This window comes from Dendrobates tinctorius, unplaced genomic scaffold (genome assembly GCF_039654945.1).
Source record: "Dendrobates tinctorius isolate UK_male_01 unplaced genomic scaffold, ASM3965494v1 ptg000158l, whole genome shotgun sequence".
Taxonomy (NCBI): Eukaryota; Metazoa; Chordata; class Amphibia; order Anura; family Dendrobatidae; genus Dendrobates; species Dendrobates tinctorius.
This window is the reverse complement of record NW_027361825.1, coordinates 37,193,033-37,481,390: the sequence shown is the minus strand read 5'-3', so window position 1 is coordinate 37,481,390 and position 288,358 is coordinate 37,193,033. Positions and strand designations below refer to the sequence as shown.

General features: G+C 44.8%; 3 protein-coding genes and 1 long non-coding RNA gene across 7 annotated transcripts; 3 read left to right on the top strand and 1 right to left on the bottom strand.

Annotated features, from left to right (window-relative positions):
- The first annotated feature begins 53,537 nt into the window (after nucleotides 1-53,537).
- Nucleotides 53,538-66,341, top strand: LOC141051643 (uncharacterized). Its single transcript, XM_073548659.1, has 5 exons — nucleotides 53,538-53,556; nucleotides 57,257-57,501; nucleotides 60,806-61,154; nucleotides 62,104-62,276; nucleotides 63,568-66,341. Exons 1-5 carry the CDS (start codon nucleotides 53,538-53,540, stop codon nucleotides 63,682-63,684), a joined length of 903 nt encoding a protein of 300 aa, XP_073404760.1. The 3' UTR covers nucleotides 63,685-66,341.
- A 23,880-nt stretch (nucleotides 66,342-90,221) lies between these two features.
- Nucleotides 90,222-145,722, bottom strand: SAE1 (SUMO1 activating enzyme subunit 1). Its single transcript, XM_073549338.1, has 9 exons — nucleotides 145,561-145,722; nucleotides 142,737-142,848; nucleotides 131,757-131,930; nucleotides 128,847-128,989; nucleotides 116,176-116,275; nucleotides 104,197-104,302; nucleotides 95,652-95,796; nucleotides 90,799-90,868; nucleotides 90,222-90,709 (listed from the first exon to the last, which is right to left on the bottom strand). Exons 1-9 carry the CDS (start codon nucleotides 145,650-145,652, stop codon nucleotides 90,617-90,619), a joined length of 1,035 nt encoding a protein of 344 aa, XP_073405439.1. The 5' UTR covers nucleotides 145,653-145,722; the 3' UTR covers nucleotides 90,222-90,616.
- A 6,279-nt stretch (nucleotides 145,723-152,001) lies between these two features.
- ZC3H4 (zinc finger CCCH-type containing 4) lies at nucleotides 152,002-221,399 on the top strand. Of its 4 annotated transcripts, none has more exons than XM_073549334.1 (14): nucleotides 152,002-152,431; nucleotides 165,800-166,010; nucleotides 166,199-166,309; nucleotides 166,439-166,646; nucleotides 166,811-166,956; nucleotides 168,022-168,115; nucleotides 168,211-168,329; nucleotides 177,433-177,534; nucleotides 177,885-177,998; nucleotides 186,023-186,130; nucleotides 187,055-187,827; nucleotides 187,927-188,147; nucleotides 219,101-219,337; nucleotides 219,661-221,399. In XM_073549334.1, exons 1-14 carry the CDS (start codon nucleotides 152,322-152,324, stop codon nucleotides 221,034-221,036), a joined length of 3,930 nt encoding a protein of 1,309 aa, XP_073405435.1. In that variant the 5' UTR covers nucleotides 152,002-152,321; the 3' UTR covers nucleotides 221,037-221,399. The 4 variants fall into 4 exon arrangements, with proteins under 4 accessions (XP_073405435.1, XP_073405436.1, XP_073405437.1 ...); XM_073549335.1 differs by having other exon boundaries at nucleotides 152,003-152,413; nucleotides 219,661-221,398; XM_073549336.1 differs by lacking the exon at nucleotides 152,002-152,431 and adding an exon at nucleotides 162,199-162,237 and having other exon boundaries at nucleotides 219,661-221,398.
- Nucleotides 221,400-225,041: 3,642 nt separating this feature from the next.
- Nucleotides 225,042-236,385, top strand: LOC141052114 (uncharacterized). The gene is made up of 4 exons (XR_012220748.1): nucleotides 225,042-227,336; nucleotides 229,464-229,583; nucleotides 232,573-232,666; nucleotides 233,237-236,385. It is a non-coding gene; the product is annotated as an uncharacterized lncRNA (long non-coding RNA).
- The last annotated feature ends 51,973 nt before the right edge of the window (nucleotides 236,386-288,358 follow it).

The following is a 288,358-nucleotide window of genomic DNA, read 5'->3' as shown; positions in this document are numbered from 1 at the left end:
ATGAAACGTGGCTGGGTCTTTCAACATGACAATGATCCAAAGCACACCGCCAGGGCAACGAAGGAGTGGCTTCGTAAGAAGCATTTCAAGGTCCTGGAGTGGCCTAGCCAGTCTCCAGATCTCAACCCTCTAGAAAACCTTTGGAGGGAGTTGAAAGTCCGTGTTGCCAAGCGAAAAGCCAAAAACATCACTGCTCTAGAGGAGATCTGCATGGAGGAATGGGCCAACATACCAACAACAGTGTGTGGCAACCTTGTGAAGACTTACAGAAAACGTTTGACCTCTGTCATTGCCAACAAAGGATATATCACAAAGTATTGAGATTAAATTTTGTTTCTGACCAAATACTTATCTTCCACCATAATATGCAAATAAAATGAAAAAAAAAACAGACAATGTGATTTTCTGGATTTTTTTTTCTCAGTTTGTGTCCCATAGTTGAGGTCTACCTATGATGTAAATTACAGACGCCTCTCATCTTTTTAAGTGGTGGAACTTGCACTATTGCTGACTGACTAAATACTTTTTTGCCTCACTGTATATATATATATATATATATATATATATAATGTGTGTGTTACCATTCTGTAGAGAACTGTATTATATTGTCTCGTGTTCCTTTAATATAGTATTGTATTATATATGTGACTAATGTTCATGTACAGTCTGTTATGATGAGTCACCGAAGGAGGAAAAAACAAAATACCAGCTAAGTCCAGAAAAACCAGAGAGGTTGGCAGCTATCGGATTGTAGACCCCTGAACCTATCCACAACAACTAGCAGTAGCCGTGGGGGGTTCCTACGGTGCCCTAGACCCCTCGATCACAGCCGGAGAGCTACATAGCCTAAAGACAGAAAGGGGAAAACTAAACTGCCCCAGAGCAGACCCCAAAGCAATAGGCAGCCCCCAACATATAATGACGGTGAAGCAAGATGAAAACACTAACACAGCTAGAAAGATAGGTTGAGCAAATGATGGGGCCCAAGCTAACTACATAGGACAGGATAGGAAAGCTGCTGTCTGCCATCCGCAAAAACCCTATCAAAATGAGCCAACCGACTGATAGGAAAAACAGAATCCAGCAGGAAAATCACCAGCCAGGAAGAAGGGCGTCGGCAGCCTTATATCCAGTCCTCAATTCCAGCCACCCAGTTATCATCTAGCTGCCCAGGTGTTTGGTAATCAGTCTCACTACCTTCCTTCACCAGAGGAGGGAGTTCATCAGACCTCAATGATGAGGGAAAAATGAACTCACAACACAGTCAGGGTACGTCAGTGCATCCTTCTTTGGGGACATTAGAGGAGGGCACTTCAGTATATAGTTCCTATAGATATGGGTAAGTGTAGTTCTGCTGTAGGCCACTAGATGGGGCATACTAGTGGGCCTTATAGGTATAGGTGATAGGATGTTCTCTAGGGGGTTAACTGTAGGAGTGACTGACGGGTAGTAAGAGGGAAGCCTGGTGGGAAGTTAGGTCAGATGGGGCCAGGGTGCCCTAGGGTCCGCATGGGCTATAGGCCCGGATGGCTTGGCAGCCACGCAGCGTTCAAGCACTGCAGCCCACGTTACCCACGGCCACTGTGTGTCATAGCAGTGGGCCAGTGCAGGAAAAGAAATATGTGGCGACTTTTCGCCTGGGCCAATGCTTTTAGCAAAGGAATCTGGGGGACTGATGAGATGAAGGAAGTTGGAGCTTCGACGAGATCGGTACAGATGGGCCAGTTGTTTTACCAGAGGCAACCAAACCTGGTGACTGATGATTTCGAGTCTGGGGCGAAACAGGCAGAAGGAATTGTCATCATGGCGAGGTCAGGCCAGGAAGGAACTGGGGAGCAGTCTAGGATGGTCCGGTCTGGGCGTGTACTGCACAGAAGCGACAGCCAGAAAGGGAAAAGATGAGGAAACCAGTAAATGTCATGATGTAACGTGTGAAGTATTCAGTAAAGAAAGTGTTGAAGTTAACTTGGACGGTGTCTCCATGACTGAGGGTCGCCTGAAAGAGGGACAGGTGTCACCTGGGAAGTGCCAAGAAGAAACTTAATCTGGAGATACAGGTATGCTGGAGAGAAGAGTACAGTTTTCTGTAGGGGAAAGACTGGACATAGATATTGCAGTTATTCACGTCACGACTACAGTCCTGTCCCTCCCTTACACCCTTCCGTTCCAAAGTTATGCCCCCCGCCAATTAATGTGCAAATTTTCACTTAAAAAAACAGGGTGTATGCCTCAGAACTTCTCTTTGGGAGCGTCCTATTTTTTTATTGGCCAGCAATAGAAGAGAGGTTCTGTGGTATACGCCCTGTTGGTTGAAGGAAACATTTCTGTGGGACATAACTTTAGAATGGAGGGGCACAGAAGAAAAAGAAAAAACTGTTCCAGAATCAGTGGAGCAGTGGCAAGTGGAGGAGGTACTCAGGTAAAATAAAAAAAAAACAGTGAAAAGTCCACTTTAAGCTGGTCAAGCAACTAGTCAAGTAATTAAATGAAAGGGAGAAGATACAGATTAGTTATTAGAAAAAAACATTTTGACAGTGAGGGTGATCAATGAGTGGAACAGGCTGCCACGAGAGGTGGTGAGTTCTCCTTCAATGGAAGTCTTCAAACAGAGGCTGGACAGACATCTGTTGTGAGTTCATTTTCTCCTTCGTCACTGAGGTCTGGTGAACTCCCTATTCTGGTAAAGGAAGGTAATGAGCCTGATTATCAGGCACCTGAGCCTAATGATGATGACTGGCTGAGTGGAGTCACGGACTGGATATAAGGCTGCCGACGCCCTTCTGCCCTGCCAGTGATTTCTCTGTGGACTTCTAGGAGACCAGTCTGATTCCTGCTCTTCTAAAGCTAAGTTTTCTGCTTTGCCTGTTAGCATTTGTGTTTTGTTTTTGTTTGCCTTGCTTTTCTGGATTCTGCCATTCCCTGCTGGGGTGAGCTGAATCTCCTTTTGCCGGTTGCTCTGTCTTCAGAATATTCCTGAGTACTGACATAGCCTTTTTGAAGCCTAGCGTCTTCAGGGCCTTTTTCACTGTCAGTTTGTTGGCTCTTATTTTCATAGGGTTTTTCACGGATTGCAGACAGCAGCGTTCCTGTCCTTTCCTATCTAGTTAGCTTGGGCCCCGTCTTTGCTCAGTCTATCTTTCTGTCTGTGTTAGTGTTCTTTCTTCTTGCTTCACCGTCATTATATGTTGGGGGCTGCCTTTTGCTTTGGGGTCTGCTCTGGGGCAGTTTAGATTTCCCTTTCTGTCTTTAGGCTATATAGTCCTCCGGCTGTGATCGAGGGGTCTAGGGCATCGTAGGAACCCCCCACGGCTACTGCTAGTTGTGTTGATAGGTTCAGGGGTCTGCAATCCGATAGCTGCCAACTTCTCTGGTTTTCTGGACTTAGCTACCATTTCTGTTTTTGCCTCCTACGGTGACTCAATCATAACAGACATCTCTCTAGGATGATTTAGTGAATCCTGCATTGAGCAGGGGGTTGGACATGTTGACCCTGGCGGTCTCTTCCAACTGTACCATTCTATGATTCTATGAACACATGGAATAGCTGTCTGATGAACTAACGGCCAAAAGCTGTCTCTCCCGAGTCCCCCATACACATAAGTAAAGAAAATAGATTAAAACTAAACAACCATAAAATAAAAATAGATCCGAAAGAAAACATATTTTAGTATAGATTTTATTTGAAATGCGTACAACTAAGAAACTTGGTGTAGACTTTGTAACTACAATAGATTGGCAATATAGATCTTCCCAGAGCAATGTGATCTCCCTGTAGATCTCTGTCAGGACCACCACCCCCTCAATCAGCTGGTCGTGGAGGTGCCAAGAGTTGGACCCGCTGATCTGATCTCGATAACATTTCCCGAGGATGGATAATGAAAGTCCCAGAAACTCCCTATAAAGTCTTTTACAAATTTATGAGCAGATTTTGATCAAAGATCGACCAAGTGGACATGGGGCCATAATGAGGAGTTTCTTCATTCTAGCAATCATTGAGTGAGTTTAAAGAGAAGATTCCAGATATACAGTATACTGGGATGGTGGGGGGCCTAAGAGGCCAATGGATGACACTGGGATTCAAAGCATGCCAAAAAGATTTCTGCTAATTTATGCATACAGTATGTAGAGGAAGTGAAAGAGAGAGTGTTACTCTTTGTAGGATGTTCAGTTCTTAAAATTCACCTGTCGTTCTTTCCGACATCCCTGGGAACTAGATTGAAATATTAGAACGCAAGATGCGGAGACTAAAGGCAGCCAGACCCTGAAAGATGTAGACAGCGCTTATTACCAGAAGGCCTGATTGACAGACACAGCAACGGTATTTACACATGGGTAGATCTAAGAGAATGGATCAGAACAGACTGAGAAACGAAGACAAGACAGCAGAAGAAGATTTCAAAAAATGATCTTTTTGGCATATTCCAGAATTCTCTTATTACTGTACTGCTGCAATACTATACAGTATACGACTCCAAAGTATGTGCACTGAACACTTTATTTTACAGTGGGAGTCAATAGCCACCATGTGGGAGTCAATAACCACCATGTGTCCATACAGTTGTAGTAGGTTAAATTCAGACATCCTATTTCATAGTCTGAATGCAGACTGTGATTTCTTGACCTGACTCAAGCCCCCTGAGCCTCTTATACGCCTACGTAACCAGTCTGGGAAATGATGGTCAGACTTGGGGCCGGTGCAGACTAGCGTATTTTCGATCCAAGTGTGCACTCAGCTTTAACTCCCTCAACTTTCACAGCCTCAAAAATAGTCGGACACTTCCCAACACCTTGCTTCATGGGTCAGTGTGAAATGATATTTTTTTAATAAAGGGTCTGAGGTCAATAGATGAATTTACATTTGGTTGTTGTTCGATGGGTCCAAAGTTCAACTCTACAAACATCAGGAGCTAGAGCAACATGTTCTCACCATCCCTATATCGTTCGTTTTTCTCATATGCAAAAAGAATGGATGGGGCGTCCCATACTTTTCTTAGCTGCCAGTCAGGATGCAATCCATGGGCTGTCTTTTCTCAATGACCGATTCACTTGATTGGAGGAGTTCTGTCCATAAATTGGATAAGAGTGAAATATGGCTCCATTTTGCAGTCCCTTAGACAATGACTGGAGCAGAAGTTGAGCATGTGCATCTCCGCACCATTCAAGACTCTGCAGCATCGTTCTCAGAATCGCTGGGGTTCCCAGTAATCGAAACGTTATACCGTTATTTTATGGATAGGGGATAAATTGCTGTTTTGCAGATGACCCTTTAATAACCATATACTGTATGTTAAATGACTTTCAGTACATAAATGAACTATTTCTATTCTGGCCTTGAAGAATGTGACCTGTAATAAGAATACCATGTGTGCAGTGATCAGGGGGGCCAGAGTATGTCTTGCACTATCCCACCGGATTCTTCAGCTGGCATGTAACCTCATCTGTACTGCAGCATTCCTCCCGACCTTGGTGCTGGGGCTTTGCCTGTCTATCATGGAGGTGGCTATAGAGATGTATCACTATGTTCATTTATAATCCACAGATATAATCTGTAAGAGGACTCAGCTACATACTGCTACTTAGGGAAGAGTCAGGCGGCCGCATTACTTGGACGAGGATCGGAACGCAGTGCTCAGACTGGCCATCAGCACTCCCGACCTGAGCATGGCAGCATGTATTTCTATGCAGCTATCACTCCCAGTTCGGGAGAGCCAACGGCCAGTCCAACCATTGCGTTGCAATCTTCGTCCAAGTTATACGGCCGTCTGACTCTTCCCTAAGGCTAGGTTCAGAATGTGTTAATGCAACCCGTTCAACGCATAGTGTTTGCGGGCTGCGTTAACGGTATAGCATAATGCGATCGCGTTATTCTATACCCGCTAGCGCTGATGATTCATCAGCGCTAGCGGTGACGGAGCCTCAGACGCTGCAGCCTGCGTCCGAGGCTCCGTCAGTGAATGACGGCACATCGCGAACGCGTGCCGCTTTACGGCATGCGTCGCGATGCGCCACATAATGGGGGTCAGCGTTAACGGACTGCGTCTAACGTCCGTCTAACGGACTGCTAAACGCAATGTGACCCCGGCCTTAGACAAACTTTACATGTAATAGATGGGAGGATCTACCGTTCCTATAGGAATCAAATCCATAAGGGCAATTGTGGGTAAACCATGACCGACATGTGTTCAGTGTGAGCGGATCTCAAACCCTGTTTACTTGCAAAATGTACAGCTATAGAAAGAAGGAAATCCAAAATCAGCAATGAAGTCCACAAGTAAAACTTGGATTTCATTGTGGATTTTGGTTTCGATTTTTAGGACAAATGCATAATGTAATTTTTACAGTGTGTGAACAAAGCCTAATAGTGACACTGACAAGATGTTTGGTCTTTCCTCTTCCTGTAAACTGCTTTGATATCCTGAGGTTTGTGATTAGTCCCACAGGCCACTAACTTCTTTCTGCTAAAGTGGATCTGTCACCAGATTTCACAATACAAACCAAATACATTAGGAAAAAAACATTTTAGACCTGATGATGCTGGTGTACTTACTTTGATAGCCCATTTCAAACCAGCTGTATAATCCTAAACTGAAAATTTAAACACAATCTCTATCTAATCCATTCGACAGCTCACAGTTTTTTACTTCTGCTGTTGAATCTCTGGCCAATAAAGGATCTGTCACACTAAGTGATATCGCTAGCAATATCGCTATAACGTCACTGGTTTTGTGACACAGCAGCGATATTGCTAGCGATATCACTATGTGTGATACTTATCTCCAACCGGCTCCCCCGCTGATTATCGCTGATCGCGCGAGAACGGCCTGGGCCGTTTCTCGTCGTCAGCTTCCTGCTGGGCTTCCTGCTGTGGCGACGAGCGACGCATGGATGCGGGCGGGAGGACGTCTTCATCGCCTCGTCTGACAGGTAAGTAGCTACCGCCGACTGCTGCTATGTCGCTGGTGAGATCTGCCTGATTGGCAGCTCACTAGCGACCACTTAGCAATGCACCAGAGATCCTGACCGGGTCATATCGTTGTCGGGATCGCTGGTGCATCGCTAAGTGTAACAGTACCTTAAGCCTGATTGACAGCTCTTCACTGTCCGTCCTCCCGGCTGCTGAATCTGTGCCCATGTAGCTTAATTTACTCCTCAATGTTCCTCCTTACGGCTGATGAATCTCTACCCTCCTGGCCTGATTGTTAGCTCCTTAGTTTACCTCCTCCCAGGTGCTGAATCTCCACCCTCCTAGCCTGACTGTCAGCCCCTCACTGTTCCTCCTCCCTGCTGCTGAATCTCCACTCTCCTGGCCAGATTGTTAACTCCTCAGTGTTCCTCCTCCTTGCTGCTGAATCTCCACCCTCCTGGCCTGATTGTCAGCCCCTCAGTGTTCCTCCTCCCTGCTGCTGAATCTCCACTCTCCTGGCCTGATTGTCAGCTCCTTAGTGTTCCTCTTCCCGGCTACTAAATCTCCATCCTCCTAGCCTGATTGTCAGGTCCTCACTGTTCCTCCTGTCAGCTGCTGAATCTCCACTCATCTGGCCTGATTGTCAGCTCCTCAGTGTCCCTCCTCCTTGCAGCTGAATCTTCTGATTGACAGCTTCATAGTGTCCCTCTCTTCTCTATGCTGCTGCTGACTCTCCATTCTTCTAGCCCGACTGATTGTCAGGCCCTCACTGTTCCTCCTCCCAGCTGCTGAATCTCCACCCTCCTGGCCTGATTGTCAGCTCCTCAGTTTATCTCCTCCCAGCTGCTGAATCTTCACCCTCCTTGCCTGATTGTCAGCTCCTCAGTGTTCCTCCTCCCTGCTGCTGAATTTCCACTCTCCTGGCCTCATTGTCAGCTCTTCAGTGTTCCTCCTCCCTGCTGCTGAATCTCCAACCTCTTGGCCTGATTGTCAGCTCCTCAGTGTTCCTCCTCCCGGCTGCAGAATCTCCACCCTCCTGGCCTGATTGTCAGCTCCTCAGTGTTCCTCCTCCTTGCTGCTGAATCTCCACTCTCCTGGCCTGATTGTCAACTCCTCAGTGTTCCTCCTCCTTGCTGCTGAATCTCCACCCTCCTGGCCTGATTGTCAGCCCCTCGGTGTTCCTCCTCCCTGCTGCTGAATCTCCACTCGTCTGGCCTGATTGTCAGTTCCTCAGTGTCCTTCCTCCTTGCAGCTGAATCTCCTGATTGACAGCTTCTCAGTGTCCCTCTCTTCTCTATGCTGCTGCTGAATCTCCATCCTTCTAGCATGATTGATTGTCAGGTCCTCACTGTTCCTCCTCCCAGCTGCTGAATCTCCACCCTCCTGGCCTGATTGTCAGCTCCTCAGTTTACCTCCTCCCAGCTGCTGAATTTCCATCCTCCTGGCCTGATTGTCAGCTCCTCAGTGTTCCTCCTCCCTGCTGCTGAATCTCCACTCTCCTGGCCTGATTGTCAGCTCCTTAGTGTTCCTCCTCCCTGCTGCTGAATCTCGACCCTCCTGGCCTGATTGTCAGCTCCTCATTGTTCCTCCTCCCGGCTGCAGAATCTCCACCCTCCTGGCCTGACTGTCAGCTCCTCAGTGTTCCTCCTCCCGGCTGCTGAATCTCCACCCTCCTTGCTTGATTGTCAGCTCCTCAGTGTTACTGCTCTCTGCTGCTGAATCTCCACCCTCCGGGCCTGATTGTCAGCTCTAAGTGTTCCTCTTCCCGGCTATTGAATCTCCATCCTCCTAGCCTGATTGTCAGGTCTTCACTGTTCCTCCTCTCGGTTGCTGAATCTCAACTCATCTGGCCTGATTGTCAGCTCCTCAGTGTTCCTCCTCCCTGCTGCTGAATCTCTGCCCTCCTAGCCTGATTGACATCTCCTCAGTGCTCCTCCTCCCTGCTGCTGAATACCTGTGCTCCTAATCGGATTAACAGGGTCAGCTCCAGGTTTTCATGTGCCTGGGTTGAAAGAGTCTCAATGGGCCCCTTTATCACATGCCACGATTCATGATACACAGATAAGAAATATAGGTATAATAAAATGCCAAATATTTCATTTACTTCTTACATTACATGAGTGATATATATTGTAAATTCTACAATAACTCCGAAACCGGCGAATCCTCGCAGAGCACAGCATGACTGCAGACTTATCATTTTAGACAGGACAGTATAGTCCTCCAGATAATATTTTCAGCACCACACAGTCCTCCATACAGTATTATGGGTACCACACAGTCCTCCATACAGAATTATGGGCACCACATAGTCCTCCATATAGTATTATGGGCACCACATAGTCATCCATACAGTATTATTATCACCACATAGTCCTCTATACAGTATTATGGGCATCACATAATCCTCTGAACAGTATTATGGGCACCACATAGTCCTCTATGTAGAAGAATGGGCACCACATAGTCCTCCATACAGTATATGGAACCCCATATATTGCTCCATGCAGTATATTGGGACCCATAAATTGCTCCATAGAGTATAATATGCCTCATATATTGCACCATACAGTATATAATGTCCCATATATTGTTCCATACAGTATAATGAGCCCCATATATTGCTCCATACAGTATAATGGGCCCATATATTGCTTCATACAGTATATAATGGCTCATATATTGCTCCATGCAGTATAATGGGCCCCATATATTGCCCCAGGCAGTATAATGGGCCCCATATATTGCTCCATACAGTATAATTGGCCCCATATATTGCTCCGTGCAGTATATTGGGCCACTTATATTGCTCCCTACAGTATATAATGCCCCATTATATTGCTCCATACAGTATAATGGACCCCATGTATTGCTTCCTACAGCTTATATTGGACCCATATATTGCTCCATATAGTATATAATGGCCCCACATAGTGCTCCATACAGTATAATGGGCCTCATATAATGCTACATACGGTAAAATTGGTCCTATATAATGCTCTAAACAGTATAAAGGTCCCAGATAATGCCCCATACAGTGTAATGAACCCATATATTGTTCCATACAGTATAATGATCTCATTTCTACATACATAAAAAAATCCCATACTCACCTCTCCTCGTTCCCTGCAGTGCCTATCTCCTCAGCATTTCTTGACTCTGCACTGCTAGGTAGAGGGTGCGCTGTAGAGATGTCATCGCGTCCTCTGCCCTGAGACGTCAGAGAGAGTCAGGAGACACTGAAGACACTGGAGCTTCGAGGAACGAGAAGAGGTATTTAGGAGGGTATGGTCAGTGCCACTGCTGGTACTGGGCTCCCCCCCGACTTACGGTCCCCATAGTGTGCTGGTGTCCTCTATGATGAGTGGGCCCCCCGTTCATCCAGGGTCCCGGCACTCGCCCGGGTGTGCCGGGTGGTGACACTGACCCTGTTAATAGCTAATAAGTGTGCTGCCTCCCTGCTGCTGCAGAGATCTCACACTGCTCTGTACACCCTGCAGATGTCAACCGTCAGGCCTGGGTGGGTAGAGACTGAATACACTTGGACTCTCTCACTCCTCTGCTGGACTCATAAAAATGCTCATCTAGTTATCAGGATTATACAGCTGTTCAGACATGGATTCCCAAAGCAAGTACACCAGCCTAATCAGGTGGATGAGATCTATAATAACATACGCAGTTTTATTATGTAAAATCTGCTGACAGACCCACTTTAAAGGGGATTGCTTTGGCAAACAAATATTTTCCAATACATGATACACGTGCAGCAATATGCAACTAATGCATGAGGTCCAAGATAGAAAGTAGTGTTAGCTCTATTAGCGTGCATGTATGGATGTATCTATATATTTATTTGTATATGGTCATACATTGGTTTGCGAAAGTATACACCACCTACTTGGCAATTTTTGTGTTTTGCTACCTCACAACCTGGAATTTCACTGTTTTTTGGAGGGTTTGCATAAGTTCATGTAAAGATCTCGCCTACAGTTGTGAACATTTGGTTTTCTTCTTTTTTTGTAAAGCAAACAACAAATAGGACAAAATTACTGAAAACATCAGTGTGCATAAATATTCACCCCCTAAAGTCAGTACTTTGTAGAGCCTCCTGTGGTGGTAGTTACAGCTGCAAGTCTTTTTGGATAAGTCTCTAGGCGCTTTCCACATCTTGCCACTGGTATTTTTGCCCATTCCCCAAGTCAAAACTGCTCCAGCTTCTTCAAGTTAGATGTTTCCTCTGGTGAACAGCAATCTTCAAGTCTGACCACAGATTCTCAATTGGATTAAGGTCTGGGCTGTGACTAGGCCACTCCAAAACATTTACACGTTTCCCCTTAAACCACACGAGTGTTGCTTTAGCAGTATGCTTTGTGTCATTGTCTTGTTGGAAGGTGAACCTCCATCCCAGTCTCAAATCACTAACAGACTGAAACAGGTTTTCCTCATCAACTTGGACAATTTTCCCTGTCCCTGTTGCTGAAAAACATCCCTACAGCATGTTTCACTGTGGGTTTGGTGTTCTTGGGGTGATACGCTGTATTGGTTTGGCACCAGACATCGCATTTACCTTGGTGACCAAAAAATTCAATGGTCTGACCACAGCAACTTGATCCATAAATTTGGCGAGTCTCCCACATGTCTTTTGGCAAACTCAAACCAAGTAGAAAAAGTAGAAAAAAAAGCTCACCTGCTGCTGCATATGTTTATGTGAACCTTAACTTGCCATGACTTTTTAATATTTTCTAAATAAACTTTTTTGGACTTTTAAGAAACTGGAACGATACCTTTTTTTTCTGAAATTCAAAACAAATCTTGCAATTTTGTGTGTAAGTAAAGGCTTTCTTCTGCCCACTCTTCCATAAAGGCCACATCTATGGAGTGTATGGCTTTTTGTGGTCATATGGACAGATTCTCCAGTCTCTGCATGGGAACTCTGCAGCTCTTTCAGGGTTACGTATTGTCCCTGTGCTGCCTCTGATTAATGCCCTCATTGCCCGGGCTGAGAGTTTTGGTCAGGTTTGTTGTGGTGCCATGCTCTTTCCATTTGATGATAATGGATTTGATGGTGCTCTGGGGGATCATCAGAGATTGGGATATTTTATTATAACCCAACCTTGACTTGTTCTTCTCAACAACTTTGTTCCTGACTTGTTTGGAGATCTCCTTGATCTTCTTGGTGGTGTTTGGAGATCTCCTTGGTCTTCATGGTGTTTGGTTAGTGATGCCTCTTGTTAATGGTGTTGCAGCCTCTGTGGCCTTTTAGACAAGGTAAAGTGTATATACTGACAGACATGTGACACTTACAGTAGATTACACACAGGTGGAGTCCTGTCACTAAGCACAATAAATGTTTAGGCTTCGTAGGAAAAGGGGTGACTACATATGCACATGTGAATTTTTAGTTATTTGATCCCATAAATTAAATTTTTGCATATATTTTTGTCACTTCACCAACTTAGACTATTTAGTGCTGATGCATCACACACAAATCGGATTACAAAAATATTTTTTTTTTTTAAAAAAAGGTTGTAAAGTAAGAAAATAGGTAAACAGCCAAGGGAGGTGGAGTAGGTGAATACTTTCATGCACACATGTATAGGTATATTTTTATATGTATTTACATGTTTATATGTATACTAGATGGTGGCCCGATTCTAACGCATTGGGTATTCTAGAATATGTATGTAGAATATGTAAGTAGCGCCGCAGATCTCCCAACGGTAGGGGTGGCGTGCGTCGTTCGAATTCCGCGCCAGTTCGCGGCCGGACTGCACCTGTCGCTGATTGGTAACGCCCGGCCGGCCACGACTACTCAGCGACGCGGGATTTTCGTTACAAACAGAGAGACAGACAGACAAAATTAGATGATTATATAGTAGATTTTTATATCTACAGTGGGGAAAAAAGTACTGTATATACTCACGTATAAGCTGAGATTTTCAGCCCATTTTTTGGGGCTGAAAGTCCCCCTCTTGGTTTGTACGCAAGTCATATACATCAGGGGATCGGCGGGGGAGGGGGAGCGGGGATGTCAGATCATACTGACCCCCCAGCACGTCTCTGCAGCCCCATGCTTGTCTCGGGGGCCTGCCTTCAGTGGTCACGTGGTACCGCTCATTAAAGACATGAATATGCACATATTCATGTCTTTAATGTGCGGTATCACGTGACCGTTGAAGACAGGCGCCGGAGACCGTGGGAGAATGGGGCTGCAGAGACGCGCCGGGGGGTGAGTATATGCGATATTCACCTGTCCCCGTTCCCATGCTGCTCGCTGCTGTCTGCCACGTCGTCTGTCAGTGATGTTCAGGTCAGAGGGCGCGGTGACGTGGTTAGTGCACGCCGCGCCCTCTGCTGCCTGAACATCACTGACAGACGACGTGGCAGACAGCGGCGAGCAGCGATTGACCGGGGACAGGTGAATATCTCAGGTGCAGTGATACCGGCACCTGGCCCCCAGCGACAGAGAGGTGAGTATGTAATTTTTTTTTTATTTGCAGCAGCGGCATATGGGGGCATAGTCTATGGAGCATCTTATGGGGCATAATCTATGGAGCATCTTATGGGGGCATATTCTATGGGGCATTTTACGGAGCATCTTTTGGGGGCATAATCTATGGAGCATCTTATGGGGGCATATTCTATGGGGCATCTTATGGGGGCATATTCTATGGAGCATCTTATGGGGGCATATTCTATGGAGCATCTTATGGGGCATATTCTATGGAGCATCTTATGGGGGCATAATGTATGGAGCATCTTATGGGGGCATAATCTATGGAGCATCTTATGGGGGCATATTCTATGGAGCATCTTATGGGGCAGCATATGGGGCCTATTCTATGGAGCATCATATGGGGCCATAACCTTTATGGAGCAGCATATGGGGCATATTATTCTATGGAGCATCTTATGGGGCCATTATTAACCTTTATGGATCATTATATGGGTGTATTTTGTATGGAGCATCTTATGGGGCCATCATGAACTGTATGGAGCATTATATGGGGCTCCTGATTCAATATGGATATTCAAAAACATTTAACCTACTGATGTCTCAATTAATTTTACTTTTATTGGTATCTATTTTTATTTTTGAAATTTACCAGTAGCTGCTGCATTTTCCACACTAGGCTTATACGCGAGTCAATACGTTTTCCCAGTTTTTTGTGGCAATATTAGGGGGGTCGGCTTATACACGGGTCGGCTTATACACGAGTATATACAATATTTAGTCAGCCACCAATTGTGCAAAATCTCCCACTTAAAAAGATGAGAGAGGCCTGTAATTTACATAATAGGTAGACCACAACTATGAGAGTCAAAATTAGAAAGCAAATCTAGAAAATCACCTTGTCTGATTTGACAAAATTTATTTTGCAAATTATTGTGGAAAATAAGTATTTGGTCACCTAAAAACATGCAAGATTTCTGGCTCTCACAGACCTGTAACTTCTTCTTTAAGAGGCTCCTCTGTCCTCCACTCATTACCTGTAGTAATGGCACCTGTTTGAAGTTGTTATCAGTATTAAAGACACCTGGCCACAACCTCAGTCACACTCCAAACTCCACTATGGTGAAGACCAAAGAACTGTCGAAGGACACCAGAAACAAAATTGTAGCCCTGCACCAGGCTGGGAAAACTGAATCTGCAATAGGCAAGCAGCTTGGTGTGATGAAATCAACTGTGGGAGCAATAATAACAAAATGGAAGACATACAAGACCACTGATAATCTCCCTCGATCTGAGGCTCCACGCAAGATCTCACCCCAAGGGGTCAAAATGATCACAAGAACGGTGAGCAAAAATCCCAGAACCACACGGGTGGACCTAGTGAATGACCTGCATAGAGCTGGACCACCGTAACAAAGGATACCATCAGTAACACACTACGCTGCCAGGGAATTAGATCCTGCAGTGACAGACGTGTCCCCCTGCTTAAGCCAGTACATGTCCAGGCCGGTCTGAAGTTTGCTAGAGAGCATTTGGATTATCCAGAAGTGTATCGGGAGAATGTCATATGGTCTGATGAAACCAAAGTAGAACTGTTTGGCAGAAGCAAAACTTGTCGTGTTTGGAGGAGACAGAATGCTGAGTTGCATCAAAAGAACACCATCCCTACTGTGAAGCATAGGGGTGGCAACATCATGCTTTGAGGCTGTTTCTCTGCAAAGGGACCAGGACGACTGATCCATGTACATGAAAGAATGAATGGGGCCATGTATCGTGAAATTTTGAGTGCAAACCTCCTTCCATCAACAAGGGCATTGAAGATGAAACGTGGATGGGTCTTTCAACATGATAATGATCCCAAGCACACCACCAGGGCAATGAAGGAGTGGCTTCGTAAGAAGCATATGAAAGTCTTGGAGTGGCCTAGTCAGTCTCCAGATCTCAACCCCATAGAAAACTTTTGGATGGATTTGAAAGACCATGTTGCCCAGCGACAGGCCCAAAACATCACTGCTCTAGAGGAGATCTGCATGAAGGAATGGGCCAACATACCACCAACAGTGTGTGCCAACCTTGTGAAGACTTACAGAAAACATTTGACCTCTGTCATTGCCAACAAAGGATATATAACAAAATATTGAGATGATTTTCTGGATTTGTTTTCTCATTTTGACTCTTATAGTTGCGGTCTACCTATGATGTCAATTGCAGGCCTCTCTCATCTTTTTAAGTGGGAGAACTTGAACAATTGGTGGCTGACTAAATACTTTTTTCCCCACTGTATATGTTTATATGTATACTTCGATACATATATATCTTTATATGTATATCTTTTTATCCATGTTTATATGTATATTTTTAGATTAGATTTATACTTTTATACGTATGTGTTTTCATAGATTGCAAACTTGCGAGCAGGGCCCTCACTCCTTTTAGTATCTGAGTTATGCGTATTCTGTAATGTCTTTATTGTTTGTTAAAGTCCCATCTAAAATGTAAAGTGCTGAGGAATATGTTGGCGCTATAGAAATAAAAATGACTATTAGTTGTATATTTTTATATACTGTATATGCAGTATATGGTTATATGTAAACTAGATGGAGGCCCGATGCTACCGCATTGGGAGGGCGGTAATGTCACGATGGGGGCAGGCTTTGCAGCGTTGAGAATCTCTCCCCACCATGTGCTCACCCACCTATCCACTCTTTCTTTCCCCATGTGCTGACTTCTCCTGTCTGTGCTCTCTTCTTTGACCTGTCTACCCCATGTGCTATCCCCCTTGTCTGCTGTCTCTCTCCTTCCTGTGCTGTGTTCTCCCCTTATGTACTGTCCCGTTTGAGCTGTCTCCCCCCTGTGCTCTGTCTCTCTCACCCCTATCTTTGACCGTGTACAGAACATACCACAGCTCCTTGGCAGGGGAGGAAGTAAAAGACAATGCTGACATTACAGCAGGAGATCGCAGTGGATACATTTTGTGAGGTAAAATATTGTTTAAAAGCAGTCAGTGAAAATTTTACCTCACAAAATGAATCCTCTGTGATCCCCTGCTATAATGTCAGTATTGTCTTTTGCTTCCTCCCCTGCCCAGGAGCTGTGGTATGCTCCGTACACGATAAGACACATTTTTTAGAATGAACTTTCGTTCGTGGGAAAAATCCTTTAATGTGACTGGCTTCCTCTACCTGTAGACGCTTTGCACATCTGTCGCCGGGATCAGCCGAATGATTCACTGCGCCTGCGTGGAATCCTCGCAGGCGCAGTTCGAAGTGTTCCGCTGGTGGTACCGCGCAAGAGGCTGCGCGAGTGTGTGACTGTGAGAGTGTGTGTGGTGCATATGGCTTATAGAGTGTGTGTGTGTGTGTGTGTGTGTGTGTGTGGTGCTACCGTGCAATAGGTTGGTACCAGCAGCAGTTTCCATATTGAGACACCCAACACTTGGGTGTCCCAATATGGCGGTCGGTGAACTTCCTCCGCTTGGAATTCTGGGATACGGTGACATCTGGACAGAACAGGAAATGAAAACATTACAAGGCAATTACTGTATATAAATAGATACAGTTGAAACCATAAGTTTACATACACTATATAAAAAGACACATCTGCATGTTTTCTCAATATCTGACATGAAATCATAATAAACCTTTCCCATTTTAGGTGAATTAGGATTACCATAATTATTAATATTTGCAAATGCCAGAATAATGAAAAAGAATGTTTAAGGCATTTTTATTACTCGCTGCAAAGTCAAAAGTTTACATACACTAAGATTACTATGCCTTTAAACAATTCTGGACTGCCCATATGATGATGTCATCTGTTTGGAAGCTTCTGATAGGTTTTTTGGCAGCATCTGAGTTAATTAGAGACACATTTGTGGATGTATTTTAATGCACACCAGAAACGCACTGCTTTTTTGTGTAGCATCATGGGAAAGTCTTAAGAAATCAGCCAAGATACCAGGAAGAGAATTGTGGACTTACACAAGTCTGGCTCATCCTTGGGTACAATTTCAAGATACCTGAAGGTGCCTCGTACATCTGTACAAACAATTATACGCAAGTATAAACAAGATGGGAATGTCCAGCCATCATACCGCTCAGGAAGGAGACGGGTTCTATGTCCCAGAGATGAACGTGCTTTGATCCGACGTGTGCATATCAACCCAAGGACAAAAGAAAAAAACCTTGTGAAGATGATGGTGGAAGCTGGTAAGATTGTGTCAATATCCACAGTGAAACGAGTACTGCATCAACATGGGCTAAAAGGCCACTTCGCCAGGAAGAAGCCATTGCTCCAAAAGAAGCATAAAAATGCCAGATTAATGTTTACAAATGCACACAAGAACAAAGACCTTAATTTTTGGAGACAAGTCCCGAGGTCTGATGAATCTAAAATTGAACTTTTTGGGCATAATGACCATCATTACGTTTGAAGAAAAATGGGAGAAGCTTGGAAGCCTAAGATCACCATCCACACTGTGAAACACGGGGGTGGCAGCATCATGTTGTGGGGTTAGTTTGCTGCAGCAACATCTCAAGACATCAGCCAGGAAGTTAAAGCTTGGGTGGAAATGGGTCTTCCAAATGGACAATGACCCGAAGCATACTGCCAAAATGGTAACAAAGTGGCTTAAGGATAACAAATTCAATGTTTTGCAGTGGCCATCACAAAGCCCTGATCTCAATCCTATTGAAAATTTCTGGACAAAGCTGAAAAGGCCGAAGCAAGCAAGGCGACCTACAAACCTGGATCAGTTTGTCAGGAGGAATGGGCCCAAATTCTGACCAACTATTGTGAGAAGCTTGTGGAAGGATATCCCAAACATCTGACCCAAGTCACTCAGTTTAAGGGCAATGGTGCCAAATACTAATGAAATGTATGGAAACTTTTGACCTTGCACTAAGTAATAAAATTGAAAAGGAAAATTGGAATCAGCTCACCACACCTTGCGTTATGTAGTCAAGTATGCATGGAATGACGTTCTGACCAAAACGTGGAATACAGAGACAAGTAGGAAAAATTCTAGCTTCTGGCAACAATCCATAACAATATAAAAATTCTTTATTAAAAACACTTTACAATTCCAAAAATGTCATGGCACATTGTGGGGGACCCCGCAATGTGCCATGTGCCATGACATTTTTAGAATTGTAAAAATTGTTGCCAGAAGCTAGAATTTTTTCTAGTTGTCTCTATACTTCAATTAATAAAAATGCCTTAAAACATTCTCTCTCTCTCATTATTATGGCATTTGTCAAATATTAATAATTATGGTAATCCTAATTGACCTAAAACGGGAAAGATTTATTCTGATTTCTTGTCAGATATTGAGAAAAACATACAGATGTGTCTTTTATATTGTGTGTGTAAACTTCTGGTTTCAACTGTATGTATACCTATATGTTTATATGTATGTGTTTATGCAGTATGTATAAGTTTATATGCATATGTTTATATTTATTTTATACCTATATTTTTAAATCTATATGCTTATACTGTTTGCATACCGTATCTTTATACCTATATGTTGATGTATACTTTTATACATGCATGTTTTTATATGTACATTTTTATACCTATACTTTTATACATATATGTTTATATGTATATTTTATATGTTTATATGTGTATTTTATATGTGTATGTTTATATGTATATTTTATATGTTTATATGTATATTTTATATGTTTATATGTGTATTTTATATGTGTATGTTTATATGTATATTTTATATGTTTATATGTATATTTTATATGTTTATATGTGTATTTTATAGGTATATGTTTATATGTATATGTTTATATGTTTCTTCCTCTTCATCCTAATCGCAGATTGAGGCGTGATCCATAATGCTGCATTGCATGGTGCAGCGTGGATGCCGTGCCCTATACTTCCCTTCCTATATTTACTATTCTATTTATTTCCTCCTTGTCTTTCTTCTTAGATGTGATGTTATTGAAGGAGGCATTCAGCCAAGCAGAAACCCACACCCCTACTCCGGACAAGACTCTCCCCTCCCCAGACTGCACATGCCTGGGGCCAACATCCGCAGAGTGAGGGGAATTTCCCGCGCAATATCTGCCCTCAGTCTCCATGGCACCCGCACAAACACCCGGGGCGCGCAGATTGGATGGCATATTTGATGGGGAGGCGGAGAGACTGTGCGGTTTCTGTTCCAGTGTGACCTTTCCCCAGTCTTGATGCGAGCTATCGCTGTGTGCCATCGAGCCTTGCTGCCGCACACATGTAGCGGGAACGCTGCTGCCGCACACACGGCCGACATGTGGCGCAGTGTGCGATGCGCTTGTATCCGGCAGCGTATATAAGCTCTTTTAACTCTTTCATCTCCCAAGCACAAAGCTTAAGGGTACGTGCACACGCTGCAGAATCTGCTGCGGATTCATCCGCGCGGATTTTGCAAAATCCGCAGATAAATCCGCAGGTCTGTCTATCTGCGGATTATCCTGCGGTTTGGCTCTGCGGTTTCACCATCTCCACAATGGAGGAGATAGGAAACCGCTGCGGAATCCGCAGAAAGAATTGACATGTCAATTCTTTCTGCGGTTTAGAAACCGCAGATAATCCACACGGAAAATTCTGCAGCGTCTGCACTGCGGTTTCCATTTCCCATAGGGAATAATGGTACTGTACACCGCAGCAGAAACTGCTGCGGATCCGCAGGGCCAAATCCGCAGCTTGTGCACACACCCTAAGGGTATGTGCACACGTTGTGGATTTGGCTGCGGATTTTTCTACGTAGATTTTGCTAAATCTGCAGGTAAAATGACCTGCGTTTTACCTGCGGATTTAGTGCAGATTTTCTGCAGATTTAGTGCGGATTCCTATAATGGAAGAGGTGTAAAAGTGCTGCGGATTCCGCGCAAAGAATTGACATGCTGCGGAAAATAAATCGCAGTAAGGGTATGTGCACACGGTGTGGATTCTGCTGCGGATCCGCAGCGTTTCTGCAGCTGCGGGTCCGCAGCAGATTTAGTTGCGTTGTACAGTACCATTGTTTTCAATGGTAAACTGGAAAACGCAGTGCACATGCTGCAGATTTTTCCGCGCGGTTTTGCTGCGGTTTATAATCCGCAGCATGTCAATTCTTTTGTGCAGAAACGCTGCAGTTTCACACCTCATCCATTATGAGGTGTAAAACCGCAGGGCAAAACCGCAGATAGTCCTGCGGATTTATCTGCGGTTTTTACTACAAAATCCGCAGAGCCAAAAAACTCTGCGTGCACATAGCCTTAATCTGCGCAGAATTTTCCGCATCATGTGCACAGCGGATTTGGTTTTCCATTGGATAACATGGTACTGTACACCGCATGGAAAACTGATGTGGATCCGCAGCCAAATCCGCAGCGTGTGCACGTACCCTTAAAGGGAACCGTCCGTCTAACATTTTGCACGCCGCCATAAAGCGACTGGCGGTCACCGATATGTGCCACCTCTCAGAATAAATGTTCATATTGCTATGAACCCGGCCCAAGCATGCGTTCCCCTCCCCATTTACAGCATGTTTAACCATGTAAATGCCGCTGTCAATCACTGAGAGGAGCAATGAAATGGCGCATTCGTCATGTCACATCTCCCTCTTCCCCGCGACACAATGCCAATGTCGCCGATGGCTCATCCTGGGCACTGTTTTATCCATGTATTCCAATACCATTGCAGGATACAGAAAAAGTGATCAAATGACCGCAGGTGCATGTAAAAGAGATTAAGCCAAAAATAAAAGACTTATAAAAAAAATTATATAAAAATTAAATCATGATCACTCTTTCATAAATCAAAGAAAGAAAGAAATAAGCACATTCGGTATCGTCACATGCATAAAAGGCCAATCTACCAATATATAGAATGAATTAACTCATAAAAAACAAAAAAAAGGAAATGCCAGAATTGCCTCCCTAAAAATATGCAATAAAAAGCGATTTAAAAAAAATCATGTTTACCCCAAAATTGTATCACTGAAAATGTCAGGGAAAAAAAGAAGCCCAAAAATAGGATTATTGACATGAAAAAAAAGGGACACAAAAAAATGGCGACACAAACCCTTTTTTTTATTTTAGAAATTTCCTTTATACTCTTCTCCTAAATAAAAACAAAATTAAACATGTTTGGGACTGACGCAGTCATCCTGAGCTGGAGAATTTTTTTACTGCTTTTTTGCTGTTTTTTTTTTTGGGGGGGGGGTGAGGTTTGTCATTTCACTGCACCTGAAATTTATTTTTCATTTTTTGTACAATATAAGGTAAAATGAATGGTGTCATTAAAAACTCGTCCCACAAATAGTAAGCCCTAATACGGATATGGGGATGGTAGAAAGATGATGGTTCTTAGAAAAAAGGGAGGAAAAACAATTGGAGCGTAAAAATGAAAAATCGCCCGTGTATAGAGGGGTTAAGGCTGGGGCTAGATGGCGAAATTTAGAGGTTGCTACATCACTGCATAATGCAAGTGAATGGGGTCACATTACAACCCTCAAATGTACGTTGCTGTTCCCCCCACATCCTAAGGATCGATGGGGATCCCGGAAGTTGTGTACCCCCCCAGCAATCATTAGGATCCCTTGTACTAGACTATCACTGCCTGACATCCCTTTTCCGCTCGGCATATAACATATTGAGGATCGTTATGATAACGCTAATTGCCAATGGCAGAGGGAAGTCTTCTGCTTCGGAACAATGTATCGAACATAAAAGTTGTCGGTTGTCGTTAGGACTGTTGTAAGCGATGGCCGTCCGCAGGAATATTCTCCAGATCATATCATTTGCATGGTGATACTTGTATTCCTTGTGAAATTAGATTTTGTGGTACACCGTCCCTCCGTTATTCCTCATGGAAATGTGAAACTAAGCCGTCAACGGAGTACTCCCCATTTCGATGAGAAGCGCTCTGCTACTATCAGCACTGACAGGATGGTGTCACACTCCCCCCACAAGGGGAATGGGGAAAAAAAACATTTCCAGGAGGAACAACAGAGGAACGGCACAACCCAATTCCGCTGATAGATTCCATTCGTATTTAGCAGAACTGACGTGTTGAAGGTTCCATTTATATACTATGTGGGAGTGCTTCATCCTATCGGAGAGGGATCGCTTGTGCCGATCAGACAGGGAGTAATTAAGAGCAGCAGGTAACGGTAATGAGTATTGATGTGTCCATTATCTCTCACGGTGGTGTCGGCCCCAGGCCCCGGGTAGGTGTAATCCTGTTATCTGATCGGCCCGGGTGATATCCAGAAATCTCTGGGAGACAAGCTCTCCTGGGGATCAATCATCCACATTAGGTCTCTAGTAACAAGGCTGAGAAACAATACCGCAATACAGTGGTCTCTAACCGTACCCAATGTGCAACTACAACTCACAGCATGCCCTAATAGCCGGAGCAAGGCATTGTGCTGTACAGTAGAACATCACGCAGGACTTTATTAATCCTCCAGTGCAGCAGGGCAAGAAAACAAGATCAGTCTCTCCAAAGGTCCTGCTATCTACAGTGCGGAGGCAGTCGTAATCTGTACACTTGTGGTAATAGCAGGTACGCAGGATGCAGTGACGAGGCGCGAGACAGAAATGACTTTAAACGTTAACTTTTATAGATAAATGCCGTTAGGGCTATTGTTACGCAACCAACAGAATAACAGTAGTCCTCGCAGGGAGCCAATACACATAAACAAGGATTGGGAGAACACGACTATTCCGGCAAAGACCGTGGTCACTATATGGCCGCGGAATGGCAGACTACGGGTCCTTAGTCACTATGCATCACTTATCCGTCCTGATTTCCCTCGGCTCTCTGGCCCTCCTCAAGTCTCCACCTCCTTCTCCCTCGTTCTGCTGACTCACACAGTCTGGCCCTCTCCGCCCCTCTTCTCTGGACTCCTCCCCCAACTGCCCTGTCAGTCTCAGCAGTCCATCCCCTAGCTCTGCTCCCTGGAAACAGATACCCCAGGAACCTGGAAGACGGTCCCTGTTGTGAATTCACTTTCTGGCCTGCCTCTGGTTACTCCTGAAGGTAGTGGAGCTGGTTGTGTTGACAGAGGGGTCGCGAGTTCTCTTTCCGGGCTCCCTCTGGTGGTTACAGGAGGTAATGGAGCTGATCCAATTAACAGAGGCCTGCCACCTGATAATGAGGAGGACGATTGGACATTTGGAGTTTCTGACTGGATTTAAGACAGCCGACTCCCTCTATCCCTGCTGGTGATTTTTTCCTGCCTCCTGAGGTCTTAGTTCCAGCTCAGTCCCTGCATGCTCAAGCTAAGTGTTCTTTTGCTATTGTTCACATTTGATTTGGTTCTGTCTATTTCAGTTTTGTGTGGTCAGCCAGCCCCGGCTGGGGCTGTGCTGAATTTCCATCCTTATGTTACTGTTTGTGCCAGTTTGTTTTTGTCCCTTATTAGATTGACCTCTCTTTGCTCTGCTTTCAGAATATACCAGAGTGCTGATATAGTGGGTGAAGTCTAGTGACTTCAGTATTTTTTCTATCTGATGTGTTGGGCATTTTTTGCAGGGTTTTTTGCGTGATTGCAGACAGTGTCTTTCCTTTCCTGTCCTGTCTAGTTAGTTTGGGCCCCATCGTTTGCTCAGCCTATTTTCCTACCTGCGTTTGTGTTATCATCTTGTCTCACCGACAATATATGTTTGGGGGCTATCTATTACTTTGGGGTCTGCTCTTGGGCAGTTTAGATTTCCCCTTTCTTGCTTTAGGCTTATTTAGTTCTCTGGCTGTGTCGAGGCATCTAGAATCATCGTAGGTACGCTCCACGGCTACTGCTAGTTGTCTGGATAGGATCAGGGGTCTGCAATCCACTTAGTTACCAACGTCTCTGGTTTTCTGTGGCTTAACTTGGTCCGCTCTGGTTTTCTGTGGCTTAGCTTGGTTTTGCTCTCCTCCTCGGTGACCCAATCATCACAGGTCCCCTCAGTTCTGGCCCGGGTACTTGGCGGAGGCCTCTCCTCCTTCACACTCATAGCAGTGCCCCGAAAACAGTGACTGACAGCCGTAGTGCCCCGAGAACAGTGCAAGACAGCCGTAGTGCCCCGAGAACAGTGCCAGACAGCCATAGTGCCCCCCCAGAACAGTGCCAGACAGCCATAGTGCCCCCCAGAACAGTGCCAGACAGCCGTAATGCCCCGAGCACAGTGCCAGACAGCCATAGTGCCCCCAAAACAGTGCCAGACAGTCATAGTGCCCCCAGAACAGTGTCAGAGAGCCATAGTACCCCGAGAACAGTGCCAGACAGCCATAGTGCCCCGAGCACAGTGCCTGAGAGCCATAGTGCCCCCCAGAACAGTGCCAGACAGCCATAGTGATCCCAGAACAGTGCCAGAACACCCTAACAATCTGGCCTTATTGTATTGTTGTATTGCAAGTCAAAAAAGACCTGTCCAGAAAAAGATCCCCACACGTCTAGTCAGAATCACATGATGGCACCGGACAATACTGACAGCGTGCACACTGTGTGCTTTGAGGATTTTCAATTCTGCAGTCATATAGAGCCCCAAGCCTGGACAACCCCTTTAATTATAGTGAGGTTGCAGTTGCATTGTGACTCTGGAGCCTTTTGCCCATATAAGAAGACAAATACGAATAAAGACCCACGATAGTTGGGGAACTTGTAGATTTTTCATCGGGGTCTACGAGCTTCAAGTTATATAAGTGGACAGGGAAATAAAACACTGTGGTGTTCCAAGACCTTGGAGCATTGGTAGCAATCTGGGCTCGTGGTAAGTTTGGGCCCTCGAGAGTTGCTCACTCCAGTAGAAGGTACCTACTGTGTAACTCTTGTGTGGTCACATTTTGGGAACTATTTCAGGGTCATTGGTTAAATTAGAAAATTCTTCTTACTGTATATGTTAGTATTGTTTGGCAGTATACTTTTGTGGACTATAGGGCAGTATTATGTTTTTTAAGTATTATTTGATTACTACATATCATTTAAAGGGGCTTATCCCATAATCTAGCATTTTTGGCATAAACCTAATACGAGGGACAGAAGGAGGACATAAATCCAGCCCCGCGGCGTTCACTGCGCATTCTCGCCCTGTATATATTGCATACGTGGTTTGACCGCACATGGACCGATACAGTGTGTGCACGCTCATCCTGGACATCTTTTCTAAAATGGATCATCACTTTAAACTCCTTTTGCACGTTTAATCGATTGGAATTAGAGACCCGTCCATACCAGCGTCAGAGAGTAAAGAAAAGACAGAACTCGGCCAAAAATCCCCTAGATCTTCGCCTATGCTGGCCATACACAGTCATTTCTCCTATTTGCACCATAACATGTAAGTTCAGCCAAGCATGCAGATTTATTTTAATTGGGAGAGTGGAATAATCCACTGTCGGACTCCAGAACAATCAATTGGAGATGCTGCGAGCCAACATGCCCGACCTTCTATTCCGCCAACCGTCCGTCCGTGGATGGACATTCCTTCATACACATTAGGTCGTTGGTCAATCCCAGTTTTCTAGACCTTCATGTTTATGGCCAGCATCGGTCCTCCGTACGCGACACTATAATGTGGTTTCAGAACACTTAGGTCTGTGTACGGACCGTGATGTATTACAGATCGCTGGTATCCGGACCCGAGTTCAACAGCCTTGTAACCAGATATGTTCATGTTGGGAGACCCTTGGCCTGTCCTTCTAAATTCAGCTTTAGATCAATTTTCCAGAAGATGGAAAAAAAAACATTTTTACGGGGCTTTCCAGCCTCTCCTGATATTGTGCACTCTCACCGACCTCATCTTTTGTACTCCTCGCACACTATATAGGTGACGAATGATAAATTAAAATGCCAGTTCACCAAATTGCTAATGCGGATGGCATCTTGTGCCCTGTATGTTGTGAATTCTGGGGGTGGCGTAATGGAAGTCCAGCGAGAAGATGCCTCTCAGACGTTGGGATGCACGGCCATCATAGCAGGTGCATGGGAAGTGTATGTCAGGACATGTTCTTGTAGGGAATTTCCCAGTGTCGCTGCCTTCTGCCTCTGCAATGCCTCATTATGCCATATTATAATGCTCTCAGCCTTACAGACCCCCCCGGGTTAACCCCTTATTTGCTTCAACATCACGCCGTTCAATTCTATAAGGAAACATTACAGATGGGGATTTTGGATCCTTGCATACAATGAGGTCATAAAGGAAGCGGATAGGCCCCCTGGGTACCGGTGCATGCTATGTGCTCTCCATAGATATTCTGTTTACATCTTCATTGTATGTCAAGTCTACTCGGGGGATTATGTCATATACAGCCTCGAGGCCTAAATGCACATTACGGTAATAATTCCCCCCCCAATAAACAGGTACGGTATTTTATCACAAGTCAAGTCACTTTGCTTTAATTATTGGTATTTGGAAGATTTTTTAGTCTGTTTGCTGGATTATCAGATTTTCTGGATTACTGGATGTCAGATAACATTTTTTCCCAAACACTGGACTCTATTTACCAGGCAATTTTTGGTGTAAAGCGCCAAGAAAAAAAAGTCGCAAACGACATATTGGCACTAAACCCTACCAATTTTCGCAATGCTAACCAAATTTGAAACATTTTCCGTAATTTTATAGGAGATGGGGCTGAAGTCAAAACCAGAAGATCGAATTTCAAAGCCGGCGTAAATTTGATTTTCTGAATGTCAGACACTTCCAAATGAGACAAATATATTAGGTAGCGGACAGCAGCTCCTCGCGACCAAGCAACAGATGGGCACGAGAGTAAGGAGAGAGGTGAGAGCTGCAGCTAGACACCTCCAGTGCTTATCTCTCCGAGATCTAAAGGATCGGGCATGCTGCCATCCAACTTGCCTGATATTTATTTTCCCCGACATCTGCCATTTTGGGAAAATTTGGACACCTTCATGCATGGGACTCGCCAGATGTGAGAGGTTGTAATGTCATCGGCACCGCTCAGTTCCTACACGGAGGGAGTGCCGCCTCTTTTAAACACAGGTACCCCACAACCCACCATCATGAATTTCACTTATGAGAAAAGACTTTTGAAAAGATAACGAAGCATCCATCCATGTGCCTGAAAAGTCTAGAAAACCCCTTTAAATAACAATTATCAGCTGTCTGCAGAAATTATAAAAATGCATGATCAATGGGGGTCCCAACGCTGGGAAGCTCATAGGCCTCAATGCAAAGTCTCCATCCAGGGTCCCTAACTATCACAGGTCTTTAATAGTAATAGCCTTACCATATGACCCAAAGGGACCTTTTGGACCCCTCAAAGCTCCAGGGTTCAGATGCGATTGCAAACCCTGCACCTACTATGGATATGTTCCTGCAGCAGACAGCAGGGGATAACGCTTGGTTGTTTCTTCCATACCCGAAGACTTTGAGAGAAACAACTTTGCACTTGCTCAACCCGAATATTGCTAGACTATTGAATTTCAAAGCTAATATTCCGATTTTTATAATATCAAGATCTAAACTTTAGCTGTTGAAAGCCTTTAAAGTTCCAACATACTACATACATCCTTAGCAGTGAAAGGTAAAGTAGATGTGCTCCGCAAATCCCATATGTAGACACCGCTACTATGGAGTGCAATGTATGAGCAGTATGCAGTATGCTCCTTAGCTGTCTCTGGTGGTGGCTGCCGGAATCCTGAATATTATAGTTTAATTCTATATAGTGTAATTATATATGTTTTATTTGACTCTTTATATTGTATGTGTTTTAGTAGGTTTTGTTAATTTGTGTAGATGTTTTTTATTGTGAGACGCAGCCTAATCTGTCCTATTAAAATAACTACAAGTTGTGAAATCCTATGCTGAGCTGTGATGTTGGCATCATAGAAGATCATTTCATAGACATGCAAGCTCATTAGAGCAACCGTAGGATTGAAATATAGACATTTCTAATGCATAGACACTCTACCTGTTGCCGTCCTCTCACCCCATTGCCTTCTTTTCCTCCTGATTCCAAGGTGGCCACCGCAGTGACACGGAGAGTGCAGAGGTAAACCAAACATTTCCTGTGCTGTGGGATATGAAAATTGGGGAGGAATGGCTTAGACTCCCGACTGTAATCTCCATGCAATCTTGGAAGCAAAAAGGAAAGCAAAGCTGACCTGAGAGGAGGGAGAAGTAATTGGCAAACGGCGGGCGCCAGTTAGAGTGGCAGGGTGGATGGTCATTTTAATGACATTAGAGTGACCATAATATCGCTGTCCATCACATAACTTGGCATGAGTCTTCCCTTAGCCTTGTGCCCTGGTTGAGTATTATCCCTCCACAGGCACAGAACACAGTAGTGGACATTTAATTATAGTGCTTGATGATGTCTAAATTTACGTTTCGGCAATTTAACAAACTGGAACAAAGAACATAAAATAATTGATGCCAATCACTAGGCTTGTTTGACACTCTTCTCTCCCTCGTGGGTGGCACTTTTCTTGGCACATCTCTCTCAGTGTTGTACCTAATCTAGTTAGACTTATTTTTAGAAGCGTGCCATCCATAGATTGATCCAGTCCTTCTTTCCATTTACATTTCTTTGGAAGGGAAGAGTGAACAATGCTGCAAGAGGGGTCAATGCTCCAAGACTGGACAATGCTCTATGAGTGGTCTATTCTCCAAGAGGGAACAAGGCTCCAAAAGTGGACAATGCTACAAGAGGGGACAATGCTCCAAGAGTGGGCAATGCTCCATGACAGGACAATGCTCCAAAGGTGGGCAATGCTCCAAGAGTGAACAATGCTCCAAGAGAGGATAATGCTCCGAGAGTAGACAATGCTCCAAGTGTGGATAATGCTCCAAGAGGGGACAATGCTCCAAGAGGGGACAATGCTGCAAGAGTGGACAATGCTGCAAGAGAGGACAATGCTCCAAGACTGTACAACGCTCCAAGAGTGGTCAATGTTCCAAGAGAGGACAATGCTCCAAGAGTGGACAGTGTTCCAAGATTAAACAATGCTCCAATAATGAAAAATGTTCCAAGAATAGACAATGCTCCAAGAATGTACAATGCTCCAAGAGTAGACAATGCTCCAAGGGTGGGCAATGCTCCAAGAGAGGACAATGATCCAAGAGAAGACAATGTTCCAAGAGTGGGCAATGCTTCTAGAATGGGCAATGTTCCAAGAGAGGACAATGATCCAAGAGTGGGCAATGCTCCAAGAGTGGACAATGCTCCAAGACAGGGCAATGCTCCAAAAGAGGACAATGCTTCAAGAGAAGCCAATGTTCCAAGAGTGGGAAATGCTTCTAGAATGGGCAGTGTTCCAAGAGAGAACAATGCTCCAAGAGTGGGCAATGCTCCAAGAGTGGACAATGCTCCAAGACTGGGCAATGCTCCAAGAGTGGGCAATGCTCCATGAGTGGATGATGCTCCAAGAGTGAGCAATGCTCCATGAGTGGACAATGCTCCAAGAGTGGGTAATGCTCCATGAGTGGACAATGCTCCAAGAGTCGGCAATGCTTCATGAGTGGGCAATGTTCCAAGATTGGACAGTGCCCCATGAGTGGACAATGCTCCAAGAGTGGGCAATGCTCTAAGAGTGGGCAATGCTCCAAGAGTGGACTGTGCTCCCGTGGTCTTCTCTTATGTTTACAACTGATCACTAACAATGAATGAGTGTAAGGAGCCATTGAAAGCTGCCATTGATCAGCTAATTACGGGGAGGGTATTGTCATCCCTAATACTATTCTGCAAAGTAGCCGTCTTACGGATGAGTTCACACTCTGCATAAATTACTTTGCTTAAAAAACTTTATCCATGTGTAACAAAAATAAGTCAGTGCATAATCGAGAGCTCGCTGCGGATTATCTTCTCCTCAATATGTCAATTTTAATAAGATTTAGCACAGATTTAACCTTTCATAATGCATAGGGTAAAATCCTTATCAAAGTCTGCACCAAAATCCGTATCTTTCAAACATGAGGGTTTTTTCGGTACATATATTATCCGCTATTTTTACTATTCATGTGTCCTTTTTTTCTGCAAAAAAATAAATAAAATTAAGACATGTCCTGCTTTGATCCACTTTGCGGATTAAACTAGCCATCAGTGTCAATGGCCCTATGACACTAAAAGCTAACACATGGATGTCATGTTTAATGGGTGAAAAAAAGGAACAATTTAATTTTTTCCTTTTAGAACAACAGATGCAACAAGGATTAGAAAAAAATCACAAATGGACCAAAAATGAGTCACAGAAAAAAAACAAAGATTTTTTTTTGCGGTACTTTTCGGGTGGATTCCAGGTAGATTCCCCCTGAAAAAGATGTCATATGCACATATCCTAATGTATAAAATTCTCGGCTATATGGATAAATTAATTTCTACTTCTGTAGTCTGTCCTAATGAGTATATCTCCAATCTTTTTCATCCCATAAGGGCACTTATGTCTATAGCTCCATTATACCGATAACATCCATCCCATAAGGGATAATGCTGTCTATAGCTGCAGCAGATCAATATTTTCCATCCAATAAGGAACACTAATGTATATAGCCGCACTAGAATAATAGTTTCTTTCCAAAGAAACAATAATGTACTGTATGTAGCTAAATCACAAAATAGTATATGGCTGTAACTGGGTGCGAAAAATGCAGAAAAAAAAAGAAACAAACTGCACTCAAATAATGAAACATCAAGCAGAGGTTAAAAACATATAAGCTAGGAATAATCAATAAATCATAATAAGTTATCACCTCTTATATAAAACTTAAATATTAGGTATAAATTCATATACATAAATTCCAACAAAAGTATCAATATATGTAATATAACTAACAGTGATGAGCGGACGTGCTGGGATAAGGTGATAGCCGAGGGTGCTAACCGAGTGTCTTCAACACTCGATCCTTTGTTCTAAGGAAAGATAAGCCTCCATTAAAAGTTTACGACAGAGGGAGGGCCCCTGTACCGGAGCCGATCTTGGCTATTAAACGATCACCGATTGGCTACATACAAGCTGCGAACATTCTACTACAAACATTCTACTCTCGTTCTCGGCAGCACATCACCTGTTTACACCAGGCAATGTGCTGCCAATATTGATGATTTTTAGGCCACCAAAGAATCATTACACAGGATGAACTTTTTGCTCATTTTTTGAGGTGATTGCCCAACTATTTAGAAGGGTCTAGATTCGTTCTGATTATTGGCTCATCGGAATGAACAATCATTCCTCTCTACCTCCTGAGAACATAGGCTCCCTCAGCCTGGTGTAGCGTTTATGTGTATGGGAGAAAATGTGTTACACCATCAGCTAACAAATGTGTTTGGCCAGCTTCAACATCAAAAACACTTTTATATCAAGGACCCATTGGGTCCCCATGTGTATCGCCACCATCTATGGATTCCTCAAGAATGTGTAACACGGAACTGTTTGTTTTGCGCCTCAAAAAAATGGATTGTTTTTCATCTGGATGATGGTCCATGTTTTCATCCATTCCGTGTATCTGTTTTGCGTATCATCCATTTTTCTTGTATGGAAATAAAAACACAGATTGAAGTTTCCCAAGCCCTTCCTAGCAGATGGTTTATGAAAAACCGATAGCGTTTGAATGTAATTTTTTAATGACCCGTTGACTTTAACGGGAAAGTTCTGTCCCATAAATTGACCAAAGTGGGGCACATCTAAATACTTTTTATGTAGACCATCAAGCTTCAAAAATGGATATGTGAATATAATGTGTCTGTGTATTGTCTTGGCTTACTTCCCTCTAGCTGTCTTGGTTTGGCAGAGCGTTTATGTATTTTCAACAGGAAGAGAAGATAAATTTGCTGCCAGACTTCTTGAACATCAACATACAGTGGGGAAAAAAAGTATTTAGTCAGTCAGCAATAGTGCAAGTTCCACCACTTAAAAAGATGAGAGGCGTCTGTAATTTACATCATAGGTAGACCTCAACTATGGGAGACAAACTGAGAAAAAAAATCCAGAAAATCACATTGTCTGTTTTTTTTTCATTTTATTTGCATATTATGGTGGAAAATATGTATTTGGTCAGAAACAAAATTTCATCTCAATACTTTGTGATATATCCTTTGTTGGCAATGACAGAGGTCAAACGTTTTCTGTAAGTCTTCACAAGGTTGCCACACACTGTTGTTGGTATGTTGGCCCATTCCTCCATGCAGATGTCCTCTAGAGCAGTGATGTTTTTGGCTTTTCGCTTGGCAACACGGACTTTCAACTCCCTCCAAAGGTTTTCTATAGGGTTGAGATCTGGAGACTGGCTAGGCCACTCCAGGACCTTGAAATGCTTCTTACGAAGCCACTCCTTCGTTGCCCTGGCGGTGTGCTTTGGATCATTGTCATGTTGAAAGACCCAGCCACGTTTCATCTTCAATGCCATTGCTGATGGAAGGAGGTTTGCACTCAAAATCTCACGATACATGGCCCCATTCATTCTTTCATGTACCCGGATCAGTCGTCCTGGCCCCTTTGCAGAGAAACAGCCCCAAAGCATGATGTTTCCACCACCATGCTTTACAGTAGGTATGGTGTTTGATGGATGCAACTCAGTATTCTTTTTCCTCCAAACACAACAAGTTGTGTTTCTACCAAACAGTTCCAGTTTGGTTTCATCAGACCATAGGACATTCTCCCAAAACTCCTCTGGATCATCCAAATGCTCTCTAGCAAACTTCAGACGGGCCCGGACATGTACAGGCTTAAGCAGTGGGACACGTCTGGCACTGCAGGATCTGAGTCCATGGTGGCGTAGTGTGTTACTTATGGTAGGCCTTGTTACATTGGTCCCAGCTCTCTGCAGTTCATTCACTAGGTCCCCCCGCGTGGTTCTGGGATTTTTGCTCACCGTTCTTGTGATCATTCTGACCCCACGGGGTGGGATTTTGCATGGAGCACCAGATCGAAGGAGATTATCAGTGGTCTTGTATGTCTTCCATTTTCTAATTATTGCTCCCACAGTTGATTTCTTCATTCCAAGCTGGTTGGCTATTGCAGATTCAGTCTTCCCAGCCTGGTGCAGGGCTACAATTTTGTTTCTGGTGTCCTTTGACAGCTCTTTGGTCTTCTCCATAGTGGAGTTTGGAGTCAGACTGTTTGAGGGTGTGCACAGGTGTCTTTTTATACTGATAACAAGTTTAAACAGGTGCCATTACTACAGGTAATGAGTGGAGGAAAGAGGAGACTCTTAAAGAAGAAGTTACAGGTCTGTGAGAGCCAGAAATCTTGATTGCTTGTTTCTGACCAAATACTTATTTTCCACCATAATATGCAAATAAAATGAAAAAAAAACAGACAATGTGATTTTCTGGATTTTTTTTTCTCAGTTTGTCTCCCATAGTTGAGGTCTACCTATGATGTAAATTACAGACGCCTCTCATCTTTTTAAGTGGTGGAACTTGCACTATTGCTGACTGACTAAATACTTTTTTTCCCCACTGTATGTTCCCTTAAAATAATGGGATGAACCATTGGAATTCCAATAGTTCAATTCTTCCCTTCCAAACATGTTGGGGGTGAGTCGGGAGACTCACATACACATGAGATGGTGGACGATTTTGACAAAATCAATGGGTTTGGCCAACTTTCTTTTGATGAGTATGGTGGCCCTAACGTCTACTGATGACTATTCCTTGACTAGACCAAGGTTTCCTTCCCATAAAAGACACCAATGTCTATATCTCCACTAGTGCTTTACTGGAGGGCCATTGGACTCTTTTAGCATTTTGCCCTGGTTTCGTTCTGTACAATATCTGCCTATGTGAATAGTCAAGGAGGTTATAATGTGTCTACACAAGGTAATGAGAACCTAGAATTCCTAAAATGAATCTCAAGTAGCTCCCTTTCTTATCTAAATGAAACTGATAACAGCCTATAACGTTCTTAATAGAACGGAATTAAGAAAATGTCATCAGCCGGATTGGGTCGAAGTGACCCTGCTCCTGTATGAAGAGACTCTCATGAGGTGGGTGAGAGGATCCGAAAATTTCCCACTGTTGCAGTACACAAGCCTCCTTGGCATTAACCTGCTTTTAACCTGAAAGCTAAGGATATGTTGTAGGTTTTCTGCTCCTAATTCATTCTCCCGAGGCAGCGTGACTGGTCTGTATTCCCATATCGCAAGAACATGCGGAGATGTTCACCACACTTGGTCTTGACCTATGCTGGTGCTCATCTCCGGAAAACCCACAGAAACTTGGCACCGAGCAGCAAGAGCTCATTAGCTGAAACTTCTGTGCCCACGAGAGAAAGCCTGGAAAGCGGAGAACATCCTCACCTCGTACATTGCAGCGGAGGATATTGTAGAAATCTATTACATCCTTATCAGTATGCAATTTGTGGTCAGATCCTTATAATTTATTATTAACATTATCGATGTGGATACAGAAGGGAGGGAGGAAGCCCCTAAGCAAAAGCCACAGGACCAAACCCTCCAAAAGAGATTCACTTGACCAACCTCCTCAATCCTGAGAACAGAGATAATCTAGAACTTTTTTGCAAGCCTCCCCCTTTCTTTAACCTTTTGGCCCTTTGTCTTCCTACTGAGATGAAAGACAAAACCAAATTGATGGGGGGGAGCAATATCTAGGGCCCCATATAAACCTTGGAGACTATTTCTATGGAATGAATCTGTGTGCAAAATATTGTATCTAGGATTTATGTTTATAAATGTAAAGTATTTCCTCCAAAATTTTACTCGTCCTGCTCCTTTTAAAAATAAGGGCATGTCACACTAAGAGATATCGCTAGCAATATCGATATAACTAGTGACGTTATAGCGATATTGCTAGCGATATCGCTATGTCTGGTACTTACCTACAACCCGCTCCCCCGCTGCTTATCGCTGATCGCGCGAGAACGTCCTGGACTGTTTCTCGTCGTCAGATTCCTGCGGCGCTTCCTGCTGTGACGACGAGCGACGCGTGGAGCCGGGCGGGAGGACGCAGGATCGCCTGGTGTGACAGGTAAGTAGCGACCCCCGTCCCCAGCGATGTCGCTAGTGAGATCTGCCTGTGTGGCAGATCACTAGCGACCACTTAGCGATGTACCAGCGATCCTGACCGCGTCATATCGCTGGTCGGGATCGCTGGTACATCGCTAAGTGTGACAGTACCTATAGAATAGAGGATAGTGATAGACAAATAGATGATATATAGATAGATAGAGAGATAGATAGATAGATAGATAGATAGAGTAGCAAAGCCAGGTAGAACTGGGTTTAATCTTAGCACTGCAGGTCTTAATTAGATGCACTTTACTAGCTTTGACTTAAGGTACTGTCACACTTAGCGATGCACCAGCGATCCCGACCAGCGATATGACGCGGTCAGGATCGCTGGTACATCGCTAAGTGGTCGCTAGTGAGCTGCCACACAGGCAGATCTCACCAGCGACATCGCAGGGGTCGGGGGTCGCTACTTACATGTCAGACGAGGCGATCCTGATGTCCTCCCGCCCGCGTCCACACGTCGCTCGTCAGCGTCACAGAAAGCCCAGCAGGAAGCTGACGACGAAAAACGGCCCAGGCCGTTGTCGCGCGATCAGCGATAATCAGGGGGGAGCGGTCGGAGGTAAGTATCAGACATAGCGATATTGCTAGCAATATCGCTGCTACGTCACAAAAAACAGTGACGTTATAACGATATTGCTAGTGATATCGCTATGTGTGACAGGCCCTTAAGAACCAGGAAATACGTTCACCTTGTGGCAGTCTGTTGGGGGTTGAGCAGAGAGGAATGTGTTGAAGCTGGTGAGTGAGCAGCCAAAATGTGAGCCGTATCTGAGAAAGACAAGCCAGTGTCTCTCTGAATGGAGGCTGCACGGGTCAGCTAGGAAGGCTGAGCAGTCTGTGTGTTTGAGCTCAGGCTGATTGTGATACCAAGACTTGTAGGCCTGTACCTCTTCTTTGTGTAAAGTTTGCTCTGAGAGAACAGACTTTATATACCACCTTATTGTATCTGAGAAGAAAAGACCTCTGGTATTGGCAGTCTCAGTCACAAGCTGAGAGGGAGAGGACTGTAATCTGTTTGAGTGAGCCTGCACTGACATATATGTCCTTGATGAATGAATTGTTTATTTGATGCAATACTTTTGTGCCCAGAAAAGGGTGTTTTTGGTTTTGAAGCCCTTGGAGGTTTATGAAAGCAATTAAACTGCACCTGTATGGATCAAACTGCATTGCCTGTGTGTACGCTGCCTAATGTCTACATGAGAGAGTAAATCCCTATGATAGATAGGTAGATAGATAATAGATAGATAGATAAATAATAGATAGATAGATATTAGATAAATAGATGTGAATAGATTATAGATATGTAATGCCACTTATTATCTCCTGTGCTTTATGTAAAATAAGCAGCATCTTTCGACAGATTGAATGTGGAGTCTGAGCTGAGCATCTGTAAATGACCGACTTCAACTTTTTCACTTTTTCTGATATATTCTTTGTGTGGTGGAACAAACACATTCTTATTTAAAGGCTTCCTCCAAACATACAGGAGAAAATAGAGAATTGGTTTAGTATGATTCATTGTGTGAAGTTACAAAGTGGCACTTGTTTTTGTGGTTGTGCTCAGCGCAGCATGCCCACGTGATTGGGCAGTCACGCAACTATGCTCTGTAATGTAGAGAGAAGACTCCCTCCGAAGGGTGATGAAAGTGATAACTGGTGACTGTCCTCTTCTGGCAATGATACAGTATTTCTGCCATGGATAAACCTCTTCAATAAGTGACAATTACTTATTAAAGGTACAGTGGCTTGCAAAAGCATTAACCCCCTTGGCTTTTTACCTATTTTGTCACATTACAGCCTGTGTTTAAATATAGTTTGAGAAAAATATAGGCAGAAATTAAATTTATGGGATCAAATAACTAAAAATTGGCATGTGCATATGTATTCACCCCTTTTGCTGTAAAACTCCGACAAATTTATAGGGCAAGCAATTCCCTTCTTAAGTCACATGCTTAGTGAGAAGAAGACCCCCTGTGTGCAATCTAAGTGTCCCATGTCGGGCATGTAGTGCAGCGGTGTTCACACAGTGTGACAAATAGGCAGGGACCACAGAAAGTTCAACATAAAATGTCTTTATTCCAGAAAACTCACATAGCCAGGTAAGCGATATCACTCCTTGTTCAAACCCGTTGCCGTGGGCAATTGCACTTCCGTATTTCTTGGGTGTGTCAGCAGCTTTGAAGTCCCTGACTCTGTTACATTCACACAGGCGTAGGTTGCACAGATCCTCCTGCCCTGCAGCTTGCAAAACCAAAAATTGACATACCCAAGACAAAACTGAGAGTTTAAATGGGAATTGTGGACATAGAGACACTCCCAAAACTCAAAGTGGAGGGAAGGATTCGCCCCACTACCAAACATGCAAATCCCTCCAAAAATAAAAACCCATGTTGGGTTTTCCAAAAATCTGACTTGGTCAACTACTTCGACCAAATCCTCTCTCGCTTTACAGACGTTTTGCTGTAATCACAGTGCTTTCAAGCAGGTTAAATATGTCTCTATACGCATCCTGGGGGACACATACCGGCCCTGTTATATGATCCCCCTCACACGCAGTATAAACATACCTTTTTCTGGAAGGCCACAGAGGATGCAACACCATTAACAAGAGGCACCACTAACCAAACACCATGAAGATCAAGGAGATCTCCAAACACCACCATGAAGACCAAGGAGATCTCCAAACAAGTCAGGGAAAAAGTTGTTGAGAAGAACAAGTCTGGGTTAGGTTATAATAAAATATCCCAATGTCTGGTGATCCCCCGGAGCACCATCAAAACCATTATCATTAAATGGAAAGAACATGGCACCACAACAAACCTGCCAAGAGAGGGCCATCCACCAAAACTCTCAGCCAGACAAAGAGGGCATTAATCAGAGAGCCAGCACAGAGACCAAAGGTAACCCTGAAGGAGCTGCAGAGTTCCCAAGCAGAGACTGCAGTATCTGTCCATATGACCACAATAAGCCGTACACTCCATGGAGGTGGCCTTTATGGAAGAGTGAGCAGAAGAAAGCCTTTACTTACAAACAAAAATTGTAAGGCTCATTTTCAGTTTGTCAAAAACATGGGAGACTCCCCAAATGTATAGAGGAAGGTGCTGTGGTCAGAGAAGACCAAAATTGAACTTTTTGGCCATCAAGGTAAACTCTATGTCTGACCAAACCAAACCAAACCACTTCACTCCAAGAATATACCATCCCTATAGTGAAACATGGTGGTGGTAGCATCATGCTATGGGGATGTTTTCTGCAGCAGGAACAGTGAAAATGGTCCAAGTCGAGGGGAAGAAGGATTGTGCGAAATACAGGGATATTGTTGAGCAAAACCTGTTTCAGTTTGTCAGTGATTTGAGACTGGGACGGAGGTTCACCTTCCAATAAGACAATGACTCAAAGAATATTGCTAAAGCAACACTTGGATGATTTAAGGGGAAACATGTAATTGTTTTGGAGTGGCCTAGTCAAAGCCCAGACCTTAATCCAATTGAGAATCTTTGGTCAGACTTGAAGATTGCTGTTCACCAGACGAAACCATCTAACTTGAAGGAGCTGGAGCAGTTTTGACTTGAGGAATGGACAAAAATGCCAGTGGCAAGATATGGAAAGCTCATAGAGACTTATCCAAAGCGACTTGCAGCTAGAATTGCCACAAATGGAGGCTCTATAAAGTACTGACTTTAGGGGGGGTGAATAGGTATGGACACTGAAGTTTTCAGTTATTTTGTCCTATTTGTTGTTTGTTTCACAAATAAAAAGAAAACCAAATGTTCACAGTTGTAGGCGTGATCTTTACATGAGCTGATGCAAACCCTCAAAAAACAATGAAATCCCACGTTGTGAGGTAGCATAACAAGAAAAATGATAAGTGGGTGAATTTTTTTTTCAAGCTACTGTATTTCTGCGTGGAAACCATGGTGGGTAGTCACACACAGATTAACCCCACTGAATAAGGCAAATCTGCATGCATATTTGTAGCAAATCAGAAACATAAATCACCCAACAACAACAAAAATCTGCTAAATGAACGTACCCCAAGGTAATGGATACATGTGGAGGATATGCTGTGGATTTTCCATTAAGACTTTGCTGCCCGAAAATCAACAGTATAATACAGTAACTGAAAAGTAGGTGAGATTTGACCCAACCTATCCACACTCAGGGGTGAACCTAGCCTCTCTGCCGCCTAAGGCGAACTGCACAACGGCGCCCCCCCCCTAGTAAATTTTTAAAATCGGTAGTAATTAATCTGGTTCATACAGATTCATGTCTATCCTGTAAAAATTTGTACAATAGTGGACATTTTAATTTAGAGAAATAGAGAAAAGATGTCTGAACACAAGGATATCAGCGCCATCACCACACATACAAGAACCACACAGAAGAATCCAGAAGAGGGGTCTATATACCACACACGATGTGTATGACTTGTATACACCATACACTACAGTTTATATACCACATACGATGTGTATGACCTGTATACACCATACACTACAGTTTATATACCACATACGATGTGTATGACCTGTATACACCATACACTACAGTATATATACCGCACACGATGTGTATGACCTGTATACATCATACACTACAGTATATATACCGCACACGATGTGTATGACCTGTATACATCATACACTACAGTTTATATACCGCACACGATGTGTATGACCTGTATACACCATACACTACAGTTTATATACCACACACGATGTGTATGACCTGTATACACCATACACTACAGTATATATACCGCACACGATGTGTATGACCTGTATACATCATACACTACAGTTTATATACCGCACACGATGTGTATGACCTGTATACACCATACACTACAGTTTATATACCACACACGATGTGTATGACCTGTATACACCATACACTACAGTTTATATACCACATACGATGTGTATGACCTGTATACACCATACACTACAGTATATATACCGCACACGATGTGTATGACCTGTATACATCATACACTACAGTTTATATACCACACACGATGTGTATGACCTGTATACACCATACACTACAGTATATATACCGCACACGATGTGTATGACCTGTATACATCATACACTACAGTTTATATACCGCACACGATGTGTATGACCTGTATACACCATACACTACAGTATATATACCGCACACGATGTGTATGACCTGTATACATCATACACTACAGTTTATATACCACACACGATGTGTATGACCTGTATACATCATACACTACACTCTATATACCGCACACGATGTGTATGACCTGTATACACCATACACTACAGTATATATACCGCACACGATGTGTATGACCTGTATACACCATACACTACAGTTTATATACCGCTCAAGAGGTGTACGACCTGTATACACCATACACTCCACTCTATATACTGCACACGATGTGTATGACCTGTATACACCATACACTACAGTTTATATACCGCACACGATGTGTATGACCTGTATACATCATACACTACACTCTATATACCGCACACGATGTGTATGACCTGTATACATCATACACTACAGTTTATATACCACACACGATGTGTATGACCTGTATACATCATACACTACACTCTATATACCGCACACGATGTGTATGACCTGTATACACCATACACTACAGTATATATACCGCACACGATGTGTATGACCTGTATACATCATACACTACACTCTATATACCGCACACGATGTGTATGACCTGTATACATCATACACTACTCTATATATACCGCACACGATGTGTATGACCTGTATACACCATACACTACAGTTTATATACCGCTCACGAGGTGTACGACCTGTATACACCATACACTCCACTCTATATACTGCACACGATGTGTATGACCTGTATACACCATACACTACAGTATATATACTGCACACGATGTGTATGACCTGTATACACCATACACTACAGTTTATATACCGCACACGATGTGTATGACCTGTATACATCATACACTACACTCTATATACCGCACACGATGTGTATGACCTGTATACACCATACACTACAGTTTATATACCACACACGATGTGTACGACCTGTATACACCATACACTCCACTCTATATACTGCACACGATGTGTACGACCTGTATACACCATACACTACACTCTATATACCGCACACGATGTGTATGACCTGTATACATCATACACTACACTCTATATACCGCACACGATGTGTATGACCTGTATACACCATACACTCCACTCTATATACCGCACACGATGTGTATGACCTGTATACATCATACACTACACTCTATATACCGCACACTATGTGTATGACCTGTATACACCATACACTACAGTATATATACCGCACACGATGTGTATGACCTGTATACACCATACACTACACTCTATATATCGCACACGATGTGTATGACCTGTATACACCATACAATACACTCTATATATCGCACACGATGTGTATGACCTGTATACACCATACACTACAGTATATATACCGCACACGATGTGTATGACCTGTATACATCATACACTACAGTTTATAAACCACACACGATGTGTATGACCTGTATACACCATACACTACAGGATATATACTGCACACGATGTGTATGACCTGTATACATCATACACTACACTCTATATACCACACACGATGTGTATGACCTGTATACACCATACACTACACTCTATATACTGCACACGATGTGTATGACCTGTATACACCATACACTACAGTTTGTATACTACACACAATGTGTATGACCTGTATACATCATACAATACACTCTATACACCGCACACGATGTGTACGACCTGTATACACCATACACTCCACTCTATATACCGCACACGATGTGTATGACCTGTATACACCATACACTACAGTTTATATACCGCACATGATGTGTATGACCTGTATACACCATACACTACAGTTTATATACCACACACGATGTGTATGACCTGTATACACCATACACACAACTCTATATACCACACACAATGTGTATGACCTGTGTACACCATACACTAGTTTATATACCGCACACGATGTGTATGACCTGTATACACCATACACTCCACTCTATATACTGCACACGATGTGTATGACCTGTATACACCATACACTACAGTTTATATACCGCACACGATGTGTATGACCTGTATACATCATACACTACACTCTATATACCGCATACGATGTGTATGACCTGCATACACCATACACTACAGTTTATATAACACACATGATGTGTATGACCTATATACACCATACACTCCACTCTATATACTGCACACGATGTGTATGACCTGTATATACCATACACTACAGTATATATACCGCACACAATGTGTATGACCTGTATACACCATACAATACACTCTATATATCGCACACGATGTGTATGACCTGTATACACCATACAGTACAGTTTATATACCACACACGATGTGTATGACCTGTGTACACCATACACTACAGTTTATATACCACACACGATGTGTATGACCTGTATACACCATACACTACAGTTTATATACCACACACGATGTGTATGACCTGTATACACCATACACTACAGTATATATACCGCACACGATGTGTATGACCTGTATGCACCATACACTACAGTATATATACCGCACACGATGTGTATGACCTGTATACACCATACACTACAGTTTATATACCACACACGATGTGTATGACCTGTATACATCATACACTACAGTATATATACCGCACACGATGTGTATGACCTGTATACATCATACACTACACTCTATACACCGCACACGATGTGTATGAACTGTATACATCATACACTACACTCTATATACCGCACACAATGTGTATGACCTGTATACACCATACACTCCACTCTATATACTGCACACGATGTGTATGACCTGTATACACCATACACTACAGTATATATATACCGCACACGATGTGTATAACCTGTATACATCATACACTACATTCTATATACTGCACACGATGTGTATGACCTGTATACACCATACACTACAGTTTATATACCACACACGATGTGTATGACCTGTATACACCATACACTACACTCTATATACCGCACACAATGTGTATGACCTGTGTGCACCATACACTCCACTCTATACATCACACACGATGTGTATGACCTGTATACATCATACACTACAGTATATATACTGCACACGATGTGTATGACCTGTATACACCATACACTCCACTCTATGTACTGCACACGATGTGTATGACCTGCATACACCATACACTACAGTATATATACCGCACACGATGTGTATAACCTGTATACATCATACACTACAGTATATATACCGCACACGATGTGTATGACCTGTATACACCATACAATACAGTTTATATACCACACACGATGTGTATGACCTGTATACATCATACACTACAGTATATATACTGCACACGATGTGTATGACCTGTATACACCGTACACTACAGTTTATATACCACACACAATGTGTATGACCTGTATACACCATACACTACAGTTTATATACCACACACGATGTGTATGACCTGTATACATCATACACTACACTCTATACACCGCACACGATGTGTATGACCTGTATACATCATACACTACACTCTATACACCGCACACGATGTGTATGACCTGTATACACCATACACTACAGTTTATATACCACACACGATGTGTATGACCTGTATACATCATACACTACAGTATATATACTGCACACGATGTGTATGACCTGTATACACCATACACTCCACTCTATGTACTGCACACGATGTGTATGACCTGCATACACCATACACTACAGTATATATACCGCACACGATGTGTATAACCTGTATACATCATACACTACAGTATATATACCGCACACGATGTGTATGACCTGTATACACCATACAATACAGTCTATATATCGCACACGATGTGTATGACCTGTATACACCATACACTACAGTTTATATACCACACACGATGTGTATAACCTGTATACACCATGCACTACAGTATATATACCGCACACGATGTGTATGACCTGTATACACCATACACTACAGTATATATACCGCACACGATGTGTATGACCTGTATACACCTTACACTACAGTCTATACACCACACACGATGTGTATGACCTGTATACACCATACACTACAGTTTATATACCGCACACGATGTGTATGACCTGTATGCACCATATACTACAGTTTATATACCGCACACGATGTGTATGACCTGTATACACCATACACTACAATTTATATACCACACACGATGTGTATGACCTGTATACACCATACACTACAATATATATAATGCACACGATGTGTATGACCTGTATACATCATATACTACACTCTATACATCGCACACGATGAGTATGACCTGTATACACCGTACACTACAGTTTATATACCACACACAATGTGTATGACCTGTATACACCATACACTACAGTTTATATACCACACACGATGTGTATGACCTGTATACATCATACACTACACTCTATACACCGCACACGATGTGTATGACCTGTATACATCATACACTACACTCTATACACCGCACACGATGTGTATGACCTGTATACACCATACACTACAGTTTATATACCACACACGATGTGTATGACCTGTATACATCATACACTACACTCTATACACCGCACACGATGTGTATGACCTGTATACATCATACACTACACTCTATACACCGCACACGATGTGTATGACCTGTATACACCATACACTCCACTCTATATACCGCACACGATGTGTATGACCTGTATACACCATACACTCCACTCTATATACCGAACACGATGTGTATGACCTGTATACACCATACTCTACATTATATATACCGCACACGATGTGTATGACCTGTATACATCATACACTACACTCTATACACCGCACACGATGTGTATTACCTGTATACATCATACACTACACTCTATACACCGCACACGATGTGTATGACCTGTATACACCATACACTACAGTTTATATACCACACACGATGTGTATGACCTGTATACACCATACACTACAGTTTATATACCACACACGATGTGTATGACCTGTATACATCATACACTACACTCTATACACCGCACATGATGTGTATGACCTGTATACACCATACACTCCACTCTATATACCGCACACGATATGTATGACCTGTATACACCATACACTACAGTTTATATACCACACACGATGTGTATGACCTGTATACACCATACACTACAGTTTATATACCGCACATGATGTGTATGACCTGTATACACCATACACTACAGTTTATATACCACACACGATGTGTATGACCTGTATACACCATACACTCCACTCTATATACCACACACGATGTGTATGACCTGTATACACCATACACTACAGTTTATATACCGCACACGATGTGTATGACCTGTATACACCATACACTCCACTCTATATACCGCACACGATGTGTATGACCTGTATACACCATACACTACAGTTAATATACTGCACACGATGTGTATGACCTGTATACACCATACACTACAGTATATATACCACACACGATGTGTATGACCTGTATACACCATACACTACAGTATATATACCACACACGATGTGTATGACCTGTATACACCATACACTCCACTCTATATACCGCACACGATGTGTATGACCTGTATACACCATACACTCCACTCTATATACCGCACACGATGTGTATGACCTGTATACACCACACACTCCACTCTATATACTGCACACGATGTGTATGACCTGTATACACCTTACACTACAGTATATATACCGCACACGATGTGTATGACCTGTATACATCATACACTACAGTATATATACCGCACACGATGTGTATGACCTGTATACACCATACAACACACTCTATATATCGCACACGATGTGTATGACCTGTATACACCATACACTACAGTTTATATACCACACACGATGTGTATGACCTGTATACACCATACACTACAGTATATATACCACACACGATGTGTATGACCTGTATACACCATACACTACAGTATATATACCGCACACGATGTGTATGACCTGTATACACCATACACTACAGTTTATATACCGCACACGATGTGTATGACCTGTATACACCATACAATACAGTATATATACCGCACACGATGTGTATGACCTGTATACACCTTACACTACAGTCTATATACCACACACGATGTGCATGACCTGTATACACCATACACTACAGTTTATATACCACACACGATGTGTATGACCTGTATACACCATATACTACAGTTTATATACCGCACACGATGTGTATGACCTGTATACACCATACACTACAATTTATATACCACACACGATGTGTATGACCTGTATACACCATACACTACAATATATATAATGCACACGATGTGTATGACCTGTATACATCATACACTACACTCTATACATCGCACACGATGAGTATGACCTGTATACACCGTACACTACAGTTTATATACCACACACAATGTGTATGACCTGTATACACCATACACTACAGTTTATATACCACACACGATGTGTATGACCTGTATACATCATACACTACACTCTATACACAGCACACGATGTGTATGACCTGTATACATCATACACTACACTCTATACACCGCACACGATGTGTATGACCTGTATACACCATACACTACAGTTTATATACCACACGCGATGTGTATGACCTGTATACATCATACACTACACTCTATACACCGCACACGATGTGTATGACCTGTATACACCATACACTACAGTTTATATACCACACACGATGTGTATGACCTGTATACATCATACACTACACTCTATACACCGCACACGATGTGTATGACCTGTATACACCATACACTACAGTTTATATACCACACACGATGTGTATGACCTGTATACATCATACACTACACTCTATACACCGCACACGATGTGTATGACCTGTATACACCATACACTCCACTCTATATACCGCACACGATGTGTATGACCTGTACACACCATACACTACAGTATATATACCGCACACGATATGTATGACTTGTATACATCATACACTACACTCTATACACCGCACACGATGTGTATGACCTGTATACATCATACACTACACTCTATACACCGCACACGATGTGTATGACCTGTATACACCATACACTACAGTTTATATACCACACACGATGTGTATGACCTGTATACATCATACATTACACTCTATACACCGCACACGATGTGTATGACCTGTATACACCATACACTCCACTCTATATACCGCACACGATGTGTATGACCTGTATACACCATACACTACAGTTTATATACCACACACGATGTGTATGACCTGTATACACCATACACTACAGTTTATATACCGCACATGATGTGTATGACCTGTATACACCATACACTACAGTTTATATACCACACACGATGTGTATGACCTGTATACACCATACACTCCACTCTATATACCACACACGATGTGTATGACCTGTATACACCATACACTCCACTCTATATACCGCACACGATGTGTATGACCTGTATACACCATACACTACAGTTAATATACTGCACACGATGTGTATGACCTGTATACACCATACACTACAGTATATATACCACACACGATGTGTATGACCTGTATACACCATACACTACAGTATATATACCACACACGATGTGTATGACCTGTATACACCATACACTACAGTATATATACCGCACACGATGTGTATGACCTGTATACACCATACACTACAGTTTATATACCGCACACGATGTGTATGACCTGTATACATCATACACTACAGTTTATATACCACACACGATGTGTATGACCTGTATACACCATACACTACAGTTTATATACCACACATGATGTGTATGACCTGTATACACCATACACTACAGTATATATACCGCACACGATGTGTATGACCTGTATACACCATACACTACAGTATATATACCGCACACGATGTGTATGACCTGTATACACCATATACTACAGTTTATATACCGCACACGATGTGTATGACCTGTATACACCATACACTCCACTCTATATACTGCACACGATGTGTATGACCTGTATACACCATACACTACAGTATATATACCGCACACGATGTGTATGACCTGTATACATCATACACTACACTCTATACACCGCACACGATGTGTATGACCTGTATACATCATACACTACACTCTATACACCGCACACGATGCGTATGACCTGTATACACCATACACAAGAGTTTATATACCACACACGATGTGTATGACCTGTATACACCATACACTCCACTCTATATACCGCACACGATGTGTATGACCTGTATACACCATACACTACAGTTTATATACCACACACGATGTGTATAACCTGTATACACCATACAACATAGTTTATATACCGCACATGATGTGTATGACCTGTATACACCATACACTACAGTTTATATACCACACACGATGTGTATGACCTGTATACACCATACACTCCACTCTATATACCACACACGATGTGTATGACCTGTATACACCATACACTACAGTTTATATACCGCACACAATGTGTATGACCTGTATACACCATACACTCCACTCTATATACCGCACACGATGTGTATGACCTGTATACACCATACACTACAGTTAATATACTGCACACGATGTGTATGACCTGTATACACCATACACTACAGTATATATACCACACACGATGTGTATGACCTGTATACACCATACACTATACTCTATATACCGCACACGATGTGTATGACCTGTATACACCATACACTACAGTTAATATACCACACACGATGTGTATGACCTGTATACACCATACACTACAGTATATATACCACACACGATGTGTATGACCTGTATACACCATACACTACACTCTATACACCGCACACGATGTGTATGACCTGTATACATCATACACTACACTCTATACACCGCACACGATGTGTATGACCTGTATACACCATACACTCCACTCTATATACCGCACATGATGTGTATTACCTGTATACATCATACACTACAGTCTATATACCGCACATGATGTGAAAATAGTCATTTTTCATTAAGCTGGGGCTATATGCCGACTTTTCCATGAAACAGCGGCTTCTATAATGCAGGTGAATGGGGTCGCATTATGACCCGCTAGGTACCGCCACAAAGAATCAGAACCAGTTGAATTTTTTTTTAAACTTGATTGTTACATTTGCAATACCTGCAATACCTTGTGGGTCATAATGCGACCCCGTCAATGGAGCAGCAGCAGCCTAGAGCAATTTTTGGCCGTTTGTGTCACAGTCAATGTCACCTTCTTTGATGTAATGGACGTGAAAGATATATAAATGCTATTCAAAACAATGTACATATTTTATATGACATTTTCTTAGTAAATATTAATATAAAACTGATTAGCTGTGGTGCGGGGGGGGGGGACCAACTTTAGGACCCCCTTAAATCCCCAAATAGTCACTCTACATTAAGGCTATGTGCCCACGTAGCGTTTTCCATGCAGAATATTCCTGAGTGGAAACGCACACCCTCCTCCCAGGAAAATGCATGCATTTTATGAAGCGCTTTTGTAAGCGCATTTGACGCTTTTGTTAAGCGTTTTCCTATGCGTTTTTGCTATACAACTGAATGCGTGCGTTTCCGCAAAATTATTGAACATGCTGCGTTTTTTTCCGCTTAGCGTTTCCGCAGCGGAAAAAAACGCACCATTAGGCCGGTTTCACATTAGCGCATTTTCAGCGCGCGCACGGCCGGGGGTAGCTCCGCCCCCGATCCGGCTCTCTGCCCGGCGTGCCCGCCCCTTGCTTGTAGCGCCGCCTACTAGCAGACAGCGGCGCCTGCGATCGGCGCACCCTATCTTTAGCATAGGGTGCGCAGATCGTGCGCAGGCCGTGCGCTAGTTGCGCTTTGACCTGTGCTGCGCACTTTTGACGGTGCGCCGTGCGCGCCAAAATCAAACTTTTCGGATTTTGGCGCGCACGGCGCACCGTCAAAAGTGCGCAGCACAGGTCAAAGCGCAACTAGCGCACGGCCTGCGCACGATCTGCGCACCCTATGCTAAAGATAGGGTGCGCCGATCGCAGGCGCCGCTGTCCGCTAGGAGGCGGCGCTACAAGGAAGGGGCGGGCACGCCGGGCAGAGAGCCGGCTCGGGGGCGGAGCTACCCCCGGCCGTGCGCGCGCTGAAAAAGCGCTAGTGTGAAACCGGCCTTAGCACAACATGTGCGTTTTCCATTATATTACATTGGATGCTTTTCTTAAGCGTTTCCACAGCAGAAACGCTTGTCTAAAAGTGCTGCGGAAACGCTTAAAAAACGCAATGTGGGCACACAGCCTAAAAGAGAGATATATGACTGAACTGCAATACCAGACATAGCCCATAGACAAGAGGGCGCTAACAAAGCAGAACTTTTCACAATCCCATTAATGTGGTGACCTCATATGTGCAGCCACTGGGAATGGGGAACCTGGCATCCCATGGATGATGCGGTCCTTAAGCCTCCTGCATGACCTAATATTAGCTCAATTATTGATCAAATCTAGCATCACAAATTAGGATTTAGTTCAGAAATAGCCACAAGATGTTCTGCAGCAGCTTGCACCTGCAAACCAAACCATATCACTAAGCAGAGGACATGGAGCATAGTCCTAATAGTCCAAAACTTTACCTACAACCTCTTCAACTTATGGGAATATTTGCTGAATATGTCAATATTGGCCAAGATGTTCTGCAGCAGCTTCCACCTTTACAAAACACACACTGCATCTTCAGGTTGAGTTGAGGCCAGGCCTAAGGGTATGTGCACACGTAGTGAAATCTGCTGCGTTTCCGCAGCGGTTTTGGCTCTGCGGAAACGCAAACTCGGTCCAACACCTTTATCAATCCATCAGGTTGCTGGTCTTCCTCTTCGCCTTGTTCCCTCTATTAATCCAACTATGTTATCCTTCTTCATTGATTGCTCTCTTCATATTATGTGTCTCTAAAGTAGGCAAATCATAGCGTGATGATCGTTGCTTTTGAATGACATGTCTGACTTGATTTGTTCCAAAATGTATATGTTTGTTCTTACCATCCATGATATTGATAACATCCTTCTTCAGCACCAAATAACAATGTTGCCTCCAAGGAAACACACGCATTCATCATTGTTTTCCATCAAAAAGGGCTTTATAGGTAAGGACATTGCTTCTTACAAGATTGCTCCTAAATCAACCACGTATTAAATCAACCACGTATTGAATCATCAAGAACTTGAAAGAGAGATGCTCAATTGCTGTGAAGAAGACTTCAGGGAGCTGAAAAAAGTCCAACAAGTGCCAGGACCCTCTCTTAAAGAGGATTCAACTATGGAATCGGTTCAACACCAGGGCAGAGCTTGCTCAGGAATGGCAGCAGTCAGATGTCAGTGCATCTACACTCACAGCAAGGTGAAATATTTTGGAGGCTGGCCTGGTGTTAAGAAGGACAGCAAAGAGGTACTGTAATTTCTCTCCAAAGAAATAAGCAAAGACAGATTGGCGTTCTGTAGGAAGTACAGGGATTGGGCTACAGGAGGCAGGAGTAAAGTTAAGAAAAGGTGAGCACTACAATCAGTCCTGTGTCTGCCAACAGTAAAATATCCTGAGCTGGGTGGGGGCTTCTCATCTATGCAGGGGGCTCACTCACAACTTTGCCTAAGCATAGACTGGTATTTAAACCTCATCCAAGAGGAACCAACGATGCAGGAGCAATTTGGTGATGAACAATGCTTTTTCCACCATGATGGAGACCATGTCACAAGGCCAAAGTGATCACTAAGTGGTTTGGTGAACAAAACATTGAAATTTTGGATTCACGGCTAGAAAATTCACCAGTAGTCAATGCTCAAAAACAGGTGGACAAACAAAAACACAGAAATAGTGATAATCTCCAAGCACTAATTAGACAAAATTGGTTGGTTATCGGTCAGGATTTAGCCGGGGGTGAAATCTTGAAAAATAAGGGTCAACAGTGTAAATATTGAGTCTGTACATAAACTTTTTGTGTTTGTCAGTAAAAGTTTAAAAACGTATGAAATGCTGATAATCGTACTGCAGGGACCACAGACACAGCTGACTAAAAGATCTGGACACTGAGGCAGCAAATTGTGTCTCCAAATTGTGGGCCGCCATGACTGTAGCGCTAGTTAAATGTTGGCCAAACAAGCGTCCTGCCGACATATCTCTCTATGGGGAGAGAGGAGTAAATCACTGCCAGGATCAACAAGAGGATTGGGAGACTAAATTCCAATCCTCAGCTCCCCTGACATCATCTGTCCCCGTACACATTGGGTGGTCGGCACACTGTGCCAAAATCGGTTTAGCCGCCTCTTATCCAATGTGCAGCTTGTACTCTAGTAACCCTGACGCTTTCAGACGTGCCTCGGGGTGCACTTTTATGCCATCTCATGTCTGCCGTACACTCAGGTTCCGATGCACCATTTCATCCGGTACTCCATGAACACCTTGCAGGCGTGGTGGCATGCGAGGGCACGGCACAGAGCAGATGGCACGGGTTTTGGATTACACGGAGGGTTTATATCGGTTCAGCAATACTTCAGGACGTATAATATATTGCAAAACTTTTTAATCAGCACCTATGTGACCGTTCTTTCCACGATGATGGAGTCAGGAGATGCTATGAATAGCACAGAAGCAGCAGCACATGGACTGATGCTGGGTGTTCTGCAGCAGATTTGGATGCTTTGGATGCTGCTGCTGAGCAGAGCCAGGATCTGCCCTCTTCTGCTCTCAGTTCCCTGGCAGTCCCAGCACATTTCATGCAGCAGCTACACAATATATTGCGCTGATTGGTCCGCGCCATGTGAATGGAGCCGAGGATACATCCAATGGCAAAGCTGCAATCGGACGGAGGACCAGTGAGGAGAGAGCGCCGCAGCCATCCAGGATACAGCGTTCATCAGCATCTCCTGGAGACACTTCCAGTTAACCCGTTCCCATGTAGCCCCCAAAGTAATGAACCAAAACAACAGCACGGAAAAGAAGTGCGAAACCAGACGAGGCTTATGGGGACTAGTGATAAACCGGGGTAGGATTACAGCCACCAACATGTACCAGAATGGGGATTAAACTTCAAAGTGAGGAGCAAGCATTAAACCGGGCGCAAGATTAGCGGGGCATGCATGTAACTCCAGCGGGATTACGGGGACAGATATTACACTGGAGTAGGATTATAGTAATAGGTATTAATGCAGGACTGGTATAAAGTCACGCCTATTCATCTGGCAGGATTATAGTACCAAGTACCAAACCCAAGCACCAGATTATAGCACAGAGATTAAACCAGGGTAGGATTATAGAATAGAGATGAAATCCGGGCAGGATTATAGTACAGAGATTAAATCAGGACAGAATTATAGTACAGAGATTAAATCCGGGCAGGATTATAGTACAGAGATTAAATCAGAACAGGAATAAAGAATATAGATTAAATCAGGGCAGGATTATAGTACAGAGATTAAATCCGGGCAGAATTATAGTACAGAGATTAAATCAGGGCAGGATTATAGTGCAGAGATTAAATCAGGGCAGGATTATAGTACAGAGATTAAATCCAGGCAGAATTATAGTACAGAGATTACATCAGGGCAGGATTATAGTGCAGAGATTAAATCAGGGCAGGATTATAGTAAAGGGATTAAATCAGGGCAGGATTATAGTACAAAGATTAAACCAGGGTAGGATTATAGAATAGAGATTAAATCAGGGCAAGATTATAATATAGAGATTAAATCAGGGCAGGATTATAGAATATAGATTAAATCAGGGAAGGATTATAGTACCGAGATTAAACCAGCGCAGGATTATAGAATAGAGATTAAATCAGGGCAGGATTATGGTACAGGGATTAAATTGGCAGGATTATAGTACAGAGATTACATCAGGGCAGGATTATAGTACAGAGATTTAATCAGGGCAGGATTATAGTACAGGGGTTAAATCGGGGCAGAATTATAGTACAGAGACTAAATCAGGGCAGGATTATAGTACAGGGATTAAATCAGGGCAGGATTATAATACAGAGATTAAATCAGGGCTGGATTATAGTAGAGAGATTAAACCAAGGCAAGATTATAGAATAGAGATGATTAAACCAGGGCAGGATTATAGAATAGAGTTTAAACCAAGGCAAGATTATAGAATAGAGATTAAACTAATGCAGGTAGAGATTAAACCAGGGCAGGAGTATAATATAATGCCAAGTACCGAGCCTGATTATAATACAAAAATTAGAGCGGGTATGAATAAATACAAGGATTACAAAACGGCAGGATGCAGGGACTACACCAGCAATGATCAGAGTGTGACTGAACCTGATAATACCCACATGGTTTTCTAAATGTGACATCTGATAACAGGAGAAGCCCCAGATTAGGAATGAACCTGTAATACATAGAGAATATAGATACACATAACACTACAGAGCTCGGGTACCATAGAGGTCAGCTAAGGTTACAGACATTGGATTAGTAGGGACGTACATAGCATATAGGCAGACTATGGGTTCCTATGACATAGAGGGCGTCCGGCCCTGGATGGAGCCATATTGTTTGCTTTTGGGTGTTGAAAACCTGTGCAGGACCCCCCTCAGCAGACGGATAAAAGAATTACACACTCCTTGTCATTGTATACAGCAAGGAGCTCACTGACATATTCTCAGTTAACTCATTCTACACCTAGCAACAGATGGTGCAACACAGAATCTATAGAAGGCAAATGGAGAAAAAGCCAGTTGCAAAAGAATGACATTATTTTTTAACCCAAAATGCATGCATTTAATAAAAGTGTCCTGAAAAGTGGACAATTCATTTAAGCTTTGATCACTTGTCCTTTAGGATCACACACAAGGAATAAGGCCGGGGTCACACTGGCGAGGAATACGGGCGAGTGAGAGGCGCTAAAAGCACGCATTAGACACGGACCAATGATTCTCTATGGGGTCCCTCGCACCAGCCGTATATTTCTCATCCGTATTCTACGCCCCGTGCCAGTCGCAGCATGTTGCGATTGTCAGCGTACTACGCCTGTAGTACGCCAATGCAAGTCTATGGGTGGGCAAAAAATACGCAATACACACGGACCACACATGTGACTTGCGAGAAATACGCACCCGGTGTCTTTTAGCAAAGCCGACAATTCAGTGCGCTATACAGTAATCTCACACTGACAGGTTTAATAAAGAAACGAAAGAATAGATATAGACACATAGAATACATATATACATATATATATATATCTATGCATTCTATGTGTCTATATCTATTCTTTGGTTTCTGTTAGAAACCCTGTCATAGGGCTCCATTATATGTCCATTTTGCAAGCCTGCGAGAAAATCTCAGCATACGGATTACATACGGATTACATACAGATGCTGACATGCGCAAAATACGCGACCACACCTTGCTTACGGATGACATACGGAGCACTGTTTAGGGGCCATTCATCCGTATTACGCCTGTAAACTACGGACCGTATTTTGCGCAGGTTAGTGTGACCCCAGCCTAAGAGATCTGCTTTAAAGTCCTGCACAGAGTGATCACTGGGGTCTGACAGGAGGAGCTAGAGACCAGGGCGACCACTGGAGTCTCACAGGAGGAGCTACCGACCAGGGCGAGCACTGGGGTCTGACAGGAGGCGTTACCGTCCAGAGCGAGCACTGGGGTCTGACAAGAGGAGCTACTGACCAGGGTAATCATTGGGGTCTGACAGGAGGAGCTACTGACCAGGGTGATCACTGGGAATCTGACATGAGGAGTTACCGACCAGAGCGAGCAATGGGGTCTGACAGGAGGAGCTACTGACCAAGGTGATCACTGGGGGTCTGACAGGAGCTACCGTCCAGGGCAAGCACTGGGGTCTGACAGGAGGAGCTACAGACCAGGGTGATCACTGGGGGTCTGACAGGAGGAGCTACCGTCCAGGGCGAGCATTGGGGGTCTGACAGGAGGAGCTACCGACCAGGGTGATCATTGGGGTCTGACAGGAGGAGCTACTGACCAGGGTGATCACTGGGAATCTGACAGGAGGAGGTACCGACCAGGGCGAGCACTGGGGTCTGACAGGAGGAGCTACTGACCAAGGTGATCACTGGGGGTCTGACAGGAGGTACCGACCAGGGCAAGCACTGGGGTCTGACAGGAGGAGCTACGGACCAGGGTGATCACTGGGGGTCTGACAGGAGCTACCGTCCAGGGCGAGCATTGGGGGTCTGACAGGAGGAGCTACCGACCAGGGCGAGCATTGGGGGTCTGACAGGAGGAGCTACTGTCCAGGGCGAGCATTGGGGGTCTGACAGGAGGAGCTACTGACCAGGGCGAGCATTGGGGGTCTGACAGAAGGAGCTACCGTCCAGGGCGACCACTGGGGTCTGACAGGAGCTACCGTCCAGGGCGAGCATTGGGGGTCTGACAGAAGGAGCTACTGACTCACTACGGTGATCACTGGGGGTCTGACAGGAGGAGCTACCGACCACGCGAAACTTTTCCGCCAACTGCAACATCTGACAGCTCATTTTGGAATGAAATATGTAAATAGTGAGATGGAGGTGACGTCATCACTGCTGTACATTGGGATTAATGAATTACATCCCATAATACCATTAGTGGGTACAGTCCAGGATTACTAAAGACAGTAAAGGCGCAGCAGCCAATATTCGGGATTAGGATTGTACAGGGGCATGAGGGGTTAACATTAACCCCCGGCAGCCCGGCGCCCAGCTGACACAGCGCGGGATCTGCATGTCCCAACATGTTGATGTTATGGTGGGCGTGGTCTGAGTCGTGAGTGGCGGCCCTGGTGGTGGGCGGGGCCTGCAGGTCTCCGCTCTAAGCGGGCGTGGTTTGTCCAAGTTGGCTGCTGGCTGCTCCAGTTATGCTGTTAGTGGAAGTGTGCGAGTCGTGTGTGCGCGCAGCCCTCCGTACGACCTGCGGAAGAGCGCCGTGCTGTCCGTGCCCCACTGTGCTCCCGGCTGTGCTGTCTATGGGAGACTACTGCACGAAGCCCATGTCACAGCTCTGAGCCAGGTAAGTGTCTCATATCTGCTCCCCCAGAATGTGTGCTGGCGGCACCCCGGGAGAAGTGCACAGCCTACGGCACAGCATGGTGCAATGCTGGGCGCTATGGATATCTGCACAGCTCCCCTGGAAAGTAATCTCTTACCTTCCTGCACCTGAGATTTCATTATCACCTTGCTTTCCCCTCACTTGGGCTCCCCTGCCTCACCTTGTTTCCCCCTCACTTGGGCTCCCCTGCCTCACCTTGTTTCCCCCTCACTTGGGCTCCCCTGCCTCACCTTGTTTCCCCCTCACTTGGGCTCCCCCGCCTCGCTTTTCTGCCCCTCAGTTGGGCTCCCCTGCCTCACCTTGTTTCCCCCTCACTTGGGCTCCCCTGCCTCACCTTGTTTCCCCCTCACTTGGGCTCCCCCGCCTCGCTTTTCTGCCCCTCAGTTGGGCTCCCCTGCCTCACCTTGCTTTCCCCTCACCTTGTTTCCCCCTCACTTGGGCTCCCCTGCCTCACCTTGTTTCCCCCTCACTTGGGCTCCCCCGCCTCGCTTTTCTGCCCCTCAGTTGGGCTCCCCTGCCTCACCTTGTTTCCCCCTCACTTGGGCTCCCTTGCCTCACCTTGTTTCCCCCTCACTTGGGCTCCCCTGCCTCACCTTGCTTTCCCCTCACTTGGGCTCCCCTGCCTCACCTTGCTTTCCCCTCACTTGGGCTCCCCTGCCTCACCTTGCTTTCCCCTCACTTGGGCTCCCCTGCCTCACCTTGCTTTCCCCTCACTTGGGCTCCCCTGCCTCACCTTGCTTTCCCCTCACTTGGGCTCCCCTGCCTCACCTTGCTTTCCCCTCACTTGGGCTCCCCTGCCTCACCTTGCTTTCCCCTCACTTGTGTTCCCCTGCCTCACCTTGCTTTCCCCTCACTTGTGTTCCCCTGCCTCACCTTGCTTTCCCCTCACTTGTGTTCCCCTGCCTCACCTTGCTTTCCCCTCACTTGTGTTCCCCTGCCTCACCTTGCTTTCCCCTCACTTGGGCTCCCCTGCCTCACCTTGCTTTCCCCTCACTTGGGCTCCCCTGCCTCACCTTGCTTTCCCCTCACTTGTGTTCCCCTGCCTCACCTTGTTTCCCCCTCACTTGGGCTCCCCTGCCTCACCTTGTTTCCCCCTCACTTGGGCTCCCCTGCCTCACCTTGTTTCCCCCTCACTTGGGCTCCCCCGCCTCGCTTTTCTGCCCCTCAGTTGGGCTCCCTTGCCTCACCTTGTTTCCCCCTCACTTGGGCTCCCTTGCCTCACCTTGCTTTCCCCTCAGTTGGGCTCCCCCGCCTCACCTTGCTTTCCCCCTCAGTTGGGCTCCCCCGCCTCACCTTGCTTTCCCCCTCAGTTGGGCTCCCCCGCCTCACCTTGCTTTCCCCCTCAGTTGGGCTCCCCCGCCTCACCTTGCTTTCCCCCTCAGTTGGGCTCCCCCGCCTCACCTTGCTTTCCCCCTCAGTTGGGCTCCCCCGCCTCACCTTGCTTTCCCCCTCAGTTGGGCTCCCCCGCCTCACCTTGCTTTCCCCCTCAGTTGGGCTCCCCCGCCTCACCTTGCTTTCCCCCTCAGTTGGGCTCCCCCGCCTCACCTTGCTTTCCCCCTCAGTTGGGCTCCCCCGCCTCACCTTGCTTTCCCCCTCAGTTGGGCTCCCCCGCCTCACCTTGCTTTCCCCCTCAGTTGGGCTCCCCCGCCTCACCTTGCTTTCCCCCTCAGTTGGGCTCCCCCGCCTCACCTTGCTTTCCCCCTCAGTTGGGCTCCCCCGCCTCACCTTGCTTTCCCCACAAGATTGTGTTGCTGCACCCCATATTACCTTTTGAAGTTGCTTCACCCTTTGTTGCACCCCATGAATTTCTGCAATTCCTATTGCAGTCATAACACTTCTAAACCTTATTACTGCCCCCCAGACTCGCATCTCCCCACACTGAACCCTTAGATTTGATGTCCTGTCCATCGGATCTCTGTATCATCTTTTTATACCCCCTCGCTGCACCCCCATGGTCCTCACATTGCCTCGCTGCACCCTTAGGGACCTGTGTTATGTCTTGCCGCCTTCAGCATTCTTGGGCTCGCTGCACCTCGTGGATCTGTCTGTGCCGGCTCGTTCATCATGGTTCTGAGGTGTTCCTGGGTATGGTTTTTGAGGTGAATTTGGCTTTGCTTGCACATGGTAGGGCTAGGTGTATTCAGGTGGTGAGGGGCTACAGAGTGTTTCTATTACTGGGGGCTAATCGGGGTGTTTATTATTGCTGCATCGCTAGGTACTACATATGAGATAGAGAGAGAGAGAGAGATATATATATATATATATATATGTGTGTGCTGTGGTCCGCAGCCTCTGCCCTGACATGTTCAGAAGGGGGTTTCCTGCTCTCTTGACTTTGAACTTGTCTGGTTCCTCCTGCCAGTCTTGCAATGATCCACCCTCACCTTCCAAAAAACTGTTTATGAGCATCCCTGCTCCCTATTGTTTGCACTGCAGATGCAGCGGATGTTTCTGTCTGTACGATATTGCCAGGTATATAGATCTATACGGCGTGTGCCATCCCATATAGCGAGCACACGTGGAGCAGATACTGGCAACAACTGGATATAATCTGAGATTCTCCTCTGCAATAATGACCGATTTTAAGAAAAAAAAAAAGGGAATCGTGGGGTGAGAGGAATGCATGTAACAGCTGGATGTCACACTCCAGAGATCAGAATGTCCAGCGCTCTAAATCGGACCGTTCCGGAATGTTGTGCAGACGCCATGTGCGCTATCACAAGGCAAGGTGGTCATCTCATGTATATATGGACCCTGCCTGGTATATATCCCTCCCCTCCCCCGGACTATAGCTTACAGAAGAAAACAAGTGCATTGTCCTCTCTCTCCAGGGTACCGGTCACCTGTTTTGTTATTGTTGTCAGGTTAGCTGTGGCTGGGGGGAAAGAGAAGCCTGGGATTGTTTTTATTAAAGCCCTCGTCTCGTTTCCTTAAGAGCGTCCGACACACGCTGGGTCATATAAGGATTTTTACACACCAGTCTGTAAGATTTGTTTACAAACAGTGATGGTAAGAAGGTGGTGACAGCGCCCTCTACTGGTCACTATGGTGCCTTGCAACATAGTGGGAGAGTGGCAAGAACGCTGCACCTCGCAACGATTGGTATTCCAGCGCAGGTGTAACTCGCAGAACACGCTCCCTTAATCACAATGGGGGGGAAAAAAATCCTAAAACTTCCCCTAAATACTTGTTGATTTGATTACATCACTTCAGATTCAGACTTCAGTACTTGTCATTGCTAAAAATTATTTATTTTTTGTATCAGATTACAATCTCCAAAATGGCAAGACCACTTCATGATGGGAGTACCTCCGAACCCGTGGGAAAAATCCAATCAGAAGCCAGCCGTACTTTCCCCCCTGACGTCAGTGCCTGCGAAGCTTCTTCTTCTTCTACCATTTGTGACCAGAACTTGCCAGCAAGCCATCCCACTGCCCCCACCTCCCGCACCTTGGCGTCCGTGTGCCAGCGACGCCCCTCTCCCAGTGAAAACCACTGCCAGGACAGACTTGAAATGGTTAACAGTTGTGACCTCGAACCTTCCTCGACCACTTATGAACGGAGGCATTGCTCTTGCCCAGAATCCTTCAGCACTGGAGACACCACTGCTTACGGTAGGTTGTGAAAATCCGAATTCTTCTAAAATCGCTAGCGCGGGAACATCGCAATATTACACGTGTAACGACTGAATCTGAGGACTGTGCGGGATAAGTGTCAGATGATTTAGTAGGGTTACATTCAGGGGTGCGGCATATGCCCCAAGTTCTGGGGCCATGCCAACAAGACTTGTTAGGACAGATTGCAAGCTCTTGGAGACCCACAGATGGGTGAGACCTTTAAATGGCCACCTATTTGCTTAGTTGCCATCTCACGTGATATAGTAATGTGTTGCTTATTTGCCACTGATTTAATTAGTGGTTTTCCTCTCACTTTCATACTTGCTCAGTAACCATGCGTCCTTTTGGGTGTCGCAGTAGTGACCATGGATCTCTTGGGCAATCTTCGAGACAACTCTTCTCACCATACCAGTTCACCTTTTCACTCCGGTTTACCAGATTGTTTTTGTTGCACATGTTCCTTTTTTTCTTCCTGTTTACAAAGCTGCACGTCTGGCCATGTGCCAGTTCTCTCGAGACCAGTCATGACACCCTGGCAGGAGTCCAGCGTGTCTGGAAGTGTTGGCTTCATGGTTACGCTGGCACAGTCATGTGCTGGAATGATATATACTATATTATTTGAACTCGCCCGACACCACCATTCCCAGCCTGTCTAAGCGTTGGTAACAGAGGGGGGGTGTTGTATATATGTTGCATCAGCGGTGACGGCCATATGACTGAGCGTCTGGATTTTCCCTATATCAATTGAGTGGTCGTTGTATGAAGACATATGGTGTAACTTGTGAGGTCATTCACCTACACTGAGGGCGGGGGGCAGAACTCCCAACACTGCATGCAAGATAAATGGTTCTTAGAGGAGAACCCCTTTAATTCTGCAAAAAAAAACAAAAACCCCACCACCGCTGTGATCAGTATCCATAACTAAGACTGCAATTCTCCATGCCAGGTCTCGGGCATACGGCCCATGAACACTCCCGGCTGGGGATGGGTACAGATGTTTCTAATCAGAATGACGCCCAAGGAGATCGCCCCTTGGCAGGAGACATACCCGTGGAACGGGAGATTGCCCTACGCCTGCGCAGGATTGGGGACCAAATGAATGAACGGTATCTGCAAAGGGTAAGTTTTGATGCGATTTTTACCCCCTCTGTGCCAGCGTTCCCACATTTACTTATCCGATTATTGCTGGTTTACCAGTATTTTATGTGCGTGAAAGTTTATGCAGTCATTTAATGTGGACATAGCAGGGTTAATATCTCACTCTTCGGGTGCAATCATCAGAGTTGCAACCATACCCCATAATTCCTGCCTTGTGATCCTCCTGCACGAGCCCGCACACTGTGTCGTCCCTTTGTGCTGCACATTCACTGTGTGCTCGGCTCTGCCCGCTCTTCCTCCTTTTTATACGTGTTGCTATATTTAACCCATGACTCAGATGCCTGCCGGGATCCTTGCTCCTCCCTGCGCTGCCACCATCTGTCTTATTTATCTCCTCCCGCAATGACTAAACCTACTAATCCACACCGTCAGGACCTGATTGAGCGTTGCCAGAAGGGGTTAATTTGCTGGCGCTGCTTTGGTGCAGCCTTCGCCCCGAGATCAGCGTTAAACTAGTAAATACTAACCGAGAAATTAGCGCAAGTAATGAAGACGCGCCAGATTGAGCGGTTCCAGCAAATTTTGGGTCAACTATTTTTTTTTTTTTTTTTTTATAGTATTTAAAGAAAATCAATATATCGGGGTGTGTGTATATATTTTAATTACTTAATTTTTTTGAGCTGTCAAAATTTTTTTTATTTTCTAGCAGTTGGTCTGATACCACCCCCCCCCCCCAAAAAAAAAAAAAAAAGTTTCTTATAGTGCATCTCCGTGACCAAATTAATATGGCTGCACCAGTTGAGCATTGAACACACTTAGTTTTTATTGTACTCCATTATTAACTGCAAGAAGAGACTAATATAAATCGCAAATCTAAACCCCATTTGAGGCAGCAGAGCCCCTTTAATGTGGCTCGATGGGGAAATTGACTGACTGCACCCTCTGGTGTCCATAATTAATCATTGCAATACTGTAATAGCAATGTCACTGTAAATAAACTTATCATAGGGCTTGTTCACACTTGGTGTTTTTGATGTTTTTTTTTTTTTCAAATACAGCTGATTTGTAGCCACTGGAAATTGATTGAGGTTTCTAAAATCTCATTCACAAGGTCAGTTTTTTGACCGGTGGTGCGGTGTTAAAAAATAAATTAAATAAAACCCGCATGTCAGTTCTTTGCTTTTTTTGGCCCTAGAAGTTTATGAAGAGAAGGGGAAAAAACCCATCAAAACGCTACATGCGAACATACTCGTACACAATATTGAATTTTGATGACTGACATATAATATGGCTTTTTTTATTTTCTCCCCAGAGGCAGAATGGACAGCGGCATTGGTGGGGTCCTCTGCGCTGGCATCTCACTCAGATCATCTCCGAGATTGTGGCTGCCTTGTACAATCCACTTGTAGACATTTTACCGCAGAACTAAGGCTTCTTGTGCCATGTGGACTACTGGTACAAAGAATGGGGCATTTTTCCGATGCCTACTTTCAATCCCATGCTGATTTGACTTCCGCGGGCCGGAAGTCACGAGACTTGGAGAGTGTCCGCGGACAGTGCTCTGCTGAAGGCCATTGGGCGTTAAGACAGTGATTCAGACGCGCCTCTTGAGTCCAAGACTCTTCCATCAGATATGGGCTTTGACCTGCGCGAGGCGTCGCCGGCGTCAATAAAGACATGGCGGATATTGTAAATGCCTTATCTTCCTAGTGAGCTCACTGTCAGACTTTTCGTATGGAAATCAAGTGGGTTTTTGTTCAGTAAAGACATTGATAAAATGGCTGACACATATGGGGATTATTGGGAATGTGGATGAAGTGGTGGTGTTGAAGTGAAGGCGTTCTGAAGAGTTTCGGTTGAAACAAAACTATGGCACATTCTTTAAAAAAAAAAAAAAAATATTGAAGAAAAATCTTTTTTTTACTGAGTACATGGAAACATTTGTAGCCAGGAGTGACTCCAGTCTGGTCGCTCCTCCTAATGCACTCCTGTCTCTGGCTGGAAAGGGTAATTTTTCTGAGCCATACTAAACTGCCCTTGTAGCCAAATTGTGGAAATCTAGACAAGCCATACAGAAATCTTGCTGGCCTCCTTTTTTGCATGCTTTGATCGGCCCAAGAATCCTAATTTCATATACATAGAGCTCAGCATGTCGCCACTCTGTACTAACCTACGTCCTGATAGCACTTAAAAATTAAAAACCAAGTCCAATGCTTGCCGTTTAGTCCTTGCAAAACTTTCATACTAAACCTTTTTCTTTTATCTTCCTAAACCTTTTTTTTTTTTTTTTCCATTATGGAAGAAAAAGTTACTTCCAGGGGAAAAATAAAGGTTAAAGTGGTGTAAAAATCCAAAAGATCATTCATTTTAGTGTGTTTTTTTTTTTTTTTTTTTTTTTTGTTTTTTTTGTTTTTTTTTTTTATTTCCTGACCCAAATTTTTTAGATCTCAAAAGAAATGAAAATTTTGAGGGTGTTTTTTCCCCCCCCCCCCCACATCAACCTTTCACTTGCCATATGTGTGTAATGTGACTCTATATCTTGGATGCCATGCTGCATATGGAGGATACCCTGTGTGCTAGTGGAGCTGATCATGATCAGTTCATGCTGCTTTTTCGAGTTATTGGGCACGTCTTTATACGATTGGAGGTAGGCATTAACGTCCATGTATCGTGTCTGCTAATGGATGGAGGTCCAAGACCAGTTGTGCACTATAAATCTCTCTTACAGGGCTTATACCCCAGGCATCTTTTAATATAGGTTTTGAGTCTCATATCAAAACTTGACATATCACCCATGGCAACAAGTCCTAAAACTAAACTTCACTGCACTGGACTAACTTAAACCCAAGTTCTGAATGATTGCTATGAGCAACAAGGCTCCTGTTCACCGCTCAGCCATGGTAAAAATAGACGTGAGGTGACCCTAAGGGTCCTAATTGGTTACTGCCATTTTTTATCACAAATTAAGGAACCCTAAAGACACCCTCTGTCTTACACTGCATGGATTAATTCCTGAGCGGGCCTTGCTTTTGGTTCAGCATCTGAGGCCTTGACTAAAGTTGTTTGTCACCCATAGCAACCATTTTGTTGTGCTCCCTAGTGCAGACTTGAAAATGAATACTAAGACTTGATTGGTCCACAGACCACCTATATATATTTTCGGCCGTGATGAAGTTGAATTGAATCACTTTGGTGAAATATCTGCAATCTGGCTGACCCGACTTTTTTTGTCCTGGCGGCCTTATCAATCTCCATCTTGGTGCTGACCTTTTGTATAACCACTTAGTCTGTTTTTCTGCATAGGGATTGATGAATCTCTAGTAAGGGATATACAGATCCCTATGTCCTTATAAAATTTGTGCTCCCTGACTACTTCTAGTTGACACTTTGGAAATAACGCTGTTGTCACCTGTTTAATATACAGCCAAATTTTAGGGATTTAACCGAAGGGCTAATTAATCCAGAGCTATACGGCCTTGACGGAGGCGATCTTTTTTCTGCAGCCACAATGTTTAGTTTCCCTCTTATCACAGCAATACCCCTCCCCAGATTCATTGCAGTCTCGCTGTGCGTGATTCTGGCGCCCCCTGTAGGCTAATGCCGGCTTCAGGTCCCATATTTCATCCCATGTACCAGTGACAGATTTTAATAAAATTTATTCTAAAGAAAATCAATTTAAAGGTTTAAGATATTGAAATTTTATTTTTATTTGTACAGTTTATGAAATGTTCTCTATATTTTTGTTTACAGCAGAGATGCTGAGAGAAACTGAGACAAGTATATTTATTTCTGGGTAGTCCACGTACTGCATAATCCATACAATAATCTGTCATATTTCACAGCAGTTTTTTTCTTTCCACTAATCCAAAATAATAGAGGCCGTATCTGTCCACCATCAGGACAGCATGCGGGAGACTTCTCACTCCAGGCTGTTATATATGTAAATACTGTACATCTGTGAAACGGAAACATCATTTTCTTTTCTTTTTTTTTTTTTTTTCTTTTTGTTCTGTACATTTTGTGATTGCGTTCTTTTTGTACATGGATTTTGTATTTCTTTTCAATAAAATTTGGATCTGAACTATATTTGTTGGCTCACAGCTCATGCTTGATCTAAAAAAACCACTCGTTTTTTTGCTTTCACTCCAGTAGTCTCATGACTGTAGTCTACACTGTACAGTAGATCATTAAAAGGTTGTCTGGTCTAAAATTACAAGTCTGCAGCCACTTTATGTAACTGTAGACTTTTGAATCCTTTCATTGTGTGCACGGCGTGCTGTCCAGGGCTGTGGAGTCAGAGTTAGTTTTGGTCGGAGTCTGTAGAAATGTACCGACTCCGACTCCAGCTTTAAAAAAAAATGTATTTCATAATTGAACTTTCATGAATTTTATAAATGTTACTCAAATATGTTCTATCAAACTATGAACAACAGTGATAAGCAGTTCTGCTGGAGATAGAGACATTTCTTACTTCTTGTGTGTCACTGTTCTCCACTGCCCTTATCTAATCTTATACTTGGTTAACCTCATGCTGCCCCAACCCCCCTACTTACAATGTATGAAACTGAAAGTGAAAATGTGTTGCAAATTCTTAGTAGTAAAGCTCCTCCTCTAGACTAGATCATACTAGGTGTGAGTCTTCCAAGCATCTCACAGCTGCCTGCTACTCAGAAGAGGAAGACTGTAAGAAGTATTATCCTTTCAACAAACTTTGCATCAGTTAACTGTGAGTACATGAGGAATAATAACAGTATTACTGACCACTATATCAGTTGTACGACCTGGCAATAATTTTGTACAATTGTTTTTAGGAAAAACAATTGTCATTTGGATTGTGAATGCAGAATTAAAAACCTGAGAATGTCAAAGAAGCATCACATTAAATCAGCTGTATTTGAACATTTCACCATCACTCAAGATAGAAAACATTATGTCTGTCAGTGTATGACCAATGATCCAGACGAAAACAAATGCTGTGAAGCCAAGATGAGTGCATATTCAGGCAAAGATAAAAATGCTCCTACCAGAGCTTCTAATCTAAAGAGACATTTACAGCGCTTTCATCCAGAAGTACTGAAAGCAGTGGATGAGAAAGACTGCATCCAAACCAATGAACCAGTGCCCAGCTCTTCCAGCCAAACAAAGGAGCAGAGAACTTTGCAGCCATCAGTTGCAAGATATTTTGTCAGTGACAAAGTTACTGTGACAATGACAGTAGATACATTTTAAAAAAACAGATCATAGAGCTTGTTGTAAAGGATAGTGTGCCTATTTCATTATTTTCATGACCAGCTTTTATGTGTCTGAATGGGGAAATGGCCCGCAAGCTTGGTGTTACTCTGGAGAGAGTATTAGAAAATTAGTAATCGAAGAAGCTTTTAAACAAAAGGAAGAACTTAAAAAAACTCTCAAGGGACGCTTTCTGTTTCTTAAAATGGATGCCTGCACACGTCAGAGTGAACTATTTTGCCATCAATGTCCGATTTGTTTGTGACAAAAATGAAATAGTTACCAAGACATTGGCAGTAAAAGACACCAAAGCTCATCACACCAGTGAGTTTCTCCAGGTCTTGGTGGAAAAGGTTCTGCAAGACTATGAACTTAAAAAAGAGCAAGTTCTTTCTGTCGTAACTGACAATGCTTCAAATATGATAAGTACTATTAAGCTAATGAATGAGAGTAATGATGGTGACCAGCAGCTAGAAGAACATTCTGGGTCCACAGACACAGAAATGTTTGAAATAGAGGAACACAGTATTGTAACTGAGGAGCAAACTGAAGTTGCTTCAGATGAACAGCAACATGATAGTTTAGATCTTGTTGAAACTGTGTCAATATGTTCTTTCATTCATCACATGCGGTGTGTTGTGCATACGCTACAGCTGGCTATAAGAGACAGTCTGCAAGAAGGACATGCTGCTGCACTGATTGGTAAGGTGAGAAAATTGGCTACTGTTGCCAGAACCCCTAAAGTTGACTCAATTTTGAAGAGACGTGCTGGAAAAGGGGCAATTATTGATCAAGCCACACGATGGGGCAGTACTTAATGATTCTGCGCTTGGTTGAACTGAAAACCTTTCTTGTAGACATGGCTAACCCTCAACTGACGCTAAATGAAAGTCAGTGGAATCAGGTGACTGAGCTGGAAAAATTGCTAGAGCACCCATTTACAGTGACTAAAAAATTACAAGCAGAGGACTTAACTCCAGGTATTTTCTTAAAGGAGTGGAAGAACCTGATGTTTCGCCTGTCCCAAAGAGGAGGGTTAATTGCAAGTGGCATTGCTACATCAATGAAACGGAGAGAGGAGCTACTATTACAAAATAACATTCTTTTGGCAGCTGTTTATGTAGACCCAATGCATCGGATTCTTCTAGATGATCAACAGCTAAGTAAAGGAAAAGAAGCTCTGTTTGAAATAGCAGTAAGGATGAAAGGGTTGCAGAACAGTCAGGAGGAACAAGAAGAATTTGGTCGTCCTGCCACATCTTCACCCTCATCATCAACTGATGAAGAATTTAATTTCGAAAAATATTTGGATCACAAGGACCGTGCAAAGCGTTCCCGCATAGAAGAAGAGTCATCCCCATCAAGGAACACAGCCAGTACATTTCAGCAGAATTTTTCATGTGCACTAAAAGAAATTGAGAAATTTGACCGTTCATCAAAAATAACAGTGCAACAAGCGATTCCTCTGTATCCTGACATTGTCAGAGATGTTGCCCGAGTGGTTACTGCTTTGCCACCAACACAAGATAGTGTAGAGAGGTTGTTCTCTGCTCTCAAAATAATTAGATCAGATTTGAGGGCATCCATGAAGGAGGATCTGACAGAGGCAATACTTTTTCTGAGGACAAATTTATAGATTTCTTCTTCTTAACTGCATAAGTGTTTATTGCATATTTACTTACAGTTTAGAAAAGTTTATAAAAGTTATTTTCTATATTCTAATTGTATTCTAATAAATGTAGTTTTTGCTCTAAGTGGTCTGATTACTTATATGATGGTGAGAAACTGAATAAGCACGATGTTTAATATTTTACAACAGTAAATTTGTTGTTATGAATTGGCCATTTATGAAGGAGTAGGAGCCGGAGTCGGAGCCTGATAAAATCCAGCAGTCGGAGTCGCAACTGTGGCTTACCGACTCCACAGCCCTGGTGCTGTCAGGATTATGCGGGAATGACTGCAAGCATGCAATATGCTTACTCCCGGCCACAATCCGACTAGACTGTGCCCATCTAGTCTGATTGTGGCTGGCAGTATGCATAGCACATACTTGGGGTCACATTTCCTCCGTTCCCAGCACTGACACCGGAGAATCATCACACCACACAGTGTGAGGATTCACAAGTTTTCAGTCAGGTGACTGTAGATTTGTAGTTTTAGACTGGACAACCCCTTTGTACAAATCTGATTGGGCTTTATTTAATACTAATGGTTTATAATGGGCTTATAATAGCAATTTTATATGTTTGGACCACAATATCCAGACCCACTGGGACTTTCCTGACCTGATCTCTGCAGCCTTGTATATGATTAAAGAGGACGTTGAGTTCAGGTCAGGAGACACTCGTCCGATCTGAGCATTGAGGTCTGTACTTGGACTGCAAATATCAGACCTGTGAACAAAGGCCACCGCAGCAAGGTGATGATCCCCCGCCCCCATATCCTTGTTACCTGTACACACTACATATAATGATGTGGCAGGGTGCTGTGCCATTCCCGAGGCTTTATAAAACAGCAAATACTTGTTTCTGCCTGTAATTTTCCAAACCTGTAGTTTTTGATTACAAGGGTTAGGACAATTAAATATGTTCTGTACTTAAGTACTCCGCATATGATTGAGGGTAAAAACCATTTTTGCAGTTGGGTTTGATTAAAAAGTTTGCACTGTTTTCCTTTTATTGCCTCTGCATTGTATTATCTATTGCTGGCTGCAGAATGAGTTAATTGAGAATCCATCAGTGAGCTCAATTTGAGGGCAGAGTTTGACTCCCTTGTCGTTTTTTTTTTTTTACCTCAGCTGACTTATGCCCATAGACCATATCAAAGCTGCAGGGAAATCAAAATCCAAACAGGGCTACATTTTTAATAAGAAACCAAGCTGCAGAATCTATTTCTAGCCCTAAATGCAAAAAAAAAGAAAGTTCCCCAAAAAGCACAATTTTAGGAAAATGATCCTGAGGTTAAGGAATGGAAGTATCTTGTATGAAGCTCAGGGTTTTTTTTTTCTTTAAATGCTGTCTGATGCCTGCAGAAAGAGCATTCCACCCCACCAATAATAATTATCCATAGGGTAGCATCAGGCACCATGGCATTAGCAGTAGATTTAAAGTGATTGGTAACCTTTTTGGGCACATTAGTTTTTTTTTTTTTAATTTTATATATTTTGGGCTAATAAATGTTGTAATTGGTTTTCATTAGCAAACTTGCACAGTTTGACTTTTACAGGCTTTTTCTTTTCCTGCACAATAACTTTAATATGGTCTGTAGTCCTCCTAAAGGTACTGTCACACTTAGCGATGCACCAGCGATCCCGACCAGCGATATGACGCGGTCAGGATCGCTGGTACATCGCTAAGTGGTCGCTAGTGAGCTGCCACACAGGCAGATCTCACCAGCAACATCGCTGGGGACGGGGGTCGCTACTTACCTGTCACACCAGGCGATCCTGATGTCCTCCCGCCCGGCTCCACACTCGTCGCTCCACAGGAAGCGCTGCAGGAAGCTGACGACGAGAAACTGCCCAGGACGTTCTCGCGCGATCAGCGATAAGCAGCGGGGGAGCGGGTCGTAGGTAAGTATCGCACACAGCAATATCGCTATAACGTCACAAGTTATAGTGATATTGCTAGCGATATCGCTTAGTGTGACATGCCCTCTAGTCAGCAAGAGGAGATCAAGGAGTGACAAACTGATGGTCATATCGAGCTTACTGATGGATTCTCAGTGGACTCATCACTCTGCCAGCAATAGACTGTGCATCATAGAGGCCTAAAGAAGGCAAACTGATGAAAATTTTTAATGAAATGCAATTGTAGAAATGATTTTTAGCCCCAATTATATGTACTTAAAGTAAAAAAAAAAGTCCCTAAAGATGGACAACCCCTTTAAGTTCTGTAATGTGTGATGTGCGGCTGCTATGGATCAGACAGAACAGTTTATAATAATAAATCTTTATATAGCGCCAGCATATTCTGCAGCGCTTTACAGTTTAACAGTTTCAAAACACAAGTCATAAGTAACAACGTTAACAATACAATAATAAAGCAAAATAAGACGTCCCTGCTCGTGAGAGCTTACAATCTACAATGAGGTGGGGGAGATGCAGAGTACAGGTGTGTATTTACAATTGTGTATTTACAATGGTGGTCCAGCCATCGTGAGGGATAGATTGAGATAGTGAATGCGCTACACACGCACACTTACACATAGAATGACTGATTAGTGAACGTGATAGGCCGCTCTGAACAAATGCGTTTTGAGGGAGCGCCTAAAGCTGTGTAAATTGTGGATAGTCCTAATTTCTTGGGGTAGAGCATTCCAGAGGATTGGCGCAGCACGGGAGAAATCTTGGAGTCGGGAGTGGGAGGTGTGGATTAGTGCAGAGGTTAGTCGAAAGTCTTTTGCAGAGCGCAGCGGTCGGTTAGGCCGATAGAAATGAGGGAGGACATGTAGGGGGGTGCCGCACTGTGGAGAGCTTTGTGGGTGAGAACAAGTACTTTGAATTGGATCCTGTAGTGAATGGGCAGCCAGTGTAACGATTGACGAAGAGCGGACACATCCGAGTACCGATTAGCCAGATGGATGACCCTGGCTGCTGCATTAAGGATGGACTGGAGAGGGGAAAGTCGAGTAACGGGGAGGCCAATTAATAGAGCATTGCAGTAGTCTAGGCGGGAGTGGATCAGTGCGACAGTGAGGGTTTTTATTGTTTCCATGGTGAGAAAAGGGTGGATTCTAGACATGTTCTTTAGGTGTAAGAGGCAAGAGATAGATGTCAAGCATAACACCCAGACAGCGCGCCTGCTGCCGGGGTGTTATTGTGGTGCCACCCACAGAGCGGGAAATGTCAGATTTAGGGAGGTTATTAGACGTCCGGAGCAGAAGTTCAGTTTTTGAGAGATTAAGTTTCAGATAGTGAGCGGACATGATGTTGGAGACTGCGGACAGACACCCCTGCTGTACTACAGAACGCAAGTGACTAAGGTTGGGGGATGATGTGTCTAGTTGTGTGTCATCAGCATAAAGATGGTACTGAAAGCCAAATCTGCTGATGGTCTGTCCAATTGGGGCCATGTAGAGAGAGAAGAGAAGGGGGCCAAGGACTGAGCCCTGAGGTACCCCGACTGCAAGAGGAAGAGGAGAGGATGTGGAGCCAGCGAACAATACACTGAAGGAGCGGTCAGAAAGATAGGAAGAGAGCAGTGTCCTTAATGCCTAGTGACTGGAGCCTAGAGAGTAGGAGATGGTGGTCAACAGTGTCAGAAGCTGCAGAAAGGTCAAGAAGAATGAGCAGAGAGTGGTCACCGTTACATTTTGCTGTCAGAAGGTCATTGGTCACTTTGAGTGCAGTTTCTGTCGAATGTAGGGGGCGGAAGCCGGACTGTGAAGGGTCTAGGAGGGAGTGAGTTGAGAGGTAACGGGTAAGGCTGGAGGCTCCAAAAGTTGAGATGAAGGGGAGATTGGAGACTGGTCTGTAGTTGTTTGTGCAGGATGGGTCGAGAGCGGATTTCTTTAGTAATGGAGTAATGATAGAGTGTTTGAAGGAGGATGGGAAAATGCCCGAGGAGAGGGAGAGATTAAAGATAGTAGTTAGGTGAGTTGTGACGACTGGAGATGTGAGGGAATCGGGTCAGTAGTGCATGTAGTTGGATGTAGAAGAGTCTGGAGACTTCTTCTGTGATCAGATCAAATGTGGAAAGTGAGCCAGGGGAAATGCAGGGAGGGATGGGAGTCACAGCAATTGGTGGTTGGGAGCAGATTTCCTGACGGATATTATCTATTTTCTCTATAAAGTGGGAGGCCAGGTCATCCGCACAAATTATTTATGCAATGTGACTACGTCTATTATCCTGCTGAAAGTGACTGCTGCCATTAGGGACCACCACTGTCACCATGATTGGGGGTGCTTGGTATTCATCAATGTCTGTGACAAACTAACATCTGCATGAATGCCCGCAGGACATTGCCCAGTCACAATGCCGGTTCTGGCTTTCCTTCTTCCCATCCTGGTGCCATCTTTACCCTTGCGCTATTCAAAAAAGACAATCAGATCAGGACATTTCGATTCATCACTTCGAGATGCAGTCCTGATGGTCGCATGCCCATTGTGCGGGCTGTCGCCAGTGGGCAGGCGTCTGAATGATTACTAAGCAGCCCCATACGGGTATGGCTATTTACTCCTTCAGTTTTTGGTACAGTATCTCTTGTACGGAGTTGGACCACTTGCCTTAAATTGCCCCGCTCATCAGTAATCCGTGGCCACTAGTGATGAGCGAATGTGCTGGGGTAAGGCGTGTCTTTGGCGAGCTCAAAAATTATGTGCCAGTCCCTGCAGCTGCATGTCTCATGGCTGTTAGACAGCCTGTTTATTAAGCAATCCCTGTGCGTTGCAGCTGTTGAACAGCCGCAGGGACTCGAACATAATTTTTGAGCACGGTAAGCTGGATAAGACTAGTCTGCATGTGACCCCTGGTATGCAAATCACATTGTATATAGCATAGTCATGTGATCATCCAACCACAATCAGAATAGAGGGGAATGGTTGCAGCGTGCGCACCGCCAGCGGTCATACATAGTGACTGCAGACTTTTCTCCTGAGTCCAGATAACCTCTCTACAGTCCATCCGATCCTTGCACTTGGCCAATTAATCTGTCTCCTCCTCCTTTTTAGGTGCCACAGGTCATAAGATTATCAATGTTCTTCCCTTCACCTGTCAAGGGTTTTATTGTAAGGGCTGATCAGTATGGAGAATAAGACATTAAGGGCTCATTCAGATGTCCGCTTTTTGCGTGCAAGTGCCACCTGTGATTTTCCCGGCTATCACTTGTACCTGTGATATCCTATGGGGCTGTACACGTGTGTGATTTTTCAAGAACCGAGAGGTCTGCGGAAAATTACGGAGACGTCCTAATTTGATCTGAGGGTCAGATCAAAATTAGCAATGCAAGTCTACGGGTCCGTGAAAAGATGGGATAGTGCTCGGATGACATCCGAGTGCAGTCCGATCTTCACTGGCTCACTAATGGAAAAGGTGGGTTAATATTTTATTTTTTTTTTTGTTTCTTCATGTACAAGAAAATCAGATAACACTCGGACCACACACTGATCAAAGGCTAATCAGAAGAATCGGACGTTTTATTGCGTTCCATATAGGAGAGAGGAGGGAGATGCAGCTGCAGTAATTGTAATGGCAGCAGTATTTCTCCCTCATGTATGTCTGCATAGAAAAAAAGGGAAGCACATTTAATATAAATCTGCAGCCGCGTAAAGATTTTTTTTATTTGTTGTCTTTTCTCTACACAGTTCCTTTTTATCCAATTTTCCATGATTTCCCCATGTTGCAGTAATACATTATCAGTGTAGCACATCTAGAAAGGAGTTAGTGCAGACATGGTCCTGGTGATCACTGACAATGCGAGCCCGAGTGGGTGACGTGAATCGGGAAAATTCCATAGTAAACACTAGAGGAAATGTCACAGAAATATCCTCCAGGTGGGATCTGCACCCACTTGCAAAATAACTGCACGCTTTAATAATTGTCCCCTTGCAGCTGTCCTGGGATTCCCATAGGACGCCTGTACTGAAATGGCCTCTTGGTTTGCAAGTCCCTATTGTTCCAGCGAGAGAGTGACGTAACACAACATAACAACTTGCTGTCCTCAACGACCCGGGAAGTCTGAGCGCTCCCTGACCCAGCTCAGATGACAGGGTGGTGAGTGACGCCAGCAGACACGTTACATAGTGTTCGTCTCTGGTGCTGCGGTGTGTGTACAGGGCCCAGGTCTGAAACAGTGCCAGATTCCATTTGCAATTTTGGAAAATGTTTATTTTTGCTTCGAAAAGTCACAAATTTTGCACATTGAACTGCGATCATCACTTTAGAAAAAAAAAAAAAAAAAAAGCGGAATAAATCCGGCAGCGTTTAAGAATTCAGTAAGTCAGATTTATGAATGGAGACTTTCTAAACAGTCACAAAAACATTACAATCCCGCTCGAGAAGGCGGTTCAAAATCAGTTGGTGTCATTGCCAAACTTCTTCCCTTACCAGAAAATGTGCCCACTGTTACCTTTCCCAGGGCAGGGCCCATGCCTGGTTTGTGTGGGAACCCTTTCATTTACTGGCCCTTTAAATCTCCTATCTCAGTAAGGCCGGGGTCACACTTGCGAGGAATACGGACGAGTGCGAGGCGCTAAAAGCACGCATTACACACGGACAAATGATTCTCTATGGGGCAGCTCCCAACAGCCGTATAATTCTCGCCCGTATTCTACGGTCCGTGCCAATCGCAGCATGCTGCGACTGTCAGCGTACTACGCCCGTAATACGTCTATGGGTGCGCAAAAAATACGGATTACACACGGACCAGACGTGTGACCTGCGAGAAATACGCAGGTCTTTTGGCAGGTGACAGGAAATGGGCCAATCCATCATCAGGAAACTTAGACATGCAAATGAGCTCAAAAAGCGCTCCAGACATCCAGGAAGTACGCCTCCACGGAGTACAGCAGCGTCATGGCGCTATATTTCCTTAATGTGGAGATGCTTATTGTCTTAGTGCAGGAGCGGCCAGAAATCTGGGACCAACGTGATGCCCATTATGCCAACCGGGCAAGAAAGGAGGCGTCATGGAGGCGCATATGTCGCCAGATGTTCCACGATTTTGTTGATCGGCCATGCGAGGAGCAGCAGCAACTGAGTAAGTACAAGGCCCAAAAATTATTTAAATTACCTCACAAACAAAAAAGCATACAGATTCTGCCCCCCTCCCCTTCCTGTCCTTCTCCTTTTTACCTCATGAGGTGGGTAGATTTTGATGTGACACAGTTTCACACTGCCATAATTTTGCCCAGGCCACAAGCTCCTCATCCTCCTAGCCTACCAAGTTAGTAAGTGTAGTTACTTGATACATGAACTATTCAGACCCTGTGTATCTGGCCTGGATGGGCCAATTAGATATGCCACCCTGCCTAGAAAGCACACCCCAGAAGGCCACATGCCTAGACTACTGGTAGCAAATGTGACAGATCAAATATGTGAAATTGATAATATTTCCTCTCACATGGCAGTGGAAGATGTGTTGAAACGCTGGCGAAGCATCCGGGACCAATACCGCCGGGAACGTCAGCAGCGGTCCAGGAGTGGTGATGCGGGCCACATAAAGAGGAAATACGTATATTTTGACCGCCTCTCCTTCCTCGCCCCTATTCTGGATCTGAGACCGTAAGTACATACCTCACACCACATTACACCGATACTTTACAGGGCCAAAAATATTGATGTATTTTTGCCTCTGTTCTATTTCATAACAGAACTCAATCCAACCTTACGGAGAGAAGAACGGGCTCAGAGACAGAGCCCATAATTGATCCTCTAGGGGATGAGGTGGCTGGCCCATCTTCTCCCCATACAAGAAGCATGGGTGAAGATGAGTCATCACAGGAGAACCCATTGGCTGCCCAACTAACACCACCAGGACCGTCTGCTGCTGCCCCATCACCCATCCTGGAGGAGCAGTGCAACTTGAGCAGCAGCCCAACTGCCCAGATCCGGGGCTCCCCACAGGCTGCTGTTACATCCCGGCGAGACCGAAGAAGGCGCCAGGTCACTGTTCAAGAGAGCATGACCAATGTGGACACAGGGGTCCTAAATTATTTATCTCGAGTCACTACAGATGATGGGGAGGAGGCCTACTCACGTAGCCTGACCCTTTATCTCCGTGCCCTTTCCCGTGAGGTGAGGCTCCGTATTAGGGGATGTTTTCAGATCCTGCTTGATGCAAGCACCCCCCCAATACCCCATATGAGCTTTTCAAATATCTGGAGAGGTGGCAGCTTTCCCCCAGAAATCTAATGCGCATGAGACCACCCCACACAGATGCTTGCTCAAGCAGGGTCTGAACATCCTCTAATACGTGGGCCTACACCTCACCCCCTTCCTCCCCCTACCCATCCTTCCCAAAAGCAGCAACAGATTTCTGGCTCTAGCCAACCCCACCAATATGGCCACTTTTTCCCACCCAGTGTTGGAGGCTGGTTCCAACCTGGTTGGGGACGACATGGCTATATTGGTGGGTATGAGACACGGGCCTACCCGCCACAACAAGATGCCCCTCAGCAGTATTACTATGGCCACTACCCCCCAACAAGCACAGGAGGAAGGTCAGTACCAACAGCATGGGCAACAGTATGCACCCACACAGGGCGATGTTGCTCAAAGTAGTCAGCAGCAACCACAGGCTTCTCCTCCGCCTTCTCCTTCCCCAACATTCCACAATTTATAAGTGGCTAAAAACATGGAATTTGTAAACACATACTGTATATGAGTGTTCTTAAGCGGTCTGAAGGGAGGAGATGTCCAGTGTGTTTGAACTGGTGCTCAAAATCCCAATGCAAAGTAAAAAAAAGCGGTTTTCTCCATCATCAAAATGAGCTAAAACAGATAATACTAACATTTCTTATGACAGTTTTCAAATCATATGATTAATACACCATGACAGGCAAGGCTACCTTATAATAATAATAATAAATTTTATTTCTAAAGCGCTGACATATTCCGCAGCACTTTACATTTCAGAGGGGATTTGTACAGACAATAGACATTACAGCATAACAATAATCACATAGATCATAACAGATACCAAGAGGAATGAGGGCCCTGCTCGCAAGCTTACAATCTATGAGGAAAAAGGGGAGACACGAAAGGTGGGTGGTAACAGTTGCCCTGATTATATGGACCAGCCATAATGTTAAGTGTGTAACAGTACGGATGCAGAGGGCTAATGGATGCATAAAGCATGTGGGAACATGATGTGGGGAACCTGGTTATGGTAAAAAACTTTTGGCTGTGCCACACAGGGATAGATTAGGTTAATATGTTGAGGCGATAGGCCAGTCTGAATAAATGCGTTTTCAGGGCACGCTTAAAATTGTGGGGGTTGGGGACTAATCGTATTGACCTGGGAAGTGCATTCCAAAGAATTGGCGCAGCACGTGTAAAGTCTTGAAGACGGGAGTGGGAGGTTCTGATTATTGAGGATGCGAACCTCAGGTCATCAGCAGAACGGAGGGCGCGGGTAGGATGGTATACTGAAACAAGGGAGGAGATGTAGGGTGGTGCTGAGCAATGAAGAGCTTTGTGGGTGAGGGTAATAAGTTTGTACTGGATTCTGGAGTGGATGGGTAGCCAGTGTAATGACTGGCACAAGGTAGAGGCATCGGTGTAACGATTGGTGAGGAATATGATCCTGGCTGCAGCATTCAAGACAGATTGGAGGGGGGAGAGGTTGGTAAGAGGGAGACCGATTAAAAGGGAGTTACAATAGTCGAGACGAGAATGAATAAGAGAAACAGTAAGAGTTTTTGCAGAGTCAAAAGTAAGAAAAGGTCGAATTCTAGAAATGTTTTTGAGGTGCAGATAACAAGAGCGAGCCAGTGATCGGATGTGGGGGACAAAGGAAAGCTCAGAGTCAAGTATGACCCCAAGACAGCGGGTCTGTTGCTGGGGAGTAATAGTAGAACCACACACGGAAATGGCAATGTCGAGTATAGGTACATTAGTAGCGGGAGGAAACACAAGGAGTTCAGTCTTTGACAGTTTCAGATATAGTTAGGACATGATGTTAGACACAGCATTACCTTATGCGTTTCTGAGACATATTACATGTCTGTAAAAAAGACAATATTTCACGGCGCTATACTGGCAAAGTCAAAGGATCAAAATAGAGTACTCACTTGATAATGCATAGAAAAGGCGTGCTGTCCATATTCACTTAGTCAAATTTAGGCCAGCTAACTATATTCCAAAATCAAGGCAAACAGCCTCAAGACCATCACGCTCTCTCTATGTATTATCAAGTCAGTCTTCTAATTTGATCCTTTGACTTTCCCAGTATAGTGCGGTGAAATATTGTGTTTATTACAGACATGTAATATGTGTCAGAAACGCGTAAGGTAGCCTTGCCTGTCATGGTGGCTTATTAATATGATTTGAAAACCTTCAGAAAAAATTTTAGAATTCGCTTTTGTAGCTCATTTTGATGATAACTCCTCTTTTTTACTTTGGATTACAAATGTGTACAGTTGCAATGTTGTTATTGCACTATGTATGTTGTAGGATATGTTTGTAATTTTGTTTTTACAACAATGTTGAAATATGCCAAAAGGCCAATTTGGGCCATTGCCCAAGTTTTTCATAGGGCAAGAATATGTTTGCCTTACAAACTAAAAGCAAAAAAAAGGCAAAAGTAAAAATTTGGCAACTACACTTTACGTCTCTGTGTTAATTGTCCAAACCCCTATCAAAATACGCTTACCAAATCAATTCAACAGTCATAGATTCAGAAGGGGTAGAAATATATATATTTTCACACACATCAAACCAACATTGCCAACATAGATCCAGCATGCTCTTGCCAAGAAGGTTCCCCCTGAGGTGCCATAAAGTAACTAGTGAAAATATCACGCACTTTGAGGCCAGAGATCGGTCTACGTTGATAGGTGGTCTCACCCTACGCACACTGTCCGGCCTACGCACAACACCAGCAGAGGAGGAACAATCATGTATCCTGGTGAAGTTATGAAGAACAACACAGGCTTTCACTACTTCATTAACATTTTGTTCACTCAGCTGAATGGCAGACTGGAGTAACCGCCATTTGGCACAAAGAACGCCAAAGGAACACTCAACCAGTCGCCGAGCACGTGATAGGCGCAAGTTAAATATCCTGCGCCTGTGGTGAAGGTTGCGCCGGGGATATGGCCTCATGACATTGCGTGTTAACTGAAACGTCTCATCTGCCACAAGGACATAAGGGACACATTCTTGAGTGGAGCCTGGTAGCTGGCGTGGTGGTGGTAGATCCAACTGGTTGGTGCGTAGCCACCGAGCCATAATGGAAGTATTGAAGACTCGAGAGTCTCCCGTCCTTCCATAGGCCCCAATGTCAACAATTATAAACTTGTATTGAGGGTCGGCCAGAGCCAACAATACAACAGAAAAGTATTGTTTATAAATGAAGAATTGGGAGCCAGAGTTCGGCGGCATACGCACCCGGATATGTTTGCCATCGAGGGCCCCAATACAATTAGGAAACTGGCATTCTTCCTCAAAGTCCCTTGATATCCTCAACCAGTCTTCCATCCTGGGCTCGGGCATGACGAGTTGATATAGTCTTGTCCAGATTTCACTACATGTTGACCTGACTATGCCAGATATGGTTGATCTTCCAATCAGAAACTCATGGTGGAGGGCGGCATAAGACAGGCCAGTGGACAGGAAGCTGAAGAACAATAGAAAAGGATGATTGTCGAATGCACATATTTACAAAACAAACAGGTCCATACATACCAAACTTGGTAATATTTCAGAGAAAATAACACACACATCTTGCTTTGCACAATGAGTTAGTGATATTCAGTACATATTCCACACAACATTCGGGTCTGTAAGTTGAAACATATGTGGACTAAGATGAGGGCCTAAAACTTACTCCAAGAAGGCAAAAATTCAAACTTTGCCCAACACATCATGAACATAGAGAATATGGTTGTGTAGTACATACCGTATTGTGAGTAGAAGTCGCTCCTCTGCAGATATAGCTTTGCGCATCCTTGTATCCTGAAAGGTTATCCCAGGGCGCACTGTCTCCAAGAGTCGATCAAATGTGGAAATGCTCATGCGACAGTATTGGTAAAATTTGACAGGATGCTCCCGCAGAGAAGAATAGAGGCGGTGAAAATTAACTCTCGTGAGTCGTTGCCTCAAAAGTGAATGTACCCAAATGCGTCTCCTCCTCCGCGGATCCACTATCACTGGGTATGGTTGGCCAAAGCGGCGTGACAAAAGCCAGTTGAAGAGAACCTGCTCAGTTGCGTTGAAAGTCAGAGTGTTTGCCATGTTGCACATACAACCATCAACATACCTAGTGAAGGCAAGGTGACAAATGGACAGAATGGAGGCAGCCACCTGTTCCTGAGCCAATAAATAGAGTGCAGGCTAATGATTTAAATAGTTGGCAGGCCTCAAAACCGTTAAATGTCCATTTTGCAAGGCTGCGAGAAAATCTCGTCATACGGATTCAATACGGATGCCATACGGATTACATACGGATGCTTACATGCGCAAAATACGCGACGGCACCTTGCTTACGGATTACATACAGAGCACTATTTAGGGGTCCTTCATCCGTATTACGCCTGTAAACTACGGACCGTATTTTGCATCAGTTAGTGTGACCCCGGCCTAAGGGGAAAATCTGTCTTCACTGAATACAGATTTTAGGCCTCGCTCACATCTGTTTCTAAAAAAAAAAAAAAAAAAAATCACTCCGATGTTCATCCTGAAAAGTTGGAGGAGTGTCATGCGTATGTCATGAGGGTGTTCGATTTTTTTCTCTCGCCTCGCATCCTATGCAATGCGTTTTTAACAGCTTGTACATATTGTAAAGTTCTATGTAACGTAAAGCTAGTTTACAAACCTAATAAAGCAATCTTATATACGGATATTAGATGGAACAGATATCCTGCAGGTATATAATAAGCTTTAGTGCCTTTCATTTTAAAAATAATTGAAAAAAATTACGTGGCATACCCAATAATCTTGATAACCAGCAAAGGTAAAGCAGACAGCTGTGAGCGGATATCAGGCTGGGAAGGTCCCTGGTTATTGAGCCCTTCCCAGCATAAAAATAAAGTCCGCAGCCACACCAGAAGTGGCGCATCGCATGAGATTAGGCACTTTGCCTTCACTCTTCCCGATGCCTTAGTGAGTTGGCAATCTGGGTAGTAAGGTTTGAGATTGATGGCAGCTGTGAATTGTCCAAAAACACAGCTGACATGACACCCTGGCACTAGTAATGGAGAGGGGTCTATCAGACACACCATTACTAATTTAGTAATAAAAAAAAAAAATGCATACACACAAAAACTTTAAAATAATAAACACTCCCAAACACTTTCTCTGGTTCATTAAGGTTTAAAAAAACCCTTATTTTCTAATAAATTGGTGAACGAGGGATAGTGCCTTGTTTTAGTTTCTCTTTTTGTATGTTTTTCAGGTATCCATTTGTGAACTACATCAGATTCCCTGGACTACGTCGGATTTTCATGGATATTCCGTTTCATTTTTTTTAATAAATTGGTGAACCAAGGAAAGGGTCACAGGGTTTTTAATTAAAAATATTAATTTGTGTGTTTGGTTTTTTTGATTACTGGGTTAGTAATGGGGATTTCTGATAAACACCTCTCCATTACTAACCCCATCACTAATTGATGCCTTTTGAAGAAAAGGTAACAATGTTATTAGTGCAGACACGCCATCATCCCGAATCTGTATTCCTCCAGCCTTTATTATCAGACCTTACTTGTTTGTATTGCTACATATGATTAATAAAATATATATCGAGCATGAAAAGAAGCAGCTCTACTACAAGTTCTGAATTCCTGTTTTGCAGTCGCTGCTACCGGGAACACGACGGTTTGTGCTCAGCCCAAAGGACGATGACATGTCCTTCCTGTCTGTGACTATCCTCATGATTAAACCTCAGACTTATCAGCAATAGTTTCCCTCTACAGGCTGGACAGTAAGTCACGGGGCGACGTATTCTGTGGGATTTCCAGGATGCCCCTGAAACAAAGTCTTGTAGAAATCCTCCCGAGAAGAAAGCTTTATTTTCCATTTTCAATCGGTAGACACAATGGATGAGTGACGGGACAGCCAACGGTGGTGGTACCTAACATGCTTTGTCTCCTAGTGCACACAGAATGGGGGGAGGCTCCTGCTGCAGACAGTTGTCTTACAGCCAGTCAAATAGAGAATGGATGGCGGGTGGCCAGGCACAATAAATAGCAGTCAGTAGCTTTGTCTCACAACTCGTCATAAACAACTGCTGACAACTAGACAATAAAGTGTCATTGAAATTTGGAGATTGAAACCCCACATACCGACGGAAGAAAAGTTGTCAAAACCCTCAATATCAACATTCAAACTTTTTGATCTGCTGTGAGATAAGCCACAGCCATATACTGTAGATCTGTCAGGGATGTTCTCCACCTACCCCATGCAAAACGCATGCATGCTCGGCCAAGAAGAGTGTGCACGTACACAGCAGATAACTGTTAGTAAAACAAGTGGCCCTTTCTGCAGACAGCACAGAACATAATTGTGGCATAATTATGATCCTGTCTGAACTTTAGACAACTTAAACTTAGACTAGACTATAAAGGGACCCTGACAAGATGAAAATGGTCTCTGATCTGCATAGAGGATGTTATAGAGATCAGATTGATATGCTGTACATTTTGTGAGATAAAGTTTCTATAAAACTCGCATGTTATTCACTGAAATGCCTTGTATTTGTAAGCATAGTCCAGTGGGCGGCCCTACCAGTGAGGACCGCCCACTGGACTCCTACATACAAACACAAGGCATCTCAACAAATAAAATACAAGTTATATTGAATCTTCTCATACAGTCTTAGATATCATTCTTCTCGGCTGCTCCTTCTCTCCATCATGCAGTCCACATTACTTATGTAATGTGAATAGGATTCTATGAATCTCAGCTTTTTGTTTCTCATATAGAGGTCACATCCCATATATCAGCATCATGTATACAAAGGTAGGCGGAAACCACGGTCTTGCCAGATGTCGGACCCAGCAGTTAGAAATTTTAAAATATTTTCTTTTCCTTTTTAAATAACAAAATTCAATTTCCATTGTAGTTTTATCAGTAGCCTCAAAATTGGATTCCCCCAGTTCTTCCATGTACTGCAAATATTACATCCCACAAGACTCAAAAATCTCACGTAGACTCAAAGTCTGGGCTGGAGTGGGGAGTTTTTTTTTTTTTTTCATAAAACAGCACCACACTTGGCCATGTCTGGTATTGCAGCTTAGTCTCCGGCATGGCACAAATGTGTTTTATTTATTTATTTATTTTTTTTTTGGGGGGGCGTTGTTTTCCTAAACTTGAGCAACCTCTGTTCTATAAAAAGGTTTCTTGTCTGCTAGGACGATGCCGACCATTCAGAAGAATAGGGAAAGGTGTAATTAATGGCTGATCCAGCTCTGGCTAATACAGTCTCTAGTGAAACACTAACATCCATTTTTCCCAAGGTCTTCTGCACACACTTTTTCAGCATTTTGTTAAATCAGTTTAAATCAGAAATTTAAAGAAAAAAAATATATATTGTTGCTTTTTTTATGTTTTGATACAGGTGGAAAATACTCTATATAAATTAGAGTATACAGAGAAGCTTATGCAGAAAAGTGCCAGAAAATGTCATACCCAGAACATTACTGCTGTTTGGGAAAAAAAAACCCACAAACCCCCAAAGTGACAAAAAAGTAAACTTTGTAAAGTTGATAGCAAGTTGTTACAAACGGTATAAAAAAATGCTGCATGTGAATCCATCCCAACAGGGCAGCTAGGGAGGGATTTCTATATTAGAGAAATGGGGGAGCTCTATAACTATGTCCCCCAAGCTCTGGGCTTCTGCTTTTCAAAGTCATGAAATGGGTAAAGTTACGTTTCAATGTTCCGGCTTTGGGAAACAGGTAACATTTTACGGTAGTTTAAAAGGGTGTCTATAATTGGAAAAACATGGCTGATTTCTTCCAAAAACAAAACAGTGCCCCATCTGTTTACAGGTTGTATGTGGTATTGCAGCTCAAACCTGGATGAGATGGAGATGAGATGCAAAACCAGACATAACTCATTAACATGTGTGGTGCAAATTTTGGAAGAAAGCAGTCATGTTTTTCTTTGGAGAAAGGGGCACAGGACCCCTCTAAAGGAACATATTAAGATACGTAGCTACTAGTGATGAGCGAGCGTGCTGGGATAGGGTGTTGTCATGCTCGGGTGCTGACCGAGTGTCTTCGGCGTGCTCGAATAATATGTCCGAGTCCCCGTGGCTGTTCGACAGGGACAAAACATGCGGGGTTTGCCTAACGGACAGATAATCCCTCATGTGTTGCCGCTGTCGAACAGTTGCGAAACCGCGGGGGCTCGGGACATATTATTCGAGCACGCCGAAGACACTCGGTTAGCGCACGAGCATGCTCAGATAACACCTGATTCGAGCACGCTCACTCATCACTAGAAGTAACCCAAAGTTTCAATATCTCATTTTCTGCCATGACAATATGGCTGCAAAGACGAAGAAAAGGAATATCTGTCCCAGCCGCCAGTCTCAATTGGCGCCATTGGCGGTGGAGCGCAGCGCTCAGCACACGACCCGTACGGCTAAACAATATGAAAATTACCAGGCGAGGCATAATGTTCCCGCGGCAGACAGCCCGCCTACGGCTTTGCAACTAAACGAGGGAGCAGAATTAACCTGTCTTTCGAGAGAACAGTGAGTCATGCAGAGAAGACATAAGGATTGTTTAACCTTACATAGCCTGACTCCATTACATATCGCTGGGGGATTTGGAGCAGCCATGATGAAGGAGGAATGATGACAGCGGCGACAAAAAGGAGGCGAGGAATCAAAACGGTAAATCTGATGGCGATCGTGAACTCTCCGTGGATGATCAGCGGGTGCAGAAGCCTCGAAAATCTTTCCAAAACCCATGTTCATTCCACCGCCTGCATCATTCCCTAAAATATTCTGCAGGATGGATTGGTTCAGTTTTCGTGGTCAACAGTTGACATTAAGTTTTGATAGCAGAAGTATTGACGGGAAGTTAAGACACCCCCATTTAAAGGTTATGGACACCTTTGGGGCTTTTTTATTTACTTAAATATATATTTTTAGCTAAAGAGCATTTTTGCAGTTGGGTTTCATTAAACATTTTGCACAGTTTGCCTTCTACAGCCTCTGTGCTGCATGGTCTTTTTTGCTGGCTATAGAATGAGATAACTAAGAATCCATCAGTGAGCTCCCACTGACAGAAGTTTCTGACTAAGGGTACGTGCACATCGTCTTTTTCAGATGAATTCCACCTAAAAAAGGCACACCGTGCACGTAGCCCTTACAGCAAAAAAAAGAAACAGTCAGGACACAAGACTAAGTTGCAGGATAAACACTGCCTAAAAGACATGCGCACAATGTCTTTTTCAGGATTCTGCTCCGAAACCCTCCTGAAAAAGAATTGGCGAAACTCAAAACAGTGAACACATGCATGTCTATGTAAAAACCACTTGCCTTTCATATGTTTAGACTTTTGAGCGCCTTTTAACCTCTTTCTATTTCTTAGGCATTTTCTGCTATGAAGACATTCCTAATGGGAAGACTACGAAAATGCCTCAAAGACACCCAAGGGGTTAGCGTACATCTGTGATATTATGCAAATGCTTTATTCATGAATTAATAGATTTCCAAACACATCAGAAAATTTCCCAATGTAAAAAAACAAAATATAAATAATAAATAAAATGTGTCATGTCCACTTGAAAAACTCATCTTCCACCTCTTCCAAAAAGTTTTACTTTTGAAAACGACGAGCATTCTAGGTGAAACCGTTTTAGGAAAAATGGAATTTCTTTGGGAAGTTTTTAGTTTCCTAAAGCAGTTTTCAAGAGTATTTTTTGTTCCTGAAATATTTTTTTTTTTGCATGCTTTGGATAGGAGATTCCTACAGGAAACACTTAGGAGATGTGATAAGCGTATATATATATATATATATATATATATATATATATATATATATATATATATATAAAATACAAATGAATAGCAATTGGAGGTTTTTTTAGCAATTTTTCAGGCAATATTTGGAACAGATCAGCTTCAAAAAACTGTGCACATACCCTTATCTTCCTTCTCTTAAGTTCCTCTAAGCTGATATATGACCATAACGTTCAGCTGTTTCATGTGGTCAAAAATCCGCTGAGAAGAGCTCAGAAGAAGATAGATAAGGTTATAAACTCTTTCAGTCAGAAGGAGCTCGTTAACGGAATCTCGGTTAACTCACTCTGCAGTCAGTAATAAAAAAAAAAAAAAAGGGGGACTCATCCAAAAAGGAGGTCAGACATAGCACAAAGTAACTCCATATACTCTATTAAGCTTAATAGCAGTTTGCAGGTGGTCCGCTGTCCCTTCAGTCATAGAAAAACAAAAAACTGAAAATCCTTGGGTACGTTGACCACAATTAAATTTAAATTAATTATGCAATTTTACAGTGCACGCATTGCTTTTTGCAGTATTTCTGAAAATTTGTTGCAGTTTTGCCCCATTCACTTTTAATTTGATTTTCATTTAAAAGTTTTAGGAGCAAATGTAAGGTTCCTTTAAGAAGTACCCGTCAGCAGGTCAAAAGTGGCCAGGCTTTGGCAATACCTGGTACTGGTAGCTATGGGCCCCATCTACTGCACCCAGTGTACTAATGTCTATGGACTTTGCACGGGGGTGTGGCTCACATGCTAATTATGCAAAGCAGCCTAAAGACACATCCCTTAGAGAATCCTATGAGCGACGGCCCCTTGGTAAAGCCCACCAATACCTGGATATTGGGCGCACTAAATAAAAAGGACCATAACTCTGGAACCTGTGGCTGGTGATGAACCGATCCTTCAACATTGGACTCCTGCGATTATCACTAAAAATAGTTGCAAAGCCCCCCTGTGAGAATAGGGGAGTGCGGGAATCTGAAACGAGCGCTGCACTCACTGTCTGAACAAGGAGCGATCCCGCAAGTTCAATAATGCTCCAATTGCACATAGGGTTTGAGCTTGATGGTGGTCTCAGCAGCTGGACCCCTAGCAATGATTACATATACAGTATATACACACATATACAGTGATATATACACACACACACACACACACACACACACAGTACAGACCAAAAGTTTGGACACACCTCATTCAAAGCGTTTTCTTTATTTTCATGACTATGAAAATTGTAGATTCACTCTGAAGGCATCAAAATTGCGAATTAGCACATGTGGAATTATATAATTAGCAAAAAAGTGTGAAACAACTGAAAATATGTCTTATATTCTAGGCTCTTCAAAGTAGCCACCTTTTGCTTTGATTACTGCTTTGCACACTCTTGGCATTCTCTTGATGAGCTTCAAGAGGTAGTCACCGGAAATGGTCTTCCAAAAGTCTTGAAGGAGTTCCCAGAGATGCTTAGCACTTGTTGGCCGTTTTGCCTTCACTCTGCGGTCCAGCTCACCCCAAACCATCTCGATTGGGTTCAGGTCTGGTGACTATGGAGGCTAGGTCATCTGGCGTAGCACCCCATCACTCTCCCTCTTGGTCAAGTAGCCCTTACACAGCCTGGATGTGTGTTTGGGGTCATTGTCCTGTTGAAAAATAAATGATGGTCCAACTAAACACAAACCGGATGGAATAGCATGCCACTGCAAGATGCTGTGGTAGCCATGCTGGTTCAGAATGCCTTCAATTTTGGGTAAATCCCCAACAGTGTCACCAGCAAAGCACCCCCACACCATCACACCTCCATGTAGGCATGTAGAGTCCATCCGTTCACCTTTTCTGCGTTGCACAAAGGCACAGTGGTTGGAACCAAAGATCTCAAGTTTGGACTCATCAGACCAAAGCACAGATTTCCACTGGTCTAATGTCCATTGCTTGTGTTCTCTAACCCAAACAAGTCTCTCCTGCTTGTTGCCTGTCCTTAGCAGTGGTTTCCTTGCAGCTATTTTACCATGAAGGCCTGCTGCACAAAGTCTCCTCTTAACAGTTGTTGTAGAGATGTGTCTGCTGCTAGAACTCTGTGTGGCATTGACCTGGTCTCTAATCTGAGCTGCTGTTAACCTGCGATTTCTGAGGCTGGTGACTCGGATGAACTTATCCTCCGCAGCAGAGGTGACTCTTGGTCTTTCTTTCCTGGGGCGGTCCTCATGTGAGACAGTTTCTTTGTAGCACTTGATGGTTTTTGCCACTGCACTTGGGGACACTTTCAAAGTTTTCCCAATCTTTCAGACTGAAAGTAATGATGGCCACTCGTTTTTCTTTACTTAGCTGCTTTTTTTCTTGCCATAATACAAATTCTAACAGTCTGTTCAGTAGGACAATCAGCTGTTTATCCACCAGACTTCTGCACAACACATCTGATGGTCCCAACCATTTATAAGGCAAGAAACCCCACTTATTAAACCTGACAGGGCACACCTGTGATGCGAAAACCATTTCCGGTGACTACCTCTTGAAGCTCATCAAGAGAATGCCAAGAGTGTGCAAAGCAGTAATCAAAGCAAAAGGAGGCTACTTTGAAGAACCAAGAATATAAGACATATTTTCAGTTGTTTCACACTTTTTTGTTAATTATATAATTCCACATGTGTTAATTCATAGTTTTGATGCCTTCAGAGTGAATCTACAACTTTCATAGTCATGAAAATAAAGAAAACTCTTTGAATGAGAAGGTGTGTCCAAACTTTTGGCCTGTACTGTAATAATATATATATATATATATATATATATATATATCTTTTAGATGAGAAACATTGCACATTAGGTTCAGTTCAAGAAATGGCTGACCCGTGCAGAACACCATATCCGTAGGATCCTACTCTGGAGCATAAGGATGTGTTCACACATTTGCTATTTGCAGCACATTTTTCTGCTGCAAAAAAAGAGTTTGCAGCAAAAAGTCTGCATAAAAAACCCCCCAAAACAAACTTTTTTTTCTGACTTTTGTTCCCATTCAGAAAACCCGCTTCTGACACTATCTCTGCAGACAGCAGATCGTCATGCAATTTTGGGATACCGATGGGGCGACCTGTGCAGTGGCAATGTATTATAAATGTAAGGACTAAGACTCTTCATTACGATTTTTTTTTATTATTGAAAATGAAAAAACATAAAAATCAGAACAGCAAAAATACAGCCAGATATATAAAAAACATCAGAAAAAAACCCTTTGCTGATCATGTGACATTTCCTGGTTTCCCAGAGGCCAGAACACATTTCACTTTCCATTTTCATGGAGTCGGAGTTCATCAAAACCTTCATTCGGCATCTTTATGGGAAAATAAAGAGACCCGGGGAGAACGTCGCGGCTCGGCGTCGTAGTTGAAGTTTATTTTGTTATTCCTGTAGGTGATGACCTGGGGGGCACCCAAGCTAAGACAGTATGATAAGGCTACAAAAAGTGGTGTAATATTGGTCCAAGTGTCACACATCTGCCCATACTCCGATACACAACCTCAGCAATCATCACTTGGCCCCCAAACAGTCCACAATGCCGCTGCTCTTGAGCCCGTCGAAGAAGAAGAAGTTATTATGTGGGGGGTCCCGTTGGGAAAGAGCCTGTCCATGAGAAAGAATAGGAAACATAGTAAGTGACCCAACGAGATGCTGGAGGGTCCGAGTCAGAATATGTTGTGTTCGCTCAGTACCTTGACCAGCTCTTGGCCCAGAACACCTCCTACAACCGCACAGACAGGAGCCATCTCTGAAAAACAATAGCTGTGGGAAAAAGAAAAAACAAAGACAACATTAAAAGGGGTATATATCTGATAATTGACGCTCACACCTACCTTTAGAGGAAGAAGTGGCCCCCCATCCCATGGCTATAACTAAGTGGGCACCGTAGAGATGAGCAAAGTGGACATGTCAGTACAACATGGCGGCCGGAGCAGCGCCCCGTAACCACCTCCCACCTGCTCTTATAATAGCAGGATCAGATGGCGCCATGCACGGTAAAATGATCAGAAGAGGCGCCTGGGATGGAGGAAGTTTGCAGGGCCCTGGACAGGGCAGCCATGGACTACAGACATGGCCACCGGTGGGAAACCAGTCTGCAAATCCATGAATATTATGTGTGGTTTTGCTGCAAATTTTCCTGGTTCTGTGTCTAGTTAAGGAAGAGGAGTGCTCGAATACTCTGTTCAAGTCCCCGAGGCTGCTCGACATATGCCGGTTTGTTAGGCAATCACTGCATGTGTTGCGGTTGTCGACAACCGCGGGGACTCGAGCATAGTATTCGAGCACGCTGAGGACACTCGTTTAGCACATGAGCATGCTCAGATAACACCTTATCTGAGCACGCTCGCTCATCACTAACTTGTAACCTCTCCCCCTGGATAGCCTCCATTGACCCTGAGGGAAACAGGAACTTTTCTTCAGGCTTCTACCTCCACACCCATTTGGATGGGGGCACCATTTTTCTTTATTTGCAAAAAATTATGCCTTGATGCAAAATAGAATGAATGTGTCCATGAGTGTAAAGTGATGGGTGCTGTTTTCACAATGCATCAAGTGTCCACCTTCAGACATTATATGAGTGTGGGGGCTATAAGGGTGTGTGCACACGTTGCAGATCCGCTGCAGATTTCCTAGTGATTTACAGTACAATTTTAATCTATGGGAAATAAAAACCGCTGTGCACATGCTGCGGAAAAATCCATGCGGAAACGCAGCGGTTTATTTTCCGCAGCATGTCAATTCTTTGTGTGGTTTCCGCAGCGTTTTTACACCCATTCCATTCTAGGAATCCGCAGGTGTAAAAAGTTAGGCGAAATCCGCACATAAACCGCAATAAATCCGCAGGAAAAACGCGTGGATGTTGACCTGCAGATTCTGCCAAAATATGCAGATTCCGCGTGGAAAAATCCGCAACGTGTGCACAATGACCTCAACAGTGAAAAATCTCACTTCCACCAAGCCCCCCAATACTGCGCTCTTTTCACCCCTCTCTGCTCACAGAGACACTGGTCTTGTCGCTGCTGAGGGCACTTGTTCCTGTGGATATTACACGCACGGCTGGACACAATTACTGGTATTGTAGTGGGGAGTGATGCCGTACAAGCGCCACATGTGGCCTGGTGCTCACAGCTGGGATGATGAGACCTTACATGACGCCGTACGGTATTATTATCATCAGCCGATATTACAGTGTGTAATGCTGCACAGCGGAGCAGGACATTTATAATATGGAGCTTTCAGCATCAAAACGGTGGAAAAATCATTGCATTTCGTGTGTTGTGGATTAGCTGCTTCAGTTCATTCACTGCCGTATTTAAAGGGGAAAGGTCAGCATTAACGCTTTAGATTGAATACATCATATCTATTTAAAATTATTCAAGGAGCTGCACTTATGTGGAGTCGGGACCAGGAGGAAGAAGGGGTGAAAAGAGCTGTAAGAAAGCAGAGAGTCTCCTACCATGATCAGGCCTCCTTTATGTTTTTTTTTTTTTTAATTATTATTACTATTTGAACCGCACAGTTAATATCACGGTCCTTTTGGTGTTGTATACAAATTATTTTCCTACTCACCATTTGTATTTATTTTTTCTCACCTGCGATATCACATTATATTGGTTATTTTGAGGCATTTTTTTTATCATTATTTTAGTTATTTCTTCTATTTTGTGGATATCCTTGTGACTGTGGTTACAGTATACCCCCATACACTTGTGCACACATTTTTATACTGCATACAATGGTGTTTATTTGCATTTTCAGTATTTGTATTATTGTCTTTGAGCACTTTTGCAATTTTGTATATTGATTGTCATTAGCACATATCACTTTTTATTGTTCTCATTTTGTGTTCACTGCATTGCCCGTTTGTAGCTATTTCTTTGATTTGGTGTGTTTTTATGCATGTTTTCATGTGGCTGCAGCTATTGGTCATGTGCCACTAGTATAATTTTGTGAATATTTATATTATCCTAATACATATTGTTCGGTGTTTTCTCTTTTTTTTCCAAGTGTGTGTGTGTGTGTATGTATATGTATGCGAGAGCACGACATCATCAGCAGTCTTTGGCGCAAAGCCTTACTGGGAACGGAAGATGCCGGAAGCATGGAGAGGAAGGAAAAAGTCCGGAGGCCGTCGGAAGGTGAGTATATCACTCTTTTTTATCTTAATTCTACTGTTTACATGTTTATGGTACCCAGGGTCCGGAGGAGTCTCCTCTCTTCTGGACCCTGGGTACCGCTAGCCGGTCATCTCCCGGCTGCGTCGCCGCTGACGCCCGTGCGCCCGGAGATGACCCGCGGCAACCGTCGGGAGATCAGCTGAGGACTGTGCCTGCGCATGTCGCTAATTGGTCGTGGCCACCAGGCCTCGACCAATCAGCAACGCAGGATTTCGGTTACAGACAGTCAGACACTAAAAGATGAATATATATATATATATATATATATATATATATATATATATATATATATATATATATATATATATATATATATATATATAGATTGTGCTTTTTTTTTTTAAAAATAATTTCTACCTGTATTCTAATATCGCTATCTAAAGAGATCAAGTTAGCCAAGCACGAGTATGCAAAGATTCTGGAGGAAAGGTTCTCATCACAAGATACTAGATCTGCATGGAGAGGATTAAGAGAGAGGTCACCAATTATAAAAGCCACCCCACTATAATGAACCCCAGCAGAAGTCTGGCAGCAGAGTTAAATGAATTCTACTGCAGATTTGAGGCTAGCTCTACACACAGTGGCTATTCATCTCTAAGCTCCTCAGTCTGTTCATATAAAGATCATTCATTGTGCAACACCCAAGTAGTGATCTCCGAGGCAGAGGTGATACGCATCCTGAAGGGACTTAAGGTCAAAAAGGCACCTGGCCCTGATGGTGTATCTCCAATGTGTCTGAAAGTATGTGCTACCCAGCTTGCCCCTATACTGACAAATATATACGTGTCACTGAAAGAGTGCGTTGTACCTCAGTGTTGGAAAAGTTCCACAATTATCCCTGTCCCCAAGAAAGTGGGATCCTCTGAGTTGAATGACTATAGACCAGTAGCACTCACTTCTGTAGCTATGAAAGTCTTCGAAAGAATTATGATGTCCCACCTGATAAAATTCACGCAGAAGCTATGGGACCCGCTTCAGTTTGCCTATAAGGAGAATCGTTCGGCAAACGACACTGTCAATCTGGCACTGAAGTACATTTTGGATCATACAGATGAACTGCACTCATATGTCCGGATTCTTTTCATGGACTTTAGCTCAGCGTTCAATACCATTGATCCGAATTTACTTCATAAGAAAATGGTAGCTCTTGGAGTCCCTCTCACCTTATGCTTGTGGATTTATAACTTCCTGACAGCCAGGATACAGAGTGTAAAAGTTGGACCATTCACTTCGGACACCTTGGTCACAAACATCGGGGCACCTCAGGGGTGTGTTTTGTCCCCGTTACTGTTTTCTCTCTATACGAATGATTGCATCTCTTCAGCAGACTCAGTAAAAATCTTGAAATTTGCCGATGATATGACACGGATTGGTCTCATCAGGGGAAATGCTGAAGACTTGTATCGGAGTGAGGTGAAAAGAATATGTGACTGGTGTAAAGCCAATAATCTTGTACTCAACACTAAAAAAACTGCTGAGATGGTTGTGGATTTTAGGAAAGATCAACATGAGATACTTCCAATCTACATCCATGACGAAGTGGTTCTTAGGGTCACAGAGACCAAATTCCTTGGTGTTATCTCTCATGATCTTAAATGGGGGAAAAACGTGGATGCTGTTATAAGAAAAGCACAACAGAGGATGTTCTTCCTGCGTCAGCTGAAAAGATATGGTTTGTCTAAGAATCTGCTGATCTTATTCTTTAATGCTGTCATCAAATCTGTGATTTGTTCCTCTCTGATTGTCATGCGCAGTGGCTCCCCCATACCAGACTAACTCCGCTTACAAAGGACTTTCAGAACAGCAGAGAGAATTATAGGTTCCCCCCTGCCTAAAATCCAGGATCTTTATGATAAGAGTATTCGATCCCACGCATTGAAAATTTCATCCGATCCCTCTCACCCGGGACACTCCTCATTCCAACTACTCCCTTCAGGACGTCGCTTCAGAGTCCCCAAATGCAGCACCAACCTCCATATGAACAGCTTCTATCCACTCTCTGTTCAACAATTAAATCGTCATGTGTAGACTATATACTGTATCTGTCTTGTTAGATGTTACTTGTTGTATCTGTTGTTATATATTATGTTGCCTCTTTGCCACAAAGAATTCCTTGTATATATGTAATATGTACTTGGCGATAATAAATTTGATTGATTGATTGAGGACTGTGCCTGCGCCTGCCGCTGATTGGTCGTGGCCACCAGGCCTCGACCAATCAGCAACGCAGGATTTCGGTTACAGACAGTCAGACACCAAAAGATGATTATATATATAGATTGTGCTTTAATTTCTACCTGTATTCTAATATACATATGTGCGACCCCTCTCACTCTGTTTGGGGTGGTATACACTAAGTAAATTACCTTGCAAAGTCTTCTGCCAGCAGATCGGGGTTGACCCCCATTGAGTCCAGCAGGTCGTTGCGGATCTGCAGTAACACTTCACAGTCCCCCTGGAAGCTTCCGGGCTGGGGGTCTCTTCCCTTGTCTGTGCGGAACTTCATTATAACTGTAGAGACAGTAAGGATGGGATCACTGCAGATCACTCTAAATTATAGGTGAGAGACCATTATGTTTTACCTTTCCAACTGGAAGAAATCAGATTGTAGACATATTAGGATCCACAACAAAGGGACGTCTATTAACTCCGAATTCCCTAATAGGGTATGTGGAAGTGATGTTTCTATAACCAAGAACCCCTCTAATAGAGTGTCTCAGCCAGTCACATTCAGCTAGGTCAATGTAGCTGTGGTTGGGACCCCCCACCTGTCCCGCCAGGTTGGAACACCACAGCTACAAATTAGAATGGAGTTGTGGTCTTGTGCCTGAGGATCAGGAGTCCCTTGTTCTCAAGACCAGTAATCGGACTTCCCATTCATCTGTCCATTAGGTTTCTGGCTAGAATATCCCTTTAAAAGGATTATCCCAATTTCCATAAATTGATATTGTTGGATAGAGATTTTAAATACAAGCACTTTTGCAATTTACTGAGTATTAAAACATGCAAGCCATTCTTGAGCTATCGACACTTTTCTTTATGGCCCGTTGCCTAAGCAACCGACCACCACTGCTGTTTTGCTAGAAAACACCACGATGAAGCTGGCCCAGTTGTAGGAAGTAACGTCACACTCCAGCGATCCTGGCCAGCTTCAAAACAGCACTTACAAGCTCAACAGAAAACAGGTTGCAAGCGCTGCACACATGTTGCTGTCTAGCAGTGGTGGTCGGTCTGAAAATTTTAGTAAGTGGTAAATGCCAAAATCACTTGTATTTACAAGCACCATCCACATATGAAGATGGATATATCCCTTTTAAGGACTCTGTCGCATTCAATTTCCTAAGTCCAGCGAGTAATGGGCCTCATGGGTTCGCATGTTGACTTGATCCTGGACTATTGTCTGGTGACAGCCTCCCCCTCCGCCCCTGTAGACACTGGTGTCTGACAAATGCATATTTGACATATTCGGACGGAAAATCTGAGCCGTATTTAGCAGATGAGAGATGGTGGAGATAAAGCCCCTGATGTGGGAGACCACTGTTGTCTCATAGCTGCACAGCCGCTGGATCCAGAAACAAACAAGAGGCAGCGTGCGGGGTTCTCATGGCTGCATTGCCCCCTACTGGTAACAGAAGAGGCCGTACCTTGGGATACATTATATAGCTGCATTACAAGGAAGTCATTCAGTAACGATATGTATTAAAAGGAAGAGAATGACAACATTCCAACCATTACTTTAAATCAAGAGCCTTTTCGAATAAAAGACAATCTGGGTATCAGGGACATTTAGATTCATTTTTAAATAATCCAGATTTCATAATAGCCCCCGAAATGCACAAAATGGGACGACATCATATGTTTTCTGCAGCTAATTTTTTATTTTATTTTTTACTCATTTATATAGCGCAATTAATTCCACAGCGCTTTACAGACATTTGTCAGCTACTCTGTACAGACATGGACAGAATGTGCAGAGTCATCACAGAAGCTAGTAGTATGCAGCTGTCCTGTCACTCCGTGGTTATTTGAGAAGGGGGCTAAACAGCAGGGCTGTGGAGTCGGTAAGCCAAACCTGCGACTCAGACTCCTCAATTTCCCTTCCACCGACTCAAACATATATTGCTTATATTTAAGTGAAAAATTTATTGTAGTACAATGTGAACGTCAGACATTTAATCATTTTTATGATCCAACAATCAAGATATTTAGATAGAACAGAACATATATTTATTGGAATACAACTTTAGAACACAAAAAACTGTAATAAATGTAATACGCTATGTAATATCGATTACACACATATATATATATACACACACACAGTATATAACACTATGTAATAAACTATGTAAGTGGCAAAAAACAGTTTTCAACAAAAACATACTAAATAACATTTGTGCAGTCTATGAATTTGTTCTAAGAAATATAATTGCCTCCATCAGATCCTCCTTCGCAGTTGACCTAAAATCTGACCTAATAATTTTAAGGCTAGAGAACAACCTCTCTACAGTAACTTGGGTTTGAGGCAAAGCCGTAACCACATGGGCAACATCTCTAACAATTTCCGGGTATAAAGGAATTGCCTCATGCACAGTCAGTTTTGATGAACGGTTGAATTTTTCTTTTTCTTTGAGAGCAAGTGAAACATTTTGCTGAAATATGGTCAATCTGCTTGCTATAGGAGACGGAGGGAAATCTTTTTCCCTTGCAGCAACGCTTTGCCTGCTTCATATCATCCAAACACTTGTCAAAGTCAAACTTCTCATCTGATGAGGATGAACATATGGCAGCAGTAGCACTGTCAGGACCAAAGTCCTCTTGCGCCTGGCAGTCCTCCTGTAGGCCTCTCATCCTAACTGCTACCTTTTCCTTTAGTAAGCTGTTGATCATCAAGCAATATACGATGACTTGGGTCCGCATAAACAGCTGCCAGAAAAATTTTATTTTCCAATACCTGTGTCTCTCTCCGTTTCATTGAAGCAGAAATGCCATCTGCGACTAAACCTCCTCTTTGGGACAGGCAAAATAGCAAGTTCTTCCACTCCCTTATAAAAATGCCAGGAGTTAAATCCTCAGCTTGTAATTTTTTAGTCACGGCAAATAGGTGATTAAGCAATTCCTTCAATTCAGCCACCTGTGTCCATTGACCTTCATTTAGGGTTACCTGAGGGTTCGCCATATCTATAAGAAACGGTTTTAGCCAGGATCAAAACTAGGGGGGGGGGGGTGGGGGTGGCAGAAGCTCATACTGCTCTGCAGAATCTCATACTGCACACCTCAGCTGCTGCAGAACCTTATACTGCACACCCCTACACTTGAAAATAAAGCCTGCACCTTAAGATGTGATGAATGCAGTCTATTTATTCCAACTATCAACTGATGTTGATGTGTTACTAAAGACGAGCAATGCCTGTCCTGGGCGTCCTTTTGGGCAGCTATGAGGTGTACCTGACTGGTGCTAAAAAAAAAAAAAGTGTTAGTTTGTGGGCTACCCGGCTTTCATTCTTTTTGGTATTGGTACAGACAGATATGGATAAATGGATAGATAGAGCAGATTTCTAATCTGCTTTTGCTATTGAAAACATTATCTATGAGCTCAAAAACCTTTCAAGTGATGCAGTTTTTTTTAAAAAGCTGATCTGCTTTTGCAGGTGAAAAACGTATCCTCAAAAAACGCAGCAAAAATGCTGTGTGTGAATGTAGCCTTAGATCAGGAACAGAACAGCCATTTATAGGACATTTCATAACTTTCCCAAATTCCTATAAAAAAATATCAGGACATTCTGTATTGAACTACTGTACCCAATTTATTATATATTTTAGGAGTCGGAGTCGGTCTATTTTCTACCGACTGCACCAAAATGAGCTCCAACTCCACAGCCCTGCTAAACAGAATCAATTCCAAAACACTACACAAAATCTGGGACATATATTTTTTAAATTGGTTGCCATTTAGTCTTTCCCCCAAATGGCTTCTCTTCCCCTACCCGCCATATGCACGTGGCTTTAACTGGGAAAAAAAAGGGGGTAAAGACGCCCATACATGTCAGATCGATGACATCATCTCCCCCGTACACAGACCGTTCAGCTCGGCCAAGTGCTCGGGTGGTCTCTATGAGGGCAGCTCAGACGACTTTGTTCCAATTTGCAGCTGCCATAAAGCGCACACCTGCTCCTTCATGGTCCATGCCAAGGAAGCACCTGCTATGAGGGCCACATTGCATCACTTCCAAGGGCCGGAACAAAAGATAAAGGTCATTTCTGCCTTCTGGTTCTAAAGGCCTGATAAGATTGGAGTCCAAAAAATGGAATCTGCTCCTGTGGGAAGAATCGGGGTTCCCTTTCCCCTACACAACACTCCGGACAGAAGGCGGCTGTGGGGCATGTGGCTCTGCCTTGTAAACTCAGCAATGGGGAGAGCCACAAACATCGGTGGCCGCCTGTAACTCATACACAATTTTCTGGGGGGTCGAAGTGTATATTTATGGGGTACACAGTGATGGCCTCTTTTTCTGGAATGTAAACTACAATTATTTAGCCATGTCTGTGACAACAATGTCTGTGACCCGATGGGTGGGGCTGTAGGGGGCCCATAGACTGGTATACACACAATACAGGAAAGAAGTGGGGGCTCCAATACAGCTGCCGTTTTGAAAATAAAAAAAAAATAGTTATATGTAGAAAAAAATCCACTATATTAATAAATTAGAAAAAGTAAAAAATGCAATAATGGGATGTTCAGTTTTTTTTTCCAGCAGTTTTGGAGCAGAATCTCTCCAATCAAAATGCAAGCTTTTTCAGCTCCAGAAAAAAAACCTTTATCTTTTACAGGGAATCCGTCAGTAGGATCAACCCTCCTAATCCATCTATATGGCCATGTAGGTCATAAGAAGATGAATAAATTGATGCCTTGATATCTGCGATCCGATGTCTTATTCCAGAGAAATCCATGTTTTTTTAATATGTAAATGAGTTGTTAAGATCTATGGGCTGGACATAGATCTGTCTGAGAATCTGCCTCCAGAGCTTATTTTTAATGCAAGGACGGCGTTACCAGTATGAGACATGAAGAATAGGCGAGTAGACTGTCAGCCATTACATCTCTTACACCGGTAACATCTCCCATTAACAACAAGCTCTGGAGCCCTATTTTCAGGGAGATCTATGTCCCGCCCATAGATCTTAGCTCATTTACATATTAAGAAAAACGTGGATTTCTCTGGAATAAGACATCGGATTGCAGATATCAAGGTATCATTTTATTCACCTTCCTATGACCTACATGTCCATGTAGATGGCTTAGGAAGGCTGATCCTACTGACGGATTCCTTTTAAGACTTTACTTTGTCTATGGAAATAACTGCAACTAGAGGAAAGGTAAACTGATTATTTTTTTTTCCCGGAGTCAATTTTTTTTGTATTATTAATTGCTGAAGAGCAGCAACGTCCCAGGACAATACATCCACAGTCCGCCTTGCGCTCAGGTTTCTCACCCCTCTTGTTTATGCTCGTCTTTACTGTGACTGGGATATTATTCATTGTTCAAGTGAGAAAAAAAAAATAATTCAGGACACATGCCCAAAGCAAATAAAGTAATGGAGTCTACAGGGAGGGAGTGGTGGCATCTGTCTTATCGCTTCCCCTAAGGCTTAGACGACAGCAGCGTGAGGGCATCCAAAAATAACAGCAGCTTCTCCGGCTCATCTTCCAGAAAGGGCAGGTCCCGATCCCGAGCACGTGCCGTCCCCACCTCACACGCTGCACATCCATCCTGCAAAAACAACCGAGGCGGTGTGTGCCCGCAGAGGCGAGGGTAGGCAGCGGGCATGAACAGTGCCAGACAGCATGGCACGATCCTGCTCTAATGAAACTTGTGCGCTGCAAGAACTCTGCTTGCTGTCATGCTACAGAGTCTTAAACTCCATCCATCGACTTCTATGGGGCTCAGACTCTTGCTCTATGGATGCATCTTAACATCCGGACATCTGCTAGAGTAACCACACTGATTGATCTTTTCTTACAACTAAGCAGTTCCTCTGTTATTCCTCCTGGAAATGTATTAGGAAAATGGGTGTTACGCTGGCCATTTGGTCACGTCACTACACAATTGCTCACTAAACAGTCACAACTAAGGGTGTGTAGGGACGCAGCCACTCCACAAGGGGAATGGAAACACCCAGATCATTTATTCATGTATTTCCAGGAGGAATAACAGAGTGATGCAAAAACACAAAGAAGAGCTGACACTTCACACTGCTCTTTGGGTCCTTTACATATTACGGGTGGCACATCCCCGGTAAAGCAGGAAAAATGCAAGTCCATCAACGATCCAAAGATGCACTTGGATGAATGAGCTGGTCCACTGATCGCCCCAATATTTACGCAGACCAATGATCGGCCCTTGGAAAAAAGCCTTTGTGGTGGCAGGATGGAGGCTCTGGATGACCTGGTGTAATATTCAGTACGTGGCTCTGAAAAAGCAGAAATGGCCCAAATATTCACATACATTTGGAAAGTCAATCAATGGAATAGGGTCCTGAGCCCCCTGTACCTCCTGGCTGCATGAGCGTGGCACAGCCAAGCTCGGATGCAGCAGCCGCTGATCATGAGCGGCACTGCGCATGCTCAACCTCTGCTCCATCCCATCTCCTGCAGCAGTACAGGGAACTCGGATGGTGGGGGTCCATTATAAAAAAAAAAACACCTTTATTTTTATATAAACAAAATCCTGCTGCTGGCGAAGCTGTAAGAGCAGCAGTTACATAGTCTGGTCAAATCTGCTGTACTCTCCTAGAATCGCTGGGGCTCTCTCTCGTCCTGCCTGGGCTTGCTGGGCGACAAAAACGCCCCAAATGATCCACTAATATAGATACCTCTGGATCACAGAGGATGGGTGTGAAATTTTGCTCAAACCTGAACCTGGAATTACCCTTTAAGAGCTTGTGGAGTGAGCGCGGCTGATGCTCGGGAGGAATGTACGTCCAGCCTGTACCCCTCCTGCAGGTCACAGCACAGGAAACCCAGAATAGCGGAGCAGGTGCACGCCACACCCCAGCCTGGCAGAACACAAGGACGCCCTTCAGCTCCATTTCGGAGTCCAGTTGCCACGTGGGGGTGGAGTGGGCCTGGCAGACGGCGGCAGGAAGGAAGTTTTATAAACATGGACAAACGTTATTATAAGACAAAAAAAAACCTCGTATGTCAGAAAGCAGGCAGGAGAAGGAGGCTGGATACCAAGGAGCACACACCGCAGCTCTGCCATACGCCCGTCCTACAGAGATGGCATGAGATGGCCTAACAAATACGCCGCACTGGCACCACATACCTGCAGCTCATCCAGCTGGATCCTGGGTAGTGAGGGGTTTCATTTAACATGTGAACCTATGGGCGACATACGCTACAGTATATGGCAGAGTTATACATCATACATCTGTGAGAGTGCACCCACTGGTTTGTATGGGCTAGCAGGTTCGGTTCGGACATTTGTGCTATTCTACAGTGCTCCAGAGTCCAGTGGTGGCGGCTTTACACCACTCCATCTGACACTCAGCATTGTGCTTGGTGATATAAGGCTGCATGCAGCTACTAGACCATGAAGCTCCTGGTGAGGGCTCAGTGTTTGTGCTGATGTTATACCAGAGGAGGTCTGGATCCTGCAGTGATGGGGTCATCACTTGGCGACCACACCCTCTAACTTTATGTGGTAATGATTGACCCCTGGACTGGAACATTTTCCCCCCAGGCACATTTTTGGGATTTTTCCCACATACACTTTTAACAGTTGTAACATTTTTTTCAAATAATTTTTGCCTTTTTCTACTTGTCCTTTGCAATATTTCTTTCTTACTCCATTTACCATGCAGTAGCATTAAATTATCATAAAAGATTTATGTGTCACTGAACCTCGCAGTCCAATGGGCTGATACAGGGAGAGTTTCCTCCCTCTATCAAACACTTTCAATGTCATGATCGCTATTGAGCCCAGCATTTACAGGGTTAAACTGCTAGCATCAATGGAGACTGTGCTGCCAGAGGTTGCGGCGGGGGTCCTGGCTGTGCATCATTTGCAGGCTTCAGCCGCCTTCTCTTGGACAATGGCACTCACAAGATCACTGTGACTAGATCCATCATGGTGCGGGAAACAGCAGCCCACTCCTGATGGGTATAGCCGTCATTAAGGGGTTAAGAGATGCACCCCAATAATTTTTATCCATAAAATTTATCAGAAAACCCACCCAAACGTATAATTTGACTCTGGCAAGTAGCAAGCACCCCCTGAAGACTATTTTATACTTTCGGGATGACAGATACCCCCAATGTGCTGCGGACTTGGCAATAAAAGTGCCGTTACCATCACTAATCAATCAGAACAAGAAAAACCTTAATTTGCAAACAGAGTCCTAGAGGAAACAGAGTCCTAGAGGAAACAGAGTCCTAGAGGAAACAGAGTCCTAGAGGAAACAGAGTCCTAGAGGAAACAGAGTCCTAGCCGAAACAGAGTCCTAGCCGAAACAGAGTCCTAGCCGAAACAGAGTCCTAGCCGAAACAGAGTCCTAGCCGAAACAGAGTCCTAGAGGAAACAGAGTCCTAGAGGAAACAGAGTCCTAGAGGAAACAGAGTCCTAGAGGAAACAGAGTCCTAGAGGAAACAGAGTCCTAGAGGAAACAGAGTCCTAGAGGAAACAGAGTCCTAGAGGAAACAGAGTCCTAGAGGAAACAGAGTCCTAGCCAAGTCCTATCCAGTTTTGCAGTCAGAAGCCACAGGAGGAAAAAAGTAGTTATTACATAGCAGCCATTTAAATGCATGGACGTCAACCAAACCGCTCAAAGTTAGGGAACTTGTACTGAACCCCCCTTAAAACATGATATAAAAAGTTTTCCTTCTAGAAGCTCAGTTTCATCTAGTTCTTACCTTGAAAAAGGAAATAGTCGGCGGGCGTTTTCTTGAGCGCAGCTTTGGCTTTCTCGCTATTCCAGTCAATTTCCAGGGCGTCCTTCAACTGGCAGAACTCTACTTTCTGACAAGGACAAAAAAAAAAAAAAAAAACTGAAGTTTTTGAGTCGCGTTGGGAATGTTTTCTCGGGAAAACTTGAGCTGACTGTCATTTTTAAGCAGAGGCCTCCCCTCCCCTTCGCGCCCCCCTCTCAGCTCTTTAAAACATTTAGACAGCGAGAGGAACATTGATTGGGGCCGCTGCAATGTCACTGGTGGATAATGAGACTGAGCGTACCCGCGGCTGAGGACATCGTGCTCTACTTTCTCTTAGACTTTGTTTTTCGCCAACTTTATACCGTTACTATTTTTTGACAACTGTGACAAATTTTTGGACAGAGCAGGGGGTCTTATATGCTGGCCACTAGCACAATGATCAATATTCACCATCATCGGTGTTTAAAAGGGGGGGGGGGGGGGGTTGTCTACTATGGATAATCCTTTTTTATTTCAAGGGTCTTTGGACTATAAAATGATCGCGGAGTGTCTTCTTGCCAAGACTCTAGATATCAGCTGCAATCAGGCAGCAATGGTTAGTTATCCCTGCAGCGTCTCCGCAGGGAAAATGAAGAACTGCACGCGTTTTTACTTTAACCATGTAATGCTGGTCCTCCAGAACTGGTCATTGTGTGGCCACCAATCCACATCCTGATCTCAGGATCAGTGGGGGTCCCAGCAGTCAGACCCTCACTCATACACGACTTCTGTGGGAAAACCCCGACAACTACATAAATCAGCAGAATTATCTGTGCATCTTTCACGGCAAAATTAAAAAAAAATCCCAAGTCACTTTTTCAGTTCAATTCAACTTTCCTTTCATATTTGACAAGCTCCTCTCGACCTGCGCTGACATAATCCCCCCAGATACAACAAAGCCGCCTCTGTTCCCTGTCCAGCTTGGCCCCCAGGTGGACTGACCTCTTGACTTGAAACCTGTTGGTTTAATAGTGAGGATTGGGGGCAGTCTGTGAACGTCTTAGGAGTGTACGCATCGGCAAACAACAGGTCTACTAGAAGCTAATGAAGCCCTATTGTGGATGACAGTAGCCCGGAGGAGAACTCGTCCAGACTTCACCAGCCGGGCGACACAGGATCCGCCTCACTGGGAAAGGTGAACCTGTGTCAGCGGTAATGACGCTCCCAAGATGAAGGTCAAGATTACCAATGAACAAAGTTTTTTTACCAGGAGACGGCTGAACATAATTATTGCTATACTGTCTCATTAAGCTATGAAATGACAACACAACAATTAACACAAGAACAATTACTACATTATTTTTTGCAAACTGAAAAAAAATACCTACAAGTTAAAGGGTTTGTCCTCTACGAAGTATTATTCTGCAGTAGGCCCCATGATTGCCTTAAAATTATACAAAAAAAGTATAAAAAAAAAAAAAAAAAAAAAAAAATATCACACTGGATCCCTGGTGTAGCTCTGCAGTTCTCCGGTGGTCTAATCACTTCCTTTCCCGGCAGGGAACTTCACATGACTGCTGCAGCCAATCCACAGCCACTGATTGGTTGCAGCGGTGAAGTTCCATCCAATTCAGAAGGAGAGCTAAGACTTATTTCTGGCTGTGATGGAACGGTACCGCTATCGCTAATTGGTGAATGCTGACGAAGGGACGAAACGCGCGTTGGGGCGCTTGTGGAGGACCGCATTAGCAGACCACATTTATATGTAAGTGTCTTGAATGATTTTTCTTTTTGCTCACAGCAACAGTTTATCTATATAGCAGTCTTTGTATTGCTAATTACTATGTGGCTGATACAGATGGTGTCTGTGAATCTTAGATGCACTATTTTGCATATTAAGTAGGTCAGACTTCTGGCATTAGTTTCTCCTATGAAATACTTGGTAGAAGCCTTGATACTGTGTTTTTTGCATAATATTTCATTGTTACATTGATTAATTTGAATAAAGTCAATTCATTTTTACTGGCATGGTATACTGATTTTTTGTTCTTTGGTGGTTTATTATTTAAAAAAGTTGTGCCATTATACCTTATGGGTTTTTGTGCTATACAATCACTAAAACCTGCAGCATCTGAATATCCCCCCATAAGGTCTTTTTTAAAAAAAAAAAAAAGCAGAAAAGATGGAAACTCGTGGCATGTTTAAGTGCACTTTTAGTAACTTTTTTGTTACATTAGTAATGTGCGTTGGTTTATAATATTTTTCATGTTTTCATGACTAGACGGAAAAAAATTGCAAAAAATAGCTTGCAAAAAAGAAGGCTAAAAGAAGAGCAGATGTAATAGCTGTCTACAACTTTCTTAAGGGCTGTTACAGTGTAGAGGAATCAATCATCCTTATTCTCATTAGCACAAGGAAACACGAGAAGCAATGGGATGACACCGAGAGGGCTATTAGAAGATTAGATATTAGAAAAAACTTTTTGACAGTTGACAGAGTGATCAATGAGTGGAACAGGCTGCCACAAAAGATGGTGAGTTCTCCTTCAATGGAAGTCTTCAAACAGAGTCTGGACAGACACCTGTCTGAGATGGTTTACTGAATCCTGCATTGAGCAGGGGGTTGGACACGATGACCCTGGCGGTCTCTTCCAACTATAACATTCTATGAAAATGACAAAAAACAATAGTCATAGTCAGAGCTTGCTTGTAAAAAGACAATCCTCCTTCACTCACCCAAAAAACAAAGCACCATATTAAATGCTATGTATAAATCTAATCTTAAAGGGGTTCCCTAGGACTATATTAATTTGTTATGACATGACAGAACTGGCATATGATTGCTAACTACCTGCTTGTTCTGCCCAGCGCCAATCTCTGCCGGCATAGAGGGTTAACACACGGCTCCTGACGGCGATACTGCGGCTACCGCTGAGGTCATGTCGACAGAGCAGCAGCTTCTCTTCTGTTTCCGCGATGTGACAGCTGAAGTAATGCTGACTAACACAGTGTGATTGCTGATATCATGTTCATTGACAGCCAGATCCCCGCAGTTAGGCAGTAGGGAGCCGGCTGTCGATGAGCATGATGTCAGCAATCACACCCTGTCCACAGCTCCCTATTGCCTAACTGCGGGGAGCCAATTGTCAATGAGCATGATGTCAGAAATCATACCCTGTCCACAACTCCCTACTGCTCGCAGCTGGCTGTCAATGAGCATGACATCAGCAATCACACCCTGTCCACTGCTCCCTACTGCTTAAGGCTGCTTTTACACTTACCGTGTTAAGAAAGAGAGAGATTGTTTTCACGGCTTCTTTGGAACGCTATTCAGGGTTAAAATCCCTGCCAGGGCTAATCTTTCGGGCATGCGCAATACAAAATGCTAATCTTCCGGGCATGCGCAATACAAAATAGTGGACCGTCGCTCTGAAAAGACGTTTCAGAGTCCGTCTCTGACCGTCAGTCAAAATCCACAGTTAATATAAATCTATGGAGGAAAAAAACAGATCCGCCAAAACAGGCGGATCGTTTTTTTTCAAAAAGTGACGGATTTTGACTGACATCAAAAAATGGAAATATGAAACAGGCCTAACAGACCGCAAAAAAAAGCGGTAACTGTAAAAGTAGCCTAACTGCGAGGAGCCAGCTGTCAATAAGCATGATGTCAGCAAGCACGTCCCGTCGCTGGCAGCCTGGTAGTAGAAAAGCTGCTGAATTGCTGGCAGGAGTGGTCAGCAACTGTCCTGAATCGGCACCAGGTAGGATAGGCAGGGAGTTAGCAGCTACCTCTCTCAATTTTTTTGGCTCATAGTTAAAAAAAAAAAAAATAATAATAATAATAATAATAATAATAATAATAATAATAATAATAATAATAATAATAATAATAATAATAATAATAATAATAATAATATATATATATATATATATGTGTATGTGTGTGTATATATATATATATATATATATATATATATATATATATATATATATATATATATATATATATATATATTAGTCCTGGACAAACACCTTTAAAAGTCTGGTCAAGATTTAAAAAAAAAAAAAAAAAAAAAAAAAAGGTGTCTCATACTGGCTAATACTGCATTGCTGGTGAAGTGAATTCTATCATCAACCTGGGGATAGTTTTTGCTGCCAATATACAATGGGGCCTTATCTCCTTGAGAGCTAATGATTGAGCATGTTAAAATACAATATGCCGAAATTAGTGGGCTTGGTGTGGTTCATCTGGTATGTATGGCCATGTTTAGCCGTTTATTATGGAGCGATCTAATGGCCAGATAATATCCTCAGTGGCCATCATTACTTGCATGTAAATATCTGATTGGTATTAGTAAGTAAATCTTTTCATCATATGCTAATTAATTACCTGAGCTATAAAATAAGAAAAAAATCCAATATAAGCTCCATCAACAGCAGCTAGATGACAGTGTATAGGCAGATTTATTTTCTATAGAGCACAGATTTTAAGCCCTTAGTTACAGAGCCAATTTGGTACTTAATGACCGGGGCAATTTTTACAATTCTGAACAGTCACTTTATGAGGTTATAACTCTGGAACGCTTCAACTGATCCTCCTGATTCTGAGAATGTTTTCTCGTCACATATTGTACTTCATTGTTAGGGGTAAAATTTCTTCGCTATGACTTGCATTCATTTATGAAAAAAAAACGGAGATTTGGCAAAAATTTTGAAAATTTAGCAATTTCCAAACTTTTACTTTTTGTACCCTTAAATCAGAGACTGGGGTCACACAAAATAGTTAATACATAACATTTCCCACATGTCTACTTTAAATCAGCATAATTTTGGAAACAATTTTTTTTTTGTCAGGACGTTATGAGGGTTAAAAAGTTGACCAGCGATTTCTCATTTTTCCAACAAAATTTACAAAACCATTTTAAGGGACCACATCACATTTGAAGTGAGTTTGGGGAGTCAATATAACAGAAAATACCAAAAAGTGACACCATTCTAAAAACTGCACCCCTCAAGGTGCGCAAAACCACACTCAAGAAGTTTATTAACCCTTCAGGTGCTTCACGAGAACTAAAGCAATGTGAAGGAAAAAATGAACATTTTACTTCGGAACCAACCTTTTTTTATTTTCACAAGGGTATCCAAAGAAAACAGACCACAACATTTGTTGTGCAATTTCCCCTGAGAACGCAGATAGCCCACGTGTGGGGGGAAAGCCGCTGTTTGGGTGCACTGCAGGACTCAGAAGGGAGGGGGCATCGTTTGACGTTTTGAAAGAAAATTGGCTGGAATCAATGGCGGGAGGCATGTTGCGATTGAAGACCCCTAAACAGTGGAAACCCCCCAATTCGAACCCAAACCCTAATCCCACCCTACACCTAACCCTAATCCCACCCCACCCCTAATCTCAACCCACCCCTAATCCCAACCCTAACCATAACCCTAACCCCAACACACCCCTAACCCTAATCATAACCCTAATCCCAATCATTCCCATAACCCCAACCCTAACTTTAGCACAACAATAACCCTAATGGAAAAATAACCCTAATGGAAAAATAGAAATAAATACTTTTTAGTTTAACCTAACTAAGTGGGTGAAAAGGGGGGTTTTATTTACTATTTTTTTTTATATTGAGCACTGTGATAGGGTCTATCACAGTGATCAAAATGAACCAATAGGAAAAATTTCCAATTGCTTCCGGATGCTGGCTGGCAGATCTCGGCAGGCGCACTGCGCATGCGCCGGCCATTTTCTCCCGGAAGAAGACGTCAGTGGCCAGGGGGACTTCATGGGGGGTTGCAGGGACTCCGGAGGTACCGGGGAGGGATCGGGGGACGCCATTTTTCTCTCTGATGTGCGATCACATGAGAGGAGAGAGAAATTAAATGGGAAATCTGCCTTTTATTTTTTCTGCAATTGCCATTATACTGTTAATAACTGTGATCACAATACTGGGGTCGGTAAAAATCAAACCGAATCATGTTCTCTATGAAAAAAATGTTTCAACTCACCCCTTAGCGTCCTCCGGATAGCAGGAACCATACCGTCGCACACAGCCGCCCTGTCCTGGCGGATACAAGTCCAAACACACAGTAATCTCCAGCGATCTCAGCAGGAAGGTAGTTATACAAAATATTCCTTTATTTCATTTTGTTAAAAGAACTGTTACAGGTTGTGGATACCCCAATGGATGATAAAAAATCCAACGCGTTTCAACTCAAAGGAGTCTTAACCCCTTAACCCCCAAGGGTGGTTTGCACGTTCATGACCGGGCCAATTTTTACAATTCTGACCACTGTCCCTTTATGAGGTAATAACTGTGGAACGCTTCCATGGATCCCGGTGATTCTGACACTGTTTTCTTGTGACATATTGTACTTCATGTTAAAATTTCATTGATATAACTTGCGTTTAGTTGTGAAAAAAAAAAGGAAATTTGGCAAAAAATTTTAAAAATTTCCCAATTTTCCATCTTTGAATTTTTATGCCCTTAAATCACAGAGATACGACACACAAAAACTTAAGTAACATATCCCACATGTTTACTTTTCATCAGAACAATTTTGGAACCAAAATTTTTTTTTGTTAGGAAGTTATAAGGGTTAAAAGTTGACCAGCGATTTCTCATTTTTGCAACACCATTTTATTTTTACGAACCACATCAAATTTGAAGCTACTTTGAGGGGTCTATATGATAGAAAATACCCAAATGTGACGCCATTCTAAAAACTGCACCCCTTAAGGTGCTCAAAACCACATTCAAGAAGTTTATTAACCCTTCAGGTGCTTCACAGGAATTTTTTGAATATTTAAAAAAAAAAAAAAAAATGAACATTTAACTTTGTTTCACAAAAAAAATACTTCAGGTCCAATTTTTTTTTTATTTTACCAAGGGTAACAGGAGAAATTGTTAGAAAAGTTAGAGAAAAGTTATTGAGCAGTTTGTCCTGAGTACGCTGATACCTGATATGTGGGGGGTGCACTGTTTCGGCGCATGGCAGAGCTCAGAAGGGAAGGAGCGCCGTTAAGACTTTTTCAATGAAAAATTGGCTGGAATTCAGATCGGACGCCATGTCACGTTTGGAGAGCCCCTGATGTACCAAAACAGTGGAAACCCCCCACAAATGACACCATTTTGGAAACTAGACCCCCCAAGGAACTTATCTAGCACTTTGAACCCCCAAGGGCTTCACAGAAGTTTATAATGCCCGGACATGAATATATAAAAATCGTATTTTTTCCCACAAACATGATCATTTAGTCCCCAATTTTTTTATTTTCCCAAGGGTACCTGGAGAAATTGGACACCAAAAGTTGTTGTCCAATTTGTCCTGAGTACGCTGATACCCCATATGTGGGAGAAAACTACTGTATGGGCACACATCAGGGCTCGGAAGGGAAGTAGTGACGTTTTGGAATGCAGACTTTGATGGAATGGTCTGCGGGTGTCATGTGCGTTTGGAGAGCCCCTGATGTACCTAAACTATTGAAACTCCCCACAAGTGACCCCATTTTGGAAACTAGACCCCCCACGGAACTTATCTAGATGTGTGGTGAGCACTTTGAACCCCTAAGTGCTTCACAGAAGTTTATAACGCCCGGGCTCGAAAATAAAAAAATAATTTTTTTTCCACAAAAGTGATATTTTTGCCACCAATTTTTTATTTTCCTAAGGGTAACAGGAGAAATTGGACCCCAAAAGTTGTTTTGCAATTTGTCCTGAGTAGGCTGATACCCCATATGTGGGGGTAAAACACTGTTTTGGCGCATGGCAGAGCTTGGAAGGGAAGGAGCACCATTTGACTTTTTCAATGCAGAATTGGCTGGAATTGAGATCAGACGCCATGTTGCATTTGGAGAGCACCTGATGTGCCCAAACAGTGGAAACCCCCCAATTCTAACTCCAACCCTAACCCCAACACACCCCTAACCCTAATCTCAGCCCTAACCCTAGCCCTAACGGGAAAATGGAAATAAATACATTTTCTTTTAATTTTATTATTTTTCCCTAACTAAGGGGGTGATAACGGGGGGTTTGATTTACTATTTGTGGTGGGTTTTTATGTTTGGCAGCTGTCATACGCTAAAAGACGCTTTTTATTGTAAAAATAGTTTTTGCATCATCACATATTGAGAGCTATAATTTTTCCATATTTTGACCCACCGAGTCATGTGAGGTCTTATTTTTTGCGAGGCGAGTTGACGTTTTTATTGGTATCATTTTAGGGCACGTGACATTTTTTGATCGCTTTTTATTCCGATTTTTGGGACGCAGAATGAACAAAAACCAGGGTTTCATGAATTTCTTTTGGGGGGTGCGTTTACACCGTTCCGCCTGCGGTAAAATTGATAAAGCGGTTTTATTCTTCGGGTCAGTACGCTTACAGAGATACCTCATTTATGTCTTTTTTTGTGTTTTGGCGCTTTTATGCAATGAAAACAATTTTATATAAAAAATAATTATTTTTGCATCGCTTTATTCTGCGAGCTATAACTTTTTTATTTTTTTGCTGATGATGCTGTGTGGCGGCTCGTTTTTTGCGGGACAAGATGACGTTTTCAGCGGTACCATGGATATTTATAAGCGTCTTTTTGATCGCGCGTTATTGCGCTTTTTGTTTGGCGGTATGATAAATAATTTTTGCTTCGTTTAATTGTTTAAGGGGTTCGCTAAAGGGGTTAACTAATGGGACAGTTTTATAGGGCTGGTCGTTACGGACGTGGCGATACCAAATGTGTGTACTTTTATTGTTTTTTTTTTATATTTCCAAAAAATGAATTTATTAGGGAATATTTTTTTTTATTATTTATTTAGCGATTTTTTTTAAATTACTTTTACACTTTTTTTTTTTTGTTTTTAACTTTATTACATTGTCCCAGGTGGGACCATCACTGTCCTGTGACAGATCGCTGATCTGTCACATCACAGATCACTGTGACAGATCAGCAATCTGTCACAGGCACTACACAGGCTTCCTCCTTGCCTGCACTTTGCAGGCACTGAGGAAGCCAGCTCCCTGCAGGCCCCCGTCGCCATCTTGGATTCGGGGACCTGCAAGGATGGAGCCCCCCGCAGCAGCGCTGCACATTGCGCTGCTGTGGGGGGCTCAGGGAAGCATGCCGATGCTTCCCTTTAACCCCCAGTACACCGCAATCGTGTTTGATCACGGTGTGCAAGGGGTTATCGTGTCGGGGGCTGGGTGTCAGCTGTAATAATCAGCTGACACCCGGCCGCGAACAGCGGCGCTCACCACGTGGGTGCCGCTGATCGCTGTGACATACTATCCCGTCCCTGGGAATTAAGTCCCAGGGCACATGGACGGGATAGTACGTCACATGGCAGTAAGGGGTTAAGCACGGATGGTAATCCATGATTAAGATTCATGGTAATCTATGATTAAGACTCCTTTGAGTTGAAACGCATTGGATTTTTTATCATCCACTGGGGTATCCACAACCTGTAACATGTTATTTTAAAGAAAAGAAATAAAAGAATATTTTTTATAACTACCTTCCTTCCTGAGATTGCTGGAGATTACTGTGTGTTTGAATCATGTTCTCTGGGGTCTCAGCTACCCCCAGGAGACGAGAACCCAGAGAAATTCAGACCCTGGGGGGCACTATACACTTATTTTTCAGCACCGTTAAAAAGCAGCGCTGAGGAATAAGTACCCTTAACTGTCACCGTTAGAAGGCGCATCGCCTCTCGTTAAGGGGTTAAAAAAAAGCAGAAAAACAAATGAAAGAGACAAATATACAAACAGATTTGCTGACTACACAATAAAAAGTTTGAGGGTTATGCTTCCTATAGCCAACCTGAGCGCAGTTACTCACCCTCTGTAATATATTACTAGTGTGGAATAACCATTACGCTACCGCACGGTCCTGAGCCGCTAAATTTAATAATGATGTCACCACTGAAAATCCCCAAGATGGATTCCCAGCAATAACACAGGTGAATGTGCTGTGCTCCATGAGACTGTCAGTCTTTTCAAGCGCGCGAGCATCGAGGGAGTTAAGGCCCCGCTGAGACAAGCAGCTAAATTGCAAAATGTTCCGCTACCATTGTATTCTTCCAGGCGGCGCGCGTTCGCTCACCAGTGGGGAATAAAACACACATCCCCCAAGCGTTTCTCTAATTTAAATATGTCACTTTGCGAAATCTGTCAAGTAAAAATGAGCTCCTATTTGCAACACATAAGCATTCGGCAGCACCTAAGGCGTCCTAATTGATGTCGGAGAGGAAGAAATTAATGAGGGGGGCGGCTCTGTCCTTAGCTGCGGAGATTACATAATCGTACCGCCATATAAAACTTTCAAGGAGTCTACAGAAGGAGCCGACGGCCTCTTCAGGTGACCGCAGACCCAACCCCTTACGGCCTTCGTCAGCCATCTGTGAGCAGGTCAGACCGCCAAGGAATTTTGCCTTGGGGTTTCTCAAGTCCTCATTCACTGACCACAATACCGTTCCGCTCATTACAGACAAATACTATCACCTTAACCCCTTAACGTTATTGTTGGTAGCCATTTTTGGGGAGATGGGGAAGGGGGAAATGGTTACTCGCTCACACCCACCCCGCCCCTGAGATCACAGGCGCCGTAACGAACAGAGGTAATCGGCACCTTACTGCGCTTGCGCTGCCCAAGGAATGACCAAGCTCGCACAAGATCTCGGGAAAGGGACGCAGGTCATTTAGAAGAGTGACCTGTCAGTCATTGAGAAGAGGCCGGCAGTGGACAGAGAAAGAGGCCAGAGAGCTGTAAGTGAAGGCCAAGATCCTTGCACTTGTGGCTCACCTGCACAAAAATTAAGATATGGAATTCTAAAAAAAGGAAATGGGGGTTCACCTGTTAAGAAATTCTTCATTTGTTAAAACTTAAACTACATTTTACTCATCGTGGAGTATCTGCCGCTGCTTCCGGTACAGTCTGCCATAACATCACACTCACACAGCCAATCTGTGAGCTCAGCGGCTTTGGCCGTGTAGATGGAACGCCTCTTTTAGAGGCGCTAAGCTCACCGACCTACTATGTCCATAATGTCGATGTAAGGTCAGTGCACACCAGGAGCCACACCAGAGACTCAGCGCTTCATCCAGGGACAGTGAATAACGAGAAGTTTGTTATTTTGTAAGATTTTCTGAAACCGGAACACTCCTTTAATGAGAAGGGCTGATTTGTGCAAGTCCATTTTTAAAGCAGAAAAAAAGCATCTTGTTACAAAAACGGCTAAACGAGTAATAAAAATATTAAATAGTAATACAATCTTAAAAGTAATAATAAAAACCTTAACACATTGCATTTTTTTCCTTTGTATTTACTGAACCTAAAATGGTGTGGGGTTCTTTTGTGGGTTTTAGAAAAATAAAATGCCTATAATTTTTTCAGCTTTTTTACTGCATTTTTTCCCTCATTGAGATCAATAAAAATCGAAGCTATATAAAAAAGTCTCAAAAACAGGGCTTATTAATGTGGAATTGTCAGAGTGATTTCAGAGAAATTGTCATTTTATTATAGGGAACTGGGGGTGGGGGAGATACACAACAAACACTTGTGTGCACATAACCAAGAAAAAAAACCCTGCAAAATCCTCTTATATTACATATTTGACAATTATCAAATCAGTTTTAGCGTTCAATTTCCCTGCAGCACCCCTACAGGTGAGATGAAGTATTACATGGTGCGCATCAGTAGGTTGTCTATATAATGCAGGACAAGACAGATCCTCCAAAAAGAGAAATGCTTTTCTAAACCACTATTCTGTCAAAAAGGACCCGGATTAGAAGACCCCTTACTCCAGTAACATAGATTTATCTAACAGAATATATTAAAACTGGTTCTCTGAACAGGAGAATGATCATTATTAATAAAGCCACATGTATGGGCAGAAGAACAGGAAGGTACGCCAAAGGGGCTTCATAAAAAGAAACGAGGGGCCGCCCGGACAATGCGAGTTGGGCCCGCTCTGGCACTTCTTACCTTTTTGATCATTGTGCTTTCTGCAGCATCGATCTTCGGCTTTTTAGCTTCTGGGCCGTCTTCAGAGTCCTGACGGGTTTTTGAAACTTTCATCTTCTCCCTGAAATATTAGTTTTATTCTTTATGCTCCATATAACTAGGGAGGTTTTAGAAAAATCTAAATTAAACATTTTTACGCAAATAAATTACAACCCCAGTTCGGAAAAAGTTGAGAATCTATTATCACCATTTCTTATTCACAGCAGAACACTGAATAGATCAGAAGGTGAGCGATGGACATTTTTCCAGTTCAGTTGAAAAAATTAACTTTGGAGAAGGCAATGGCAGCTACAAGTCTCAAAAAAGTTGTGCCCGGGCTGTGTCCACCCTTGTGGAGACTCTACTCTTTTTCAGAACAGTCTGAAAACACTTGAGTAGTGAGGAGACAATTGCAGAGGTTGTGGGAGAAGAACATTGTCCTGTTCTGATGTTGGATTCTCGCTGCTCCACACTTCAAGGTCCACACCAAATTTTTCGATTCATAATGCACCATGGTTTTTCTGTTAGTGAAAGGTCATGACTGCAGGCGGACGGTTCAACACCTGAACATTTCTTCTGTAGAGCCATGGTAGATGCAGTATGTGGTTAAAGCTTCTTTTACACATCCCGTGTTTTTTGCAGCCCGTTTTTGCAGTCGTATTGCTGTAATTTTCACGGTCTGCCGCAAAAAACTTTTTGGATCGCCGTTTTTCTGTTTGGGATTAGGTTTTGAAAAGTTGGGTGAAAAAAAAAAGGAGTTCTGCAAATACGTCTTCAAGGTGTACCGCAAAAACAAGCTTCTGTTGTTTTTACGGCACCACTGATTTCACTGGGGGCCGTGTCCGTAAGTAGTGAAAAATATCGAGCAAGCTCGATATTTTTTCACGGCTGTATATACGGCCCTCACGGCCGTACGGCGCTCCAATTTTTGCGGGCCGTTTTTGCGGCCCCTTAAAAATCTATTGGGGCCGCAAAAACGGCCTGCAAAAAGGAGATTTTTGTGTACTCACCGTAAAATCTCTTTCTCTTAGCCTTTAATTGGGGGACACAGAACCTTGGGTGTTATGCTGCTGTCCACTAGGAGGCGACACTATGCATAATCTGAAAAAGATTAACTTTGGCTCCTCCTCTGCAGTATACACCCCTGGACGGCGTCAGCCTTCTCCAGTTTTGTGCCAAAGCAGAAGGAGGAACGTAACCAAATAACATAACCATGCCTGTAAGAAGGCTACTATGTACGAGCTCAAAGAACAATATGAGAACTCAACAGGAAACAACGGCCCGTAAGGGCAACAGGGTGGGAGCTGTGTCCCCCAATTAAAGGCTAAGAGAAAGAGATTTTACGGTGAGTACACAAAAATCTCCTTTACTCTGTCGCCTAATTGGGGGACACAAAACCTTGGGACGTCCCAAAGCAGTCCCTGGGTGGGAAGCAGTGGACGAATATTGTGCTGACAGTCCCCTAGACTTGGGGTACTGCCGCCTGCAGAACCAGTCTACCCAGGCTCGCATCCGCTGAGGACTGGGTATGAACACTGTAGTGTTTCGTAAACGTGTGTAGGCTAGTCCAAGTGGCCGCCTTGCACACTTGTTGTGCCGAAGCCTGATGCCGAATGGCCCAGGAGGCCCCTACTGCCCGTGTAGAGTGCCGTGATACCGGCCGGAAGAGGGGAACTGTTAAGTCGGTAGGCCTCATGTATGGTGGACCTGATCCACCTGGCAAGGGTAGCATTGGAAGGCGGCAACCCCTTGCGACTACCTTCCGGAAGAATGAAGAGGGAATCAGATTTCCGGAAAGGTGCAGTCCTGGACACGTAAATCCGCAATGCTCTGACAAGGTCAAGCGTATGCAGAGCCTTCTCCACTCTATGAACCGGAACCGGGCAAAGGGAAGGCAGTGAAATCTCTTCATTAAGGTGAAAGTTGGACACAACCTTCGGAAGGAAGGATGGTACCGTGCGGAGAACCACCTTGTCCTGGTGAAAGGCTAGGAAAGGCCGTCTGCAGGAAAGTGCTGACAATTCCGACACTCTGCGTAACGAGGTGATCGCCACTAGAAAAACCACTTTCTGAGACAGAATGGAGAGTGGAACTCCTCTAAGAGGTTCGAAGGGTGGAGCTTGCAATGCTGTCAGGACCAGATTGAGGTCCCACGTATCCAGCGGACGTTTGTAGGGAGGAACCAATCGGGAAACTCCCTGGATGAAAGTCCTTACTTGCGGTTTAATAGCAATGCGCTTTTGAAAAAGGACTGAAAGCGCCGACACCTGACTCTTAAGCGAACTTAAGGATAGCTTGGCATCTAGGCCCGATTGAAGAAAACCTAGTACCTTCGGGAGGGAATAAGGGAGTGGGACTTGTCCATGAGATTCGCACCAAGAAAAGAAAGCTCTCCAGGTACGATAATAGAGCTTGGCGGAGGCAGGCTTCCTTGCCCTGATCATAGTTGCAATGACTGCCGGTGAAAAACCTGCCTGGGTTAGAATCCAGGTTTCAAGGGCCATGCCGTCAAATTGAGAGCCCCTGAATTCTGGTGGAAGAACGGACCTTGAGACAGAAGGTCGTGACGGTCGGGTAGACGCCAGGGGGCGTCTGCCGTAAGTTGCACGATGTCGGCGTACCAAGTACGTCTGGGCCAGTCTGGCGCGATGAGGATGGTCAGAACTCCCTCTTGCTTGATCTTCCTCACGACCCTGGCGATTAGGGGGGAGGGGTGGAAAAATGTACAGGAGTCGGAACTGGGACCAGTCCTGGACCAGGGCATCCGCTCCGAGCGACCGCGGGTCGTGTGTCCTGGCCATGAAATTGGGGACCTTGGTATTGAGATGGGATGCCATTAGGTCCACATCCGGGGTTCCCCAGCGTTGACAGATCTGGTAAAAAAATCTCGGGATGGAGAGACCACTCCCCCGAGTCCATTCCTTGCCTGCTGAGGAAGTCGGCTTCCCAGTTTTCTACACCCGGAATGTGTACCGCAGAAAGTACCGACCTTGTGTCTTCCGCCCAGCGCAGGATATGAGCCACTTCTCTCATCGCCTGGGCGCTGCGGGTCCCGCCTTGGTGGTTCACGTATGCCACAGCCGTGGCATTGTCCGACTGTATCCGTATGTGCGAGGCTGCAAGCAAGTGATGAAATGCTCTCAGTGCCAAGAGAATGGCCCTGATTTCCAGAACATTGATAGGTAATGTCACTTCCCTGGGTGACCACTTGCCCTGTGCCCTGTGATGTAGGTGCACTGCCCCCCAGCCTGTCAGGCTTGCATCGGTAGTCAGGATCTTCCATTGTCCTGAGAGGAATGGCTTCCCTCGTGTAAGCGAGTTTGGTTTGAGCCACCAATGCAGGGACCTCCTGGTTGATGACGTCAACCTGAACTCCCTGTCGAGGGAGAGAGGGTTCCTCTCCCAAGATCTGAGTATGGCTAGTTGAAGGACCCTGAGGTGAAACTGGGCAAATGGCACTGCCTCTATTGCTGCTGCCATCCTGCCGAGGATTCTCATGGCAAACCGGAGAGATCGAGGAGGACTGCGAAGGAGTGTGCGAACTCCCAGACGGATGGCCAGTGTCTTGTCCTTGGGAAGGAGCACCAGGCCCCTGGCGGTGTTGAATACCATTCCCAGGAATGTTAGAGTCCGAGTTGGGATGGTCGACGATTTCTGTAGGTTGACTAGCCATCCCAGGCGACTCAGAGTGTCTAGAGTGATTGAGACACTGACCTCGCAGTCTTTGAAAGTGGGAGACTTGACGAGGAGGTCGTCCAGGTACGGGACGACTAGGATGCCTCTTGAGTGCAGGACGTCCATGGTGGCCGCCATGACTTTGGTGAACGTTCTTGGAGCCGTGGCGAGTCCGAACGGAAGGGCGACAAACTGGTAGTGGTTTTGGTTGACCGCGAACCTGAGAAACCTCTGGTGGGCAGGAGCAATTGGTATGTGGAGATACGCATCCTGTATGTCTATGGAGGCGAGGTATTCTCCCTGCTCCATGGATGCAATGATGGACCGGAGGGACTCCATGCGGAAATGACGGACCCGTACGTAATTGTTGAGCTGTTTTAGGTCCAGTATGGGTCGGACGCCGCCTCCTTTCTTGGGGACTACGAACAAATTTGAGTAGAATCCTCGGAATCTCTCGTTCGCGGGAACCGGCACCACAACTCCTGATTGAAGGAGAGAGGAAACCGCTTGGTGGAAAACACGAGCCTTTTCTGGTGGTGTTGGAAGAACAGAAAGGAAGAACCGGTTCGGTGGAACGGAAGTGAACTCTATCTTGTATCCGGAAGACACTATTTCCCTGACCCACCTGTCTTCTGTAATAGGCAGCTAGACTTGCTGAAAGAGTAAAAGTCGGCCGCCTACTGGTGGGGTGTCTTCCGGAGGTCTCGAGTCATGATGAAGTGAAGTTCTGAGGTTTTCCTGAGGTTTTAAACTGATTAAATTTGCTGATGACACAAAGCTAGGAGGGATAGCTAATACTAGAGAAGAGAGAGAGAGGATTCAAAAAGATTTAAATAAACTGGAGAAGTGGGCAGCAACTAACAGAATGGTTTTTAACAGGGAGAAATGCAAAGTACTACATCTGGGCAATAAAAATGAAAAAAGCATATATAGAATGGGAGGAATAGGGCTAAGTGACAGCACATGTGAAAAAGACTTGGGTATACTAATAGATCACAGACTGAATATGAGTCAATAGTGTGATGCAGCAGCAAAAAAGGCAAATGCAATTCTAGGATGTATTAACAGAAGCATACAGTCTAGATCACGTGAAGTCATTATTTCCCTCTACTCCTCTTTGGTCAGACCTCATCTGGAATATTGTGTCCAGTTTTGGGCACCACATTTTAAAAAAGACATCAACAAACTGGAGCAAGTTCAGAAAAGAGCGACCAGAATGGTGACCGGTCTGCAAACCCTGTCTTATGAGGAAAGGTTGCAGGATTTGGGAATGTTTAGTTTGCAAAAGAGAAGACTGAGAGGAGACTTAATAGCTGTCTACAAATATCTAAAGGGCTGTCACATTGTAGAAGGATCAACTTTATTCTCATTTGCACAAGGAAAGACTAGAAGCAATGGGATGAAACTGAATGGGAAGAGACACAGATTAGATATTAGAAAAAACTTTTTGACAGTTAGAGTGATCAATGAGTGGAACAGGCTGCCACGAGAAGTGGTGAGTTCTCCTTCAATGGAAGTCTTCAAACAGAGGCTGGACAGACATCTGACTGGGATGATTTAGCGAATCCTGCTTTGAGCAGGGGGTTGGACCAGATGGCCCAGGAGGTCCCTTCCAACTCTACGATTCTATGATTCTATGATTCCTCCCTTGGGTTTCGCTTGGCCTGCTTTCGACTGCCAAGCCCTGTCCGGTCGCTGCTGCGTCCGTGGGTTGTCTCTGCGTGGAGAACGGTTGCGGTTTTGCACTGGGCGCGAAACGGACCAGCCTGAGGAATTCCGAAAGGATAGGAATCGCGTCTGGTTTCTTCGTTTAAACGTGCGTTTCGGTTTTAGTTGAGGGAGAGAGGTACTCTTACCCCCAGTGGCATTGGCTATCATGGTGTCCAACTTTTCGCCGAAAAGTCTTCCAGTAATATACGGAAGTCGCGTGAGGGACTTCTTTGAGGCCGCATCCGCTTTCCATTCTCGCAGCCAGAGGATGCGTCGGATCGTGATGGCGTTAGATGCTATTCCCGCTACACCTCTGGCGGAATCCAGGGCTGCATGAATCATGTAGTCTGCTACCACTGCCATCTGGACCGCTTGGTCCGAGAGTTCAGGATTAGAAGCCTGAAGACCCTCCTGTAGTTTTTTGGCCCAAGCCAGGATGGCCTTGGCTGCCCAAACTGAAGCAAATGCAGGGCCCAGAGAGGCGCCAGCCGCTTCGAAAATAGAACGAGCCATGCGTTCTACTTGCCGGTCTGCTGCGTCCCTGAGGGTTGAGCTATCCGGCAGAGAGAGTAAAGTCTGCGCTGCTAGCCTAGAAACCGGAGGGTCCACTTCAGGTGGATCTGTCCATTGTTTGGTGTCTTTCTGTGGGAAGGGGTACTTCGCTTCCAAATATTTGCGATTAGCAAATTTTTTGTCAGGCTGCGCAAACTGTTTGGTAAGTATTTTCTCAAACTCATCGTGATTAGGGAAGACCTTAGGTGGTTTTTGAACACTTTCGAAGCAAATCCTATGTTCTGGGACTCCCGGGGGCGACTCTGGAATTTTTAGCACCCGATGAATGGCAGAAATTATGTCCTCAACTAGCGCTGTATTGCTAGGGGGAGAAGGTACCACGGACCTGACCGTTTCATTATCTGAGTCGGACTCACAGATGCCCTCCGAATCCTGTGCCTCGCTAAGGTGATCCCTGGAGGGCGACCTGGGGCGGGGGTCTTCTGTGGTGGGGGATCCCTGTGGTAAATTGCACTGTCTGACTGTGGCAGGGGACTGCCCAGGAGACCTGGAATGACGCTGTCTCTCCCTAGAGGGGGACGACCTTGTGCTATAGTGCGACTTAGGTGATCGAGACCTGTGGGTCCGCTTACGTCTGTGAGAGTCGGAAGCAGCATGTTCCTGAGACAAGCTGTCCGTTTGCTGTGTACCGTCCATAGCCGGGGCCCGACTCTGCAGAGCTTGCAGTAATGTAGCAGTTAGGTTGTCTATGGACTGTGACATAGACCGAGACATCTGAGTTGCCCATTCCGGCGTGGCCTGTGACACTGAAGCGTCAGTAGGGACTCCCTGGGGTTCTGACCCAGAGTTCTGGATGCAGTCCCGGCAGTGCGGATACGTGCTGCCACTAGGGAGCGTGGCTTTGCAGGCTGTACAGAATGCATAGAAACATTCCTGCCTGGTTCTCTTCCTTGAGCCCGGCATAGTGCACAGAGGCTGGCTATAAGGGATCGTACAGGGGTGGCTACGCAGAGGGAACCCACAGAAAGCCTTATAGGAAGTATAGATTCACAGCTGAGTAATGAGAACCCAGCTGTGAGCTTACCCCACCGGTGTGCCCCTAGGTCCAGCGCCGACAGATCCAAGTTCTGTGCCCCCCGGAGACCGCTGTGATGCTCCTCTCCTGCATCTCATCCAGAAAAAATGGCCACCGGGGCTCTGAGGAGAGGGCGGAGAGCTGAAAAGGGCACGCTGGGCTGTGTAAAAACGCGCCCTTTCTGCTTCAATCCGCCCCTTCTATGACACTCCAGCGTGTCATTTTGGTCATCCGGGGGGCGGGCTTGTACCAGACCCCCCCAGAATGGTCGACTGGATAGCGGTGGGGGTAGCGGTTTTTGTATGGGGTGCCCCTGAAGCGCTATGGAGCCGCTGCTGTTGCAGAGACAGGGATGCAGAAAAACCCTGTCTCTGCTGTGCCATCCAGTCCGCACCCTCCCCCGGCCCCAACAGGATCCCTCAGCCAGCCTGGGGTCCCTGGAAGCTGCGAAATGCTGCCTGATCTCCGACCCTACCTGAGGCGTCTCAACCTAATACCCCCTGCGGGGGATTAGGGAGGGTGCGTCTGTCACCGTCAGGGGGTCTTCATCCTCGCCTCAACCTCAACCCAGACCCCTTAAAGGGGTTGGGGAAGGAGGGGGGTCTCGACCTCGAACCAGGACCCGAGGGACTGGGGAGGGAGCGACATGGGGAAAAACCACCTCGACCTCAACCGGGTACCCCTAATAGGGGACCGAGGAGGGAGCCATGCCGGGAGTCTCGCTGGAGACCCACTTTTCTTCATCTGTATTTCCGTGAAAAAAAGGAAAAAAACCGGAAGAAAAAAGGTGTGCCTCCTTGCGACACTAAGCAAAAACTGGAGAAGGCTGACGCCGTCCAGGGGTGTATACTGCAGAGGAGGAGCCAAAGTTAATCTTTTTCAGATTATGCATAGTGTCGCCTCCTAGTGGACAGCAGCATAACACCCAAGGTTCTGTGTCCCCCAATTAGGCGACAGAGTAAACACGGCAAGTGTAAAAGAAGCCTTACTGTTCTCTTGCTGAAATACGTAGGGGCTTCCCTGAAATAGACATTGTCTGGAAAGAGATGTTGTTTTAACACCTCTATACAATGCTCAGCATTGATGGCGCCTTTCATATGTAACCTGCCCATGACATAGGCACTAATACAGCCCATACTAATAGAGATTCAGAACTGTGTGCTGATAAAAAGCCGGATGGTCCCTCTCCTCGATAACAAGCCGGATGGTCCCTCTCCTCGATAACAAGCCGGATGGTCCCTCTCCTCGATAACAAGCCGGATGGTCCCTCTCCTCGATAACAAGCCGGATGGTCCCTCTCCTCGATAACAAGCCGGATGGTCCCTCTCCTCGATAACAAGCCGGATGGTCCCTCTCCTCTTGAATCTGCAGGACATGGCGTCCATGATTTCCATAAATATCATATTTGATTCATTAGATCACAGAACAGTTTTCCATTTTACCTCCGTTTATTATAATTGATCTTTAGGTCTAGAGAAGACAGCAGCTTTTCTGGATTGTGTTGATATATTGCTTCTTCTTTGCATAATACAGGTTTAATTTGCATTTGCGGAATGCACAGGGAACTGGGTTCACTGACAATGATTTCTGGAAGCATTCCTGAACCCATGCAGTGGATTCTTCTGTATTTAGTACAGTGCTGCCTGAGAATCACAAGCATCCAATACGGACAGTCAGCATTCTCCCTTGTGCACTTGAATTTCCCCAGAAACTCTGATTTTAATAGTATGTACTGTAGATGGTGGGATATTTATAGTTTTCGCAATTAACATTTTTTTTTTTATTAATTCGTTCACAACTTTTAGACACAGACGTTCACCGATTGGTGAACCTCTGACCACCTTTGCTTCACAGAGACTCTGCCTCTTATATGCACTTTCTATTCAGTCATATGACTTTGTTGAGAATTGACCAGCCAGTTGTTTTATATTAGTACCACTTACATTTTCAACCTCTTGCTTACCCAGTCCCAACGTTGAGATGTATTGCTGCCATTAATTTCTAAATGAGATTTTTTCAAGTGAAATGGAAAATTGTCCAACGTTCACCTTCTGATCTGTTGTGAATAAAAGATGAGAAGAGATTTCCAAGCCATTGCATTCTTGCTGTCTTTGCAAGTACCCCATAGGGCTATGGCATGTACCCAGGGTAGGTACACAATCGAGTAACCCTTTACTATCCGTACAATATACGACTGTCCTTTCCTTGCTGTTCTGGGGGGGGGTCCCCAAAATGGATAGATGCATTGGTGACATGGAGATATCTAGCTGTATAAGGCCATAAATTGCACACGGCTGCTATTTAGATTGGTATAGAATTTATAATTCTTTTACTTGAAGTCGATAAGTGGCTTGATTATGCTTATCATAAGGGTGGGAATGGAAAGAAACACGAATGTAGACTGTCAAATCCTGCATCCATAGCCACAGACATGGTGCAAGGATCTGGCAGCCTCCTCTATACATCACGGACCACATGCACCCCGTAAGAAATTAACTTCAGGGGTCACACAGTTGAGAATACATAATCGGGACTTTATTGACATCAGTGATCTCAGAGGAAGGCGAGAACAGGACACCGACCATCACATTACGGGACCCAGCGTGCCAGGGTTTATGTTCACAGACACAAGATATCAGGCGCTTCACCCACTAAAATATTTAGGGAGTTGAAGATTAACCCCTTAAGGTCGTGGCTAGTTTTGGTCTTAAAAAGTTCATTCTCATCATTAAAAGTGATACCCTATTCCCAGAATTGATGATAGCTTACAGATTGGTGTGAGGGTCCATCCACTGGGGACCCCTTACTAATCCTAGAGAATGGGGTAGGAAATGTCCAGTCGGAATTATTATTATTATTATTATTTATTTATATAGCGCCATTAATTCCATGGTGCTGTACATGAGAAAGGTTACATACAAAGTTAAAGATATCGTTAACAGTAAACAAATTTACAATGACAGACTGGTACAGAGGGGAGAGGAGCAGACACCACATTAATTCTTTACAGGACTGTCCAGTGGTAACCGAGCGCTGCCCTTGGCTTCTTATGGCGGTTCTAGAGAATAAATGGCCAGGTCCCCTTCTAAGGATTGGTGGGGGGCCCTGTCGGTCAGACCATTCCCGATTTGCAAATTATTTATCTCTTTAATGATGGGAACAACACTTTAAGGATACGGAACATACTTTCTTTGATTAATTTTTGTCTATTTAAAGGGAACTTCTGGTATAGGTTTTTTTTGCACTTTTATTATTTTTTTTTAAAAGTACAAAATATTTTTCTGACTTTTTTTTAATATAAAACTAATTTTCTGTAGTACACACTGACTTGTGAATTCGGCAGAGTTTTTTGCTTGCCCTTTGCTGCAAGGTGGGGGCAATTACAGATCAACTCCAAACTCTCAGGTAGTAATTGTGGGATCACAGAAAACTTGAGCTTTTACCAGCAGAAAGGCTGTAAAAACACAAACAAAAAACATTGTGTCTACTTTCTTGTAGAAACAGCTCCACTCCTGTCCATTGATTGTGTCTGGTACAGCAGCGCAGACCCATTCAGGTGAACAACTTTGAATTTTATAAGGACCAGATGCAGTACTGGTCACAGCCCATTGACAAAAGTGGAGCTATTCTGGGGAAACCAAGGAGCTTAAACAGCTTTTCTCATTAAATAGCATGTATCGGTGCTGAATCAGTGATTTCTCTCCATCAGTCCCATGAAAGTGTATAGGGCAGTGGCTGAACATGCTCACTAATGCTCCATTTACACAATGGATCTCTGCAGTTAGGATTAGTGGGGTCTCAATGATCACACGTTATGTATTATACCATGGTGACGCAATACATTTATTGGGAAAACCCCATTAATGTCAAAAAGTGAACATTTCATACACCCAGGACTATCATTAGAGCGGTATTGCAGGGACGGGTAGATTACGGAATACTATGGACAGACTGCCAGGAGACACTGCTGTATCACTCCACGCTTCTCCAATTTGATAATGAGAAAAGAAAAGAGGGAGGCTCATTTTGAGAGAGCCACCTCAGCCAATGAGCTAAATTCATTCTAAGAAGGCCATTTCAGAAGATCTGCTTGGGAAATGGACAATCCCTTTAAGCTGATTAATAAACATTTCTTAGCTTTTTATGTATCATAATATGGGAGGTAGCATTGCCCTTATGTCAGACTGTCACCACTCAACCAACCAGTGTTAATAATGCTAATATGACCCCCGACCAGAGCCCCAGTACCCCCAACCAGAGCTGATCTGCTATGGCACTGACTGCACTCCACAGAAGGGTAATCTTCCATTTTCCCAATGTAAATCTCATTGCTAGCAGCACAACTGTTAAATATCCTGGTCCTATCTGAAAGTAAATTTGTCACACAAGATAAGTAAATATACAACTCTTTTAAACCTGATTGGGCTGGTGTACTTGCCGTGAAAATCAGTGTCAGAACGGCTGTGTAATTCTTTCTGAAAGTTTAAACTAATCCCACCCCCCATGTGATGGAGGGACACTGAGAAATTGTCTCTCCTTCCTGCTGAAATCTCAAACTGCTCAGTACAAGCTGCAGCTGCCAGTCCGGCTGGGTGGAGACTGACTACACTTGGACTCGAGCTTTCACACACTTTAGCTGGACTTAATATCCTCATTTTAATATTACAATTACACACCCATGCGGACATGGATTTTCACAGTAAGTACACCAGTCTCATTAGGTCTAAGACATCAATTTAATGATGTATGGGGTTTCCATAGGAAATTCTGGTGACAAATCTGCATTAGGTTTAAGAAAATGTCAGTCTAGCCCAGTACATTACAAAATGGAAATATTAAAGAAAAGTGATAATCAGGAAATATACTTTCTTGAAGCCCTCAGTGTTTAGGGACATGAAGGGTTCACTTTAATGAGCTTTGAAATATTATCAGGGAAAAGCCAAAACTCATCTACAGACAGTTCCCAAGAAAAAAACAAAAAGAGCATACACCCTACAGCAGGTAAATGGTAATAGTACATGTAAATAACATAGGGGACTTAGTTAATGCTAATTTGATCAAAAATGCATAAATGCCATCCCACCAAAACAAGGTGTACCCAAATCAGGATGGTCCTACCTGCCTCTAGAATTACAACCATACCTTGTGTCAAACGACCTCAATGCGAATAAGAGCAGATTAGGAGAGAGGCCCGACAGACCTCCATCCAAGGGAAGCTGTATAGATGAAATATTTTCCTCAGAAAGGCGGAGCCATGCAATTTGTACAAAGTACAAAAAATTCCAGCAAAACCAAAGAAATAAGCCGGACTATAAATTGCCATATGTGCAAAGTGTAAGAGCTCATTCACACTGTGTGCTCACTGTGTTCTTTTCTTGGGTTTTGTCTGTGAAATGGTCACAGTGTGAACGTGCTCTTACACTATGCACATATAGTTGAGATCATTTCTTTGGTTTGTTATCTACAGTTTGGCTGGTGGAGTGAGGCATCCCCAAGCTGACAATGCTGTATGGTCGGGGGTGCGATCACCAGAAATATCGTTCCCGGCAGTAAAAAAGAAAACATGATTGAGACATACAAATGGAATTAGCCAATCACCGGGCACAACTTGCCATATCCTGAATGGGCACTCTTTGACGACATTTTTATTAGCACCCTTAAGAAGGGGGGCCGAACTTACTCAACAAACTCATGTGCTCCAAGGTCAGCAAACATGTATCCATGATAGCCAAAAACATCCCCCATGAAGAACTTGATGCCTTTTTTGTGGCAGATCTGGTTCACCTTCACTAGGAGGTCCCGGGAGCAGCAGGTCAGACAAACCTGGAAGCAGAAACCAGACAATGGAGCTGGATGCGATACATATACATTACACACCTATACGACACGGCGTGATCCACTGCGGGACATGGTCACATCAAGATGCAAAAGTCTAGAGTACAACTCTTTTCCTGCTATTTGGCCAAACACTGTGACCCCCTGCCCTCCAGGCCGCTTCCTGTTGTTGATCTTCATTTCCTCCTAGACACAAAAATCTGGCACTAAACTGGAAAAAGGAGCGGGGGCTTTATTATCGAGAAAGACGTCCCTGTCAACACTTGTACAGTATGGACTCGGAAAATGGTGCTTCCTCCCATAACAATGAGCGGCCACCATTGTTCTCTCCAAGCACAGAGGCCGCACGTGCGCAGAATTAGGGTTTTCCTCCTACTTCAGAATAAGCTTTTCATTGCTTCTAATAAGGGGCCGACATGTGCAACCTTTTATAGATTAGGAAGTCACATTTACAGCAATGCCAAAAACAAACCTGAGAGCAGGTGGGGATAGAGCCCAGAAGATGAATAGTGAATGCAGCAAGAAACCTGCCTAATCTTATGCAATCTTTGACCTGTAGCCAGTGCGGTCAACAAAATGTATATAATTTTGACATGAAATTCTCACCAGATGTAGGTAACAAACCATCTAATCTGCACAAAGAAATCAAATCACAGATGTCAATAAATTGTGTGTATTAATGAGAAATTACACAGGGAAAAAGTATTGAACCCACTTACTGAAATGTATTTAATACTTCACCTAAAAGCCTTTGTTGGCGATGACAGCTTCAAGATGCCTCCTGTATGGAGAAACTAGTCACAGGCACTGCTCAGGTGTGATTTTGGCCCATTCTTCCACACACTCTTCACATACTGAAGGTCACGTGGGTTCCGTCTATGAACTCTGAGATGTAGTTCCTTCCATACATTTTCTAGCAGATTCAGCTCCGGTGATTGGCTGGGCCAATCTAGCAGCTATATTTTCTTTTTCTGAAACCAATTGAGAGTTTTCATGACTTGGGATCATTGTCTTGCTGAGAGTTCCACCTTCGTTTCATCTTCATACTGGTAGATGGCAGCAGATTTTTTTCAATGTCTTGATACATTTGTCCATTCATCCTACCTTCGATCACACAAAAGTTTTCAGTGCTGTATGCTGAAAAACAGCCCTAGACCACGAAGTTTTCCACCCTCAAACTTCATTTTTGGTAATTGGTATAGTGTTTTTGGGGATGATATGCAGTGCCTTTTAGCCTCCAAACATGGTGTGTATTATGACATCCAAAGAGTTCAATTTTGGTCTCATCTGACCAGACTATATTCTCCCAGTATTTCACAGCCTTGTCTAAATGTTGTTAAGCAAACTTTAAACACGCTTGAACATGCTTTCTGTTCAGCAATGGAGTCTTGTGTGGTGCATACAGGTCATGGAGGTTGAGTGCATTACTTATTGCTTTTTTTATAAACAGTTGTACCTGCTTATCCCAGGCTTTTCTGCAGCTCTTCATAGGTGGTCCTTGGCTCTAGGACAACTCTTCTGATCGTTCTTTTCACCCCTCTGTCTGAAATCTTGCGTGATCGTGGCCGGTTTATGGTGAAATGTTCTGTCCACATCCGGATTATGTCCCCAACACTGCTCACTGGAACCTTCAGTAGTTTAGAAATTCTTCTGTAACCAATGCCATCTGTAAGTTTTGCATCAATAAGGTTGCGAAGGTCTTGAGACAGGTCACTGGTTTTACCCATGATGAGATGCGTTTTGTGTGGCACCTTGGTAATGAGACACCTTTTTATAGGTCATCAGTTAAACCAGCTGATATTATTTGTCATTAAGTGGCAGGATTGCTTTCTAACTACTGATAGATTTCAGATGGTGTCAGGACTTTTCAGGGGTTTTTTTGCATCTCTCTTTCTTCTTGTGTTCAATACTGAGTCATTTCTTATTATTACATTTAACTGAATTTATGGACATCTATCTATGGTTTGGTTTATTTAGGCTAGTTTCACATTTGCGTTTAAGGCCGCCGCTAAGCCCCGCCCCGTCGTGCCTCCACCAGTAGCTCCGCCTACGGGCGCATGACGATGTATGCGTCCCCTATCTTTAGCACTGGGGACGCAGGCCGTGCGCAGGTATGCGTTTGGTGGCGCATGCATCCTTTTGACGCTGCGCCGACCAGCGCCAAACGCAACCTGTAGCAATTTGGTGTGCTCGGCGCATCGATAAAAGGACGCATGCGCCGCCAAACGCATACCTGCGCACGGCCTGCGTCCCCAGTGCTAACGATAGGGGACGCATGACGCATGCAGCGTCATGCGCCCGTAGGCGGAGCTACTGGCGGAGGCACGGCAGGGGGGGGCTTAGCGGCGGCCATGCGCAGGCCGCCGCTGCGGCCTTAAGCTCAAATGTGAAACTAGCCTTACCTGTGTGGATTGGATGAGTTGTTACTGACATCTGGTGAGAATTTCACTTCAATAGCACCTTTAGAAATATATTTACTTAGAAAATTGGTAAAGTTTTCAATACTTATGAGTGTGTTATAAGGAAAGCGTTTCCTTCCTCTCTCTTGACAGTGACTGACAGGAATCAAACTATGTTTCCATTGTGTACACAGTGGCCAAATGGTGTGGAACTTTCTTTGCCATTTTGGCTTCTAGGAGGCCCATACAGATGTAATATGAGGCCCTTACATAGAGCAGCACATTAAGATGACAGATGGCTGCAGTGGAGGATTTTATGCACCGTATATATGATATGAATGATGGATAACACTCACTGCATCAAAATCCTTAAAGTAATCCTCTTCCTTCTCTTCAATGTTGTCTTTATTGACGATGACTTCTACCATGGGGTTGAGATTCTGCGCCCGCTCGAGGGAAGCTTCTGCTCTGTTACGACCCAGGGATCCAGTGGGGATCAGGAACTGAGCGCGAGAATCCTCCGAGGACACCTGAAATCACAGCCTGCGGTTAATATATTGGCAAACAGATCGGGAGCACTGGGTGCACATCAGGACCAGTAACAAGGACTGATCACATTTCCTTATGGCTTGTGAATGGGCAATTAACCCCTTCCCGATAGAGCCCCATTTCCCACATCTGTCTCTACATGTGGTAATAACCCTGCAAAGTTTCTACTAATCCCAGTGATTCCAACATTGTTTTTTTCATGACATTGTCCTTTATGTTAGTATGTTAGTGCTAACTGTAGGCTAATCTGTTTTGTGATTATTTAATATGGTAAATTTGCAGAAAAAAAAAAAAGAATATAGAATAAGCATTATGCAAATTTACCGTAATTTACTACCGTGCAAAATGATTGATAAATACCATTTCCCTTACGTCTAATTTACATCAGCATCATTATTGTTTGTTTTTTTTGTTTTTTTTAATTCTGTTAGGATATTAGACGGTTGGAAATTTCGCAGCAATTCTTGCATTTTCAAGGAAACCGTTTTTTTTTTTTTAGGAACAAATTTAGTTTTCGTGTGACTTTAAATGGGTTAGGACGTCCCCTAATAAATGACCCCATTTTTATCAACTGCACCCCTACAAATATTCAAAACCTCAACGAGTTTGCAATTCCTGTGCAGAACCTGAATGTTTGGTTTTATTCCCCACTAAATTGTAGCTGGAGCCCAAAGTTTTTCATTTCAACAAATAGGAGAAGAAGCCCCCCCTCCAAAAAAAAAAAAAAAATTATATATATACTCAACATATTCATCTTAGGGTGTAGTAAGCATTTTACACCACCGACATTTCAAAGACATATTTCATGTTGGCTGTAAAAATTAAAAATATTTTTTTTCCCCTTCAAAGTGCGGTTTTAGCCCCAAATTTTTAATTCTCGCAAGAAGTAAGGGGAGGGAGTCTCTTCCCCCTTCCATAGTATTTCATGCACTTTCCTCTGAATGGGTTCAGCATGAAAGGTGCGCCATTAGGAGAGCGGATTTCGCACACATAGGGATCCTAGTTGCATTTGCAGAGGTAGCAGAATAATGGACATTCCCCGTAGGGGACGCTACACCCCCCCAAGGAATTCAGGTTATATAAAGCAACTGAAAAAATGAAAAAGTTAAAGGAATTTTTGCCTACGGGACTCGCACAATATCCTAGGAGAGCAGGAAGCCGCAAGGAATGTAACGTTTCCTTTCCTGCCCTATTCTGGATCTGCTACTGGGAGGGAGACCATTAATAAAAGTATTTCTGAGAATTGCTGATCAGGCAATTCCATAACATTTGTATGTACCAGCAAACCATGGCGGCTCTTGTGGTCTACGAGGACAATTACTGAAAAGCTAAGAGGGCCCCCTTGTGGCGAAGACAAGGAACACATCATGTCCAGGGCTCGGCCAATGACACCCGGATGTTCACACTGCAGAGAGGGGAATCTGTACAAATCTAATGCGAAACAAACTGAAATCATCTTGAGGAGCAAAATAAAAATAATGTGGTTGCGCAAGTGTGAACACCCTCTTATAATTTGGGATGTCTGTGTTCAGAATTAGCCAATCACATTTAGGCTGGAGACACGCTTACGATTTTAAAATCGGTCCCATTTTGTTCCTGTAAAGTCGGATGAGTGTAATGAGAGTGTCATGAGTTTTTCATGTGAGTACAATCCGATTTTTCACACCTAGCATCCGATTTACATCCAACTGCAATGTGATTTTAACATGGACTTTTACGTAGAGAAATTCTCTAAGTCATTTACACATTGATTTCAAAAGAAAAATTATAGGATAGATACAGTGAAGGAATTAAGTATTTGATCCCTTGCTGATTTTGTAAGTTTGCCCACTGACAAAGACATGAACAGTCTGTAATTTTAAGGGTAGGTTAATTTTAACATTGAGAGATAGAATATCAAAAATAAACTCCAGAAAATCACATTGTATAAATTATATAAATTTATTTACATTTTGCAGTGAGAAATAAGTATTTGATCCCCTACCAACCATTACGAGTTCTGGCTCCTACAGACCAGTTAGACGCTTCTAATCAACTCCTTACCTGCATTAAAGACAGCTGTCTTACATAGTCACCTTTATAAAAGACTCCTGTCCACAGACCCAATTGATCAGTCAGACTCTAACCTCTACAACACGGGCAAGACCAAAAGAGCTTTCTAAGGATATCAGGGACAAGATCATAGACCTGCATAAAGCTGGAATGGGCTACAAAACCATAAGTAAGATGCTGGGTGAGAAGGAGACAACTGTTGGTGCAATAGTAAGAAAATTGAAGAAATACAAAATGACTGTCAATCGACATCGATCTGGGGCACCATGCAAAATCTCACCTCGTGGGGTATCCTTGATCATGAGGAAAGTGAGAGATCAGCCTAAAATTACACGGGGGAGGGGGGACTTGTTAATGATCTCAAGGCAAGTGGGACCACAGTCACCAAGAAAACCATTGGTAATACATTATGCTGTAAAGATTTAAAATCCTGCAGTGCACGCAAGGTCCCCAGGTTCAAGAAGGCACATGTGCAGGCCCATCTGAAGTTAGCCAATGAACACCTGGATGATTCTGTGAGTGATTGGGAGAAGGTGCTGTGAGAAGAGGAGAAAAAAATTGACCTCTTCGGCATTAACTCAACTCACCATGTTTGGAGGAAGAGAAATGCTGCCTGTGACCCAAAGAACACCTTCCCCACTGTCAAGCATGGAGGTGGAAACATTATGTTTTGGGGGGGGGTTCTCTGCTAAGGGCACAAGACTACTTCACCACATCAATGGGAGAATGGATGGAGCCATGTACCGTAAAATCCTGAGTGACAACCTCCTTCCTTCCACCAGGACATTAACCCCTTTCTGACATATGACGTATTATCCTGTCCATGTGCCCTGGGACTTAATTCCCAAGGATGGGATAGTATGTCATAGCGATCAGCGGCGCCCCCGGGGGGGGGCGCCGCTGATCGCGGCCGGGTGTCAGCTGATTATCACAGCTAACACCCGGCAAAATGGGTCAGGGGCGGCCACGTTGACCCCTGGCACACTGCGATCAAACAGTGTACCAGGGGCATAGGAGAGAAGCGTGCAGGGAGGGGGCTCCTTCCGTGCTTCCCTGCGATCCCCAGAGCAGCGCGATGTGATTTGTCGCTCCGAGAGTCTCCTCTCTGCAGGCCCCCGGATCCAATATGGCCTCAGGGGCCTGCAGAGAGGCGGCTTCCACAGAAGCCTGCAGCAGCGCCTGTCAGATCGCTGATCTGACAGAGTGCTGTCTAAACTGACAGATCAGCGATCTGACACCTTATAGTGATGTCCCCCCTGGGACCATATAATAAAGTTAACCCCTTTAATTAACCCCTTCAAAAAAAATTAAATAACGACGCAAAACACAATCATCATACCGCGATCAAAAAAACGGATATAAACATGGTACCGCAGAAATCATCATCTTGTCCCGAAAAAACGAGCCGCCATACAGCTTCCTCAGCGAAAACATAACAAAGTTATAGCTCGCAGAATAAAGCGATGCAAAAATTATTATTTTTTTTATATAAAATTGTTTTCATTGCATAAAAGCGCCAAAACATAAAAAAAAGACATAAATGAGGCATCGCTGTAATCGTACTGAACCGAAGAATAAAAGGGCTTTATCAATTTTACCGCAGGCGGAACGGTGTAAACGCACCACCCAAAAGAAATTCTTGAAATGCTGTTTTTTTTTCATTCTGCGTCCCAAAAATCAGAATAAAAAGCGATCAAAAGATGTCACATGCCCGAAAATGGTACCATTAAAAACGTCAACTCGTCCCGCAAAAAATAAGACCTCACATGACTCGGTGGGTCAAAATATGGAAAAATTATAGCTCTCAAAATGTGGTGATACAAAAACTATTTTTACAATAAAAAAGCGTCTTTTAGCGTATGACAGCCGCCAAACATAAAATCCCGCCATAAATAGTAAATCAAACACCCCCGTTATCACCCCCTTAGTTAGGGAAAAATAATAAAATTAAAAAAAAATGTATTTATTTCCATTTTCCTATTAGGGTTAGGCTGTGTGCACACGATGTGGATTCTGCTGCGGATTTTTCTGCACAGATTTGGCTAAATTCGCAGGTCAAGTGACCTGCGTTTTACCTGCGGACTTAGTGCGGATATTAGCCTGCGGTTTTCCCCTGCGTTTTGACACCTGGTAATGGAGCAGGTGTCAAACCGCTGTGGATTGCGCACAAAGAAGTGACATGCTGCGGATTTAAAACTACAGCAAATCCGCGTGGAAAAATCCGCAACATGTGCACTGCGTTTTTCATTTGCCACTGAATATAAAGATACTGTACAATGCAGCAGAAACTTCTGCGGATCTGCAGGGCCAAATCTGTTGCGGATCCGCAGCAGAATCCGCAACGTGTGCACACATCGTTAGAGTTAGGGCTAGGGTTAGGGCTGAGATTAGGGTTAGGGGTGTGTTGGGGTTAGGGTTGAAGTTAGAATTGGAGGGGGTTTACACTATTTGGGCACATCTGGGGCTCTCCAAACGCAACATGGCGTCTGATCTCAATTCCAGCCAATTCTGGGTTCAAAAAGTCAAATGGTGCTCCTTCCCTTCCAAGATCTGCCATGCGCCCAAACAGTGGTTTACCCCCACATATGGGGTATCAACCTACTCAGGACAAATTGCACAACAAATTTTGGGGTCCAATTTCTCCTGTTACCCCTCGGAAAATAAAAAATTGGGGGCAAAAATATGATTTTTGTGGAAAAAAAATATGATTTTTTACTTTTATGGCTCTACGTTACAAACTTCTGTGAAGCACTTGGGGGTTCAAAGTGCTCATCACACACCTAGATAAGTTCCTTGCAGGGATGTGGAGTCGAAGCTCATTTTGGTGGAGTCGGTATAAAATGGTCCGACTCCTAAAATATATAATAAATTGGGTACAGTAGTTCAATGCAGAATGTGCTGAATATTTTTTCATAGGAATTTGGGAAAGTTATAAAATGTCCTATAAATGGCTGTTCTATTCCTGATCTAAGGCTACATTCACACACAGCGTTTTTGCTGCGTTTTTTGAGGATACGTTTTTCAGCTGCAAAAGCAGATCAGCTTTTTAAAAAAACACATCACCTGAAAGGTTTTGGAGGTCATAGATAATGTTTTCAATAGCAAAAGCAGATTAGAAATCTGCTCTATTTATATCTGTCTATCCATATCTTATCTGTACCAAAAAGAATGAAAGCCGGGTAGCACACAGACTAGCACTCCTTTTTTTTAGCACCAGTCAGGGACACCTCATAGCTGCCCAAAAGGACGCCCAGGACAGGCATTGCTCGTCTTCAGCAACACATCAACATCAATTAATAGTTGGAATAAATAGACTGCATTCACCACATCTTAAGGTGCAGGCTTTATTTTCAAGTGTAGGGGTGTGCAGTATAAGGTTCTGCAGCAGCTGAGGTGTGCAGTATGAGATTCTGCGGAACAGTATGAGGTTCTGCCCCCCCCCCCCCTAGTTTTGATCTTGGCTAAAACAGTTTCTTATAGATATGGCGAACCCTCAGGTAACCCTAAATGAAGGTCAATGGACAAAGGTGGCTGAATTGAAGGAATTGCTTAATCACCTATTTACCGTGACTAAAAAATTACAAGCTGAGTATTTAACTCCTGGCATTTTCATAAGGGAGTGGAAGAACTTGTTATTTTGCCTGTCCCAAAGAGGAGGTTTAATCGCAGATGGCATTTCTGCTTCAATGAAATGGAGAGAGAGACAGCTATTGGAAAATAAAAATTTTTTGGCAGCTGCTTATGTGGACCCAAGTCTTCACATATTGCTTGATGATCTACAGCTTACTAAAGGAAAAGAAGCTCTGACTGAGGTAGCAGTTAGGATGAGTGGCCTACAGGAGGACTGACAGGTGCAAGAGGACTCGGGTCCTGACAGTCCTACTGCTGCCATATCTTCATCCTCATCAGATGAGGAGTTTGACTTTGACAAGTATTTGGATGATATGGAGCAGGCAAAGCGTTGCTGCAAGGAAAAAGATTTCACTCCGTCTCCTATAGCAAGCAGATTGACCATATTTCAGCAAAGTGTTTCACTTGCTCTCAAAGAAAAAGAAAAATTCAACCGTTCATCAAAACTGACTGTGCATGAGGCAATTCCTTTATACCCGGAAATTGATAGAGATGTTGCCCATGTGGTTACGGCTTTGCCTCCAACCCAAGTTACTGGAGAGAGGTTGTTCTCTAGCCTTAAAATTATTAGGTCAGATTTGAGGTCATCTATGAAGGAGGATCTGATGGAGGCAATTCTATTTCTTAGAACAAATTCATAGACTGCACAAATGTTATTTAGCATGTTTTTGTTGAAAACTGTTTTTTTGCCACTTACATAGTTTATTACATAGTAAGATATATATATATATATATATATATATATATATATATATATATATATATACATACATACATACACACACACACTAGCTGAAGAGCCCGGCGCTGCCCGGGCATAGTAACTAACTGTGGTTAGTTATAGAAAATTATAATTATCCTCCATCCCATAATCCCGTGCCCATATACCCATCATACATATCCACGATCCCATAGGCCCGTGCCCATATACCCATCATACATATCCTCCATCCCATAGTCGAGTTCCCATATACCCATCGCACATCCTCCATCCCATAGTCCCATGCACATATACCCATCACACATCCTCCATCCCATAGTCCCATGCCCATATACATATCCGCCATCCCATAGTCCCGTGCCCATATACCCATCATACATCCTCTATCCCATAGTCCCATGCCCATATACCCATCACACATCCTCCATCCCATAGTCCCATGCCCATATACCCATCATACATATCCTCCATCCCATAGTCGAGTGCCCATATACCCATCACACATCCTCCATCCCATAGGCCAGTGCCCATATACCCATCACACATCCTCCATCCCATAGGCCCGTGCCCATATACCCGTCATACATATTCTCCATCCCATAGTCCAGTGCCCATATACCCATCACACATCCTCCATCCCATAGTCAACCATTACGACATCATAATGAGCGGCGGCAGGTCTTGCAACCTCTCATGACATCAGCGTCGCCATGGCAACCATTGTGACATCATAATGAGGGGCGGGGCTTGATACGCACACACTGCTTCCCCAGTATGCAAATAGGGGCATTGTGACATAAAAATGAGGGGCGGGGCTTGACGCGCACACACTTTTTCCCCAGTATGTAGATAGGGGCAAAATTGTTTGGTGAATTGGAACGTGCGCGGTTAAAATTTCGCCTCACAACATAGCTTAGGACGCTCTCGGGGTCCAGACGTGTGACTGTGCCAAATTTTGTGGCTGTAGCTGCGACGGTGCGGATGCCTATCCCGGACATACACACATACATACATACACACATACATACACACTTTGAGCTTTATATATTAGATATATATATATATATATATATATATATATATCTATATATATCTAAATAATCGATATTACATAGTGTATTACATATTTACAATTTATTACAGTTTTTGTCTTCTAAAGTTGTATTCCAATAAATATATATTATCTAAATGTCTTGATTATTGTATCATACAAATGATTATATGTCTGATGTTCACATTGTACTACAATAAATTTTTCACTTAAATATAAGCAATATATATTGGAGTCGGGGAGTCGGTGGAAGGGAAATTGAGGAGTCGGAGTCGCAGATTTAGCTTACTGACTTCACAGCCCTGGTTCCTTGGGGGGGGGGTGTCTAGTTTCCAAAATGGGGACACTTGTGGGGGTTTTCCACAATTTAGGCCATCAGGGGCTCTCCAAAGGAAACATGACACCCGCAGACTATTCCATCAAAGTCTGCATTCCAAAACGTCACTACTTCCGTTCCGAGCACCAACGTGTGCCCATACAGTAGTTTTCTCCCACATATGGGGTATCAGCGTACTCGGGACAAATTGCACAACAACTTTTGGGGTCCAATTTCTCCTGTTACTCTTGGTAAAATAAAAAAATTGGGGACTAAAAGATAATGTTTGTGGAAAAAATATGATTTTTTTTATTTTCACACCCGGGCGTTATAAACTTCTGTAAAGCACTTGGGGGTTCAAAGTGCTCACCACACATCTAGATAAGATCCTTAAGGGGTCTCGTTTCCAAAATGGTGTCATTTGTGGGGGGTTTCCACTGTTTTGGTACATCAGGGGCTTTCCAAATGCGACATGGTGTCCGATTCCAGCCAAAAAAGGCAAATGGCCCTGCTTCCCTTCCGAGCTCTGCCATGCGCCCAAATAGTCGTTTACCCGCACATATGGGGTATCAGCGTACTCTGGACAAATTGCACAATAACTTTTAAGGTCCTGTTACCCTTGAGAAAATAAAAATTGGGGTGAAAAGATCATTTTTGTGGAAAAAAATATGATTTTTTAATTGTACGGCTGTACGTTATAAACTTTTGTGAAGCCCTTGGGGTTCACAGTTCTCACCACATATCTAGATAAGTTCCTTGGGGGGTCTAGTTTCCAAAATGGGATCACTTGTGGAGGTTTCCACTGTTTAGGCACATCAGGGGCTCTCCAAACGTGACATGGCGTCTGATCTGAATTCCAGCAAATTTTGCGTTGAAAAAGTCAAACGGCGCTCCTTCCCTTCTGAGCTCTGCCATGCGCCCAAACAATGGTTCTCCCCCACATATCAGGTATCAGCGTACCCAGGGCAAATTGCACAATAACTTTTGCAGTCCAATTTCTCCTGTTACCCTTGGTAAAATAAAAAAAAATTGAACCTGAAGTAATTTTTTTGTGAAAAAAGTTAAATGTTCATTTTTTTTTTTAAACATTCAAAAAATTCCTGTGAAGCAGCTGAAGGGTTAATAAACTTCTTGAATGTGTTTTTGAGCACGTTGAGGGGTGCAGTTTTTAGAATGGTGTCATTTTTGGGTATTTTCTATCATATAGACTCCTCAAAGTGACTTCAAATGTGATGTAGTCCGTAAAAATAAAATGGTGTTGTACAAATGAGAAATCAAAAAAGTTTTGGTTCCAAAATTGTGCTGATGTAAAGTAAACAAGTGGGAAATGTTACTTATTAGGTTTTTTGTGTGCCATATCTCTGTGATTTAAGGGCATAAAAATTCAAAGTTGGAAAACTGCAAAATTTTGGTTCCAAAATTGTGCTAATGTAAAGTAAACATGTGGGAAATGTTACTTATTAGGTTTTTGTGTGCCGTATCTCTGTGATTTAAGGGCATAAAAATTCAAAGTTGGAAAATTGCGAAAATTTCCATTTTTTTCACAAATAAATACAAGTTATATGAATGAAATTTTACCACTAACATGAAGTACAGTATGTCACGAGAAAACAATGTCAGAATCACTGGGATCCATGGAAGCGTTCCAGAGTTAGGACCTCATAAAGGGACAGTGGTCAGAATTGTAAAAATTGGCCCGGTCATTAACGTGCAAACCACCCTTGGGGGTAAAGGGGTTAAAAACGGGTTGTGGCTGGGTCTTCCAGCAAGACAATGACCCAAAACATACAACCAAGGCAACAAAGGAGTTGCTCAAAAAGAAGCACATTAAGGTCATGGAGTGGCCTAGCCAGTCTCCAGACCTTAATCCCATAGTAAACTTATGGAGGGAGTTGAAGCTCCGAGTTGCCAAGCGACAGCCTCAAAATCTTAATGATTTCGAGATGATCTGCAAAGAGGAGGGGACCAAAATTCCTCCTGACATGTGCGCAAACCTCATCATCAACTACAAAAAACATCTGCCTGCTGTGCTTGCCAACAAGGGTTTTGCCACCAAGTATTTCCTTGTTTGGCAGAGGGATCAAATACTTATTTTTCACAGCAAACTGCGAATTTATACAATGTGATTTTCTGGATTTTGTTTTTGATATTCTCTCAATGTTAAAATTAACCTACCCTTAAATTTATAGACTGTTAATAAAGTATAAATAGATAAATTTATAGATGTCTTTGTCAGGCAAACTTACAAAATCAGCAAGGAATCAAATAATTATTTCCTTCACTGTAGATAGATAGAAAAGCTGGCAATTCGAAATTAATCTGCTGTGTAGTTTAAAAATCACAGCAGGAGCGGACAGGATAGAATAGATGGATTACACACAGTATATACACATAGAATAGGTAGATATATAGCCGTCAGTGACATATACAATTAGTACAGTGTATGTGCAGCTTACTGTACATGTATTTATTAAAAGATTATTTTTTCTGAAAAAAACAGTGTGGGCTCCGGAGTAATTTTCTTAACCAGCAGAGGGAATCTTGTGAAGCCCCGCTACAGCCTGGGCAGCATAGACTTATATACATGTTGGGCTCTGAGCCGATATAAGATCTTGGGTACCATGCCATCACGACAGACACACGGTGTCATACAGGCGGTGCACACATCCATCATATGTGTACACTAGATGGCGAAGAGGGGTTACAAAACTTGGTGCAATTTTTGCCTGTCTTCGTTCTACAATCTATGCCATCTTTAGGGAAGATTTTCTGCCAATTTCTACTGTAAATATGTTGGCCACAGCACACGTTGCTAGGTGCACTTTTCAGCCAGTGTCAAAGCTGACATTTTTTTGTGCTACAGCAAAGCTGACATCAAGCCTCCTACAGTTTGACTGATGCCACCAGGGGAGAACATTTGGTAAAAAGTTTTATTTTCCAGAAGCTAGCTGATCTCATAAAGGGTGGGAGAATATTAGGTAACGTGTATACAAAAAAAAAAATCACTCGGTACCCACCTCCTTATGATCCATCATGATCAGTCCCTTCACTCCTGCCAAGATGAGATTCTTAGCCACTTCAGCGCCCAGTCCTCCAAGCCCGACCAGTAGGACCTTAGATGTCCTAAGTCTGCGGGGGAGAAAAAAAAAAAAGGTGATTAGTGGGAGGAATCCATACCCCGGATACCAAACAAACTTCCACTAGTAAATCTGACTTCATTTACTTATTGGGAAACGATCAGGATGATGTCACTAATCAGACTAGTGGTACTGGCAGTCTGGGTCCTAGCACCACAATAGAAATGACTCCCTATCCTGCAGTGGTCCGAGGAGCCAGCGCTGAGAAATCAGCTTCAAATCAGTGTGAGTAGCTACCTTCACTCTCACCTCCATCTTGCTCCTTATGGCACTGCCCTATCTGTCTGTGCGCATTTGTCCCATCCAGATCTTCCCTCTCATCTCGGAGGTGGGTGCCACAAGCTTGGAGGGGATTCCTTTTGGAACGTATGAAGCTTAGAGGCGGCATCCACACTTCTAGACATGATGATCATAGTCTTCAATCTAATGGTCCCATGCCCTGAGTTCACATACGTCGTTCACTGGTCCTTGGGCCATTTTTCAAAATTGCCAATTTGGTAGAAAGGACAGATTTAGGCTGAAGCGACAATATGGTGGCAGCGAGCTGCCAATATATGAAGAAGCCTAAATCTCTGCAGCATTAAGGAGCGCAGGACAGTGTAAGAGCAGCACTTCCAACCTCTACTGGGAAAAAAAAGCTTGTAAGCACTGGCTATTTTCAGCCACCGCTGCTAGTTCAGAGGTGGTAAGTAACCTAGGCAACAAGCTGTAAACAATAAAATCCCTCCATACTCCAGAACAAAGGGGATTTCTAATGTCAAACAAAATGGAACAAGTCACAGTGCTGGTTTAGTTCCCAGAATGGTAGAGGGTCGCAGACGCTGGCCTCGAAAAATCCCAGGAGTCGGCCATCTTTGATTATAAAGGAAGTATTGCAGCCAAGAACATCTGAAGTAGCAAGTAAGGCGCAAAGACAGTGATGATGTAAGTTATAAAACACATTTACATCTGCCCATAGTTGGAGCCTTGCAATAATTCAGGCATGTCTTAGTTTAAAGGGTCTTTCCCAAAATCCCAAGTTACCCCATATCGTTGGGTTAGGCCTCTTTCACACTTCAGTTATTTGCATCAGTTACAATCCGCCAAAAAGGCAGACAAGCGGATCCGTTCTCAACTGATGTGAACGGATGGCACAGGATCCGTTTTTGAGAGAGAGAGAAAGAATTGTTTTTGTCCGGCACCCAGATAGAATTTGGGGTTAACTCAGTGTCTGGAGGATCCGCCGGCCAAAAAAACGTTGCAAGATCCGTTTGGAAATCTTTGAGGATGTTGACGGACACTAACATTGTGGCGAATCCTCACAAAAACGGATGCAACGGATGGCAGTCAGGATCCGCCAATAATGAAAGTCAATGGGGAAAAAAACGGATCCGCAAAGAAAAATGGCGGATCCGTTTTTTTTTCAAATTTGGCGGATCTTGACTGATTGTCAAAAACGGAAGTGTGAAAGAGGCCTTAGGGGTAAAACTTGCTGAATGCTACGAACCACATTAATCCCGAGATCTGGAATCCAATAGCCGGACTTAGCAGCAACATCTTGAATGAAGTAAAGAAGCTCAAGCTCAACCCTTGATCTTGGGGGGGGTCTCAGCAGTCTGACCCTCAACCACCAGAAAGTTATCACATACATGATGGATTGGGGATAACTTGTAATTTTGGGAAACCCCTTTTACGACCCGTAATAATAATAATCTTTATATAGCTCCAACATATTCCACAGCGCTTTACAGTTTGCATACGTTATCACTGTACCCATTAGGGCTCACAACTATCAGTATGTCTTTGGAATGTGGGAGGAAACCGAAGAACCCGGAGGAAACCTACGCAAACACGGGGAGAACATACACACTACTTGCAGATGTTGTCCTTGGTGGAATTTGAACCCAGGGCCCCAGTGCTGCAATGTTAACCAATGAGCCACCGTGCTGTCTTGATATATGTAATGCAAACGTTAAAGGGGTTGTCCAGCCTCTATGTGACTGCAGACTTGAGCATCCATCACGCAGTGTCCGCTGGGAGGTCCCTCCAGCGCCAGGAGCAGGCGGTCACATGACCACTAGTATACACTTTGCTTACTCCCGGCCACATTCCGACTAGACGTCGCTCAATTCACTTGCATAGAGCGAGGACGTGTACATCTAGTTGGCACATCACATCCTTGTGGGCACGTGCCCACCCCCAGAGAATCCTCACAGCGTGCGCATTGTGAGGATTCAAGTCTGCAGTTAGACGAAGACCAGACAATCCCTTTAAAGGAAACCAGTCCCCTAAACACCAGAATTTCTTACTCTTCAGCTGTACAAGGTTCATCTGAAGAAAGTGTGAGAACTGTAGCCCAGTTGCAGCCACTGACATCGCTGGAGGTTGTTTTTATTTTATGGGGGGGTTCTTTATTTAAAAAGGGGAGGTGAAAAAAGGATAACCCCTTTAATAAAATACAAAGAAAACTAGATCACCCTGACAACCAATCAGAGCACAGCTTTCATTTTATACACTGCTCTTGAAAGATGAAAGCTGCGCTGTGATTGGTTGCTATGGGCAACAAAGAGCGTTTCTCTTTTAGACAGTTTACACAGTAACAGAGCCCAGCCGCACAGCCTCCTCCTCAGAGAGCGCATGTACAACCTGACGATCGGTCACAGCTGCAGCCCATCACACAAAGCGCAGTCTCTACTATACACCCCAGTATGAAGATTACAATCACCTCCTCTGAGCCTCCAGCCCCCAGAGGCGGATCTGTCGGTCATACTGCGCGGCCTCCTCCTCACTGATCACCGCCTCCTCCTTTTCCACCATGTTTTCCCGGTAAACACACACCGAATGAATGGACGACGAAAGAGGAGGAGTCAATGCGTCACTACCCGCCAGCCGGACCACGTGACCCAACCCTAGCGCCCGCCTTTTCCTCTCTGTGTCATATGTCTGGTTATCGCGTTCTGATTGGACTCCAGAATGGTCGGTCCGTGTATAGGGTGATTGTGATGTTGACCAATCTGCTGAAAAGCGTGGACTTAAAGGGGAACTTGTAATATTTATTAGTAAAAAAAAGTGTCTTCCTTACTTTTCCGTTAGTCCGAGTCTTAGCATCAAGTTCCTTACTCCGCCCTCTGGCGGCAGCGCTGGGTACTGCATGCAATATAACTGGAATTTCCCGAACAATTTCTCCATAAATGTGGGAGTTAGAAATGCCGATCACGTGCGGAGGATTTATTGATTTCAGTACATTTTTTATTTTCTGTAAACTCCATCTTTTAAACTCCAAGACACACCTCATTTCTGTGCTGTAATTTTTTTCCTCTTCTCCCAAGAGCCATAACTTTATTTTTAGTCTTCCTTAGGCCGGTTTCACATTTGCGTTAAAGGCCGCAGCGTCGACCTGCGCACGGCCGCTGCTAAGCCCCGCCTCCTGCCGCGCCTCCTCCGGTAGCTCCGCCTCCGGGCGCATGACGCTACATGCGTCCCCTATCTTTATCACTGAGGACGCAGGCCGTGCGCAGTATGCATTTTGGCGGCGCCTGTGTCCTTTTGACGGTGCGCTGACCGGCGCCAAACGCAACCTGTTGCAATTTGGTTGGGCAGGGCGCACCGTCAAAAGGACGCAGGCGCCGCCAAACGCATACTGTGCACGGCCTGCGTCCTCAGTGATAAAGATAGGGGACGCATGTAGCGTCATGCGCCCGGAGGCGGAGCTACCGGCGGAGGCACGGCAGGGGGCGGGGCTTAGCGGCAGCCGTGTGCAGGCCAACGCTGCGGCCTTTAACGCAAATGTGAAACCGGCCTTAGCTATACGAGGACTTGTGCTTTTTCCAGGACAAGTTTTAGTTTTGGATGACACCTTTCATGTTGCCGCATAATGTACTGAGAAATAGGGGAAAAAATCCATATGTGATAAAATGGTGGGAAAAAAAACAATTTCGCTATTTTTTTTTTTTACTTTTAGGCTGTGTGCACATGATGCAGATTTGCAGCGGTTCCGCAGCGGATTTTACCGCGCAGAAACGTTGCATTTCTGCATTGTGATGTACAGTAGCCTTAAAATCAATGTAAAAAAAAAACGCTGTGCAGACGCTGTGGATTTTTCCGCGCGGTTTTCCTGCGGTACAAAATCTGCAGCATGTTACTTCTTTTGTGCGGTTTTCCATCTCCCCTGTCACCAAATCCGCAGGGGGAAAACCGCGATGGAAAACCGCACAAAAACCGCCAGAAAACCGCATGGAAAATGGAAGAAATCCGCAGGAAAAATGCAGGTCATTTTACCTGCGGATTTCTTCCATTCTGCACGGAAAAATCCGCAGGGCTCAAAACTCTGTCTGCACTCAGCCTTAAGGTGATCATTGTGAGTTAAAACTTATGATTCCCCATGTCAGGATGGTGACAGTGATACCAAACTTGTATACTTGTTTTTTATATAACTTAACGCCTTGTGTACGCTATCAGTATCTGGTCAGTATTTTACCTCAGTATTTGGTCAATATTTTACCTCAGTATCTGGTCAGTATTTTACCTCAGTATTTGGTCAATATTTTACCTCAGTATCTGGTCAGTATTTTACCTCAGTATTTGGTCAATATTTTACCTCAGTATCTGGTCAATATTTTACCTCAGTATCTGGTCAGTATTTTACCTCAGTATCTGGTCAATATTTTACTTCAGTATTTGGTCAATATGTTACCTCAGTATCTGATCAGTATTTTACCTCAGTATTTGGTCAATATTTTACCTCAGTATCTGGTCAATATTTTACCTCAGTATCTGGTCAGTATTTTACCTCAGTATCTGGTCAGTATTTTACCTCAGTATTTGGTCAGTATTTTACCTCATTATCTGGTCAGTATTTTACCTCAGTATTTGGTCAATATTTTACCTCAGTATCTGGTCAATATTTTACCTCAGTATCTGGTCAGTATTTTACCTCAGTATTTGGTCAATATTTTATCTCAGTATTTGGTCAATATTTTACCTCAGTATCTGGTCAATATTTTACCTCAGTATTTGGTCAATATTTTACCTCAGTATCTGATCAGTATTTTACCTCAGTATTTGGTCAATATTTTACCTCAGTATCTGGTCAATATTTTACCTCAGTATTTGGTCAATATTTTACCTCAGTATCTGGTCAGTATTTTACCTCAGTATTTGGTCAATATTTTACTTTACCTCAGTATCTGGTCAGTATTTTACCTCAGTATTTGTAAGGCAAACCCAGGAGAGGAACAATCAGAGGAAAAGTATAATAGAAACACGTCACCACTTCTGTATCTTTCACCCACTCACCAAATACAAATAGTGTGACTGTGGCTTTAGGCCGAATTCAGACTTTTGTAAAACCCGGAGGTCACCATCCATATATAATGATGGCACGTACGTAAGGGGTTAATGAAATATTCTGGTTCTAGCAGAAAAATGGTTAAAATAAAGTTTATACAATTCTGTTCTTTATGTATAGATTCACCACAACTGTTAAGATCTCTGCTTGCTGTCATTGAAACAAGAACATTCGTAGGTTGGATAGTAATAACTTGGGCATGTGTTGGACACACCGTGGCAATCGAGTCCTAATCACATGACTAGGAGAGATTTTATCCAATGAAAGTAAAGAGTTAAAATCCCTATTCAGTGACATCAAGCAGAGGTGATGAAAAGACAGTGACAGCTATTTGCACTGGGGCCTAGCTTCATTATCTGATCCCTATGAAGCTATTGGGTGACTAGCTGCTTCCTGACGAGTGACATGTATGTACATTGGGTGCCGAGCTCCCTCCGTACACGGCAGGGGCCGGCTGTGCTATACCGCCAGCCTCTAAGACTATGTGCACACAAACAGTTTTTGAGGCTTTTAAAAACCACACATTTTTCAAGCACAAACTGCTTCTTTTTTTGTTTATTCTTGGAGTTTTTCAGTTCCTTATGCCTTTTGAAGAATTTTGCTTCCTGACTTTTGAAGCCTTTTTGATGTGACAGTGCCTATTTTGGAGCAGTTCCTTTCACATTCTGCTTTAAAGAAGCGACCTGCACATTTTTCTTTTTCAAAACATCTTCAGAAACAAAATCAGCTTAAAAAAAGTATCCCCATATGAGCAGCAAAGTGGATTTCCCATAGAAAGGAATACAATTTTTTAGGAGGATTTTGTAGACTATCAATCCCCCCCTCCAAAAAAAAAGAAACACTCTGTGTGAACATAGCCTCACAGCATGGGCCAGAACTTGCATCAAAAGCTACTTAACCACTGATATGCCACTGTTACGCTCTGACAGCAGCATTTAAAGTTTTTTTTTCCCAGAAAACCCCTCTTCCCAGCTGCAGTTTAAAAAGACAAACCAAGTGTGCTTTACTCATCCTCTTTGGGTCCAGTGCTGAGTCTCCACCACTGCTTCAGGTGTCTGTGACTGTCACATCAACAGCCCTGCAGCAATCAGCGAGCTCATCTCTGCCCATGTTGATGGCATGAGCTATGAGTTCACAGATTGACTGCAACATTGCCAGAGCTGCAGACAGTAAAGGCCCTTTTACATTTAGCGATGCACCAGCGATCCCGACCACGATACGTCCCGGTCGGGATCACTGGTGCATCGCTAAATGATCGCTAGTGAGCTGCCACACAGGCAGATCTCACAGCGATGCAGCAGCGATACAGCGGACGATACTCACCTTTCAGAAGCGGCGATGCTGACGTCCTCCCGCCCGCGTCCACGCGTCGCTCGTCGGCGCCACAGGAAGCGCCCAACGAGAATTAGAGCCGGCCGATCTCGCGCGATCAGCGACAGACAGCGGGGAGCCGGTCGGAGGTAAGTATCACACATAGCGATATCGCTAGCAATATCGCTATAACGTCACAAAATTGGTGACAATATAGCGATATCGCTATGTGTAAAACCCCCTTAACAGACACTGGGAACAGTGATGCAGTCTTAGCACTGGACCCGGGGAGGGTGAGTAAAGTACATGGGTATTTTTTGCCTTTTTTTTTTAAACAAACTGCAGCTGCAGGACAGGGATTTTTCGAGAACCATAAAACGCCTTTAAGAGGCATATTGCAATCCCAATAACAGCGCCCATCGCCTCTATGCCACACAGTCACGGGGAGATGATGGGTTGGCATTAGTGATGAGCGAGCATGCTTGTGTCCTAATCGAAAAGTATGTTCGAGTCTCCGCGGCTGCATGTCTCGTGAGTGTTCAACAGCCACAACACATGCAGGGATGGCCTAACAGACAGGGAATCCGTGCATGTGTTGCAGCTGTTGAACAGCCATGATACATGCAACTGCAGGGACTCGAACATACTTTCCGAGCATGCCGAAAATACTCGATAAGGACACAAGCATGATCAGATAACACCTTATCCCAGCATGTTCGCACATCACTAGTTCACATACGTTTGTACGCCCATAGAAATAGTCATTTTTTTCTCTTGTATCAACTGCAATACTGAAATACTGTATTATATATATCCTATGTTGGGTAACACTGTATTCGGACCGACCCGGAGAATCATAATACCAGGTCATTTTTATTGCACAGTGAACACTAGAGAAACATAACCCAATAATAACAGTGGGAGATTTGCATTTTTTTCACCATTTCACCTAAATTGGATTTTTTTTCCCTATTTTTTTACAAAACTTTCTATGGTAAAATGAATGATGACATTCAAAACTACAACTTGTCCTTGTAAAAAAAAAGTCCTCATACATCTGGAAAAAAAAATAAATAACATTACGGTTCTTAGAAGAAAAGTTGTAAGAGCAAAAACAAAAGAAAAATATTGCTCTGGCGTTAAACGGGTTGTCCAGGCTTGTGGGTCGCTCTATGTGGCTGCAGACTTGTGAATCCTCACACTGTGCACTGTCTGGATCCTCCAATGCTGGGAACATGAGTATGTGATTTATATGCATGCGCTCATGTGCCGACTAGTGTGTGGCCTCATGTAATAAAAGTGAATCAAGTGAGGCTGGATGGCTAGTTGGAATGTGGCCAGAAATATGCAAATCACACAGGGCTGCAACCTGTGCGGCCGCAGGGGCCCATTTCTACCTCCAAGAAAGTGTAATTTTGCATTTTTAGGAGCTCTTGGTCTGGAAAGGGCCCATATATTGTTCTTGCAAAGGGGCCCTTAGGCCTGTTTCACACATCAGTTTTTCACCATCAGTCAAAATCTGCCGTTTTGCAAAAAAAATGGATCCGCCATTTTGGTTGGTGGATCCGTTTTTTTCCCATTGAGTTGCATTACCGGCGGATCTTGACGGATGGCCATCCGTTGGATCCGTTTTTTTTGCGGATCCGCCAAAATTTAGGCGTCCACCAACATGCCCGGACGGACCATGCAACGTTTTTTCGGCCATCTGGATCCGCATTTTACATTGCACATACCCGGAGGATTTGCCTCGGCCGCAAATTTAACCCTAAACCCTGTTCTGGCGGCTGAAAAAAAATTCTCTCTCTCTCGCAGCGGTTCCTTTAAAATTCTTCCTTTGACGGATCCGTTAAAACAACGGTCCGGTGCCAAACGTTGTGGTCCGTACAGGAACGGATCCGTTATCCGCCATTTTAGCGGATTTTAACTGAGGAAAAAAACTGATGTGTGAAACAGGCATCTGTGTCCGCCAGTGAAATCACACACTTGTGATCACATGACCGCCCACACCAGACCAGGGGAGCGTATTCACAAGCCTGCAGTCATGAGTGACCCCCAAGCCCAGACGACCCCGAGTCTCGCTGAGTGGTGCACATAACAGATGGAGGCTGTTCCTTTTTCTAGTTTATGCGGCATTCTTTCCAAAACTGTGTGAACACATCCTCGGGACCAAGCTTCATTAATGTGCAGCTTCAGCTTGGTACGTATGTGCAGACATTAGCTATTTGTCGGCTCTGAGTCGACTAGACGTCATACTGGCCACCATTTCGAGCTACTAGTTCAACAGGTTCGGTGAGCAGTCACACATGACCTTCCGCGACCAGAACTTTTTTTCTAACTACATTACAATGCCCAGAACTCTTTGCGTTCTGCCGTCATCCCAACTCCACCAATCGCCCTTCCCCCCTCACTAGGCCCCTCCCTACAGAGCTCTCCTATTGGTTCCCTTCGGATTTTGACCAATCACGATGCTCCCCGCACCCACTCTCCGGAAATAACCGAAGCGTGCGTCACGTTCGGAGAGCGGCCTCGGTTGGCTTTGTGACGTCACAGGCGGAGCGCCTCCTCCCAATTCTCCGCGGTCGCCATCTTGAGTCTGTCGTCTTCTCACTGCGCCACGACACACGGATTCACCTACTCCCGGGGAACTTGCTGCCCCTTCCAAAATCCCCTATCTGTCCTCCTTCCCCACCCCTCATATCAACACCACCTCACCCGAGGCCAAAGTCTATAGAGGGGCTGCAGTGAGCCCACCTGGCCGCCGTGTTACAGTGCAAACCACACGTGGATTCATGTGATGTAGCCAAGTGACATAAGTCTAATGGTGTAATATGGCCGTGGAGGGCACCAGTGTCCATGAATCCTCCTCCCCAACATCAAACCATGAAAGTGAACACAACCTCCTCTTCCTCCCCGCCGAAAGGTCGAGTAACGTGCCAGTGTGTGTGTCTAGAGTAAGCCTTGTGTCCGCAGGTGTGGGGGGCTGGGCTGAGGGGGCTGCCTGCCAGCAGGTAATCTGTGCCATTATGTCATGTCTGTGTCCTTCCCGACACATCTTTATAGTCTACTGCTCTCTAATAATGTATATAACGTGTCATGTGTTGGGGGGGGCGAGGTCACCCCCTCCAAATCAACCCCCCCCCTATAATTTTACGTTATTCTATTGCCTTGTCGTGCAGGGGTTAAGTCTTGTTGTATCCTGTGCTCTCTTGTCAATGTTGTGCTGGTGCAAAAAAAAAAAAATGCTGTGACTGATCTGCGGGAGGCGCTACACGGGCCATCTTGATTGGCGCAAGTGGGATCTTATTTTCTGGAGATGGGTACGCGTCCTTTCCGAGCCGCTAAGACTCGTCCGTGTAGTCCGGAAACTTTGGTCGCATTTTATAGAGGTCAGATTTGGCAAAAGTCAACTTGGCACAACTTGACCACCATCTTTATGACGTGCAACCAAAGTCGCCGCCTTGTGACCCCCTTCAACCCTCCAGGGCTTTAAAGGGGTTCTCTATTGTTACTGATTGTGAATCCAGTCATTGTGCGCGAGTACAAGCCCCTTAAATGTTACTTTTTATGATGTGTTTTCAGTACCCATCTCAATCGCAAGGTCCCCTCACCTGACCACCTTATATATGGCCGTGAGGCCGGTCAGCTCATATCAGGGGACCATGTGAAAATGGCCTAAATGTCTTTGAGAATGGCCGTCCTGAACCGTGAGACTAAAGATGAATAATTCGATTTGTGCAGAGGTGACTGGATGCCGGAGCATGAATCAAATTGCTCATTTGTCCGACAGCTAATACTACTGACCATCTATATTTGTGCATGTGTTCCCCATTGGGGAAAGGGGAGTAAGCTGCTGCCAGAAACACCTACTCTGAGAACAGAAGGATCAGGCTTTGAAATTCAACATGCCCCATCCTTGTTTCCCGTAGTCAGGAGAGATCCCCGTACACATGAGATGTTTGAGCGACCGAAGTATGATGTGTTAGGTGGGTCCTTAAAGCGTAATTTTTATTTCAGAAAGCAATAATACACATGAAGATAAACTTTGTAATAGATCTTATCATAAAAATCTGCTTCTTTCTCCTTCTGGACTGATCAGTCATTCACAGAATTCAAAGTTTTGACTTTAATGTGACAGGAGATGGCAGTTACTAGTAAGACTATGGGGAGGGAGCAGTTAGAGCTCCTCCATCTACATAGAACCTTATCAGCACCAACTGCCATATTTTATCGCAGTAATGTAACAATCTGTTTTAACGATTACACATTTTACTCGTGAATTGAGAATGAACGATCAATCCAGGAGGAGAAAAAAGCAGATTTCTGTGATATGAAATATTACAAAGTATTGAGTTCCGAAATATAAATGAAAAGGAGGGTTACTGTTCAAAGAGCAGTCTTGCGTGTGTAATGCGAGAAACTCGCATCAATACCCGACACTGCTGCCGGAACTCGGGATCAGAGTGTGCGGCTGCGTGTATTTCTATGCAGCTCAACACTCCAGTCCAAACCCCTGGCAGCAGTGCCGGGTATTGAGGCGAGAGACTCGTGCTACTGTCGGGATCCCTCAGATATCTCTTTCATCTGAAGGACCGATGTTCTTGGGTGTAAGGCACCATATGTCTCTAATTGATTGCTCCGTCGAGAAGAATAACACAGACACAAGCTTTATCACTACACACGCAAATGTGACCCCTGCCTAACCTGTGTTTTTTTCAATGAATTACCTGGTGTTTGTATACAAATGTGTCCGGGAGGGCATTCCTTCTAGTGATTGACAGATGTAGGAGTCCAGTGGATGGTCTTACTAGTGATTGACAGATGTAGGAATCCAGTGGGTGGTCCTACTAGTGATTGACAGCTGTAGGAGTCCAGTGGGTGGTCCTACTAGTGATTGACAGCTGTAGGAGTCCAGTGGGTGGACCTACTAGTGATTGACAGCTAGCGTTGCATGCACAGTGGTAACATGGAAGACTGTCAAACTGGACTCCTACAGCTGTCAGTCACTAGTAGGATTGCCCTCTGGACTACTACAACTATCAGTCACTAGTAGGACCGCCCACTGGACTACTACAGTTATCAGTCACTTGTAGGACCCACCACTGGACTCATAAACACCATGTATTTCAATGAGTAAAATGCAAGTTTTGCTGAAACTAATCTGACAAAAATGTCAGTCAATTTGCTCTTGTCTATAACTTGCTTCCTGCAGATCAGAGACCCTTTCCATCATGTCAAGTTCCCTCTACCTTCCTCCTGTGGCAGTAATGTGTTTGGCAGTCCTTGTTGCTCGGCTATATACTCGTGGTGTATACATTGCATTATCTGGCAGATATGTAACCCTCTACTGTCCTGATCCCTTGCTGATGGAGGAGTCTTTGGTGAGGATGACTGCGGGGTGGATTACATCCTCTTGACAAGCTCAGACCCCTATATGGTCATGTGTGCTTGCCCTTTATATAGAGTGACAGGTGATTTCTAGCAGTGTGATCAGGGGTCACCCATCTGCAGGAATGATCCTTGGAGAAGCATCGGGCAGCATTGCTTGAAATGACCCATGTGGCTCAGGGTGTTGCCACCTCACCTATAACTATCATTGTTAATAATTAAATGTGCCTCTTAGGTTTATTTGTTCCTGGGAAAGCTGGGTGAGAACTTATATGTCTGCCTTTACAGCCCCTTCTCCAGCTTTTCCTGGTGAGCCTGGTCTTTATTGTGCGGCAGAGTCTCCTGTTTAGGTTTGTGTTGGTGGCTTTTGCTTGGCTGTTTTCACCCCTGGGGGCCTCAGGAGCAGCGGGCCTGCTATGTGATGTAACAGCAGTGCAATGCTGAAGGCCTGGTGTAAGAGAACAGGAGGGCTTTGTCATCGGAGGCGGCCAGGCCGCAGCAGGAAGGAGTGAGAATAATCAGGAGGGTGTCATGTTTGTAGAAAGAGGCTTCCATCTGGTATTGCAAAGGTTCTGTGCTGGACGTGGCTGTGGGCTTTAGGACTGAGCTGTAAAAAGGGAAGGGATGGTTTCTCACATAATGCTGCCTGGCATTTGTGATCTGTCCAGCTGTAATTTCAAGATCCCCATACACTTTAGACAAAAGTCGGCCAAACTCAACAATTATCTAAGATGTTTGGGGGCATCTTGACTCTCCGCCAACAGAGAAGGATCCGGCCTGCTAAACTTCAGCTGCCAATCCTTATGTTTGGCTTGGAGATATGTTCTCTATGAAAGTGCCACAGTCCAAGCTCAAGAACAGCCCAGTGCTCCTGTGTATGGGGTCGGCCCAACAATCATTAGACTGACAGCTGTCTCCTGTATGGCCAGCTATATGGTTATTTAGACAAAAGTTGGCCAAACTCAACAATTATCTAAGATGTTTGGGGGCATCTTGACTCTCCGCCAACAGAGAAGGATCCGGCCTGCTAAACTTCAGATGCCAATCCTTATTTTTGGCTTGGAGATATGTTCTCTATGAAAGTGCCACAGTCCGAGCTCAAGAACAGCCCAGTGCTCCTGTGTATGGGATCGGCCCAACAATCATTAGACTGACAGCTGTCTCCTGTATGGCCAGCTATATGGCAGCCATATTAGAGGCTAAAGGATTTGTCCAGTTAAAAAAGTCACTTGCTAATGGTTGGGTGTCCAACCACTGAGACCTGTATCTTGTCAGTAGATTGGAGCTTCTTTATCCCTGGAGGAGAATTTTTATATCTGTTAGAGATGGAGTGACAAGTCGGATGCCCAACTGGCGCTCCATTCTTTCTCTATGGGGCTTCCAGAAAAGCGGAGGGCAGCGCTGTGCAGCCCCATAGGGAGTGAATGGAGCGGTGGTCGGGCATGCGCACTTTCACTCCATTCAAATGTGGTTCCAACAAATTTTACGTTCCCCGTTCTGCCAATTGGTGCAGGCCCCAGCAGTCGGACCCCACCGATTAAAGGGCCAGTGGGCTGTTTACAGCCCTTGATGACCTTTTATCAGATTCCTGGGGACCACAGTGCTTGGGCTGGCAACTATATTTTGCCCATTAATTCCGTCTTGCTCTGTAAGCACACATAGTATTCACTACTGAACGGTGAGGTGCTTGCAATGAAAGATTATAGTACAAAGAGCCGTTAGCACAGCTAGTGATGAAGGTGCACGAGTAGGTTCCCAAACCCTCAATAATTGTAAAGATTACATGGCACACTAAGATAGTTGAAGTGAAGGAATTTTAATGTGATCCAAAATAAGTACAGTAGTCACAAATGTTTCGGTCAAGACCATCATCAGTGTACTACAAACAAAAAAATAATAAACATAAGATACATAAACGATAGTATATACAATTTAAGCTCAAAGTAGAAGGTCATGGTTATAGTAAATGGGGTAGTTCAATGGACATGACATACATCAGAGTCCTATTAAGGCCTGCAAAAAGCAGTGGTATAGTGATATACTATTATCAAAATATGATGACGTTAATTGAAACAGGAAAATGATAAAAAGGTATACAGCGATATAAAGAAAAAATTTAACCCACCTATAAGGTACAATAGATAGCCGTGGGGAACTCACATTTAAGAGAGTAATGCTTAGTCTAGGGTACAAAAAGAAGTGAGGAGTGAGACTGGACCAGGGTTAGTATGTATAATTTGTGGCAAGCAAAGATGGAACTTAGCACCTACCAGTTAGAGCAATGTATCAAGTATGGTGGTTTGCCAGTGACCAAAATGCAGGCATATCTAAGGAGGGTATAAAGAATAGCAGCGAATCAGTACGATGAAACACGATAGCCATGGTGGTACCCGATTTTTTAACTTACCAAAGAAAGTGCAGGAACGGGAGTCCTGGCCGCGGTATCCACCTCTTGTCAATCAGGTGCAGTGACAAGCTCTGGGGCTATTTATATGTGATCAAGCATCGTACAGTGTGCGCGTTGCCGTGGGGCTGGATATGACAAACCGGAAGTAGCGGCATTATGCGTTCCACCATACCGGAACTGGAGTATTGTCCGTTCCAGATGTGCTAAAGCTTGCGTTTCACTAGATAAATGTGATGGTGATGTAGAACAGAGCAAGGTGGATCCGTGGGAGGTCGGAAGGTGACTCAAATGTAGCGGAGTGCTCCAGGAGAGAAGTCATGAGGAGGATATTCAGTATAAACGATTCTGGAAAAGAGACAGAAATGTCAGTAATATGGTACAGTATCAAATTAAAGAGTGGCTAATCTATATTGTCTAAATAAATTGCAAACCAGAGGGATAGACTTACAAATTGGACATCAAATATAAAATAAGTTTGATATTACACAAATGACTGCAAGTCATAATCCTTGTTGAGGCCACTTGAGGTCAAAGTGTTCAATTTGTGAATCCAATACGCCTCCCTGCGTTTCAGTATATTAATACGGTCACCACTTCAGGGGGGGGGGGGGGGGTGAGACGTTCAATAATTTTAAATTTTATTGTAGAGAAAGAGAAAAAGCAGGATGGCACTCACCGTTCATGTAAATCAAATCAAACTGATTGAGCGCGAAACGGCTGTTGTCCTTCTTCCAGCACATTGCTCCCGTGCCTATGCCGATGCCCTGTGTATGTGAATTAATGTGATTTAATTCACATGAACGGTGAGTGCCATCCTGCTTTTTCTCTTTCTCTACAATGAAATGTTCTGTTTTTTCAACATGGGACTGAGCACCCGTTCCAAGTGGGATTAAGGTGTTTTTTTAAAGTGAAAAATATATGTGTGGACATTCAGGGTATTTTTTCACACAACGGTGCCGGATATCTATTTTCTCAAATTTGTGGACAATTTTAAATTTTAGTTGTGCCACACTGTGGCCTTGGGAGATGAACTATTGTGGTATGGGTAGTAAAAAGTTCTTGCATCTAATGGTGGATTTATGCTTCAAAATTCTATCTTTTATGGACTGAGTGGTCTCTCCAACATATAATAATCCACAGGGACATTTTATCAAATAGACAACAAAGCTTGAGTCACCTGTAAAGTAGTTATTGATAGTATACTGCTCAAAGAAATAAAGGGAGCACAAACAGCCTGTTGCAAATGGAATTGTGTTCCCTTTATTTTTTTGAGCAGTGTATATTTTTTTTTTACCTGTGTATGGCTGATAAATGGTGTCTCCTTTTAAAACATTGTTGCACTGGTTGCAATTCAAGCATGGAAAAGTGCTCGATATAGGGTTACGTAGATACCGTTGTTAAGGTTGTACGTATGGAACCTATGTTGGCCTTTACCAAAGTATCACGTAGGTTTTGTCCCCTTTTAAATCAGGGAAGGAAGGGTACTTTAAAAGCTTCTATGTCTGGATGGGGAGTCCCTAAAATGTGCCAATATTTCCGAATTGTTCTATGGATGATGTATGCAGATGGGTGGTAACAATGGACAAAAGGAATACGATTGGAGATTTTGTAACCTGGAGATCTGGTAGAAGTTACTGGTGTATGTAGCACATGAGGCGGATAACCTCTAGCTAGAAATTTGGATTTCATCTCACCAACCATCTGTGCTTGTAAAGATGAATCGGAGACAATCCTATTGACCCTCTGTAATTGGGAACTGGGTATGGAATTTTTCATTCTGGTCAGATGAAAGCTGTCATAGTCAGTAGGTTTAGAATATAGGTCAGTTGAAAGTCGACTCGAATTGTCCTTAAAGGGAATCTGTCACCCCTTTTTTGAGATGTCATATAATGATATCATTGAATTGTGTGTTACCTAGGTATTGTAGTCGTACAGTACTTTTTATCCCCCCTGTCCCCCGCACCTTTGATGCATAAATACCTTTTTTATCACTCTTCAGATTTATGGAAATCGCCGCGGTCCGGTCCAATGGACGTAGCTTATTCTCCCCCCACCTTGGCTTGCTGGACGTAATTTCTTCTGTGAATATAACAGATGCCGTTGTTTATTCGCGCCTGCGCATTGATAAGGTCGTTCGCGCTTGCGCAGTATGCTTTGCCCAGCTGTGGGCAAAGCATATAATCGCTACTGCGCATGCGCCAATATTTTTCCCTGCGTCTATGACTTGGAAGTCTTCATATGCATGTTTCTCTAGGAGGAATCCGCAGGAAATTATTATAGGCCTTAGATAGGGCAATAATGTTGGATGTCTCTTCTTCTTCTCTTATATGGAAAAAGTAGGTGAGGTCATGACCTTTAAGCATGCTTAACATAAGGGTTGCCTTCTACCAATTGGTGCAGGTCCCAGCAGTCGGACCCCACCAATTAAAAGGCCAGTGGGCTGTTTACGGCACTTGATGACCTTTTATTAGATTCCCGGGGACCACAGTGCTTGGGCCGGCAACTGTATTTTGCCCATTAATTTCTTCTTGCTCTGTAAGCACACATAGTATTCACTACTGAACGGTGAGGTGCTTGCAATGAAAGATATCCTGACGCCCGTGCCAGTGTGCTCTGTGTGGGCAGAGTTGGCGTGCAATTTGTACTGCCCCGAAAGGTGGTATAAATATCCGACTGGATTGTCAATTGGCAGAAAATGATTCATCACCTCTGCTCTACTGAAATGTTGATTTATGCCTTCTTATTTGTTATCTGTAAGATAAGCTGCTGTCATGTCCATTGGTCCCTTATCAGCCCCTAGAAAACAAACAGTTGAGTGTGTTTGGAGGTAGCCAGGGGATATGGGGTCTGGTCCTTTTTTATGTGTTGGCATTGACTTGTTTACTAAAAGTTGAAAGTGATTTTTGTTGATGCATAACAGCAGTTTTCCTTGGTTCCTAGGTCAGGTCATCCATATCACCAGCACGGACCCGTTGAAGCGCTCGAGCAGCGCGAAACGGCCGTTGTCAGCCTTTCTTGCACTCCTTATGTCACTCCCCCGACTTGACATGTTCATGATATGTCAATTAAATCAGTGAAACTTCGATCTCGATGAGTGCGACCTTTTCTCTTTGCATGGATTACCAGCATAGATGTATTGTAGAACATCCTGGATAGTTCCGTTCTCAAGATTGGAAGTTATCCTCCATTCATAGGATAGGAGGCAACTTTCCGAGAACCAATCCTGAGAATCAGGGCTGAATGGTCCATCATACAAACTTTCGCTACATCCATTCTGTAGGGGGTCGTTGGAGATAGCCAAGAGCAGTGTTTGGCTGGTCTTTGGCACAACCATGATCGAGCACCGCTTCATTCTTTAGGTTCTTTTTAGAGCGCTGGTTCTCTTGAATCAGTGGAGGTCCTAGTGGTCTGACCCCCAGCGATCAGGAAGTTATCCCCTATTCCTTGGAGAAGATGTTGACTTCCAACCTTGCCTAACCCCTTTAATCTATGTCGATGGATGAAGCTTCGCCCTAAGGACCCTCATAGCCATTAGATTGTAGTTAGCCAATACCAGAAGAACTGGCTGACTATTTCATGCCTATGGTGGTCTTCCAACTCCACCAGCAGGTGATGGTGGGGGGCAGAAACATCCGTATTTTGTATATAAGCATCTTACCCTTTTTTCCTCATGAGAGATGAGCTGTCTAGCATCAGCTCTGTCCGCTATCCCCATGGAAAACACCTGCACTCTCGGCAGTGCAAATGGATCTCGTATATATTGTTGTTTGTCCGACAGCTGCTTCATGTGTATACCAAAGTGATTTAACCGGTCAACAGGGGATTTGTGATGAGGCTCTGCTCTCAATGGGCAATTTGGGGCAGTTTTTAGTTTTTTTTCTTTACTAGGAGTTGTAGGAGTGGATGACACTGGTCCCAGGGCAGTACAGTGGCCTGGGTACCCGTCCAATACCCATCAGGTATCATATACAGGTCTGACAGTAATCAACATGATTCCCCCACTATCCCCAGGCACAATATTTGCAGGGGGGTCAGCTATGTGCCACCCAACATGCAACTGTCTGATGCCTAGCAGATCATGTTGGTGACTATTGGATCAGGGCACGGTAACTGCTGGGTGTCAGACGTGACCTCAGTAACTGCAGCCCTATGTGCACAAACATCTCTGCCACCCCAATATCTGATCGGACAGTAGGGTTATCCTGGGCATCCTTATTAAGGTTATGTTGATGTGAGGTTTTTTGACCCATGGACAAAAATTTTAGCAGATGAAAAAGAAAGTAACAACCTATGACAATTGGAGATGTAACTGTGTGTGGGTTTTAATGCATTTTTGACAGGGCAAATCCAGGCGTAGGTCCTGAAAGAAAAAGTAGCATAGGGGTCAGAATTTACAGGTGCCCTGTGTGAACCCGACCTCTGCCGCTCCATGGACCGGTATGATGGCGCCCGGGCATGGCAGACTGTGTGCTGTATGGGATGTTGTGGCTGGGTGTCTCCTAAGGCCTGTTTCATACTTCAGTTTTTTGACGTTAGTCAAAATCCGCCAATTTTTGAAAAAAACAGATCCGACAAAAAGGGGCGGATCCGTTTTTTCCCCCATAGACTTACATTATTGTCTTGTAGATGGATCGGATGGGAAATATTGAATGTGTTTTATTTGTTGTATTGTTAGGAACAATAATATTATTTCCTGCAGGGATGAATAGCTGTGACCTATGTGCATTGTAGGTGAAGTGGTGAGAGAGTTAGGGGCACCATCTGCAGCCAGCCAATGTGCTGCGAGTTGTCCTCCGCCATCGCTGCAGCTCAGGAGGGGTTAATCCAGTTTTGCTGACTTCTGTGCTTGTAAAATGGCAGCTGGTGGGGGATGGGCTTCCTCTGTCCACCAGAGCTTGCCACCTCCCAGGGTTCTTGTGCACAGTCCCTGGCTGTCAGCTGTTTAGCATGAGGTTAGTTCTGCATAGCATCCAGGATGATGAGCCGCCTCCTCCACCCACCCTCCATTTTAATGACTAGTGTTCGCAGATGTGAAGCCTCGCCCCACAACAGACGACCTATGAACCAGCTTCTCCTTTCTTCTCTTTAATCCCTCCTTCCTACCCGCAGCATTGCTTTATTTTATATATTTATTTTTTTCACCATTTTTTTCCCCTCTTCCTTCAAATATAAGAACCAAGAAACAAGCCCCAGATATCTAACCCTGTGATTGCCCAATCCTGTAGCTCCTGCACTGATCACCCCACTTACCGCCTTTCTTTTTTTTTCTTCTGTTAACCATTGCCGTCCTGAATCTGGTGTAGTTACACCCCCCCATCTTTCTTTCCTTCTCTCCCCTATAACTGGAAAATCAAGAAGTTGCTAAACCCCTTATGTTATTACTGTGATACTGAGGATGTGAGTATGTCTCCCCCCGAAACTGAAATGTCTTTTGTCAGCAGCAACACGTCTGTGCGAAGCGCCCTACGTCGCCATCAATACTAAGCACCTACGCAGTGACATGTCGCCTTCACTATTGCATGCAGCACCTCTGACAGATCACAGCCTGTAAATCTGCACCCAAAAAAAAAAAAAAAAAGTATTTCTTGGGACCAGGCATATGGCGAGGCTATATATAGGAAGGTTAGAACCAACCCTTGGCTCCTGCCTCTAAATAGTCCTCCACGGGGACCTCACATAGGGAGTCATATCCTCGGTTGCGGGGGGCTCAGTGCTTTATAATATGACCCTCATCAGGACCGTACTTAATCTTCTGTATCGTATGTCATTAGTTTCATGTTGGGGAGGGGGGGATAGGAAGTGTTTGCTGTAACTTGTCACAAGACTTCATACGTTAACCATATGTATGCCGGAGGCCGTTTCGACGATCCCTCCCTTCCTTTTGGAAATGTAATCAACTTGATGAATGCGGCAGCCATGGCATCCATCCGCCACGTCGATTAAAGAACTAAAAGATAATTAGGGATGTAATGTTGGCGAAAAAGCTTTTATAGTTGACCGTTCAAACAAAAAAAAAAGTATATATATATATATATATATATATATATATATATAAAACCCTCGTCGGGCATGGTGATGTTGAGAGTTGCAGTTTTGCAGCAACTGAAGAGCTGCCGGACATAGTTTGTGCTAGTTTTTAGTTTTATAATTGTGCGTTCAATGTTTTGTTGTGTTTTTGGGGACTGCAAACCTTGGTCTCAGCCTTATGTTTAGCAGATATACCAGTAAAAGGCCCTGCCGTGTAATTTGTGCATTCGTAGGGTTTCAATGGCGGCCAAAAGGAAGTCTGTTGTTGGGTTGGTAAATGTTATTTTTCTTATATTATTTTTTTATGATTTTATAGGAAAGTGTAGCAGCGCAAAAAGAAAGCGTGAGCTGTGTGATACATCGGGTGTTTTCACATCTGTGCACATGTCCGAGACGTCTAACTTATACCACTGACCAAAGGATTTTTATGTATGTGCTAAAAATACCAAAAAGTTGGGAGCAGGTATGTAGATAGATATTTATACACCTGCTCCCAACTTTTAGGGTTACCCATGGATCAGCCTAGAGCCAGCCTGGTTTCTGCAGTTCTCAGGGCTAACATGGATATTCTCCGCTATAATCTGAGTATATGGTAACGTCCGCTGCCGGATATATCTGTAATAGAGCACACACCGGTGGACCCGGCCTCGGAGCTTCGTTTCCGGTAGATTTAGTATTCCCGGCATGTATGCCGAGGATTAACCCAGGCAGCGAGTACCCTGACTGTAATCTCATCTGGTGGAAAAGCGCAGCGATCCTGGCAGCCCGTGGAGACGTTCCTCTCTGTAGGGTTGCACTGTCATGCTGCTAATTAAACATAGGTTCTAATATGTTCGCACCGGGCAGAACAATTTGCCTAATTTTTCCTGTAATTGAATGGTTTTTTTAAGTTGAAGAAGAGACTAGAAATGAGCAGCAATAGTAGCAGCACCCACATTTATTAATGAAGAACTTGGATACTGTTGTGGGCTCGGAGTGGACGGTGCTGTTCTCTAGATCGGTGGGGGTCAGAGTAATTAGCACATTATTGCCTATACTATAGATAGATGAAAACTTAAAATCTTGGTAAAAAAAAAACTTTTATAGGGCTTTTGTGCTATTTTTTTATTGTTTAAACGGAGGGGAAGGGATTTTCATCGAAGAAATTAATAAATAATATTTAGCAGTGGAATCCTCCCCCAGTTACAGCACCGCTAGTCCGCTGGATCGGAAGTGGTGACCAGCAATCACCTTGACCCAATAGTCAGTCTCTCTGGTGGTCCAGGCGTCATCACGTCCCATCTGGCAGAGACTGGTAACAAGTATTGTTTTTTTTTTCCATAATATCTTTTTACAGTAGCGTAAAATTCATTTAATTGTCTTATATGGGGGCAACAATCAAGACCACCAATACTGAATGGATCTACAGTACACATGCACACTACCTCTCCATTCATTATATCTGGCTTTTTGGAAATAAGCGTGGTAAAGCGTCTTCCGTATCATAAGGCCACGTAGATGTCATAGAGGAGTGTCTCCCATTCACCCCTCCTATAAGGAAGACCTGACACTCTGAAATCCATATATTATGTGGCTGCACATTAAAGGGGTTGTCCAGTGAAGACAATTTGATAACTTAAAGGCCGCTGGGACCTGCACCAGTTGGCAGAACTGGAAATTTCTGTCCCCATTAGAAAGGAGCAAGAGGGAAAAAAAAAATTGATCCAGCTTGAGACGGAGGCGGCTGCAATTTTACAAAGCTTTATTGGACAACTTAAAAATATGTTGGTTCTTTAAAAATCTCTTATAGCAAACACCAAGCACACCAGTGAGGAGGATCAACGCGTTTCAACTATAAAAAAGTCTTAGTCATGACACAGACCTTTTTTTTAGTTGAAACGCGTTGATCCTCCCTTGTGTGGTTGGTGTTTGCTATAAGAGATTTTTAAAGAACCAACATATTTTTTAGTTGTCCAATAAAGCTTTGTAAAATTGCAGCCGCCTCCGTCTCAAGCTGGATCAATTTTTTTTTCCTCTTGCTCCTAATTAATGTGGATGCTCACCACAGTCCATGCTGGACGTTGGCAGGCTTGGGATTGCATTGCAGACGGGTAAGCTGACTACACTTCCTTTACTTATTCATTAGAATGGAGCAACCCGACCGCCACTCCCATTAATTCCCCTAGAGTGCTCCGGAGTACTGGTTTTGAATGGAGCGGTGGTCGAGCATGCTCACTTAAATTAAAGTGCCTCATCCTGGTGATCAATTTGGGTCCTGATTTATAAGTTATCATCTATCCTCCCTGGACATCCCCCTTTAGCATTGATGGGCCCTGTTTGATGAAAAAAGTGGTGATTCAAAAGCCCGATCTTCTCAGATTTAGATAGAAAGTAATGAAAAATAAAGTTTTATTTAGGCATGGTTGACCCCCTCTCTGCTTTAGCTGTGTTGTTTTTTTCTCTTTTTTTATTGTTTTTCTTAAACTTTTCTATTTTTTCCCATTACAGGGAGGATGGTGAGTTAGAGGAGGGTGAACTTGAAGATGATGGAGGTGAGGATGCCAGCCACGATGTCCCCGAGCCTCCAGCCCCCAAAGATAAGGAGGAGAAGCATCACAGTGAATCTGATGACGAAAAGTCGCATCGAAAACTGAAAAGAAAACGCAGAAAGGAGAAAGAGAAGCGAAGAGCAAAGAAGAAAAGAAAGTCTAAGCACAAGGTATATAGAAATGGTGGAAATGAGCAGAGAGCATACGGCGCGTGCTCCTGTACAGCTGTATCACTGTTATAAGGCCAGTTCAGACAAACATATTCGCAGTTCGTTTACGGACCCGACTGACCTCGGGTCTCTTGACCCAAACTTTCAGCCTTCTATTGTATGTGACATGCTGATTTTTTGTTCCTTAGCGTCATGCATCATCTAGTGAAGAATATTCTGACTATAGTGATGACTCAGACTTCAGTCCTAGTGAAAAAGTTCACCGCAAATACAGAGAATACAGCCCCTCATATCCTCCGGTAAGTGACGTGTTCCTCTTAGTGATATACATCACTTTTTATTTTTTTGGCCTATAGGATGCTACATGTGTCAAACTTAATTTAGTATATAAGTACCATATTTTCATTTCTTTATTTTAATGTCATCAGTCGTACTCCCATAATGCCCCACCTCCAAAGAAGGGCTACCACAACATGGACAGCAAGAGCTACGGCATGTACGACGAGTATGAGAATGACCAGTATGGGGAGTATGAAGAAGACGAGGGGGATGATATGGGTAAAGATGAATACGATGATTTTGCCAAGGAGTTGAACCAATATCGAAGGGCCAAAGAGGGCAACTATCATGTTAGAGGTAAGCGACAGTCTACACAATCTTGTGGATGAACGTACTCAGAAGGGTCAGATTTGTAGGACCTCTGACCACGCTGTAGTCGTCAAACGGCTAAGATTTGTTGTAAATATGGCTGAATATTTTAGGTTTTATTAAGTAACTCCATCATTTACTTTTTTCCCCAGGAATGAGAGGAAGGATTAAGTTGATACGAGGTCGGGGAAGAGGGATGATGCGAGGAAGAGGCTTCAGAGGGAGAGGCAGCAGAGGAAGAGTTTACTCTGGAGAGGAATACCAAGATGATGAGGAAATGTACGATGAAGAAATGGAAGTGAGTGGCACAATCATGTAACAGGACATGATAACCCTGTATATATGTGTCCCCTTTATTTTATATAATTGCCTCTAGCAATCAGCAGATCAGAAGCTACTTGTGGTTACAGACAGTGCAGCAAACATATTAAGTTCAGTCTCTCACGTCAAAATAGTTTTAATATTTTATATTTGCACCGATTGTAATTTTCCATTAAGTAAATGGTACGTAGAGCATCTATCACCAATCTGTGTCTGCACTTTTTTTTTTCAGAAAGCAATAAGCAGCCAGAAATTGTTGATTCTTAGTAATTGCCATCTGTTAATGAGGATCCATCATCAGTTTGAGCAGTTATACTGGCCACATCGTTGAATCTTGGTTGCAAAGCTGAATTAAATAGATCTTTCAATTTCTCCTCTCAGTTGTAGAGAAACTAGCTTGTCAAGTTTAATTTCTAATTTGTAAGTTTAAGGGAGTGTTACCAGTGATTTTTTTTTTTTTTGTCTGGTGGTGGTTACGTTTTCACCTCATGCTGACACCTGTTGCTTATGATTGGTCAAAGTCATGCAGGGGAAAAAAACAAGTCAGAAAGAAGCTTAGAAGTGGTTTATGCTGTGTGAGACATGTGATGTCACCCACCCCTGCTGTCCTCTGTGCACACTGTACTGTGTAGAGTAGTACAGCAGAGCTGACAATGTCGTGAGAGCTGCAAGAGGTGTTTGTAATAACACACAGCTCTGCTGTATTCCTCCCTCAATGATTTCCCTGTGCTGAAAACATATAGAGGTGTTTGTAATGACACACAGCTCTTTTCTACTCTACACAGTAGGTGTAAAGATCACAGAGAAGAGCAGGGCTGTGTCTCAAACAGAAAAATCTTTTTCTAAGCTTTAGGCATATGTTTTTTTTTGTTTTTTTTTCTACTCCCAGCATGATGCCTCTTGTGTATGATTGGTCAACGTCTTGCAGGAAAAAAGGCAACTATCCAGAAAGTAGAATATCCCTTTTTTCTAGCAAAAGTCGGGTCCAAACTTCCATGCTGTGATATCCTGACATTAAACAATTGTATTAAACTGTTTTCAGTATGCTGACGAGGAGATGATGGGCGATGAAGAGTATGATGACTACTCAAAAGAGCTTAACCAGTATCGCAAGTCTAAAGAAGGCAGAGGTAGAGGTGAGGTTTTGCTTAATGATCCATGTAATAAAATAAATGAGAGACTGGAGACCAGAGTTATAGATTTGATCACATTGGTATTTCCCACTCTTAAGGCTTTTTTAGGCCCCGGGGTCGAGGGCTACATGGACGAGGATACAAAGGCATGATTCGTGGGAGAGGAAGAGGCAGAGGGAAAGGAAACGATGATGATGACTACTACGAAGAAGACGGAGTAAGCTAAATACTTTTCTTTTTGCTTATCTGTTGCAATTAAAGGGCCATTAAAAATCCCCTGTTCTGAGGGTCAGCACTTAATCTTCTCACTGAGTGTCTTCTGATATTGCTTTTATTTTTTTATATTTGCAACTTATCACCTATTTGCAGGTTAAGTAATCAGTTGTTGCGTTTCCCAACATCAGAACCCTTTACTAATCATGTGTACCCCCTTCGGGTCCAGTGTGAGTTGCACTTCGATTTTCAAAATCTGTGAGCCGAGTCCAGCCCTTTCCTGGAGAAGTGGCGCTCACACACTCGGCCAACGCTTCACTGTTTGGTTTCTAACTATAAGGCGTACCTAGATTTAAACAACAGAAAATAGGAAAAAAATCATGCTAATTACAACTGCCTGGTAATGTAACAAAGTGGAGGGGTTAATGTAATGAACGTTTGCGGTCTAAGGCTGTGCCTCTAGGGCAAAAAAAGGTGATAGAAGTGGGGATCATACCTGTGGCCTAGTGTACAATATATTGGGGGATTGAAATAAAGAATAAAGTGCATCAAATACCATCATTTTACTTTAATAGTCTTGTACCATATTTCATAAATAGCACATCTACCTTTATTGTGGCATCATCTATGTGTGAAGGTAACAGATTGCTGCATGATTACCGGACATGTGAACTCGCCCTATGTCAACACACGGCGTGTTTTTTTTTCCTTTAGTTTAAAATTGTTTTCTTGGCAGTATATGTTTAGTACAGTTAGTTTTATTCACCAAAAATGCTGCAAATCCCGTTTGCATGTTTTGCAGTTTTTCATGGTTTTCTCTGGATGAAAAAAAATGCAAAAACACTATAAGAATTGACATGCTACAGATTTGCAGAATGCTGCAGTGCTCATTCATTAAAAAATAGTGTGCATGAGATGTCTGAAATCTCATAGCTTTTGCTGGTACTGTAAAATGCAGCTGTTTTTTTTTTTTTTTTTTTTTGCATAAAATAGGGATTTTTGTGTACTCACCGTAAAATCCTTTTCTCCGAGCCAATCTTTGGGGGACACAGGACCATGGGTGTTATGCTGCTTGCCACTAGGAGGACACAAAGTGAAACACAGAAAAGTTAACTCCTCCTCTGCAGTATACACCCGCCCACAGGCTGAGATTGAACCAGTTTGGTAACAAAGCAGTAGGAGATCTTAAAAAAAAATAACAATAACCATAAATTGTCAAAACTTAAGGCGAAGCAATAAGCCAGTAGGCTATCAGGGTGGGTGCTGTGTCCCCCAATGATTAGCTCAGAGAAAAGGATTTTTCGGTGAGTACACAAATATCCCTATTTCTCCTACACCTCAGTGTGGGACACAGGACCATGGGACGTCCTAAAGCAGTCCCTGGGTGGGGAGCCTTACAACTGCTAATACCCCATGTACCACTGGCCTACAAATGTGGTACTGCCGGTTGCAGCAAGCGCCTGCCAAGAGCTGCATCTGCTGTGACCTGAAAATGTATGTGATAGTTTTGAAAGGTATGCGAGCTGGACTCAGTCGCAGCTTTGCAGGCCTATTCTGCTGACGCCGATGTCAAATGGTCCAAGAGGTGTCTATTGACAGAGTAGAATACGCCGTAATCCCTACTGGGACAGGTGTGCTCTTGACACAGTAGGGGTCCTGAATAGATGAGCGAATCCACTCGTCTAGTGTGGAGTTTGGAGCGGGTAGAGCCGTCCTATGCCCTTCTGAAAATCCGAACAAGACAACTGGCTTGCGCAGGGAAGATGTACGCGAGATGTACTGTCTTAGAGCCCTAACCGCATCCAGAGTGTGTAGAGGTCCCTCGATACGATGGACTGGTGCCGGACAGAATGAAGGCAAAAAACTATGTCCTCGTGAAGATGAAAAAGGAAACAACGTTGGCAGAAAAAAATGGCGACGTCCTCAAAATTGCCTTGTCTTGCCGAAAAATCAGGAACGGAGGTTGGTAGGATGGAACCGCCAACTTAGAGACTCGTCTGATTGAAGTAATTGCCACCAAGAGGAAACCACTTTCCAAAGGAATAAAAATTAGGGGCACATCCTGCAGTGGTTCGCAAGGAGTTCTTATAGAACTCCGAGGACCTAGGTAAGGTCCCATAATTCCAACATTACGTTATAGAGAGGTTCCACGCTGGAAACTACCTGAAAGAACGGCTTCAACTGTAACCTGGTGGTAATCTTACAGTGGAATAGAACTGACAAGGCTAAATTGTCCTTTGAGTGAACTAAGTGCGAACAAACCAACTCCGATTGAAATTGCAGGAATTCCAAGATGGAAGGAATGGAGAAAACCAGAGGAGATCATCTATGGGCATTAGCTCCATGAAAAGAAAATTCTCTAGGTGCGATGAGAACTGTGCATGGGCACGGGTCTCCTAGGACTAGCATGGTGGGGATTTCTAAATGTAAGAACCCAGCTCAGGCTAAAAGCTAGGATTCAATGGCTCCGCTAACAAAGACAGAGCCCCGGAGTTCTGGTGGTAACCTGCAAGAGTAGATCCATACGATTTAGTAAACACCAGGGAACATCAGTGACAAGTTGAAAAACTACTTCCGCTTACCCTGTCCAGCGCGGTTAGTTCAGCGCAACTAGGAACACTGAAATTTCCCTCTGTTGCAATGGTCATGATGACCCTTGGGAGTAAAGTAAGAGGGGGAAAAGAATACGGGAACCAAAACCGATGCTATGGCAGAACCAGAGCGTCTGCTCCGATGGCGCATGGATCATGTGACAGGGAAATGCACTGGGGAACCTTGTTGTTTAGCCTTGAGGGCATGAGATCCCAAACCAGAGTCCTCCAGCGACGACGAATCTGCTGAAAGACTTCCGGATGAAGAGACCATCTTCCCAAGGCGAAGCTCTGGCGACTGAGAAAAAAAATTTGCCGCTCAATTCACTACGCTTGGGATGTGAATCACCAAGATGGCCGTATGGTTGCTGTTGGCCCAGTAGAGGACCTGACTCACATCGTGTCTGGCCGACTAACTGCGGGGTACCCCTTTGACGGTTGATATACGCCATAGCCGTGGCGTTATCGGATTGGAACCTGATGAGGTGACCTGCGAGGGGATGATGAAAGAACTCAGTAGGGCCTGATGGAGAGTCGCGACATTGGTAAGGACCAACGCCCTTGTGTTGTGTGACGGCGAAAAAACTATACCCCAGTCAAAAAGACTGGCGTACATGGTCCCCTAACAACGTACTGGGAGGAAGATTTTCCTTGGTTTAAAGAGGACGACAGCGTCCACCACCTAAGGGTCTGCTTGATCCGCAGACTCAGACAGAACCGATGGTCAAGATCTGGTTTCTGTCCCAGGCCATCAGTGGCGCATGTTGCAAAGGGCGGAAATGGAGTTGTGCGAACGGGACCGCTTACATCGCCGCTACCATTTTAGCCGCGAATCCCCATGAAGAACCATATGGAGCGAGGAATTGGACGTAAAGGAATTCGTGCTCCCAGTTGTAAGGCCAAGGCCTCTTCTGGAGGGAGAATAACCAATCCGCAGGGAGTGTCCTGGACTATTTCCAAGAATTAACTCTGCTTAGCCGGAGACAGAGAAGACTTTTTAAGTCTATTTTTCCAGGTCAGGCGAGCAAGTGTGTCCACCGTGATACTTACGGACTCCTGACAGACTGGAAGGGACGCGCCTTGATCAATAGGTCATCCGGATACGGAGGTACCACCACTCCCCGAGCTTGAGGAATGGCTGTGACCGCTGCCATGACCCTGGTGAGGATTTTGGTGGCGGTGGCGAGGCCGAAGGGTAAAGCAACGAACAGGAAATGTTCCCCCGTGACTACGAAGCGTAGGAAAAAACTGTTGTTGGGAGAAAAGATTGGGATGTGAAGATAAGCATCCCTGATGCCGATGGATCTTGGAGGCGGCGTAGAGAATCCAGTCTGAAGCACCGTACCTTGGTAAAAACGTTTTAATAGCATTAGGCTTGGCAAAAACGTGTTTAGCAGCCTTAGGTCCAGTAGGGGTAGAGGAAGAAAACCTCTAGTTAGTATCCAGAGGACCCCAGCTCTCTGACCCACTCGTTGTGGGAGACCAAGAGCCAGGCATGACAAAATGGACGCCTAATTTTTTGGTGCCCCCGGATGCCGCCACAGGTCATTGTGTAGAGGATTTAAGGGATCTGGCTCCCTTAAACCCAGACGTCCCTGGCCTGGATTTCTAGGCGCAGCCAGGACTGTATGAGATCTGGGAACCGTCCTGTCCCAGAAAGGAAAGTTGCAGAAGACCAACTGGAATTTTCAAGAGGTCTGTTGTTGAATCCAAAAAAGGGGCGGTGCGGCCTTTGTTGAGGAAGGCATTTACTGTTCTCTCTGGTAGCGGCAGATATGCGACCCATCTGGTAAGGCAGAGAAGTTAACGATCACTTGGAAGCAGAATCTGCTCGCCAGTCTCGGAGCCCTAGGGCTCACTCGATGGAGACTGCATGTGCAGCCTGTGGAGTGCAATTGGCCACCTCTAAAGAGGTGTTAACTACGAAGTCCCCGGCATGATCTATCTGACTAGCGAGGTTGGATGCCTCCGGGGGAAGATCTGAGCGAGCAAGGTAGTCAATTTGACGGTCAGTGGATTTCTGACTGAGGAATCGTCAGATAGGGGTATGTGAGGAGCACCGAAGGGGGCTGTAGCCAATCATTCATTAGATCTTGACCAAAGGGCTATTTAGCCTCAGCAGGCTGTTAACCTGCGAATCTGTCTGGACCCTAGTCTCTGGACAATGTCCTTAGACTCAGGATGAATGGCAGCTACCTTGTGAACATGTGCCGTCTTGTTAAAGGCCACTACATGTTCCGGGACGGAAATATTTTTCCCTTGTCCACCTTCAGAGTATTATTGACCGACGCTAATAAAAGGATGAAGTGTCTCTTGATAATTTGGGGTGTTGGTGGGATCTGAATCCCAGAACCCTAGTGCTGCAAGGCTGCAGTGCTGCCCCCTGGGTCAATGACGTGTCCGTCTCGGATTCAGAGTCAGGAGAGGGAGAACGAGGGATGGAACTTGCATACGCCGAAGCGTGAGCATGATCGGGGGACGCGTCATTGAGCGTCTCTTTGCCAAGAAAAAAAGAATCCCCGGAGAGGGGCTATTGCCTTGGTCATGAAATCCATAGACCTTAACAGGCATGCAGACCACTTAGGGGGACTGGACTCAGCGGAATCGGTGGCGGGCACCATTTGGCAAATTCTGTGTCACAATCCATGTATAATGGAATATTGTGAGCCCAGGACAAGGGTGTAGTAAGAAAACACTGTGTCTTTGCTAGCCTCTTTTAGACCTGAGACATAGTGTACCCATAGAGGCTGTAGGCAGAATAATGCTACATATTGTAGAGAATGTGTATAGCACTGCCAAGAAGGGGGTTAATGTCACCTGCTGAGACGCAGTACAGGTTACCCAGGATCCGTTGTTGTCCCAGGAGAGAAGTGTGCCTTCGTGATCCCACCTCCAAACTGACTCCTTTCAGCGTTACTGCCAATGAGTGCCATCATCGGTCGTCAGGGAGCAGGCTGAGAGAAAAACATCATAGCTCCCGAGAAAAGGAGAGCGGTTCTCGTTCAGGACGAGAAGCGCCAGCAACGCGGGCCGGCACACTCACGGTGGGTGGAGCCAAGTAACTGCAGCCTAGCCCGACTAGAAGCCGTGAGCTAAATTTCTGACGGCCGCCGGCGATGCGCGTCGGCTGAGGGGAGAACCGCGTCCGGACACGGGAACAAGCGCCGCTGAGCACCGGAACAAGCGCTCCCTCTGCTCCCCAGGGACCAGGACCCACTATCTCAGGCACGGACATGCCGGCGTGAAGACCTGCCGTCTGCGATCAGCACTCCCTGTTATACTCACGGAGGTGGTGTGGCAGAGCCGGAGCTGCGCTGTCCTGAAAGGTATAGTCCTCAATCGATCCTCCTTTTAGACAGGGGAATGGTGAGGTTGCCGACTGTATTGCATTCCACTCAGGGGGTCCGGTGCGTGAAGAAATTGCAGCGCCATTACGTGGGGGCCTTGTTCGGCTATGTACCTGGCTCCGGGGACCTCTTGGAAATGTGGGGAAATCGGGACCGTGGAGGAATCGTTGCCCGTAGGTGAGCCCAGGCATGCCCCAGACGTCGCAGAAGAGGGTACGGGGAGGTATAATCCGCGTTCTCGCCTGTTGATGGTTCGGGGGAAAGCGAACCCTAGAAAGGATCCGTCGCCCCCTTCACTCCGTTAGTTAAAAAATAAAAATTTACAGAAAAATTCAAAAGATAAAATAAAAACGTTGGGGTCTGAAGCCAGACCCAAGTGCCTCTTACAGACACTAAGCAAGAACTGGTTCAGTCTCAGCCTGTGGGCGGGTGTATACTGCAGGGGAGGAGTTAACTTTTCTGTGTTTCACTTAGTGTCCTCCTAGTGGCAAGCAGCATAACACCCATGGTCCTGTGTCCCCCAATGAGGCGTAGGAGAACAAGCTGCTTGTGAACACAGCCTAAGGCTATCTGAAAAGGAGCCAGTTGACAAAAAGTTCTGGATTAGTTTCAAACTGATGAAAAACTGAGACATTTTAAAATTGATCCTTTAAGATTTAACATACAGGTCCAGCAAATCTGTTATTTTAGCCAGACCAAAAAAAGTTGTCCCGACTATATAAAAAAAACTGTTGATGCTGGATCCATTTGTTAAATAATTTAAGTCAATGTGAAAAAGGATCCGTTTTAAAATGTATCAGGGATTCATCAGTTTATAACTGATCCAGTGTTTTTTTTACTGGATCCTTTTCAAATAGACGATAACCGGACACTTCAGCCGGAGTGCAAATCAACTTTTGGCTCAGTGTATGTGACCGTTTTATTTGTCTTCAGCCTGTGTGCCTCAAGATCTTTTCTGTATGATCCTTGCATAAGGTATAAACTTTTTCTAAACTGCCAGCATTCGGCAAATCAGTGTCTGCAGGGAGAGCGATCTGTGCAGCCAGATACTTGTCTCTGTGATCGAAGCACAGTGTTTTATGAATGTTCTGCTCGATGATTTAACTCCTTAACGACAGCCGATACACCTTTTAGCAGCGGAAGTTAAGGGTACTTAATCCTTCTACGCCGCTTTTTAACAGCGCTGAGAAATAAGTGTATTGCGACCCCGGAGAACATGATTCGGGTCAGTTTTTACCAACCCCAGTGTTGCGATCAGTTATTCATGGAATAACGGCGACCGCAAAAAACAAAGTCAGATTTCCATTTAATATCTCTCACCACCGATGTGATCTACCACATCAGAGGAGAGAGAAATTGAGTCCTCTGGTGTCTCTGGACCTTCGTGCATCCCTCGGTGATGTCCCGCAGCCTTCGGCGTCTTCTTCCGGGAAGAAAATAGCAGGCGCATGCACAAAATGCGCCCGCCGAGATCTGCCACCCGGCAACAATAGGAAATTTTTCCTATTGGATCATTTTGATCACTGCGAGAAACCCTAACACAGTGATCAAAATAAAAAATAGTAAATCAACCCCCCTTATCACCCCCTTAGGTAAAAATGATAAAATTATTTCCATTAGCGTTGGGGCTATTGTTTGGGTTTGAGTTATATTTGGGGTTATAGCTAGGGTTAGGGTTATGGTTGGAGTTATAGCTAGAGTTGTGGTGTAGGGGTTAGGATTAGAGTTAGGGGTGTGTTGGGGTTAGGGCTGTGTTAGGGTTGGAGTTAAAATTGGGGGGTTTCCACTGTTTAGGTACATCAGGGGTCTCCAAACACGATATGGCGCACGCCATTGATTCCAGCTAATTTTGTGTTCAAAAGGTCAAATGGTGCTCCCTCCCCTCTGAGCCCTGCCATGCGCACAAACAGTGGCTTTCCCCCACATACAGGGTATCAGCGTACTCAGTAGACATTGCACAACAAATTTTGGGGTCCATTTTCTTCTGATACCCTTGTAAAAATTAAAAAAAATTGGGTTCCAAAGTAAATTTTCTGTGAAAAATGTAAAATGTTTTTTTTTTTCCTTCCACGTTGCTTTAGTTCTCGTGAAGCACCTAAAGGGTTAATAAACTTCTTGAATATAGTTTTGCACACCTTGAGGGGTGCAGTTTTTAGAATGGTGTCACTTTTGGGTATTTTCTGTTATATTGACCGCCCCCCCCCCCCCCCAAACTCACTTCAAATGTGAGGTGGTCCCTAAAAAAAAAATGGTTTTATAAATTTTGTTGGAAAAATGAGATCGCTGGTGAACTTTTAACCCTTATAACGTCCTAACAAAAAAAAAAGTTTACAAAATTGTGCTGATGTAAAGTAGACATGTGGGAAACGTTATTTATTAACTATTTTGTGTGACACCACTCTCTTGCTTTAAGGGTACAATAATTAAAAGTTTGAAAATTGTTAAATTTTCAACATTATTGCCACATTTCCGTTTTTTTTTTTTCATAAATAGACACAAGTTATATCGAAGGAATTTTACCACTGACATAAAGTACAAAATGTCTCAGAATCAGTGGGATCTGTTGAAGCGTTCCAGAGTTATAACCTCATAAAGGGACAGTGGTCAGAATTGTAAAAATTGGCTTGGTCATTAAGTACCAAATTGGCTCTGTCACTAAGGGGTTAAGGGAGCAGTCTCATCATACTTTTTATGCCCTAAACCAGTGTAAACGTGTAAGTATGTTATACTTACCAATCACCGTCCTCTCTGATTTCTACAGCCTTTCCGTTTTTGTTCAGAGTAACTCGATGGCGAATCTGGGTCACACTGGGCTGTATGTCTGCGCCTCAAGTTGCTTTTACAATTTAATATTATGGAGCTTGGTTCTGGTGTTCCATATACTTACATTGTAAAAGCGACTTCCGACTCACACATACAGCCCAGTGTAACCCGGAAAGTAGGAATATGTTTAACCTTGTAGTGCTCAACTAACGTTTCGCCGTAGCTTTTCCAGGGGCACACACTTTTTTAGTAAGATGTTTCTTATGCACAGAAAAATACAAAATGTGGTCTATATTATACTCACAGGAAGATGGATCTAAGGCAGCACAAATATTCCACTTAGTAAATGTGCTAAGTTAAGCCGCAGATAGCGATAAGTCTTCTCACAATCCTCTTTGTTGATCAGGACGGAGGAATGTACAGAAGTGACTATGACAAGTCGTACCATCGGCAGGACAAGAAAGGGAAAGTGATCTGTAAATACTTTGTGGAGGGCCGGTGTACCTGGGTGAGTACAGTTTTCTTTGAAGCATTACCTCAGTATAATGAATGTCTTTTATGCAAAATTTACCTAAATAAATTTGCATATTTCTAATTACATGGCTTTTCTTTTATTGTAGTCTGCCTATCAGTACTTGAAAATATCGTGTTCTCTGTTAGGGAAGTCATATAAGTACAAAGCTTACACGTGATCACTAGTTTGCTTCCCACCTTAAAGAGTAGTTTGTCACAGAGATGCTCATGAGCGTCCTGCTCACCTCCAAACGTAGAACATCATTTTTCTTTAAAAGCTTTTTATGCATAATGTAATGCAGCAGAACTTTTCTGTCCTGATTGCAATTCTTCTATTTTCTGCAGAGGGAACAGTGTAATTTCAGCCATGATGTGGATGTACCAAGACGCCGTGGGCTCTGCAAGTTCTATATGACGGGTTACTGTGCAAGAGGAGACAGCTGCCCATACATGCACAATATCCTTTATGAGATGATAAGATGTATGGCTGTTGTGTATGTCTGTAAAATGTATGGAGCTGATTCCCATTAGTGTGGCGCTGGTGCTGGCTGTACCATGCAGCCGTCTCTTCAGCTCCGATTGCATCAGGTTAACCTCTTAAATGCCACTGTTAAGTCCATTGGCTTTCACATGACACAACTGCGGGGTGCTGATGGGTTTGCTATGAGACCCTGGGGGTCTTCTGAAGGCCTCCATGCCTGTCATAATATTAATACAATAAAGCCAAGTCTGTGTTGCCCAGACTAGCAATTTTAGAATAAACTGAAATACTATAGTAAAATATATAGGCGGTAGAGAAAAAAATTATAAGTTTATATATTTTTTTGTGTCTGTCTGTCTATCTAGCTAGCTATCTATGTATATATACAGTTGTGCTCAAAAGTTTACATACTCTGGCAGAATTTTTGCTTTCTTGGCCTTTTTTTTAAGAGATTATGAATGATAACACCAAAACTTTTTCTCCACTCATGGTTAGTGGTTGGGTGAAGCCATTTAATGTCAAACTACTGTGTTTTCTCTTTTTAAATCATAATGATGACCCTGATCAAAAGTTTACATACCCCATTTCTTAATACTATGCATTGCCCCCTCTAACATCAATTACAGCTTGAAGTCTTTTGTGGTAGTTGTGGATGAGGTTCTTTATTTTCTCAGATGGCAAAGCTGCTCACTCTTCTTGGCAAAAAGCCTCCAGTTCCTATATATTCCTGGGCTGTCTCGCATGAACGGTGTTCTTGAGATCTCACCAGAGTGGATCAGTGATATTGAGGTCAGGAGACTGATATGGCCACTCCAGAACCTTCACTTTGTTCTGCTGTAGCCAATGACAGGTCGACTTGGTCTTGTGTTTTGGATCAATGTCATGTTGGATAGCCCAAGTATATCCCATGAACAGCTTCCGGGCTGATGATTGCAAATTTGCATCCAGTATTTGCTAAAAATGTGCTGCATTCATCTTTGCTTCAACTTTGACCAATTTTCCTGTGCTTTTATAACTCACACATTCCCAAAACAGCTGCAATCCACCTCCCTGCTTTACAGTAGGAATGGTGTTCATTTCATCATAGGCCTTGTTGACCTCTCTCCAAATGTAACGTTTATGGTTGTGGCCAAAAAGTTCAATTTTGGTCTCATCACTCTAAATTACCTTGTTCCAGAAGTTTTTAGGCTTGTTTCTGTGCTTTTTTACGTATTGTAGGCCAGATACTTTGTGGCATTTGCGCAGTAATGGCTTTCTCCTGGCGACTCGACCATGCAGCCCATTTTTTTTCATATGCCTCTTTATTGTGCATGTTGAAACAGCCACACCGCTAGTTTTCAGAGAGTCCTGTATTCAGGCTGATGTTATTTGTTGGTTTTTCATTGCGTCCCGATCAATTTTCCTGGCGGTTGTGGATGAAATTTTTGTTGGTCTACCTGACCGTGGTTTTCTTTTTACAGAGTCCCTGATTTTCCATTTGTTAATCACAGTCTGAACGCTGCTGACTGGCATTATCAATTCCTTGAATATCTTTTTGTATCCCTTTCCTGTTTTATACAGTTCAACTACCTTTTCCCTTAGATCCGTTGACAGTTTTTACTTTCCCCATGACTCACAATCCAGAAACGTCAGTGGCTGGATGAAAGATGCAAGAGTCTGTCTGGATCCCAGAATCTCACTCAGGTTTTATGCACACACTGATTGAAATCATATAATAATGAAGAACCTGAGGCTACAAAAAATTCTTTCAACGTTCATAGTTTTTTATTATAGATAGCAGTCACACAATAACCCAACGTTTCAGCCGTGCTGGCCTTTCTCAAGGGTATCTTATCTGTGTGGCTATAATTAGGGAGTTTAGATTTCTGCAAGTGAAGTATGCGGAGAGACAGGACAGCGCCACTTCAGTTCGGGCCTAGTTCTGAGGCGAGGCCACGGCCCCATTTTCAGGCGGGCTTTTTTCTTCTTCTTTTTTTCTTCTGTGGAACAGTCCCGCGCTTCACTGAGGGCTAGAGGCGTCGCATGGGCCCGCCCACTCCTCCCAGTCGTCCTATAGGAGTGAGTGGAGTTTTCTTATGTCCCTGACAGAGCGGTTAGCTTCGCCCCCTCTCTTGTGAGCTGATTCCCACGCTTTTTACCGCACAGCTTTTACTCAGCCTGTCAGCTGCTCGTCTTCGCTTCAGCGTGCTGTGCACACAGGTTCCGTGAGTAGCCCTGCACTGCAGACTGACACCCTCCTCAGCTCTCTGTCCCCTAACCGTCTGGCACTGTTAGTGGGTTAGCTCATAATTTCGAATTCTAAACCAATTCGCTCTGCTTCTTCCTCTGTGGTAGTCAGTCATTTTGCATGTTCTTCTTGCAAACGCAAGTTTCCTCTGTCAAGACTGCAGCAAGCCCACTGAACCCACCGCCCAGGAGCCCCCGGTTGTCCCGAGTGACGTTGAGGCCCCTATTCCAGGGTGGGTTTCCTCTCTGTCTCAATCTGTGGCGGATCTCACCAAGGTGTCCCAGACCTTAGTGTCCGTACTGGATAAGTTGCCACTGCAGGACCCAGCAGGTCACAGGATGCTCCGGTCGAGCCTGTTAATATTAGCCGCAAAAGCGCCAGACGGGAGCACCGGTCCGGTTCCTCTTCCCGTTCCGCATCACCCCATAGTCCGTCAAAACAGCCTCCCTTATCAAGATCTTCCTCCCCTGAGCCAGGCGAGACTTTTTCGGATGGACCCTCCGAGGAAGTTTTGGAGCTGGACTCGGACCAAATCGCTGATATGAGGGATATGGTTCAGAACTTCATTGCAGCGATTAACCAGTCCTTCAATATCAAAGATTCTCCTGCGGAACCCGCGGACCAGGAGGTTTCTTTCAGACCGTCGAAACCACCTTCCAAAGTCTTCGCTCATCATTCGGAGTTCCAGAAAATTCTTTCCAGAGAGAGAGAAAATCCGACCAGGCGTTTTCAAAGAGGAAAACGCCTTGGGGTGTTATATCCTTTTTCGCCGGAACTCATTGCAGACTGGTCAGCTTCACCGGCCGTGGACCCTCCGGTTTCAAGACTATCTAACAGCACGATACTTCCGATTTCTGGGGGAGCATCTCTAGGAGACACTAATGACAGAGTCATAGAATCTTTTGCTAAGTCAGCCTTTGAAGCGGCGTCTTCTGTTCTAAGCCCGGCCTTCGCTTCTACTTGGGCTTCTAAGGCCATAGCGAAATGGGCTAAGGACCTCCGCCAAGGTATTTTGGCCGGAGACCAGCCGGAGCAGATGGCAGATCTCACCGACCAAATATCGCATGCAGGCGAATATTTGGTCTCAGCCTCCCTGGATGCCTCATCCTGCGCAGCTCAGGCATCAAGCAACTTGGTGGCTATTAGACGCACAGTTTGGCTTAAGGCTTGGCAACCGGACTTATCGTCAAAAAAGTCCCTCACCAGTTTACCGTTTCAGGGATCGCGCCTTTTCGGCAATAGGCTGGACCAGATCATTGCCACTGGGGGCACAAGCTACCTTCTTCCCCAGTCAAAATCTCGTCTGCCTCCAATGAAACGTCAGTATCGACCCTTTTGGTCTTTTCGTCGCTTCACGACAGCAGATACGTCTTCCCCACCAGCAGAGGCCTCAACCGCGCCAAGAAAGAAAGAGTCTCCTTTAGGCCCACTCCTTCCTGGCGATCTCATTCTTCCCAGGGTAGATCTACCAGAGCTAGGCCTGGAAGATCTTCCTCCGCGTGACTGGAAACAGAACACCGGAGCATACTCCCAGGTGGGCGGCCGTCTTCTTCTTGCCTTCATGGACGTCTGGCTTGCCTCGGTGGAAGACGCTTGGGTCAGGGAAGTTGTATCTTTAGGATACAAAATAGAATTTGTTTCTCGTCCTCGGGATCGATTCTTCAAATCCCGACCCCCGAAAGACCCCGCCTTGTTGCCGGGTTTCTTTACAGCCATCGACTCTCTTCTCAAGTCAGGAGTCATTGTTCCAGTACCAGAAAAAGAGCGATTCACAGGTTTCTATTCGAACCTGTTTGTAGTGCCGAAAAAAGGAGGCACGGTTCGGCACATTCTGGACTTAAAACTACTGAACAAAAGGGTCCGTCTGCGACATTTCAGGATGGAGTCCCTTCGTTCAGTAATTGCTTCCATGGAGGCACAAGAATTTCTGTGCTCCATAGACATTCAAGACGCCTATCTACATGTCCCAATCTTCCTGGGTCATCAAAAGTTCCTGCGTTTCGCGATACATCAGGATCACGTTCAGTTTGTCGCCCTGCCGTTTGGGCTCGCCACCGCTTCCAGGGTTTTTACAAAGATCATGGCAGCGTTGATGGCCGTTTTAAGGATCAGAGGTCTTATGCTCTTCCCGTACCTCGACGACATCCTCATCAAAGCTCCATCCTTGCCCCAGGCTCTCGAAAGTCTGACCATTGTCTGCGACACTCTTGCTCGATTCGGGTGGATCATCAACACAAAAAAGTCCTGCCTAGTTCCAGCACAGCACCTTGTGTTTCTAGGCATACTTTTCGACACTCGTCAGGCAAAGGTCTTCCTTCCCGACGACAAGAGAGTAACTCTTCGGCGGGATGTTCGTTTGCTTCAGGGACCCTGAATCATTTCCCTCTGATCAGCCATGAGAGTTCTAGGGAGGATGGTTGCAACGTCGGAGGCGATTCCCTTGGCCCAATTCCACTCAAGACAACTTCAGCAGGCCATTCTGTCGCAGTGGAACAAGTCTGTCTCCTCACTGGATCATCCAATCCGACTCTCATTTCGGGTCAAGCTGTCCCTCAATTGGTGGCTAACATCTCCTGTTATTGCCCAGGGCCGATCGTTCCTTCCGGTACATTGGCAAGTGGTGACGACAGACGCCAGTCTCCTGGACTGGGGCGCAGTGTTTCGCCATCTCACAGTACAGGGTCGTTGGTCGAGGTAGGAAGCGTCTCTTCCAATCAACGTCCTAGAGATACGGGCTATTTTCCTGTCCCCTGATTCATTGGGACAACCTGCTCAGAGGTCTGCCAATCCGGATTCAGACGGACAATGCCACAGCGGTGGCATATGTCAACCACTAGGGAGGGACTCGGAGTTCCTCAACATATATCAACCACCAGGGAGGGACTCGGAGTTCCTCAGCACTGGCCGAGGTATCCAAGATACTTCATTGGGCAGAAATGTCAGTTCCAACGATATCCGCCGTACACATTCCGGGTATGGAAAACGAGGCCGCCGATTTTCTCAGCCGCAAAGGTCTCGCGGCAAGGGAATGGTCCTTGCATCAGGAAGTCTTCCATCAGATTTGCCTTCATTGGGGTACTTCGAACGTGGATATGATGGCGTCCAGTCTGAACAAGAAAGTTCCATGGTTCGTATCCAGGGCCCGCGATTCCCTCACAGTGGGAGCCGATGCTCTGACCATTCCTTGGTCACAGTTCGCGCTCCCCTATCTGTTCCCTCCTCTTCCTCTTCTTCCCAAGCTGTTGAAGATCAAGGCAGAAGGGGTACCAGTCATCCTTATCGTGCCGGATTGGCCCAGAAGGCCCATGCAGTTCCTCCGTATCGGGCTCCAGTGGATCTCTGGGATCTCAATTTAGTCCTAGAGGCTCTACAAGATTCCCCCTTTGGGCCTCTCAAGGAGGTGTCTCTATCTCTTCTATCTTGGAAAGTGGCCTTTCTCGTGGCCATTACTTCCATCCGACGTGTCTCGGAGTTGGCAGCTCTTTCTTGTCAACCTCCTTTTTAAGTGATTCACCAAGATAAAGTTGTTCTACGGCCTCCACCGTCCTTCCTTCCCAAGGTGGTATCTGCTTTCCACTTGAATGAAGACATCGTTCTACCTTCTTTCTGCCCGGCTCCAGTTCATCCCCGGGAACGCTCCTTGAACAGACTAGACCTGGTCAGGGCGATGAAGGTCTACTTGGCTAGAACCGATGCGTTCCGGAAGACAGACTCGCTTTTCGTCATCCCAGATGGGGCTCGAAAAGGCTTGTCGGCCTCCAAGGCGACTATTACTCGCTGGATGAGATCGGCTATCTTAGAGGCTTACCGGATAAAGAACAGAGTGCCCCCTTCTGGGATTAAGGCTCACTCCACTCGGTCAGTGGGCGCATCCTGGGCGGTGCACCACAGGGCTTCTGCGATGCAGCTCTGTAAAGCTGCAACCTGGTCCTCTGTTCACACTTTTGTAAAATTTTACAAGGTCCACACCTACGTTTTGGTGGATGCCAGCCTAGGAAGAAGGATCTTGCATGCGGCGGTGGTGAGTCCACTGACCTGATGGAAGTTTTGTTTCCCACCCCAGGGACTGCTTTGGCACGTCCCATGGTTCCTGTATCCCCCAATGAAGCGATAGAGAAAACAGGATTTTTGGTTGCTTACCGTAAAATCTGTTTCTCGGAGCCTTCATTGGGGGACACAGCACCCTCCCATGTTTTCAACTTCTGTACTTTGTTCTATGTGATATAGTTCTAGTTGAATTGTTGGTTTACTCTATATTCTATTGCTTCTCCTACTGCTTTCTCACTGAGTAATTGAGCGCCAGTCGGTGGGGTGAATACTGCGGAGGAGGAGCTAACTTTCTTATTTGCATAGTGTCAGCCTCGTAGTGGCAGCAGCATACACCCCATGGTTCCTGTGTCCCCCAATGAAGGTTCCGAGAAACAGATTTTACGGTAAGCAACCAAAAATCCTGTTTTTAAAAAGAGAAAACACAGTAGTTTGACAATAAATGGCTTCACCCAACCACTAACATGAATGGAGAAAAAGCTTTGGTGTTATCATTCATATTCTCTGAAAAATTCCAAGAAAGCAAAAATTCTGCTGGGGTATGTAAACTTTTGAGCACAACTGTATATAAATAAACAAGGGTAAATCACCACACTTTTCTCCCAATATAAACAGGAAAGTGAAAACAATAACCCTGAAAAAAGTTGTCAAAATATCATATATAATCCTAGTTAAATCAGTAAAAATGTTTGTTTGGTGCCGAAAAGAGTCCTCACACAACTCCATCAATGAAGTTATGGTTTCAGAAAGTGACAACACAAATTAGTTTGTTTTTTTTCTACAAAGTTATACATTTTTGTCACGACTTTAAAAAGAAAAAGAAATTTGGTTTCGCCATTATCGCACTGACGAGGAGAATCATGTTACCCAGTAATTTTTACTGCACAAGTAAAGCCGTAAAAGCAAAAAACAATGGCTGTGTTGCGTTTTTTCACAGTTTCCCTGCAGGTTATATAATGAAATGAATGGTGTCATTCAGAACTAAAACTCGTCCCGCAAAAGTAAGCCCTCATTCGGATATGTTGACGGAAAAATTTAAAAAAAAAAACTTAAGACTCTTGGAAGCAAAGGTAGAAAAAACGAAAGTGTAACAATGAAAAATTGTGAGATCGTTAAATAGAATCTGACAGCAGATTTTGCTTTGTAATCTAACAGCAGCATGATGTAGGGATAGAGACCCTGATTAAGTCAATCTATAACTTTCTGGTCTGCTTGTTGTCATTTTGATACAATCACAGTTTTCTCGCTGCAGTTCTAGCAGAGATCTGAATGCTGAGCTCTGTATAACCCCACCCACATCACTGTGACAATTTTGTGTACAATGTGCGTAGACAGAAAGCTGCCACTTGATGGGGCCACACAGAGAAATTGACTAGGAGGCACATGACATCTAGTCCTGTAGTGATAATGTCTTGCTGATAAAACACTGATTGTATTTTAACAGCAACACACAGCCTAGTAAGTGACACATGGCGGAATCAGGGTCTCAGCCCCTACATCATGCTGCTTTTAGATTGTATAGCATTTTTTTATAGCATTATGACTTAATGCACACTCTGCATGCTCAGTAGGGATTTTCCCTGCATCTATTTTAGCTTGATGCCCTGCAGACCAAACTATGAATCGAGGGGCCATTCCTACAGCTTAGTTTGAGGAGTTCATTAGTGACCATTCGGTGAGAAGGAATGTACCATGCTTGTAGTTTCTTCTCCTTAACATTTCTCACATGATTTCCCTTGTAAGCACTATCACACTACAGGCAACTGTGTCAATGGTGATGAATGCATGTTTTCACACGATCCTCTGACCGATGAGACTCAGGAATTGCTTGATAAGGTAAGATGGTGGAATTTTTAATTCTGTTCTCTGCAGATGATTGCCTTGGTTACCGGCCGCCCTGCAGTCTCGGATTGGCCGGTTAACTAGGCACTGACAACGGCTCTGAAGCTCATCAGATCGCTGGATCCATAACACATCCTCTGCTAGCAGCCTGGGAGTGGACTCGGTTCAGACCGGTGGTGCGACCATGCCATGTGCTGGTCCGAACTGTCAATATTCAGACAGTGTGACTGGAGCGGTGCTTCTGAAGCATAAGAGCAGGCAAATCAATTTTGTTAAATCCCAATGACCTATAAACTAATATATTTCTGTACACTAACAAGTCTCTTAAAGGGGACAGTGTCCAAAATTGTACATAAAACAAAACCCGAAGTTCTGAAATCTTCAAACTCTTTTTGACGCTACAGGGAAATGACATTTTATGTCAAGATCATTAGAGGATTGTTGCATTTATTTATCCTTTTATTAATGGGGGTGTCCAGCAACTTAAAATATTTTGTCTAAAGCTTTTAAAGCTAAAAAATTTAAATACATATTTTATATTGGTGACGGCTGCTCAGGCCACCCACCTGCCTCTGCCCACCAAGTTCCAGCAAAGCCAATTGGATATGACAAGTGACCGCTGCAGTCATGTTGACATTTCCAGATCCTGAAGATCCAATGCCAGAAGGCTTCATTCACTCCTACACCCTCCCTAGAGGGTGAAAATAGAGGATTGCACAGTTTATAACATTGTGAGCTCTTGATATATAGATTTCTAGGGCCTGGTCAGCCAATTGACATGTGGGTTCACTTCTAGTTGTGAAAGGTTTTAGATGCATTTTAGAGAGCATACAATTCCTTAATATAAAAGTGTAGGTTCACTAAAGGGAATACCTTTGCTTGAACCTCTTAGCCTGACAGAATGTTGTATCTCATCAGATATTAGCTGAAGATGCAGAAGCTGGTGCTGAAGATGAGAAGGATGTGGAGGAACTAAAGAAGCAAGGAATTAATCCTCTACCTAAACCACCACCTGGAGTCGGCCTCCTTCCTACACCTTCTGCTCCAACAGGATCGTCTGGGTCTTGTGAACCATTGTCCCCAACATCTTTTCCACCTAATGCACCTTTATCAACGTCTGACAGTTCCAGCTCCGGCCCAGGTCCTGGAGGGCTAATTCCAGATATCCAAATGCCTGGAAGTCCTTTGTCAGGAGGCAGTGTTCAAGGAGCTTCAGGGCCAATTCCCGAAGGCCCTTGTCAAGTTATTGGAGGTCTCGGTGGTCCCATGCTTAGTGGCGGCCCGATGCCAGCTGGACAGATGCTTGGTGATCTTATGCCCTGTATTCCAGTCCCTGAAGAACCAATGCCAGGAGGCCCCATGCACTCGATGCATATTGGACCTGATGAAATCTTTCCACCTGATGGTCCAATGCCGCCTTACCCAGGCGGCCCTATGCATCCCTACCCAGGAGGCCCCATGCCACCTTTGCCGGTAGGACCTGGAGTTCCAATCATGCCCCCGTTGCAGGATGATCTTGATCTTGCAATGCTTGGAAGCCCTGAAGATGGAGGCCCACTACTGGACCTAATGCCAGGAAGTCCTGATGGATCCGAATTTATGGATCTACAGATGTGCCAACGAAAAATACCATCACTGTTTGAAATTGTGGTGCGTCCCACTGCCCACTTGGCTCACAAATTAGGTGTTAGGTGAGTGATGGTGAATAAGAAGTCCTTTTTATTATTTGTATGTAGAAAACCTTATCATTTTATTATTTCATTTTTGTCTTGATTTTTTTTATTTTTTAGGCCACCCGGTCCACCAGACGGACCTCCAGGAGCACCTCCACAAAGATTTCCTGGCCCCATGCATCATGAAATGGGTTTAGAGGAAGGTCCCCCTATGTTGGCTTATGGACCCGAAGAGGTTTCTGAAATGATAGTTGATGGTCCTCCTCCCCCAGACTTCTATGGTGAATATTATCAAGACCCCAGTTTGGAAATTGACCCTAACATCATAGGAGACTCAGGTATGTGTAACATTTCAAGGTCTGTTGAAGGACCCGAGGGTTATTTGACGGACATCTGTCTGTGCACTGATAGTTTATAGTCTATTAGCATATAGATACATGCACACATATTCAGAATCCCCTGAATGGTTGGTGTATACCCAAGCAAAAAAAAAATGACAAAACCACCTTGTCCTCAAGGAAAAAAAAAGTGACTTTATGTTAAAGGGAAGCTGTCAAGAGGTTTTTCGTATGTAATCTTAACAGCAGCATGACGTAGGGACAGATACTCTGATTCCGGTGATGTGTCACTTAGTTTATAAGGTGCAGCGGTTGTGATACAGTCACAATTTTTTCACTTTTTATTTGTTTATTAACCATAAAACAATATATACACATATGTATAAATAAAGCCAAGTAATGCACATGTCCAAATATCTATAAAGGAACAGCAACCTCACATATTAGATCCTTGATACAACTTTTGGTTTCATAAGTCCATGTATTGCTGTAAGGATAATAAACCAAATCAACTGGTGAGCAAACATTTTGTCTTCAAAACCATTTGGCGACATATACCGTATTTTTCGGACCAAAAGACGCACTTTTTCCCCCCAAAATTTTGGGGGAAAGTGGGGGGTGCGTCTTATGGTCGCAATGTTCCTACCTCCGAGGCTGGTGCGGGTGCCGTGGGGCTCTGTAGTGCGGTGGTGGCAGCGGGCTGTGCTCCGGTGCAGGGGTAGCGGCTCTCTGTGCTCCGGTGACGAGATCTGAACCTGCGCATGCACCGTCCCCGGACCGGCAGCCATCTTTCCGGTGTCCATGCTCCCGGAGGCCACCGCAACATGGCGGCGGCCAGCAAGGGAAGTGCGGGGGCCTCCGGGCTTGGAGGAAATGCCGGTGGAGCCGCCACCCCTGCACCGGAGCACAGAGAGCCGCCACCCTCACCCCACAGAGCCCACCTGCCCCAGTCCAGCTGCCCCAGCACAGCCCTGCTGCCCCACCCCAGCTGCCCCAGCACAGCCCAGCTGCCCCACCCCAGCTGCCCCAGCACAGCCCAGCTGCCCCACCCCAGCTGCCCCAGCACAGCCCAGCTGCCCCACCCCAGCTGCCCCAGCACAGCCCAGCTGCCCCAGCACAGCTGCCCCAGCACAGCTGCCACAGCCCAGCTGCCCCAGCACAGCTGCCCCAGCACAGCACAGCTGCCCCAGCACAGCCCACCTGCCCCAGTACAGCCCAGCTGCTCCAGCACAACCAACCTGCCCCAGCACAGAGCCGCCACCGCACGAGCATGGGCCACTGAATGACCCCTTTGACCACTCCTCCACCTGTGCCGGATCCCTTCCCAGGGAAGCTGAATTCGGACTGTAAGACGGACCCCCATTTGACACATTATTATTTTTTTCCCTATTTTCCTTCAGAAAATTGGGGTGCGTCTTATGGTCCGGTGCGTCTTATAGTCCGAAAAATACGGTATCTCAAAATGATACTACACATCTAATTAAACTACAACTACTACTAACACACAGCCAAGCACAGTTATGTATTATTAATAGAAATTGGATGCCATAGGCTAACCCAAGGTATTGAATCATAATATTTATAGTGGTACCAAACCACTACGTACTAGAATGGTGAGATGAGTTCCATCTATCCCAAATTTTGTCAAATTTCCCTAGACAGCCCCGTTTCTGATACAACGTTCATTCATACAGTATAACCAAGTTTACCAATTCAATCCACGCTCTGAGAGAGGGATTTGCACCACCTATCCACCGTAATGCCAATATCTTTCTGGCCAAAAAGTTTCTCCTGCAAGAAAATTCTAACAGTGTCCCCACATCTTCCCATCCAACACCCCAAACAAACAGACCAGTGGGTTAACCCCTTTCTGACATATGATGTACTATCCCGTCCATGTGCCCTGGGACTTAATTACCAAGAACGGGATACTGCGTCATAGTGATCAGCAGCGCTCACGGGGGGAGCGCCGCTGATCATGGCCGGGTGTCAGATGATTATCACAGCTGACACCCGGAACTATGTGTCGGGGCGGTCACGGACTGCCCCGGCACGTTAACCCCTGGCACACTGCGATCAAACCTCATCACAGTGTACCGGAGGATCAGGGAATCATCGGCAGGGAGGGGGCTCCCTCCGTGCTTCCCTGAGACCCCCAGCGCAGTGCGATGTGCTGCGCTGGGGGCCTCCTTCCCTGCAGGTCCCCGGATCCAATATGGTCGCAGGGGCCTGCAGGGAGGCGGCCTCCTCAGTGCCTGTAGAGCACAGGCACAAGGAAGCCTGCTGCAGCGTGTTGTGAGTTCATTTTCCCCTTCACTACTGAGGCCCGAGGAACTCCCTCTTCTGGTAGAGAAAGGTAGTGAGCCTGATTATCAAACACCTGAGTTTGATGATGATGACTGGCTGAGTGGAGTTACTGACTGGATATAAGGCTGCCGACGCCCTTCTGCCCTGCGGGTGATTTCTCTGTGGGATCCTTGGAGACCAGTCTGAGTTCCTGCTCTTCTAAAGCTAAGTTTTGTGCTCGGCTTTTTGCATTGGTGCCTTGACTTTGTTTTGCTTTGTTTTTCTGGATTTCTGCCATTCCCTGCTGGGGTGAGCTGAATTCCTTTAGCTCTGTCTTCTGAAAATACCTGAGTGCTGATTTAGTTTTTGAAGCCTAGCTGCTTCAGGGTCTTTTTCCATATCAGCTGTTGGCTTATGTCTTTGATAGGGTTTTGGCAGATTGCAGACAGCAACCTTCCTTTCCTTTTCTGTTTAGTTAGCTTGGGCCCCATCGTTTGCTCAGCCTATCTTTCTATCTGTGTGAGTGTTTTTTCATCTTGCTTCACCGTCATTATATGTTGGGGGTTGCCTTTTACTTTGGGGTCTGCTCTGGGGCAGTTTAGATTTCCTTTTCTGTCTTTAGGCTATTTAGCGCTCCGGCTGTGATCGAGGGGTCTAGGCCATCGTAGGAACCCCCCACGGCTACTGCTAGTTGTGTTGATAGGTTCAGGGGTCTGCAATCTGATAGTTGCCAACTTCTCTGGTTTTCTGGACGTAGCTTCTATTTTTGTGTCTGCCTCCTACGGTGACTCAATCATAACAGCAGCGCCTGTCACATCGCTGATCTGACACAGCGCTGTGTGACGTGTCAGATCAGCGATCTGACATATGACAGTGATGTCCCCCCCCTGGGACAATGTAATAAAGTAAAAAAAAAAAAAGTGTAAAAATAATTTATAAAAAAATCGCTAAATAAATTAAAAAAAATATTCCCTAATAAAATCATTTTTGGAAAAAAAACAAAAGTGCAAATATTTGGTATCACCGCGTCCGTAACGACCTGCCCTATAAAACTGTCCCATTAGTTAACCCCTTTATTGAACCCCTTAAAAATTAAAAAACGAAGCAAAAAATAAAGCTTTATCATCATACTGCCGAACAAAAAGTGCAATAACGCGCGATCAAAAAGAATGATATAAATAACCATGCTACCGCTGAAAACGTCATCTTGTCTCACAAAAAAGAGCTGCCACACAGCGTCATCAGTGTAAAAGTAAAAAAGTTATAGCTCGCAGAATAAAGCGATGCAAAAATTATTTTTTATATAAAATTGTTTTCATTGCATAAAAGCGCCAAAACATTAAAAACAGAACAGTGTAAACGCACCCCCCAAAAGAAATTCATGAAATGCTGGTTTTTGTTCATTCTGCGTCCCAAAAATCGGAATAAAAAGCGATCAAAAATTGTCACGTGCCTGAAAATGGTACGAATAAAAACGTCAACTCGTCCCTCAAAAAATAAGACCTCACATGACTCGGTGTGTCAAAATATGGAAAAATTGTAGCTCTCAAAATGTAGTGATGCAAATACTATTACTCTGTCGCCTAATTGGGGGACACAGAACCTTGGGTGTTATGCTGCTGTCCACTAGGAGGCGACACTATGCATAATCTGAAAAAGATTAACTTTGGCTCCTCCTCTGCAGTATACACCCCTGGACGGCGTCAGCCTTCTCCAGTTTTTGCTTAGTGTCGCAAGGAGGCACACCTTTTTTCTTCCGTTTTTTTTCCTTTTTTTTCACGGAAATACAGATGAAGAAAAGTGGGTCTCCAGCGAGACTCCCGGCATGGCTCCCTCCTCGGTCCCCTATTAGGGGTACCCGGTTGAGGTCGAGGTGGTTTTTTCCCCATGTCGCTCCCTCCCCAGTCCCTCGGGTCCTGGTTCGAGGTCGAGACCCCCCTCCTTCCCCAACCCCTTTAAGGGGTCTGGGTTGAGGTTGAGGCGAGGATGAAGACCCCCTGACGGTGACAGACGCACCCTCCCTAATGCCCCGCAGGGGGTATTAGGTTGAGACGCCTCAGGTAGGGTCGGAGATCAGGCAACATTCCGCAGCTTCCAGGGACCCCAGGCCGGCTGAGGGATCCTGTGGGGGCCGGGGGAGGGTGCGGACTGGATGGCACAGCAGAAACAGGGCTTTTGCTGCGTCCCTGTCTCTGCAGCAGCAGCGGCTCCATAGCCCTTCAGGGGCCCCCCATACAAAAACCGCTACCCCTGCTACCCCCACCGCTATCCAGTCGACCGTTCTGGGGGGGTCTGGTACAAATCCGCCCCCCCCCCCCCCCGGACTACCGCGCCGCTCTGGAGCCCTCCTGGGCATCAGGCTTCAAATTTAGACCGCGGCTTCGGCCTAGCTGAAGCCGCCGCCTTTTCCCCGGCCCGCCCCCCCGGATGACCAAAATGACACACTGGAGTGTCATAGAAGGGGCGGATTGAGGCAGAAAGGGGGCGTTTTTACACAGCCAGCGCGCCCTTTTCAGCTCTCCGCCCCCTCCTCCCTCTCCTCAGAGCCCCGGTGGCCATTTTTTCTGGATGAGATCCAGGAGAGAAGCATCACAGCGGTCTCCGGGGGGCACAGAACTGGGATCTGTCGGCGCTGGACCTAGGGGCACACCGGTGGGGTAAGCTCACAGCTGGGTTTTCATTACTCAGCTGTGAATCTATACTTCCTATAAGGCTCTCTGTGGGTTCCCTCTGCTTAGCCACCCCTGTACGATCCCTTATAGCCAGCCTCTGTGCACTATGCCGGGCTCAAGGAAGAGAACCAGGCAGGAATGTTTCTATGCATTCTGCACAGCCTGCAAAGCCACGCTCCCTAGTGGCAGCACGTATCCGCACTGCCGGGACTGCATCCAGAACTCTGGGTCAGAACCCCAGGGAGTCCCTACTGACGCTTCAGTGTCACAGGCCACGCCGGAATGGGCAACTCAGATGTCTCAGTCTATGTCACAGTCCATAGACAACCTAACTGCTACATTGCTGCAAGCTCTGCAGAGTCGGGCCCCGGCTATGGACGGTACACAGCAAACGGACAGCTTGTCTCAGGAACATGCTGCTTCCGACTCTCACAGACGTAAGCGGACTCACAGGTCTCGATCACCTGAGTCGCACTATAGCACAAGGTCGTCCCCCTCTAGGGAGAGACAGCGTCATTCCAGGTCTCCTGGGCAGTCCCCTGCCACAGACAGACAGTGCAATTTACCACAGGGATCCCTCACCACAGAAGACCCCCGCCCCAGGTCGCCCTCCAGGGATCACCTTAGCGAGGCACAGGATTCGGAGGGCATCTGTGACTCCGACTCAGATAATGAAACGGTCAGGTCCTTCTCCCCCTAGCAATACTAGCAATACAGCGCTAGTTGAGGACATAATTTCTTCTATTCATCGGGTGCTAAAAATTCGAGTCGCCCCCGGAAGTCCCAAAACATAGGATTTGCTTCGAAAATGTTCAAAAACCACCTAAGGTCTTCCCTAATCACGATGAGTTTGAGAAAATACTTACCAAACAGTTTGCGCAGCCTGACAAAAAATTCGCTAATCGCAAATATCTGGAAGCGAAGTACCCCTTCCCACAGGAAGACACCAAACAATGGGCAGATCCACCTGAAGTGGACCCTCCGGTTTCTAGGCTAGCAGCGCAGACTTTACTCTCTCTGCCGGATAGCTCAACCCTCAGGGACGCAGCAGACCGGCAAGTAGAACGCATGGCTCGTTCTATTTTCGAAGCGGCAGGCGCCTCTCTGGGCCCTGCGTTTGCTTCAGTTTGGGCAGCCAAGGCCATCCTAGCTTGGGCCAAAAGACTACAGGAGGGTCTTCAGGCTTCAAATCCTGAGCTCTCGGACCAAGCGGTCCAGATGGCAGTGGTAGCAGACTACATGATTCATGCAGCCCTGGATTCCGCCAGAGGTGTAGCGGGAATAGCATCAAACGCCATCACGATCCGACGCATCCTCTGGCTGCGAGAATGGAAAGCGGATGCGGCCTCAAAGAAGTCCCTCACGCGACTTCCGTATTCTACTGGTAGACTTTTCGGCGAAAAGTTGGACACCATGATAGCCAATGCCACCGGGGGTAAGAGTACCTCTCTCCCTCAACTAAAACCGAAACGCACGTTTAAACGAAGAAACCAGACGCGATTCCGATCCTTTCGGAATTCCTCGGGCTGGTCCGTTTCGCGCCCAGTGCAAAACCGCAACCGTTCTCCACGCAGAGACAACCCACGGACGCAGCAGCGACCGGACAGGGCTTGGCAGTCGAAAGCAGGCCAAGCGAAACCCAAGGGAGGAAAACCTCAGAACTTCACTTCATCATGACTCGAGACCTCCGGAAGACACCCCACCAGTAGGCGGCCGACTTTTACTCTTTCAGCAAGTCTGGCTGCCTATTACAGAAGACAGGTGGGTCAGGGAAATAGTGTCTTCCGGATACAAGATAGAGTTCACTTCCGTTCCACCGAACCGGTTCTTCCTTTCTGTTCCTCCAACACCACCAGAAAAGGCTCGTGTTTTCCACCAAGCGGTTTCCTCTCTCCTTCAATCAGGAGTTGTGGTGCCGGTTCCCGCGAACGAGAGATTCCGAGGATTCTACTCAAATTTGTTCGTAGTCCCCAAGAAAGGAGGCGGCGTCCGACCCATACTGGACCTAAAACAGCTCAACAATTACGTACGGGTCCGTCATTTCCGCATGGAGTCCCTCCGGTCCATCATTGCATCCATGGAGCAGGGAGAATACCTCGCCTCCATAGACATACAGGATGCGTATCTCCACATACCAATTGCTCCCGCCCACCAAAGGTTTCTCAGGTTCGTGGTCAACCAAAACCACTACCAGTTTGTCTCCCTTCCGTTCGGACTCGCCACGGCTCCAAGAACGTTCACCAAAGTTATGGCGGCCACCATGGACGTCCTGCAGTCAAGAGGCATTCTAGTCGTCCCGTACCTGGACGACCTCCTCGTCAAGTCTCCCACTTTCAAAGACTGCGAGGTCAGTGTCTCAATCACTCTAGACACTCTGAGTCGCCTGGGATGGCTAGTCAACCTACAGAAATCGTCGACCATCCCAACTCGGACTCTAACATTCCTGGGAATGGTATTCGACACCACCAGGGGCCTGGTGCTCCTTCCCAAGGACAAGACACTGGCCATCCGTCTGGGAGTTCGCACACTCCTTCGCAGTCCTCCTCGATCTCTCCGGTTTGCCATGAGAATCCTCGGCAGGATGGCAGCAGCAATAGAGGCAGTGCCATTTGCCCAGTTTCACCTCAGGGTCCTTCAACTAGCCATACTCAGATCTTGGGACAGGAACCCCTTCTCCCTCGACAGGGAGTTCAGGTTGACGTCATCAACCAGGAGGTCCCTGCATTGGTGGCTCAAACCAACCTCGCTTACACGAGGGAAGCCATTCCTCTCAGGACAATGGAAGATCCTGACTACCGATGCAAGCCTGACAGGCTGGGGGGCGGTGCACCTACATCACAGGGCACAGGGCAAGTGGTCACCGAGGGAAGTGACATTGCCCATCAATGTTCTGGAAATCAGGGCCATTCTCTTGGCACTGAGAGCCTTTCATCACTTGCTTGCAGCCTCGCACATACGGATACAGTCGGACAATGCCACGGCTGTGGCATACGTGAATCACTAAGGCGGGACCCGCAGCACCCAGGCGATGAGAGAAGTGGCTCATATCCTCCGCTGGGCGGAAGACACAAGGTCGGTACTTTCTGCGGTACACATTCCGGGTGTAGAAAACTGGGAAGCAGACTTCCTCAGCAGGCAAGGAATGGACTCGGGGGAGTGGTCTCTCCATCCCGAGATTTTTTACCAGATCTGTCAACGCTGGGTAACCCCGGATGTGGACCTAATGGCATCCCATCTCAATACCAAGGTTCCCAATTTCATGGCCAGGACACACGACCCGCGGTCGCTCGGAGCGGATGCCCTGGTCCAGGACTGGTCCCAGTTCCGACTCCTGTACATTTTTCCACCCCTCCCCCTAATCGCCAGGGTCGTGAGGAAGATCAAGCAAGAGGGAGTTCCGACCATCCTCATCGCGCCAGACTGGCCCAGACGTACTTGGTACGCCGACATCGTCCAACTTACGGCAGACGCCCCCTGGCGTCTACCCGACTGCCACGACCTTCTGTCTCAAGGTCCGTTCTTCCACCAGAATTCAGGGGCCCTCAATTTGACGGCATGGCCCTTGAAACCTGGATTCTAACCCAGGCAGGTTTTTCACCGGCAGTCATTGCAACTATGATCAGGGCAAGGAAGCCTGCCTCCGCCAAGCTCTATTATCGTACCTGGAGAGTCTTCTTTTCTTGGTGCGAATCTCATGGACAAGTCCCACTCCCTTATTCCCTCCCGAAGGTACTAGGTTTTCTTCAATCGGGCCTAGATGCCAAGCTATCCTTAAGTTCGCTTAAGATTCAGGTGTCGGCGCTTTCAGTCCTTTTTCAAAAGCGCATTGCTACTAAACCGCAAGTAAGGACTTTCATCCAGGGAGTTTCCCGATTGGTTCCTCCCTACAAACGTCCGATGGATACGTGGGACCTCAATCTGGTCCTGACAGCATTGCAAGCTCCACCCTTCGAACCTCTTAGAGGAGTTCCACTCTCCATTCTGTCTCAGAAAGTGGTTTTTCTAGTGGCTAGCACCTCGTTACGCAGAGTGTCGGAATTGTCAGCACTTTCCTGCAGACGACCTTTCCTAGCCTTTCACCAGGACAAGGTGGTTCTCCGCACGGTACCATCCTTCCTTCTGAAGGTTGTGTCCAACTTTCACCTTAACGAAGAGATTTCACTGCCTTCACTTTGCCCGGTTCCGGTCCATAGAGTGGAGAAGGCTCTGCATACGCTTGACCTAGTCAGAGCATTGCGGATTTACGTGTCCAGGACTGCACCTTTCCGGAAATCCGATTCCCTCTTCATTCTTCCGGAAGGTAGTCGCAAGGGGTTGCCGGCTTCCAAGGCTACCCTTGCCAGGTGGATCAAGTCCACCATACATGAGGCCTACCGACTTAACAGTTCCCCTCTTCCGGCCGGTATCACGGCACACTCTACACGGGCAGTAGGGGCCTCCTGGGCCATTCGGCATCAGGCTTCGGCACAACAAGTGTGCAAGGCGGCCACTTGGACTAGCCTACACACGTTTACGAAACACTACAGTGTTCATACCCAGTCCTCAGCGGATGCGAGCCTGGGTAGACTGGTTCTGCAGGCGGCAGTACCCCAAGTCTAGGGGACTGTCAGCACAATATTCGTCCACTGCTTCCCACCCAGGGACTGCTTTGGGACGTCCCAAGGTTCTGTTTCCCCCAATTAGGCGACAGAGTAAAGGAGATTTTTGTGTACTCACCGTAAAATCTCTTTCTCTTAGACTTTAATTGGGGGACACAGCTCCCACCCTGTTGCCCTTACGGGCCGTTGTTTCCTGTTGAGTTCTCATATTGTTCTTGAGCTCGTACATAGTAGCCTTCTTACAGGCATGGTTATGTTATTTGGTTACGTTCCTCCTTCTGCTTTGGCACAAAACTGGAGAAGGCTGACGCCGTCCAGGGGTGTATACTGCAGAGGAGGAGCCAAAGTTAATCTTTTTCAGATTATGCATAGTGTCGCCTCCTAGTGGACAGCAGCATAACACCCAAGGTTCTGTGTCCCCCAATTAAAGGCTAAGAGAAAGAGATTTTACGGTGAGTACACAAAAATCTCCTTTTTTACAATAAAAAGCGTCTTTTAGTGTGCGACAGCTGCCATACATAAAAACCCGCCATATATAGTTAGGCTATGTGCACACAGTGCGGATCCTCCCGGGGATTTTTCCGCGCCGATTTTACTAAATCCGCAGGTCAAATGACCTGCATTTTTCCTGCGGATTTCTTCCTTTTTTTTTGCGGTTTTACTGCGGTTTTCCACTGCGGTTTTCCACCTGCGGATTTGTAGAATGGAGCAGGTGGAAAAATGCAGCAAAACCGCATAAAAGAAGTGACATGCTGCTTTTTTTTTTTTTCCACACAAAAACCACGCGGAAAAAAACGCAGCATGTGCACAGCGGGTTTTTTTTCCATTGGCTATAATGGTACTGTACATCACCTGCAGGGCACAGGGCCTAAATCAACCCCCCCTTTATAACCCCCTTAGTTAGGGAAAATAATAAAATAAAAAAAAATTATTTCCATTTTCCCATTAGGGTTAGGGCTGAGATTAGGGTTAGGGGTGTGTTGGGGTTAGGGTTAGAGTTAGAATTGGGGGGGTTTCCACTGTTTAGGCACATCAGGTGCTCTCCAAACGCAACATGGCATCTGATCTCAATTCCAGCCAATTCTGCGTTGAAAAAGTCAAACGGTGCTACTTCCCTTCCAAGCTCTGCCATGCGCCCAAACATATGGGGTATCAGCCTACTTAGGACAAATTGTACAACTTTTGGGGTCCAATTTCTCCTGTTACCCTTGGGAAAATAAAAAATTGGGGGCAAAAATATCATTTTTGTGGAAAAAAATTTTTTTTTATTTTTATGGCTCTATGTTATAAACTTCTGTGAAGCACTTGGGGGTTCAAAGTGCTCACCACACATCTAAATAAGTTCCTTGGGGGGGTCTAGTTTCTAAAATGGGGGTCACATGGGGGGTTTCAACAGATTAGGCACATCAGAGGCTCTCCAAACGCGACATGACACCTGCAGACCATTCCATCTAAGTCTGCATTTCAAAACGTCACTACTTCCCTTCCGAGCCCCGACGTATGCCCATACAGTAGTTTTCTCCCACATATGGGGTATCAGCCTATTCAGGACAAATTGCACAACAACTTTCGGGGTCCAATTTCTCCTGTTACCCTTGGGAAAATAAAAAAATTGGGGACTAAATGATCATGTTTGGAAAAAAATGATTTTTTTATTTTCACGCCCGGGCGTTATAAACTTCTGTGAAGCACTTGGGGGTTCAAAGTGCTCATCACACATCTAAATAAGTTCCTTAGGGGGTCTAGTTTCCAAAATGGGGTCACTTGTGGGGGGATTCCACTGTTTAGGTACATCAGGGGCTTTCCAAACGCGACATGGCGTCCGGATCTCAATTCCAGCCAAAAAAGTCAAATGGCGCTGCTTCCCTTCCGAGCTCTGCCATGCGCCCAAATAGTGGTTTACCCCCACATGTGGGGTATCAGTGCACTCAGGACAAATTGCACAATAACTTTTGGGGTCCTGTTACCCTTGGGAAAATAAAAATTGGGGGTGAAAAGATCATTTTTGTGGAAAAAATATGATTTACTCTGTCGCCTCATTGGGGGACACAGAACCGTGGGTGTTGTGCTGCTGTCCACTAGGAGGCGACACTATGCTTAATCTGAAAAAGATAAACTTTGGCTCCTCCTCTGCAGTATACATCCCTGGACGGCGTCAGCCTTCTCCAGTTTTTGCTTAGTGTCGCAAGGAGGCAAACCTAAAAATTTTTACGCCGTTTTTTTCTTACTTGTTTTTTTTTCCAATGGACTACAGATGAAGAAAAGCGGGTCTCCAGCGAGACTCCCGGCATGGCTCTCTCCTCGGTCCCCTATTAGGGGTACACGGTTGAGGTTGAGGTGGCTATTCCCCATGTCGCTCCTTCCCTAGTCCCTCGGGTACTGGTTCGGAGTCGAGACCCCCCTCCTTCCCAAGCTTCTTTCGGCTCTGGGTCCAGGAGAGGGTGAAACCCCCTGACGGTGACAGCAGCACCCTCCCTAATCCCCCTCTGGGGGTATTATGTTGAGACACCGCAGGTAGGGCCTGTATCAGGCACCATTGAACCGCTTACAGACCCAGGGACCCCAGCCCAGCTGCGGGCTCCTGTTGGGACCGGGGGAGGTGCAGGCAGGCATGGCACTTGTCAGAGACGGGGCTCCCTGCGCCCCTGTCGCTGCGGCAGCACCAGCTGCATAGCGCCCCAAGGGACCCTCCACAGGGCCCCGTTCGCGCTCATGACCCCACCGCTAGCCTTCCTTTCATTCCAGGGGGGTCTGGGTTAAATCCGACCACCCCCCGGACAACCGCGCCGTCCTGGAGCCCTTCTGGGCATGAGGTCTCAAATTTAGGCCGCGGCTTCGGCCTAGCCGAAGTCGCCGCCTTATTCCCGCCCCCCGAATGACGAAAATGACACTGCAGTGTCATAGAAGGAGCGGATCGAGGCAGGAAGGGCGCGCTTTTACATAGCTCAACGCGCCCTTTTCAGTTCTCCGCCCCCTTCCTCCTCCACCTCAGAATCCCGGTGGCCATCTTGCGGCAGCAGAAAACATAGCTGAAGCAACACAGCAGTCTCTGGGGGGCACAGGACCGTCAATTGTCGGCGCTGGATCTAGGGGCACACCGGTGGGGTAAGATCACAGCTGAGTTCCCTTACCCAGTTGTGAATTCATAATACCTATAACGCTCCCCTATACTTCCCTCTGCATAGCCACCCCTGTAGGGCCCCTGCTAGCCAGCCTCTAAGCACTATGTCAGGCTCAAGAAAGAGGACCAGGCAAGACTTTTTATGCATTCTGCACAGCCTGCAAGTCCACTTCTCCCCAGCGACAGCACGTACCCGCACTGCCGGGACTGTACCCGAAACACTGGGTACGAACCCCAAGACGTCCCTACCAACGCTTCTGCGCCTGCTACCACGCTGGAATGGGCTACTCAGATGTCGCAGTCTATGACTAACCTGACCTCCACACTACTGCAGGCTCTGCAGGGTCATGTCTCGGCTATGAACGCTACCCAGCAAAGGGACAAGCCCGTCTCAGGGACATACCGCTTCCGACAGTCTCAGACGAAAGCGGACCCACAGGTCGCGTTCATCCGCGTCCTCACATAGCACTCGTTCGTCCCCCTCCAGGGAGAGACACGGTGGCTCTAGATCACCTTCACCATCCCCTGACAGAGACAGACAACGCAGATCTCCACAACGATCCCCGACCACAGAAGACCTCCGCCCTAGTTCACCCGCTAGGGAGCTCCTTAGCGATGCGCAAGACTCAGAAGGCATATGTGACTCTAACTCAGACAACGAAGCAGAGAATTCTCTGATACCTTGTCCCCCTAGTAATACAGCGCTAGTTGAGGATATAATCTCCTCTATCCTTCGGGTGCTGGACATTTCTGATCCAACCCCGGAAGCCCCAGAACACAAGATTTGCTTCGAGACTGTTCTGAAACCACCTAAGGTCTTCCCTAATCACCCGGAATTTCAAAAAATACTTTCTAAGCATTTTTCGCAGCCTGAGAAAAAATTCGCCAATCGCAAATACTTAGAAGCACAGTACCCCTTCCCACAGAAGGACACTAAGGAATGGACAGATCCACCCGAAGTGGACCCCCCAGTCTCTAGGCTAGCAGCACAGACTCTTCTTTCACTGCCAGGCAGCTCAACCCTCAAGGACGCAGCAGACAGGCAGGTAGAACGCATGGCTCGTTCAATCTTCGAAGCGGCAGGAGCTTCTATGGCTCCCGCGTTTGCTTCAGTCTGGGCGGCCAAGGCCATTCTAGCCTTGGCTCAAAAATTACAACAGGGCCTCCAAGCTTCTAATCCTCAGCTGTCGGACCAGGCGTTTCAAATAGCAGTAGTAGCAGATTACATGATCCATGCAGCTTTGGATTCTGCAAGAGGTGAAGCTGGAATAGCATCAAACGCCATCACGATCCGGCGTATCCTCTGACTGAGGGAATGGAAAGCGGATGCGGCCTCAAAAAAGTCCCTCACAAATCTCCCGTACTTCAGTGGGTGTCTTTTCGGTGAAAAACTGGATATAATGATATCCAACGCCACCGGGGGTAAGACTACCTCTCTCCCTCAATTTAAAACCAAAACGCACGTTTAAAAGACGTAACCAATCTCGTTTCCGATCCTTTCGGAATTCTTCAGGCTGGTCCGTCTCGCGCCCAGCACAAAATCGTAACTGCTCCCCCCGCAGAGACAACACAAGGGCGGCACAGAGGCCAGACAGGAACTGGCAGTCAAAAGCAGGCCAGGCAAAGTCCAAAGGAGGAAAATCTCAGACTTTCTCCTCATCATGACTCACAGCTTCCGGACGACACCCCACTCGTAGGCGGACGACTGCTACTCTTTCAGCAAGTCTGGCTGCCTATTACAGAAGACAGATGGCTCAAGGAAATAGTGTATTCCGGATACAAGATCGAGTTTTCTACCAGCCCACCGAACCGGTTCTTCCTCTCCGTTCCCCCAAAACCACCACTCAAGGCTCGAGCCTTCCATCAAGCGGTTTCCTCCCTCCTTCAAACAGGAGTCATAGTACCGGTTCCTGCAGACGAGCGCTTCCGAGGGTTCTACTCCAATCTGTTCGTAGTTTCCAAGAAGGGAGGCAGTGTCCGACCCATACTAGACCTAAAACAACTCAACAAGTATGTTCGGGTTCGTCATTTTCGCATGGAGTCCCTCCGGTCAATCATTGCGTCCATGGAGAAAGGAGAATATCTTGCCTCCATAGACATACAAGATGCATACCTGGAGAAGAGCAAATGTTGTTCCTATCTTCAAAAAGGGGAAGAAGGTGGACCCAGGCAACTATAGGCCGGTGAGTCTGACTTCTATACCAGGAAAGATCTTTGAACAAATTATTAAACAACATGTATGTCAGTACCTGGATAAGAATTAAGTGATTAAACAGTCAGCATGGGTTTGTAATTAATAAGTCATGTCAGACTAACTTAATTTCCTTCTATGACGGAATCACTGATTAGGTGGATCAAGGAAATGCTGTAGATATAGTATATCTTGACTTCAGCAAAGCATTTGACAAAGTATCTAATATAATCCCTATTGAAAAAATGACTAAGTATGGAATGGACAAGGCAACTGTTAGGTGGACTCATAACTGGCTTAGTGATCGGACCCAAAGAGTGGTCGTAAATGGCTGCACATCCAGTTGGAAGAATGTCTCAAGTGGGGTACCACAGGGCTCTGTCCTGGGCCCTGTATTGTTCAACATCTTTATCAACGATTTAGATGAAGGAATTGAGGGTAAACTGATTAAATTTGCTGATGACACAAAGCTAGGAGGGATAGCTAATACTAGAGAAGAGAGAGAGAGGATTCAAAAAGCTATAAATAAACTGGAGAAGTGGGCAGCAACTAACAGAATGGTTTTTAACAGGGAGAAATGCAAAGTATTACATCTGGGCAATAAAAATGAAAAAAGCATATACAGAATGGGAGGAATAGGCCTAAGCAACAGCACATGTGAAAAAGACTTGGGTATACTAATAGATCACAGACTGAATATGAGTCAACAGTGTGATGCAGCAGCAAAAAAGGCAAATGCAATTCTAGGATGTATTAACAGAGCATACAGTCTAGATCACGTGAAGTCATTATTTCCCTCTACTCCTCTTTGGTCAGACCTCATCTGGAATATTGTGTCCAGTTTTGGGCACCACATTTTAAAAAAGACATTAACAAACTGGAGCAAGTTAAGAAAAGAGCAACCAGAATGGTGACCGGTCTGCAAACCCTGTCTTATGAGGAACGGTTGCAGGATTTGGGATTGTTTAGTTTGGAAAAGAGAAGACTGAGAGGAGACTTAATAGCTGTCTACAAATATCTCAAGGGCTGTCACATTGTAGAAGGATCAACTTTATTCTCATTTGCACAAGGAAAGACTAGAAGCAATGGGATGAAACTGAATGGGAGGAGACACAGATTAGATATTAGAAAAAACTTTTTGACAGTTAGAGTGATCAATGAGTGGAACAAGCTGCCACGAGAAGTGGTGAGTTCTCCTTCAATGGAAGTCTTCAAACAGAGGCTGGACAGACATCTGACTGGGATGATTTAGCGAATCCTGCTTTGAGCAGGGGGTTGGACCAGATGGCCCAGGAGGTCCCTTCCAACTCTACGATTCTATGATTCTACCAACTGCTCCCGCCCATCAGAGATTTCTCAGGTTCGCAATCGACCAGGACCACTACCAGTTCGTTGCCCTCCCGTTCGGACTCGCCATGGCTCCCAGAACGTTTACCAAGATCATGGCAGCCACCATGGACGTTCTACACTCCAGAGGCATAGTAGTCGTTCCATACCTGGACGACCTTCTCATCAAAGCCCCCACCTTCAAGGACTGCGAGGTCAACGTCTCAATCACAATCGACACTCTGAGTTGCCTGGGATGGTTAGTCAATTTACAAAAGTCATCGACTACCCCGAGTCAGTCTCTGACCTACCTGGGGATGCTATTCAACACCTCTAGGGGTCTGGTGCTCCTCCCCAGGGACAAGACACTGGCTCTCCGTCTAGGAGTTCGCATACTCCTCCGCAACCCCCCCCCCCCCCGATCTCTCCGGTTTGCCATGAGAGTTCTCGGCAGGATGGCAGCAGCAATGGAGGTGGTACCATTTGCCCAGTTTCACCTCAGACCTCTTCAACTGGCCATCCTCAAGTCCTGGGACAGGAATCCATTCTCCCTCGACAGGGAGTTCCGGTTAACATCAAAAGCCAAAAAGCCAGGACGTCCCTACACTGGTGGCTCGAGCCAACCTCACTTGCAAGGGGAAAATCCTTTCTCCCAGGCCATTGGGAGGTTTTGACCACCGACGCAAGCCCGACAGGTTGCGGCGCGGTGCATCTACATCACAGGGCGCAAGGCAAGTGGTCACCAATGGAAACGAACATGCCCATCAACATCCTGGAGATTCAGGCCATCTTCCTAGCATTGAGAGCCTTTCATCACTTGCTGGCAGCCTCTCATGTCAGAATACAGTCGGACAATGCCACGGCGGTGGCATACGTGAACCATCAAGGCGGGACCCGCAGCATCCAGGCGATGAAAGAAGTGACACATATCCTCCACTGGGCGGAGGACGCGAGGTCGGTACTCTCTGCGGTCCACATTCCGGGTGTGGACAACTGGGAAGCCGACTACCTCAGCAGACAAGGAATGGACTCGGGGGAGTGGACTCTCCATCCTGAATTTTTTTGTCAGATCTGCCATCGCTGGGGGACCCCGGACGTGGACCTGATGGCATCCCATCTCAATGCCAAGGTCCCCAATTTCATGGCCAGGACGCGCGATCCAAGATCGCTCGGTGCAGATGCTCTGGTTCAAGACTGGACCCAGTTCCAGCTTCTGTACATTTTCCCACCCCTCCCCCTGATCTCCAGAGTCCTGAGGAAGATCAAACAAGAGGGAGTTCCAACCATCCTAATCGCACCAGACTGGCCCAGGCGTATATGGTACGCCGACGTCATACAACTCACAGCAGATGCCCCCTGGCGTCTCCCCATCTGTCCCTACCTTCTGTCACAAGGCCGTTCTTCCATCAGAACTCAGGGGCTCTCAATTTGACGGCATGGCCATTGAGACCTGGGGTTCTGACCCAAGCAGGTTTTTCACCGGATGTCATTACAACCATGATCAGGGCACGGAAGCCAGCTTCCGCCAGGATTTACTACCGTACCTGGAAAATTTTCTTTACTTGGTGCGAATCTCATGGACAGACTCCACTCCCCTACTCTCTCCCAAAGGTTCTTGGCTTCCTTCAATCGGGCCTGGATGCCAGGCTATCCCTGGGCTCGCTTAAGAGCCAGGTGTCAGCGCTCTCAGTGCTCTTTCAGAGGTGCATTGCTAACAAGCCGCAAGTGAGGACTTTTCTCCAAGGGGTTTCCTGGTTGGCTCCCCCCCCTACAAACGTCCATTGGACACGTGAGACCTCAACCTGGTCCTGACAGCATTGCAGGCACTTCCTTTTGAACCCCTTAAGGAGGTCCCTCTCCGCCTTCTCTCACAGTAGGTGGTCTTTCTAGTGGCAATCACTTTGCTACGCAGAGTGTCCGAACTTTCGGCACTTTCCTGCAGACTACCATTCCTGGTTTTCCACCAGGACAATGTGGTTCTCCATACAGTCCCATCTTTCCTACCGAAGGTTGTGTCCAGCTTCCATCACAATGAGGAAATCTCACTGCCTTCTCTTTGCCCGGTTCTGGTTCATAGAGTGCAAAAAGGCTCTGCATACGCTTGACCTTGTCAGGGCATTACGCTAGGACTGCTGCCTTCCGGAAGTCTGATTCACTTTTCCTCCTTCCGGAAGGCGTTCGCAAGGGCCTACCGGCTTCCAAAGCCACGCTTGCCAGGTGGATCAGGTCCGCCATACAACAGACTTACCGCCTTCACAATTCTCCTCTTCCAGCCGGTATCACGGCACACTCTGCGCGTGCGGTAGGGGCCTCCTGGGCCATTCGGCACCAAGCCTCAGTTCAACAAGTGTGTAAGGCGGCCACTTGGACTAGCCTCCACACGTTTACAAAACACTACAGTGTTCATACCCAGTCCTCAGCGTATGTGAGCCTGGGTAGACGGGTCCTGCAGGCAGCAGTACCTCAAGTCTAGGGAACTGTCAACACAATATTCGTCCACTGCTTCCCACCCAGGGACTGCTTTGGGACGTCCCACGGTTCTGTGTCCCCCAATGAGGCGACAGAGTAAAGGAGATTTTTGTGTACTCACCGTAAAATCTCTTTCTCTTAGCCTCTATTTGGGAGACACAGCTCCCACCCTGTTGCCCTTACGGGCCGTTGTTTTTGGTTGAGTTCTCATATTGTTCTTTGAGGTCGTACATAGTGGCCTTAATACAGGCATGGTTATGTTATTCCTGTTATGTTCCTCCTAATGCTTTTGCACAAAACTGGAGAAGGCTGATGCCGTCCAGGGGTGTATACTGCAGAGGAGGCGCCAAAGTTAATCTTTTTCAGATTAAGCATAGTGTCGCTTCCTAGTGGACCCGTGGAAGCGCTCGAGTAGCGCGAAACGGCCGTTGTCAGCCATTTGACACTCTTATCTTCACATCCCCGACGTGACATGTAATTATGTGTCAATAAACAGTCACAATCAACCCGCAGAGTGCGACCTTTTCTTCCTGGAATGTAAGATGGAACTCAGTTTTTTGCTTAGTGTCCATGCAGGCACACACGTCTGGTTTTGCTCCAGACTTTTTTTTTCCCATGAAGATGAGACAGGGGCAACAGACCCTATTGAAAGAGTCCGATCTCCCCAAACCATCAACGGACTATCGTCTCCACGTGTCCTCTCCCGCACCGTGGGCCGTTTTTCCCAGACCTTTTTTTATTTTATTTTTACCGTCTATGAAGATGAGACAGGGGCAACGGATCCTATTGAAAGGGTCCGATTTCCCCAAACCATCAACGGGCGAGCACGTGCGAGTGTCCCTCCACGTATCCTCTCCCGCGACGTGGGACACAATGCCGGAGTTAGCCCTGACCACCCCTAAGTATTGAAACCATGGGCTGTACAGAGGCACAAGACTAGTCCGTGCGTCCCCCACTGCTCCACCAATGCTTAGACTGCGGTGCTGCAAGGCAGCGGACGGTCCCTCTCCTCACCCCCTGAAGGGGTTAGGGGTTAGATGGAGCTAGGGTGCCTGCACCGTCCTATTTTGTCAAGGCCCCCCTCACATACCTGAGCTGGGAAGCTGAAGAGGATCGTCAGTGAGGAGAGGACCTGGGAGGGCTCCTGCGTTAAAGATCTTAGCTGTCAGATGCCACCGGCCAGTGGCTGCAGAGCAGTGCGGAGAAGCCTGCGCCAGTAAGTAGCGCCATTTTTTTCTGGCGCCATAGATTTCGCGCCCCCCCCTCCCCAGGCCTGGGCAACGGGGAATAAATTTAGTGCCCGGCTTCGGAGCGCGGCTTGGCCGCAGACCTGGAAGTACCGCCTCTGGACCGGTTTATATGCTGGCGGTCCGCCCCACAGCTGGTGGCACGCAATTTTTTTGCGGAGGCGTCCAGGAACGGGGGGCACAGGACTGGGGTAAGTGCTGCCCGGGAGACCACAGGGAAAACGAGGTGCTACCTCCTTCCCCCATCCCCAGCAGTGGACAGATACAGCATGTCCGAAGAAGCAGCATGCATCTCTTGTCGGGCTGCGTTTCAGCGGGCGCAGAGCAAGCGATTATGCAAAGCCGGCGACTCCAAACGTGCCCAGGAGCCCTCCCCTGCGACCGAACCCACAATGCTGGTGTGGGCAGACCGCAGAGGACAAGGCTCGGGATTTCCGCTGTGCAGTGCCCGGAACCCGACGTCTAACAGAACCTCAGTGTCCGTCCTCCCCTGCGACCGCGACCAATGTGCCAAGCCCCCCAGAGTGGGCCCTATCACTGTCACAGTTCATGCAATTGAGTCCCTTCAGGCCCCAGATGGGGGTAGGGACAGTGGCTCACCAGCCTTAGAGGGGACCTCCACCTCACAAGAGCCTCTCGCCTGCAGGGGCCGCTCTCACTCCAGGCAGACCCGAGGGAAACGAATCCACACGGTGTCGCCCAGTCCATCCGGTGCCTTGGCATCCGTAAGTTCTGCTTCTCGCTCCCCGTCACCAGTGGTTGATAGCGAGCAGACCTCAGAATTCGACTCAGACGAGCCCCTTGACCTGGATACTCCAGCGTCACGTGAAACAGTGGACTGCCTCATAGAAGCCGTCAATCAGACTTTGGGGAATGAGGATGATCCCGCAGCGGCTACGGGGCATAAGGTGGCGTTTAAGCGAGGAAGCGGCCGCACAGAATTTTTTCCTCTCACCCTGAGTTTGAGGGCATAGTGCAGCGACACAGGGAACGACCAGACAGGCGTTTCTCGGGTCAAAAGGCACTCGAAGCAAGGTATCCATTTTCCCGGACCTCCGTAAAAAAATGGAAGGAATCTCCGACGGTGGATCCACCGGTGTCGCACCTAGCCACTATAACCCTGTTATCCGGGCCTAGCGTTTCCTCTATTAAGGATCCCACGGATCGCCAGGGGGGTGCCAGGTTTATTCATTTCCAAAAAACCCAGCAGGCAGTCAATTCTCGCAGCAAGGGCCAGGTGACTTTTGGAGTTAGGGTACCGTTACACATAGCGACGCTCCAGTGAGCCCGACAACGATACGACCTGGTAAGGATCGCTGGTACATCGCTACATGGTCGCTAGTAAGCTGTCAAACAGGCAGATCTACTCAATGGCGCAGCAAAAAAATGGCCCAGGACATTTGAACACGATCAGCAACATAGCTGGGGGGGGCCTGATCGCCGCTATGTGTCACACATAGCGAGGTCGCTGTTGCATCTCAAAATCTGTGACGTTTCATCGATCTCGCTATGTGTAACGGGGCCTTTAGGCAAGCGACAGTCAGGCATCCATTTACTCAAGGCCTTAACCTGCCCAGCAAGATAATATAAATAGAAATCTGGCAGAGCCGCCCCTCCCATCCCATCTGTTTAGGTCTTTGTAAAGTAGATAATTTAAGCTTGGGTCTGGTTTTCCCCCATATAAAGGACGTAATTAGAGAATTTAGATATGCAAAAAAGGACTTACGAATCAGCACCGCATTGTGTTGGAGGGAATAACTAAGCTTAAGGCCCCTTTACATTTAGCGATGCACCAGCGATCCCGACCACGATACGACCCGGTCAGGATCGCTGGTGCATAGCTAAATGGTCGCTAGTGAGCTGCCAAACAGGCAGATCTCGCCAGCGATGTAGCGATGCTCGGTGGTCGTTACTTACCTGTCAGACGCGGCGATCCTGACGTCCTCCCGCCCGCGTCCACACGTCGCTCATCGGCGCCAGCAGGAAGCGCCCGACGAGAAATGGAGCAGCACGATCTCACGCGATCAGCGACAGACAGCGGGGGAGCCGGTCAGAGGTAAGTATCACACATAGCGATATCGCTAGCGATATCGCTGCTGCATCACAAAATTGGTGACGCTTTAGCGATATTGCTAGCGATATCGCTGTGTAAAGCCCCCTTTAGGGAGAAAAATCATCTTAATTAGATTTATGCAACCAGCAACAGATAGTGGGAGTTTACTCCAAGATGTGAATTTAATCTTAACTAGATCCAATAGTGGAATAATATTGAGTTGTAGGTTAAGTTCACTATTTTTTTGGAACATTAATTCCTAAATATTTAAAATGTGACACTATAGGCAACTAAGATAGAGTATCAAGGTGGGCTCCTGGGTTGTGAGAAAGGGGCAACAAGGTGGATTTCTCCCAGTTAATGTATAGACCCGAGTATTTACTGAATTTATCAATGGTATCAATTACATAAGGCAGCGTCTCCTCTGTTTTATCCATGAAAATCACCATATCATCAGCATAAAGACTGATAGTATCTAGACGATCTGCTATGTTCATGCCCTTGATATTTAGAGAGGACCTTACGCGTATTGCCAGCACCTCTATCGCAAGGGCAAAGAAGGCCGGGGAGAGGGGGCACCCCTGCCGCATCCCTCTAGACAGAGAAAACTGTTCCGATAGAGTTATTGATAATTATACGAGCCTTGGGTTTGGCGTATGTTATGCTAATCCATTTTTGAAATCTATCACCAAAACCATACTTCTGCAAACACGCAAGTAGGAAAGGTCATTCAAGGGAGTCAAAGGCCAAGTGTTATCTGACACCAAAGAACTATACTGAACCACCGACTGGACCCGCCTAATATTAATGAAAGTGCTTTTGCCAGGCATGAAACCAGTTTGGTCAGGGTGTATGAGATCCAATATAACAGAGTTCAGTCTAGTGGCCAGAACCTCAGTGAAAATTTTATAATCTACATTCACCAGAGATATGGGGTGGTACGACCCACACACAAGGGGATCCTTCCCTTCTTTTTTAAGTACAATAATATTTGCTTTGTAAAAGGAGCCCGGCATATACCCCCCCCTCCAAATCCCCTGAAACACCTCTGAGAAGTGGCTCAAATACATCACTGTACTTTCTGTACAGTGCAACAGGGAACCCATCTGGTCCCGGAGCCTTCCCAGAGGCTATATCCATCATTGCACCTTCAATTTCTTCTATAGTAAAGTCAGCGTCTAAAAGGACTCGTTGAGTAGAGTCTAACATGGGGAATTTTATGTCTGATAAGTAGTCCAGACAATCCGGGATACCAAGACCACCCCCCAGAAGTATACAATGCATCATAATAGTCAGAGGAACACTGAAGTATATCCTCAGTGGAGGTTGCTATTGAATACCTTATTTTTCGCTTTATAAGACGCTCCGGATTATAAGACGCACCCCAAATTTTGAGGAGAAAAATAAGAAAAAAATATTTTTTTAATAAAATGGTGGTGCTTCTTATAATCCAAGCGTCTTATTGCTTACCGGGGGTGGTGGCTGCGGTGAAGCGGGGTCCCAGGGTCGCTGCTGGAGGAGGCAGGAGTGGGGTGATACTGCAGGCCGCAAGAAGGGATGAGAGGTTGCTCCGATGTGCAGCGCGCTGCCAGGGGGTCTTGTTCTGCTACCAGGGGGTCTTGTGCTGCTACCAGGGGGGCTTGTGCTGCTGCCAGGGGGGGGGGGTTTGTGCTGCTACCAGGGGGGGGGGGCTTGTGCTGCTGCCAGGGGGGGGGGCTTGTGCTGCTGCCAGGGGGGGGGGGTCTGTGCTGCTGCCAGGGGGGCTTGTGCTGCTGCCAGGGGGGCTAGTGCTGCTGCTGGGGGTCTGTGCTGCTGTCAGGGGGGCTTGTGCTGCTGCTGGGGGTCTGTGCTGCTGCCAGGGGGGCTTGTGAATGCCAGGAGTGTGCAAAGCAGTAATCAAAGCAATAGGTGGCTACTTTGAAGAACCCAGAATATGACATATTTTCAGTTGTTTCACACTTTGTTGTTAATTATATAATTCCACATGTGGTAATTCATAGTTTTGATGCCTTCAGAGTGAATCTACAATTTTCATAGTCATGAAAATAAAGAAAACTCTTTGAATGAGAAGGTGTGTCCAAACTTTTGGTCTGTACTGTACGAATATGAAACGACCTTCAGGGTTCCTCCGAGCCTCTCTGACCTCCCACCTGACATCTCTGTGAATCAGGAGTGAAACCCCCCCCTTGAATAACTAGTATGGAGCGCATGAATTAAACCATTGCACCCATGACTTCCGTACATACCGAGCGGAATTTCTGATTAAGTGTGTCCCAGCTAAGGCTACAATATGAGGATGGTATCATCTAATCTGGGAAAATACCTTGACTCTTTTACGAGGGGTCTTAAGGCCCCTCACATTCCAGGTCATACATATCATATCAGAATATATATATATATATATATATATATATATATATATATATATATATATATATATATATATATATATACACAGTGGGGAAAGAAAGTATTTAGTCAGTCAGCAATAGTGCAAGTTCCACCACTTAAAAAGATGAGAGGCGTCTGTAATTTACATCATAGGTAGACCTCAACTATGGGAGACAAACTGAGAAAAAAAATCCAGAAAATCACATTGTCTGTTTTTTTTTTCATTTTATTTGCATATTATGGTGGAAAATAAGTATTTGGTCAGAAACAAGCAATCAAGATTTCTGGCTCTCACAGACCTGTAACTTCTTCTTTAAGAGTCTCCTCTTTCCTCCACTCATTACCTGTAGTAATGGCACCTGTTTAAACTTGTTATCAGTATAAAAAGACACCTGTGCACACCCTCAAACAGTCTGACTCCAAACTCCACTATGGTGAAGACCAAAGAGCTGTCAAAGCACACCAGAAACAAAATTGTAGCCCTGCACCAGGCTGGGAAGACTGAATCTGCAATAGCCAACCAGCTTGGAGTGAAGAAATCAACTGTGGGAGCAATAATTAGAAAATGGAAGACATACAAGACCACTGATAATCTCCCTCGATCTGGTGCTCCACGCAAAATCCCACCCCGTGGGGTCAGAATGATCACAAGAACGGTGAGCAAAAATCCCAGAACCACGCGGGGGGACCTAGTGAATGAACTGCAGAGAGCTGGGACCAATGTAACAAGGCCTACCATAAGTAACACACTACGCCACCATGGACTCAGATCCTGCAGTGCCAGACGTGTCCCACTGCTTAAGCCTGTACATGTCCGGGCCCGTCTGAAGTTTGCTAGAGAGCATTTGGATGATCCAGAGGAGTTTTGGGAGAATGTCCTATGGTCTGGTGAAACCAAACTGGAACTGTTTGGTAGAAACACAACTTGTCGTGTTTGGAGGAAAAAGAATACTGAGTTGCATCCATCAAACACCATACCTACTGTAAAGCATGGTGGTGGAAACATCATGCTTTGGGGCTGTTTCTCTGCAAAGGGGCCAGGACGACTGATCCGGGTACATGAAAGAATGAATGGGGCCATGTATCGTGAGATTTTGAGTGCAAACCTCCTTCCATCAGCAAGGGCATTGAAGATGAAACGTGGCTGGGTCTTTCAACATGACAATGATCCAAAGCACACCGCCAGGGCAACGAAGGAGTGGCTTCGTAAGAAGCATTTCAAGGTCCTGGAGTGGCCTGGCCAGTCTCCAGATCTCAACCCTATAGAAAACCTTTGGAGGGAGTTGAAAGTCTGTGTTGCCAAGCGCAAAGCCAAAAACATCACTGCTCTAGAGGAGATCTGCATGGAGGAATGGGCCAACATACTAACAACAGTGTGTGGCAACCTTGTGAAGACTTACAGAAAACGTTTGACCTCTGTCATTGCCAACAAAGGATATATCACAAAGTATTGAGATGAAATTTTGTTTCTGACCAAATACTTATTTTCCACCATAATATGCAAATAAAATGAAAAAAAAAACAGACAATTTGATTTTCTGGATTTTTCTCCTTCGTCTCATTGGGGGACACAGAGACTGTGGGTGTGTGCTTCTGCCGTCTGGAGGCCGACACTAAGTGTACAAAAAAAGAGTTAGCTCCTCCTCCGCCGCATACACCCTCGCCCCTAGGCCGGGCGTAACTCAGTTTTTGCTTAGTGTCTGATGGAGGCACACGCAGTCTGGAATTCCAGACTAGATTTTTTTTTTTTTTTCCTCCCTTTTTTCTATGAAGATAAGATAGGGGCGACGGTTCCTATAGAGAGGATCCGATCTCCCCAAATCACCAACGGGCGACCACGTGTGAGTAACCCTCTACGTGTCCTCTCCCGCACCGAGGGACACATCTGGGACTTTTTTCCAGACATCTATTTTTTTTTTTTTTTAACGAAAGAGGGGCAACGCGTCCTGATTAGAGGACTCGGTTTCCCCACAACTTCATCAGGAGCACGTGTGAGCAGAACCAGGGGTCAGACTCCGCGTTGCTACTCTCCTACAACAGCAGTGTATGGAGGACCCGTCCACCCCTTGGTAGTGAGTCCAGGGGGTTGAATCGGAGGCGCAGGTGAGAGCGTACAGGGGGAAGAGGCCGCGGGTAAGACCGACAGAGCCCCCCCCTCCCCCCTCCCCCCTCCCCCCTCCCCCCTCCCGCGGGCGGATGGCCCTGCTCACCTGTTTGGTATATGGGGGATCCGCTCCTGGAGCGCACCGCAAGTTGGCGCTGGTGGTGCGGTAGCCAGGGCGTTGGTAGCCCCTGGGGGGGGACTCCGGCCAGGACATACTCCTCCGCAAACGATGGCCAGAGTAGGGAAAAACAAGTCTCTTACAGGGCCAATCCGCTGGGTAGAGGCCGAGGCCATTTACCCAGAGCGAAGGGGGCCAAGCCCCAAAAGCCTCCAGCTAAATGACTGGAGGCGCTCCGTACCTACGGACGACAGGGTGGGCGGACGCCTACTAAGGTTCAGCCACGTTTGGGTCGCAGTGACACGCGACACTTGGGTGGCAGAACTTGTATCGTCCGGGTACAAGATAGAGTTTGTCGGACGGCCACCACAGCGATTCTTCCGTTCACGACTTTCCAAGACAGATTCGCAGGCGGAGAGTTTGTTACAGGCTGTAACGACGCTAGAGCACAAAGGAGTTATCGCCCCAGTGCCGCAGGGCGAAGAGTCGCAGGGGTTTTACTCCAATCTTTTTTCGGTCCTCAAAAAGGACGGGACTGTGAGGCCGGTTCTGGATCTAAAGATCCTAAACAGATTCATCAGGGTCAGGCGATTCCGGATGGAATCCCTCCGCTCGGTCATTGCAGCCATGGATCCAGGGGAATTCCTGGCCTCAATCGATGTGCAGGATGCATATCTGCATATTCCGATATTCCCCCCACACCAGAGGTTCCTGCGATTTGCGATCGGAGGACGCCACTTCCAATTCGTGGCTCTGCCCTTTGGTCTGGCCACTGCCCCCAGAGTCTTTACAAAGATAATGGCGGTGGTTATGGCCATCCTGCATGCTCGGGGCATAACGGTACTACCTTACCTGGACGACCTTTTGGTAAAGGGGCCGTCGTTTCAGGAGTGCCAGGACAATGTCAATATTACTCTGGATACCCTGGCCCGTCTGGGCTGGCTGATCAATTGGAGCAAGTCGTCCTTGATTCCAGCCCAAAAAATCGTGTTCCTGGGCATGATTTTCGACACCTCCCGGGGGCTGGTGATCCTCCCTCAGGACAAGGCGCAAAAAATCAAGCAAGGGATACGGAACCTTCTACAGCCGGGCTCCAGATCCATCCGGTATGGCATGAGTGTGTTGGGAAGAATGGTGGCGGCGATAGAAGCAATCCCGTTTGCCCAGTTCCATCTCCGTCCGCTTCAGCATGCGCTCTTGACAGCATGGGACCGGAGGCTGCTGTCTCTCAGTCATCGGTGCAAATTGTCTCCGCTAGTACGGAGTTCACTCCGGTGGTGGACTCGCGACTCGTCTCTGGTCCAGGGGAAGCCTTTTCCCCCGGAACAATGGTTGGTGGTGACGACCGATGCAAGTCTGCAGGGTTGGGGAGCAGTTTTCCAGAGTCACATAGCCCAGGGGCGATGGTCGGTTCAGGAGGTAATTCTCCCGATCAACATTCTGGAGATACGGGCAATACGATTGGCCCTGCGACATTTCCAGTGTTTCCTGAGACACCGGCCGGTGCGCATCCAGACGGACAATGCTACAGCAGTAGCATATGTCAACCATCAGGGGGGCACACGCAGCCAGGCAGCCATGCGCGAGGTCGGACTGGTACTACGTTGGGCGGAGAAGAACCGCGTGGTAATTTCAGCGGTGCACATTCCAGGAGTCGAAAACTGGGCGGCAGATTTTCTCAGCCGACAGGGGGTTGCGGCAGGGGAATGGTCCCTGCACCCCGAGATTTTTCAGCAGATCTGCCAACGGTGGGGGACACCAGACGTGGACCTTATGGCATCCAGAGAGAATGCCAAGGTACTAAGGTTTGTCGCTCGATCCCTCGATCCGCAGGCAATCGCAGCAGACGCACTGGTGCTCCCGTGGGGCCAGTTTCGTCTCCCGTACTTGTTCCCCCCGCTGCCGCTGCTTCCAAGAGTTATCAGGAAGATAAGGAGAGAGAAGGTTCCAGCAATTCTGCTGGCCTCAGACTGGCCCCGGCGGGCCTGGTACGCAGATCTGGTCCAACTAGTGGTGGACGTACCCTGGCGTCTTCCAGATCGGCCGGACTTACTGTCCCAAGGGCCGATCTGCCATCCGAACTTAGGGGCCCTGTGTTTGACGGCGTGGCCATTGAATCTTGGCTGTTAACACAGGCAGGATTCAGACGCGATGTGGCGGCCACGATGGTGAGTGCCCGAAAACCTTCCTCGGCGAGGGTGTATCATCGGACTTGGGAAGTATTCTTCCGTTGGTGTAGGGATCGTGAAGTGGCTCCTCTGGTTTTTTCGATCCCCAACGTACTGGCTTTTCTACAAGCAGGGCTGGACGCAGGGTTGGCCCCGAGTTCCCTCAGAACGCAAATCTCGGCCCTGTCGGTACTTTTCCAACGAAAAGTCGCTTCCGTCTGGCAGGTTAGGACGTTTATGCAGGGGGTCGCACATTTAGTACCCCCCTATAAGGCGCCGACGGAATCATGGGACCTGAATTTGGTGCTCAGAGCCCTTCAGGAGGCCCCTTTCGAACCATTGCAAGAGGTCTCCTTACCTTACCTGTCCAGAAAGGTCGTTTTTCTAGTAGCCATAACGTCTATTAGGCGGGTTTCGGAATTGGCGGCCTTATCTTGTAAACCACCGTTCCTAACTTTTTATAAGGATAAGGTAGTTTTAAGGCCAGCTCCTCCCTTCTTGCCGAAGGTTGTGTCTGCTTTTCATATCAACGAAGACATCGTCTTACCCTCGTTTTGCCCGGCACCGGTGCACAGGGTAGAGAAGGCTTTGCACACTCTGGATCTGGTAAGAGCTCTTAGGAGGTATGTGGCGAGGACGGCGCCATTCCGCCAGACAGACTCTCTATTCGTGGTTCCAGAGGGACGGCGGAAGGGGCTCGCTGCGTCCAAAGCGACTTTGGCCAGATGGGTTCGCCTGACGGTTCAAGAAGCTTATCAAATCAGTGGCACGCCAGTTCCGGCAGGGATCAAGGCTCACTCGGCACGGGCAGTGGGTGCCTCATGGGCACTACGACACCAGGCTTCAGCGGAGCAGGTATGCAAAGCAGCTACCTGGTCCAGCTTACATACGTTTGCCAAGCATTATAACGTACATACCCAGGCATCCTCGGATGCAAGCCTGGGAAGAAAGATCCTCCAGGCAGCAGTTGCGCACCTCTAATCAGGGGCGCAAATTAGCATGGATTGGGTGAGTTAAGATCCCGCCCAGAGGACTGCTTTAGGACGTCCCACAGTCTCTGTGTCCCCCAATGAGACGAAGGAGAAACATGGATTTTTGTGAGTACTCACCGTAAAATCCTTTTCTCCGAGACGCTCATTGGGGGACACAGCACCCACCCTATCAGCCAGTTGGCTTTTACTTATTTTGAGTTTTACAAATCCTTGTACAAGGTTTAGGGTGGTCCCCTTTTTCAGACATATAGTTTCTTGCCTGAGTTTAAGGCGCGTTCTCCTACTGCTTATGCACTAAACTGAGTTACGCCCGGCCTAGGGGCGAGGGTGTATGCGGCGGAGGAGGAGCTAACTCTTTTTTTGTACACTTAGTGTCGGCCTCCAGACGGCAGAAGCACACACCCACAGTCTCTGTGTCCCCCAATGAGCGTCTCGGAGAAAAGGATTTTACGGTGAGTACTCACAAAAATCCATGTTTTTTTCTCAGTTTGTCTCCCATAGTTGAGGTCTACCTATGATGTAAATTACAGACGCCTCTCATCTTTTTAAGTGGTGGAACTTGCACTATTGCTGACTGACTAAATACTTTTTTTCCCCACTGTATATATATATATATATATATATTTTTTTTTTTTGCTCGACTCCGTAGTTTGAAGGAATACAGGTGGCTACAGATGTTGAATGCTGCAGCAGGGTAGAAGTATCTTACAAGTCCTGTGAGTCAGGATGGGTTGCTGTGTCCCTGTGGGAGCAGCGGTAAGAGATCACAAATCCCTAAGATGGTGGGGGCACAAGCACAAGGGGCAGCTAAAATGTCAGTGAGGGAGCGCGGGTCTCATTTTCCAGACCTCTCGCCGCGTCTCCTCTTCCTGTACAGTGTGGGGGCGTGGGCTGATCAGTGTGGGGGCGTGGTTGGACTAGGAGGCACACAAGACACCTAGTCCTGTAGTAATAATCTCCTGCTCAGAGAACGCTGGTTTTATTGAAACAGCAAAACACAGCCTAGTAAGTGAAACATCACTGGAATCAGGGTCTCTACCCACTACATCCAAGTGCAAAGTACAAAGTGTGTTCTGTGCTGCATGATTCGTAGGACATATGATTGGCTATTTTTAATATGACTAGAGTTTGGTCCCTACAGACTATCGTTGCTGACCTTCATACACAGACAGAATTTTTCCATATTTTCCAGTAATACAATTTCTTTTCCCGACTAGGTGTCTATGAAGACTATGGCAGACTACAGGAAGACTCCCGACAGTACCATGAGCAGCCGCCAGAGCAGGGTTCCGAGAACACCGAAGCCCCATCATCTTTCAATAAAGGCAATATCCCGGACTTTTTGCCCTCTGCCCAGCGTGCCCTATTCCTACGCATCCAGCAGAAGCAGCAAGAAGAAGAACAGGCAAAAAGGTCGGCTGGAAGCTCCCTGCAGGAGAAGGACAATGAAGAAGGTGATGAAACATTCTGTATTCTTTCTTTCTTCAAGTTTGAGCAACAAAATAGCTATAAAATAGGAGAAAAGGGAAAAAGTCCATTAAACTCCAGTGTATTGGTAAAGAAGGGCACCTGCTGGAGAGTGCTGGTACTGTGCACTGTATATTGGCTTACAGCCCTATGCCATGAAGTCAATATCCGTGTATTGTAACAAATTAGATATAAGGTCTATCCTACATGATAACACATCAGGGTTTCCTGCTGTTCCATGGTGAATGAAATGGCATTATTCTGCCTATCTGCTCCATGTATTAATCTCCATATGCTTTATTTTCCACAGGTGATACTGGTAACTGGTACTCCAGCGATGAGGAGGAAGGTGGAAGCAGTGTGACTTCAATACTTAAGACTTTGCGGCAACAGTCTTCTAACCGCTCGGCTCAGCAGGTCCCTGTAAGAGACTCCGGTACAGGTGGTTCCGTTGATACCCGCCTACAAAAGAGTCAGGGAAATCGTCCCACAGATCCCCGTTTGTCTCGTGATCCCCGGATTTCACGAAATACCGATTCCACCCCAGCTGAGGCAGGGCTCAATGCCCCAAAGTTGGCCAGACAGGCACCCCAGTCGAAACAAGACTCGCCAGTTAGTAAGGTAACTGCGGACGAGGAAGAAACAGAGAGGTTTCTGCGTGATAAAACTGTTAATATCCCCTTAGATCCTCTCCCTGGGCAGACATTACGAGACCCACGCAGCCAGTTACAGCAATTCAGCCACATCAAAAAGGACATAAGTTTGAGTAAACCAAATTTTGCCAGGACTGTTTTGTGGAGTCCTGAAGACCTTATCCCACTTCCCATCCCCAAACAAGACTTTATTCCAGTGCCAGCCACATTACAGGCTATGCCAGTTCTTGATCCTCGGCTTAGCCGTCCAGCGTCAGCCACTCATGACCCCCGTCAGCGGGCATCTGCCCCTGACACACCAGCAGCTAACTCAAGCCTTCCTGATTTCGAACTGTTATCTAGGATTTTGAAGACCGTCAATGCCGCCTCTGTGACACCAAGTCCTGCTCCAGCCCCAGCTGAGAAACCTTGTGATCCCCGAACTCGGAAACCGCCTGCTGACCCGCGGTTGCAGAAAACAACAGAGCCTCCGAAACCCCCTGAGTCCAGCCAGCCCCTTCCAATATTACCTCCTACGGAAAGCACACCGACAATTGCCCCCTACGATCCCCGTGTGCTGAGTGCAGGCGGGTTGAGCAAGCCTAGCGGTCAAAGTAATGTTCTGAGCAACATCAGTTTATACGACCCCAGGACGGGGTGCAACAAGACCTCGACTGAGCCTGTGCTGAGCGACATGGCATCAAAGGGATCAGAGAACAAAGCTGCCAGCAAATCAAAAGAGCCGCTGTTTGTGCGGAAGTCTGCTCTCGACCAGCCAGACGCCGACAAGCCAAACTCGGAGCCTGCCACGGACCGATACAACAGTTACAATCGGCCACGTCCTAAGACCCAAACTGCTACTGAAAGCAACCAGCCTGCTGTCCACAACCTCCCCGTGCCACCCGTCTACGGCTTGGTCAAGCAGGCTGCAAAGTCTGGCAGCGGCAGCCCCTTTGCAGGCAATAGCCCAACGCAGGAAACCGAGCAGGACGCTGGTTCCTTGAAGGATGTTTTTAAAGGATTTGATCCCACGGCATCTCCATTCTGCCAGTAGTGTTCATACCAGCTCGACTGATTAACATCAATATATATAATATATATTATTATATATATAGATATATATATATATATATAATATTATGTATATAGTAATCCTTCCACTATTGCTTATGTTAATCCTTCTGTATATAAACCGGAAATGTAAAGTCTCAGCGCTCTGTTTTTAATGATTGATCAGTGTCTTGTTTAGTGACTGATGCTTTCTTTTTGTACATTATTTTAAAAAAGTTCCCTTTATCCGCATTCATCCTTACATGTGTGTGTATGTATGTGTGTGTATATATATATATATATATATATATATATATATATATATATACATTTATACATATATATTTCAAAGAACAAATCCACTCTAAGGCTGGTTTCACATTAGCGCTTTTTAAGCGCACGCACGGCCGGGGGTAGCTCCGCCCCCGAGCCGGCTCTCTGCCCGGCGTGCCCGCCCCTTGCTTGTAGCGCCGCCTCCTAGCGCACAGCGGCGCCTGCGATCGGCGCACCCTATGTTTAGCATAGGGTGCGCAGATCGTGCGCAGGCCGTGCGCTAGTTGCGCTTTGACCTGCGCTGCCCACTTTTGACGGTGCGCCGTGCGCGCCAAAATCCGAAAAGTTTGATTTTGGCGCGCACGGCGCACCGTCAAAAGTGCGCAGCGCAGGTCAAAGCGCAACTAGCGCACGGCCTGCGCACGATCTGCGCACCCTATGCTAAAGATAGGGTGCGCCGATCGCAGGCGCCGCTGTGCGCTAGGAGGCGGCGCTACAAGCAAGGGGCGGGCACGCCGGGCAGAGAGCCGGCTCGGGGGCGGAGTTACCCCCGGCCGTGCGTGCGCTTAAAAAGCGCTAATGTGAAACCACCCTTAGAAGGCTCATCGGCTCTCCAGACATTGTTGGTTTTAGTAAATTGTCATTCTCCATAAAACAACAATTCTGGATCGGTTTTCCTAGAATTTATCACTTTTGCAATACCTTCTGGAAATGTATGGGAAAACAATAGACTAGTGGTTGTTTTCATTACCTATATCAGTATAGTGCATCTCTAAAATGCCTGACACTGCATGGGAATGATAACACTATTTTTTTTAATATATATTTCCAGGAGGAATAACAGAGGGACAGAACAAAGCAAATGATAGGAACAGATGCGCCAGAAATGTTATTTTAAGGCCAGTGCAAGTCAGGAGAGCCGATGCGGTTTCTTTCATCCCAATATGAGTAGTCGTCCTCCTCCATGGTGTCACATAGTGTGAACAGGCAGCTAAGTTCCTAATTTACTGTGCAGAAAGCCGGTTATGTTCTCTCATCTAGCTCTGATAGTGCTCTGCTCGTCTGTCCCACCAAGCCGGGTTTTGTGAGAGGCTTGGCCGTAACATACGTCCCACTGTACATATACATATATATTTATATTTATATATATAAATATCATTTTTATACCACATTTATGTATGTGCTTTATTCTAGAAAGAGGAAAAAATCGACAAGACCAAAAAAAAAAGTATTTATAATGAAAGTCGTGAAAACTTGCCGTTGGAGTATTGTATAATTGTTTATTTGTCATCCCGACCTAGCGCCTTCTTGTTAAAAAATTTTTTTTATTATTATGTCCTCAAAATTCCTGGAGATGTTTTGCAAATGAATGCCGACTTCAGTTTGAAGAAGAATAGACTCTTATTCTCCATATTGGTCAGGACTCAATGTAAATCTGTAGAATCATTTACAGTCATGTTGGTTCTCCAGCAGTTTCTTACAGCTCTCTGTACAGGATTAGGGTGAAAAAAAAGGTTAATCTGTGGGTATATTGACATTTCCTTCCTTCTATCATGTGTATAGGCCATAATCATCGTAAGTACATATTTTCAAGTATTAGGGTCAAAATGGTTCATGTATGAATAGCTACAATAATGCAGTGTCTTGTGTAAATATCGCTCACTGCAGAGAATAAATGGAATTGTTTCGTACTGATCTCTTATTCCTTGTGTCTTCATATTGCATTTGTGTCATCTACATTTAGTATTTTAAAGGGTTTTCTCTGATCCAAAAAAACCTCCAAGATTGGGACTCTGAATGGAGCGGAGGTGCCCATGCTCGACCTCAGCCCCATTAATTGTCTGTGGTGCTGTTGCCGAAAGCAGTGTGAAGTGCTCGGGTATTTGCAGGAGTCCCATAGATGTTTGATCGGAGGCCTCCGCTCTACTCCACTATTGGTCAAACCCCCAGTGATCAGCAAGTTATCCCCTATCCTACAGACAGTGGCTAACTTATTATTTTGGGAATAAGGGCATTCCAGGGTTATCAATCGCGAATGCCGTCACTTGATAATTTGCAGGGTTCTGGCTGATGCATTCTCCGCTGATTGCAAGAATGAAGGTGCCGCAGTTTTGTAGAGCAACACCACTTCCAAATATTTACCTGTGTTTGGGTCTGTCCAATTCATCTCATTTTAATAAGACTGGTGCCTGGACGGCAGCAGCACTGGGCTGTCAGATATACCATGAGCAAGTGGCCCTCCCTCATCAGAGTGATACAATACTGCTTGGTCATAGAAGACAAAATACAAACTGGTTCAAATTCCCCCTCACCCCCCAAAAAATTTGTATAGCACTTGTCCGTATAGAGCAAATAAGTCAATCCGGAAGTGCATGTAGGGGCGCGGTCAGGCGGACGTACTGTATATATCAGACTGAGGTCGAAACGCAGTACACGGACTGGCTGGTGGCTCTCACCCGAGCGTGACAGCTGCATAGAAATACATGAAGCTGCCACACTCTAGGTGGGAGAGCCGCCAGCCAGTACTTGCACCTTGGTCTGATTTATACAGCCGTCTGACTGTGCCCTAAATATCACAAAGGTAAAGTGTCAGCAGGGATATACAGGGTGGGCCATTTATATGGATACACCTTAATAAAATGGGAATGGTTGGTGAAATCAACTTCCTGTTTGTGGCACATTAGTGTATGGGAGGGGGGAAACTTTTCAAGATGGGTGGTGACCATGGCGGCCATTTTGAAGTCATCCATTTTGGATCCAATTTTATTTTTTTCAAAGGGAAGAGAGTCATGTGACACATCAAATTTATCGAGAATTTCACGAGAAAAACAATGGTGTGCTTGGTTTTAACGGACCTTTATTCTTTCATGAGTTATATACAAGTTTATTACCACTTATAAAATGTGTTCAAAGTGCAGCCCATTGTGTTGGATTGTCAATGCAACTCTCTTCTCCCACTCTTGACACACTGATAGCAACACGGCTGAAGAAATGCTAGTCTAAGGTGGTCAGATTCCTTGTAGGAATGCTTGGACCTGACACCCATAATGTGGTGGTGCACCATCTTGCTGGAAAAACTCAGGGAACGTGCCATCTCCAGTGCATAAAGAGGGCAACACATCATCATGTAGCAATTTCAGATACCCAGTGGCATTGAGGTTTCCATTGATGAAGAATGTCCCCACTGTCTTTGTACCTCATATACCACACCATACCATCAATTTCCTGGAAAGTGGATTGGTCGTCGTGGGCCAGTTGAATGACCACCAAGATCTCCCGATCTGACCCCCTTAGACTTTTATATTTGGGAACATCTGAAGGCAATTGTCTATGCTGTGAAGATACGAGATGTGCAGCATCTGAAACAATGGATACTGGAAGCCTGTGCTAGCATTTCTTCTGCGGAGTTGCTATCAGTGTGTCAAGAATGGGAAAAGAGGGTTGCATTGACAATCCAACACAATGGGCAGCACTTTGAACACATTTTATAAGTGATCATAAACTTGTAAATAACTCATGAAAGAATAAAGTTATGTTAAAACCAAGCACACCATTGTTTTTCTTGTGAAATTCTCAATACGTTTGATGTGTCACATGACGCTCTTCTCATTGAAAAAAAATAAAGTTGGATCAAAAATGGCTGACTTCAAAATGGCCGCCATGGTCAACCACCATCTTGAAAAGTTTTCCCCCTCCCATACACTAATGTGCCACAAACAGGAAGCTGACATCACCAACCATTCCCATTTTATTTAGGTGTATCCATGTAAATGGCCCACCTAGTAGAAAAGATCTGGTTACTTCTTTGCAGAATGCTTGGAGTTATGGGACCAACGCCGAAAGTAACAACAACACCACCAACACTGCTGATTCTGTTATCTAATATAACATGTTTTCAAAGGGTCATTGTATGACTTCACGTCAATGTGTACACACGGCTGGAATGCTGAACTTCACTGGAATAGGGATGTAAAAAGCATTTCACAGTCTATTACCTTATTCTGCAGCCAGCAATGTGTAGAGAGACAAAGATCTGGTGCTAACATTTTTAATGAAACCCAATTGGAAAAATTATTTTGCATGCATTTAAAGGGTTATTCCCATCTTCATAATTTGCCATTGTCTGATAGTCTGTAAATACAATCAATTTTGCAATTTACTGCTTATTAAAATTTGCAACGGTTCTTGAGATATTTACGCTTTTATTTACAGCGCTTCGTGTTCTGCTGTTTAGCAGCAGTGGTCGGTCTCCAAGGCAATGAGTTGTAAACAAAACTGGTAATATCTCAAGAACGGCTAAACATTTTAATAAGCAGTAAATTGCAAAATTTCTTGTATTTACAAGCTCTATCCAACAATACCCATTTCTGAAGCTGGGAAAAACTATTTAAATTAAAAAACTATATGCCCTGAAGGTTTCCGTACAAAAGTCTGTGGTCAGATTGTAGTCAAGAAACCTTTCTGACAAGTAGGGATTGTCCAATGTGGATAAACGCTTTAAACTCCTTCTTTGAGGCCAGTTGGCTCAGCCTCATGGTTAGTTACCGACAGGTAATAATTCTCTAGCGTATTGAGTATAGCAGAGCATTATGGAAGAGTTATACAGTCCCCTAAAAAGTTTTTGTAACGCAAAAGTTTTTACCCCTTAACACAATGACGTTCAATGTCCTTCATTGGGTGCCTCCCCCTCATCAGGTGTCATGTGCCCCTAACAGCCACGGGTGGAATCACGATCCACCTGTGGCTGTTAACATGTTAAATGTCGCTGCCAATATCTGACAGGAGCATTTAACATGCACGCGTCGGAAGTGCGTCGAAAACCACACCCATCGGCGCCAGTGTTAAATGATCGTAGGTCGCCGATGGGTTGGCATGACCACCTGGGGTCTGCAACAGACCTCTGTGCTTGTCATTGCCAGATTGCTATGAGCGCCGTCCAGTGGTCGGCGCTGATAGCAAGTGAGCATTTCAACTACATAGAGCTGGGCTGCTGCCCTGCTCTGTGTAGCACAAACAATCGAATGGCAGCTTCTGGACTCTCATGGAGACTATTGAGGTAATGAAAAGGTGAAAAAAGTTTTCAAAATTATAAAAAAAAAAATGTAAAAGTTCAAATCATCTCACTTCGCCCCATTCAAATTAAAACTATAAAATTAAAATAAAAATACACGTTTGGTATTGCCACGTTCAGAGTCGCCCGATCTATCAATATATTAAAGGAATCCGATCGGAAAAACTGCGTAATGCGAAAAAAAATTAAAATGCCAGAATTGAGTTTTTTTGGTTGCCACAACGTTGTATTAGGCTGTGTGCCCACGTAGCGGCTTTTTTAAGCGTTTTTGATGCGTTTTTCGGAGTCAAACCGCTTAAAAGAAGCATCCCATTCATTTTAATGCATTTTGACCTTTTTGTGCCAATGGATGCGTTTTTTACTGCTAAGGAAACGCTTAGCGGAAAAAAACGCAGCATGTTCATTAATTTCCGCTTAGGTCCGCATTTTTGGCTATTTCCTATAGTCCAAAAGCCGCGCGGAAAAAACGCATCAAAAACGCGCTTTTCTTGCGCAAAAATCGAGGCAAAAATGCGCAGGAATAAACTGCGTTTTCTGGGAAGGAGAGCCCGTTTCCTTAGCGTTTAAAAAACGCTACGTGGGCACATAGCCTTAAAATGCAAAAACGGGCGATAAAAACATCGTATCTGCACCAAAATGGTATCAATAAAAACTTCAGCTCCGTGGGCAAAAAATAATCAGATTTTCTTTTCTCCTCCCAGATAGCCTGTGGCATATAAATGTATAGACCGTTTCAGATTCATTTCATGACTGCAAAGTCTGCAGGAAGAAAATAGAAAGTAAATGACAAGACGGACCGGACTGACAAGTCCTGAGGATGGAAACACTATTTATTTGCTTTCAGTTTTTTTCAGGTCTCTTCCAGGATACGTCGGTCTGTACTGCTGGCGGTGCTGCGTTGTGTCCGTAGTGTGAACGCGGCCAACTGTGAGAACTTGCCACTACCGTAATTAATTCTGGGTAAGAAAAATTTACTTTGCATAATTGTATTTTTTTCACTGCTACTACTCTTTTATGCAGTTTATTAAGATTTTTCTATTAGGTAGGGGAGTGTTTCTTCTACTAATTTTTGCTTTTTATCTTTACTCCATTGTGCAGCATAATTGACATTATTTTCTCTTCTGATCTGTTTGAATATGGGGATACTTTCTATCATTTTTTTGTTTAGTATTTATTACTCTTGCTCAACAATAGGGCCTTTGTTACATCTCGCACTTACGCCTAAATGCTGGAGTCATTATTGACCGTGGTAACTAGTGTAGCCGTGCTCTAGAGTCTTCACAGTAGCTGCTAATTCTTGGCGTATGTGTTCACAAAGTCTTTTTGCTGAGTTTTTGGAAAGGAAACAGAAACTTTTGAGGGTGACTTGAAGAGTTTCTGCTCCAAAAATTCTTCAGAAATCTCTGTGCACCTACCTGAACAGCATGGTCACAGGGATCTGCAGCACCAGCAGGAAGATAAAGGAGCGACCAGGTATAAACTGCAGCTCACGCTGTGACCACCACAATGTTTACATAATATATGGTCAAAAGTATTGGCACATACCTCTTAATTCAGGTTCATCAATCAGTCTCATTGCCACTGGTGTAAAAAATCTGGTTCGTCTAACCATTTATGTAAGAACGGCTGGTGGTGCGGAGCTCCCGGATACCAGCACGGTCCTGTAATAGGAGCCACCGCGGTAACAAGTCTGTTCATGGCATTTCTTCCCTCCTAAATCTTCCCCCATCACCTATGATTGATATTATTGAGAAGTTGAAAGAACCGCAGCAACTCAGCCACAAAGTGGAGACCCCTTAACATTACAAAGAAGGGGGCCGAGAGCTGAGGAGCAGATGGTAGAAAAGTCACCAATTCTCTGCTGACCCCATAACTGCACAGTCTAGACCTCCTCTGATATTAACAGCTCAAACACTGCACTCCCATCAGCAACTTCACAGCCGAGCAGCTGCATACTGCCTTACATCACCAAGCACAATGCTGAGCGTCAGATGGAGTGGTGTAAAGCCGCCACCACTGGACTCTGGAGGAAATGTGTCCTGTTCAGTGATGGATCACACTTCTCTATCTGGCATCTGATAGATGAGTTTGGGTTTGGTGACTCCAAGAGAGCATTAACTGCCTGACTGCAGTTTGGTGGAGGACGAACAATGCACAGGGCTCATTTTTCAGAGATCGGCCTTGACCTCTTGATTCCTATGAAGGAAAATCTTAATCCTTCAGCACAAGATATTGTGGAAAATTGTAGCTTTAATATTTTGTGGGAACAGTTTGGGGAAGACCCTTTTCTGCTCCCCATGACTGTGCCAAGTGTACAAGGGCCGATAAAGACATGGTTGGGGGAGTTTGGTGGAAGAACATGACCCCCGCACAGAGCCCGGACCTCAGCCCCATCCAACATCTTTGGGATGAACTAGTACAGAGATTGTGAGCCCGGCCTCTCCACAATATCAGGGTCTGACCTCACAAATGATCTTCTGGATGAAGGGGCAAAAATCCCTCAGACAACTCGATGATCTTGCAGAAAGTCTTCCCAGAGAAGCGGGAGCCGTTATAGCTGTAACTTTATATTAATGTCTATGGATTTAGAATGGGATGGCATAAAAGATCCTGTAGGTGAAACGTGTACGTGTCCTAATACCATTGTCTATGTATAGTTTTCTGGCAGTTAGACTTTATTTGCCATCAATGTTCTGTCCGACTTAAGAATGAACATAACACGGACCCAGACAAATCAGGGGTTATGCACACAGCCATTTTTTAAGTGATCCGAGAAAGCATCAGTGCATGGCCTGTTTGCCTGTTTTTGTGGATTAGATTTTGCCATTCAAGTGCACGGTAGATGGAAGCAGTCAGCCCCGTGTTACAGGTGTAGAGTGTCCTGAACCTTCCTCATACCTGACATGTCATGTCTGCATCAATACCAATGAGCCGGCTCGTACATGTTACTAGGAAGGGACGGGACACATCAAGACCTGTACATTTATAACATTCATGTCATTAGCAGTGGCTTAATTTTTACAGAATCAATTTGCCTTTTATTTTATCGTTAATTGCAATTATGAAGATTTTACTTTATTTTTACAGCTTCTGCAATCATTGGACCATCCAGCACTTCTGCATTCTGCTGCACTTACTATATAGAACTGAAGAGGGAGCTCTTTCTGTATCATTATAGCTTGTGGATAATTGCCTATTTTCTATAGGGTATGTATACTATACAATATAGGGTATGCACACTGTATAATATAGGGTATGTACACTATATAATAAGGTATGTACCTTATACAATATAAGGTATATATACTATACAATATAGGGAATGTGCACTATACAATATAGAGTATGTACACTGTGTACGGAAAGTATTCAGACTGCTTTAAATTTTTCACTTTGTTTCATTGCAGCCATTTGGTAAATTCAAAAAAGTTCATTTTTTTCTCATTAATGTACACTCTGCACCCCATATTGAATATAAAAAAACAGAAATGTAGAAATTTTTGTAAATCTATTCTATTTCTAAACACTGTTTTTCTTTGATTACTTTGTATCTCCGTTCATACTACACCCTCACACAAATGATACACCATTTGAAAGGTAAACTTGCCCCCTTCAGCAAGAAAATAGCCAAACAAACCACACATCTTCAAATTGATCACAAAATGCAGTTTAAACATTAATTTTACTAAACCTGCGTTAAGGAAAAATGACCTGAAGGTGACACTACAGTACCACAAAGCACACTACCACAAAGCTGCTTACAGACATCACAAACAAATCCAAACATTTGCCTTGGGGGCTTTCCAGCTTGCGGAACTGTTTGCCAAGCCTATTTTAGCCAAATTGGAGTATTTGCACACTTCACTGCAGGTGAGTCACGTATGTAAACACATTTGTAAATATGCACTGCCTACTGAATTGCATGCTTGCTCCGTTCATAGTCAACCCACACAAACAAATGATACATAATTTGAAAGGTAAAATTACCTGCAGGTGGCAGCACACTACCACAAAGCTGCTTACAGACATCACAAACAAATCCAAACATTTGCCTTGGGGTCTTTCCAGCTTGCTCAATTGCTTGCCCAGCCTATTTCAGGCACATTGGAGGATTGCACACTTCACTGCAGGTGAGTCACATATGCAAACACATTTGTGTACATGCACTGCTTTTCCAGTGATTACTTCGCCCCACACACACAAATGGTGAGTCACATATGCAAACACATTTTTAAACATGCACTGCTTTTTCGCTGATTACTTCGCCCCACACACACAAATGATAAACCATTTGAATGGTAATCTAACTCCCTTCAGTAAGAAAAGAGCCAAACAAACGACACATTAACGATTTTATCACTAAATACAGTTTAAACATTCATTTTCATAAACCTGCAGAAAGACACAATGACCTGCAGGTGGCACCTCAACTGGAAGACATTTTTTGACCTCTACTTATCAAACCAATTTATTGTATTACCAATCTACATATATAAATACCTGTCTGTGTTCATCATCTCATGAAATACATTTACATTTGACCAGTTTGTTTTTTCTGAAATTGCCTGCGCCCCCGATGACCAATGTGCGAAAATTTTGCACAGGCCAAGCTAATTTATTAAAAAAGAAAAACTGAAATATTACATGGTCATAAGGTATGCAAACCCTTTGCTCAGACACTCATATTTAAGTCACTTGCTGTCCATTTCCTTGTGTTCCTCCTTGAGATGGTTTTGCTCCTTTATTGGAGTCCAGCTGTGATTAAACAAATAGGACTTGATTTGTAAAGGCACACACCTGTCTATATAAGAGCTCACAGTGCATGTCAGACCAAAGGAGAATCATGAGGTCAAAGGAACTGGCCAAGAAGCTCAGAGACAGAATTGTGGCAAGGCACTGATCTGGCCAAGGTTGGAAAAGAATTTCTGCAGTACTCAGGGTTCCTAAGATCATAGTGGCCTCCATAATCCTTAAATGGAAGAAGGTTGGGACCACCAGAAGTCTTCCTAGTCCTGGCTGTCCAGCCAAACTGAGCAATCGTGGGAGAAGAGCCTTGGTGAGAGAGGTAAAGAAGAACCCCAAGATCACTGTGGCTGAGCTCCACAGATGCTGTAGGGAGATGGGAGAAAGTTCTACAAAGTCAACTATCGCTGCAGCCCTCCACCAGTCGGGCCTTTATGGCAGAGTGGCCCGACGGAAGCCTCTCTTCAGTGCAAGACATGAAAACCCACATAGTGTTTACAAAAAAACACATGAAGGACTCCCAGACTATGAGAAATAAGATTCTCTGGTCTGATGGGACGAAGATAGAACTTTTTGGTTATAATTCTAAACGGTATGTGTGGAGAAAACCAGGCACTGCACAATACAATCTCAACAGTGAAACGTGGTGGCAGCATCATGCTATGGGGGTGTTTTTCAGCTGCAGGGACAGGATGACTGGTTGCAATTGAAGGAAACATGAATGGGGCCAAGTACAGAGATATCCTGGATGAAAACCTTTTCCAGAGTGTTCTGGACCTCAGACTTGGCCGAAGGTTCACCTTCCAACAAGACAATGACCCTAAGCACACAGCTAAAATAACAAAGGAGTGGCTTCAGACCAACTCTGTGACCATTCAGAGCCCTGACCTAAAACGCAATTGAGCATCCTTGGAGACACCTGAAAATGGCTGTCCAGTGTCCACTAATGTTCACCATTCAACCTGATGGAACTGGAGAGGATCTGTAAGGAAGAATGGTGAAGATCCCCAAATCCAGGAGTGAAAAACTTGTTGCATCATTCCCAAGAAGACTCATGGCTGTACTAGCTCAAAAGGGTGCTTCTACTCAATATTGAAAAAAGGGTCTGAATACTTATGACCATGTGATATTTTAGTTTTACTTTTTTAATAAATTTGCAAAAATTTCTACATTTCTTTTGTTTTTTTTTTAGTCAATATGGGGTGCAGAGTGTACATTAATGATGAAAAAAATGAACTTTTTTGAATTTATGAAATGGCTGCAATGACACAGAGTGAAAAATTGAAAGGGGTCTGTATACTTTCCGTACCCACTGTATGTACACTGTATAATATAGGGTATATGTATGCTGTATAATATAGGGTATGTACACTATACAATATAAGGTATGTACACTGTACAATTGTGTAAAATCCACAATATATTGTATTTGTACCATGTGCTATAATTGCAGAGGTGAATATCGTGCCACTACTGTTCCTCACATTACATCGACCGGATCTCTAGGAGTGATTCCCAGTTTGTTGTGACTCTCACAACTATAGCAGGTGAGTCTAACTGATTGGGGATTTCATTGCGGTTTCCTAATAGACGATACACCCTATGTGCGCTTCCTATTTTTGTTTATTCTCACATTCCATCTAGTAATATGGTGATCCCAGTGATCCTGATGCATGCTATACCTACAGGTGGCTGTCTTATCAGCCCATTTGGAAGCTATGCTATTACATGCATTGACAAATAGCCGTCATTCCCCTAGCAGAGGTATAGTTTGGGGCTTCTGTATCCAGCACATATATCAGAAGCACCTACCATGTGCATTTATAATACCGTACTAGTGCATGTGACTCTGTGAAGTTCACACTGGCCCCTTTCCTCGTAATGTCATGTTCTTGTGTCTGCAGAGAGACCCCATTCTCTTCATTGCTGTGCGGGATAGTGCTTGGTGCCCATGTGTTCTTGGCTCCATGTGTTAGGGCATATGAGTGACAATATTTATTAATAATCTACAAAGCAAACAATTACACATCATTATCCTACATTTCTTGCACTTACTACTATGGTTACAATGTTCCTTTTTTTCTTATATACTATTAACTTTTTTTTCTTATTCCCAGAACTGTACATGGCGAAATTCAGAAAACCTCTATTCTTTGCCGACTCGTTACCCCGTTCTCCATTTTCAAAGCTCAGTCTAAGTGAAAAGGATGACTTCAGCGGGACGATATTCTCCAAAGAACCTGGTTCTTTTAGATCCATGTGCCTGCAGCTCGGGCAGAGCCTTCACCGGATGGCGCTTTCCATAGTCGGCCTCCTGATCGCGTGCAGTGACATATTTTTCTTGCTGGCCCATGTCGCCAGGGTCTTGTATGATATCGCAGAGTCGCTCCTGAGCTTTGTGCTGTCAGCATGTAACATATTTTGGCTTCTCATCATATGCTGCTTCGCTTTCTTAGTCTGGATTTGGGATGTTTTTTTCTTTACCCCTGGCCTGGTTTACATTGCAGTTGACGTGTGCATTGCCATCCTGCATGTAATATTTCTGATATGCCGTATAATATTAGTTATCGTTGGTGTGGCCCTATTGGCTGCTATAGCATCAAATGCAAAACTTACAGCCGTGACCGAGCAGACATCTCGATCATGTATTGGAGAATGCTACTAATGGAGAATAAAAATGGAAACTAAAGATATCTTAAGTTTCCCGAGGTGCTCAGAAATGGTGCCCCGTGGAAACCTGTTACTGCAGTTTTGTTTTGGGAGGGGGGTTTAAAGGGCTTTACTCTCCCTTGAGCCAATGGATGCAACCTGGAATGTTTCCATTCACTGACTGCAGCAGACATATTGGAAATGATGAAGGCTAAAAATAGACGCTTTAGTAGAAAGCTGTAGATCTATTTGCTGTACATTGCTGCCAGTGGTCTCTTAAGTCAAAGGGTCTTACATTTTTTTCCCTTATATTTGACATTTACATTTTATGTATTCTGATTCCATCTTGGAAATATTTAATAAATCCTGATGGATCCCACGTCATAATGTGTTATCTATATACTAAACAAGTTGTGCCAAAAATTCCTTAAATGTAGCCTAATAGAAAAATCTTTCATTGTTGCCCGCAGCAACCAATCACAGCGCAGCTTTCTTTTTTCAAGAGCAGTTTCATAAATAAAAGCTGAGTTCTGATTGGTTGCTATGGGCAACAAAGGCAGCAGGTCTGTGACAGTTTTCATAAATGAGGCCTAGTGGTCACGAATCTCACCCTTTTGTGTCATGAATACATTTTTTGGAAAGAAAATGTGACAAAAATGCTTAAATGTGTCAGCAGTAATAGTGTGAATACTATTCTTCTAGACATTTGTGCGCATCATGTCTCTCTTCTTTTGATACCTTCTGACCTCATGTCCTTCAGACCTCTATGAGGCTGGTACAAGTCAAAATACCTTAATTTTTTGTGTAGAATAGGAAAGTGGAGTACGATATGCCATACAGAGGCTTTGAGAAAAGAAACGTCAGGCCACATATCATTTTTTGAAAATATAATTTACTTTTTAATTGTAAAATACATCAATGTATTTTTAGGTTTTATACAAATCTTTAAAAAAAAAAACCAGACAAAATCGTATTTGGCATCTGTGTGATCAGAAATAATCTAGAGACATACAAAAGAAAACACTATCTAAACATTACTACACATGAAATTAAAGAAAGCTGTAATGATTCCACATTTTGCATTTTTATAATAGCTTGGGGAAAAAAGTATATTATACCTATAATATGTCACTAAAGAAAGCCCTATTTCTGGAATAAAAAAATACATTCACGGGGATACATATAATTTTTTACAAAAATTTGTAGCACTGTAAAATAATGGCATATGAAAATTCATTGTATTGCATTGCTCACCACAGGCCCAACCGCATGCAGAGTGAAGGGGATGATATTTTTTAGTATTTCATATTTTTCTGTTGGATTCTGTACATTTCCTCTGAAGCCGTCATTTTGTCCATATTTATATATACAGAAATTTTTTTTAACCTCTTAAGAACAACACAGCGACTTTATAGAAATGTACTGTCGCCAAGTGTGTTGTATTTTTTTTTATTTAGACAAAACCCTTAAAACCCAACTGAAAGTTTTTCAAGTACAGATATCCGTGCATTGCATAGCTGCCCTTGGTCCTAAGTTTTCTAGAATTGTCCCAACAATTTCTCTAAAACAGTCCTGCCAAATTTGGGTCTTCCCGGTGTAGAAAAAGGCCGGGGGTTTATGCAAATTTTTTCCAAAAAATGAGCAGTCCCATTCCAGTTATTGGTCTTCTTTGGCTGGTCAAAGGTATTAATGGTTGAGTGGAAAATAGTATTGGCTAATGAAAGAGTTTGTTCCTGCTGGGACAGTCAATGACGAGCTGTAATTTAATCAGACACGTCTGTCAGCGTCCCAGAGAACAAAAGCATTGGCCTTTGGGATTCCAATGTGCCCATCATTCTCTCTCCCTACATCGTCTGTCAGGGGAGTGAAGAGGCCCCATACACATAGCGAGATCGCTGAAAAGTCACAGATTTTGTGACGCAAGAGCGATCTCGCTACGTGTGACACATAGCGGCGACCGGCCCCCCGCTGCGATATCGCTGATCGTTCTCGAATGTCCTGGGCCATTTTTTGATTGTCCTCGTTGGCGACGCAGAACTCAGGGACGCAGGCGGGAGTCGTCAGAATAGCTGCTGTGTGACAAGGTACCAACGACAGCCGAGGTCATTATATGGATCGCCGTATCGTTGCTGCGTCGTTGAATAGATTTGCCTGTTTGACAGCTCACTAGCGACCATGTAGCGACGTACCAGCGATCCATACCAGGTTGTATCGTTGTCGGGGTCGCTGGAGCGTCGCTATGTGTAACGGGACCCTTAGACTGTCGGCCGAACCCGTCAATAACTGGATTCAGGCATCTTTAGTCTATTGTGTATAAGGGCCTTTACCCTGGGGTGCCACTGCAGGTGAAGGTGGCTCAGTGGGTAGCACTAGAGTTCTGGGTTCAAATCCCACCAAGGACACCATCCCCAAGGAGTTTGTATGTTCTCCCCGTGTTTGGATGGGTTTCCTTCCGGGTACTCCGGTTTCCTCCCACACTCCCAAGACATACTGATAGGGAATCTAGATTGTGAGCCCCAATGGGGACAGTGATGATCATGTCTGTAAAGTGCTGTGGAATATGATGGCGCTATATAAGCAATGCAAAATAAACAAGGTGAAATGAAGGACTTGTACAGGATTAGAAAAACATGGCTGCTTTCACCTAAAACCAGCAACACATTTGTCAATGTGCCGTGGGTGGGATGGCTGCTCTACTTAAGTAATATGAAATGGGTGGGACAACACACCATGCAAGGGCAGATATAGTGCTGTTTTGGGGAAAAAAAAAAAAGTCATGCTTTTCTAGTTTTACACAACCCTTTAGGGTTTTACATGGTGTCATTAGGCTACACATGTCATATACAGAAGTGTTGGGTATTCTAAGCTATGTTGGTCCAGAAATTGCCCCCTCTCAATTAATTCAGAATAAGTAATGAAGTACTTGATTATAATTTTTACAAACTAGACAACCATTTGCAAGCACTAATGAAGAAGGGTAAGTGTATATGTCACTGTGATGAGCGCATTTTCACCAAAATGACAGGTTTTGTTCCAGTGACAGAAAAAAACAATACTTGACTGCAAACTGTGAATCCACGCAAATAGTATCTACGTTTCCTCCACTTTGTGCAAGATTTGGGGCTCTGTTTTCAGGATCTTTGGACCCTTAGTAGCTAGTTTTCTTGGGGATAACTTTTATTTCTGGGAATACCCCTTTAAAATGGATAACAACGTAGTCTGATATGTCGGAGCTCTCAGGTGGTGGTGGGGGGTCCTACTCTGGAGTCTTTATGATTATTCTGTATATTCCTGATGTTAATAATTATTTATGCTTTCCAGGTATAACTATATTCAAAAGTTTCTCAACTACAGAGAAACTACAATGGCCAGGAAAAATTATAGAAATCATAATATAAAATAGTTCACATTGTCAAGTGCAAGAATTAAATAGCAGCCATGTGACACATTTATTGCTGGACTTTATCATGGCATTCTGAAAGCTATTTTCGACATTTTGAAGATTATATTTGGAGGTTATTGAATTGCTGATTCATTTTGTACTGACTGTAGCGAATATAATTTGGACGATCACAAAAATCGTTGTTTTTTTTTTGCGTTAACAGCTAAAGCATTGGTTCTAGGAGAACCATCGAAAGTGGAAAAAGAAGGAACAATGCACAAAATAATTCTAGGAGAAAGGAATTTAGCAGAAATAATTCTAACCAGCCAAGCTATAGCAGAAAAGATTCTCCAAAGTTGGATAATATAAAAAATAATTATTTGCGGATTGAATCAAACAAGAAGTAGTCTGATACGATAAAGAAAACCTGTGCAAAAAAAAAATCGTTCTTTCACAAAATGTGGTAATGTTGGATTTGATCAAGAAGAATGCTCTAACCTTTAGCCATGGTAAGACACATTTGTCACATCCAAAGATCTCAACTCCCTTAAACTCTGCCTCACCGGAAACCTGTGCTGAAACCTTTACTTGTCAACTTTTGAAAGGGACATTGGGAAGATTCCAAAGAGTTGGAAAAGTAGTGCCTCAGACCTTTAAGACCTTGTGCTCTCCCCACCCATACAAATAAGACACAGCTGAGAAATATGTAATTTCAAGCACAATTAGTACACATTACCCCTTTAAGCATTTCCCAATGTGAATTTAGACCACACAAGACCCCCTAAGCCCATTGTGAAGTCTGTCTGAGGCCATCTGCCCAGAAAGGTTACCACTGTTACCTCAAATTGACATTGTGATAGCCACTCCATCTAGTAGACCCCAATGGAACGGCAGGCCTTAACCATTAATCCCTATATCAGGATGCGGACAGAAAATGGGGTTCTTCGAGTTGTATCCTTGGAGTAGCTGCTGGTTGGAGGAGTGAACTAAATAGCAAAGCCATTGAAGAAGAAGACTCAGGTCTTCAAAATTTCATATATAACAACAAGCAAAAAGGCAGCAACACTTACCTGCCCAGGTCTAGAACAAATGCACTGCAGGGTGCAGCCAGCCCATATAGCAAGATGTCAGCAACACAGGTGCAAAATACCAGATTAACAGCCACTCTCCACATACCCATTCCTGGAGGGGGTGACTGCCCAGTATACGATTGCACAATGAGGGTCTGCATAGGGTTCCGTTCACACAAAGGGAATGCATGGTGTCTGGTTCACAGCCTATTAGTAACGCCCCTACTATTCGATTAGGCGGGCTGGCCAGCACCCTCTCATTGCATCCCAGTGTGAACACCCCTCATACGAGACCAAATGTGTCTGGGCTCAGCTGCACCCCGAATCATGTAGTGCAAAAAATTTTTTTTTTTTACCAATTAGTGAGGTATTAGCTGATATTTTGGCCAAAATACTTGAGCCCGTAAACTGCGCCAAAGTTCCTCACGCTTACGGGTCCCTACACTAAACTAAATAGCAAAGCCATTGAAGAAGAAGACTCAGGTCTTCAAAATTTCATATATAACAACAAGCAAAAAGGCAGCAACACTTACCTGCCCAGGTCTAGAACAAATGCACTGCAGGGTGCAGCCAGCCCATATAGCAAGATGTCAGCAACACAGGTGCAAAATACCAGATTAACAGCCACTCTCCACATACCCATTCCTGGAGGGGGTGACTGCCCAGTATACGATTGCACAATGAGGGTCTGCATAGGGTTCCGTTCACACAAAGGGAATGCATGGTGTCTGGTTCACAGCCTATTAGTAACGCCCCTACTATTCGATTAGGCGGGCTGGCCAGCACCCTCTCATTGCATCCCAGTGTGAACACCCCTCATACGAGACCAAATGTGTCTGGGCTCGGCTGCACCCCGAATCATGTAGTGCAAAAAATTTTTTTTTTACCAATTAGTGAGGTATTAGCTGATATTTTGGCCAAAATACTTGAGCCCGTAAACTGCGCCAAAGTTCCTCACGCTTACGGGTCCCTACACTAAACTAAATAGCAAAGCCATTGAAGAAGAAGACTCAGGTCTTCAAAATTTCATATATAACAACAAGCAAAAAGGCAGCAACACTTACCTGCCCAGGTCTAGAACAAATGCACTGCAGGGTGCAGCCAGCCCATATAGCAAGATGTCAGCAACACAGGTGCAAAATACCAGATTAACAGCCACTCTCCACATACCCATTCCTGGAGGGGGTGACTGCCCAGTATACGATTGCACAATGAGGGTCTGCATAGGGTTCCGTTCACACAAAGGGAATGCATGGTGTCTGGTTCACAGCCTATTAGTAACGCCCCTACTATTCGATTAGGCGGGCTGGCCAGCACCCTCTCATTGCATCCCAGTGTGAACACCCCTCATACGAGACCAAATGTGTCTGGGCTCGGCTGCACCCCGAATCATGTAGTGCAAAAAATTTTTTTTTTTAACCAATTAGTGAGGTATTAGCTGATATTTTGGCCAAAATACTTGAGCCCGTAAACTGCGCCAAAGTTCCTCACGCTTACGGGTCCCTACACTAAACTAAATAGCAAAGCCATTGAAGAAGAAGACTCAGGTCTTCAAAATTTCATATATAACAACAAGCAAAAAGGCAGCAACACTTACCTGCCCAGGTCTAGAACAAATGCACTGCAGGGTGCAGCCAGCCCATATAGCAAGATGTCAGCAACACAGGTGCAAAATACCAGATTAACAGCCACTCTCCACATACCCATTCCTGGAGGGGGTGACTGCCCAGTATACGATTGCACAATGAGGGTCTGCATAGGGTTCCGTTCACACAAAGGGAATGCATGGTGTCTGGTTCACAGCCTATTAGTAACGCCCCTACTATTCGATTAGGCGGGCTGGCCAGCACCCTCTCATTGCATCCCAGTGTGAACACCCCTCATACGAGACCAAATGTGTCTGGGCTCGGCTGCACCCCGAATCATGTAGTGCAAAAAATTTTTTTTTTTACCAATTAGTGAGGTATTAGCTGATATTTTGGCCAAAATACTTGAGCCCGTAAACTGCGCCAAAGTTCCTCACGCTTACGGGTCCCTACACTAAACTAAATAGCAAAGCCATTGAAGAAGAAGACTCAGGTCTTCAAAATTTCAAGCAAAAAGGCAGCAACACTTACCTGCCCAGGTCTAGAACAAATGCACTGCAGGGTGCAGCCAGCCCATATAGCAAGATGTCAGCAACACAGGTGCAAAATACCAGATTAACAGCCACTCTCCACATACCCATTCCTGGAGGGGGTGACTGCCCAGTATACGATTGCACAATGAGGGTCTGCATAGGGTTCCGTTCACACAAAGGGAATGCATGGTGTCTGGTTCACAGCCTATTAGTAACGCCCCTACTATTCGATTAGGCGGGCTGGCCAGCACCCTCTCATTGCATCCCAGTGTGAACACCCCTCATACGAGACCAAATGTGTCTGGGCTCGGCTGCACCCCGAATCATGTAGTGCAAAAAATTTTTTTTTTACCAATTAGTGAGGTATTAGCTGATATTTTGGCCAAAATACTTGAGCCCGTAAACTGCGCCAAAGTTCCTCACGCTTACGGGTCCCTACACTAAACTAAATAGCAAAGCCATTGAAGAAGAAGACTCAGGTCTTCAAAATTTCATATATAACAACAAGCAAAAAGGCAGCAACACTTACCTGCCCAGGTCTAGAACAAATGCACTGCAGGGTGCAGCCAGCCCATATAGCAAGATGTCAGCAACACAGGTGCAAAATACCAGATTAACAGCCACTCTCCACATACCCATTCCTGGAGGGGGTGACTGCCCAGTATACGATTGCACAATGAGGGTCTGCATAGGGTTCCGTTCACACAAAGGGAATGCATGGTGTCTGGTTCACAGCCTATTAGTAACGCCCCTACTATTCGATTAGGCGGGCTGGCCAGCACCCTCTCATTGCATCCCAGTGTGAACACCCCTCATACGAGACCAAATGTGTCTGGGCTCGGCTGCACCCCGAATCATGTAGTGCAAAAAATTTTTTTTTTTACCAATTAGTGAGGTATTAGCTGATATTTTGGCCAAAATACTTGAGCCCGTAAACTGCGCCAAAGTTCCTCACGCTTACGGGTCCCTACACTAAACTAAATAGCAAAGCCATTGAAGAAGAAGACTCAGGTCTTCAAAATTTCATATATAACAACAAGCAAAAAGGCAGCAACACTTACCTGCCCAGGTCTAGAACAAATGCACTGCAGGGTGCAGCCAGCCCATATAGCAAGATGTCAGCAACACAGGTGCAAAATACCAGATTAACAGCCACTCTCCACATACCCATTCCTGGAGGGGGTGACTGCCCAGTATACGATTGCACAATGAGGGTCTGCATAGGGTTCCGTTCACACAAAGGGAATGCATGGTGTCTGGTTCACAGCCTATTAGTAACGCCCCTACTATTCGATTAGGCGGGCTGGCCAGCACCCTCTCATTGCATCCCAGTGTGAACACCCCTCATACGAGACCAAATGTGTCTGGGCTCGGCTGCACCCCGAATCATGTAGTGCAAAAAATTTTTTTTTTACCAATTAGTGAGGTATTAGCTGATATTTTGGCCAAAATACTTGAGCCCGTAAACTGCGCCAAAGTTCCTCACGCTTACGGGTCCCTACACTAAACTAAATAGCAAAGCCATTGAAGAAGAAGACTCAGGTCTTCAAAATTTCATATATAACAACAAGCAAAAAGGCAGCAACACTTACCTGCCCAGGTCTAGAACAAATGCACTGCAGGGTGCAGCCAGCCCATATAGCAAGATGTCAGCAACACAGGTGCAAAATACCAGATTAACAGCCACTCTCCACATACCCATTCCTGGAGGGGGTGACTGCCCAGTATACGATTGCACAATGAGGGTCTGCATAGGGTTCCGTTCACACAAAGGGAATGCATGGTGTCTGGTTCACAGCCTATTAGTAACGCCCCTACTATTCGATTAGGCGGGCTGGCCAGCACCCTCTCATTGCATCCCAGTGTGAACACCCCTCATACGAGACCAAATGTGTCTGGGCTCGGCTGCACCCCGAATCATGTAGTGCAAAAAATTTTTTTTTTTACCAATTAGTGAGGTATTAGCTGATATTTTGGCCAAAATACTTGAGCCCGTAAACTGCGCCAAAGTTCCTCACGCTTACGGGTCCCTACACTAAACTAAATAGCAAAGCCATTGAAGAAGAAGACTCAGGTCTGACCTGAGTCTTCTTCTTCAATGGCTTTGCTATTTAGTTTAGTGTAGGGACCCGTAAGCGTGAGGAACTTTGGCGCAGTTTACGGGCTCAAGTATTTTGGCCAAAATATCAGCTAATACCTCACTAACTGGTAAAAAAAAATTTTTTGCACTACATGATTCGGGGTGCAGCCGAGCCCAGACACATTTGGTCTCGTATGAGGGGTGTTCACACTGGGATGCAATGAGAGGGTGCTGGCCAGCCCGCCTAATCGAATAGTAGGGGCGTTACTAATAGGCTGTGAACCAGACACCATGCATTCCCTTTGTGTGAACGGAACCCTATGCAGACCCTCATTGTGCAATCGTATACTGGGCAGTCACCCCCTCCAGGAATGGGTATGTGGAGAGTGGCTGTTAATCTGGTATTTTGCACCTGTGTTGCTGACATCTTGCTATATGGGCTGGCTGCACCCTGCAGTGCATTTGTTCTAGACCTGGGCAGGTAAGTGTTGCTGCCTTTTTGCTTGTTGTTATATATGAAATTTTGAAGACCTGAGTCTTCTTCTTCAATGGCTTTGCTATTTAGTTTAGTGTAGGGACCCGTAAGCGTGAGGAACTTTGGCGCAGTTTACGGGCTCAAGTATTTTGGCCAAAATATCAGCTAATACCTCACTAATTGGTAAAAAAAAAAATTTTTTGCACTACATGATTCGGGGTGCAGCCGAGCCCAGACACATTTGGTCTCGTATGAGGGGTGTTCACACTGGGATGCAATGAGAGGGTGCTGGCCAGCCCGCCTAATCGAATAGTAGGGGCGTTACTAGTAGGCTGTGAACCAGACACCATGCATTCCCTTTGTGTGAACGGAACCCTATGCAGACCCTCATTGTGCAATCGTATACTGGGCAGTCACCCCCTCCAGGAATGGGTATGTGGAGAGTGGCTGTTAATCTGGTATTTTGCACCTGTGTTGCTGACATCTTGCTATATGGGCTGGCTGCACCCTGCAGTGCATTTGTTCTAGACCTGGGCAGGTAAGTGTTGCTGCCTTTTTGCTTGTGGTTGGAGGAGTGAGCCTGGAACAATGATGGTCAAACCAGCTGGTTCATTAACTGGAGGGGACTGAGTTAGAAGGCAATATTGTACTCAGTGGAAGAGAGGGGGTCTGAAATATGGGAGGTCAGTCACAATCTAAGGTCAGATCAGGGGGAGATCACAGGCCGGGTTAAGACCAAGATGAGCACAACAAAAGAATAGTACCAGAAGTACAGGGGGAGTAAACCAAGCACAAAACTGGCAGTTTAAGTAGGGTGTGGTGCCCTACTGGTCATAGCAGGAGAGAGCACTTCAATCAGTATGCTCCAGCCGACTCCCATCTGCACAGCTGCACTTCTAATCTCAAGCAGAATACATCTCTATGGATGACGTGCCACCTCAGATGGGACCCTACTGGAGAATACTGACTGATCTCTCCCTTTCTCCCTCTCTCCTGGAAAACAGGAAAAAAAATCCAAGTGCGGTGAAATTACTTAAAAAAAAAAAAAAAAAAAAAAAAAAAAAAAAAGTGCAATTATCCAATTGTTTGGTTTTTTTTTAAATTTAGCATGTTCACCATATGTCAAAAACTGACCTGGCAGTATGAATCCCCAGGTCAGTATGAATTCACAGATGCCAAACATGTACCATATTTTTCGGACTATAAGACACCTCAAATTTTCTGAAGAAAAATGGGGGAAAAAATAATGCGTCAAATGAGGGTCTGTCTTACAGTCTGAATTATTCAGCTTACCGGGTGTGAGGGTAGGGTGTGATCGGGAGCGCTTGTGGAGCAGGGTCAAAGGAGGTGTTCGGTGGTTGATCTGACTCATCCCAGGCTGGTGCGGCAGGTTCGGTGGTTCCGCCATTTTGTGAAAGCCCCCACACATCCATCCCATGCTGATGCGTGGCAGTTCTGCAGATGCTCAGTGGTGCGGGGGCTCCGCCGACATTTTGTAAAATCCCGGAGCCCCCACCCATCCATCTCAACCTACACATGCGCCGCCTCTGGCTGCCATTTTCTTGGAGACCAACGCATTACAGCAATGGAAGCGCGGGGGTTCCGGGCTTTCACAAAATGTTGGAGGAGACCCCGCACCAGCGAGCATCTCCAAAACTGCCGCACACCAGACTGGGATAGATGTGTGGGGGCTCCGGGATTTCACAAAATGTGGGCGGAGCCCCCGCACCACTGAGCATCTGACGTGCCACCTCAGATTTCACAAAATCTGTCTTGAATGCTGCAGCCAGGATCATATTCCTCACCAATCGTTACACCGATGCCTCTACCTTGTGCCAGTCATTACACTGGCTACCCATCCACTCCAGAATTCAGTATAAACTTATCCTCACCCACAAAGCCCTCCATAGCTCAGCACCACCCTACATCTCCTCCCTTGTTTCGGTATACCACCCTACCCGCGCCCTCCGTTCTGCTTATGACCTGAGGTTAGCATCCTCAATAGTCAGAACCTCTCACTCCCGTCTCCAAGACTTTACACGTGCCGCGCCAATTCTTTGGAATGCACTTCCCAGGTCAATACGATTAGTCCCCAATCCCCACAATTTTAAGCGTACCCTGAAAACGCATTTATTCAGACTGGCCTACCGCCTCAACACATTAACCTAATCTATCCCTGTGTGGCACAGCCAAAAGATTTACCATAACCAGATTTCCCGCATCATGTTCCCACATGCTTTATGCATCCATAAGCCCTCTGTGTCTGTACTGTTACACACTTAACATTATGGCTGGTCCATACAATCAGGGCAACTGTTACCACCTACCTTTCGTGTCTACCTTTTTCCTCATAGATTGTAAGCTTGCGAGCAGGGCCCTCATTCCTCTTGGTATCTGTTGTGATCTATGTGATTATTGTTATGCTGTAATGTCTATCGTCTGTACAAGTCCCCTCTGAAATGTAAAGTGCTGCGGAATATGTCGGCGCTATAAAAATAAAATTTATTATTATTAAAATGTCGGCGGATCCCCCACACCACTGAACATCTCCAAAATTGCCGCACTTGAGCCTGGGATGAGACACCTGGTAAGTACATCCGGACTATACGATGCACCCCTATTTTTCTCCAAAATTTGGAGGGGAAAAAGTGCGTCTTATAGGCCGAAAAATACAGTATAGTTTTTAATTTGTATGAACAAAAAGTTTTGTGTTTGTCGCCATTTTCCGAGACCCGTAACGTTTCCATTTTGTGGGACTTGAGACTGTGTGATGGCTTGTTTTTTGCGCCCTGAGCTGATATTTTTACTGATGCCATTTTGGGAAATATATGATTTTTGATCATCTCGTATTGCATTTTATTGTAATGTGGCTACCAAAAAAACCTTAATTCTGGTGTTTTGATTTTTTTTCTCGTTACTCTGTTTAATGATTGGATTTATTTGTTTTATATTTTGTTAGGTTGGACATTTCTGAATGCAGCAATACTAAATGTGTATTTTTTTAAATTGTTTTATATTCGATGGGGCAAAAGGGGGTGATATGATTTTTTTTTTTTTTTTGTAATTTTAAAACTTTTTTTTTTTTTTAATGAACTTAATAGTTCCCTTAGGAGACTTGAAGCTGCGATTGTCCGATCACTTGTGCTATTCATAGCAGTAATCATGATCTGCTATGATGCCATGAGGCGGCGTTCACCAGAGTATCGTAATGACAGGCACAGGGGTCTTCTGCAGACCCTCAGCTGTCATATCAACCCATCGGCGCCCCACAATTATGTGACAGAGGCACCGATGGGCTGCCGTAATGATGCCCTTCCGGACGGAACTTGTTAAATCCCACTGACAACTGGATTCAACAGGTAAGCAGCCGTGGTCCGAACTCCGATCCACCAGTGGCTGTTAAATGTACATGACTGTACCTGATTAAATCAGCTGCCATATGTGGGGAAAGATTCACGTCGGAGCCCACATCAAAGTCAGGGACACGACATATGACGTAACTATAAGTATGTTGTGAAGGGGATAAATAGTATGTTATTTTCTGATGCCACATTCCCTTTAAAGGAGCCAAGGGCGTAACTACCACGGTTTCAGCAGTCGCCACTTTGACTGGACCCAGGGGCCCAGCAGGTCAGACCACATTATCTCCCAACCGTGCCGATTCTTGCGGGATAGTCCCGTTTTTGAACCCCCCCGCATCCTGCACTGAGCCACCACGCCCCCCCATGCACCCCATCCTCACCCTCCCAGATAGACACACCGCAGCCCCCCCACAGCCTGCAATAAAGTCCTAGGCTGTTCTGTGGCTGTGCGCACAGGACCTGTGATGAGGTCACAGGAGAGGAGGAGTCATGGGTCACATGATCAGGCACCTCATTGTCTGCAGGACTCTGCTGTGCTGGTTGTCATGATGCTGGATGAGGTAAAGTTTGTGTGGGGTCAGGAGGGGTTTACAGGGTGGATGTAGCAGAGCTGTGTGTGTATGGGGTGTGAAGAGCAGAGCTGTGTGTGTACGAGGTGTAGATGTGTGTATGGGGTGTGCAGAGCGGAGCCGTGTGTATGAGGTGCATGGAGCGGAGCCATGTGTGTACAAGGTGCATGGAGCGGAGCCGTGTGTGTACGGAGCGGAGCCATGTGTACAAGGTGTACAGAGCGGAGTCGTGTGTGTACGAGGTGTCTGGAGCGGAGCCGTGTGTGTACGGGGTGCATGGAGCGGAGCCGTGTGTGTACGGAGCGGAGTCGTGAGTGTACGAGGTGTATGGAGCGGAGCCGTGTGTGTACCGGGTGTACGGAACAGAGCCGTGTATACAAGGTGAATGGAGCAGTGTGTGTACGAGGTGTACGGAGCAGAGCCGAGATGTGCGTGTATTTTGGCATGGGGGCCCCATTTAAAAGTTCGCACCGGGGCCCATAACTTTGTAGTTACACCACTGAAAGGAGCTGCCATTACTTTGATATTGATGAGCTATCCAACATCCCCACAGATCAGCTGTTATCAGCTCAGCCAATACAATATATAGAGCCGAAATTGCGCACTGCCATATACTGCGTAGTGGCCGTTCTTTGGTACTGCAGCTCAAACCCTATTCGCTTTAATAGGAGGTGTCATATAAGAAAGTTTATGGATACAGCTCACTCCATGCAATGTGTGTGTTGTTCAATCTGGTTCCTAGGCGATCCACTTTCACTGTGCACGGATAAGGCTTGTGAAGTATCAAGCAGCTTTGCTCAAAGTGATCAGAAAGGTTATTCAATCCAGTAAAGTGAATTAAAAGCCAAGCATTCTTTATTGTGACTTCATTAAAATAGGACTAGCAGAAAATTAGTACACAAAAAAGCGCAAATAGGGTCTTATCCCAAGGATTAATTTCAATCCCTGCAAGAAAACTGCTCACCTGATGGTGCAGAGTAAGGCCAGGTTCACATAGCGTTGGCAGACTGCGTTAACACTACTCCCTAATGCAATTGCGCTAGCTCATGGCTTCTTAAGAAAATAACCACAGAAAGATGTGTCAACTTTCACACATCTTTCTGTGGTTATTTCCTGAAGAAGAAGCCATGAGCTTTGAAACGTGATGAATAAACCACCAGAGTGTATACTAATATATCTGAATCCGTCTTTTGTCACAGCAGGGCAGATTTTATCCAAATTTATCTACTATAATGGTTCATTAAAATAGTAGTATGGCATAAAAAAAAAATCTGACATGTTTCAAGCATGACTGACTCTTAAAGAATACTGACGCGTTTCAAGTCTGGTTGACTCTTAATCTACGATTACTCTACAATTGAGAGTTAGCCAGGCTTGAAATGCGTCAGATATTTTTTAAAAGGCCCATGCTAGTATTTTAGTGAGTTCACAATAAAGATTTTTTTTTTTGCTTTTAATTCATTTTGCTGGATTGAAAAACCTTTGTCATCACTTTGATCAACAAGAGCTGAGCCACAACACATAAGAAAAACTACTATGGAGTGTACGGAGCTCTGCTGTTTCACTCCTTGCATCCGCCTGCCTTGTGATCTTGTATGATTGACTTTTACAGGGTGCCCGATCTTGACCACTCACCATTCTGATATCCATGTCCCATCCTAAGGGCATGCGTTCAATATCTAAGTAGTGGTACAAACACTTTATGCCATCGATGACTGTATCCGCTTGTAAGGCTGGTTTCACATTAGCGCTTTTTAAGCGCACGCACGGCCGGGGGTAGCTCCGCCCCCGAGCCGGCTCTCTGCCCGGCGTGCCCGCCCCTTGCTTGTAGCGCCGCCTCCTAGCGCACAGCGGCGCCTGCGATCGGCGCACCCTATCTTTAGCATAGGGTGCGCAGATCGTGCGCAGGCCGTGCGCTAGTTGCGCTTTGACCTGCGCTGCGCACTTTTGACGGTGCGCCGTGCGCGCCGAAATCCGAAAAGTTTGATTTTGGCGCGCACGGCGCACCGTCAAAAGTGCGCAGCGCAGGTCAAAGCGCTACTAGCGCACGGCCTGCGCACGATCTGCACACCCTATGCTAAAGATAGGGTGCGCCGATCGCAGGCGCCGCTGTGCGCTAGGAGGCGGCGCTACAAGCAAGGGGCGGGCACGCCGGGCAGAGAGCCGGCTCGGGGGCGGAGCTACCCCCGGCCGTGCATGCGCTTAAAAAGCGCTAATGTGAAACCAGCCTTACATTGCAGGTGTCATCGCTGTCTCCTGCAATCATCTCTACATCTGTAACTCTGCCCCTTTACATGGTGTTGTGGCTTTAATTTGTGCAGCTCTATAACTATATGCTTTACCTCTGTGTGCAGTAATCTGTGTGTTACATTTGTTGCTGCCATTCCAGTTTCTTCCACACCCATGAATGCGTCATACGACCAGGGCAGATTTTAATGCACTGAAAGTGGACAGCAAAATTTACAATTAAAGACAGCAAGCAGAGATCTTGAAAACGAGGAGGAATTGATGCAGAAAGTACATTGGGAAGTTGTGTAACTAGACTACCCCACCTTCCTGCAGTCTCCCCTTAGTGGGACCATTGATGTTTCTTTTCCTTCTATTGTTGAGGCCATATTTTCTATTCTCTCAATTAATAGAAATTTAGAAAAAAAAATAGAAGAGCCCGGCTTTGTCACTGGGTCTTGCCAGCAACTTAATGACTTTGTGGGGACACAGAATTACAAACTAGGCCGGGGTCACATTTGCGAGAAACTCGCACGATTCTCGCACCTCAGTACCCGGCACTGCCGCCGGCACTCGGGACCGGAGTGTGTGGCTGCATAGAGATACATGCACAGAAATACATGCAGCCGCAACTCTGGTCTTGAGCGCCGGCAGCAGTGCTGGGTATTGAGGCAAGAGACTCGTGCGAGTTTCTCACAAGTGTGAACCCGGCCTTAGGTGTCCTCTTTGGGCTGTTGCATGGCACCTGCATACAGTAACGTATTTTCCACTCTTTTCGGCTATGTGCCCACGTTAGCGTTTTTAAAAACCGGAGTTCTTCCCAGAAACCGCGCGTTTTATTTCTGTGCGTTTTTTGCTCGATTTTTGCACAAAAAGCACGCGTTTTTGATGCGGTTTTTTTTTGCGCGGTTTCTGGGAGCATTGGAAATAGCTAAAAACGCAGACCCATGTGGAAAATAATGAGCATGCTGCGTTTTTAGCCGCTAAGCGTTTTCTGAGCGGAAAAAACGCATGCATTGGCACAAAAAGCCAAAAATACATACAAGAAATGACGTAATGGTTTTATATAAAACTCGGCCAATGAGAAACATCAAACACAATGACGTGTTAAGGTATGGTAAAAGAAACTAGATATAAGCAAAGTAAGGAAAGTGAAATAAAACAATAGTTGTACATTAATAATGTGAGCATTGAGACCCGCAAGGTAGCAAGTTCCAAGACAAAAAATCCCGTACGCCTCCCTTGTCATCAATGACTTCCTGATATCCTCGCCTCTTGGTGATGTCATCAGTCTTTCAATGCCGGTGACTTTCAGCGATGCTGTGTATCTTTTATGGTGAATAATAAAATGTTTAGAGGCAAAGGAAACATTGCGATTAGAGCTGGTAGGAGATACATCAGTGATAAGTTTATGCTTAGAACATACAACACTGCCCTTCACCTCTCCAAACAAACCTATTTCAACACCCTCATCACCTCACTGTCCAATAACCCGAAACGTCTCTTTGACACTTTTCATTCTCTACTCAACCCAAGAGTACAGGCCCCAACCACGGAGCTCCGAGCTGACGATCTGGCCAATTACTTAAAAAAAAAAATTGACCAGATTCGACATGAAATTATCTCCCAATCACCTCATACCATGCACTGTCCTCCCTCCCCCACTGCATCTAGCTCACTCCCTGATTTTGAACCAGTCACAGAAGAAGTAGTAAGCAGGCTCCTTGCATCTTCTCGCCCAACCACTTGCATCAGTGACTCATTTCCGTCACATCTCCTCCAGTCCCTTTCCCCTGCTGTCACCACTCACCTAACTAAAATATTTAACCTCTCTCTCTTCTGGTATCTTTCCCTCATTTCAGCATGCCATCATACATCCACTACTGAAAAAACCATCCCTCAACCAAAACTGTGCCGCTAACTATAGACCTGTCTCTAATCTTCCCTTCATCTCTAAACTCCTGGAACCCCTGGTCCACTCCCGTCTCATCCGCTGTCTCTCTGATAATTCTCTTCTTGACCCATCTCCAATCCGGTTTCCGCTCTTTACACTCTACTGAAACTGCCCTCACTAAAGTCTCTAATGATCTACTAACAGCTAATTCAAATGATCATTACTCCATGCTAATTCTCTTGGATCTCTCTGCAGCATTCGACACTGTGAATCATCAGCTCCTCCTCACTATGCTCCGTTCCATTGGCCTCAAGGACACCGTTCTCTCCTGGTTCTCCTCCTATCTCTCTGACCGCTCCTTTACTGTATCTTTATCGGTCGTCCATGACCGCACCACCTGAGAGAGGGGATCCGCCCTTCAGGAACAGGAAACCTACAGATACAAAAGGGCGGCACCTCTCCCACGCATCAGTTGGTTTCCTGTTCCTGACAAGGACAGAACTCCCTACAGATCGTCCGTCATGGATAACCGAATTCCCAGGCCAGCGGACCGACTCAGGTAGCGGGGGGTTCTCCTACCTCGGTCTCGCTGGAGGCCCTGGATGCGCCACGGTGGGTCCGGGTAGGATTTCCACGGCAGTGGTAAGAGCAGGCGGAGACAGGGTCCGGTGGGCGCCTTCTCCATGGAGCCGGTGAGATAAGCGGGTCCCCCTGTGTCTCCTTCCCCCGGGGGTGCGGTCCGTTCGGGCGGGCGCCGCCAGCGGTGTCCCACAAAGGGAGCGGCGGTTCCGAGCCGGCGGCGCAGTGCTAGCCCCTTGCCGCGCGTCCCCGCAGCCTCTGGCGCGCGGCGGAAGTGACGCGGCGGAGGGGGCGGGGCCTAGCGCCGAAACCGGAAGTCGGATGCCGGTCGACTTCCGGTTGTTGAGGACGCGCGCCGATGCGCGCCCGCCGCCTGAGGGGGCCGGGCACCTGAAGGGGAGGGGGAGGATCGCGGGGAGCGGTCCAATAGGGGGCCCGAACGCCGGACAGAGTTCCTGCTGATCCGGAGGGGAAGCCTTCTTAAGACAGAAGGCAGCGCTGCTGAGGTGCTTCTGGAGGCCCAGCGATGGACACGACAGAAGCCCCCATGGACCCACAAGAGGTGCAGCCCGTGGCAAAGCACCCCAGTGACCAGCCTAAGAGGCGGAAGGAGGGACGTTCGAGTGGACAGAGCCACAGTAGTTCCTCTAGGTCAAAGGATCCTCCTGCAGCCCCCCATGATCCGGTACCTGTCCTCATCTGCAAGGGTAAGAGATCTGCGAGAATGTACCCTGATGCAGTGTCCCCTTATGTTTTTTGATTCTCAGGGGAAGAAGGCCACAGGGAAGCAGAAGCACAAGGAATGTGCCCTCTGTAGTTGTCCCTTACCAGATGGCCACCCTAAAAGATTGTGTCAGTCTTGCGTGAGACAGACGGTAGGGACGGAGATGAGAGGTAGAACGTGAGTGGAGTATCAGACTCTTACACTCTTCCCTATTTATGCAGGTAGCGGAAGAAGCTCCAAGCTTCGCTACAGACCTGAGGCAGTTAATCAGGACTGAAATAAAAGCCCTATCAAAAGAAGATTCTTCTAAAAGAAGACGGGCTAGTGGTTCAGGCTCAGAATCTTCAGTCGGCCCTAGGAGGGAAGATATCTCCTCAGAGTCCTCGGCCTCCTCTTCTTCTTCCGAAGAGGATTCCAGCCGGTTCTGTTTTCCCTTGGACCAAATGGATAAATTAATTAGAACCATAAGGTCAACCATGGGGATAGAAGAAAAAAATACAAAACTGTCTGCTCAGGACATTATGTTCGGGGGTCTAGACCCCAGAAAGCAAAAGACTTTTCCACTAAACGAAAGAGTCCAGAGCCTGATAGACAGGGAGTGGAAAAAAACGGAAAAAAGGGGTTCTATGCCGCCTGCTTTCAAGCGAAGATACCCCTTTGAGGACCCAATAGTAAATCGATGGGATAAGGCCCCCAAGCTGGATGCAGCGGTAGCTAAGGCCTCCAAAAAGTCATCTATACCCTTCGACGACATGGCCTCCCTTAAAGACCCTCTAGATAAAAAGGCAGATTCCTTTTTAAAGGGCACATGGGAGATGTCAGCAGGCGCCCTAAGGCCAGCAATAGCAGCCACGTGCGCAGCCAGATCCATGATGGTTTGGCTGGATCAATTGGACTCCCAGCTAAAGGAGGGAACCTCGCGAGCTTCCATCCGTAAGTCTCTTCCAATTATCCAAAATGCTGCTGCCTTTCTGGCAGACGCCTCGGCAGACTCAATAAGCATGGCGGCCAGGTCTGCAAGTTTGTCTAATTCAGCCCGAAGAGCCCTCTGGTTAAAATGCTGGCTGGGAGATATCCAAGCCAGGTCCCATCTCTGTTCTATCCCCTGTGAGGGTGAATACTTGTTCGGCCCCGTCCTAGACGAACTGTTAGAGAAAGCCGGGGATGACAAAAAGAAATTCCCGAGTCTGCCGAATACATCCTGGAGACGTCCTTTTTCTAGGAAAGGGTATTCCCGCAGGAGGCAGGCCAGAGATCAGAACAGATGGGACAACAAGAAAACCAGAGGTACGGGCTTCATGTTTGGAGGAGGGGGGCGCCAAGAAGGTCCATCACGGGATAATAAGAAGCCGCCCCAATGACTAGTGGCCCCGGTAGGAGGAAGATTATCTGCCTTCTACCCGGCCTGGGCCAGAATCTCAAATAGCAGCTGGATACTGGGGGTGATAGCTACAGGACTGCATCTAGAGTTCTGCGTTCCCCAAGATCGGTTCAGGGTAACTCCGCTCAAATCTTCCCCGCTAGAACAAGCTGCCCTGGAGACCGAGGTCCTCGAGCTACTGGACAAAAAAGTCCTGACGAGAGTTCCAGAGGAAGAGGGGGGGAAATGATTCTATTCCCCCCTGTTCTTGGTCCGTAAACCGGACGGCTCATTTAGGGCTATATTTAACCTAAAAGCCCTCAATAAATTCTTGGTCGTACGTCCGTTTAAAATGGAAACTATTAACACCGCAATAAAAATGCTGTTTCAAAACTGCTTCATGGTGGTCCTAGATCTGAAAGACGCTTACTACCATATACCCATATGTCTAGCACACCAACCTTTCCTTAGACTGGCGGTTCAGTTGGAGGGGTCAATCCAGCACTTCCGGTACGCGGCCTTACCCTTCGGGGTGGCAGTTGCGCCCCGAGTATTCACCAAAGTGATGGCAGAGGTGATGGCCCACCTGCGCGAGCTAAACATTCTAGTCGTTCCCTACCTAGATGACCTCCTTATAATAGGCAGTTCAGCCAAGCAATGTTTAGAACAATTACAGAAAACAACGGCGGCTCTAGAGCGGTTGGGATGGCTACTTAATATCAAAAAATCCCGTTTGCAGCCATTAAAAATTCAACAATTTTTAGGCCTAACCCTAGATTCTAAAAAGCAGGAATGCCGTCTGCCCCCAGAGAAGCTGCTGCACCTGCATGGCCGGGTCCTGAACGCTTCCATCAACCCCTCCATGTCCCTCAGGAAAGCCATGTCCCTGTTGGGTTCCCTCTCGTCCTGCATTCCCGCGGTCCAGTGGGCCCAAGTTCATACGAGAAATCTACAGGGCGAAGTTTTATGGTATCAGAGGATTCTTGGGGGTAACTTAGAAGGTCGACTGACCTTATCCAGAAACACAATAGAGTCCCTGGAGTGGTGGCTAGAAAGAAATAATTTGTCTAGAGGGGTCCCTTGGGAGTATAACATTACCCGCGTGGTCACCACGGATGCAAGTCCTTCCGGTTGGGGGGCGCATATGGAGGAAATTCTGGTCCAGGGCCTATGGGAACGGGATCAGATACCAATGTCTTCTAATTTAAAAGAATTGACAGCGGTGGTACACGCAGCTAAAGAGCTCCTTATGTATCTACAGGGCCATCACGTACGAGTTCTCTCGGACAATCGAGTGGTCGTGGCCTATATCAACCACCAAGGCGGAACTCGATCCAAAACTCTGATGAATGTGGAAGGACAGTTGTTCCAGCTAGCAGAGCGGCATTTTTTATCTCTCTCGGCTCTTCACATAAGAGGGAAAGAAAACGTCGCGGCAGATTTCCTAAGCCGCAATCTGTTAAAACAAGGAGAGTGGGCCTTAAACACCTCCATTTTCGTTCAGATCGTGCAGAGATGGGGTCAACCAGAGGTGGATCTATTCGCCACCAAGGAGAACTCGAAAACGAGACAGTTTTGCTCCCTAAATCCCAGGGAGACTCCTCTGGCAGTAGATGCGCTACTGATAAAATGGGACTTCACGCTAGCCTACGCCTTTCCTCCCCTATCTCTACTTCCTCTGGTGTTGAGGAAGATCAGGAAGGACAGGGCAAGGGTCATAGTCATCGCCCCGTTCTGGCCCAGAAGGGCATGGTTCTCGAACCTCAGGATCATGTCGTTAGACGATCCTTGGGTTCTCCCGGACATCCCGGACCTTCTGTCCCAGGGCCCGGTCTTCCACCCTCAGGTGGCTGGCCTACATCTCACGGCGTGGAATTTGAGCGGTCACTGCTAAAAAGTAAAGGCTTCTCCCCAGACCTAATTGACACTCTACTAAAAAGTAGGAAAGTGGTGACAACTAAGATTTACGTCAGAATTTGGAAAAGATTCCTCCAAAGCTCAAATATAAATACTGATGATTCCGTCCCTATAGGCCAGATCTTGGAATTTTTACAAAAAGGGCTGGACCTGGGTCTCTCCACCAGTACCCTCAAAGTACAGGTATCCGCCTTAGGGGCCCTCTTTAGCTGCAACATCGCGGCTAATTACTGGGTCAATAGGTTTATCAAAGCAGCGAGTAGATCCAGACCAATAGTAAAGAATAGACTCACGCCATGGGATTTGAACCTAGTCCTCACAGCTATGACAGAAGTGCCATTTGAACCCATCTCGTCAGCCTCTATTAGGAGCCTGTCCCTCAAGATAGCTTTCCTGATAGCCATAACGTCAGCCCGTAGGGTAAGCGACATTCAGGCATTGTCTAGGCGCCCACCTTTTCTTCAGGTAAAAGAGGATAGGGTAATACTTAGACCTGACCCAGCGTATTTACCAAAAGTAGCCTCCAGCTTTCATAGGTCGCAGGAAATAGTCCTTCCATCCTTCCTCCCTAAACCAACTAATGAGAAAGAGGAGAAGCTACACACTTTTGACGTTAGGAGATGCCTCTTGGAGTATCTAGCGGCTACCGATCCCTGGAAGAAGGACAATGCCCTCTTTGTCTCCTACCAAGGCCCTAGGAAAGGTCTTAGGGTGTCCAAAAGTACACTAGCCAGATGGATTAGAGAAGCAATCTCGCTAGCTTACACCTCAAAAGGTAGAGTAGCTCCGGAGAAATTGAAGGCGCATTCCACCAGAGCCGTGGCGACCTCGTGGGCCGAGAGATCGGAAGTCTCCATCGACCAGATTTGTAAGGCGGCCACTTGGTCCTCTCCGAGCACTTTTTATAGTCATTATAGGCTAGACTTGGGTGCTTCTGCAGACCTCTCCTTCGGTATCAGGGTTCTGCAGGCTGTAGTCCCCCCCTAAAGTAGTGATTACTCTCTGTAATTCTCTCAGGTGGTGCTGTCATGGACGACCGATAAAGTCTTAGTTACTCACCGGTTAACGGTGTTTTTCGGAGTCCATGACAGCACCCGTATATTCCCTCCCTTTAGTTTAAATTTGGGTGTGCACTTCTTCCTCTTGTATGTACACTGGTAAGGAATAGTTGTGTAAAAGTACTGTATATAAATTTTGCCATTAACCATTGTGGTCCTCTTGTGCTCCGTAATCCAACTGATGCGTGGGAGAGGTGCCGCCCTTTTGTATCTGTAGGTTTCCTGTTCCTGAAGGGCGGATCCCCTCTCTCAGGTGGTGCTGTCATGGACTCCGAAAAACACCGTCAACCGGTGAGTAACTAAGACTTTTGCCGGTTCCTCCTCCTTTCACCTTCCCCTTACTGTTGGGGTTCCTCAAGGATCGGTTCTAGGCCCCATCCTCTTCTCCTTGTACACTGCCCCTATTGGTCAAGCAATCAGATTTGGTTTCCAGTACCATCTCTATGCTGATGACACCCAATTATACGCTTCTTCTGACATCACGCCAGCCTTTCTAGAAAACACCGGCGATTGTCTAAACGCTATGTCTAACATCATGTCCTCACTATATCTGAAAATGAACATGTCAAAGACTGAACTCCTTGTGTTTCCTCCCTCTACTAATGTACCTATACCCGACATTGCCATTTCTGTGTGTGGTTCCACTATTACTCCTCAGCAACATGCCCGCTGTCTTGGGGTCATACTTGATTCCGAGCTTTCCTTTGCCCCCCACATTCGATCACTGGCTCGCTCTTGTCATCTGCACCTCAAAAACATTTCTAGAATTCGACCTTTTCTTACATTTGACTCTGCAAAAACTCTTACTGTTTCTCTTATTCATTCTCGTCTCGACTATTGTAACTCTCTTCTAATCAGTCTCCCTCTTACCAAACTTTCCCCTCTCCAATCTGTCTTGAATGCTGCAGCCAGGATCATATTCCTCACCAATCGTTACACTGATGCCTCTACCTTGTGCCAGTCATTACACTGGCTACCTATCCACTCCAGAATTCAGTATAAACTTATTACCCTCACCCACAAAGCACTCCATGGCTCAGCACCACCCTACATCTCCTCCCTTGTTTCATTATACCACTCTACCCGCACCCTCTGTTCTGCTGATGATCTGAGGTTAGCATCCTCAATAATCAGAACCTCCCACTCCCGTCTCCAAGACTTTACACGTGCTGCGCCAATTCTTTGGAATGCACTTCCCAGGTCAATACGATTAGTCCCCAATCACCACAATTTTAAGTGTGCCCTGAAAACGCATTTATTCAGACTGGCCTATCGCCTCAACACATTAACCTAATCTATCCCTGTGTGGCACAGCCAAAAGTTTTACCATAACCAGGTTCCCCGCATCATGTTCCCACATGCTTTATGCATCCATTAGCCCTCTGTGTCAGTACTGTTACACACTTAACATTATGGCTGGTCCAAACAATCAGGTCAATTGTTACCACCCACCTTTCGTGTCTCCCTTTTTCCCTCATAGACTGTAAGCTTGCGAGCAGGGCCCTCATTCCTCTTGGTATCTGTTATGATCTATGTGATTATTGTTATGCTGTAATGTCTATCGTCTGTACAAGTCCCCTCAGAAATGTAAAGTGCTGCGGAATATGTCGGCGCTATAGAAATAAAATTTATTATTATTATGATACAGTATGTTCTGAAATCCTGATTTTTAAATGTCGCGTAATACATCCCACATAAGTAAGATTCCAACTTGTGCTACTAATCAAATAAATGACATTCTTTGAATTGCAATTGATGTACTGTTGTATTTTATAGCGTTTTGCATTATCACTATCCGAAGAGGTGTGTTTTGTGGTGGAATGTGCACATGTCCTACATCTTGCATTGCTGCAATTATAAAAACCTGGATGGTGTAACCAGGTTCTATGTTTTTTGATGGGATTAAAGAAACTCGGGGAAATGATGTTGTCCATAGTAGTAGCTCTTTTGGCTACAATATGGCTTCCAGATGATAGTACAGAGGACAAAATATCATCCTCATACAAGATGGGAATATTTCTCTGAATAATGGATTTTATTGCACTGAACTGCGGACTATATTCAATCGATAAGACAGGTTTCCTATTCAAAGCATCATTAGTAGTCAATTTTAATGCAACCAAATCACACCGCTTCTTTCTCCACACAATCTGCATTGCCCTATCAAGAGTCCATTTGGGATAACCCCTCATTTTCAATTTGTCCCGACATGACTCAATTTCCTGACCTAAAACAGAAATGTGATTACAATTCCTTGTATTTCGTGTGAGCTCGCTGACTGGTTTAGATCTGATCGTGTGTTGAGGGTGGCTGCTAGTGGCATGGAGGATACTATTATATGACAATGGTTTTGAAAAGGTGGAAGTAATGATAGGTTTTCCCACAATACCCTTCATTGACAGATCTAAAAATGATATGGAAGAAAAATAAAAAACATGAGTCAATCATAAATTAAAATGATTGGAATTTAAATATGCAACAAATGCCGGTATGGTAGACAAATCGCCTCTCCATATAAGGAATGTATCATCGATGTATCTGCCATACCAGAAGATGCAGGACAGAAAGGATTATCAATAGAATCAGCGTCGGACTGGAGCACCTTGGGACCACCAGAGAAAATCATTCTTGGGGCCCACTCTTGCTACATAGAAATAAATGCAAGACCACCAATTGTGTGGTAAAACGAGCTAATATCAGGGTATAATATAAGGTAGTACACGTCTTAATTATGTAGCAGTGGTTGGGGTAGCCACCACATAGAATATAAAGTAGTCCCCCTCATAGTGTATAATGCAACCCCCTCATAAGGTATAATGCAGCCCCCCCATAGAATATAATGTAGCACCCTCATATGGTATAATGCAGACCCTCCACAGAATATAATGTAACCCCCTCATAAGGCAGCCCCCCCATAGAATATAATGTACCCCTCTCATAGGGCATAATACAGAAATAGTATGATGTAGACCCCTTAAAGAATATAATGTAGCCCCCTCATAAAGTATAACACAGCCCCCTCATATGGTATAATGCAGTCCTCCACCTCCATTATTGTTCTCCCCCTCCACCCCATCATTGTCCTCATCACCACCTCCATCATTGCCTTCTCACCCACCACCCCTATCATTGCCCTTTCCGCCATCTCCATCATTGCCCTTTCCACCATCTCCATCATTGCCCATTCCACCACCTCCATCATTGTCTCCTCCCCCACCATCATCATTGCTTCCTCCCCCACCACCATTGTCCTTTCCTCCACAACCATCATTGCTTTCTCCCCAACCACCCCATCATTGCCCATTCCATCACCTCCATCAGTGTCTCCCTCTCACACACCACCTCCTCACCTCGCCCCCTGTTTGTTGGTGTTCCTCAAGGCTCTGTCCTAGGACCCCTACTATTCTCCATCTACACCTTTGGCTTGGGACAGCTCATAGAATCCTATGGTTTGCAGTATCACCTCTATGCCGATGACACGCAGATCTACCTATCTGGACCCAACCTCGCCTCCTTACTGACTGAAATCCCACAATGTCTGTCTGCTATCTCAGCCTTCTTCTCTGCACGCTTTCTCAAACTGAACATGGACAAAACAGAATTTATCATCTTTCCCCATCTCACTCTACCCCTCCACCAGACCTATCCATCAATGTCAATGGCTGCTTTCTTTCCCCAGTCCCGCACGCTTGGTGCCTTGGGGTGATCCTCGACTCTGCGCTCTCTTTCAAACCACATATCCAAGCCCTCGCCTCCTCCTGCCGCCTCAAACTCAAAAATATTTCCCGGATCTGCTCATTCCTCAACCACGAAACCACAAAAACACTAGTGTATGCTCTTATCTCCCGCCTCGACTACTGCAACCTCCTACTCTCTGGCCTCCCCTCTAGCACTCTGGCTCCGCTCCAGTCCATCCTACACTCTGCTGCCCGACTAATCCACCTGTCTCCCCGCTCTTCTCCAGCCTCCCCCCTATGCCAGGCCCTTCACTGGCTTCCTATTACCTAGAGGCTCCAATTCAAAACCCTAACCATGACATACAAAGCCATCCACAACCTGTCTCCTCCATACATCTGTGACATGGTCTCTAGGTACCTACCCGCACGAAACCTTCAATCATCTCAAGATCTTCTCTACTCCCCCCTTATCTTTTCTTCCCACAACCGCATACAAGACTTTTCCCGTGCTTCCCCCATACTCTGGAACTCTCTGCCGCAACACATCAGACTCTCACCATCAGCAGAAACCTTCAAGAAGAACCTGAAGACCCACATGTTCCGACAAGCCTACAGCCTGCAAACATCCTCGGTCTACTGAACCACCGCACGACCTGATCTACCCTCTCCTACTGTATCCTCACCCATCCCTGTAGACTGTGAGCCCTTGCGGGCAGGGTCCCCTCTCCTTATGTACTTGTGTGTCCCTTGTCTTACACATGTTTATTATACTTGTCTATATTTCCCCTTTTTACATGTAAAGCGCCATGGAATAAATGGCGCTATATAAATGCATAATAATAATAATTGCCTCCACCTACAACCATCATTGTCCTTTCCACCACAACCATCATTGCCTTCTCCCCCACCACCCCATGATTGCCCATTCCACCATCTCATAATTGCTTCTTCCCTGTTACACCCGGTCCCGGTTCAGACCCTGCACCCGATTCTAGCGCTGCCCTTCAGTTCTGGTCCCTCACCCGCTCCTGCTTCCAAGGCTGCCTCTGTACCTCTGCGAGGTCCCTGTCAGTATCCTCTCTCTCTGTCTGTCCCTCGGAGTCCTGCTGCTGATTCTCTCCCCCACTTCCTGGCACACTGCCAGCAGGCCTCCAGGGAGAATGCTTAGGATGTGCGCCTGCTTCCCTCTGTTCTCTTAAAGGGACAGCGCACATTTTATGAAAATATCAATTAACCAATAGCAGCGCACTGATTACTATTTCTGGCCACTCCACCATAGGGGGAGTGCCGGAGCAACGAGTATCTACTCTTGCTATATCCGGTTCTGCTCCTGTTTTGTCTGCGCTGTTATAGCATTCCATTTGCACTCTGCTTATACTGTTTGTTTCCGCATAATACTAGTGACTAATTGTTCAGCTATCCTGATGTTAAGGGGAGAATATATGGCATGTGAATATATACAAGAATCAAACCTATAAGTTTATATGGACGTTTTGCTGAATATTAGAATCATGTAACTTTAAGATATTTCTGGTTCTCTAATAAGACTTATTTCTGTATTTCTGTATCTACCTAGTCTCATGGAAACTGGGTTAGGCTAGGCCAGAAACAATAATCAGTTGCATAATGATTATATAGTAGATATGGGACATATGAGATCATATGAGAGCAATACTAATTTGCTATTTGGGGTGACTTCTTGCGGGTTTCCCACTGGACATCATCTGGCTAAGATGATGGTGTTTTAGCTGCAGCATAGGTCTATAGGTTTTATTCTAAACGGGTGGAAGGGTAATTTTAATTACCGTGTTGATGTGACTGAGTGATTGCTCTCTCCCTGAAAAGTATGGTTTGGCCAAGTGTAGATTTTTCATCTCTACAAATCAGGCTGGCATATGGATAGGTAAATTGTGAAGTGTTTTGGTGTCACATTCACAGTATTTAATGTCAGTGCCAGTTTTGAATTCATTCTGTCTTTTGTATTGTGTATGATATGCTGGCAGGAGGCATACTAGCATGTGGTTAAAACTTTTTGAATGCATTCTATATATATATTTATATATATATATATATATATATATATATATATACACTCACTGGCCACTTTATTAGGTACACCTGTCCAACTGTGTGTTAAGACTTAATTTCTAATCAGCCAATCACATGGCGGCAACTCAGTGCATTTAGGCATGTAGACATGGTCAAGACAATCTCCTGCAGTTCAAACCGAGCAACAGTATGGGGAAGAAAGGTGATTTGAGTGCCTTTGAACGTGGCATGATTGTTGGTGCCAGAAGGGCTGGTCTGAGAATTTCAGAAACTGCTGATCTACTGGGATTTTCACGCACAACCATCTCTAGGGTTTACAGAGAATGGTCCGAAAAAGAAAAAAAATCCAGTGAGCGGCAGTTCTGTGGCCGGAAATGCCATGTTGATGCCAGAGGTCAGAGGAGAATGGGCAGACTGGTTCGAGCTGATAGAAAGGCAACAGTGACTCAAATTGCCACCCGTTACAACCAAGGTAGGCAGAAGAGCATCTCTGAACGCACAGTGCGTCGAACTTTGAGGCAGATGGGCTACAGCAGCAGAAGACCACACTGGGTACCACTCCTCTCAGCTAAGAACAGGAAACTGAGGCTACAATTTGCACAAGCTCATCGAAATTGGACAGTAGAAGATTGGAAAAACGTTGCCTGGTCTGATGAGTCTCGATTTCTGCTGCGACATTCGGATGGTAGGGTCAGAATTTGGCGTAAACAACATGAAAGCATGGATCCATCCTGCCTTGTAACAACGGTTCAGGCTGGTGGTGGTGGTGTCATGGTGTGGGGAATTTTTTCTGGGCACTCTTTGGGCCCCTTGGTACCAATTGAGCATCGTTGCAACGCCACAGCCTACCTGAGTATTGTTGCTGACCATGTCCATCCCTTTATGACCACAATGTACCCAACATCTGATGGCTACTTTCAGCAGGATAATGCGCCATGTCATAAAGCTCGAATCATCTCAGATTGGTTTCTTGAACATGACAATGAGTTTACTGTACTAAAAATGGCCTCCTCAGTCACCAGATCTCAATCCAATAGAGCATCTTTGGGATGTGGTGGAACGGGAGATTCGCATCAGGGATGTGCAGCCGACAAATCTGCGCCAACTGTGTGATGCCATCATGTCAATATGGTCCAAAATCTCTGAGGAATGCTTCCAGCACCTTGTTGAATCTCTGCCACGAAGAATTGAGGCAGTTCTGAAGGCAAAAGGGGGTCCAACCCCTTACTAGCATGGTGTACCTAATAAAGTGGCCAGTGAGTGTATATATATATATATATATATATATATATATATATATATATATATATATATATATATATATATGTTGTGAAATTAGAGAATTGGTTATACCGGTATTGTTTTATATACTTTATAATTATAGGGTTAGTTTAGTTGTTAAAACTTGTACAGGTAGAGAGAGAATTCCTTGAATGGTAATTGCTTTGATTTGTACAGATATCTCTGTAAGATCCGAGGTCTATTGTTACTTTTTAGTTATTGTTTTACTACTGTCACTACATTTCTCTGTGAGATGGTTTTTTGAAATGTTTTAGAGCGAAAGTGTTGAGGAAGCAGAAATTTTAACAATTTATTAGGTATTTTTAGACTACGCAGTTTCTGGATACACAAGATTTGTGAAATACTCTGGTGATTAGTTGTTGGTTAATTCCCTATATTACTGTGTTCAAGATAGCTAGACATCACTATGTTCACTGAAGACCCCTTTACTCGGACATAAGGAGTACATACAGCTTTTACAGTCACATATCTAACTGTTTATAATCCCGTGAGAATTTGTCTCAAGACGCACACACATGTCCCTCAGACGCATTCAGAATTCAGATGATAGAATGGGTGGGAGTAGTCAGTCGATATCTATAAGACAGATATGACCCATAGTGGAGTGAGGAAAGAAAATGTACGTTAAGAAACCCTCCGATCACGAGGGGAGGAGGATTGGATAAGAAGGAATGGAAGAATGTGTTAATGAGTAGAGAGCAGCGTCCCAGCCTCAGGTATTATGAGGTGTTACAGGACCCTGAAGCATTTTATAAGATGGCAGAGGAAGTTAGGAAAAATGGCATGAGGAAAGGAATATAACAAGATTGCTGAATTTTATGCAAAACAAATATTTACACAGGAAGATGTGTCAGTTGCAATATCTGCATTACATTCATTTATACTTCTTATATACATTCCAGATGACTGGACATGTGCCAGCTGTCAAACGCAGAATGCAGAATATTATGAGACTTGTTCTGACTGTCAGATGACCAATCCAAGTAGTCTTACCCTCTGTCCAACTATTTATATAGACGGCACACCTTATGCTACATCCTGTCCAGCATCCATTATAGTTTTATTAATTAAATGTAGTTTATGAAAAGAATAATGAAGAAAAAGATGAATATGACATGGAGGTATGTAATTAAACAGAACAGGAGAAGACAGGAAATAAATAGCTCAGACTGATAATCTACAGTATTTATCGTTATATGGTGGGGGGGACATAATTAACATCATCATCTTTTAAGCCTCAAAGCTCATACTTTTGTCCACAATCTACTCCACACAAGGACTCCTGGAAATACCAGGAGACAGATGCCCTAGTAAGCAGCTTGCCAGACCCCCATTCTCCAGATGTCATGCAGGGAAAAGGAGAACCTGTGGATAATTTCTTCCATCAATGTAACAAAAAGTTTCTGGATCTCAGATTGAAATGCAAATTAGTCCCCAGTTGGAAGAAGCTTAACACCCACCAACATCGAGCTCCAGATTTTAATAGGGTATTGGCATACTGATTCCACAACCCATGAAAGTACGTATATGTGGCGCCCCTGAGGGTTCAGTCGCCACAGAGGTACAGCACCTCCTCCTGAGGTGTGGTACCCCACCATCCAGGTAAGGTGGAGACACCTGACCACACTCCAACACCTGCACCCCACACCACAAAGTAGTGTAGCAAAGCACCTTCGGTGGCTCCCTGCTTGGAGTGTAGCATAGCACCCCTTGGTGGCTCGCTGCTTGGAACACGAAACGTGCTGGGAGGTGGGTGGAGATTAGTTCGCACCAAAAGAGCGGGAAGAGTTGAGTCAGTCAGTCAGTCTTTCATTCAGTCAGTGAGTGAGGATGTAGAAGGACAGAGAGTGAGAAAGAGAAGATCCCCGGGAGAGGTATGGAAGAAGGAAGTGCTGCAGCAGGCCACAGTGATCTGGGTCTGCTGGCACAGGAAAGAGACAGAGAAAGGAAGCTTGATTCTCCATTGGAAAGAAGGATTAGTACAGAACGTAAGGAGAATAAGATGACTAAGGATCAGGGTTGGAAGAGAGAACCCAATTTTGGTGCCAGCAACAGGATGAAGACACCCAGAGCATCTCCCTTGGAAGCAGCCCAAGCTACCAGCTTCCAGAACCTCAGGAGGGGACTACTAGCCATAATGTTTACCTGAACTAACTGAAACCCAAGAGGGTATTTGCACTGTTGTGCTTTAAAGTTATTTTTGTTTGTGCATCATGTTTTTCCAGTTGTTGCCCAGTTTTGTTGGCGGCGTTTTTCTTGGCTGAACTGTGGAGATCATGGACGCTGAATGATCCAGAACTTTATTATAAATAGTTGCACCTCTTTAGGTGCCCTTTCTTGGTTTTACATAGCCCCTTTTATGGATAAGAGCTACCTCATCATGGAGCATGGCTCCTACCTAAAGGACACTGCAAGAGATCCCGCCTGAGTGGTGTCCAGCACTTACAAGAAGTATTGAAAATTTGATGTGAAGTATTTTATAATGTGCCTTATGACAGTATTAATAGAGAATAGCTTTTATAAAGAATCTAGTTCATAGAATGTTTTAATAAAGAGATGTGAATAAAGATGAAGATTTGAAAAATGCAGGTGGTGAACCAGGCATCAACGGTTGTCGCTTAAGGTTACTAAAAGAAAATAGTAAATGTGAAAGAAAAGAGAAAGCGAAGAAGTGTGTTAATGATGTTACTTGAAGTGATAGTGAGTTATTGTTAAAAGCACTTTTGAATTAGGTACTATAGTAAAGTACAGATATTTAGTAAAAATTGTTTTGCAACATTCAAGAGACAGCGCCTCTCATATTGAGAAGATTAGATAAGAACTGTTTATTAGCATTACAAAAATTTTGTATGTTCCTGTATTTGTCAACTTCTGTTTTCTTGCAGCCCGCGGACATGCTGTTTAACGGGGGGGTATGTGGCGCCCCTGAGGGTTCAGTCGCCACAGAGGTACAGCACCTCCTCCTGAGGTGTGGTACCCCACCATCCAGGTAAGGTGGAGACACCTGACCACACTCCAACACCTGCACCCCACACCACAAAGTAGTGTAGCAAAGCACCTTCGGTGGCTCCCTGCTTGGAGTGTAGCATAGCACCCCTTGGTGGCTCGCTGCTTGGAACACGAAACGTGCTGGGAGGTGGGTGGAGATTAGTTCGCACCAAAAGAGCGGGAAAAGTTGAGTCAGTCAGTCAGTCTTTCATTCAGTCAGTGAGTGAGGATGTAGAAGGACAGAGAGTGAGAAAGAGAAGATCCCCGGGAGAGGTATGGAAGAAGGAAGTGCTACAGCAGGCCACAGTGATCTGGGTCTGCTGGCACAGGAAAGAGACAGAGAAAGGAAGCTTGATTCTCCATTGGAAAGAAGGATTAGTACGGAACGTAAGGAGAATAAGATGACTAAGGATCAGGGTTGGAAGAGAGAACCCAATTTTGGTGCCAGCAACAGGATGAAGACACCCAGAGCATCTCCCTTGGAAGCAGCCCAAGCTACCAGCTTCCAGAACCTCAGGAGGGGACTACTAGCCATAATGTTTACCTGAACTAACTGAAACCCAAGAGGGTATTTGCACTGTTGTGCTTTAAAGTTATTTTTGTTTGTGCATCATGTTTTTCCAGTTGTTGCCCAGTTTTGTTGGCGGCGTTTTTCTTGGCTAAACTGTGGAGATCATGGACGCTGAATGATCCAGAACTTTATTATAAATAGTTGCACCTCTTTAGGTGCCCTTTCTTGGTTTTACATAGCCCCTTTTATGGATAAGAGCTACCTCATCATGGAGCATGGCTCCTACCTAAAGGACACTGCAAGAGATCCCGCCTGAGCGGTGTCCAGCACTTACAAGAAGTATTGAAGATTTGATGTGAAGTATTTTATAATGTGCCTTATGACAGTATTAATAGAGAATAGCTTTTATAAAGAATCTAGTTCATAGAATGTTTTAATAAAGAGATGTGAATAAAGATGAAGATTTGAAAAATGCAGGTGGTGAACCAGGCATCAACGGTTGTCGCTTAAGGTTACTAAAAGAAAATAGTAAATGTGAAAGAAAAGAGAAAGCGAAGAAGTGTGTTAATGATGTTACTTGAAGTGATAGTGAGTTATTGTTAAAAGCACTTTTGAATTAGGTACTATAGTAAAGTACAGATATTTAGTAAAAATTGTTTTGCAACATTCAAGAGACAGCGCCTCTCATATTGAGAAGATTAGATAAGAACTGTTTATTAGCATTACAAAAATTTTGTATGTTCCTGTATTTGTCAACTTCTGTTTTCTTGCAGCCCGCGGACATGCTGTTTAACGGGGGGGTATGTGGCGCCCCTGAGGGTTCAGTCGCCACAGAGGTACAGCACCTCCTCCTGAGGTGTGGTACCCCACCATCCAGGTAAGGTGGAGACACCTGACCACACTCCAACACCTGCACCCCACACCACAAAGTAGTGTAGCAAAGCACCTTCGGTGGCTCCCTGCTTGGAGTGTAGCATAGCACCCCTTGGTGGCTCCCTGCTTGGAGCACGAAATGTGCTGGGAGGTGGGTGGAGTTTATTTGACATAAAAGAGCGGGAAGAGTTGAGTCAGTCAGTCAGTCTTTCATTCAGTCAGTGAGTGAGGCTGTAGAAGGACAGAGAGTGAGAAAGAGAAGATCCCCGGGAGAGGGATGGAAGAAGGAAGTGCTACAGCAGGCCACAGTGATCTGGGTCTGCTGGCACAGGAAAGAGACAGAGAAAGGAAGCTTGATTCTCCATTGGAAAGAAGGATTAGTACGGAACTTAAGGAGAATAGGAGGACTAAGGATCAGGGTTGGAAGAGAGAACCCTTCCCAAGTTCTAAGTGCAAGGCCGGGGTCCGGTCCCCGAGGTTGTATGGATACTAATGGTCCTGCAGCAGACATCGGAGGAATAGAAGTAGTGACCACTTTATTCCCACACAAGACTTGGGGGCACAACAGCAACGATAGTGAGCCGGGACTAGGTAGTAAGGAGTTCCCGAAGCAGGCTACAGCTGTCTGCCGTACAAGTAGAGTTCATAGGAACATCTGACAGGAGGAACTCCAGTGTAACTCAGTACTGTGAGTACTTCACTCAAAGGCGCTATAAGAGGAGACGTTCAGAAAAGGCACATATGTTGGCGGAGTGTTGGAAGGGAGTACTTCATCTTGCCTGGAAGTTGGTTGAGCTCCTGTCCTGGAGGACACAGCACCGAGGCGGGCACCTGTGTGCACAGCAGACTGTGAGTAAAGCTTTGGAACTACATGCCCTTGTCTCCTCCACTTATTCCTGCACCAATGCGCCAGCACGGCTACATCTCTTGCGCCCGACACTACACCATCTAAGTGTCACTTCACCTACTCTGCCCTGGGACTACAGCCCTGCCTGTGGAGGGCTATAACATCATTGCTGCACCACACCATCTGTCCCAGAGGATCTGTCTGCAGCGTCGGCTTACATCTTCATTGCCGAACACCACAGGTGGCGTCACAAATCACTTATAAACTTTCCCCTTTTTACAATGGGCGCCCAGGGCCACGGGCCGGGTCCCAGCTGCCGTGATATCTCCCATTGAAGCTCATCGGGCCCGATACCGAGTACCCCACAGCCCTGGGAGGGCGACCCATATACTCTTACAGCCCCCCCCCACAAAAATACAATAGAGAAGCAACATCTTTCACCCAGACAGAGGTTGAGGATACTCAGCTCAAATTCCTGGTGGGTCCCGATGCAATCAGAAGTGTAATCAGGGATATTGATCTATTTGCTGAAGAAGTATGCAGCATTTCTTTTTTTTCAGGACACACCTATAGATGATGTGGGCATTGACCTAATGGCACTGATCCCAGACTCAATATTGGCAGGCTGAAAATCCAGTTTGTAAAGATAGGGCCAAAGCCAGAAGCCCTGCTACCAAGGAAATTGCAATACTCATTTTTCATTTCACAATCTGCAATTATTTTTTAGCAAGTTCTGCATGATACATGATTTGTGTGCTGTCAATGAAGTTATAGTACTGGACACATCCATGGTGCCAAACCCACACACTGTTTTTTTATCAATTCTATTTATTTTTCTATGGTTCACAGTGATTGACCTGGCCAATGCTTTTTTCAGTTTATTTCTACATGCTGCAAGCCAGTACCTGTTTGTTTTCACACATGGGGGCCAGCAATATACTTGGACTATGATGCCTCAAGGGGCACAGTATAGCCCCTTCTATGTTCACCTGAGCCATGACCATGGTCCTGAAGCCCTGGAAGAGGACACATCCCACTGCCACTGTTTTTACAATATATATATATAGATGACCTCTTCCCCTGACTGAAGACAGCCAAGCCAATACTGCTTTCCTATATATGCAATTTTTTTTATAATTATTTTAAGGTTAACTAAAGAAGGCATCAATGGGTTTTATATGCTAGATTGCAATCACATTTCCACAGCTCTAGGACTTCCAGGCTATACCGAACTATTTTGTCTGTTTGCCATGAAGAAACCTAACCATGCAACTGGAGTCCTGACACAGCTTCACGGAGGAAGACAACGCCCTCCTGGCTACTACTCTCCAAGAATTGACCCGGTGGCTCATGGAGTCCCAACCTGCATGAGAGCCGTGTTTGCAACCCACATGTGCTGGACAAAGCTTCTGATATTTTTATGGGTCGCCAATTGAAGATCCTGGCCCAAAGCACCTGTCTGCAATGCCCTACTCTGCTCCCGGACAATGTCACCATCTCCAGATGTGCTGTCCAGCTACTCTTCTATCTCTGCCAAGGGGGAAGGAAGATGGAGGATGAAAACCACATCTCTGACACATTAGTGGAAGATGTAGTCGACTCTGAAATGGCTCAACGTGATTGTCACCTCGAAGAGCCTGACCTGACGCAGACCAAGAAGGCCGTTCGCACACTGGTATAGCAGTAGCCAGAGAAGATACATGCTGCCAGCAAAACCACTGCCTACATCCAAAGGCAGGTCTGCGGGCCTTGACAGAAGCATACAAGAGGTCCACTCAACATAAAGCTATCAAGACCAATCTGGAGGGATAGAGACTTCATCACGTCCAATGGAACGCCTGTCAGACATCACAAAGCCATACAAGAATTAATGGAGTCCTTGTTGATGCCAGGAAGAGTTGCGGTGGTAAAAGTAGAAGCACATACTGGAGACACTTCAAGGGAAGCAGTGGGCAACAGACTAGCTGAAGTAACAGCAAAAGAAGCAGCAGTAATACTGCTTGACACAGAAACAGAGGAAAAGGGATAACCCTGGAAAAAGATGTTCTGACATTCCAGAAACAAGTATCCAAGGAAGAAAAGAAGAAATGGACCTAAGATGAAGTTACACAGGATGAAATACGCCTAAGGATGAACAAGGAAAATTTAAGGCCTCAAACAAAACTCTACATACTTGATGCTATACAGGAAACGGGAGTCATAGCATAAGAGTTTAGTCTTTCCCTTGGGTCACACACACGCACAAATACACACACACACTAGCAGGTCCAACAAAACTCAGCCCTATAAGGTCCTACTTGTAGATATTCACAGTTTAGGATTATATTTTGTTCATTATAATTGTTTATATGCAGACTAAGTTTAAAAACATGTGACTAAAATATATTTTCGAGTCTTTTCATCCATCCCAGATCCTAAGGTCCTAGGAACCAACCAGATCCTGCCAGATGACTGAGTTCTCATGACCAAGAGGTTCAACAGATGTACCCTTGAACCTAGAGATGACAGCCCATTCCAAGTCCTGTCAACTATCACAGCAGTCCATGGGTCCACGCTTCCCACTGCAAGGAGATGCCGGATCCAGAGTCCAGTGGTGGCTGCCACTCTTCATCCGTCTGGCACTTATCCTTTTCCTAGCTCAAGGGATAGTCAGTCACCAAGGAAGGGGTAGTCATTCATGAGAAGGGTATACTGACATTCTGGTATAATGTCTCCACCCCAAGAGTAACATATCAATTTGACTACTGTCTCACAATAAGAATGTCCAGGCCCTATGGCACAGTTTGACATCTGGTTAAGTACACAATTCATCTGTGTCACTACTGTTGAAATAGGGGAAGGTTCAAACTGTGAGGATTGGTCACTTGTTGGGTGGCACACTGGTGAAAGGGACTGGAGACATCAACCAGCTCAGGCCCTACAATTCAGGGACAAATGGGGAATAAGCCTATTAAGCTGCATGACTCTGTCCAAAGCCCCTTTTAAAGGCCAGAGAGCCCTTCCAGGCCTACCCTTCCCTGCCACCCACTGCCCCAAGAAGGGATGTATAGTTCTGTAACTCACCATTGAGAACCCCTCAGAGAATAACGTCGAGAACAAGACAGCAGTTGTGTTTAAACCCACCATCCCCGTAAAGAAGAATGCAAAGTGGATAAACTACCTATACTATAATCAACAACGGTTTATAAAATATACTGGGGATGCCATAAAGGCAATTATTGACCCATTAAGTTTGCATTAGTTTTTTTATATGCTTTGATCATATTTGCCTTAATTCTATGTTGCATAGCTCCATGCGTTAAGAAAATGATGACGATGACCATGGAAACCACAGTAATGACCATGCATGCAGACTTTGAAGATCCTCTGTATGAAAGATGCTTCTATGAACCCATGAGAAGAATGCCATGTCCACATCCCCTGAATATGTCTGCCTGAAGAACACCTGCGAGGGAGAAACTAGGATCTGACTTCCTCCTGTGCAAAGTCCGTTAGGAGGGGGTCCATCTACTAGAGATGGGTCATCTCGTATACACGGTGAAGATTAGTTAGGTTCCAGCACTGTTGAGATATGGAGGCCGGGAGGACAGATCGATAGGTTCGACGAGATTAGGATTTTGATTTTGCATATTTCCAAAGAAGGGACTGTTAAGGGGAGAATATATGGCATATGAATATATACAAGAATCAAACCTATAAGTTTATATGGACGTTTTGCTGAATATTAGAATCATGTAGCTTTAAGATATTTCTGGTTCGCTAAGACTTATTTCTGTATTTCTGTATCCACCTAGTCTCATCGAAACTGGGTTAGGCTAGGCCAGAAACAATAATCAGTTGCATAATGATTATATAGTAGATATGGGACATATGAGATCAATACTAATTTGCTATTTGGGGTAAACAGTAATTTGGAAAAGAACCCATGATGTAATACAATGAGACAGCTCGATTTCTGTTATAAAAGCTGTACATCTCTGATTAAAGGTAGGGAAGAATCATTTGACATGATATACCTTGTCTTGTGTATTCTTTTCTCCGGGCACGTATAATCTCTGCCAGAGATCCAATTCGGCCACAGACAATTAAGATGACGACACACGCATTTTGTGTGCCATATCACTAAGACGACACCTGTACCTATATAATCAAGTGCCATCCCATTCCGCCACTCGCAATCCGTACCCCTGGACGACGCTAAAGTTGCTGGAGCCAGCTTCCTCCCATCTACCCAGAATCTGACTACCCTCGCCAGAGCCAACTTCATCTCTCATACCCAGTGTCCGCCGGTCAGCTCCACTATATCTGTAATATCTGCTTACTCGTTTGTCCCGCTGGGACAGCTGCCACGTGTCCGGGGTCTAACTGGAGGTAGCAACTGTGTCCCCCAGGTATTCCACTCTGGTCCTGTTTGAGGGATCTTACTACGGATACCTGGGGCTCACTAGTTACGCCCCCTTCGGAGCCCCCCGGAACGAGGTCCCGAGGTTCCACTCAAAAAATAAAAAACGAATGTGAACTTCATCACCTGTGCCTCCGCTTCCATTCGTTACACTCTCTCATCACCCCCATCGTCCTTTCCACCACCAACAACATTGCCTTCTCCCCCACAACCCTATCACTGCTCTCTACATCACCCACATCAATGCCAATCTCCAATACACTCAGACAGCAACACTCTCACACACACAGCACCACACACACACAGCACCGAACCACTCTCACACACACACAGGCAGACAGACACACAGCACCACTCACCTCTCCGCACGTTCCCCGCACCTGCAGCACATCCTGGCAGCTTTCTCTCTGAAACAACCACGCTGAACGATGATGTCATTTAGCTGCGCTGTGTCAGACAGGAAGTGTCGGGCAGGAAGCAGGACGGCATTGGATCCCTGCAGCTACACTCTGATGCCAAGCAAATGCCCGACAAATACCCTCAGGGTTAGCTGCCCTGTAGGACCCTCCTCCGGGGTTCATCACATGCGGTATGTCCGCTCCTGTGGGCAGTGTTAGCCTCAGTCTGCGGCTAACACTGCCTGCTATTAAAGTGAAATGGTATTCAATCCTCTCCACGCCCATGGAGGCATGGGGAAGTGTGAATATTATTTTCACTTTAGCAGCGGGGACAGGCTCCTGCCTCCAGCTGCTGCTCCGCTGGCATTGGGAGGGCCCCCTGACTCAGGGGCCACATAGCAGCTGGGTGTGCTACTACTAGCAACACATCTCTGGCTGGGGATGCCTGGAGCAGTGGGGACCCTAGGCAGCTGCTGGCCAGCAGGTGTCAGTGTCTGGGCCCACCGGAGAACCCTCCGGTGGGCCAGTCCGACCCTGAATAGAATATAGAAACAATTCCTCCCAATAGGAAATGACCAAATTGGCAAAAGAAGTTGAATGTTTACCACCCATTGATACTCCGTTACACTGAAAGTAGTAATTCTGGTCAAAACAAAAATAGTTATGATTCATCAAAAAATACAAAACTTGAACAATTAATTGGCAAAGATCAGGAGTATAGTCACTATACTTATTAAGATGGAATTCTATGGCCAAAATTGTCAAATCCTGAGGCCATAGCTGCTACAATTGCCCATGTAATCTGCATTTTATCATGACTCCTTTTTATATTTAATACAATAAATTTTGTATTTATTGGAATCTGGAGCATTCCTTCTCTTTGTATTGTTTGCATGTGAGACTACACGGGTTCCATGCTTCCGCACACCACAAGCTGCTAGAGGTGAGCTGTTTTTTTCTTCTTTGATTGTCATGGATCTGATGACAGATCTGCTGTGTACCTCTGCATAGAAATTATGTTTTACATTTTTTTAGACTTTGATACATGAATTAATTAAAATACAGATGCATCATGGAGACACGCAAAGGTCGCATCCAGCCTATATTACTGGTATGGCCACTCCACTAAGAGAAAAATCTTACATTTGGATAATACAGCCTATATTACTGGGATGGAAACGCTCACTAAAGAAAAATCTAAAATTTGGATTACGCTGGAAACTGTATATCAATGGCTCTAAAAATGAATGAAGGAATGAAGATTGCAGACTGAAAGTTACTGCCGTAAGATAACTAGAGGTCCATAACCTCTAAATATAACCTTCTCACAAGTATAACCAGTACATGACCTATTTCCTCATAGATTTGCTCTTTGTCATTTCCACTCCAATAAGATGTATTCTCATCTAATTAAACCATAGACATTTGTCTCACTTCTTGTCGCGGGCAGGCTAACACCTCTCCAGGTAGGCAGCACATCAGTAAGTCTATTCCTAATTCCTGTATATAATGTATCTCTACAGTGTGTGAACTATAGAATGACCCGTTCTCATGATTCAGACATTTACTGAATGTATGGACTGTATAGTGGATTATTGCATTCAAAGCAGCTACATTGTAGATGACTCCTAGATTTTATCACTTCATTATGGGGGGTTAGGTAATCCGCTATAATATCATAATAATCGCATCTATACAAGAAGTTAGTTCTCTGTGACTCCTACACATAGTTCTGCAGCATTTTTGACTCTGCTTGTAAACACGGTTCACCGGTGTCGGACTTCTGTACCATTGTTCCCCAGTAACATTGACTGTGGGGTCCACTGTTTAGCTACATGCACATATTACATTCCCTTCTTTCACAAATTAACCTATGCTTCTATATAGTAATATACTGGGCAGTTTGTTAAATGAATGATGAGATGCTGTTACATAGTGAATTGCGTCAACTATTGCTTATATAGTGGGACGGGGGGCCGTAAGAGAATTCTCCTGTTTTCTTGAGCCCCACTCCAAGTCTGCTGTTCATTCAGGACCCCTTCTCTCTATTAACTAAAGCTCAATGGAATTTCTAACATGTCCTTTGGCATAGCGTAACAATGTACATCCTTTAAAACCAATGATTTAATGAAAATTTGCGTTTGGTTTCATGCACATGAATTGGCGCATTTTGGGTCATAATACAGTGCACAAAACTAGACGAGCAAAAAAGGTTTACCGGACTCGGATCCAGCATCTACATCAGTGATCCTCAGCTGCTGGACCAAAGATCAGAGAATTTCCTCCTTCCTGACAGCATCTTACATAGTTACATAGATTGAAAAAAGACACAGGTCCATCAAGTTCAACCTTTCTCTACCAGTTATACATTTTCAACAACTAGATAATTAATAACCCACAGTGCCATTTGTCATAAGAAAAGCATCCAGCTCTTTTCTAAATGCTGTTACAGAATCTGCCATTACCACTTGAGGTCGAGCAATCCACAGACTGACTACTCTAAGGCTGTGTTCACACACAGCGGTTTTTTAGCGGTTTTCACTATAAAACCGCTATAAAACCGCTAAAAATAAGCTTCCCAGTCATTTCTATGCATTTTGCACTTTTTGTGCACATTGATGCGTTTTTGACCGCGAAAAAAACGCATTGCGGTAAAAAAATGCAGCATGCTCATTAATTTTGCGTTTCTGGCTAGTTCAATGCGCTTTGAAAACACGCGGAAAAAAACGTGCAAAAAAAAGCGCGGTTTCTGGGAAGGGAGTCAGGTTTTCTAGCAGAAATTTTCTGCTACGTGTGCACTTAGCCTAACCGTAAAGACCCCTTTACTATTTAGAAACACATGTAATGGGTAATCCCAGGTCCTTTATAGGATCCGTGGAAGAAACAGGTCACGTGTTAGTCATTTGTATTGTCAGACATGTATTTATACATATAAAGGAGATCAGCTCTGAGACGTCTTTTTTTACAAGCTAAACAAGCCCCACTTTTCTAACCTTTCATTATAGGACAAGCTTTCCATTCCATGTAATAATAATAATAATAATAATCTTTATTTTTATATAGCGCTAACATATTCCGCAGCGCTTTACAGTTTGCACACATTATCATCATTTTTTGCCACCTTTGAACTGACTATAAAATGTGAAGCACAAAACTGGATCCCATATTCTAGATGTGGCCTTACAAATGATTCATAGAGGAGTAATACTACATTTGGATCACAGGATTTTATCTCTTTTCATACACCCTGAAATCTTGTTTGCTTTTGCAGCTGCTGCTTGACATTGAGTGTTGCTGCTCAGCTTACTTGTAACCAGAATACCCAAGTCCTTCTCCTGTTCTGTAGTCCCAAGTATGGTCCCATTTAATGTATATGCAGCAATAGGATTACTCCGCCCTAGGTGCATTACTGTACATTTATCTACATTAAACCTCATATGCCAAGTGTTTGCCCATTCAGACATCTTACCTAGAGTGTTCTGTAAAATTGTACTGTCAAGGTCAGATTTTATTATCTTAAATAGTTTTATGTTATTAGCAAAGACTGACACTTTACTATCAATCCCATCCACAAGGTCATTAAAAAAGAGAATAAAAATAATTGGTCCAAATACTGATCCTTGTGGTCCCCACCATTGGTCATTATGATCAAGGTCGGACTGGAGCACCGAGACACCGGACAATTCTCCAGTGTGCCCGGGTCCTCGGCAGGCCCCTGAGCAGGACATAGAGAGAGCCCGCTGTTTTCAACTGAATGTGCGTCCGAGGACAGGTAAGGAAAGATTTTTTTTTTCTTCTTCTTTGGATGCGGCATGATGTGGGGCCATGGCATGGGACCAAGGGCATGGGACCAGGGGCATGGGGCCAGCACAAGGGACATGATGGATACGTTTTTTAACATTGAAGTCTATGGACAATGGATTTGTTAATTAGTAATCAATTGTCTCCCATTTCTAACATACAGCAATTAAAAAATAGATCCATTAGATATAGAAAAATAAGGGATGGCTAATTAACGGATCCATTGTCCATAGACTTCAATGTTAAATATACAGATCCAGCAGAAATCAATTTATGTATGTCATCGGTGCGACACAATGCACATATGACATCGCACCAGTCCTACTAATAAGAAGAATGTAATCAAAATGGAGATGACAGCACTCCTGTGAATGGTGCCCAAGTACACACGTGGCCAAAATTGTTGGTACCCCTCGATTAATGACAGAAAAACTCAAAATGGTGACAGAAATAACTTGAATCTGGCAAAAGTAAAAATAAATAACAAAATCTATGGAAATGAAGAAATGAAAGTCAGACATTGCTTTTCAACCATGCGTCCACAGAATATTAAAAAAATAAAACTCATGAAATAGGCCTGGACAGAAATGATGGTACCTCTGAAAATAATGTGACAAAAGGGACATGTTAAATCACGGTGTGTCCACTAATTAGCATCACAGGTGTCTACAATCTTGGAATCAGTGAGTGGGCCTGTATAGAGGGCTACAGATACTCACTGTGCTGTTTGGTGACATGGTGTGTATCACACTCAACATGGACCAGAGGAAGCAAAGGAAAGAGTTGTCTCAGGAGATTAGAAAGAAAATTATAGACAAACATGTAAAAGTTAAAGTTATAAGCCCATCTCCAAGCAGCTTGATGTTCCTGTGACTACAGTTGCACATATTATTCAGAAATTTAAGCTCCATGGGACTGTAGCCAACCTCCCTGGATGTGGCCACAGGAGGAAAATTGATGATAAAGAGGCGGATAATACAACTGGTAACAAATGAGCCCAGAGTAACTTCTAAACAGATTAACCCCTTCACCCCCAAGGGTGGTTTGCACGTTCATGACCGGGCCAATTTTTACAATTCTGACCACTGTCCCTTTATGAGGTTATAACTCTGGAACGCTTCCATGGATCCCGGTGATTCTGACAATGTTTTCTCGTGACATATTGTACTTCATGTTAGTGGTAAAATTTCATTCAAATAACTTGCGTTTATTTGTGAAAAAAACGGAAATTTGGCAAAAATTTTGAAAATTTCGCAATTTTCCAACTTTGAATTTTTATGCCCTTAAATCACAGAGATATGGCACACAAAAAACTTGATAACTAACATTTCCCACATGTTTACTTTACATCAGCACAATTTTGGAACCAAAATTTTTTTTTGTTAGGAAGTTATAAGGGTTAAAAGTTGACCAGCGATTTCTCATTTTTACAACACCATTTTATTTTTAGGACCACATCACATTTGAAGCCACTTTGAGGGGTCTATATGATAGAAAATACCCAAAAGTGACACCATTCTAAAAACTGCACCCCTTAAGGTGCTCAAAACCACATTCAAGAAGTTTATTAACCCTTTAGGTGCGTCACAGGAATTATTTTGAATATTTAAAAAAAAATGAACATCTAACTTTTTTTCACAAAAAAAATACTTCAGGTTCAATTTTTTTTATTTTACCAAGGGTAACAGGAGAAATTGGACTGCAAAAGTAATTGTGCAATTTGTCCTGAGTACGCTGATACCTGATTTGTGGGGGGGAACGACTGTTTCGGCGCATGGCAGAGCTCAGAATGGAAGGAGCGCCGTTTGACTTTTTCAATGCAAAATTGGCTGGAATTCAGATCGGACGCCATGTCACGTTTGGAGAGTCCCTGATGTACCTAAACAGTGGAAACCCCCTACAAGTGACCCCATTTTGGGAACTAGACCCCCCAAGGAACTTATCTAGATATGTGGTGAGAACTTTGAACCCACAAGGGCTTTACAGAAGTTTATAACGTACAGCGGTACAATTAAAAAATCATATTTTTTCCACAAAAATGATCTTTTCACCCCAATTTTTATTTTCCCAAGGGTAACAGCACCCTAAAAGTTATTGTGCAATTTGTCCTGAGTACGCTGATACCCCACATGTGGGGGTAAACCACTATTTGGGCGCATGGCAGAGCTCGGAAGGGAAGCAACGCCATTTGACGTTTTTGGCTGGAATTGAGATCGGACACCATGTCGCGATTGGAAAACCCCTGATGTACCTAAACAGTGGAAACCCCCCACAAATGACACCATTTTGGAAACTAGACCCCCTAAGGAACTTATCTAGATATGTGGTGAGAACTTTGAACCCACAAGGGCTTTACAGAAGTTTATAACGTACAGCGGTACAATTAAAAAATCATATTTTTTCCACAAAAATGATCTTTTCACCCCAATTTTTATTTTCCCAAGGGTAACAGCACCCTAAAAGTTATTGTGCAATTTGTCCTGAGTACGCTGATACCCCACATGTGGGGGTAAACCACTATTTGGGCGCATGGCAGAGCTCGGAAGGGAAGCAACGCCATTTGACGTTTTTGGCTGGAATTGAGATCGGACACCAAGTCGCGATTGGAAACCCCCCACAAGTGACACCATTTTGGAAACTAGACCCCCTAAGGAACTTATCTAGATGTGTGGTGAGAACTTTGAACCCCCAAGGGCTTCACAGAAGTTTATAACATAAAGCCGTACAATTAAAAAATCATATTTTTTCCACAAAAATGATCTTTTCACCCTCAATTCTTATTTTTCCAAGGGTAACAGCACCCTAAAAGTTATTGTGCAATTTGTCCTGAGTACGCTGATACCCCACATGTGGGGGTAAACCACTATTTGGGCGCATGGCAGAGCTCGGAAGGGAAGCAGCGCCATTTGATGTTTTGGGCTGGAATTGAGATCGGACACCATGTCGCGATTGGAAAACCCCTGATGTACCTAAACAGTGGAAACCCCCCACAAATGACACCATTTTGGAAACTAGACCCCCCAAGGAACTTATCTAGATGTGTGGTGAGCACTTTGAACCCCCCAGTGCTTCACAGAAGTTTATAACGCCCGGGCGTGAAAATAAAAAATTCGTATTTTTTCCACAAACATGATCTTTTAGTCACCATTTTTTTTATTTTCCCAAGGGTAATAGGAGAAATTGGACCCCAAAAGTTGTTGTCCAATTTGTCCTGAGTATGCTGATACCCCATATGTGGGAGAAAACTACTGTATGGGAACACGTCGGGGCTCGGAAGGGAAGTAGTGACGTTTTGGAATGCAGACATTGATGGAATGGTCTGCGGGTGTCATGTTGCCTTTGGAGAGCCCCTAATGCACCTAAACAGTGGAAACCCCCCACAAATGACCCCATTTTGAAAACTAGACCCCCTAAGGAACTTATCTAGATGTGAGGTGAGCACTTTGAACCCCCAAGGGCTTCACAGAAGTTTATAATGCCAGGGCATGAAAATTAAAAAATCGTATTTTTTCCACAAACATGATCAATTAGTCCCCAATTTTTTTATTTTCCCAAGGGTAACAGGAGAAATTGAACCCCAAAAGTTGTTGTCCAATTTGTCCTGAGTACGCTGACACCCCATATGTGGGAGAAAACTACTGTATGGACACACGTCAGGGCTCGGAAGGGAAGTAGTGACGTTTTGGAATGCAGACTTTCATGGAATGGTCTGCGGGTGTCATGTTGCCTTTGGAGAGCCCCTAATGTACCTAAACAGTGGAAACACCCACAAATGACCCCATTTTGGAAACGAGAACCCCTAAGGAACTTATCTAGATGTGTGGTGAGCACTTTAAACCCCCAAGGGCTTCACAGAAGTTTATAATGCCCGGGCATGAAAATAAAAAAATCGTATTTTTTCCACAAACATGATCAATTAGTCCCCAATTTTTTCATTTTCCCAAGGGTAACAGGAGAAATTGGACCGCAAAAGTTGTTGTCCAATTTGTCCTGAGTATGCTGACACCCCATATGTGGGAGAAAACTACTGTATGGACACACGTCGGGGCTCGGAAGGGAAGCAGTGCCATTTTGGAATGCAGACTTTGATGGAATGGTCTGCAGGTGTCATGTGCGTTTGGAGAGCCCCTGATGTACCTAAACTATTGAAACTCCCAACAAGTGACCCCATTTTGGACACTAGACCTCCCCACGGAACTTATCTAGATGTGTGGTGAGCACTTTGAACCCCCAAGTGCTTCACAGAAGTTTATAACGCTCGGACGTGAAAATAAAAAAATCATTTTTTTCCACAAAAATGATATTTTTGTCCCCAATTTTTTATTTTCCTAAGGGTAACAGGAGAAATTGGACCCCAAAAATTGTTTTGCAATTTGTCCTGAGTAGGCTGATACCCTACATGTGGGGGTAAAACACTGTTTGGGCGCATGGCAGAGCTTGGAAGGGAAGGAGCACCATATGACTTTTTCAACTCAGAATTGGCTGGAATTGAGATCAGACGCAATGTTGCATTTGGAGACCCCCTGATGTGCCCAAACAGTGGAAACCCCCAATTCTAACTCCAACCCGAACCCCAACACACCCCTAACCCTAATCTCAGCCCTAACCCAAGCCCTAACCCTAGCCCTAACCCTAACCCTAGCCCTAATCCTAACCCTAACCCTAACCCTAGCCCTAACCCTAGCCCTAACCCTAACCCTAGCCCTAACGCTAACCCTAGCCCTAATGGAAAAATGGAAATAAATACATTTTTTTAATTTTATTATTTTTCCCTAACTAAGGGGGTGATAACGGGGGGTTTGATTTACTATTTATGGCGGTTTTTATTTTTGGCAGCTGTCGCACGCTAAAAGACGCTTTTTATTGTAAAAATAGTTTTTGCATCACCACATATTGAGAGCTATAATTTTTCCGTATTTTGACACACCGAGTCATGTGAGGTCTTATTTTTTGCGGGACGAGTTGACGTTTTTATTGGTACCATTTTCGGGCACGTGACATTTTTTGATTGCTTTTTATTCCGATTTTTGTGACGCAGAATGAACAAAAACCAGCGTTTCATGAATTTCTTTTGGGGGAGTGCATTTACAACGTTCCGCGTGCGGTAAAATTGATAAAGCGGTTTTATTCTTCGGGTCAGTACGGTTACAGCGATACCTCACTTAGGTAACTTTTTATGTTTTGTCGGTTTTATGCAATGAAAACTATTTTATATAAAAAATAATTATTTTTGCATCGCTTTATTCTGCGAGCTATAACTTTTTTACTTTTTCGCTGATGATGCTGTGTGGCGGCTCTTTTTTTGCGGGACAAGATGACGTTTTCAGCGGTACCATGGATATTTATATGCGTCTTTTTGATCGCGCGTTATTACACTTTTTGTTTGGCGGTATGATAATAAATCATTATTTTTTGCTTCGTTTTTTATTTTTATTTTTTAAGAGGTTCGCTAAAGGGGTTAACTAATGGGACAGTTTTATAGGGCGGGTCGTTACGGACGCGGCGATACCTAATATGTGTACTTTTAATGTTTTGGGGTTTTTTTTATTTTCAAAAAATGAATTTATTGGGGAATATTTTTTTTTTTTTTACTAATTTATTTGGCGATTTTTTTTAAATTATTTTTACACTTTTTTTTAATTTTTTTTTTACTTTATTACATAGTCCCAGGTGGGACATCACTGTCCTGTGACAGATCGCTGATCTGTCACATCACAGATCACTGTGACAGATCAGCAATCTGTCACAGGCAGTGCACAAGGCTTCCTCATGCCTGCGCTTTGCAGGCACTGAGGAAGCCAGCTTCCTCCAGGCCCCCGAAGGCCCCCGTCGCCATCTTGGATCCGGGGGCCTGGAGGAAAGGAGTCCCCCGCAGCAGCGCTGCACATTGCGCTGCCGTGGGGGGCTCAGGGAAGCACGGAGGGAGCCCCCTCCCTGCCGATGCTTCCCTTTAACTCCCGGTACACCGCGATCATGTTTGATCGCGGTGTGCAAGGGGTTAACGTGTCGGGGGCGGTCTGTGACCGCCCCTGACACATAGTGCCGGGTGTCAGCTGTGATAATCAGCTGACACCCGGCCGCGATCAGCGGCGCTCACCACGTGGGCGCCGCTGATCGCGCTAGACGTACTATCCCGTCCATGGGCATAGGGGCCCGGGTCCCATGGACGGGATAGTACGTCTGATGTCAGGAAGGGGTTAAAGATGAACGTCAAGCTCAAGGAACATCAGTGTCAGATCACACCATCCGTCGTTGTATGATCCAAAGTGGATTTCATGGGAGACAACCAAGGAGGACACCATTGTTGAAAAAAAATCATAAAAAAGACAGACTGGAATTTGCCAAACTACATGATGACAAACCACAAAGCTTCTGGGAGAATGTCCTATGGACAGATGAGACAAAAATGAAACTTTTTGGCAAGGCACATCAGCTCTATGTTCACAGATGGAAAAATGAAGTATATCTAGAAAAGAACACTGTCCCTACTGTGAAACATGGAGGAGGCTCTGTTATCTTCTGAGGCTGCTTTGCTGCATCTGGCACAGGGTGGATAGAATCTTTGCAGGGTACAATGAAATCTCAAGACTATCAAGAGATTCTAGAGAGAAATGTGCTACCCAGTGTCAGAAAGCTTGGTCACAGTCGCAGATCATGGGTCTTGCAACAGCATAATGACCCAAAACACACAGTTAAAAACACCCAACAATAGCTAAGAGGAAAACATTGGACTATTCTGAAGTGGCCTTCTATGAGCCCTGACCCAAATCTATTGAGCATCTTTGGAAAGAGCTGAAACATGCCGTCTGGAAAAGGCAACCTTCAAACATGAGACAACTGGAGCAGTTTGCTCTTGAGGAGTGGGCCAAAATACCTGTCGAGAGGTGCAGAAGTCTCATTGACAGTTACAGGAATCGTTTGTTTGCAGTGATTGCCTCAAAAGGTTGTGCAACAAAATATTAAGTTAAGGTACCATAATTTCTGTCCAGGCCTACTTCATGAGTTTTATTTTTTTTTTAATTCTGTGGAAGAATGGTTGAAAAGCAATGTCTGATGTTCATTTGTTCATTTTCATACATTTTTTATTTATTAATACTTTTGTCAGATTCAAGTTGTTTCTGTAACCATTGTGGGTTTTCCTGTCATTAAATGACGGGTACCAACAATTTTGACCATGTGTGTAGGATCCTATCCTATATAAATGTGGTAGAAAACTTGGCACTCAGGAAAATGTTGTAAGAAGTTTTCTACAAGTTTAACTAATCAGAAGAGGCACCAGGGATGACTCAGGAAGGAGGAAGTTCTCAGGGCTCCGGTCCAGCAACCGCACACTACTGACATGGTTGCGGGACCGGGGTCCTGCAAATATTTTCGTTTAACTCTGCACAAAACGGAACCTTAGGATGTGTCTTATTGAGACCACTTGGTTCTTAGTGAGGTTCTGTTTCATGGATGATGTCAATGAAAAGGAACGATAGGGAGGGATAGCTCATTGCCAACTGAGCACCTCTTGGTGGTGGACTCATGTTTCCAAAATGTTATCATTTTTGCTGGTTTCATTCTATAATTGTCTGCAAGGACTCAAGCGAGTTGGAGCTGAATGTGTGAATATTCATCCCTGAGCTCCATCTCCCATAAAGATAAGGTACAAAACTGCAAAGAACATAAATTAAGTCCATTTGTCTGAGCTCTTGATGGAGTTAAATGTTTCTAGTCGACTCTTTGATTTCTCTGAATGTCCCTGGTGATGATAATTTATTTATGTCTTCCAGATATAACCATATCCCAAGGTTCCTGAGTTATAAAGTAACTACACTGACCAGAGAAAGGAAAATGAAGTATTTCACACGGCCAAGTACCTTTGGAAACCTGTGGAAGGAATTCCATGAAAATTGTGGTCATGTGAAATATTTATTGTTGGACTTTATCATGATATTGAGTAACATCCTTAAAATTACTTCAGACATTTTGAAGATTTTATTTGATGTTATTGAATTGCAGATTCATCTTGTACTGACTGTACTGAACCTAATTTGGATGATCATAAAAATATATCTTGTTGTGGAGATAACAATAAGAGCAACATAGAAAGTGCCAAAGAAAATCCCCCAGCTATGAAAGAAAGGACTTTACTATTCAACTTGGAAACCGATGAAGACAAGCAGGAGCCTGAGACGATGAAGGAAAATTATGGACAATTTGATCAAAGCAAAAACTTTGTACATTCAGAAAATGTAGAGTTGGATTTAACCAAGAGGAATTCTAGAATGTTTATCCAGGATAAGAAGTACAGTATACCTGGCTCAATACAAAAAACTCTGATAACGCTGCCTATGTTCTGTTCTGAAAACCTATAAATGCCAACTTTTGAGAAGGAACATCAGGGAGGTTCCAAAGGGGGAGATACAAAGTGGCATACGTAGACCAATAATATAGGTCTTTGTGCTGGCACGCCCATATATATAGGACCTGACAACAACATACACCATTTTAGACCAGAACCTATACAAAGAAAACTTGAAAATATGGTTCTAAGACCAGTCAACTCTGAATAAATGCAGACCATAATTTGAACCCCTAAAGAGAGATCCTTAAAAATCCAAGTACCAGAGCAGACAACCCTAAAAACACACAGGCCATATACAAAAGACTCCCCGTTTTTAGACACTGGGTCAGACCCCCTTGTAAACAGACATCAAACTAGACAGTACACAAAGCTTTATGAAAACTCAATTTTCCCCCTTTATAGACCCCAGACCAAAAGTTCACTCCAAGGACTCTCAGTGTTAGGACATTGTCTCGAGCATGCTTAGGAGTGAATAAAAGAACAGAAGCAGTGGGAAGTTAGGAGTGGTTCTGGGGCACCAGGGAGATTTTCTGGCTTTTGGAGAAGTTCTGAAGATCCCTGTTTTATTCGGGAGTCTCCTGGACATTCTGGGAGAGTTACTAATTAATAATAAAATAAATAAATAAATAAATAATAAAAACTGCACCTCCTGAAGAAAATCTCTGCATTACATATAGCAGGTCTCATACTTTGCTCTGATGAGGGGCTATACCCCAAAACACTGTATCTGCAAATTGAGAATCTAGTTTGGCTTTTATCCTAAGTCATATGGCAAGGCTCATTGAAGGGTCAGTATTGGCTTTTAGGGTCACTGCTTCCAACAGGTGGCACTATAGAGTTCAAGTCCTCTTCCTCTCTGAAGATACAGTTTGCATATTTAATTTTTCAGAGGAGCATTGCATGGCGTTTAAGTGTGCTCACTCTGACATGCCAGGCCTGGCTTGTCACTCTCCACAAGGAGAGATGTTACCCCTTAGATCCACGTAGCAAATCTCTAACAGCAGGAAAATATACATGCTACCAAGTATACCAGTGTCATATACGTTTGTGAAATATTAATAAAACTTTGGTCTAAAGACAATTTCCCTTTAAAAACATAAAAATGTTCTATACTAGTTAATCTGCCATGACCAACGTGTGGATATTAGTGTTTATACAGAGATTCTTCGTTGTAGTGGACGTTTTTTGCAAAAATGAAAACTGAAAATGCAACCAGCTTTGGATCCATTTGGGACGATGTACTCGTCTACATCATATATGAGGATGTCTGGGAGCAAGTTGGAGTGACTCATAACATTTTGGTTTTGTATTATTGCCCATAATATCTTTTCTTCCAGTTTATTGGAGTATTTTCTTGGTTTTACGGCAGCTTTCCTTCAATACTTCATCAGTTTTTACAATGCATCACATCATTTTTTTTACCTTCATCCCTCTATATAAACTATATATTGCCTAGTGCACCACTTTGTACTTGACACAACTTAAATTACATTTTTCTTCTGCTCTTACTATCAATGTTCGCACTTATCCTGATCCTAAACCATTTAGCTATTCTTGATGTTGTATTATCTGTTCTCTCTATTAAAAGAAATTTGGAAAGAAATAGAAGAGCCTTGTGTCCTCTGTGGGCTGTTATGTAACACATGCATACAATAATGTATTTTCCCCTCTTTAATATGGTATCTTATAGATTCCTATTACGGATGAAAGAATGGATTTGCAGAACTATAGTCCAAGGCCAACATCTTTATTCCGTAGCCCTGCGTCCTTCCTCCGAGCTGCTGGCTTAATGGATGCCACTTGTGATTAGTAGGCCCAGACGAATGTCATGCATGTGTAACAAAGCAAGGATCATGTTGCACCAGAAAAGGCGCTGAAGACGTCAGTAGACAGGTGGAGGTTCACAGGGCCATGGACCACTGTTGTGGGCGCTGGACCAACATCTTGTGAATCGTCTCGCTCATCTCTAATTCCCATCCATGAGAAAAGAGGCACAATATAAGCACATAGGACGCGATTCTGAACACTGGCATTTTGTATGCCAGTCTTAATGAAGAAAGTGCTAGGGTAAAATGCACCAAATTCTCTTTAATTAATTTGACACATCTCTTAACTGTCTTGCACCGCCACCAGAAATGTATTCCATGCAAGGGCTGGCGTACATTTCTGCAGTATTTGATGTCACTTTTGTAACATAAATTACAGAGAATTTATTGGGGACATTAGGCCATGACCCGCCCTGCTGAGCTCGGCACGCTTTTCAATTTGTATTTTTTTTAGCCTATTTAAGGCTATGTACCCACGTAACAGAGATGCTGCGGAAATTTCCGCAGCATCTCTGCAACTCCCGCCATGGGAAAAACGCATACAATCCGCAACGTGGATACACAGCCTAAAAGTGATAAAGAGCTCAGAAAATGTTCAACTTGATGCCAGGAATACATAGCCATTGTGACTTGGTTTGGAAAGAAAGTCCACCAGCCTCTTCAGGTCAATCGAATAATCAAATAATGTATACCATGTGCATTGTGATATCTGATCACAGATTTAATGTACACTTTTGCTCAGAATTATTTTATT

Coding starts and splice junctions, on each gene's coding strand:
- LOC141051643 (XM_073548659.1), top strand. Junction 57,502..60,805: donor ATGTCACAGCTCTGAGCCAG/GTAAGTGTCTCA, acceptor TTTTTGTATCAG/ATTACAATCTCCAAAATGGC. Junction 62,277..63,567: donor ATGAACGGTATCTGCAAAGG/GTAAGTTTTGAT, acceptor TTTTCTCCCCAG/AGGCAGAATGGACAGCGGCA.
- SAE1 (XM_073549338.1), bottom strand. CDS start 145,652: ATGGTGGAAAAGGAGGAGGCGGTGATCAGTGAGGAGGAGGCCGCGCAG. Junction 128,990..131,756: donor ACTTTAAGGATTTTGATGCA/GTGAGTGTTATC, acceptor TTCTGCTTCCAG/GTTTGTCTGACCTGCTGCTC. Junction 116,276..128,846: donor GGAGCACATGAGTTTGTTGA/GTAAGTTCGGCC, acceptor CTAATATTTCAG/GGAGAAGATGAAAGTTTCAA.
- ZC3H4 (XM_073549334.1), top strand. CDS start 152,322: ATGGCCGTGGAGGGCACCAGTGTCCATGAATCCTCCTCCCCAACATCA. Junction 166,957..168,021: donor TGTACGATGAAGAAATGGAA/GTGAGTGGCACA, acceptor AACTGTTTTCAG/TATGCTGACGAGGAGATGAT. Junction 187,828..187,926: donor GCTCACAAATTAGGTGTTAG/GTGAGTGATGGT, acceptor TTTATTTTTTAG/GCCACCCGGTCCACCAGACG.